This window comes from Mchenga conophoros, linkage group LG8, assembly GCF_057382185.1.
Source record: "Mchenga conophoros isolate Kocher_MC1m ecotype Shallow Benthic linkage group LG8, M_conophoros_male_GT1.1, whole genome shotgun sequence".
Classification (NCBI taxonomy): Eukaryota; Metazoa; Chordata; class Actinopteri; order Cichliformes; family Cichlidae; genus Mchenga; species Mchenga conophoros.
Genome location: NC_140533.1, coordinates 20,591,313 through 20,835,105, shown reverse-complemented (window position 1 = coordinate 20,835,105; position 243,793 = coordinate 20,591,313). Strand labels below are relative to the sequence as shown.

Here is a 243,793-nt window from a genome sequence, read left to right as displayed (position 1 = left end):
TTTATTTGATGTGAACAAATAAGTTGGGTCAGACCACAAAGGTATTTTAACCACCTTGAAGAAAAGAAAATTTCAGCTTAATTTCATGATCCAGCATTTTTGGATCTTGCACCACTGAAAACTACATGTCTGCGTATTTCAGTTTCAGTTTCAGTCTAAGCATAACAGTAGATTCTTTAAGGTATGCAAGAAGTTGTCATCAAACTATCAACATCACTCAACGTATGCAAGAAAATGTACAAATGCAAATATCTGCATATTTCAGTTTCTTATATGACTTAATCCTGGATTCCCCTCAAGGATATCAGACTCACACTTGAAAGAGATGAAAATTAAAAAAAAAAAAAAGGTTTTATTCACAAATTACATCATAACTTATTATAAATAATTTTGTTGTAATCCATGTATCAAAGTCCCAAAATGTAAATTGTGGCATCTCTGTAATTTGTTCCCGTATTCTGTGTAATTTCTTAGGAGGCATTCGCCAAGGCAACACTTGACTCCGAGAGGCATCTCCTAAACACAATCTTCCAGTTCATAGTGCATGTCATTAGCCTCCTAAATTACAAACATCATTAGGGGAATTGAATCAGCTTAGCATCCTGGGGGGGCTCAGTCTGCTGTTCCTACATGGTGAGCTCATTCTGAGTGGTGTCAATCCTATTTCACAAGTTCAAGGAGACCCATTGGGGGTCTGAGCCGTTCACCCCCTCTTTATTCTTGCATGGTGAAGCCCTGTTTCCTTATTAGCAAAATAAAAAAAGAGGTTGTAGGTGGGTGGGTGCGTGGTGCAGCCTTCATATATGTTGAGCATGTAGGAGCAATGATGCATACTGATCTTTGCAACTTAAACAAGTGCTGGGGCATGCTTTGGCAGCCGTGCATGTTATTATTGATTTGTTTTTATTCATTAGAGAAAATAAATATATTTTACAACTCAACCAAAAACAAAAAAACAATACAAAAAAACAGAGAAATCAGACTGTAATAACTTACCAAGAAATGGAAAGTGTGGCGATGAGCAGGTGCATGAAAATTGCGATTGAGCTGAGTACGTGGGGAAAATCCTTTTGAAAAGAGTCTTCAAGGTGGGAGTAAAGTACCAAGGGAAAGCAACTGATTCATAGGAGGAGAACTGAAATATAGGAGGGGGGGGATGACTAGAAACACAACATGAGGAAAAAGAAATTTAAATAAATTTGCCCCTCGAACCTCCAGTGCAACATGGTCCTTGTACTCTGGAGCAACAACTAATTCCAACCGATGTAAAAAACATGGTGGGGGTGGTGTGCCTTCAATAATTCATCTGGAGATTGAAAGATGTGTGTCTCCAGAGACCGTAGTGTAGATAGCATGTTGCACAGCTCTCCAGGGGACTCGCCATGAACTCTGCATGTGAATTTGTGAGTATGGAGATTGAGTTCAGGGTTCAACATGAGAAGGTCTGATATGGCTCTACACTGAACCCTACCTCCTCTTCTTACAGCATAGAATAAATTCCTCCAGTACTCAAAACTCCCCACAGATCTCCACCAATCTTTTATGTTGATGCAGTGGTGGATTCGATGTGAAATGCAGATCACAGTTTTTTGCATGTTCAACAATAAAAAAAAAAGTAACATGGCACTTTCCTATTTGTTTACAATGTTGCTTTAAAGGGGATCTGATAGCGTGCATCCCTCCAGTGTTTTTTTGACTTGAGGCTGTCGATTCTTTTGTTAAAATGATAAAAGAGCACAATAAAATCTTATTGCTGGCTCTGATTTAACTTTAAGTTTGACAAAGGAAAACAGAGAGGATGCAGCATGAGCAGTGGGAATGGAAGATTTAAAGAGATTTCTGCTTCTATATACAGATTACATTAGCTGCTTGTGATTATTGTATGCCGTTTTGCAGTGGGTTGTCATTTATTTGTAAATGTTTTTGCAGCCATGTAGTACAGTGCTTTGTAAATCCTTTTGAATTTTCTATGTTTCTGCATAAATATGGCTTAAGGCATCAGCATTTCTTATAAGTAAGTAAAGTACAAAGACAAATGAATTAAAGGTTTCCAGTACCGTCGATCAGGCTTGCATACTGGCTTGGAAGAATTTTAGCCCACTGGTGATGTGGCGGTGAGCTTCCTCACATAAACTGCTTGCTTCGGGGACTTCCTCAACATTTATTCTAAATTAAGAACAGGACTTTGACATCGCCGCTCCAAAACTTTTCAGGATCAACATTTGTGCTAATGGTTGCTGCATGACTCACCTTCTTTTGACATTCAGTTCGAGAGCAGTTTTCCTTTAGAATTATATATAATTCACAATTCATTTGTCCATCTATGATAACAATCTGTAATGGCTCAGATGCAGCATATCAGAGGCTGTTCTAGATCTTGCTATTGGGGAGTAACAATGGTCTCACATTTCCTTCGTTTGTACACAATCTGTCTGATTGTGATACATAACAGGCAAAGTCCAAAGATGGTTACAGATGGTTTTGTGACCTTTTCCAGCTCAATGAGCATCAATTCCTTTTCTTAGGTTCTCTGAAATCTCTTTTGTTTGGGCCATGATACATTTCCACAGACATCTGTTGTGAAGGACAGACTTTAGGGATTCTTTAGAGGCCTCATATTTATACTTGAACCTCATATTAAGATAATTTTCAACTGCGATCTACAGGCATGCTGCTGCAGGAAACAAGGTGGGTTAGAAAGATAAATAACACTCAATGGTTTTTCTGTAAAAACACCACTACTTTGTCATTTTTAATTAACTGGGTTCTGTTTTGCAACTTGTGCGAAACGTTTTCAGGTCAGCTTTGTAAGGAAAAATAGAAAATTATTAAGGATTTCCAAAGTGGCACTACTGTAAATGTGTTTCTTCCTTTAGTGTGAAAATGGAGTATCTGATATCATAAAATAGTCACAGTTTTCTGCCACCATTTTCCGTTTTTCCAATTATCTCACTGAGTTCGGTTCAATTCTTGTCTTCTTGTGCTATAAGCTGCCCAGCCCCCACATATAGCCAGTGTTCTGACAAAAGGTGGGCAATCACTGATGGAGAGACCAATAGAGAAGGGAGGTCAGGCAGAATAGAGCAATAAGAAAGTTAAAAAAAATGGCTTGCTCTGTAATGTAATGAGATTGAGAATGAGATATAGAAATGCATTGTGGTTTCTTGAATCTGTAGCAGCGTTCAAAATGTTTATCAGAGGCAACCTCTTCATGGTTTAATCATATGAATCAATGTGTGTCGTTTGTGCAACAAGTTCCAAAAAAAAAGATAGTAAAAATCAATCATGTGCTGTCCTCCATGCGCCCCACGCTTTCACAAAAAAACTGGGGACGTGCTCTTTGCTGTATATTCTTGTCAAATCAATTGAGCATGGGTGAGTCCAGTGTACAGCACAGTTAAACCATGTCTAGGACTCAATTAAATTCTCTGCCTTTACAAAAGCCATGGCACTACTTGCAGAATAATCACTTTAGAGAAAGCAAAGGAACTCCTAACATAATCAATATTGGGTTGTTGAGATTTGTACAACTCCTTTTCTGTAAAAACGCTCCCTCTACACAGAGCGAACATAAAAAAATCTAAGTGTGTCTCTCCTTAGATCTACAAGGTTTACCCTTCCTTCACCTTTTACTCACTTGGCTGTGCTGTTTTATGAGCTTTCAGTCAGCAGCATCCCACAGTGATCCATACTAAAGAGCACCATTAATCATCGGTACAATGTAATGGGGTGAAACACAAATATCACAGCCTTGTACAGTCTCCTATAACATCTTAGTAGTATGTTAAAGCAATTCCATAAATTATACATTGACTGCAGACTAAAGCACTGCTGGTACATTCATAATTCTGTGTGGTAGCATTGTATGGAGAGAAGGAAAGAATAATTTTGACATATTTGCTTGTAAAATTTTTATCACCCTATGAAGTTGGGTAGAATTTATGTGACAGGCATGCAACATTTTGTCATCCATGTTAGTGGAAGTCGGGGTCGGTGCACTCAGACATCGCATCTAGTTGAAATTTGGACCACACACAGATAATCTGGCTCTCAGGCAACACTGGCAGACCAACAGCCAGAACTGACTGCTATGGCATATTTTACAGTTAACGCCAAGTATTTGAGATTTGACGTGCCAGCGATTTAAAATGAAGATAAAAGGCAAAGAACTTCCTAAACTATTCATGATTGGCTAGATGCTGGTTTTCTCTGCCATTTGGCGAAAGACAGGAATTTTACAGGGATTTTATTGTAACTTTTCAATGAAAAAGGCTGAGTGGTGCACCAAACAACGCTGATCAGAGCAGTGAGATGAAAGTGTTGTGGTGGTGCTGTTAAGTGATTACGATTATGATTCCAATATGTTTGATTTGATCCCATTGGTCAATGCCCTATTCCTATTGCTTAATTTTAGCTACTGCAACTATACTTAAAGCCGGATCAGGTGACCCTGAACCCTGAACCACCCCTTTCTTATTCTACTATTGGTTCAGACTTTTGCAGGACAGAGGTTTGTTCCTGTTAAAAGAGAGTTTTTTTCCTTACCACTGTCGCAAAGTGCTTGCTTCTAAGGAATCATCTTAGAAAATGCAGGGTAGAGCAATTTAATTCAGTCTTATTCATATAACGCCAAATCAAAACAACAGTCACCTCAAGGTGTTTTATATTGTAATTTCTCAATAATAAAGAGAAAACTCCAAAAAACAACCTTTTGGGTAAGCACTTGGTGACAGTGGGAAGAAAAATCTCCCTTTCAACAAGAAGAAATCCCTTGCAGAACCAGGCTCATAAAGACAGGATAAAAGACAAGGTGCAGAACAGAGTCAGATTTTAGTTTTGAGCCGAATCTTGAAAGATTGCATTATATTATTGATCATATGATTTGGTACTATAAAACTAAACATGCATTGAATTGACTAGCACTCTACTGTGATTTATATAAAAGGTGAAATCATCTTTTTTTTAAAAAAGAAAAATAATAACAGCAGGCCACGGAACCAAAACAATGAGCTCAGAGAAACTGAACTATACTTAAAAACAATATAGCCTCAACACAGTGATAAAAAAAATAAAAAATAATAATAGTTGGTACAGTTTTTAAGAACTGAGAAGCAGAAGTTTGACAAAAAAGCCACATATAGCAATACATCAGATAGTTAACTTTTAAGAGTTCTTGAACTTATCTTCAATGCTCTGAGCATCACAATTAAAAAAAAAAGGCATTCCCCAAGAAAAGCACTCCTCACCTGAAACTAAAACTATCTCAGTTTTAAAAACTCTTTTAAAAAGAGAGAGAGAGATGCGGTCATTCCAGAGGAAGAAACCAAAAATGACCGCATCATTTATGCTCACCGCGGTAGAGGAAGGTGTGTGTCTAACAGAGAGAGAGGGGGGGGGAGAGAGACGGTGGTGTGTGTGTGTGTGTGTGTGTGTTTGTGGTGGTGGTGGTGGGGGGTGGTGTTCTTCTTCTTCTTCTTCTTGGTTTATGTCATTGGTTTAAACGACCCAAGACCCCGCCTTTATAAAAAAGAGAGTTAGACATAGTGTGACTACAGCCAAAGAGAGAGAGAAAGAGAGAGAGAGGTAAAATAAAGCAGAGAAGCAGTTAGACACCTACTCGGCGTTTATGCTCCGTCGTATTTGAATAAACAAGGACTCGCTTCAACACATTGTAGCTCGTTCCCTGCTCGGCTATCACTCCTCTCTATCCGGTTGTTTCTTCTCGCCTGCCCCTAAAAGAGAAAAAGAGAGGGGGGAGAGAGAGAGCCCGCGAGAGAAGCCGCTCGTGCAGCGCGCGGAGGATTAATAATAAGGTGGAATCAGAATTACTCCAAATCTTATTTCGTGTCCCCGAAGCGGATGATGCTGCCGCCGACGTGTGCCTAAAAAAAAAAAAAAAAAAAAAAAAAAGTCGGCTTCTCAACTTGCTATCTGATACCATTCATCCAGGTAAGACTGCATTTACAGAAGCAACACCAGCCGTGCAGATTTAACTCGTGTAATTCAGTTTTGGAGGAGGGATGGTGGTGTTGGTGGTGTTGGTGGTGAGGAGGGGGGTTCAAAAGAGAGTTGGCCGCCGTTGGGTTTCGGGTCCGCATACGGCTCTGACCATGTGTGTCCACCTTACTGCGCCATGAAGATGGGGGAATGGTCGGTCGGGGTGGGTTGTACACACGGGAGGGAAATTATTTCTGACCACGTATATAGCACGCTGTGTCAAATGTGGACACGACCGGACCGCGTTTCCCTCCTTACAGTGTTGACATTTACGTTCCTCACCTTTACATGGCGAAAGGTAGCTGTTCGGCAAAGGCATGCGGAGTGTATTGTTTTTGCACACAGCCAGACCCCTCACGGAGTGCGTGTCGGTTAAAAGAAAATAGGAAGTGCATTAGTAGAGTGTCTGTTGAATGGCTGTGGAGTTGTACAGGCTGTGTTGTGCTTTCCAGCGAGACTATTTGCTCATAAATCCTCTAATACCCCATGCTTGATCCGAATGACTGAGTTTTTGTAGGCATAATAGTGTTGTAGAAGACGTCATCCTGTGTAATCTTCAGCGCTCCTCGCTGCTCAGTCTGTGTCTCTTAAAACAAAAAAGAAAAAGGAAAGAAAGAGAAACGCACGCGCAAAACGCACGCACACAAGTCATCCCAACAGGAGCACATTTGCTGCATCACAATGTCACTGACCATTCACGTGTTTGTGTCCTTGCACACATTTTAAGACCTCTTTTGGAGACACTTTGCAATAAGCTGTTACGCATGGTTACGGAGGATCAGAGGGCCCCTTAAACTTTTTTTTTGAATTGCAGGGCCCCGCAAATAGATAGAAGATCAAACACCTGCATCTGATGACATTTTGCCCCGAGGAAACTCACCTGAAAGGATTTGGTGGTTTAGTGTGGAGCTGCAGAGGTGCAGTTTGCCAAATAAAAGTAAGATTTTAGAAACTGATTAACTTAACAGTTGTTAAGTGGATGGCGTTCTCTTGATCCCATAGACGATGTGACTTGAAAACCGCTAGAGGAGAATAATGAGCTGTTTTCTGTAGTCCCTGCTCTTAATCAGTTAGCTGTATTTTACATAGAGGTGAGTGTATATTATTTTAATTGCTGAGCTGTTATTTGCAGCTGGAATAAAGTATCACTTCTGGTTGGGTAAACTTTAAAAAAAGTAGTAAAGAAAGTGCTTCCTCTGTTTACAGCCACCTTTAGGTGCAGGCAGCGTATAAATGAGCTGCTAATTGCCTTGTGTTAACTTGTTAATTACACCCACTAAAGTATTCTTACATATTATTGGACTAATTAATTCACTGATTACTCTGAAAATATGACAACAGGACACGTGTTGGATTAATGAAGAACCGGGGTTATCCCAATTCCTTATCGCTCATCATTAAAAACATCATCGTCAGTAATTAATTCTTGTCAACTAAGATAATTTCCATCCAGCACCCACACCAAAAGAAAAAGTATAATCTTGATATAATCAAAGTAAATAATTGGATCACTGCAAGCTAAATAAGAGGTGACCTCTTTGTCTGTGCATGTATTGACTGAGAAGGGAGGGGGGCGTGTGCGCCTTAAGGAATATCAGACTGTTACAGATGTGTGCAGCTTGGACATCTGCTCCGTTGTCAGCCATTGTCAAGGAAGCAGTTAAGATGGTGGGCAGATCAGCTCAACAGAGCTCCCTTGTCAGGAAAAAAACGATAAACTGCAAAAGTGCAGCAGGAAAGAGCTCCTAACACAGAGCGGTATTCTACATTCACAATTACTCCTGGTCCACAGTGGATCAATTCCTCATTCATAACCAATAAAATCGCTACACATACGTTAAGATACATATTTTTTTGCAGAAGGCACCCTTTGTTAGGCTCACCTTCCCACACTGTGAGTCAGTGTTATCATTTAGAATGGGACCTGTCATGTTTCCACAGAGGAAATTGAACAGACTCAGTTAGCCGACCCCGTGAAGAGCCTGCCCTCTGCCATCCTCTCCTGTGTTGCCGAGCAGCACCCTATCACTCAAGGCAATTGAACGTCTCTGAGGGGACCTCTGTTAGCCCCGTGCAATATTTATTACCATCCATCATCCCAAGACTCTCGCTATATGGGTGAATAACAGTGGCTGCTAAGTTCTGTGTTAAAAAGTTCCCTCGCCAGCAACCATTAGAAGGGATTTATGAGAGCGGCTTCCCAAGAAGTGCTGTGGAAGGGAGAGGGAGCATGTTTTAGAGTTGCTGCGTAGCCTGCCCGCTGGGCTGTGCTGCCAAATATGTCATGGTTAAAATTCTGACTGGCTGAAGAGCTGCCTGAATGTCTCATTTCCATTTCAAGTTTGTTTTCTTAATAGGTTCTATTGCTTTAATTAATTAGTAGACTGGAAGAAAATTTCCCTGAAAATGTCACTCTTTCACTGTTTTAAACCTTCTTTGAATGGAATGTGTTTGGTTTTGGGTGGAGGGAAACATTTTGAAGTGCTGGAAAGTTGCATTTGGCATTTTTCTTTATTTTGACCTTTAGTAGATAAAACAACTGATTATTTGCAGCTGCCTTGCTCAGTGCTATAGTGACACGTGTAGCATTTAATACACCATGCTGTGTAATTCCCATATTTGCTGAATTGTGAAGCTAACAAGATGTCTATTTTCAGTGTATTTTCTTTGTAGATAGTAATGATGCTGATCTAATGTTCACTGTGGGCTTTAATAAGAATCAACTAATGTATGCATGCTGTGCATACAGAGCTGGTAAATTCTGCCTTCATGTCCTTTGAATGAGCCTGTGTGCATGTTGTGTGAAAATTACGTGCTCGCTACATCTCGATGTAGTCTTTGATCCTGCAGAGATGAGATGGGAGAGGGTTTTTTTCAGTTTTCCACTCTGCTGAGATTATTTGTTTGTCAGGGTTGAAAACAATTGCAGTGTATCTAAAAACGGGTGAAACCATGGGTATGGGACAGCACCATAAACTAATGCCTTATTACGCTTCTTTTAGGTCAATTTGAATATGTGTTTTAATTGGTCTCTGAAGGCTAAGACTAGTCGTCTTTTTTTTCCTGCGTTCCTCAAAAGTGCCTGTGTGATGTGACTGCGTAGAGCTGACGAGCCCGGGAGCAACGGTGTTCATTTGAAGCTCGCTCAACCTGCTCATTATTTCCAAGCAAAGTGAAGATTGATTTAGCTGAAAGCTGGGATAGTGTTTTTAATGTTTACTTTTTCTGCTGTGAAAAACGTGGCCGTAGAAACTGATCGAGACGGTAAATCCGGCCCCAGATTGCTCTTGGTCAAAGCAGAGAACTTGGAAACAAGGTCTTTGCTACTCACGGCAACAAGAGATGTCATTACTCAGCAAGAGGTACTATCTCATGCTTTGAAAACTCCTCTCACCTTTAGAAATGCTGTATTGAAAAGATATCTCAAAGAAATAGTTTACTTGTCATTCCCATTTCTTTGCTTTTTCTCTTAAGGCATTGTGAGTCTTCACTTTTACGCACATTGAAGAGCGCGTGTGTTCAGTGTGGGTGTGGTTAGAGGGGGACTATCATCGCTAACCAACCCCCACCCCCACCCTTTCCTATAATTTCATTGACAGTAGCAGCAGTTGTGTTTTCCAGAGCTACACAGGGGTAAAGGATAATTGGAGCTGTGGATGTCTTTTTCGTGGTAACGGGGAAAGTGGAACCCTGTGCCAGCACTATTCTCTGTACTATACAAAGGGACAAGATCCAGCGATAGGGTGTGCATAAGAGATCTACAGTATTCGCTAACACAAACAGATGTATTTTATTCTGACTGAAACTAGTAAGGCTGAACCTCATGTGGCTTCTGAGTTGGCTGGCAGTTTTTTTTCCCTGCTGTTATTGGAGTGGATGCACTGCAACAGCCACTCTGTGCTTTTACCTTGCACCACTCTACATTAGTATCAGGGGAGAGCGATGTGCCCGTGTAATAAAGTGTAGGTGCATTGTCTTTCAGCAGTGCAAAAGGTCACGCAGCGCTTGTACTTTGGCCCCTGTTGGCCGTGTCAGAGACCATCTTGTTAGCATTAAGGTATGAGTCGTTTGGCAAAGCAGCACTACAGCAATTAGAGTTATTAATTATTTTTTCATAACTTAATACACTTTCGTTTAATGCATATTAATTGATGTGCTCCCAAATCTGCACTCACATAATCCACCAAGGATTTCTCAAAGGCAAGCACAAAAGGCTTTTATTATCTTAGGAGGAAGTGGTCTTTTGGGACGTAAAGTGCCCCTACTCAATTGTGTATTACAATATGAAACAGACGTAAGTGAAATGAAATTACAACATATCATCAGCACGGTGAAGGATCCTATTGAATTATTACCTCGGCAGCGCCATTGTTGTAATGTCAGGCTTGCTCTCTTGGATGTGACAGAGGGGTTTTTTTTATAAAGTCTTCATGCAAGGAAGTAAAAAGCAGTTTCAAGGTTAAACTGTGTGAAGGCCAAATGTTTGGGGAGGCTGGATTAATTTCATGTCCCATAATGTGATTTGCAGTATCTGCTCCTCTCCTGCCCTTGGTTTCTTTGGAGATGTGCGAGCCTGATGAGAGCTGAAAGCAGGAGGGGAGGACAGGGGGGGTGCTGCTGTAACTATCTGCTGCATTTATAAGTGTTTACAGGACTCCTAAATGGAATTAGGGAAGATGGTGCGTGCTTACAAATTCACCATCATTCCCACACCCTGTCTCATTACTGAATACTAATTCAGAGGTTATTCCTTTGGTGCGCGGCAGAGAAAATGAGCTTTCTCTCACACATGCTAGCACGCACAACCACAGACAGACATATGCTTAAATATAAAATAACAGAACACACACCCAAAAAAGCGAAATCACACGATGGGCGCTGGTTCCCGAAAAACAAAAATTAGTGGACGTTATCAATTGCAGGGCAGGCTACGAAGGAAGGGGGACCACCATGAGAACAGCAGCGAGTCGGCCTAAGAAGCATGCTGTACCCAACACTTTATCACACAGCATCTGCAGCTTAGCCGTGTGTATCTGTATATCAGCCCAGTTAATGAAACTGTATTGCATTGCCTCATCTTATACATACAGATGTCTTTATAGATATGTACACATTTCATATGGCACCATTAACACAGATAAACTTGAAGTACGTTTGCAATACAAGGAAGTGATAAAATCAGCAACTGAGGTCACTGCAGGGAGTGTTTGAGGTGTAATACTGGTGGGTGAGTGGGTGGGTGAGGGTAAGTAGCACCATCTCATTACTGCCATGCTGCAACATCAGTGATTGAAGTACATCAACACTGGGGCTGCTCAGTTTTGGTACTTAGATTAAGATTTCTGTCCAAATGGAATCAGCAGCATGTGGGTCATTCTCTAAATTGGGATGTAAATGTGATACACTGTGCGGACAAAAGATGCTCGAGGTGAAAGACGCAGCTCAGTACACCTGTGTAGACTGTGTATAGTTCGGATGTGGGTTGAGTAAATTTAACGTGTGGATAGCTGGGCATTTCTTTCCCAGTCTCTCCTTAGGTAGCTTTCAGTGAGGGCAGTGAGTATAATGAGCTGTAAAATGAGTAGGGAACAGCGAGTTTAGGCTGTCTGTTGCAACATGTTGTAGTATTTTAAACCTCTCCTTGGCAGGGGTGCGCTCAGTGGTCTGTGCATCAAGTTGCTGTTCCTCTCCTTCTCAATTTCCTGCAAAATATAAATGTAAGTGGTGTCAGTATCACCAGTGAATTTTGTTTTTTGTTGTTTGTGTGAGTTTTTTTTTTTACCTCTCCAAGTTCAGCTACAGTCAGATAAAGAATTAGATCTGATCTTTTGATCTATCCTTAAGCATTCACCCCCCTAATTTTAGGGAATTGTTGCTGATGCTATTATAGGGCGCTGGCTGATGCATTTAACATATTAGGGAAATTAAGAAGCTTTTGTTTGTAGGATCTCTGAAACAAACTGTTTTTGCCCCCGCTTTTGAGACAGTGCATTTCAACATCTTGCAACACACTGCTTTTATCAAACACAGTAGAACACGTCACTTACCAGATACTTTGTGGTATAAAGTATTGCAGCTGTGCTTTGATGGTATGAAAAACACCCCATGTGAGGTATTGGCATTTCAAATGCCTTCAAACTGCACTTATTCATATTTACCCTTCACATACACCCTATAGCAACGCCAATGTAGCCCTGTAGCGCTATTATATGTCTGAAAGTGCAGTTGGTAAGAAGAATGAAAAGACCAGGGCTGCTGTCTCACACTTTCTTATCTTGTTTCCTCTTTGGCTTTTTTCTTGTCCTCTAATGCACATATCCATCTCCACACCCCCACCCCTCCCCCATGCTAGTGGAGGTCTCATTGCTTATGTAATGTCTCTAAACATTTGTGCAGCATTAGGGGAAGTCAGGCATGCCAAAACTGTGCAAAACGTCCCTCTGTGCACCCCATAGAGATCGGACAGATGGCAACCCTCGTTCCCAGTCTTGTAAACTGCCTGTGACAGGCGAGATGGCATATACACAGCTGAAGTAGGGCAACACTAACTAAAGCTTTACAGACAGTGGTGGACACAATTGCATGCACCCTCATCAGTGAGGTGCTTACTATGAAAGCCTCGTTTTATTGCATTTAGCTGTTAATTACAGCACAGTGTTTACCGCTCGCAGATTCGTGGAAAAGTTGATCCGCACTGTAAACGCACCGTCGCTTTGCCCCGCCTGTGATCCAGATTCTGGCACACCTATAACAATTGCTATCAAATTCTCGCAAGAGATCATCCATCACAATGTTAAAGAAGGTGACCCGGAGTTGTTTTCTAATTCAGTCGTTAATCACCGCCACAGCAGAGTGTCGGGCACTTTCACTTTGTTCCCCTTAACAACTCTCTGGGCAGAGTCCATTACTGAGTAAACAGACAGTGAAACACAGAAGAAATGAATGAAGCTGCCCAGCACAGAATCCCCAGAGGTGAGATCAAATGGCAGGCCCGGTGATGATGAGGGATGTTTATGGCTGGCACTCTATTAAGAGGAGGCTCTTTCCTGCTGGCTCATAATGAACATCTACCTTGTGAAATGGTTACTTGGAAGCTTTTTTCTTTACACTGAATTACTGGTCATTTTCATCAAATTTTGCCCTAATTGCTCTCAGCAGTGAGTCAGGGGAAGGGGCACTGATAAAAAGAATGAGTTTTAGGGTAAGTTGGCAAGGTGACTGGCTTATGGCAACATTAGCCATTTTGATTTGAATAAATCTCCACCACCGTTTCTCCCCCCTTTGTATGTTAATGAAAGCCAGCTCCGTCCTTGTAGGATGATATTTCAGGCCTGAACTCTTCTTCTTTTCTCTGTTTACTCGGCAACGCCTCCTCCAGATGTCCCCCACTGCGGGAGGCTTTGAGGCAAATGTGAGAGGCTTCCTACTAAACCATACACTCTCACACACACAGACATGCACACACAAACATGCACTCTCACATCACCTCTGGGGGTAGCCACTTTAGCTGACCTGTTACGAAATATGACTTCATGGGCTTCAGACAAAAAGTGTGTTGTTTCTATCAAGAAGAGACTTAAATATTGCTGACAAAAGGTGCAGCGGATGTGTTGGGGAGAAAGGAAAAACATCTCTGAAAGGAGAATGTTTTCGTAAATCACAGACAATGTACCATCTGCACCCGGCGGGGTGTATGAGCGACACTGGACTACTGCTGTGAGGAACTATTGCATTGTTATTAAATGGCTGTTGCCTCACTGGCAACCATATTAAAGCCTCAGATCCTGTGCCTGATGCAAGGCAACGAAGAGGAAAAATTTAGGAGTGGGGTGGGTGGCAGAAAAAAAAAATCCCAAACCAGCCTGGCCTTCTGGACATGTTGACACAATGTGCAACTGCAATTGCATAGATTAGAAGATGGCAGTAAAACGTCTTGACAGTGAAAAGAAAGATTTTTTTCCCCTCTCGTCTTTGCCTGCTCTAACCTCTCTTAAGTCCTTGTTGCTGTCCATCACCATTACTTGCTCAGCATCTTGCACATGCTGCTGTGAAAGGGGAGCTTTTTTCATAGGTAGGATCTATGTCTTAAGAAAGGCAGATGTTACAGTTCGGGCTATACCAGAAACTCATGCTGGGAGGGTAATTTTCTTTTCCTTTCTAGATTTTCTTTTTTTTTTTTACTATGACCATATTCAAAGAAGCTACTTTTTATCCCTTAAGTAGTTCATCTTCAAAATTCATTTACCATTTTTTTTTTACTATAGGATGTTCCTCCCATCTCATGGCGAAGGAGCCTGGATCTACTCGTGCTATATCAGCATGCTCACTTATTGATGACGGGGTTCATTTTGTGCACGTTGAACTACTAGCAGAGAGTTCGTGAAATGCCACTGAAGAGCGAGAGCTGATTAGCTCGTCTTGCTCTCCCCTCATTTCATTCTCGCACATTCGCACGCTCTGATAACAGTTTCTTGTTAACTTTCTTTGTGTCAGAGGTTATTAAAATGATGCAGTTTGAATATATAGTTGCTGAATTGACGCTGACCTGTGCCAAGCTTTCTGTGCAATGTCTGTCTGTTATTGAAGGAAGTATTTTTTGTTACTTTTTTCTTGTATTTCCTCCAAATGTTTTGACCCTGAACAAACTGCAGGCTTTATGAAGATTGTCCAACCTCCCCATTTTGTTTAGTTTTGGTCAGTTGCTGAAAAGAAGCTTCAGCGATGTGTAATTACATGGTTATTATTATTTTTATTATGGGATTTGGGGAATTGTTTCTAAATATTTTCTTTTTTCTACTTTTCCTAAATGGCATGCAGTGCACATGTGCTTTTATACACATGTAAGACTTAGTCTCTGAGGGTAATCACATATTTTTCTGGGCTTCTAGCGTAGCCACTGGAGACTGGAGTCAAAACTGCCTTTTTGCCCCCCTATCATTGTTTCCAAAAAATTCGAATGAATTTTTAAAAAGTTAATAAAAAATAATAATACGATTCCGAGCCTTTAAAGGGCAAAGGTACCAAAATTCCAGATATTAAAAAGCCTTCCCTGGTGAGAAATTAGAAGTGGTTGACAAAGAGGACAAAAGACTCAGCTATTTTAATAATCTCTGCAAAAGACAGACCTCGGATCATTTTGTCTTATCATGTAGAAAAGTTACAAAAAAGAGAAATGCATATATTTCTATCACATAACACAGATTCATTGCAGGGCAAATACCACGTATAGTCACCCACCAAGGGCACATTGTGAGCCAGGAAAAACCCCGCTGGCCTGAGAAAAAAATAAATAAAATCCTAGTATTTTCTCAACTGTGACACAGAACGAGCACAAAACCCGAGCAATACTTGTAAAATGTGGAGTCAAGTGACTGTCAGATCAGTAGCTCAGTCCCATCCCTGCTCTGGTAACTCTGCGAGGAGTGAATTTGTGAATGCCCATAAATATGCATACGTACTTGAACTCTGCTGCTTCTTTTTTCTGTTGTTTTTTTTCTTTTTTTCTTGACAAAAGTTTCCGCGGGTCTGATTCTTGAAGGCCGTCATGGAGCTTGACGAAAACCTGACATTTGGAAAGGTCTGCGAGAGGGATTTGTTTGTGACAGCTTCAAATTACAGTGGCACGGAGGGAGCAGGAGAAAGGGGAGGGATGCAGAGATTGATGAAGAAAATGGCTCCTGCTTATTTAAATGTCAGTTCAGCAAGGTGAATGCCTAAGCTTCTTTTTTCCCCCGCAAGCATTACATGTGTATTCCTCACAATGGAAAAACATTTCTTGCCATCTTTTATTCTGTGTGTGTTTCTCACCGTCTTTCTGTTTGGCTCAGGCGGTGTTATTGGCAGGAGGCTTTATGCCTTGTGAAGCTTTGCCAGCATCTTGACAGTAACCACAAACCATTTAGTTGTTTGTTTTGTGTAGGTAGTGACTGAAGGACCAGTCACTCAGGTCCTATTTAGACTGGAGGTTTATTCTGGACCATATATGCAGCAGTATAAAATACATATTAATTTTCCGACTCTTGCGCTCTCTCTGCAAGTGCAGAAACAAAGCAAAAGTAAGAAAGACATCACTGCGAGTACAATCTGGGGGAAGAAAGCACACAAGGAAAATAACTGATAAGTATGCTGCAGTTTCTGTATATCCAGAGTGATTTCTGTTATGTAACAGCAGTTTTTTTCCCCCCAACAAAGGCTGTTACTTCTTGTCAGCCCTCAGCGCACTTACGAGTGCACAGGGAGCTCTGCCTGTCACTGACCTTTTTAATAAGGATGAGATGACTGAAATACACCAAGTGTCCCTCGGTGATGATAGCCAAATGTCACTCAAACTAAAGGACTGTAGCCAGACTTTCACATTGAGATTCCAACAATAGTACAGAGGAGGGAATGCAGAGCCCCCTATCTCTTTTCCTTGACAAATAGCTGATGACACTGTTGGATTAAGTCCTCACAAGTCATGCCAGCTGCTGGAATCAGATGACAAGTACCTCCATGTCTACGTGTCTTAATCTTTTTCAGACACTTCCAGCCGTCGTGTATAACTGGAATATTTATCACACAGGTTGCAAAAGCCAGTAAATTATGTGACTTAAGTGATGCCTGAGTTTGACAACTGCTTTCCTGAAAGGCATGTGCCCTTTTGCCTACTTTTTCATTGTGTCCTCCTGCCATGACACATTTTATTGAAGAGCTGTCTGCGGGCGTACCACAAGAACTCTATGCTGTCTCTAAACTGCAGCCTGCACAAGTTCCCACAGTAGAAAATAGACTTTTCGAATCAGCTACTGCAAACAGAACCTGTTTTAACAGAAGCATTGCCCATAATTAAACTAACGCATAGGAAAGTATGCTGGGGTGGCTCCCGTGATTAATGGAGCAATTACATAATCCATTACACTGAATTATGAATGTGCTAATGATGAGCTCATGTTGGGTAATGATTCCTAGAGTTTGCTTGTGTAAAATATGAAGAGGGAAGCAGAGAGGACTGTCGGTGTTTGCAGATGTTCCTCTAATCACTAGGAGGTAAGGCTAAGGAGGAAAAAGAAAATGTGCGACTTCCTACAGAGAGTGGCACCTCCACCATCACGGGTCATTGCTTCCTGTTCTAGAAAGAACGCCTCCTACTGTTCCCACTTGGATTAGATGGCGTAGATTTGAGTGTCTCCTGCTATGAAATACTAAGGCCATACTAATCTAAATTAGTGTTTTATGTAATTTTTATGATGGGAGCATAAAGTATGCAATTAAGGAGGCAAAAAGACAACATAAAGGATGACAGCTGGTGACTAAGCCCTGTCATAATTTTCTCGCCTAAAACAGTGACTGGCTGCAAAGCATTAATTTGTTGTTTACATTCTTGTGTCTTTGCTATGCTTGCTTTGGTGCAGGAAATGCCTCAAATATCTTGTATCATGTTAACAGAATTCTAGTTATATATTAAGTAAAATCAACAGTTTTTACTTTATTTGCGAATTCTGGTGTTTTTTGGTAAAGATGCACTGATCGACCGGCCAGGGGTCGGGATCGGCCGATTTTCCGTGTGCTTGGCCCAGATTGCCTGGTGAGTCTCACATATGTCCAATTATGAGCTGGTCTGTTTCATGCATGTCGTTTTCATGCAGAAAATAGCTGCTCACACAGTTACGGCTATATGCTAACATATTGTTTGTGTGCTGTAGCCATGAAGCAACCTTATTGAGAGACTTAAACACCCTCACCCAATTGAACATGCCCAGTTTGAACATGATAGCAAAAGGAAAGTGGCTAAATCTGAAGTAGCCAAAGCTCGATATGAGCCTTGGTATAAGCAGTGAAAAGACCAATGCAGTTGCAAGGAAAATTGCGGAGATGGGTCAAAACAGGGTCAATGTCAATGCAAATAACTGTTGTACCTGCTTTTGTTTGTTAAGCTAAAATATGTCAGGTAAAGTCGGGTGTACAGCTAGTTTTATTTTCAATTATGTAAGTGAGAGTAGATCCTGCAACTTACTGCAGTGTGTGGGAAATTGTAAAGTTGAATCATTTCTTTTATCATGAAAACCATTAGAACTGAAGAAAAGTTGGGTTTTCTTTGTATATGCTGTCAGTTATAGTGCTTCGAACTGAAAAGAAAATTGCAGCGGATAGATCTCTATCCTTCAGTCCAGCTGCTACAGGTGTATAAGATCAAGCACCGAGCCATTCAGTCTGCCTTTAGGAACATTTGTGAAAAAATAGTTTTGAAGAGCTTACTGAATTTAAGTGTGGTACTATAAAAGGATGCCATCGTTGTAATAAGTAAATATAAATAAGTCAACTGTGAGTGGTATTATTGCAAAGTCGAAGCCTTTAGCAACCACAGCAACTCAGACGCAAAGTGTCAGACCACATAAAGTTACAGATTGGGGTCTGTAAGCGCTGAAGGGTGTGGTGCGTCAAAGTTGCCAACACGCTGCTGACTGAATAACTGCAAGGTTTGAAACCTTTTCTGGTGTTAACATCAGCACAAAAACTGTGCACGGGGAACTTCATAGCATATGTTCCCATTGGTGATGAATAGTTGTGTCCAGATAGCGTAACTTTAATTTGCTAGCAATAGCCAGAATAAGCTCATATTGGACCAACTCTGAATAAAAGTGTACTAAATTGATAAAAGATGCAACAGTGAATGCAAGATGAAGGTTTTGCTGTTTTCCCTGGTATTAATTTTTAATGTATGAGTAAGAGCACTTTATCTATGCAAATTGCATTTACAATCAAACATAGTTCTTATGACACTGTGAATGAATGATTTGGTATTGTCAGAAGATTTGAAGACTTGTTTTGTTTTCTTTGTTTCTTAGTTATTTTTTCTGTGACCTTATTCAGCTTCACATCTTATTACTAGATAATCTTGAAAGTACATGCAGCGTATCTGATGTTGAAATTGTCATCTGGCATTTCTTGTGTTTAGTTTCTTTAAAGCACTTAAAGCAGTGTAGGAGGGTTTCAGTTTGTTTTTTCTATGTAATGCCTCATCCTTATTTTTCTTGTTAAATAAAAAGACTTCAATTAAGGGTTTGAATAATAGTGCATTTCAGACTTAACAGACATAACAGCTACTATTTAAATGCAATAACAACTTTAAATAATAATAACTTTAAACCCTCCTAATGACTTTTCATGAGGTTTATTTCTTATAGCTCCTTCAGGGTTTTTACAGACAGTGCAGATACCTCAGTAGTACATTCTTATGAATATACTTCATAACGTTCTCATGAATCTTAGCTTAGGTCACCTTCTTCTTTTGGTTCTGCAACAGCCTAACCACAGAGATACCACCAAATGCAAAAAGCACGTGTTTGGTCTTTGCATCTGGCAGACAACTCGCTGCAGATATGTATGTAAATACTGCATCTGAGATAATAAGAAACACATCACAAGACAATAAACTAAAAATGGATCTGAGTAAATATTTTAGTAGAACTATTGAATATCTCTCATCGATATGGATGAAACCATGGCTGATGGCTGGATTAACTTCACGATGGATGCCTGGTGATTCTGTCTGTGGATGCCAGTCTTTGTAATTGTCGGTTGAGGTCTTACAATTCTCTTACAAATAGCATTGCTGTGGAGTTTCTGTGTCTTATTTACTTGACAAGCAAATAAAAGTACTTTACTGTCTGAAAGTACACAGTTTATCTTGTTTAATTAATAAATGCTGTTAAACCATGAATTTACTATATATATTGTTGTGAACATTCATGAATCTTCACACAGCATCTCCAGAGAACAAAAGTTCATTGCAAAAACAAGTTTTAATGGGGCTTGTGTTTACCAAGCTATGACCTCCATGCCCTGAATCCACATAAATGGGCTTCCTTTTTTCCTCCAATTATATTCTTTTTATGTGTACAAATAACAGAATCTGTTTGTTGATGTAGCTCAACCTGCTTCAGCGTGTTAGTGGACCTCTTTAGCTGGGATGATTGACGTCCATTATTTTTCAGCATACCTTGTCTGTTATAAACTTGCTGTGGGTGCGTCTGCATTAGATCTGGTTCATTTGAAGTTCACCGTGAGTCCATTTTCTTAGGTAAACAAAACAGCCTGACTGTCAGCTTCCAGCTGAGGACAGTTATCTGCTTATCTGTGACTGAAAATTTATTTCTTCTTCCTAGTGGGAAATTCCTCTTTGCATTCTGTCAAGGTAACAGTGTTTGTCATCTTTGAGCGAGAGGTGTACTCCGTGCTATCTGCTGTAAGGGAGTCGCTTCGGCGTTGGAAGCTGGTAAATGAATTTTGTCTGTTAATTTTATGGGGAAACAATTGCTAGGCAAAAAGACGAAAAAAAAACTTTAATGGTTTCAAATATCGCAGTAAAAGTTTGTAACTGTTGAGAAGCGTGTCTCCTCTCCAGAAATTGCCTGTATTGTTTATTGCTATGGTCAGAATTGCAAAGAGGAAACATTATGAGAGTTTTGATGAGGTTGTTAGTTTGTGTATACTAGCACGTGTATGCGCAGGAGTCCATCCGAGCATCTGTTGGCTGTTTTCTCTCTGCGTGTGCTGCTGAGTGGAGCCACCTTTTTTATATATGCAATTATTATGTAAACATGCCATTTTGGTCTCAGAGCCACTTTGTCTCACATTGGCTCTGACTGTGTTGCAGCTCAAGACTGAATTGAATGCCACTGAATGCCATGATTTCTTATACTTAAAATACTTAAAATAAAATCATACACACATTGTGAGCTGTTACGGTTATATTTGTTTTTTCTGATTCAGTGTGTGTTTGTGTGTTTTTTTTTCTTTGTTGTGTTGTGTTTGTTTTTTTGTCTGATTCTTAGCAGGATTATTAAAAAAGGTCCGGATGGATTTGCATGGAAAGTTTTCAGAGAGGTGTGGCATCGTCCAGCTTGGAAGAGATAAACAATTGGACCATTAAAAGATAGGGCAATGCTGAATATGTCATGTCATATCTTCAAATTTGTATTTTTATTAACCCGTTTTTCCCATGACAATACTCATGCATGACGTCTACGCAAAGGGCGTTTGGATACAGACACATTCAGTGACAGTTTATTTCTGCAAGCTGCAAAACTGTGACTTAAATGAATACTTAAAGCTAGTTACAGTGTCTGAAAGAGGTTTGTGTGCAGTTAGGGTCCCTTCCTGCCCTCCCTGCTCTCCAGGCCGCAGGCAGCACAGTGTCCTTTGGTCTTTATAGTGGGCCTCTGGGCTCTGGGCCACTAGCTCTGCCTTGTTCAGGTCCTTGTTCTGCTCTGCTGGTTGCATTGGCCCTGTTGTGAAATGTGATCAGTCAGCTCCATTAGGGCCTGGACTGGGTGCTTTTGGAAACCAAATGGCCCAATTCCTGGTTGTACCACCCAGGAGTTGATCTCAGGGATTGGTCGGAGCGAGTAGTGTCTGTTGCTTCGTAGTAAGTCTGCTGGGAATGCAGCCACACTGCCTTGTTGTTGTGGTATCGCGGGCTTGTTTACCACGTTCTGCCTTTGTTTGGACTCTTTTACATGTTAGGTAACAGTGGATTATGTATTTTCTTGTGGACACACAGTATGCCCAGATATGTTTCAGGTTAGTTTAATAACTTTTCTTATTAGTTATTTTAGGGCTGCTGTTGAAGTCAGTCGTAAGTACCCTGAACTCCCACCAGTATTTTTAAAGCCACCTTTCAAGTTTACAAAAGGTGAGTGTTAGACCCTTATTAGATATTTATAAGCTATATATTTGTTAAAAAATCATTTTAACCCATCACATCGTCTTTGTTGTTTCCATCTGTGTCAAAGATAGAGCAGCTTTGTTGACTTTTTGCCATTTGTTGTGCTGATTTGTGACTGTCTGACATGCTCAAGCTGAGTGACCCATTCCACTTTAACCTTCTTGTTCATGTTTTTCCAGCTGTGAAGTGAATGTCCCCGCCTTTTTTTATGTTCCTTGAAAACTTGAACATCAAATTTGTGGCTTTTGCTGAAAATATGAACAAATACAAACTCTAAATTTGGCATCCTGTTTATTAGACTGACATCCTCTAATGTGTGTTAGTAGTTCATTTGAGGAGGGTCACAAATGCACAGAAAAATCTGATACTTTACACGAGTCCTGACTTGGAGCGACCTGTTAGGTGGATACATGGGAAGTCTGACAAGCACGCTTTCACTGCAGCGCAACTTTTCTAAACCAGTCTGCTTTGCATAACATCAACTTGGCTGCCTGTCATTATTGCTTTGTAATTAACCTGCAGAGGCTCAAAACGGGCGCCCTCTGAATGGCTTAATTAACCTGTGCCTAAGAGGCGGCTATTGTCCTCTTTGCTTCCATGACCTGCACTAAGCAGCCTCAGTACCTCGTATTCTTTCTGCTCTCATGTAGAGCTATAATGGCTGAGAAAAAAGCGTGCCTGCATTTGTACTGAGATGATATAAAATCGTGCATGGATAACATTCGGGTCTTAGCTTTTAATTGGCGCCATCAAACACTCGATTTTTGGAGTCAATATTGATTTTAACAATAAAGCACAAATTAATATGAATATGCCAATTTACTTTATATACTTAGAAATGCTAAGGAGACTTTTAATTAGGTTTAATGCTAACAAACTATTTGGCATCTTATCATAAAGATAAAACAAACGCTGCATGCTACTGTCTGCTCAGCTGTGATACTACTCTGTCTGCAAGACCTCTACTGGGCCACTGTTAATACTGCAGTAGTTTTGAAATTAAAGCATGCATCTGAGTTACAGTATGTTCGGTTTTTTATTGGGTCATTTCAGATGACAGATACAAATAATCTCCAATATACAAATCATCCTCCTTATGTATGGAGAAGGTCAGGAGAGAGAGATAGAATAGGGAGTGTCTACAGCCATAAAAACTGATGGAACACAGAAACGTACTGTCAAATTTTGGTCCATCTTCAATGTGTCTGACTGGCAACAGCTTAATTTTTCAGCATGACAATGAACTCAGACTCACTGCCTTTGTAGTAAAAGCATAATGGATAGACTTTCAAGCCCTCTAGAATTATACAAACTCTATTTCTGCCATATACGCTGTATTTCCATCTATGTTTGCACATGTTTCTATAAATTGCTGCTCCTATTTTTTCCAATAAAATATCTAAAAAAAAGAAAGGTGAGTCAAAACTTTTGCACGGTACTGTTTGTGGATGCTATGATAGGCTGATTTTCACCAGTGTTATCACTGAAAGTATTTACTATTCTGGCTTTTAATTACCAGGCAGGGGATTGGTCAAATGGCAGGAAAATAATTATCACTAGTTTGGCTGGTTGTTTGTTGTTTATGCTAACTGGCATTAAGGCAGTCTGTAAAGCTATTAGCGAGTTTACTGACTTTTTCAAGGCTGCTTCAGGGTTTTCAGTTTAGTCAGAGGATATATGATGGATATAAGCTGTTTTGTTCACAGTTTATTGTTGACAAAGGCAGATACATTAAAAAATGTTTTTAAAAAAAAGCTAATATTTGTATGTTAATACCAAATGCATTCTCATTTAAGCCCAAGAACAAGTACAAATTGCTTACTTTAATGTAAATAAAGACTGCTCAAGTGTGATTGGTCAGTACAACCCACACAGCAAGCATGCTGCAAATGGAAACCAGAAAGCCTCCGCTATTATAAATCGTCTCCCTTGTCTAAAGATTTGCATAATCATATGCAGATATCTGTTTATAGATATTAGCATTTAGCAAGCAAATGTGCCTAACACTTTGTTACTCTGCAAAAAGGGAAGATTTTCTGCTTCTTTTTAAATAATATGCATATTAATGTGCACTAGTGAAGCTTAAATAATAGTTTTCTTTTGTTGTCTACTTCTTATTGAATAATTAATGAGAGATTTGTTGATAATAAAAGCAGGCTAGTTGGTTTCATCCCTGGGCTCCCGCTTAGCTGAGGAAGCAAAAGTTGGGATAGCTTTGTCAGATAAGAGCATATAATTTCATGGCATCACCCTGTGGCATGGCACACCTTTTCTCATCCCACCTAAATTGAGTTGTCTCCTTGTTTAGTCAGCTTGATTTTTCTCAACATCAGCATGGAGCCCTGAAAACCCTTGGGATTTGAAATCTGTAGATGTGCGTTTGTATAAGGGAAAAAGAAAAAGGAAGAGGTAGACTGCAAGGCTTGTCTCTAGTCAGTTGGAGCAGTCTGTATGTGTGTCATCTCACGAGTGGAACACCAGCTTGGCCCACTTCTGCCTGACCGACTATACTCTATGGCTCATCTGGGCTCTTCTCTCCTGTCTCTTTTGTTTAATTTGCTCTCTCTTCTACACTCCGTCCGTCTCTTCCCTGCGTGGGGTCCACTTCTCATGTCTCTTCTCGATATTCAGAACAGACCAACCAAGGCTCGCAGAAGATGTAGAACGTCCCAGGTGAATCGGACAGAAAGTATTAGCTCACAGTCAGCGTGTACAACGAAATCAGACTGGACCACCCAGTGCAGATTCACACACATACAGTTCCACACCAGTGCATGCATACATACACATCTAGGTCAGACAGTGAAAGGGGAAGAAAGGGGGGAACCTTTAGCTTACATCATGCCAGCTCTGTTTTCACAGACAGCAGGGGCTCTGAGGCTGTGTGAGATGATATGGCCTCCCCGTCATCTATAACTAAAGCTCAGACACAAGTGGTACGTTAAGCCAGAGAAGCTGTAAATGATTCAACCTTTGTATTTGGCTCCATTTTATCTCACTACCAAGGATGGAGATTACATCAACAAGTAGAGTGAATACTTGACAGAATACCTGCTGTCAAATGTCAAGTAGGCCATTAGGCTGCTAAACGCTACACTAGGTTCAACATCTCTAATTGTGCACCTCTGTTTGGTCATATAATGTAACTCACATATTTAAAGCTGTATTCTTTACGGAAAATGACGATAAAACCAAAATAAAGTACTAACAGATATTTTCATTTGCCACGTTTCATTCTAAAAATTACAGTAAGTTAAATAAATGTGGCGAATGAATGTCAATGATTATGTATTCAGAGATTTCAATGCTGGTATTATTAATATTTGACATGTCAAAAACATGTGAAGGTTATTACAATGACAGCTCAGCAGGATACGATGTGTTCATTTTGAGCAGGTGCTAGAAGGGTTTGTGTTGATGTCTCAGTAAAGTAGAACACTTGTCAATCATTTATTGTACAGCAGAGCTGAGAATGAACCAGGTCCCAATAAAATGCACTTCAACTTTGAAAGGATGTTGAGCAAAGCAGCATTTTTTTTTCTTTCGCTTTTGGTTTTGGCAGACTATATATTATCAGTCTCTTGCTGTCTACATTTTATCTCTTAGATCACAAAATTATATAAATGGTCTCCAATTAGGTGTAATTTAAATGCTTAATCTTAAGCTTTCTTGTAGATTTGACTTATATTATGAATTAAATCAATTTTATACAGATATTTACAGATCGTTTGTATCAGGGGTTACGTTTGGATTTCATTCCAGTTTCAGCTGTTTTGTGGTGAGGGTATCTATTTGACATCATAGCCAAGATGCAGATTCTTGGCTTTCTGTTATGAAAATTTGTAATATTTATCACGTTGGCACTCTGGATTGAAAGGCCAAAAAAAGCTTCTTTTTTTCATGCAGTCTTTATGTTCTGGCTCTTTCCCAGTTCGTTAGATACAAGCTTCAAAATAACTGCATCACCAAGACAGACAGGCTGAGCAAATCATCTCCAACCTGTGGTTTACTGTTTATACGTGAGAGTTGAGATGCCCTTCTCTTTTAACAAAATGTCAAAATATTCCCCTATTTACTAAATGACGGAAAATGTGAACATTTTTTATACTTGGAATTTTTTTTATTTTAATATCGTGGCTAAAGCTCTTCTATAAAACATGATAAAATTTAAAGCCTTGAGACCGAATTAGGAGTCAGCTAATACACATCAGCGGGTAACTAGGAGAGTGCCAGAATGATGGATACTACAGACACGTCATCATCCTTTGTGTGCGTGTATGTTTGCACACTCATTGCCTCCATCTAAGACCTTCTCGCCGCCCATGGCCAAAAATGTCACTCCAGGCTGCTGTGGGTTCATTATGCCATTATCTACCTCAGGCCACAGTCCATTTGCCGGGCAGAGAGTGATGAAGCTTTTTCACGGGGTCACCCCTCCTGCTGGAGGCCGGTCAGCTGAGGTGTGTGTGCGTGCATGTGATGAGAAAGACCAAAAGACAGATTGTTCACCTGTATTTGACACTAATCATGATTTAGCACAGGATGAGGAATGTGTTTTGTATTGTAACCACTCCATACATATGATTTGCTCTGATTCACATTGTCTGTAGCTGATAATATCTATCACTGACAATGTACAGCTCAAGATGATGGATTCATTATTGGCTTTGCTGCAAAGCAGTAAAAGCAGTAAGTACACTTTGTAAATGCAGCACAGCAAACAACCTAAATCAAATCTAATGGTGTATCTGTCTGTCATTTGGAGTTACGCACACTCAGTCCCAGCTAGGTAATTTTCAGACACTGCTTCATATCTCAGCGTGGGAAGGGTTAATCCATCAGAAGCGAGTGTTCTTGTGTAGCTGAACCATATTCCCTAGGCCTTTCACCCATCCGTTGCCTGAAGAGAACGGCCAGCTTATTTTCTCTGCATATTAAAAACTGCCTGGAGAGGTGGCAGGCAGGGCCTCAGGAGGATGCAGATAGCAGGGGAAAAATGAGTGGTAAGACAGAAACTGCATGGGCGAGAAGGGGTGGGGTCTTTTTTTTCCTTTCTTTTTTTTTTTTAAAATCAAATAAATGATTAACTAAATACATCTCCCATTCCTGTCCAGGTCCAAAAAAAAAGGACCAGCTTTGATCTGCGTGGCCCTTTGAAATGATCTAAGGAATGAGGGAGAGGGATACGAGGGAGGGGCAGGGGTAAGTAGGTGAGACAGGGACAGGAAATGCCACGCCTCTCTGGGTTTAGAGGGGAGATATCACAGGTATACTTGCACAGAGTGCAGCAAAAGCAGAGCTGTAGAGAAGGGGGAAGTCTGCAGTGGTAAGCTTTTGGATAGTAACTGAGGTTGTGGGAGTTGTTCGGCAGCTACTGTGTAAAGTGAGCACAGCTTTAAAATGCCTTAGGATAGATTAGCCTCCCAGGATCCCCAGAGATCAATGGGGCAGCGTATGCCTCTTCCCCATTCAATAGTAAATTTGGCTTCACTTTCTCATCACAGGAGGCTGAAGTACTTCTAGATGTAAGTCTCATATCTGCCATGCTTGGCGGCCCCTGTAAAGAGCACGATGCCGACTTAGGCGGAAAGGTGCACCCTGACGTACTCCTGTAAATGTTTAAAGTACTTCTCTTCCCCTGCAGCTATTCAGCTTTCTTAACTTTCACAGCTGCGCTCTGTGACTAGTTGCATGGGCATTAAATCATCTGGTAGGTCTACTTAGTCTGTTTTGTTAGTTTTAAACCTCTCTTTAAATCACTTCAGACAGCAGGGTGCAGATTACATTCATTATCAGCAAGAATATTGCTATAAACAATGGCACAATAGTGTGTTTGTTTTATGCCATTGAGTGTACAGAAGAAGGGTAACTTTGTGTTGTGCTGCGGCAATTAAAAAAAAAGCTTTTGTTAATGCAGAATGTGTTGTAGCATTAAAGCCATCTGGAATTCCCAACTGCAGTGGTGGAGAGAGCAAGTGATGACTTGTACTTGTCTCTGTGGCTGTGGACTGACTGTGCTGGAACGTAAGCTGTATAGCTATACCTCCATCCGTTTTCCTCAGCTTATCTAATTCAGGGTTTTAGGGGGTAAGAGCCTGTCACACCTATTACAGGGCAAGAAGTGGGGTAGACCACAGACAGAACACCAGTCTAACGCAGGGGTAACACACAGAAACAGGCACTGACTCAAACTCACATTCACACCTAAGGCCATCTTGGAATCTAACATGTATGTCTTTGGACTGTGTGAGGAAGCAGGAGTAACTGGAGAGAACCCAGGAATTCCTCCAGAGGGAAAACATCCAAACTCCACAGAGAAAGGACCCAGCCGGCTGGCAGATTTAAATCTTGTACCCTCTTGCTGTGAGGCGGTATTGATAACCACTGCACCACCATGCAATATATCGTTTTTTCCGAAATTTGAGAAATGTAGTCTCCTATGTTAAAATGCCCAACTAAAGCCAAAGAAACATCAGCTAACTTATATCAAATGCTTTCTTTAAGCATTTAATGCAACTACTTAGATATCTGTGTCTGTTAATTGCATCCATATAGTTATAGGATGTGCCTTGCTAACTGCTAATCAAGCTAGCTAGCATTACCTGAAAACATATCACTCCTATCGCTCTTTCAAACATGGTGACTTTCGATAAAAACAGGGAAAAAAGGTAGTCAAGGCTGACATCGGTCCATAAATAATAGGATGACATCACGGTAGTACTGGCCATTTTTATAAACAGTGTATATGCTGAAGCTGCACTTTATGCTAACTGCTAGTCTTGTAGCAGCTCTTTAGCTTATCTTCAAAAACATTTAGAATTCCAAAAGTTTGTAGTTGCTGTCTTTTTCACTCGTTCCTCCCTATGTTTGCTTCCTTATGTAACAACAAAATCGTGGGAGGAGTGGGTGGAGGCCTACATTTTTTTACATTTCCATATAACTCTACCACTTTATATAGCTTAGCACTCAGTAACTCTTAGAATCATCCAAATGTGATGGATATAATTTAAGTACCTCTCGTAAGTACGTCTTAGCTGCCTATTCTGTTTCATTATGGGTACTAAAGATGCATCAGCTGCAGTTTTTCTATGATTACAAGGAGTATATTTCCTTTTTTGCTAAGGAAATGCCTGAATAAGGTACATGTGTATATCAGCGTGTGTGCTACACAAAGAATGTTTTGTGATAATTTCACATTATTATGCAGAAATGTTTAACACACTTCACATTTATCTAATTATAAACGTGCAAAATAGCCAGGAGCCACGCTGAGTGAAACACAGGTGTTGAAAACAGAACAGCCACCATGTTTAAACAAGGATTGACGTTGATTACCTCATCTAGAGATGTTTATTATTGAGCCAGCCTAGCATTTCACTGAAAGGCTACTGCTTTGTATCAGTGACTCTGTCTGTCCTTGTTGTTTTTTCAAAGCCAGGAAACTTGGGTATTTTCCTGAAGTCACCTGATGCTTTTAATTTCGCAGTGCGTCGGTTATTCTGTTGGAGTTCTTTCTTAGCGCTTTTGTTCCCACGAGACCGCTGGATCCTCACTTTCATTAAAGTTGTTTGGAGAGTCTCTCAGCTTCGGTGCCTCGTAAAACAAACTATGATGAAAACAACTAAAAAAAGCCCCACACAAGCCAACGCTACCCCTCTGTTTTATTAGTACATGCACACAGAAGCAGGCACACAGAAGCAGACACACATACACAACAAAATACTGTTTGTTGAGGTTCTAATGAGTCCCAGTAGCAGTGGTTTGATTTTTTTTTTCCCTCTCTTCCTAATTTGACATGCTTCAATTGGGCTGGGTCCCTCTCGCTCCGCAGACCTCAAATCCTCCATGCAGAGGCCTAATGAATCTTCTCCATGTACACAAACAAAGGACAAACAAAACAAGCAGGAAACGCTCACTTCCTTAAGCTTGTAATTGTCCTAAACATGTCAGTCAATCACAGCAGCTTGCTCGAGTCTACTTTCTATGCAGACAAAAGGGTTATTAGTCACCCATGTGAACACACAAATCTTCTGATTTCCGAGAGGTATGCTCGTGTCTTGGGTTACAACTGGCGGAGTTTTCTTTCATTTCTCTTCAGCCGAGTTGGAGCATTCAGCATTGTACTTTCTGCTTAGGAAGGTGACACGAAGAACAATGAGTCGAGCCTCACCGGTCTCTTAGGGCTCTCCGTGTTGAGGTTCAGCAGTAATTGAATCGGGGCTTTTGCTGCCCACAGAAGACAGTGTGAGTGAATTGTCTCAGATAGTTTATAGGGTAATAAACTCCCTCCACACCAACACCTGCCAGCTGCGCTCAGCTTTGACCAGTTCTATTTAATACCTCTTGCTGTGCACCTGCAGCCCACCCATAACGGTCAACTCGGATCGCACCAATCGACACAGCCAGTAGGCGGTTGTCTCTTTTTGGATATTCCTGAAAGTTATGATTAGGGCAATTAAAATCTTGACTCAATTAGCCCTGCGCTGTTGACCTTGTTTGCAGGTTAGGATGCTGTACAGTATCTCTGGCCAAATGCAATTACTGCAATCTTTTTTATCTTATCTGATCCCCTCATTATCTTACCTCTTATAAATAGTGACATTTTTTTCTTTTTTTTTCCTGGACTTCCCTTGACATCTGCTCACAGCTAAATCAAATCCCTCTCTGTTAAGAGGAGCAGCTGAGTGGGTGAAGAGTAGGTGGGCAAATGGATGCAGCGCTGATGGCATCTAGAATTGTATTTGTCACAAAGGAGTCTTTCATACATTACACTCCGTGTTTACTTAAGCCAGTTTGAATTTTTGGTCAGTCTGCAGTGTTCAGATGTAAAAAACTAAATAAATGTTGCAGTGAATAATGCTAATTACATCCCTGACAAAACTGCACCTTTAAAATGCTATTACTGGGTGAGCATGAATCTTCTCTCTGCTTTTGCGGCCAGCTTTCGGTATTATTAAGGAATTGTGCATTAACAGGAGTCAGCAGTTTCCAGTGCTGCAATCTCATTACATTTACAAGGAAGGGATGAAGAGCAACAAAAAAAAATTAATTGGAGGCTTGCGATAGTTAGGACAGGAGCCTGGGCAAGGGCAGAATAAATCAGAGATCCATTTGACAGCTTTATGGCACTGGAGAGGGAGAAGTGGTTGACTTTAATGGGTGGAGATAGAAATGTTGAGTTACTTTATTTTTTCCTCTTTCTCCCTATGACACGCACTCCCCTCCCCCCCTCATCAGCTTAGGCACACAGCCCCTCACCCCTGAACTATTTGGCCTGGCTTGATATATTGAGTTAATTCAACCCGCTCTGTGCAATAATTCATGCGTTTCATGCATTCACTGCGATGCAGATGCAGTGTGGGGTGGATTTGTTCATTTTCTCTGTAGAGATTGCGAGCCTCTTTCCTCACTCACACACACACACACACACACACACACACACTTCTGTTCTGCCTGTCACCTACTCTACAAACTGTCCCCACCCCCAGCTCCTCTCCTCAGCTCTTTGGAAGTTAATTTAGGTGAAAGAGTGTCCGTCTTCAGCAAGTAATTCTTGCAGTTTCAACAGTTTGTGTCCCTTTTCAGCAAGGAAAAAAAACCACTAAGCTTGGTCGATGCCAGCACAACAGCCCAGTACGCTCAAACGCTCCATCTTTCTCCCTACCTCCATTCTAAAGTCTCCTGGTCCTCGCCCTGCGGTCACATCCTGCCATCACCCCCCATCACCAAGTTCACTAAGGTCATCCCCACAAGGGGCCAACCCCTCCCCAACCTCCCTGCTGACTTAAGCCTTGTGCTTTTATAATTCGGGGGGAAATGCTGGCTACTAAAGCAACCGGTGAAGTGGCTTCTGCAGGGCAATGGGGCCCTGCTCTGTGTGCACTTATTTATTCTGGGCAGACCTCTGTGTGTGGTGTGTGGGGGTGGCATGTGTTAGTGCTCTAGGATTGTTGTATGCTTTTGTGAGCAGATGGATAAGGTCACACCTCAGAAGGCATTGTTTGCATATTATACCACATAGTGTATACAGAAGTACCTGAAATGTAGAGCTGCAGTTAACATGTGAAATACGTTGAGCACAAGGTTGCAGAATAATGTAATGTGTTTAACTTGCATGTTTTGTCAGAGAAGATGTTCTCTGTGTTGGTAGGAAGTGAAAAGAAAATGACGAAAAGCAGCAAATGTTCACATTTGGGAAGCTGGAACCAATGAATGTTTGGTATGTGTGCTTGATAAATGACTGGAACAATTAAGTGAATAGCTGAACCCTGCTAAAATCATTTGATTATGAGCGTGTATGAAGAAAAACAACTGTAGTTAACAAACTACACTAACAGGCATTTTGCTCTGACATTTCAATTAAGTCATCTGAAATTACAAGTGCAGCTCAAGCAGAAAGGTCTAATTAATCTCAATCTGGTACAAAAACCCAAAACAAATGTTTTGCACATTTGTAACTCTGTGTTCAAAGGCATGCCATCACTTTGCAAGCTCTGCTTTGTTTTCCTTCAGGTTTGAGCAGTGGCAGCGTTGGGTTTCTGCAGTGTTTCAGAGGCCTTGGCTAAGACCAGCCAGCCAAAGATAAACACTGAAAAGCATTTCCCCCCAGGCCTTGAACACAACTCAATATAAAGTCGAAGCCGTCACCTTCACTTTTACATGGAAACTCTCGAGCTGGAGTTAGCAGAAAGAGAAAAAAAACCTACTTCTTTACGTGGTCTGGCAGAGTTGCAGAGCACATTGTTTTCATTTATTTTATTTCAGTTGGCAAGGTAGGGGTGAGTTAAGTTTTTTTTTCTGTTTTACTTTAGCAGTGGGAGGGAAAAAGGAGGTCACATTTGTTGGCAGTGCTGTGGGAGTGCACTGATACGAGTGCGAGGGCTTTGTGTCAGGAGACATTTTGTGGCAGACAGGAGAGAAACCTAGCGCAGTGACAAGGGCTTTTCTGCACTTTAAAAGGCGTGACGACCCCCGTGACCCAGTGAGTTGAAATGGAGGCCACTGTCAACTCTCATGCCTGATTAAGAAAAAAAAAATCTCTGGCAGCAATGGTTTCCTTATAAAAAAAAATACCAACAAAAAACCCAAACATCTGTGGGATGGCGATTTAGATTTTAAACAGTGTAAAAATTGTTTTTGTGTATGTTTTCATGAGGTCTGTGTCACTGCTGCTCAGACAGCACAACTGACCTAAATGATGAGGTGGTCAGTGTGACTTTAGTGTAAATACAATGCCATGATTCGTGTCCTCGTCCGTTGTGTTAGGGACTGTGTACTCTCAGGAGATCTCATTGACTTTTTCCTGCACTAATACAGAGATATGCACATCTTTATGTACCCTTTTCATCCTACACTTGATGCGTTTAAAATGCGGAACACTAATACTAAATTTGTAGATAAAGCTTATGACATTATATTGATAATAATGGTTTACTGGCCGCCTTTGATGTGTTGATGGTTGATAAATTATGCTTTGATTGGTCTTTCAAAGGCGACTCTTAACTGTAACAGATGGCAGCTTGCAGTGTAAAGTTTGCCAAACTTCTCTTCAGTTTATGTTAGTGCCTAGAAAATTAGTCAAGTAGCTGAAGCATCTATGAATAAGCCTTTATTTGTCACTTGTAGTTGTCCGCAGCGAAATAATTGTGAGTGGTTTAGAGAGTGGTGTACAACATTTTAATATATTATAGAAACTAGTAGACTGAAAAGTTCCTTGAAAGGATTCCTCTGGTTATATAAATACATTCATATTTTTTATACATGTGTTTAAATATATTGTGTAATAGCAGCATGTAGAGCCCCTGCCCTGGCATTGTAGTAGTGTTCATTGCCCCAACTTTAGTCTTGTGGCTGCTTATTCTTTAGCATTTACCCCTAGATTTAAACTTATATTTATTTATTGGGTTGAATAAATTGAAGCTTGTGCAAGTGCTTTGGATCTCCTTCACAAAGACTGGACGTACTAGTTCTTTTCTACAAGGTTGACTTGAAGCATTTACCACTTTGATTAAGCTCTCTCTCTAGCTGTTTCAGCTGAGTGGCTGGCCTGCTTTTCCATCAAGCACTTGCTTGTTATCTGTCTTTGTTATTTCTCTTTATTTTAGAGGTGGTTTTATGGATTGAGGTTAAGGTTTGGTGTTTGGTTATGGAATATATGATTTAAGTTTCTCACATGTCAGCTTCAGAGAAATGCAGGAACAGCAGAAACGCGACAACACCGTAGAGATTGCATTTGTTCGTGAGAGCTCCTACAATGCAGCCACATGTTTGATGATTCCTAAAAGCAGTCACACAAAGTAAAAAAAAACAAATCCCACACTATCTATTAAATGCATTTTAACTGATTTCTCGCACTTTAGTATTGAGGAGATGCAGAGACATGCTCCATCTTTGGAAAGAGTGGATGCTTCTGCACTCTAATCAATTCAGGTAGGGCAGCTTTATCTGTGGAGCTGCCACCAGAGCCACGCTGTACAATAACTCAAGGCGGGCATTTGAGAAGTGTGTGAGTTTGATCCTGTGCCAGGGTGATGAATAGCTGTTTTTTCTCTTTTGTTGCCCATCAGCACTTTTATTCTGCAGTTAATCCGCCAGGCCATGCGTACCTCCCCGCTGTAATTTTTCACCTTGCTGCGTGAGATTGTGTTTGTGCATTTGTGTGTGTTTCCCTATCCTGCTGTCAGTGGTTGGACTCATGCTCCCACACAAACACAACACCTGCATGTGCTCCGCCCTGCTGGGATTGGAGGTTGATTTAAAAGTGTGTGTGTGTGTGTGTGTGTGTGTGTGTGTGTGTGTGTGTGTGTGTGTGTGTGTGTGTGTGTGTGTGTGTGTGTGTGTGTGAAAAGTTAGTGGGGAGTGAGAGCCATATATAACATGTCAGCATGCACTAGTTGGGGGGAAACGCCTGTTACTGAGATGGGTCGGGTCTTAAAAGGATTGTAATCTTGTTACAGATAATGCAGCTTATCCACCTGTTTTACTACATCAGTGGATACTGGACTTTCTGCTCAGGCTCACCTCCCACTGAGACCATGTCCGCACTAAAATAATTACAGCTAACAACCCATTTTTTCCATTTATCGTGCCCTTCTGCATGCACCAATCTTTCTTCTCATTCAGACATGGATATTTTACCAAACATTCTGCAGATTGGATACATTGAAAAACTTTTTTTTCCATCTGGCTCCAGCTTGGCTGCTTGAGACAATCTCCTGCTGTTATTCCCAACACGAACGTCTCCAGTGGGTCCATGGAAAGCTCAGAAGCTTGAATTTCACATGAGAATTTAGGAAGTCCTGTAGTCTGTGGTCACCTGTGTTTTTGAAAGTCAACACACATGGTGTTCCTATTGTCACATGTTTGAGCTATTGTGATTGGTAATATTTAAACATTCCTGTGACTCCATCTGACTGCAGAGCTCCCTTTCAAGGTTGTCTCTTTGTGCACTTCTGGACCACTTCCAGCATAGCTGTTATTTTTAAATCTCTCTGTTCTTACCACTTGCATATGTGAATCTGTGGATTTATCTCTGACCTTGCACAGAGAGACAACATTAACTTTCATGCCAGCCAACCAGACAGCACTGTTCAGTGTCCCAGCCCTAAAGAGGCACGAACAGGAGATCAGGGTCGTGCATCATGAATGTGTCTGTCAACACAGACTTCTGCTGTAACATCGGCAGCCTCTAAGGGAAAATTGCACACCTGTTAACAACACAACATTAAGTCACAACTTGCCTGCCAAATTTGGCTTCTTGGACCTTCTTCCTTAAACGAAATTCAATGTCAGCATTTGACATAATGGAGGAGATCCAGTATGTGTTGGAGATGCACAAATGTGGTGGTCAGAACTGTACTTTAAAGGAATGTCTGAAAAATGGCAGCCATCGTTAACGAGGAATGGTGGCAGGGGGTTATTCATAATACTAACAAAGTCTTATCTTTTGCTTGCCTTCCACTCATTCAGTTTACAGTTTACATAAGGTTCATTATTCTCCATCAAGACTTTGATATTTACGCAGATATAGAAGTTTGTCTTTTTCCTGTCCACAACTGCATAACATTTGAACTGGTTATTTTAATGCATCTTTAATCCTTGACACTCCATTCCTCTGATTGGTTGATTACCATGTTTGGGACCCTTAGTCCGCCTTTTACACAGGAAGAGTTTTTTGGCTTCACTGGCCAGATGTTGCCTTCTTCTAGAATGAAAGTCTTCTAATCCTACTTCTGTAGCTCACTGGATTAAGGACACTGTTTTTTTCTTAAACACAAAAAATGAAATACACATTAGGGGCATGTATTGACAAATTTTGTGCAGAAATGGCAATCTTTATTTCTTATTTGAGAGTCCTTCTGGACTGAGTGCTGCTATGAAGATTTGTGTATGTGGTTGAGCCGGGGTGAGAAAGGTGTTTGTGTATAGAAAAAAAAGAATGATAAAATTGATCAAATGATGTCAGCAGTTTTGAAATGCCCAAGAAATAATTTTAAATGGGGGATCAACCACTCAAAAGTGCTATGGTTTTTTAATGAGCTGACTAAAACTTGCTATGACCACAGCTCAAAACGGGCATCTGTAAGCAGTAGCTGTGGTGTGAGATCAGCTATGTTAAAATGATCTGATGACATAAAGCCTGTTGGAAATTTTCAATGGTAAAGTGTGGCTACTGAAGAACAGATGATCCCCACCTGATAGTTTCAAGATTACACCGAAACTGTGGTGGAGCTTTCAGTTAGATGAAGCTGGACCCCACAGACTTCACATTTCTTCAAGACAGGAAAAGCGGATTTTCCTGTCCTCACTGAAGAAAATCGTAAATCTGATGTTTGATTGATGCAATGCAGCAGAGCAGGGACAGCTTTTACGAACCCTTAATAAACTTACAATTTTATTCTCGATGAGCTCTCGCTACAGAAGATGGGAATATATGTAAATGAGAACAATGAGATGAGGAGAGCAGAATTTCTTTACTAGATGATGGCTGGGATTTGTGTATTTACTAAAAAAAAGAACAAATGTAGATGTTACCTTGTTTGCATGCGTTATGTGGACAAAAAACCCACTATTACACACGCTAAACAGCATTTTCAGATTTAGCTGGCTCAGTGTAAATGCAGTCTGAGTTGCCGTCTTCATCCCCACTCCACCCCCCAAAAAACATCTTGGTCACTTACATTAGATCTCTTGCAGTAGACGGGTTATAAGCATACTGCACATAAAAATGGTTAATGAGGTGTAAGTGGAATGACCTGAAATTCTGTACAGAGCTTTACACCCCAACAGAAAACCTCACCACCTCTCATTTCTCTAGCTTTTCAGACTAGCTCTGATTAGGGAGTTCAGAATCCTTGTGGTCATATATTAATACAAGCCTGAGCACTTTGAGGCCCTCCTCAGCCTTGCGCTTGCCGCATCGCTTCATGGCGTTGCGGCTAGCCTGCCTCCAGAGAGCTGTTCTACATACGGCGGACAAGGAGCACAGCTTCACGCAAAAGCCTGCTGAGACTCTACACCATTTATCTCTCAGCTGCAAGGTTGGGCCAGTACTAATTGACTGAGCCGTGTGTGTCTGTATGTGTGTCTGTCAGTCTTGGTCCCTTGAAGCATGGCATATTAGTAGAGCTTGAAATGATAGGATGTGGTGGTAAAGAGAGAGGTAGGCCAACCTTGTGTTGCAAGCCCTTCCAAGGGGGCTCGGATGAAAAGCTCTCCTGTTAGTCAATTATTGGCTGTGGTTCTCCAAAATGTAGCCAGTAAAACTGCTGTGGGAGCAGACAAACCACACTGCTGATGCTGCATTTAAAGGAAAATATCCGTTAATTACAATGCATGAGTTTTTTTGTAGTTATGAGCATCACTGATGTTAGTTATATAACGTATAACATCAGTCAGATGATATAATAAATGGCAAGCAAACCCACTTAATCAGTGGGTGAAAACTGTGTGCGCCAAATACATCAGATGGCAGGTGAACTAGGGAGTCAGTATTTATACAGTGGTGGATGTTTGCAGTGCACAGGGTTTGTAGTAATGTTACAGTTAGCGTGAATGACTGAGTTGATTTAAAACATGAATTTCCTGGCCACACATATCACGTTACCACGTTTCAGCAATTAGGTTTTCCTTTTTCTTTGAACACATTACCAAACAAATTGATTGTCAAAACTACAAAACGTTCGACAATCTGGAATCATCCGTAAATGTTCATGGCAGTGTGAATCTCATGTCTGCTGCAGCACACCCTTCACTCTCTTTCTCTGTGTTCCTCTCACCACTCTGCTCTGGACTTTATCAACATGTTGTTTGACTTGGCTTCCACCCAATGTAAGCCCAAGAACAGCACGGAGTTGGCCGTTTCATCGTCCACAGGGAGAAGGGTGTGTGTGTGTGTGTGTGTGTGGGTGTGTGGCGTGTTCATGGGCACGTTCTTGGGGGAGTGGAAGAACCTCGTTCTCCTGGATCAGGAAGCTCTGAATCATGCTGGCTCTTCCTGGAAGGACCCAGAGGGAGCCAGGCTAAGCCGGCTGGACTCTGGCAGGCTGTCTGAGCCGGAGCCTGGCCTCTCACTGACACCAGGCTGGTGGTGAGTGCAGTTCTTACCTCACCCTCACAAGGCAGGCCACACCTTCCCTCTGCTCACCAGGTTGGCACGCTGCAGGCGTTTTCCTGTACTGGGAAGTGTTTTCAGCTTTGGCTCTGGCTGTGCTGTGTGCTGATAACCCCAGCCTTTGGAACACTGAGAAACAAGATTTTATTGATTGGACGTAAATAGCACAAGGTGGGCTACAGTGGAATACATTTTGAGACTAAATTTTCATTACTGATAGCAGTAGTTCAACAATTCTGGAGTCTGAAGGCATTCACTTTAGCATGCTTACCAAGCTAAATATAAGTGTGTCAAGCTGTCACCTGCCTACGCTGTCACAGGCCTTGTTTGGTTCATGGAAATCACACTCTCCACAGCCTGAGGTGCTGAGGATCTTAGGCATGAAAGTTGATATTAATAGTTGAGCCGGGTTGGTGCTGGAGGGTGTCCACACCTTCCTGTTTTCTCTTTCTTTGTTTTGGCCCACTGCTGACAGATTTACCTCTAGAGGAACTCCAGCATTTGAAAGGGAAAAATGGTCTCCATTGTTCAAAGGGGGCTCTAGTGGAAGGAAAACACAGGCCTTTTTTGAAGAAAATAACAAGGGGGTAATAATGGTTTGAGATTTCAATAGTAAACAACCTTGTCATTGAGACTAGTGTTTGTTATTTCTAAAGGAAATTGAGAGGATAGAGGTATTTTTCCAAGTGAAGTGTGCCTCTTTGGCTGGAAGTGTGAACTTTAGCTCGCTTTGAGGAGGTTTTCATTTCGGAGTCTCTGAAGAGGCTTGCTGAGCTTCAGCTTTTGATAGGAATCAGCAGTAAGAGGGATGGATATTGCTGTGCGTTTTCCTGCTGCACACTGTCAGATAACCTGAACCGGTTGTCTCGTCTCACAATTTTCCTGTCAAACTCCACAGGGAAATTAAGTCAGGAGAAGTAACTGCATAAGTTGTCCAACTCTATCTTAAAGCTGCTATTTTGTGCTTTTACTGTTTTGGCAAAGATCCTCGCAGAGCTCAAATTGAGACATTGCATTGAAATTGTAGCGTCAGCTGGGAAAGAAACTAAGATAAATACAGACTTTAAATTGTATTTGACATGTCTTTTGAAAGATCACATAAAGCTTTTCTGTATGAAACATAATTTGGCAACTTACTAAAAATAACCAGTTAGATAATCTAACTTTCTAACCATCCTTTCAATACAGATAAAATACACTGCCTCTCACTGCTGTTTTTTTTTTACTCAGAAACTCATTCATCATCAAAAGTAAATCAATACCCCATTGTCCGGATTCATTCCATTTGAAGATTGATAAAATCCTTGTTGTTTCACTGTGGTTTCTGTGTTTTTGCCAGATACTGAAAATGTGTATCGATTGACTATAAAAGATTGCCAAACAGTGGATGGGTTCGTAGTTACATAATGCAATTCAAACAACTCTAAATCAAGAGACTATTCCCATCTAATCCTGTAGTACCTCATTTTAATCATTGAAGATCTGCACCACGCGTCTTATTATTTTATATTTTAAAAAAACCGCAGCAGCTGTTGAAGATTTTTCGTCATAATTACTAAACAAATATTGAAATCAGCTCAAACTAGAAAGAGCTACGAGCGTGTACCTGTGCCAAGCCTCAGCAGTCTCCACATTTGTTTTTCCTAATAGAAAATGTTCACAAGTTTGTAATCTGGATCTTTATCGGATTAGACATGATAAACAATTGTGGGATGTATGTGCCAGGCTCATTTCTTGTTTCAATCAAGTAAGTGCAGTAGCTCGTGTGAGAAAACGAGTGCCATATGAAGGGAATCCTTTTAAAGCAATTACAAATACTATGAGCTGCGATCTCCATTTGTTTTCATTATCAGAAGATTTGAATTAATATTCTGTTCCTGTTTGTCATTCATTTTTATTTAATAATGGTTTCAGGTCTAATAGATAAGCACCGAAAACTAATCGCTGATTGGTTTGTTACTAGAGCAACTTTTTGTTATAATTCTGACATATGCAATACCACACATTGCTAGTTCTGGCCTGGAGCTCCTTTTCCCTTCAGAGCTGTCTTAATCCTTCATTGCAGAGATTCAGCAAGTTGCTGGAGTTTTTGGTCCATATTGACATGATAGCATCACATGCTCCATTGAGATCTGGTGACTGGGGAGGCCATTTGAAAACAGTGACCTCATTGTCATATTCAGTTAGCCATTTTGAAATGATTGGAGTTTTGTGACATGGTGTGTTATCTTGTTGGAAGCAGCCATCAGAGGATGGGTACTGTGTGGTCATGTTCAGCAGCGATACTTAGGAAGGCTGTTGCAGTTATATGTTGATTGATTGATAGTAAGGAGGCTGTGGTTTCCCAAGAAATGATCCCCCACAACATTACACGCTCGTCTGCATAGTCTGGTTGTAGCGAATGATTATTTGAGTAGCTGTTTCCTTCATGTTAGCTTGAAGCAGTCTGGGTATTCTTCCCAATCTGATGCTCAGTTTGAACTAAAGCATGTCATCTTTGTCATGTCTACATGCGTAAAGCCATCAAGCTGCTGCCATTGATTGGCTGATTAGATAATCTGCATTAACAAACAGTTAAACAGGTACAACTGTTATATCTGAAGTAGGGCTGTGCGATATGACCAAAATCTCATATCCCGATATAAGAATTCTATCATCCCGATAACGATATAAAAATGTAACATTTTCTGTAAATTATGTGAATCTCGGGCAGCTCGTCTTGTGGGAAGTGTTTCCAGCTGCGCGTCATGTAGCTGGAGTAGAGTGTTTTAACCGATGCATGAAACTATACATTTTTAGACATAAGTTGTAACAGCCACTGTTTTCTTTGTGAGTATTTATTACACGGCGTGCTGCGGGGAAAAGCCTGTTCTAACGTTTGAGTCTAAGGTTTATTTTTTAGCACCTGGCGGCTCTTTTTTTTTACTTCTTATCCATAAATAATCTGCTCTTTCACGTGATTCAGTTTATTTTGAAAAGTCTCAACAGGATCTTGAGCTTTATTGTGAAAGGTTTATGTGGTACATAAACAAGCGGACGCGATGGTGTTACCGTCGTTGTTGCTAACGACAAAACATAAAAACAGGTGCTTGTCCATCCATAGTGTGGTTATAATAAATATAAGAGAAATAGAGAACTTTAAGAAATTAATATAGCCACTACAGTGACCATCAAAAATGATCTGATGACATAAAGCCTGTTGAGACACCGCGAAACAAACGATATATCATTATAACAGCCCTAATCTGAAGCATCCAGTGAGTTATATTGACCGACAAATTAGACAAAAAGTGCAACTTGTTGTTTTAGAATAATCAAGCAGAAGTCTCAGCAGCTATCATATTTTAGTCTAAGCATTAAGAGTCAGTGTATGCAATTGTCAGTGGCTGAAAACTCTCATGTTTTGACCCTGAGAAATAAAACCTAGGCCTGTTTGCTTTTGATGTGGATTGGAAACATGCTGAGTGTGGATTTTCTGGATTTATCTATCACTTAAATGTTTCATTGAGAAAATCCCCAATAAATGAATCCCCACGCTGTCGGGCATTAACTGACGTTTGTGGAAATGTATCACCGTTAGATATATAAATGTCAGAACCTGTCTGGTGAAGAAAAAAGAGACTCCCCCTTCAGCAGCAAGCCCAGGGCTTCACTAGCACTTGCTCAAATCCTTAGAAAGTAAAGCCTTACTGGAGCAGACCCCAAGGCTTAATGTCAGCAAATTAATTATGGATTCACCCAATTAGTTCACAAACTGCACTGTGTTCTAGGGAAAATGATCATTCCCCCAAATGATGTCTCTCTTCAGTCTTTGTCCTACTGTGCGTTGCGTCTCTCTTAGAACCGCGAGTGTGCATGCCGGCGTGTGTGAAGCGACACGCAGCAGGCAGGTAGCCTGACCTTTTTAATTATTCAATCTCCCAAACTCATCCTCAGACACTCTCATACCGTCCAACCTTCAGTTTAGCTTTCAGTTTAGCTTTTTAACTACTCCTGCCTGTCTAAATATATTTCTGTCTTTCTTAAAATAAAACATCCTGTGTGCTCTGTTTTTAAAGCTTTTCTAATCACACTGATCTGTGTCAACACATGAAGTGATGCTGTAACTCGAGTGACTCATTTGACAGTGTGAGATTGCCTTTGCTCAGTCTGTACACCCCCACCCTGTCTGATAAAGCATGTAATTATTGCTATCTAATGAAAGTCGGTCAGGGACGTTGCTCATATCTATTTACCAAAGCAAAATTATTTTCTTATTTCATCATCATTAAATTTCATCGCATTACAAGATGATGCTGCAACAAATGAATTTAATTTGGATTATTATTATTTTTTTCACATCCTCCTATGGTTAAAATCACAATGTTGGGTGGAGAATAACCAGGACAGAATAGAATTAATGCTTTCATTATTGATGACTGTATACGTTGGGTTTTTGATGTGTTAATTAATTGTTCGGTGAATAAAAGATCAAAGTAGAGCGCAAAATGCCAATCACAAGATCACCTAACAGTTTCTTCTGCCTTAAAAAAAGGTCAAACAAAGCCACAAAACCAAATGATGTCATTTACTTTATGTCTCAGCCTTGTGGTCTTCCTCAGTACATTAAAGGAAATAGAGGTCATATGTTTGGCAGACGATTGGCTTAGAGAGTCACATGGCTATTGACTTCCTGATCTGATATACATCTTTCTGATAACTAAAACCAGAATTGCACAGATCCGAATCTCCATTATACCACCTGCATTATTGCTCAATTCAATGACTTGTCATCAGCAACATGCGGTGTCTATAAACTGTTCACCTGCTCTCTGTTGTAACCTCACATATGCCTCCATATAAATGTGAAGGTTAATAGCCACACGAGGACCAAAGAGTCCTTCTAGGAAGATGATCAGAGTTATTGACTTCACATGTCTGTGTCATTAACGTTGTGCTTGATCGCTGCGCCGCTGCACATAGATTACGCTTAGACACACCCCTTTGTCAGTGCCAACTCAGGAAGTTAAATGGTATTAAAACCACTAAACATATCTATGGCAGCATATGTGTTACTTTTTTATTCACATATGTGTGATAAAAACACGTAACCTTTAACTTTGTTAAACCGATACATTAATAAATTAATATAACATGAGCCAGATAAAAGAATAACATTGAATAAAAAATTTAATTTAAGTCGAGAAAATAATGGATTATAGGTTAAAACTTCAAAAGTTCAGCACCCAGCAGCTGCATAAAACTTTAAAAATATGCTTAAGCTTAGCAAACAATCTCCCTATTTCAGTTGTAATAATACTAGGAGGTGTGAAAAAATGAAGGGGTCCTGAGACGGCCTTTTCTTATTAATTTGTTGGTGTTTTCTTCTGTCATAAATCACTTTACAACGAGATCAGTCATTTGAGACTGTTTGTCTTTGTGCTGTATTCGAAACCCCCGCTAACTGACTGCCCTTCCCCCACATCTGCGTACCATACATACTCTGACAGGGATCTCTGTGTGCCCCTGACATTGAGCAGAGTTTGCAGACTGTGATTGTGCTCACGGGTGAAGCCATCCTTGGGAGACAGAGCCGGCTGTCACAGATATGGATTCGTTCATTTAATGTTTTGGTGTCTCGCGCGCAAATGTTTCCCTTTCAGTGAGCTGTGGCCACGCAAGCGGGGGAGTTTTATCGATCATCTGACTTTTAATAGCTCTTAAATATTAAGATTCATGTATATGACCTTTGTGTTTGAATTGAGTGTGCAAAATTCCTGCCTAAATACCCTCTCATGCACTGCTGGCTGCACTGTCAGGCTTGTTTCACTTTTTCTTTTATAGTATTGAGAAATTGAACTCTTGATTCATGTGAGTTTTTCTTCTTTTTTTTTTTTGGAAAATGAAACAGTTCTCAAACCACAGCTTATAGTTGATTGTCTAACAGAAAAGAAACAGGCATATAGATGGGGAAGGTTTGGCCTCTGTGCGGGTCTTGTTAGCTTCTGTGAATCCTCCTCTTCTCAACTTCCCACCCTCTCTGTCACTCTCACTCTTTATGTCACACACACACACAAGTGGATGGCCCTGGAACAAGGGCCGGTGATTGATAACTCTGTGCGAGAGACCTCAGAGGCAGCGGCACTACAGAGAGATGGACAGATGAAAGGGGAGAGGGAGGAGGGACTGAGAGGAGACTGAAATGAAGTAACAGGGTGAGGCCTTCCAGCAGCAGTTAACATACTCCAGCCGGGGTACCATATTGTTAAAAAGGCACCCTGGAAGTAACCTTGTGTGCGGCTTCCTCTCGTCAAAATCATTCTTTTCTCTGCCATGACAGTAACTTACAGATTACTCAGCTGAACAGGAAAATGATTAGCCTTTTCCACCTCTGCAGGGATTATTTTTAATGGACCCTTCTTTATCCAGGTTGTATGTTGTTGCATTTATGACCTGCTAAAGATCTTTAAGCATTTAGGTTTCCCATAAGTCCATAAAGGGAAAGAACTGAAATCATTAAAGGAGGCTTATAAACAGAAAACGGTTTTAGAGGGGACAAAATGGTGTGGCAATGTACGCTTAAATAGGAACATGTGGAGGATTTTTTCCTCAAGGAAAGGCTGCATACAAGTCTTTATACCTCCTGGTGTGATAGCTCTGCATGGTCCCATATGTGCAGAGGTGTCCTGATAATGTCACATTTCAGCACCACCCACAGTAGCATGTAGTTTCACATTTGAATAGCCAGTTCTGATGAATAGCACAGGTCGGCTCAGATCCACAACATATGAAATCTTTACCTTCTCACCCTTCTCGTGTTTTTTACCCTCGATATTTGACCACACAGGACCGATGAAGACTTTGTGTAATGACTTTGCTGTGATGCTTTCTGACACAAAGAGATATTTCAGTGATCACAGCACTTTGTGAGAGCAAAGGCGCCTCAGGCTCTGGTCCTGGATGAGCACAATGTGGGATATGAGTGTTTTGAGAGAGAGAACGTTTAATCCCTGTTGTGCTGCAATAATTTAGTTCCATTTGACTCAGATGCTTTTCCCCGCTTTCCTTTGTAACAAAGATGCAATTGTACAAATAATTGCCTGCATGTCTGTGAGTGATAGCGAATTAAAAAGGCTTTGTCGGGTTACATTTTCAGACAGCTCAAAGTTACAAACTTCTCTTTATCTGAAATGGCAACTGTGATTATGTGTGCAAGGCCAAATCGTGGCCAAGCTAAAGTTATTTGAAGTTCAGTAATCATCTGGCTTCATATTGTGTGGATGTGAACATGTGTTTCTCTCTGGGTAGATTCTAACTACCCTCTATTGGTCTGAACGTGTCATTACATGACAGTCCATCTTCAGGTTCGACACATCACTTTATCAGATGATAAATTTCCCCTCTCCAGTCTTATCAGCTTCCTTCACATCGACTGTCGTCAGACTGAGCATTTCTGCGCTTGCTTTGTTTTGAAAAACTTTCACGGCAAAAAAAGGGAAGAAGTAGACTGAGTTGAGATACCTCAAATGTCACAGTGATCAATAAGAAATGTGATGAGTGACAAGTTAGATGGAGCTTCACATGAGTATTTGTCAAGGAAAGAAAACACACTTCAAACAGGGGAAAAGTGGAGCTTTTAGAGCACTGAAGTTTTGTCACTTTTTAGAGCAAATGGAGCACTTTGTCACCAGCAGTGTCTGAGTGCATGTGTGTGAAGCTGTGTGATTCACTGATTTCCTGTATATCTATTGCCTGCAGCTTCCCAGACTCTTTGTGAAGAAGACTGTGGGACTTTGTAGTCAAGGCCTCTTTAATGCATTCCTGTGTCAGAGATTTTTTTGGTGCTTTTACATCAATGATGTGTGTATATACAGTAACTACGTGTGTGTGTGTGTGTCTGTGTGCGCCCGCGTTGCTTTAAGCCAAGTTTCTTTGTGTTTGTGCCTTTTGTGTAGGTGTATGTGCCGAGGCGGTATGCCCCGGGGAGTAGTGCTGACAGTGCACTAGGAGTCTGAACCTTGTCAGTATTGGTGGCTCAGGAGGAGAGATACCCTGCTGTGCGGAGCAGAGCCCTGCCGTCCTGTGCTGTGCCGCGTTTGACGCCATGTCCCTGACTGACAAACACAAAGTGAAGAGACAGCGACTGGACCGAATCTGTGAAGGTAAAGTTTTGTGTATGTACCCATCTTAAACTTTTTTTGCACTCCCGACTCACATTTTCCTGCACTGCTCTTCTCTCTACCTTCGCGCCAGTTTTTGTTGTTTCAAGAGCTACTTTCAGTACGTACAAGCAGGCCTCCAGATTTTGCTGTAAATTAACTTTGACTGGGTGTCAACTGGGTGTGATGATGATTCTTTATATTTGGAGCTGCGCTGAACCAAAATCCTGGTTTGATGGTCTACATATTGAGGTTTAAAGTGACCTCAATTTGGTCAAAAGTGAGCATTTTTAGAATACAGGTTTAGCCTGGGTTTAACCTCAAAATCTGCATTTCTTTTGACCTGCAAAGAATGGAATTCTTGCTAAGTGCATCTCCTTGTTGCTTTCCTTTGGAAAATAAATCCTCACTTTTATGTTTTTCCTTCTGTCTTCATTGACCGCCTATTCTTGCTGTTCTTAGCAAAACCCTAGCACCTATCGGCGATCAGTGCCTATTGATTGCTATAATTTTCTGCTGGCACGCCGCACATGTCAGATACTACAGTAACCAGTCTATGAATGTTGACCTCAGCAGCAAACATTCATCTAGTGGATGTAAATGAAATTACTGCTTTACTCTGGCCTCTCTGCGAGCTGTGGTTGGTTTGTGTAGGAGTGTCTGTTATGTGACTTATGGTTAAGGAGAATCTCTAAACATCTGAACTCAAGTTAGATTACCGCAGGGGATTGAATGGTTTCCATCCTGTCACGCCTGTTAAAAAGCAGCCAATTTTACAGCATGAACTGCAGTGATTATTAAGCTTTAGGTGGTGGATTATAGAGCTGTGGTGTTGTATTGAAAGGCCTGAACATACAAGAGGAACCCCCTGCTGCACGCATAGCTACAAAGTAAGCCTAGGCAACAAGGAATATGAGTTTTTGTGTGGGTGTATAAACTGTATCTGAAGCCTTGTGAATGTGCATTTTTAAATCCACTTGTTTGACTGCCCAGCGTGTGTTTTGTGTTGTGTGTATGTGTGTGTGCATGCGTGTTTGTGCGTATGGGTCTGTCAGACTGTGTCCTGAGGTAAAATCATCTCCTCTCTGCTGTCTGGGTCCCCAAGAGGCTTGTTAAGCTGCTAGGCCCTCCTGGAGCCAGCGCAGAGAGAGGCAGACATGACTGCAGTGCTGGAAAATGAAGCTAGACGCACCATTACCCCCAGTGCCAGTATATTTGTTTTGCAGCATGATGTAACCACCTCAGCTTTATGCACATGAAATGAAGGACATATGCCACACTTCCAGCATATAGTCAGGACCAAGAAACCTTGTCTGTGATGTAGCATTTGGAAATATATACTGGCATTAGGAAATTACCTTACAACCCTGAACCAATAAAAGCAAATCTTTAAGTTCAGCATTTCTCGAGTGTAATCAAGCTTTTTTTTGGAAAAAAAAGTTGTCTGAATAACTAGTCATCACGAAATCAACCCCTTCATTATTTATTTAGTCAGTTTTACAAGTTTAATAATAATAGTATTGTTTTTATAGCTTTGACTACACTAACAGGTATGCAGTTCTGTATTATCTTGACAGCTAAAATTTAATGAGAGAGAAAGAAATAGGGAGAACCTGAGTTTTAAAACAACATTTTAAATGCCATGAGGTGCAATCATAACGTTTTTTGACTACACAACACCTGACTTAAATTTGGCTAATTGCTCTTAGGGCAGTGCTTGCCCACTTCCACTACAGCTGCTGACCACTCGCACTCTGGACCTCCTTTAGCGTGTTAAAACCTGGGGCGTCAAACTTGAATTTTTATTTTTGGGAAAAGACAGTCACAGGGAGGCATATCTGATATATAGGGCAGCTGATGAGCAAAGGTATTTTTTGGCTACAATACTGTGTTTTTCAAAGCACCCAATAGAAAATAACTCAGTCCTTTGGGTAGAACTCCATATTGATGGATGAAATAACAGTGCATGTCTTAATAAGCACGCTCCCGGCTGTGCTTTTAATCTTATGCACCAGATATCCGGCTTTTCTAGTAAAGAAGTCTGCTGTTTGGTCTCATGGTTGTAGCAGGAGAACCAGCGCTGATCACCAGTGATGATCCCTGACGTGACAGGTGGGTTAGTTTTACCCAGACGTTGATGTCTGTTGTGTTGTGCGCAAGTTGTAGATCCATGATGAAATCCCTGACAGAGAAGTGAAAAGTGTTTAATAGGGGACTTTCACAGGGAGATCTGAAAATAGCAGGGTAAAATGGTAAATGCCTGTATTTATATAGCGCTTTTCTAGTCCCTAAGGACCCCAAAGCGCTTTACACATCCAGTCATCCACCCATACATTCACACACTGGTGATTGTACATTGTAGCCACAGCCACCCTGAGGTGCACTGACAGAGGCGAGGCTGCCAGACACTGGCGCCACCGGGCCCTCTGACCACCACCAGTAGGCAACGGGTGAAGTGTCTCGCCCAGGGACACAACGACCGAGACTGTCCAAGCCGGGGCTCGAACCGGCAGCCTTCCAATTACAAGGCGAACTCCCAACTCTTGAGCCACGATCACCCCGAAAGCATCAACGTTATACATGGTGCAGTGCTGCCCAAGAAGATGACCTTGAATTGGAGAACAGGCAAATCATTTTAATTAATTTATATTTTTGTTTTTTTGGTGGGGGGGAGGTGTCAATAGCAAGTTTATTCCCTTTGCACTCAGAGTTACATGAGAAGATTCATACCACATGCTACATGCTTTACCACATGCTTTATTTAAACAGCAGAACCAAGCTCAACGGGGCCATCATCTGCCATGGCTGAATGGGGGGTTAAGCAGAAAGAGAAGTGGGGGGAAAGGGAGAACAAATGGAGACTGAGACAAAAAAAACTAACTTTAGGAGAGAGAAGACAAAATGTAATGACAAGCAGTGGTGGCATATAAATACATGCCTGAAGCAGCATTCTTAAGGGATAAGGGAAGGTGGAGAGGGAGTCTCTGCCTTCCAAAATCCAAACTGGGAAGCTGCCCCCAGAAGCTGGATAGCTTAGCTAAGCATAAAGATTGGAAAGGGGGGAAAGCTGCTTTTGCTTTGCCCAAATCAACTTTCACCACCTGTAAAACTTGCGGAGATTTCTTGGCCAGGACTATTTGCCAGTCAACATGCAAAGACTCCAGGAAGTCACTTATCCCAGCCAAGAAACAATACAGTACATAACCCCCTGCTGAACTGTTGTTTTAACATGGAGGTTTTTCACTACCTAGGATTGCTGCTGATCACAAGCTGTTTCCTTTGGACAAAGCAGTGATAGCAGTTTTCTTAGTGCTGCTCAGCAAACCAACATGACAGCCTTATGAATCTTTTTTTTAACTAATAAATGAATGAAGCAATGAAATTTCCAAGATTTCCTTAAAGTTTTTTTTATGGGCTATAATTACAAATAAATTTTATAATACACAGCACAACAAGGAGATTTCCTTATAAAAGTTCTCTCCCCCCCCCCCCCCCAAAAAAAAAAAAAAAATTGAACAATAGTTCTTTAATAATCACCTGACCTTAAAGGTGAGTCGTAAGTAACAGGAGGATTTTCTCTATTGGTTGAAATAACTTCCTGATTACCATTGCAGTACAGATCCAGCTGCTGAATTTGCATGAATCAGACAGCTGAGGTAGTTAGTCATTCCTGAGGGAACAACAGTTTGTCTGCTTGGCTTGAGCGCAAAGCCCACAGGAGACGCATAGAGAGACGGTAACAGGTGTTGCTGTGATGCATGCAGAGCTGCTTCATGGTGAGCTTACCTGCCGACGTTCCTTCTCGCACACTCGCAAACACAAGCACGCCGGCGTGAAAACTCACACAAGATCTCCAGATGGCCGTCATACAGGATCAGTGCATCAGTCCCCTGGTTGCTATTGTGAGGGCATAAAGGGGGGGGGGGGGGAGACAGCTTGTGATTTGTTCACGAGCCAGTGACCAGGCCGAGTTGTCCCACTGATTGCATGTAGTGGAGTGATAAGGCTGCTATGGCGATTGTCTCTGAGCAAGGAGAAAGCGTACATGAAGCGATCTGCTGCTTTTGGTTTCACACGCAGGTAAAAGCCTCACAGGACCTATTTGGCTACTGTCTGGAGTAACTCATCTTAATCCAGGTTCACACTTCAACCAGACTCGCAGTTGGCAAACAGATACAGACCAGATGAAGCCATGATTTGCGCTGTCTCTTCTCAATCTCTTTCAAGTGAAAATCTGGAACGTCCTCTTTGGAAAACGTCTGCTGAGACTACACTCTCTCTGCACTGTCCAACAGAGCCTTTGCCTTTGTTTCCATTGTTTTCCCAACATTAAAATACACCTCTTGTCATATCCAAGTCAGCTCTCGTTGCCACGCAAGGTGCAAATTGTAATTTTTTTTATATTATAGCATTTCCCAAATTGTTCATCCTGGCTGTCTTATATTTATATTTATGGCAGTGGGATCACATATGCTGTATCTCTGAAAACCCGGTGGCTAGATGACAAGGCTGATTAAGCCATTAAAGTCCTTGATATGTATTTAGCATAATCTGGCCTGTCTGCAAATAAGAAGGCAGGGAGCTGGTTGCAAATGTTTTATCAAAAGCTGCTAGTTAGCTCAATCAAAGCAGCTGCTGGGAAGCATCAGCCTTAATTCGGCTTTATGAGAAATAGAGAGATGCTTTCTATCTCTCTTTCTCACTCTTTCTCTTGTTCTGTTTCTTTCTCTCTCAGGGGTGGAGAGATTCATTTCTGTCATCTGAAGAGATGAGGAGTGATCTGCCACGGCCCATGTTCCTCCCAGCCTCAGGTCCTTTCATGTTCTCGGCTTAATTTGAGCTGAACCAATGTTTATCATTCTGCAGCAACTGGGCCGAGTGGCTGGGAGGGAGGACAGTTTTGCTCCTGATCCATTTTTTTTTCTTTGCAAAGATTGTTGTTTTTCTTGTAGACTGCATTACTCTTTTCCCTCTGGGTTAGATTAGTGCCGCTCTAATCTAGTCAGATAATGTTTTTATCAGCATCTGCATTTTATTCATGTTGTGCAACATGATGGCACTTTATGGTGGAATAATTAGGAATATAATTTATCCTTATTAGATGCAAAACAAAAGTAGTACTGCAGACACAGAAGCAGAATTGTTCTTTCTAGTTTCTGATTGCATTTGCTCATAACTGTTATAGTGAATCTGTTTAGTGTGAACTTTGAACTGGATTGAGCACTTGAGGAAAAATAACGTGAGTCATGTAACTAGCTGTTTGGGTGTTCTTACCAGCTTTACTGATTCAGAGAAGCTTAGAGTCACCAGTTAAGAAAACTATATTTTTGGTGATCTTTTATTTAACTGATTATTCAATGAAGCTTATTTTGTGGCCGTTTTCTTTAAACTAGAACCCGATCGATACAGCTTGAATGAAAGGTTTAAAAATATATCTGTTGGCTGATTCATAATGAATGAATCAATGAATTTATAGCATTGAGGATTGAGGACTGCCATCCCAGGAATGGTGTCAAAATCGTTTCTTATATTTTATTGCCAGTTTATTGCCAGTTGATTACTCTAAATTAATTTTGAACTTAGAATATGTTTCCTTTTAGACTACAGCTGTGGCATGCTTTCAAGTAGTACAGTATATATGCTATATAGTTTCTCACTTAGTACATTAATTGAACAGGATAGTCCATATTTATTACCCATTATCCAGTTCAGGGTTAAGATAAGATAAGATAAGATAACCTTTATTAGTCCCACACGTGGGAAATTTGTTTTGTCACAGCAGGAAGTGGACAGTGCAAGGCTGTTGTAGCGAGGCTGGAGCCTGTCAGTGGATTTATATTTGTTAAATGTTGAATTTACACTGTAGGTACATCGCAGACATCTCTGAAATCCTACATGGTAGCATGCACCTCCCTGGAAATGTAAGTACATGTTGCTTCGACTGGCCTGTTCAGTACCGTCGATTCATTCTGTGCATTTCCAAGTAATTTTTTGCTGCAGTTTTTGAATTTGTCAGTGAGAGAACAGGAATGATTATCTCAATATAAGGACTCAAATATGTCCTGGAGAAGGATTGCAGAAATTGCAATTATTGGAATGTACGTAAGGGAATGACCCCCCAAAAAAGAGTGGAGGACCCAGGAGGGAAAAGCATCTTATTTGTTCCTATTGTGGCTGGTACCACATATAAAACACTGTGACACAACCATGAGGTAATTAACAGATTAAAAACCACACAAAGTCCTGAATGCCGGTAATGGTGTTGTGAACTGTTGGTGCTATAGGCTCGACAAAGATTTACCGCAGAAGTCTCTTTTAGCTAGCACTGGCATCACTTGCAGCACTGACAACACATCCACTGGCTGAAAATTGCTGTAATTCTTATGTCCTTCTCCTTTTGCTTTATAGCTAAAATTTTAATCACTAAGGGTAAGAAATCTGTTGCATTATATTTCTTTATAGGTGTTTTATCAGGATTACGTGCAGCTGCTTGTCTAAGACACTGATGAATGAGTAGTCTAGCTTATCTTGGGAGATGAAACATAGATTGCGGCTATTCTTAAATAAAAAGTGCCAGAAGACGTACTGACCTTTATACACTATGCATTAACACTACAGAAAATAAATAACGTTCGCCTTCTATAGCGTTCAGCACATACGAATATTGCCACCCTTCCCCCACATCTCTGCTTTTAACTACAAAAAGCGCTCTTTCATTTAGCCGAACTCCAAATCATTTTTCACCAACGACTTAGAGAAAAATTACATTTTCTCTCTCTCTTGCTCTCTCCTTCCCTCCCTCTTCTTTCACTCAGCTGCAGCTCCAAAATGCAAGCGGGCTGTCGTCTCTCCCTTCTGTCTGCCCCATCTGTGATGCAGTATGGGCCACTGGCTTGATAATGATAGGCAGGCGGAGCGTGGGGCTGTGCACAAGGCAAAGATGGAAAATACCAACCTGCTAAAATGGAAGACAAAACTCTAATCAGTTGCTTCACCAAGTCTACTTGAGGTCTTGCCCTGTAGCGGCTCTCTCTCTGCCCTGCGTTCCTCCCATCCTTGAAATCTGTAACATGCTGAGCCGTGCACTGCAGAGATGCGAGGTGGTAAAGAGGCAGAGGACAGCGTCTTGATAACACAGCAGATGTAAACCCTCTGAAAGCCATCAGACCAGAATTGGTACCATGTGTTTTTCTTTCCTCATCGCCCCTCCTTCCTGCCTGCACTTGTGTTTGAGTGAGAAAAGGCCCAGAGGCTCGTTAAAACTTTAATATACTGTACAATCACAGTAATTGAGTAGAATTTTCAAGTTCTTCCAGTCATGGTTTTAATTTATGAAGTCCCTATGAAAGTTTAATGGATCAGCAGTTGTAGAGTCGCAGCTATCTAAATCATTCTGCAGCTATCTCTGCCTGCACTGCCTGCCAAGTCCCGCCGTTAGCGTCCTGTGCCCTAGAAAGATGGCCAGATTGCTCCAAAGGCACGACTGTTGCTGGACGTCTGTTCAACACATTGTACCTAGAGATCTTTCACAGAGCCGCATGACTGGCTGTGAGCTAGCAAGCCGAGGTTTTGGCATTAATTTTGATGCCGTTCACCACATATCCAGTGTTTAAATTTGGAGTTTCCCTTTATTGTATTATTCATACAAGCAAACACAGGATCCCTGTTGCTTGATGAGTGCAGTGTAGTATGCTCACTTAATTATGGAGCAACTCTCGTGAGAGAAAGGCTTGTCAGGGAAAATGCACAAGATGAATTTGCTACCACAGCTTCTTTTGCTAATAGATTGCGGGAGATATGATAAGCCACGTCCTTGTTTCGTTGTAAGCAACACCAGTCCGACCGTACTTGAGATGTTTATTATTGTTATTAATATTTTGTCAGGAAGCGGGAACTGAGTGACACACAGCCCTGAAAGGGGCTTATTAAAAGAAGTTATTGTCTGCGATCGCCGCAGAGAGATACAACACAGTGATTAATGGTGTGTTTTACAGTTGACAAAAAGGCGCAGGGAGACTCAGACCTGAGAGTACAGGACTGAGAAATCACTGCACGGAAATTGCTAGGTATGGGTTACCTCTAATAAAAGAAAGCATTCTTCAGATGTGCGACATCATGCGCTGCACAGAGCTGCAGGCAGAAACAAAACTGTTCTGATTTCTTCTTTGTTTGACCTACTTAATGCTCTCTGATTCAGATGTTCCATAATTAAAAATTCTCTTGTTGTTTTTTTGGTTTTGTTTAGATATTTTATCACTATTGCATCATTTAAGCCTGGAGTCGAAAACAAGGCGGTTCTAGCATTTGGCTCTGCGGTTTGACAGGTAGTGGGACAACATAAAGAGACACAGCATTATAGCAGTTTCTTGTTAGTCTTAAACTGGAATAAATTTAGCCTGTCTCAGTCACGCTGTCTCAGTGTCTTAGCTTCAGAAGCATCCAGATGATGTCACTAGAGACTTGCAGCAAAAGGTATTCCTTTAAACCCGAGGTGTCTATTTCATTGATGGGTAAAACGCAGAACAGAAACAATCCTATAGACATTTAGATGTGACAATCTATTCGGTATAGTCCAGTCATTTTCCCTTCCTTTCCTTCCTTGTCCTATTTCACATTATCTGTTTTCGAGGTAAAGTCAAAACTGGCAGCCTCTCACTTTATCGGCCTTTTTTCCTATCAGACACTTATCAAAGCTCCTTTCTTCTCCTCCTGCCACTGTTTGCATTGCTCTTATCACAGCAAGTAAACACTGGCAGTTATCTCGCTGATGGTGACATCTCATAAGCCACATCTGCTCTGCTGCGCATCTGGTGTGCAGTAGCAAAGTGTAAGTTCTGTGAGTGGATAAAAATGACGCGCACAGATGATATTGTGATGGCTCACATTGACCAGAATGCCTGCTGACAAACTGATAGATATAGTGGCTTAGTACCATGTAATAATGCACTAATTCAGTTCACACGTATTTAGATTTCTGCTACACACCTGTAATGTTCTTTCAGTGCCTTGTGCACAGTTGAGATACTATTATGTTGACACACCAGCCTACTGCAGTAGGTGTCTCTAGGATCATGCATTACAAGGACCATATAGACACTACTCATCGTAGTATAAATCAGTCATGACGAAAACAATCATTAGAACACGGCTGATTATAGGCATTCATATATGTCAACTTGCCCAGTGGTTTCCTGTCGTTTTCTACCAGTCACTAAATAAAATGTGGCCCACAGTAGTACTTGTGTGACTGGACACTGTAACCATCTCCTCCCCCTCTCTTAAGGGAAATACACCATGTCAATCCCCAACCTCCTCTGTCCCTTTGGGAAGATCCATTAATGCCCAGAGGGATACCGGCTGCAAGCCAATGGAGAGGTGAGCGGTAAACACTCGAGCTTTACTCTCTATAAACACATCCAGAGGTATCAGCAGTATGTTGGCTGTGTATACTATCTAGTTCAAGTGATGTCACAAGGGGCAGTGGATTTAAGCAGGTTTTAGTTTGATGCTAATCCCCTTGTGGCAAACGCAGTGGACAAGAAGACTACGCCTGCCAATGGCGTGCATCAACCCCCAGTGGATTAGTTCGCCTTGTCCCCTCCTCCATTCTGCTGCCATTGTCCAGCATGTGTTTTTTAACCCCAATTTCTCACCCTCAGTCTTAGCTTGGAAAGTAACCGTGATACCCAGCACAAGCATGACCTCTGCAGTAGAATGGAGCAGAGCTGCAACCTAAAGGTGTGTTAATTTTCTGTGTGTTTGTATTCTTTCTGTGTTTTTATCATGTTGGGCCTCTCTCCCCACAGATTTCTCATGTTTCCAGGACTGAATTATTTAAATAGGTTGCCAGCAGGGAGCTACATGATAGCATAGACTGAGAAGTGAGGGGAGGGGAGGGGGGCTTTCGGTTGCACATCAGGTAAAAGGGTACCTCCTGCTTCACCTTTCCTTTTTTCCTCTCTGTTCCTCTCTTTTGATTGGGGCTGAGTGTAACTGGAGAGTTGAAATACAACACCTGGCTCTATTTTCCGCCTTTATAGCTGCCCTCTTTATTGTCTTCACTGATGCCTAACTCAAGTGAACAGTCGTATTTTGGTGGCTCTCTGAGCCAGCGTGGTCCTGAATGGAGTGAAGGCCAGAACGATAGGGCTGCAAGTCGCTGTCACTACTGCGGTAACATTGCAGGGTGTAGAAATTCTTCTGCACTGTGTGGGGAAGACAGAGACGTTTGGTTTCACGGTCACCTAGATCTTGGGGAAAAACGGGATCCAGTCCTCCACTCCTCTCTATACAGACAGATCCAGCAGGACCAGCATGGGCAGCCACCACTGAAGAAAACCTCTGTACCTGACCTAAGCAGCAGTCTCTACCTCAAGGAGCTAATGGCAGGCCGGGCCTCAGCACCACCTCAGGATTATTACCTCACTGACGCCACCTTATCTGGTCATCCACCTAAGGAGTCTGGGTTTTACAGGGATAACCAGCACTTGCTCACCAGATCAGCCTTGCATTATGGGCCCAGCGTTGGGGGGGTTAGGTCTTCCTGGGATCAAGGACAAGCAAGAGCCACACCCTCTTTACTGGCCTCTGCTTCTACACCTACACCCGCGCCTCTTCCTCCTCCCCCTCCTCCCCCGCCTCCTCCGCCACCACCTCCCCCTCCGCTTCATGAGCTGAGCCGTTTGTACAGGGAAACTCTGGGATCTAAGATGATCCCAGACGTCCAGCGTATTGGTGGCAGCTCTCCCGCTACTGCGATCTTCGGGGCTCAGCCCCCGCTTCCTGTTTACGCTGCTGAACCGCTGTCTGCTCGTCAAACTTACAACAGTATCAACAGCTTGCGCCTGGATCCCCTTCAGCCAGCTGCCACCAGTTCATTGGTGGATCCAGCTTCTCAGGGAATGGACGCAGCTTTCCCCAGGGCTTACGGAGCTGTAGCCTCCCAGAGGCTGCCTTATGATCCAAACTATGACCCCAGCTCAGCCATGGTGGCTGCCACAGCTGGAATGGTCTCCACCTTGCCTCCTCACCAACCCAGTGCTGCAGACCCTAAGAAGATGGTGGACCCTGCTTTCTTGGCTTTCTTAAGAGGGGAAGGCTTGGCTGAAAGCACAATTACACTTCTGCTGCAACATGGCTTTGATTCCCTTTCCACACTGGGGATGATGGAGGACCATGATGTTAGGTCTGTGGCCCCTAATTTGGCCCAGGCCCGTGTTCTGTCACGAGTGGTGCTCAGTTGCAAGACAGTTGGGACGGCAACACGTGCCCGATCTAATAGCTTCAGCCATCGCAATGACCTCTACGTGCAGCCCCAGGGTTTGACTATGGACCCCAACCTGATGCAGCAACCTCCCACCACTGTCCAGACAGTTTCCCCTAGAATGGGAGAATTTCTGGGTAGAAGACCGAGCAGCGCACCCTCCCAACATCTCCTGGAAACCACCACCTACCCAGGAGCACGGCCGCTGGCACCTGGAGCTTTTCCAGTCAGCCCTGGAGGATATAGCAGTGCTGTGACTCAGGGAAGACCCTTCTCCATGTATAATGCCCACACCGGTCTTGCCATGTCTGCTCTCGGAAACCAGCCTCCACCTGCTCCAGGCACCCCTGGAGCTGCACCTAAAACCTTCTCTGGCTCCTATTCCCCGATGGAACTGATGAAGAGAGCCCCCAACTTTCCCCCAGCATCACCTGTAGGAGCAGCAAGCCCCCTTCACAGCCCACAACTTCTCCGCAAGGGGATCAATGCTGCTCCTGAGAGTACCATAGTTCCCGTCAGCTCTGCCACCACTCTTCAAGCGCAAAACCTTAACAACAACAAGATGGTGGGACGCCGCACCGGTCCACCTGTCATAGTCTCAACCATGGTCACTACGCCTGACACAAGTAATGTCCAACCTCACTTTTCTCATTAATTTATGCAAACCTTCCATCCTTATTGCTGAATAACCTTTTTTTTTTGTAAGTTGGTAATAATTTTCTTCTGTATATTAGTTCTACATATTTTGACATGGATTTTGGCATACTAGGAAAAAAATCACACTGACAGTGTTTTTGAATGGAGGAGTAGCATGCAAGATGCATCTGACAAGTTAAGTAGCTATGCTCGGAGGGGTCTTCTTTTTTGAATTACGCAACTATTTATACATGTATTGCAAGAGAGTTGTGTCATTTGCCAGAAGGGATCCTGTCTCATCATCAAGTTGAAATATTTCTTTTGAGCAGCACTGCTTTTATTGAGGTCAACATTTTTTCCATCTATTTCTTTTTAAAATTGTTGGTCAGAATTATTTTCAGGCACGAATGTGCTTTTGGAGTGGTTTGCAGCTCCGTTTTGCTTTTCAAGGTTGCCTGCACTTGATTTGGTGAAGTTAGAAAGCACATTTTAAACACTTTTGATTATTTAAGTGTAAGATATTAGACAGAGTGAGTTAAGTGACAGAATTGCATCAATGTTAAGCTTGTCTTATATGTAAAAGTTTATTTCCTTGATACAGAGCTACTGTCATTCTATTTTACGCTGCACTCTCTCCTAATCTGGGGCTTAACCGCCTCAAATCCAATTACACTAATTGGATGTATATTTGCGTCGACTATAGGAGGTAACTGTTTTTATAGACTCCACGCTTCCACTCAAATCCTGCTTCCAGTGCAGCGCAACTAAAAGAGTGTTTCTTTTGTTATAAACTCAAATTTAACTAATATATTGAGTTTATTAAGTAAATGTCCACTGATCTGCATTGTACACGTTTTCCAACATGCTCCAAGAAGCAGTATACAGTTTAGATTGTAAAATCACTGCTAATAAACAGCAGTTGATGTTCATTTCGAAATTTCATTATAGCTTTTTTCATAGTGACAGAGCCATTAAGGAAATAACTACTAAATTAATATGTTTTTGGAGCTTTCCTAAGTGTGCTTTTATATTTAGATCTGCGGAAATACAGTTATTAATGGGCCTCAAACAAGGCTAACACAAGTAGTGAGGTAGCGTTTTATGTCCAGATACTGCAAGTGAATTCTCCAATGAGGCATCATCTCAGCTTATTTTGATTTCTCCTTCTAACTAGTTGATATATTTCCCGGCTGATGAGAGCTGATGAGCTTAGGGAGGAATTAAATCTTTTAACCTTGTTTTCAGCCGTGTAACCCTGTATCTTGCCGGCCTCTCTAATGGGTCCGTGGGCCGCTGCACTTGTTATAGAGTAATGACTTTTATGAAGTGGCTTCCCTTCATGTGTTGTCAAGGAAATAAGAAGCGAGGTGTGAGAATCAGAAGAGGGAGAAGGAGATGTGGGGGAGGCAGGAGGGTTCCTCTCGCAGTTTCGCGGAAATGTACGCGTCTCTCCAAGGTCACGGCGACGGCCGAACGTACCCATAACACTTTTAGCAAACAAACTCATTTGCATGGCGCTGACATTTGTTGCTTCACTAATTTCATCTGATAATGGGCGGCCCTTGCTGCTGATTGGAAAGCGTACTTCTTAATTGTGTGTTGCCAGGCAACATAGGTTTCAGTGGTAATCAGAGGCAGATACACATTTAGTTTTTTTTAAACTTGTTACTTTTTTGCAGAGATAATTGAGTGAAAACAATAAGACGGTGTAGGCCATTTCTTTTACCCACCCGCTCCCCCTGAGCAGTGTACATCTCAAGAAATTGCTAGTCACTTTTCTGCAGAGGCGCTTGTATATCTGTGAAGAGCCTCTCGCATTACATGCATGGCGTTTTATGTTAAAACATGCATATTGATGAAAAGTTGACACGTAATTCCTTTTACACGTCCTGAATAAATCCTCCCAATACGAAGCACTGTCCTTTTCATCGTCTCACATTAAAGTGGACGTTCACACATAGCGTGAAGGCATCTACATTATCGTACCATTAAATTCAAATTTATTCTCCAAGGAGAGTTGTAAAAACAAAGACGTGAGCAGAAGTGAAATCGGTGCTTTCTTAAAATATTTATGTAGATGTAGGTGCAGGTGGGAGGGCCCTGCCTCCTCTCCGCTGGGCGCTGTCTTGGTTGGCTAAAGCTGTAAGTAGTGTTAATAATGGCATTAAACGGTTGAGTCAAGCTCTGTTGCACCATTTCCTTCAACCTTAAGTAGGGAGAGGGCCTCGAAGCACTTGCATTGGCCATGGAGTTGTCCGTCAGTGGCATCCCACAGAGCGGCACAGGTGGGTGAAACTTTCAGTGTCACGTGAAGCAGAAGAGCCATTTCCCTGGCTGTATGTGCGATTGGCTTGTAGCCTGAATTGTGTGCGTGCTCAGTAGATTAACAAAGGTGGACACTTGCACGTGGTTTCCTTGTGGAGATAATCCGCAGAACATCTTCAGCTGTACTTTTCTGGGCTGGAGAATTAGCAGGCAGTGTGGGGAGGAGATGGGGTATATTTTGGGAGCAGAGCTTGTAACTTACAGGGAGGAGTGAGACCAGAACTTGGCAGCAGCGCCTCATAGCCATATGGGATGTGTCAGTTGATGTGTTTACCTGAATAAGTCTGTTCTCTTGGTGACACACTCGGTGCCCAGGTTGTAGTCAAAACACAGCAGATCACCTTTTTTTTTGCCTCTGAGAGGAAACCATTGCTGTTTGTGGCTGACAGTTATGCAACCTTCCAGTGCATGGTTCCCATGGGGGGCCTGAATGGGATTTTAATTTCCCTGCCTGTGTTTGGAAGGACATTCACGAGGATGCATGCCTAATGTGCACTCAGCTGTCCTTGGCTAAACGTTGATTTCACTGTGCACTCGTACATGTTTTTCCCCCTAGCTAGGTGGAAAGAAACAACTCCCTGTGTGTCATTTTGGCCCTAGACTAGTACTTGCAAATGCTTTAGCAACAAGGTAGCGTCTGTCTTCCTGCGTAGCCACTCTGGTTTTGATTCTATGGGAGCAAAGCGCTTTGATTTATAGCTAACATGGTCACACATGCATAACTCCAGATATTCATGCATTACGATATATGGCTGTGTGTGTGCGCGCTGGTGGAACAATGAACGAGGTTGGCACAATCCACCATGCTGCCACACATGCACACAGACAACAGATGCCCGTCTCTCAACAGCAGGAAGTGCTCATTTTCATCAGGATGGCTGAATGTGATGAAGCTGACAGCAGGACACAGAGACAAGACCTTAAGTTTCCTCTATTTGTCTCTCTCTTCCTTTTACTAGCACTATCTACTATACATATAAAGTGCCGTCAGGAAGTGTTGCAGTAGAATTGTTTTAGCTCTGCTTTAAAAAAAAATATCAGCTAACTTAAAAACTAGGCACATCACGAGCTACTGGAGCACAGCTGAAAACGTCTGTTTTTCTGATGTGTATGTGTATGTGCAAACATGTATGATCCAGGCTCCGTTTTCTTTAAATTCAAATGCCCTGCGGTGTTAAGGCAACACAAAAATAACTTTCCTAATACTTCCTGGCTGAACTGCATGTTTACCCTTTCCTTACTTGTTCTTAATGCAATTATGGGTTACACATTATTATTGTGGAGGGCTAATAGCTTAAGGCAGGAATAGGCGCAGAATTAGAGAGGTGGAAGCCTGCTGTCCACATGTATGTGTTTGTGCATGCTACTATACAAGCGTCACGTGTTGCTGACAGTGTGTCATCCTCGCTAATCCCACTGATATGAATGAAGGGAGACAGACAAGAAGGTTCAGCTCACACATCGTCGGTACGGAGTTATTATGTGGAGCTGTAATAAGCATCTATATGTGCTTTTGTATTAACGCCTTATAATCACGCACATGCAAAACCCTCACTACTTTAAAGCTGCAGAGCAATTTATTCAGTGCTAACTCTTCGTTTTTTCCCTTTTTTGTTCACATAAAAGAGTAAATGTGTAGTAATTGTAGCCTTTGTGCTTATTACCTGTAATTTTATTGAAAATAATTGTGCAACAAACTGAATGAACTCATAACATTTGGACAATTTGTTCTGTAGTAAGTAAAACACATGATCGGTGGTAATCGGTAAGAAACTTTCCTACCCCGTGTGCTTCACAGTAACTTTGGGATTCTTAGACACTTGCCTGTTTGCAGTCTCTCTGTCATGTATCTCCAGTTTCCTTTAAAACCTGGTAGATGTTACATGAACTGTCTGCTGCTCCATCTCCATTAAAAATCCGTATTGTTTGTATCCCGACAAATCTATTTTTCCACTTCAGTATTTATTTCAGAGAGAAAAAAAAATTGAAGGAAAAAAAAAGTGTTTTCGAGCCCCATCCTCACTCACCCCTCCCTCTGTGTTTTCTCATGGTTGATCTTTCCAAACCATCGGTTGCGTTCACAGAGGGATTAATGGTTTCTGCAAAGCCAGCCAACCCGTGGAGGGAATGGAGCCTTCGAGCGAATGAGGAACAGCTGGTCTCCCCCTGCTTGTGACAGCTTGAGTGTTTGAGTGTGTGTTTGTGCGTATATGTGCGATAGTTGCAGCTGACCTCTGCGCAGGGTCAGAGGTGTTCCTGCTCCGAAATAACACAAAGTTTATGTTGCCGCTCTTCTGCATTGCTGATAAATGCCAGTCAGTACTGTCAATAGGCCTATTTAAGTATTACGGGTTTGCAACACAAGTTTTTGTTTATACTCTGCAATTACCCTGTAATTACCCTTCAAGTTTGTGTGTTTTTCATTATTGAGAGAATTTTCTGTTATTTTGTGGTGATCAATTTGCTGTCGTCCTCAGTGCTAAAGGTAACTGCGATGGTGCGATGCATACAGTGTGAGTATGTGCGGGGGGTTTTCTCCAGCTTTTGTGGGTCTTCGTCTGATGACTTGTTATGATTGGTGGGAAGAATAATTTGGCTATTTCGAGAGACTGCATTGTCATGTTTATTCTACTAGTCTCCCCATCCCATGGCAGTTTTGTTTACAGGATAGCAACGGCGTGCGCTTGCTGCTCGTGCTGCAAGAATGGCAGCGCTTTGATATAATCTCCCCAATTATCTGTCGTCAATTCCGCTGTATATTATTCCTCTCTCCACAGCAGCTGGGGAGGAGACTGGTTTTGTGCTTGTCACAGAGGAACAGCTGCATCCACTAAAGCAGACAACTACCTCTGCATACCTCCCCAGTTATTCTCTCCTTTTTTCTTTTTCTTTTTTTTTTTTATCCCTCCCCCTCTTTCTCTCTCACTCAGTGGTGGGCAGGTCACCCTGAATTATTCATCAGTGTGAAATGAAAAAGCTCATGGATATTGAATATCCCCTCTGAAGTGGTGGCCAACATTGTGTTTTTTTTTCTCCTCTTCTTCGATTTTTTTTTTTTTTTTTTGCAACTGAAAAGAGTAAAGAGAGGCAGATCTCATTGCCAGGGTATTTCAAAGGTTAACCGATTGCTTTACCTCGTGCACATATTTACTTCTTTCATGGTCTGTGGTCAGGGAGGAGGGAGGAGGAGAGACACTGAGAAATACAGAGGATGAAGAATAAAACCTAGGAAGACAGATGAAAGCAACAGGATTTTTTTAAAGGTGTAACAGTAATCTCTGTTCTTTTTTTTCCTGGAAGAACTTGTTTCTCTGACCACCATATAGTGGGTGATCTCATTGCCTAGCTGATGTACTAACCTTTTTTGTTGTGAGGCCTATTTTCTTCCAGTAAAAATTGCACTTCGGCCGGTTGTGGTCATCCTGATCGATCAGTTGTCATTCGTTCCCCATGTGGTCCTCTGTGCTTCTCTATTGTCTTCCGGGCTAGTCTTTTGTCCTGTGGTTTGATCTCCTGCCCGTGTTGCAAATCCATGTTACCGGTTGCCATTCATCCAGCACAATTGCCAGTAAACACAGCAGAGGCTCTCAGAACATTTCCCATGTGAGTTTATTTGTAATGGGCAGGGATAATGGGTAGAAATTAAAAATTCGGTCGAATATTTTTGTTTCCCATTTGCCGTCCTAAAAAGTAAGTGAATACTGATTTTCCAGAGGACAAAGATGTGAAACATCCTCCTTACTGCCATAGAGCAAATGCTAAAATAACAAATAAACCAAAATAATCTGCTCAGCAGCGAATCCCTCATCCCTTGTTTCCTATGTTGTACACACTAATAGGAGATGGAGTGCTTTATTTGTTCAATAATACCTGAGAGAACAGGCAGCGCTGACCCTGCATTGCTCCCATTGGCTGCTACCTTTGCTTCCTTTCATTTTGGTCCATTTTCCTCCATTCCTGATTTCTACTGCAGCACAGACAATTACGCAGGAATGCTTTTAAAGGTATTCTCAAGCTTTACAAATGTTCCTACAGGAAACAGCCAGGGGTTCAAACGGCTTTTATTTATTTATTTATTTTTTATGAGCAACAGTTCTTAACAGAGTCATAATGACTGACAACTGGAGAGAAGAAAGATATTTTATTTTCCCATGAAAAAAAGAGAAAGTCAAATTGTTTGTCTTCCAGGAAAGCCTCTTTTTTTTTTTTTTTTGCTTTAAACTCATATTTGGGAACACGCCGTTACCTCTGGGTAATTGTGTTTTAGCTTGAGTGAAATGCATCAATTGTGACGGCGTACAAGTTGCGTGGGAACGTCGTTGTGGCTTTAAGGTGTCAGGTTTTCCAGGTGTCAAATTGTGCGCCCAAAATGCGAACTCCGGTTACAGTAGGTTTCAGGGTATTATATTTTGTGGGGAAGAGGTCTGTGCTGCCACAGGAAGTGTAAAATATCATTTGCCATGGTAGAGGGAGGTGGATGAGTAGGTGGGTGGGAGTTTCTTTTCAGAGGGTGTAGTGCGATGAAGCGGGGGGGGGGGGCTATGATGATGAAAATGGCTGTAACTCTTTAGCAAAGTGAGCTTTAAAAGGCTGTAAGTGGACACCTCATAGTATCTGATGGCTGACTCCTGGTTGACAGGACCCCCATGACCCCAGTGTATTTATCGTAATGGAGCACAGCTGGGCTGCAGCTTCGATGGGTTAATAGCCATGTGACAGCTTTTGGGGGTTGGGGGGAGGTAGGCAGGAGGTATTTTGTGCACGTATGTGCATGCATTTTATTTACTCGTGCACTCCGTTGAGTGGCACACAGGGGCCACACTTGGGAGGGTTGGGACTTTGTGCTCCACTCTCTCTGCCAGGCCAGATGGCTCCTGTCACTGAAAGGGGAGGAGGAGCGATGGAAGGAAAAAGGGGAAGGATGGAGCTCTGAGTCGCCCTTAACAGCGCTAGAGTGGCCTGTCCCCAGAGCCACCACATCTGGAGACCACCTGCTGCTGGCTCAGCCTGCTTCCTCCATCCTCATCGCTCTTGCACACGCTCACTTTTCTCACTCTGTTTTTCCAGATGGGGGAGGTGGCGGTGGTGGCAGTGGTGTGTTTGGTCAGGCTGCGTGCCTATATTTCAGCAACTTTAGTGTCTGTGCTTTGGGTGGAGGAGGTGCAGGAAGGAGTGAGCTGAGGAGGGATGGGAAGAGGAGGTGGCGTGAGAGCATAGAAAAATATCATTTTATTTTATGACTGCACCAGCCTCTGAGAGTTGTGGGTTTTGTATTTGTTGTATTTCTTCTTTTATTCCTCCCCAAGTAAAGAGACAGAGTGAGAATGTTCGTTTTTCTTCTCTTAGCCGTTGCTGCAACTGATCCACAGGCCACGGGGGGGCTGTTCCTGCCTGGAAAATAAAGCCTGCTTGCCCTCGTTGGCTCCCCCCAAATAAAATACACTCATTTGCATTCCCATGCTGTAATTTAGCCCTTCTCTCTCACACATACACTCTCTCTCTGCCTTTGCTCTCTCTTTCACTATCTCTGTCCCTCATCCCTGCACCTTTTCAGCCCCGGTCCTTGCAGTTCCGCAGGGACTTGAACGTGGGAGGGGAAGAGAGGAAGGGAGGCAGAGAAAACAAAGGCGAAGAGGCAGTGTTGACTCAGGGTTGTTATCTGGACCGCCGGTGAGGGGGTGGGGGGTCTTGTGGGTATCTGTGTGTCTGCATACATGCCTGGGGGGTTATTTACCCTGGCTGCCACTGTCACGGCAGGTGCCTCCCAGTGGATAAACCTGGGCCTCCTAAATAAATATTCACTGCAGTGAAATTAGACTTGCATCACCAAAAATTAAACTAATACTGCCCTCTTTCCCTCCCTCTGAAGAATGTCCAGACCGCTAAAGATCACCCATATATTGATGTTGCATGGTGACTGGCTTTACGATCATCCTGATATTTTGGTTGGGTGGGATCAGAGGTTTCAGCTCTCATTTTAAGTTGTGAAGTGAACAAACATGATCTTTGGCTAAAGTTATTTTGCATTGCTGATTCCCTGTGAATGAGGGTTGAAATTGTTTTATTGGTCTGAACGGAAGACTTAGTTTGTTTGCTTTGGTCTTTTTCCCCCACATAATAAATTCAAGCAGACAATGCGTTCATAAGGGACAGATTTACTAAAGGTTTGTGGCAGTGCCAGCTCATTTCTGGAATAAAAAAACATGTTGGGATTTACTAAAGACATGCAGTGTAAAGTTAGCAATGGAAAGGTGTGGACTTTTTTTTAAGCCATGTTTGTAGGGCTTCGTTTTTCAGATTTACAATTTTGGGAAGTGGAGTCTGCTGAGGTTTGCAGTAGTCAGTTTACTGCCAAAAACATTCCTGATGCACTGAGAGTGTATGCTAGAAGGAAGAGCATTTTATTCGCTTGTGCTAATTTATTTTGAATGTGTTATCAGAACATATTAATTGCCAAGGCACGCTGTTCTTGCTGGAGGAACTCAAAGACTGCCCAACTAGAAAAAGTCACACAATTCCCGCTGCACCAAAAATCTTGCAACCCGTAATTCTCTTTTTTTCCCTTTTGTCCTCTTGTTATTTAAGTCAAGCAGGGCTTTATAATAAAACTTTTACTTTCACAAAACTGCCTTCAGCCTTTATTTCACTGAGTCTTTCCAAGTGAAAAAGTAATGACACAAAAAATTCGCATAGTTTTTCATGTTTCGGGACAAAACTGCATACAATGTTGCCACTTGTTAGACTATAACAGCCTAGCAGTCATTTATTCTATAGGTAGAATCAATCAGAATGTAGTGCTGTTGTAGCCTACACATGTGAGTTCTCATTTGTGTGTCTTCCTTACTCCATGAAGAACACCTTTCCCTACTATTGCAGTTACCTTGGCCACAAAGCTGTTCCAGATGTTCATTTTGGAAACATATTGAATATTGTGATTTGGAGGTATTTTATAATAACGATTGCATTCCTCCACTGGTCCCCAGAAGATTTCTTCTTCCACTGTTTGTGTAACTAATAGATTCTCTTGCTTATTAGATCTTTTTTTTAGGTGGATTTTCTGATTATTGGAATGAATTGGCTACATCTGAACTCACGAATGTGCACAGTGACTGTAATTACCTGCAGAGCTTGTAGTTGTAGTTGAACCTGTAGCTGAAATGAAAAGAAAAAAAGGTCTTGTCTGCTTCATTAACATTGCATTCCAGCGAGAATCAAGATATGCAATTTGTAAACTTAAAAGTCACAGTGTTTTTGGGATACTCGTGGCTATATTAGTACAGATTTTGAAATAAATCTCTTCACCCCACTGGTATGGTAAATTAAATTTGTGATGCTCAGCACTCTGTGGTAGGGCTGCTCGATTATGGCAAAAATGATAATCACAATTATTTTCACTGAAATTGAGATCTCGATTATTTGACGATATTTATTTAACCCTTTAAGACCTACCATAGAACCAAGTCCGCCAGAGCTTATATTATTTTTTTACATGTTGTAGTGCCATTTGTGGGAGCATTTCAAGTTGCTATACATCAATACAACTGTTATATCCCATATTTTAATAATATGTATGTATTAAGTCCATAGTAACTACATTAATTGCAAAAAAAGTGCAATAAACTACAAAAAAATTGAAATTTTTTTTTTTTTTACATATATTTCTACTTGGAGAAATTTAAGAGGTTTATCCCTCAAAACTTTAAATACAAAAAAGTTGCAAAAAATAGTTTACAACAACAGGAAATTTATTTTGAGTGTCTTCATAGTTTTATTTTGGAGATACAGCAATTTTTATATACTGCAGGAAAAACGAAAAACAATCCTATGATGCAAATTTGCAAAGAAAACAGCAGGTGCATCAAAATAAACTATTTCCAGCAGTGCAATTCGAGTTCTAAGTATCCCAGAAACTATTCAGAAAAGTCAAACATGACTTATAAAAACACCAGTATAGGCTTTTAAGGCCTACAAGTAAAAAAACTACATTTTCTGCGAAAATGACGTCACTTCCGGTTTCGGGCAGGAAATGGCGGACATGCAATAGTTAGCGCTGACTCTGTTTCAATGTGGGAAGTGTTACGAACAGCTGATCGGATGGCAGCGTGTTTCTGGAATATTATGTTTTTGTTGCTGCAAGCGCTTTTTATGCAATTTTTGCAAAGCTATATGTGGAAGGAAACCGTGACCCAGGACAAGCTGATGGCATAAGATGTAAGTACAACTCCTCCAGTTTCATATGCAAAAAATTTTATTGCGCTAGCTTACAGGGTTCAGGTTCTACAGGGATTTAAAAATAGTTACACAAAACGGAGTGTGCTGCTCTGACCGGCTTTAAAGGGTTAACAATAACAATGTATTGAATAATGACTTTAAAAAATAATATAAAATAGTGTGCAAATACTGATAACAGTGCAAATGTTTGCAATATAAGAAATAAATGAAAAATGTAAACATCTATGTTTAGTGAACTTTGCAGTGTTGCTCTGTGGTGCAGCTACTTGATCCACGTCTGACTCCGCAAACCCATAATGTTTCCACACCACTGAAGTTTTTTTTTTTTTTTTTTTACCTCTTTTCAACCAACGGCAGTCACTCTCCTCTCCAAATAACTTCTGCTTAGCTTTCCGAGCATCCCTCGGGTCCTCTTAATTGTTGTGACTCGTGTTCGAAATGCAGAGAGGTGCGCTCGATTTGCCACACGGAGCAGCACGAGAGTAAAGCAAGAGGGAGGAGCTGATAATCGGCTCAGTCATTTTTAATGATCGTTGAAAGCCCAGATCGTAATCGTGATTAAAATTCGATTAATTGAGCAGCCCTACTCTGTGGAAGCCAGCAGTATTCATTGGGAAAACTGTTCCGTAAAGTCTGCGGACATTTTTTGAGCAGATCAAGCATAAGTAGAAGTACAGTACAGGAGAAAATCATGGTCTTACAGTGTGCTAGAAAAAAATTGCATTAAAGAATGCACAAACTCTTGATACCACTAAAACTAAAATAAAAAATAGAACACCAACACTTAGCTCTTAAAAAGGAGAAAAAAATCAAAGCAAGAAAAACGTACTGTAAAAGCTGTCTGGTGATATTCTCTGGGGTTTAACTGCTGTGGAGCTGAACCTCTTTTTGACCCAAGTCCAGCAACTGAAATGAACCCCAGAACCTCTGGTCATAATGTGGTCAGCTCAAGCCTCGTCTCCAAGCGGCAGGTTGGCTCGCTCTACCACTTAATTTCTTAAAATCCCTTTAACTGCTTTAGGGGGATTTAACGGGCCTCTACATCCACTGTGCTCTCAGAAGCCAAGTTCTAGCGCTTACATTAAAAGGGCGCACACAGTATAATTAGGCTGGTTAAAGAAGAAGGCTCCCTCTCATGGACTGTAAGAAGGCTTGGAACATTTGTTGGGTCTTCCAGAGCGTGAACGCTGCCCTTGATGTCTTACTATGCTAAAGGTTGGCGCTCAGAGAAACCATGCAGCAGGAAGGAGTGTAGACTGAAAACCTCAAGTATTATTATGCATCCCAGGAAAAGCAGCACTATTGCTTTTCTTGTAAGTGTGGTTGATTTAAAATTTAACAGATTTCTTTTTTTTTTTTCCGTAGAAAGCCACACTAATTTTTTAAAGAGGCAGCTAATATAAAAACCCAGATTTACATCCTTGTGCAACTCAAAGCACCTGAGAGTAGGTTGATCACTTATGTTTACACAAAGACTGTGTTTACTATGTGTAAAGTGAAGAGAAAAATGAAAGGCTAAAATAAAGATCGGTAGACATTAAAAAAATTGGATTTCAAATGGAATTGATTAAATCTGACTTTAAGATTTTTATCGCACTGAATATTTCAGAAATTCAGCGCTAAGGTTTTTTTTGGTCAGAATTTCAATTAAATACATTTTGGGCAGCAAAACTGAAATGGTGTGGGGAGCAGGGATGGGATGCTGCAGTGCCAATCTGTCGTCACTAGTCTTCACTCGCCTCTTCCAAATAAGCATGTCGTTACATGCTCGTCAGCTTTTGGACGAGTGCTGGAGCACATCTCGCTTTCTTTGAACTGGGCCAGTGGTTCCCCATGCATAGCCTATTGCTTCTGTGCAGCTGCATCTTCCCTGCTTTAACCCAAAATTTTCTGCACAGAAAAATCGAATGAGAATTTTTGACCTTTGCGAGAATGAATGTAAATTCATCCACGTTTTCATTCACTAAAAACCAGGGGAGCTCAATGCAATTATTAGCATTCTGTCTTGGGGTGTTATTCTTAAAATACCCCCCTCACAGAATGCCTGCATCTTCTGGGATTCTGTGATATTCTTGTGTTAATATACTGCTGTCAGACAGACAACCCCCACCCCAGCTTTTTTAATATTATTAAAGAGAGAAAGATCAGAGGGGCAGCCATATCCCCACACTTTATAAGGAGTGTGAGCATGTCTGGCCGGCTGGCAGGAAGTGGGCTGCTACTGCCTTTGATGGTCAAACTCTCTCAGATGTGTCATTGCTGCAGACTGTAGCTCGGATGACAGGTCATGTCTCCGCTTGTTGGGCTCTTGCAGCTGAGATACAACAGCCCCAATAATTACCTGAGCAAGCACACACACTTTAAGCGGATATACATCATGGTCCTACACACAGACAAAAAAAGAGAAGTAGCTTTACACTTAGATGGACACTGCTTGTGCTGTTTCACCTTTCTGCTTTCACTGTGAGTGATGATCAGTTCTGGCGCGTGACCGTGCCGGACTCTTGCTGTATTGGTCACGCTTGTCACGCAGCTGACGGTGTGCGTGCACGTGTGTTTATGTGTATGTTCGTCGCCGTGCTCTGGCGAGTAGCAGGGAGGCTCCGATTGCTTTGTTATTCCAAACAGGGTGTTTACAGCCACTCATCCTCACAGTCATTCAGCAAGGCGATCTGTCAGCTCTCCCCTACAGGGACCAAACTGTGAACTTAACACGCTCGGCTCTGATGACTTCCCTGATGGTGTGAAGAACAGCAAAGTCTACAGCTGTAATGTTGTTGCTGGAGTGGCTTGAATGTTGCATTGTTCTTGCAGTTTGTGTGTGTGTGTGTGTGTGTGTGTGTGTGTGCATTTTCAAAGGGAGGTAGGCGGTATGAGTGTGTATGTCACTTCCCCAATGTTTTTCCAGTAAGCCCCCAAAATATCAGGGTGGAGTGAGTTTGTGTGCATGTTCAGTATTTTTGGTGGGGAGTGGGGAGAAGGTCTAGATGAAAGTAGAAAAGAAGAAAAGGAAACCAAATAATCAGCAGGGAAAGGGAGGTGAGGCTTAGGCTGGGAGCAAACCAGTGTGTGTGTCTGTGCGTGTGAGGGGGGGGAAAAGGGGCAGGCATTCTCAAAACACCATGGAGTCCAGATCAGAAATAAAACATAAAAAAGTGGAGAGGCAGGAGGAGGGAAAAAAGGGAGGAGGAATTGTGCTTGAGTGTGTTATGCGTGTGGATCCTGTGAAGTGAACTGAACACAGCCGTAAATTGTGCAAGCCCAGAGAGTCCAGCTCTGTATGTCCAAGCTGGCACGTCTGATTTAGACAGATCTTTTTTTTTTCCTCTCTTTTCCCCGATGCAAGGTCTTTTTTTCTGCAGCTTCTGGTTTATTATCTGCTAAGACAAAGGCAGGAGAAAAAAAGCTAAGGAGAGAGAGCGATAGAGAGACACGCAAAGCGAATAAATGTTGCGCAGCTGACAGCAGAGGAAGCAGCGAGAGAGTTTCCAGCTACTGCGTTCCCCGACCGCAGCAGCCTTTTCTTCCTGGGAGATTTAAAAAAGGAAAAGAGAAAAGGACAAAAGCTCCTGCCCCCGTCTTTCTCCGTCCTGCTACCATCCGATCATCAGCTCTGACCTCAGCGTGTGTGAGTAAGCGTGCATATAAGGACGCCGCGGGTATATGGTGCTTTTCTCCCTGCCCTCAAAGGCATGGACTAAAGATGATGCAGCCAGGGGCTTAGTGAGAGCCCGCACCGCAGAGACCCCTTCCCCTCACCAACAGGGCCAGACCGAGAGGAGCAACTCCAGGGGAAGGGGGAGGGGGGTTAGAGGAGTGGAGGAGGAGGAGAAGAGGAAGAAGTGGAGGGGGGGGGGGTACCCTCCATGGATGATTGCAGAGGGTCCTTCACTTTCCTTTTTTTGTGTTTTTTGTTTTTTCCACTCCCTACTCGCCTCAGTCATCTCCTGCTTTCGCTGTGATGCATAGCCTTTAAAAACGAATAATGTGGAGACAACATTTTCCAGGCAAGCAGCATGTTTCCTGTTTTCTCTTCTGGATGTCTAATAAAGTCTGGCATGTGGGAGGTGGGAGGGAAGTAGGTGAATGGGGAGGGGTAGAGGGAGTATGGGTAAGAGGAGAGGAGGGGAGCAGTGTTTTAGAGTGTGTGTGTATGTGTGTGGATGCATTGCGTGCCCGGTAAGGAGTAGTCATTTCGGGGTCTGTTACTTGTGCTGCTGAACTGGGCTTACTAGGTTTTTGCTGCCTCTGCAGTCTTGGGCTCAGAGTTGCACTTTGTAGCTCAGGGCAACGCCGAAGAATAAAAGAGCGGGAAAAAGAGAGAGGAAGTGGAGGTAATGGGAGGTCCGGCGTGGTTCTGCCATGGATGCTGTTGACACTCGCTTTTGTCCCGCAGTGGAGTGCGAGCTCCGGCCCGCCAGTGCACACAGAGGGTACCATTTAAAACAGCCGTGCGCTCATTTTCTTGGCAGGGGATGGATTGGTGTGGCGGGCAGCCGGGTGGTGACAGGGGTGGGGCACTGGCAGCGGAGGACAAGTGGCCTTTGTGTGCTACTTTTGGGGAAGTGAAGGGAGGGAAGGGCAGGGAGGAGGCTGCCAACAAAGGGTGCTTATGCCCGCCCTCCACACCCGCTCTCTTCAACTACTACAACTCATGCAATGACCTCGTGCTGTCACGGGCAGACTTTGGGTCTGCGTGTGTTCTAGACAGGTTTTATGTGCACACGTAAGTAAAAGTACAAGCGCCATGTGAAATGGAGGGAAACTTAAGTGAGGAACACAAAGTGTTGTTTGACCTAACAGCACTGTAACCTGTGCACAGCAAGCTTCTCCTTTACCTCGCAGCAACCTCCCGGCTGTTCACCAAGGTTTGCTGTCCCATTCATTACCTCCCAGTTACATACTATCGACCCTCATGTCAACGTTTTCATAAAAATCTCACTTTGCCTTTGCAACCTTTTCCTCTACAAGAACATTTACAGCATGGAAATGTGGTTTGAAGGCCTTTTGTTGAACATGAATGTGGTTTAGAATCTTCTTCCTAATTAATTTGTTACCAATTAAAGTGCATCTGGTACACAGCAGACCATCCTATGTGCTCTGGCTTTCCTCTGTAGAGTTTTCTCATGTGACATCACATTGCTCAAGAATTGCCCACCTTAACTATCAGTCATGAGGGAAAAATGTGTATTGCCCAACTGGCTGCAACTGCAACCTCCTTTTAGTTGCTTTGGTTTCTAGCAGATCACCTCAGTTGCTTGTATAAATGCAGAGTGGTATAAAAGTGAAAAGAGGTGAGTGAAGAAGAAAGGCTCAGTTCATCATAGGAAGCACTCAGCAGCCTAGGTCTATTACAGTGTAACTGAGGGGTAAGCATCACCTGATCCAGCCATAACTATAAGATTTATCAAAAAGAAAAGTAGTATTTATAGTCAGGTATAGGGTATACATGCTGGCCTCTCGGTGCCTGTAAAACATTTGTAACATAAAGTTGGCCTACATAGTGTGTGCACCACTGTAGGCCTCTATTTTGGTTGATGCTGTTTTGCACTCTGTGGGTGATTTGGCATGTACTGTTAGGAAATGCAAGCAGCGGGGTTGTGACTAAAGTCAGGTTATGTAGGGAATCAGTAAATTATTAATATGATTTGCATGAAAATTTTAACCGGAACGTCAAACCTGAGAGACAATCGTGACAAGATTGTTCCACTAATATAAAAAAAAAAAAAAGATTCAACTTTCTTCTCAGAGTTGTCTAAAACTTTTTCATTTTTTCCCTAACTCACAGTAGAGATGCCAATTTGCAGTGAGGACGTGAGATTTACTACAGCAGTAAGCTTTTGTTTGGCCTTTTTGGCAAGTTTCTGGGAGAATTATCTTTAATTAAGAACAGCTGAAGCAATCCACTGCGAGTGACATGTTTCTTTTATAATAGCCAAAAAAGGCATTCAGTCTTGATTTATTGTGTGGCGCATGTGACCTGAATGATTTGTAGAATCGTTTTTGCCAAGAAAATCAGCAATGATTTGATTGTAATTTGAATTTAAATCAAAACGAAATCCTTGTCAAAATGGCTCCATATTTTCTTTAGAGTGTTTAAATTATTTAAACGGCAACTGTTTCCGCTAAACGTAAAGGTAGATTGTCAACTATTTTGCCAGCCTGGGAAAGTCCAAATGAAACCACATGTTCATATGGTTTGGAACTGAATTTCCCGGAGGAACCCACCCGAGGGATTAATAAAGTTTCATCTAATCTCTAATATCAAAGCGCGCATGTAAAGCAGGCGTTACGTGACCATTTTATAACCCTTCTCTCGCCACCATCGACATGCCCCACCTCTCACACGCAGCCTGCTCCTTTTGGGCTTAGCAGGGAAAGTATATGGGTCATGTGTTAGCTCAGGGTGGCACAGTAAATGGCTGTAACAGTTAGCGGTCAGCAGCAACCCCCACCCAACCTTGTTGTTGAGATGGAGCCACCTGCAAACAGCAGCTTGGGGTTGCTAGGTAACCTGTGGCAGAAGATGATTATAGTATGGCGGAGGGCTTGTCTCTCATTAGCACTAAAGTGACTTCTGTTTCTCTGCTCTTCTCTTGATTTTAATTTCTCATTTCCCCGTTGCCCCTCTAGTCCCCCTTCCCCTCACTGGAGGCAACATAGCACCAGCAGCAGAGGCCAGTGGTAGGATAAGACTCCTAGCTCCCTTCACCACATAATGGAAACACTGGCCTCATCTCCCGGTACGCCGCTCTGCTACTTCCTGCTGCCAGACTCTGACTAAGTGTTTCTGGCTCAGAAACCGCAGCCTTCAGCCCGGACTGAGTTAGGGTTGTATTTGTCTAAAGGAATGATTAGAATTTAAATACAGATTTAAATACTGAGTAAGATTACTGGAAAAAAAGAAAGAGGAAAAACACTGATCTTATGAAGTTTGGTAATCTACATCAAGTGGTTTTAAGCTTTTTTACTGGAGGCCTAGATTTCCAAAATAATTTCCATTGTGACCCAGTTCTCATTTTCCACAACTGGTGTGCAATCTAATTGAGAAAAATGTTCTGTTTTTAGACCGCTAACTGAGCCCCCACATTTTATTACAGGGAATTAAAAAGACTTTAGTAACATAATATCTAGCAGCCATGGATGTCTTTAAAAAAAATCATTTCAAGGCTCGTCTTTCAGCGTCTTGGAGCCCTCATGATAAATATGTCTGTGCTTTTAGCAGGGAGAATTATTTTAGATGTGTTTGTGTGTTAGTTTCATTCCAAAAGTATAGTAATCACAAAGCAGAGGTATTTAATTGAATAATATAACCAGCAGATAAACCATGGATACCTGTACAGAACAGTGTCGTATCTATCAGGCTGTAAATTAAATGTTTTTAGATTAGTGGTTAAATTAAATAAGAAAATGTCACTTATGTCGCTAATTTTTGACATGTCGAAGAATTGCAATTAATAGTTGAAGAAAATCAAATAATTAATCACCAATGAAGAAAATCATTAGTTACAGCCCCAAATCTATCATTACACATATTACACCACAGCAGGAGGTGTGTATGCGTGTGAACATGCATCACATGCATTATTTCCTTTGGCAGGTAAACCCACAACAGCAGCTGCCCCCCTCAAAGAAAATTAATTCATCCCTAAACATCTCACGCGCATGCATTTGCAGCCTGGCAACAGTTAAGCGGCAAGCAGAGGACGCAAGAACTAGGAGGAAAGGAAATGAGGGAGATTAATTAATGGAGGAGTGAGGGAAATTAAGAGCACTCTGCCTCCTGCGGCTCTGACATTACCTCCAATACTCCACAATCCCCTGCCCTTCACTTAACACATTTGTTGAGATTTGGTGCACCGTATGAAAGTCTGTGCTCATGCTTCAGTTCAAATCCTCTGGCTGTTTGCAGTCAGGTGGCCAGCGGCCGCGTTTGCCAAGGCGCCAGGATGTAAACCTGCAGAGAACATGGTAGACCTGCTGAAAATGCTGTTTTACTCCTGCCTGTTGCCTCTGAAAAGGTGTTGCACAGCTGTTAAAACAAGTGAGCTTAGAGAGTGCTTGTCACAGTGGAGGTTAAAGCTTGTTTCCAAGGCTTGCAGTGCCTCTCACTGAGATTGTCTTGTTCCAAAGAGTTAAATTCATGCTGAGATAAAAGATAAATTGGAGGTTGACAGTAAATCGTAATCTTGAGAAAACTGCTGGTGGCTTCAAAGCACAAAATTATTCTAGTTTATGGCACTTTAGAGGGGATTTTTACTACCTTTTCACCCATAATTTGCAAGCCAAAAAGCCTTTAGATCGATGTTAAGTTTTTTAAACCCCGACTATTTGCATAGTTTGTATATAAATGATAGTCACTCCATTCCATCCCTCATTGGTTGATGAAATCCCATTATGAATTCTCAGGACCAGACTTCTTGAATGTACTTTCAAATGTACATTAACTGAAAAATAAGAAGGTTACATGAAAAATACCCCGTAAGGCACCACTCAGGCAGTAAAAAGAGACCCTTTACAAACTGCCGCCACCAGGTGGCGATACCTGTAGATTGAGTAAAAAATTATTCCTATTTTGAACATCTTTTTCATGTCACATTTCAAAATGGCATGAAACCACATTGGCTATCATCTTGTCAATCCCACGTCGGTAGCTAATGGGTGCCAGACCCGTCCCTCCTCATCACATCCATTTTTTGCAACCAAGATGGCGAAACAGAAACCCTCATATCAAGGATGTTACGAAGGAGAAAATTAACTATTGACGTGAAAACTGTCTTTTGAAACAGCCTGTGAACATGTTTATTTTAACACGAGAGTTTATTAGCGCTTTTGAAGCCAGCCTCGAGTGGACACTCGAGGAAGTGGATACTTTCAGGCACTTCTGCGTTGCCCTCATTTTCTAGCCCCGGGCGTTGTTGCCTGGTTACGAGACTATTACTCCCCATCCATTATTGTGACTTAAATATGAAGCTTTAAATTGTCAGATGTATGAACACATCTAAACACACACAATTCTATATTCTACTTAATTTAGATTGGTACAGACTTGTTATAGATGCACAGAGCACAGGGATGCTGTTGAGTATCACCACGGAGAAAAGAGGTGGTGAGAAAGGTGTCATGAACGCATCACCTATCAGAAACGGGTGTTGTGGTGTTGTGCAGCTGACAAACCCAGCGGTTCCGGTTGAGACTGGTTTGATGTACTTGCTGTCAATTTAACACAGAGGGAGTGTTGCCTGTCACCTCCCTGCTTTCCCTGCCTGAATATATCATATCCTCTCCATCAAAATCAACAGTGTAAGAATCAATCTGTCACACAGGAGGACATGCGCGCTTCGGCTTATAGACAGACAGACCAACTGGAATTGAGGGTCGGAATAGAAAATGGAGGAAAAGAAATGACAGTTGAGGTGAAAGAATGACAGAGAAAGGAGGGGCAGTGATTACTGAAAGACAGCTGAGGAATGATAGCAGAGGTCGGGGAGGAATTTATGTGAAAAGGGAGAAAAAGAAAATGAGATGCGCAGTGAGCAAACAGTCACTCAGGGCTAGACATCGGCAGCAAAGAGGAGCTGTCAGAAGATGCTATCATACAGGGAGAGATCTGCGAAAATACAACAGTGCCAACGATACTTTAAAATGTAGCAGAGGAAGAAGTCGACAAGAGGGAGATTAAGAGACTGAGTAAGAGACTGAAAGGTCAGAGGAACCCGGTGGATGATTCATGGAGTTCAGCCTATCTAACTTCTGCCTAAGGGTTTCACACAGCCTGTCAACCACTCCTCTCTCCTACTGCTTCATCTACAGCTTCTCTAACGTGCACACACACTGTGCGCCAATAATTGTTAGATACAAGTACACACTGGTAGGATGAAGCAGGGAGAAGCCATAATCAGTATTTTTCTTCATATCTCTGAATCAGTGACAAGTAACAAGTGGCATTTAGTTTTTAGCCTGTTTTAGGTTATTGTTTTTACTTTAGTGCACATTTGCACCTTGACTCTGAGCAAGAATAAAAGCTCATCAGCAACTAAATACATCTGCTGAATCCTAATGTTGCCACCTATGATAGACTATTTGTTAACAACTTTTATTGATAGTTGTGAGATGTTTTCTTCTGCCCTCTAGTGGCCATGTAAGAAAATCTTGAATAGAATAAGCTTGAATAGAGTTTGTGTGATTTTTGGGAAGAAAAATAAGCCAAAGTATTTGGAAATGACTTATTACTGGCCTCTTACATAACTTTCAACAGTCCAAAACCCAGACGTGTTCAGTTTACAATGACATTACAAACAATCCAGTCATTTGTTTCACTCGATCGATCAACCACCATTCGTGGAGTGTTTCTGACACACCCTCGCCAGTTTGGTGTTGATGTTTTTGACCACTGCTGCCCAGTCTTTACCAGCTGCCTCTATTAATATTCAACAAGCTGTCACATACAGATGCGACAGCCAAGCTGGTAAGCCTCACCTTTCCCACCGTCATGTCAGCTGTCTTGAACAGGGAGCCTGATAAGGAGGTAGGAAGCAACGGAGGCGTTTGATGGAAGGCTTGAGATGAGGAGGCGGAGGGAGAGGGGAGGAGGCGGCTGTCTGTATGTCAGGGGAGAAAACATCTCCTCCGCCCTTTGCACCGCAAGAGTGGGGTGGATACGGCCGTTTGCGCCTCCGACCCCAACTCATGGCGCAGATGCCGGCGGTGCCAAAAATAAAGTGCATTAAAACTGGCAGCCAAAGCCTGTTAAGTGATCACCATGACAACAGGCGGAAGGCGCACGGAGACGACATCTTCGCTACAATCCTCCCCCCCTGCCCTAAGAGGCTACACTGCTGGACTGCTCGCTTTCTGTCAGCTGGGCTTTCTCTGCGTCTCTGCTGTCGTTTATGTGTTCCTTCTCCTTTCAGCCTTCTTCTCCCCTGATAAGTCTCCTGGGAGCTCTTTAAGCTAACAGGCAGTGTTTAGTCTGTTTTTATGCTTCCTTGTTTTACATTTTAATTTCACTCTTCTCTGAATCGCTCCTCTTTTTCTTCCCCCCTCCTCCCCTCCCACCTGTTGTTTTTCTCACTGTGCATTTTAACTTGTTTGTGCACACACACATCTCATCTTAAATCTCCTTATCTCACCTATATCGGTCCCAATGCTGTGTGCTGTAATCCCAAAGAGCACTGCCCTAATGAGACCTCCTCCACCTTTGCTCTCCTTTCCCTTTCTCCACCCTGCTCCTTATCGCATGGCGTCATTGTAATCTTCAGGATAACTTTGAGAGCTATGCATACACTAGTGCGTGCACAGAGTGAGGTCATGCATGAGCATCCCGATACAGATCTTAGCAGCAAACCTAGATAAGAAACGTGATGTCGTGAAGTCACAGGGAAACATCCGCAGGGGATCTTGTTGTCGGGGTGAATATGGTGACCTGTGCAGTGTTGCGATGCTGTTTCTTAGCAAGGAGCAGTTTTGCTTCTTCTAAAGTCTCTCCGTCCACAGGCCAGCATCTGAGGGAAGCATGAATATTGATGCTCCTCACTTGTTAACATTGTATGAAGCAGGGGCTGGTAATTGTCTGTCTTCGAAGCGCGACACGTCCTCTTCAGTGGGATGTGTGAGAAGGTCGATCCCGCTGGGGAGTTCGGCTTCTCTTGACTCATTTTACTTCAAGTGAGAAAAGTAGCGAGTAAGGAGAGGAGAAAGAGCCGAGCGGCGACAGAAACCCGAGTTACGACACGCACTTTGTCAAGTGTGCCGAAGTGCAGCTGCGAGTCGCTTCCGAGTTTGTTTCAGGCTTGTAGCGTTTTCTCCAATGCTCTTCATTTCAATGATGCATTGCTCTTATGAGGCATTTCTAAAGGTGTCCTCACAGTGTTTCTCTTTTCTTCTTCTTTTTTTTCACCCCTGTTCCACAGCAGCTGGTTCCACTCACACTGCCGTTTTTTAACTGGTAAAAGAGAATGACCAAAGTGTGCGTGTCAGTATGCACACAGGGGAATTTGTTCCCCTTCATATGATTGTGTGAAACTCTGTCTGCTTGCATTCGCCTATCTGTGTCAGTGTATGTAAATGTTTCTGTGTGCGTTTGAGAGCCAGACCCAGAGGATTCCTGCAAGTGAGCCCGTCTTCTAATCCAGTCTTGAGTAGGCGCATTGATTTATTGAGCAACTTTTGTTAGTTCGGAGAAGCCCCGCTTCCTGCTACATCCTAATCAGCACACACAAGTGCACACATGCATACACACAGCAGATGATTGTTATCTGAGTGTTGATTAACTGAGTGAAGACTGCAATTTAGTGATAGTTACATTTTATATTTTATTTGGATTTCATCTTTCCTGATTTTGAAAGCTACTTTCTTAATACCTTTTCTGTTTAAAATAATCTTTCCTCTTCTTGAATGTATCTCTCCAGGTATTCGGCCTCAAATCATGAACGGGCCCATGCATCCCCGCCCGTTGGTGGCCCTGCTGGACGGGCGTGATTGCACCGTGGAGATGCCCATCCTTAAAGACTTAGCAACCGTTGCCTTCTGTGATGCTCAGTCCACGCAGGAGATCCACGAGAAGGTAGGAAGACGCACGCACCGTAGTTCACTTTCAGTGTCTTCCACATCGCAGCTGAACCTTGATGGAGAGACGGAATTTACCCGTCACTCATATCTCCCTCTTCCTTTTTCTATAGCGCTGATATGTGAAGTGCGTTATATTGGCCTCATACACACCTGCCAGTTAAAATATAGTGGCTTCATTATGATTTAATGTCACTTTGTAGCACTGACTGTAACGCCTATATCAGTGCCATTGTTCTAATAGAGAATCTCGTACAGCGGGGATGCGGTGTAATTACATTGGCTTGTAGAGGCTCTTTATTGCTTTTTATGCAGCGCCGTGGTTACAAAACAATATATGGCCACAGAAATGGGTATCACCCAAGTGCTATCTCTTCATCTGCAGACAGAGTGAGGGCTGCTATATCTTCCATCGCGCTGTTTTTATGAAAATGGGACATATTAAAAAAGAAGCATTTGCATAGAGATCAATTCAATCAAAGACCTTGGGCGGTGAGGAGAAGGGGGGAAAGTGGGTAGCTTTTTGTTTGTTTTAACACTGCCTTATCAGGAAAAACATGATTGTAATGTTCACCTCGCAAGCATATTCAGCAGTTTGCAATAATAACTTGCAGTCTAGATACCCAGAGGGGCGGTATAGATTGAAAATGTCCAATCTCTGCTTTCTGCAGCATGGATGCGAAGATGCAGTGTTGATAACTCTGGGAGTTTCAGTTCAATGTTGTCAGGGCAGACAGCAGCTGCCATACTCCCGTACATATACACTAGACAACAATAAAAAAAAAAAAAATCTTATGGAAAAGATTGGCCGAGGATTGAATATGAAAGTTGCCTAAGGTTATGTGAAGTCTTCTACCTGGTAATCCTCTTTTTTCTCAAGTGATAGGGATACAATAAAGCACACAGGCAAATACCAATCAAGATCAAGTTACAATACCACTTCAGTGAGACCAAATCCTGTATGCAGCACCTGCACTCCAGCATCATAATCCAAGGTCTCTGATCCCTCGTCTTTGTCACAGTCGTCGCGCCTCATAACCACATGTGGCTTGTAAAAGTTGGATGAGAGCCCATATGGCAGGGAGTCAATATTGGCCTATTACTTTGTGCGCCGCCTGACTGTGATCATCCAAAAGAGGTGTTAAGCTTGGGGCTTGCAACTAATGACTCTTAATGTAACTAAAAGATGATAGATGGAAAAATTATGATACTGTGTTCAGTTAACAGTTCAATCTCTAAAATGCAGGGGGGGGGGGAGCCATACATTGCGTGTTGTCGTCTCGCGTCATTAGTTAAACTGTGAATAGAAAGTCTTCACAATATCAGCAAATGTTTACTATTTTCCATTTATAAGAAACAATAAATTTTCAAAGCAGTAAATCCTTTAATAAACCCTAAATGGGGTTATATAGATATTTATAGCACTTTTCTGTTGTTAAAGTACTTCACCCATTCACATTCACATATTAAATGCTGTGCTTTATCTGTTACACACACACACAAGGATGAATGGGGGCATTTAGGAGGTTCAGGCTCTTGCACGAAAACAGTTTAAGGTGCATACTGGAGGAACCAGGTGTCAGACTAGTTTAGTGGACATACTGGTTAACATCTGTTTATTCTTTGGCACTAAGACATAACTTTTTTTGCTTTCTTGCTGCTATTTCACTATTTAGGTGGGGGACTGGGGTAAATGTGCAAGAAGCCACGTTGCTTTAGATAAGCACTGAGGCTGCAACCAGGAAAACTGGTAACCTCCCTCTGACCTAAGCGGCTGGACCTGGCATGTAGTCTTCTGTAAAATCAGCACATCTCGTGTGGACGGATTTGTTTTAGAAGTATTGAAAGATTTTGTGGAATCGATGCACTGCTAAAGTGGATTTTGAAGGTACAATGGCCAGTGGGGTCAGAGCTTGTTGTGTTATGACATATTTCACAGTATTTTGTGACGCTGTCCTGCAAAATGCTAAGCCACCTTCGTTGTAAGAAGTTTTAAGTAGTCTGTAGTTTTATGAAGCAACAGTTTGAGCAGCACAACATCCCTGCGGATCACTCACGGGATGACTTCATTGCCATAAAGTCCCCCTCCTAGAAGCTAGGAGTGTGCACTACAGTGTGCACATCACCAAATCAAAACTCCCTTGAAACAGTCTATCTTTTGCTCAGCCAGGCTAAATGTGAAGCACGGGCTTTGTGCCTTGTCAGAAAAGTCCAGGCGTCATAAGAAATGATAGATCCTTAAAGCGATAAGGGTTTGGTTACAGTGGAGAGGGGGATGTAGCTGAGGTCAGAGTTTCCATTAACATCAACTACAATCAGGCTAGAAGATTCCTTCCCCCAGCTCAAAAACAACACAAGACCTTCAGGATCAGCGTAGAGGGAGACAATTATGTATGTGTGCATTTTGGCCGGTCGCGCATGTGCGTGTAAGGAGTGTTTTAACCTTGAACTAATATCTGGAAGGCCTGTCCAGGACACTGCTCTAATAAAAGCAGTATGGAAATTCAGAGCTAATCTACTAATCACAGGAAAGCTAATGCAGCTTGGCTGGAGGTGAATGTAGAGCTGTTATTTAGGCGCTGACAGGGGCCGGGGCTGATACGGAAGGGGAATAGTTTAGATCCACATCACAGGCCAGGTCACCTTGTCCACGTTAAGTGGCAGAGGAGCAGCATGAGCAGCATTTCACAGTGATTGTCCCCCCCCCGTCCAAGGTGACAGAATTCAGACTTTTTTGGGAAATGTTTCACTTGGTACATCTTAAGATTGTTTTTATTTATTCTTTTTTATTTAACTTGAATGGATTGTCTTTGGGTAGGTAGATTCAACAACGCCACCATGTGGTTGTTTAAAAGCACAGTTAGTTTTGACCTTTACCTGCTTTAAAATAAGTAACAACCACTTTCACTTACACTTAGCTGACATGCATCTTTAAGCTGGAGTTTGCGCAGCCTAAAATTTTACTCAATGCATGAGTACAGCAGGTAAGAACACCACAAGCTACTAGTCTTGATGCATTCTCAATCATCCAAGTAAGTAAATCTCCAAAAGTTGATTCTGTTCATCTTCTCCCACTGAAAACGCTACATCCAGATGAATAGAATCAACTTTTGGAGACACAAGCTACTAGGGCAAATGCGGGATACATTCCCAGGAATCGGGAAATTTTGAAGCCTGAAATACAGAGCGGTACAGTCTGGGTAGTAAATTAGTTACTTTCTTTGTAATGGGGCTATTTTAATTCTATTATTCTATTTAATTTATAAGGCTTATCCTGCAATCAGTACCTCTCTATCCAGTCACTTATCCAGATCTTGTGTCCGTAAACGCTCTTGGTGCAATTGTGAATACCGTGCAGAACTGAGCCCCCGCAAAACAATATAATGACTGTTTCTACTTCCAGTGCAGGTCTGTTAAATGGACAATGTGTCAGTGTTGCTCGCGGCCATGTGATGTCTGTAGTTCCCCCTCGATGTGAAATCTATAATGTTCACAAATGTCGGAAGTCACGGCAGGCGTGTGATTTTCACAGCATCTCTGAAAGGAATGCGACAGTGTGATTGTCATGAGCTCTTGTATCCCCAAGTGGATTTAATAGCCGTGTTTTGCATGAGCAAACGAGTAAACTGGCCAACGGAAGACACAGATTAAGGAGGGAAAAGCATTTCATTCAGTTGTGTCATGCAAAATTTTATGAATACATGTGTCTGCAGGTGCTTAATGAGGCAGTGGGTGCCATGATGTACCACACCATCACCCTGACCAGAGAGGACCTGGAAAAGTTCAAAGCTCTACGCATCATCATCCGCATCGGCAGCGGCTACGACAACATTGACATAAAGGCTGCTGGAGAGCTGGGTATGAACTCTTTAAATAGCGGCTACTAAATCATAATCATTTTCTTCTCCACATCTGTGCTCGTGTAACAGCCTCTTTTTCTACATCTGAGCAAAGCTCTAATGTGTTTTGTGCTCCTTTGATACGACTATCCCGCGTCGCATTGATTTCTTGTGAGGGAGCAGGTCTGCTGATTTGCTTGTTTGATCGTTTGTTTGCCTGTTAATGACAAACGATACCTCAGGTGCCTGTAATCAGATTTAGGTGAATCTTGAAGGGAAGATTCATCACATCGCAGCGTTAAAATTGGACTGACCATCTAAAAGAAAAGCAGCGATGAAATAGAGCTAATAGTCGTTGTCCCTAAAGCGGACTACTTCGAATACCACGTATACCGTTTCCTTGTTTTTACTGTATGGATTTTTTCTGAATAGTATCAAAGGCTGAATAAATAGTCAGATGAAGTGCAGACATCCCGCTGTGAGCCAGAATGTTCAAAGAGACAGAGTAAAAGACACACGGGGAAGGAGAAGAGTTCAGTTTTCTCCCTGAAACACCACCCAGGCTTATATCAGCAGGCTGGTGGCTCAAAAAGCTCTTACAGTTGACAAAGCTGCCATTTCCCTGCCAATATGAGATACTGTGTCTAACTGCCACCCACTCACCGAAGGCGCTCTGCCTTGCAACACAGGAGTCAAAAGCTATCGTGCCTGGAGAAGGCGGCGCTGATATGACGGCTGTTCTCGGGGAGAAGAAAAAAGGGGCCATTGATTGAGCAGGCTCGGTCTATTTTTTGCTGTCTAGAGACGACTGCGCTGTTATTCCGAGATACAGAGTGAGATGAGGACATTAGGAGGAGAATGAGGGCAGGCAGAAGTGCTTAAGTGTTAGAACAGAGAAAAAAAAGTAGTCTGTGTTGTTGGAGGAAACGGCAAGGTAATACCACAAGGTCAGGCCTGTATATCGGCTGAAAGGAACAAAATTATGAACACTGCACTGGATAAGATCTTGACTTTACATATTTACGTGTGTATCTTCATATTATTATTGACGTTTAGCAGGTGATGTTTGGAATACTGATTACGTTGCCCAAATATAGACCTAATTAAAGATAACCCAAGTTATTAAGGGATCAGTTCACACCATTATCAACTTTTCATGTTTTTCCTCTGGCCTGTCGCGGGGGCAGCAGCCTAAGCAAAGAGGCCCAGACCTCCCTCTCCCCAGCCACCTCCTCCAGCTTATCCGGGGGAATACCAAGGCGTTCCCAGGCCAGCCGAGAGATATAATCTCTCCAGCGTGTCCTGGGTCTGCCCCGGGGCCTCCTCCCGGTGGGACATGCCTGGAACACCTCACCCAGGAGGCGCCCAGGGGGCATCCTTGTCAGATGCCCGAACCACCTCAGCTGGCTCCTTTCGATGTGGAGCAGCAGCTGCTCTACTCTGAGCCCCTCCCGGATGGCCAAACTTCTCACCCTATCTCTAAGGGAGAGACCAGCCACCCTTCGGAGGAAGCTCATTTCTGCCGCTTGTATCCGCGATCTCGTTCTTTCGGTCACTACCCACAGCTCGTGGCCATAGGTGAGGGTAGGGACGTAGATCGACCGGTAAATTGAGAGCTTCGCTTTTACACTCAGCTCCCTCTTCACCACGACGGACCGGTGCAGCGTCCGCATTACTGCAGCTGCAGCCCCAATCCGTCTGTCGATCTCCGGCTCCCTTCTCCCATCACTCGCGAACAAGACCCCGAGATACTTGAACTCCTCCACTTGGGGCAGGAACTCATCCCCGACCCAGAAGATCTACAGAAGATATCACCCCTATATGGGTAAATATAATAAAATATACTTTTGGACCAAAAGCTTCCTTTGAAGTTTTTATAATATATGACCTGTGTTATAGTACATAATATCCATTCACGTATCCATCATCTTCTACTTGTCTAAAGTGAGGTTAGGGGTGGCAGCTGCCTAAGCAGAGTATTCTAGTCGTCCTTATCTCCAGCAACACGTTTCAGTTACTCCTGTGGGATCCTGAGATTCCCAGACTAGGCTAGATGTATAATCTCTCTAGCAGGTTCTGTATGTCCAAGGTCCTCACTCTATCTCCAAGACTGATCCCAGCCACCCTACAAAAGAAACTATTTTCATCTGCTTTTATTCGTGACCTTACTCTTTTGGTCATGACCCAGATCTCATGACCGTAAGCGAGTGTTGGAATGTAGACTGACTGGTACATGAAAAACATCAATCCGGCACACCAAATCCACCGGTCTGTTTCATCCTCGGCTGCAATGCGTGCTGGAGGTCACGCTCCAATGAAGCCGACATATTCTGATGTCATTTTCACACTCCCTTGAGATGCTGACCATGAATATCAGAAATCATAGTGACCCATGTTGGTTTTTTCGCCCTGGACAATAAAATCTCCCTCTGTACTCATATTTCACGTGTCACATACGTCTTTAATGTGCTTTTCAACCCTTCTGCCTTGTGTGTGTTTACTGTTCTATCTTTAGGCATTGCCGTGTGCAACATTCCCTCGGCAGCTGTGGAGGAGACGGCAGACTCGACCTTGTGCCACATCCTCAACCTTTACCGGCGGAACACCTGGCTCTACCAGGCTCTGCGGGAGGGCACGCGAGTCCAGAGCGTGGAGCAAATCCGGGAGGTGGCATCCGGTGCCGCCCGCATACGTGGCGAAACCCTGGGTCTCATCGGTTTTGGTGAATATTCAGTTATTCGCTTTCCTCTTTTAGCCTTTTTCTGGCTCCTTCTCTTGCTTTTTCCTCTTATTTTCATCATGTTTTTTTTTAATTTACTCCCCCTTCCGTTGCTTCCACTTTTGTGCTTTCATATCCTCTCACCACTCAGTGTGCCTTCTGTTTTCCTGCTCTGATAAGGTTATTTTTCACCCTCTGCCCGTCCCACAGATTATCTCAAGGTTGTCTGTTTCGCCTCCCTGCGGGCTGACTTCCTCTCTCTGCCTCACTGTTCTCATCCCACTGCTCTAATGCTCACCATTATATCTCTATTATACTCTCTTCTTCTGTTTTCAACTCTTCTTCTCTGTCACCACGGTCCCTCGACATCTTGCCCTGCCATGATCAGGCCTCATGGCAGACTAGATTCTTCCTCTGTGTGTTTGTGTGTGTGTGTTCTGACTTGATTCCCTCTCTGCACCTGTTTTAGTGGTGATTGTGTGTGTTTGTGCGTCACTCTGCCCTGTCACAACATCACAGATGCTCTGTCTTCTCACAAGCCTTTCCTGAGTGCCACCTTATCTCTCTGTCCACATACACCTCCCCCCCCCACACACACACACACACACACACACACACAAACACACAACCTCCTTCCTCCTCTACAGGTCCCAGACAGCTGCCTGGACTAACTGTGCCTGAACAGCGGGTCCTGGCAGGGAAGATTTCTCCCCCCTGTCTCTCCCTTCCTCATCCAGTCCTCCCATTTCCAGCCTCCTCTGCTGGTCTTTCTGGCTCAAGCTGTCTCCAAAACAATATCCATTGTCAGTGGGAGGTTGGGGACATCGAAGGCCTCTTGGCGTTGGTTTCTAGGACTCTGCATATTCAGCCAGCTGCACAACTGTCGGCAAATACACAGACTGAAAAAAAACCCCTCTAGCTCTGGGGTGACAGTAGACTCGAGGACTTGAAGTACCAAACAACCAACCATTTGATCTTCTTCTCAAAAATAAGTTCAAGCCTTTTAGTTGTGAATTATTCTGTTATTTCTCATATGTAAATGTAACCAAGTAGCTGTGGTCTGCCTATCTACCTCCAGTAAATATCCAGGATAATCCTATCAACTAAATTTGATCTGATAAAAAACTCATTTTCAACTTTGGAATTTGGGGAGTATGTTAGTCTGGGAAGAGACATCTAAGATACCTTTAATCAGCATTTTTATATGAATGAAGGCTTAAATGATCATCAGGGTTCAGTGTGATAAGCTTGAAATGCCATTTTAGTTACTAAATGCAAAACAACATTTTTAACACATTATATTCCCCTAAAAATGATATTTTTAAATGTTGCATCTTATACTAAAAGTGATTGCAGACAAGTATAATTACTTTCTCTTGAAACGTCTCAAAGCAAATTCAAAACAAAGAAAATTCCACTTGCATATTTAGCATTTCCAGTTGGTCAAATCAAATTAGCCGTGCAAAGACAGTGTTGATACTGCAGCAGATGCAGATGAGGACCGATGAAAAAATGTTGGAATTCATTACCCAAGTCTAATCCTTCCCACATATTTCTGCAACATTAGCCGATTATGTGTCAAGGAAACATAAAAACTGAATATCCAACCGCCAAAGTTATGCTTCCATGTTTTAAGAGACACAATCGCAAGGTAAATAAGGACTTTTTGACAGCCTCTGGTAATTGCACATTTTTCTATGCTAACTGTACTCACTTAAATTTTTAATTAACAGAATCCCATTACATCCATCTTGAAGTTGCTCACAGTGAAAAGTCTAATCACTCAAACCAGTTTATTTGAGTGATTAGGTTTAGTTCACTCTCACCACTATGATCAGTATCATCTCCACATGAAGCAGGCAGCTGTTTTCAGACGATTGCGCACTACCCGCCTGCGCCAAATTGCACACAGACACAACTGACAAGTATTTGAAAGCTAAAGAGAACAAATAACCGTATTGCACGTTATTGGATTTTGCACTTGTTGCATCTCTTTGCAGAATATGGAAAATATCTCCAGTGATATTGTGATGTCGCCTGGTTCCTTTTGTAAAAACAGAGATAATCTGCCTGCTGTGCACAAGGACTTTTGAAACAATGTTTTTTAAAAAAAAAACGTTGACCTCTTGGCCAATTGCCACCATGTTTGCCTCTTCACTGTTGGGTGAGACAGGGCTGATTTCAAGAATTGGTGCTTCAGCCTCGTGTTTTACTGCAGAATCTGAAACCTTTGTCAGCAGAAAAATTTGCAATGCAAAGCAAACATCTGCTGCCGAGTCGAGAGTGAAATGACAGAGATCAAAATGTTCAGATCCACCTGAGTGGGTGGCAGACCCCCTGGTTTTCGTTGCATGTGGCATTGATAAGTGTGGGACGGGAGGGCGAGGCTTAGAAATAGAGACGACAGAGGAGCTGACATATTAAAGGAAAAATCCGCACAAAAAAAATACAAATTCTTTTTTTCCCAGTGCAACAAAGTTAGAGGTATTTTTAGATGCCAAAAACTTCAGCTGTTAACTGATCTCATTGTAAATCAAGATTGTGTAGATCTAGTTTCTCTTTAAACCCAGTTCTTTGCAGACATTTTCCAACAATCAGAGAGGCAGAAGAAATCATTGCAGAAGAAGTGATGATCCAACTTTCCACAGCTGCTCCAAAAGGTTTAGTAAATCACATCGTACTGCAGCTGCAGGATGACCTGGTCTGTTTCAAACTGACAAGAAAAATCTTTTTAAAAAATTGATTCCTTTACTGCTGCTGTCTGCATCGCTTTTTTAGCTTGCACTTACAGCAGCTCACACCCACGCTCTGTGTTGTGTCAAACGTGGCCTGTGAAAATTAGGAAAAGTAACGTTAGCAGAAAGAAATGGACAGATGAATCACTCGAAGAAAAGTAAAGTGCGCAACTGTGATCATCGCAAAATTTGTAGTTTTATTGTGCGATAGCTGCAGCTATATCTGGGTCTTTAGCATTGCACGTCTCTTATCGGCTGACATTGAAGGAGAAGAAGAGAAGGAGTGATTCTCCTCAGCTGTGGAGTGTAAGAGCAGGATATAATGCTCGATCACAAAGAGGGGACCTTGAGAGTGTAAAGGACCTTATCGATCCTTTTTACGAGCAGCAACATCCACCTCTCCATTACTCTGTCCCTCTCTCTCTCTCAGCTGCTGCTGCAGAGCAGAAACTGGCGTCTCCAGCCAACAGAGTGGATACTCGCATCCTACACAACAAATGGCTGTGAGAGACAGAGGGAGAGGCTCGAATGCTGCACATTCAGTTTCTGATTCACTGTCTCACAACTTCACCTCACATTGGGCCTCATTCACAAACAGTGTGTTTGCACAAACGTGTGCCTAATCAGCACAAACAAATGTTTTACTCACAAATCCGGGATCCATCCGTGTTTTCGTGCCTGAAGTGGTTGGTGCACGGCAAACGAACGTAGAGCTGCCTCAGACTTAGAAAATATAAACATACATGTTTTAACTAAATGCTTAGCAGGTTAAAACTGACTTAAAACACTTAAAAAACCTTTAATTTATTAAGGCAGTGGCCAATTACATAAAATAAACACAAATCCGTTGCCTTTCATCCTTGCTGGACGTCATCGCCGTCACCTCGCCACTGTTTCAACAATGTCCTACTTACGGATGTTTGTATAATCTGGTCGGTTATTCCTTTTTCCATAAACTTGTATCTTAAGCTTTTTTCTTATATCTAAGTCACGGTCTGTGCGTCAAGGATTCAGTATTTACCGCTTCAGTGATTGCAACCCGAGTCTCTTGGTGTGCCTTTCCAGTTTCCACCTTAGACATTATGTTTCCTCAGTCCACAACTTTTTTTTTGCTTAAGTGACCTTTTTTCTCTTAGAACAGCTTCACAGCTTTCTCTGTGATCCGCCTCTAGGCAAACACGTTTCCTTATATAGAGAAAAATGGGGCCACGGAAGTATGCTGACTGCAAGTAACGTGCGTGCACCTGCTGATTTACAGTGATTCTCTAACGTGCACATGATAGTAAGAGTAAAATTGGCTGCTTTTGCACGATCCACAAACCTGACTTTTGTTTGAGTGCTTATTTTGTGCACAAATTAAAAAGCACACACGGTGAATGAGGCCCTTTGTTTGTTTGTTCTTGTTGTTTTTTAATTTTTTCATCATAGCTCCTTGTCTTCATCGTAAGCCTTTTTTCCCTTAGTGATATTAAAAGTAGCCTTTTTCACAACTTTAATATAATAAAGCCGACATGAAAAGGCTGTTGCAACATGAAAGATGTTCAAGTGACATCCTGTTACTATTAGAAGAATGAAAGGTTTATTTTTTGTGAAGTTTTTTTTAGACATTGGCTTCTTTTTCGCTCATTTTCAGGTCAGAACTTGTACTTGATTATTTTCTCTTTTTTTATCGTTCAAGCATAAAAAAGCACTCAAATCAGTGCTCAATTTAGCAAAGAACTCATTTTAAATTGTATCTTTAGGCAGTTTGTCAATAGTATTCTATCACAATAATAAAACCTATTCCCCCCTTTTTTTGGATTGGCAAGGTGGTTTCTGAAGAGCTATAAGACAAAAACTTATATCTCTGCATTGTTTGCAGTGTGTCTTCAAAGGGTTAGAGTGGTGGATGGCTGTGGCTTAGAAGGTTGTGGAGTTCCCATACTAATTGGAAGATTCGTGGTTCAATCCCTGGTCCTCCTCTGCATGATGATATTGTGAGTGCAAGATACTGAACCCAATGAGTTCACTGGAGTGTGAATGTTAGATAGAAAACACTGCGGACGCAATTCTACGTCCTACATCTTTTTGATACATGTCTACAAACTAGTAGATGGTCTAATACGTCTTGATGCATGCTCAATCATCCAAGTAAGTAAATCCCAATCTGGATGTAGTGTTTTCAGTGGGAGAAACATTTCGTCACTCATCCAAGTGACTTCTTCAGTCTCAGCTGACTGCAGGTTTCCCCAACCTTATAAACAGTGCATTGCACAATGACTGAAACTAACATCACTGAATGAACGATGGGCTGGGAGGTCAGTTCCTTGATCATTAATGTGCAAATTCTCATGACCATTGATCAACAACTGACCTCCCAGCCCATTGTTCAGTGGTGCTAGTTTCAGTCATCGTGCACTCACCCACTGAAAACGCTACATCCAGATGATCAGAATCAACCTTTTGGGATGGTCTCAATGGAAGGGGTGGTTGTCAAGAAGACTTAAGCAAGGGAAACAGAAAAGGCTGAGATATGACAAATTACACAAGAACTGGAAACAGGTCTTATGGTATGATGAACCAAGATGAACCAGTGGTGTTGGGGATCTTGTCAAAATTGATGGTATTATGAACACAGAAATGTACCGTCAAATTTTGGCTACTATGCAATACCATCTGGAAGGCATCTGAGCAGTTTAATTTTGTGACATGACAGTGATCCCGAAACACACTGCCAATTCAGTAAAAGCATACCTGGATAGAAAACACACACAAACCATGGAGCGGTCGGACCTCAACATTACTGAAGCAGTGTGGGATTATTTTGACAGCGAACAGAACAAAAGGCAGCCAACATCCAAAGAAGAGCTTTGAATGTCCTTTAAGAAGCCTGGAGAACTATTTCGGAAGACTACTTAAAGAGTTAATAGTTAACAAGACATGTAAATGATCAGTGAACTGGTATTTAACAGTGCAACTTTTGAACTTGCCTGGCTTTTTCTGGAGAAGACACGCTCTGTTAACGTACGAGAAATCCCTCTGTGTCTTTGAGCACGTTGACAAACTTTATAAACTCTTTGTTTGTGTCCCCAGGTCGTTCGGGCCAGGCGGTTGCAGTGCGAGCCAAGGTTTTCGGCTTCAACGTCATCTTCTACGACCCCTATCTGCAGGACGGCCTGGAGCGCTCGCTGGGCGTCCAGCGCGTCTACACCCTGCAGGACCTGCTCTACCAGAGCGACTGCGTCTCCCTGCACTGCAACCTGAACGAACACAACCATCACCTCATCAACGACTTCACCATCAAACAGGTGCATTACTCAAAACCAGAGGTGTGGACTCGAGTCACATGACTTGGACTCGAGTCAGACTCGAGTCATTAATTTTATGACTTTAGACTTGACTTGAAAAAATGTTCTAAGACTTGTGACTTAACTTGGACTTTTACACCAATGACTTGGGACTTGAATTGGACTTGAACCGGTTTACTTGAAAAGACTTGATATTTTACCCCAAATATAAAATTTAACATGCATATTATATAGAGATTGAAAATGTGACGTCATTCACGGGTAGAACCGCAAAGGATTCTGGGAACTCGTGGCAAGCGGTACTAGGCTTTCAATTAAAATCAGTTATACAGCGATAAAAAGAAACACAAAAATGTCAAGAAGCTGTTGTATCATTAACTGCAATAGCCGGTCGCATGACAGCCACGGGAAGCCGACGGGTAAAGAGATCGGTTGTTATCGGATTACGTCGTTGAAGAGAAATTGTTCGAGCCATGTTTCCGAAGTAACAAAGAGGCGACGGGTGGCCTGGATTGCAGCCATTCTAAGACCAAATATAACGTCCCAGAACACTCCAGCTCACAGGTTAGTCTGCTCCAAGCATTTACACAAAGGTCAGTCTGCTGTTGTAGTTAATGCGTCATTTTTCTTAACATAATTGGTGATATAGGTTACAAGCAAGTCTGGCGCTGAACAGAAATTGTCGTGCTATGCTCCTTTATTTATTGTGCATAAATAGTGAATTGTCCTGACACAATATTGCGTTTCGCTTCTGTTATTATGGTACATTGACAAAAACATATACTTTTATTCACAGGATAAAACAGGTTTTTTGTATCACTAATTGCCCAGTACGATTACAGCATACAATATTATTGTCACTGCTACATTTCTGTGATGCTACCAGAAATTATTTCCACTACTAATTAATTACCGTTGAGCTCAAAGGTCCTATTAATAAACGGTTAACGAATGTGTATTTATGACGACAATTTGTGAGACTGGTAAACTTATGATATGTACGATGGTCTTTCGTTCTACACGGTGCGTTTCAAGGTCCTGCACCCATCCGTCGGTAAACTGTACCTGGGCTTGTTGCAGTGACCTGAAGTTACTAAACTTCATGAGTGTATGCACTCACTCCAAGAACCGTATGATTATAAATATGCATATAAATATGCTACAATGAGATAGCTGACTTCATCTAACTAGCAAATGTTGTCCAGGCTACGTTGGTGATGCAGTTTTTTTTAATATGTATGATATTTTTGTCATGCGATTTTAAAGCTGGTCCTACAACCGCATCCAAGAATAACATGCAGCTTATCTCAGAACCGTCGGTGAAAATTATTCTTGGAGCTAGGTTTAATTGAGCTGCATTTTAAAGAGGTGCAATTTTACAATTTGTGTATATTTTCTAAGTTCACTATTTTGTCATGTGTTGAGAAAAACACAGATTTTAAAATTACATGGTCTAATATTTACATTTAGCATAACTGCAACATGCTTTTTTTTTTTTTTTTTTAAAGACTCGAAAGGACTTGAAATTCAAAGTTTCAGACTTGAGACTTGACTCGGACTTTTACACCAGTGACTTGAGACTCGACTCTGACTTGCCTGACATTACTTGAGACTTGACTTGAGACTTGAGGATAAAGACTTGAGACTTACTTGAGACTTGCAAAACAATGACTTGGTCCCACCTCTGCTCAAAACAAACACAGACACGCGTCGCCCGCACACGTGTCACCCAGACAGAGCTGAACATCCCATTGAACAGCTGTGACCTGATGTGGGCTTAATGCGGTGCTATCTAGCAGGTAGACAAGTCGAGATGCTGGTATATTATTACTCTGTCAGCCTAGTGTCTGTCCTAAAGAGCATTATATCTGGCAGAAAGAGAAAGCAGGAAGAAGAAAAAAAGGACTGGAAACAGCAGCAGCCTTCCTGCCTGTACATTCCCTGCTCTTTATCTTAAGCTGGACACAAATTCATTCCTTTGCTCTGTCAAATGCAATTAGTGCCAGCCCACGGCTACAGCAAATATATCGACTAGGCTGCACAGTGTGAGGGGAAAGTGCTGCTCTCTGAGTCAATAACTGCACTCTGAGGCACTGCCTGGGGTGACACCTGCAGGGCAGCTGAGGAACTGCACAAGCTGGGGACGCATCTTCCTTCTGTCAATATCACCCCGCACTGTGACACACTCTCTCTCTCTCTTTGTCTTGTCCCTCGCGCTCCATTCTTCCTGAGTTACAGTATGTGAGGAGATGAAGAGGAGTGGGTGTAGGGTAATAGCCTAACCCAGTTAACTCTGTGTCTTTTCCAAAGCACAAGATTCTCAGCTGCCTCTTAAGTGCTGCAATGAAAGAACACTTTTCTGTCTTTCCTCACCCAGAATTTGGCAGTGGCTCTTAGCGTTTAAAGTGGAAACGTGTGTGTGCATGTTTGTGTATTTTCTGTGTGTCAAAACCACCAAGGCCTAATAAAAGACTGCCTGCCAGCGTAAAGGCTTTTCATGCCCCTGGATTTCAGCTTTTGTCAACATTAAGGGATTACTTTCTTCTGAGCATATTCATTTGATTTTTTTCTTCTTCCTCCCTCATACACTTTTTGTTGTGCCTTATTTTCTCCCCCCCCCGGTAAGCAGCAAGGGGTGGCGGTGCTACTTCATCTTTCAGCTCATCCCTCGTCCTTCATTTCATCTCCTTGGTTTGAACAAAGCCTGCTCTATATCCCACATCTGACAGCATTTGTCCCAGTTGCCTTTCTGTCTCCTAGATCTTTCAGGTGTCAGGTGAAACAGAGATGTCACCATTTTATTCCTTCTTCTCAATTTATGTCCTGTTTAATATGTCTTAAGACATATAATCCAGATTGATGCTCTCTTTTAGATCAAACACATTCATTTGCCTGCCAGGCTGGCATACACACAAAAGTCCATACATGAGCTGTAAAAAAGCTGGCTTCATCTGTGCCTAGTGTTGACTTGTTTGTGTTTGCATGCCTTTTGCACTACAGATGCGTCAGGGTGCATTCTTGGTCAATACTGCACGGGGAGGTCTGGTGGATGAGAAAGCTCTGGCCCAGGCGTTAAAGGAGGGAAGGATACGCGGAGCTGCCTTAGACGTCCATGAGACCGAGCCCTTCAGGTAAATGCACACATGTGCCAAATCCTGGACAGATATAGGCAAGCAAAGTGATGGGTGTGTAGGAAGGGAAAGACAAAGAAACAGAAAACCTTTAAGAGATAGACAGACAGGCAGGAACAATGGCAGATATAGTTATAATGAGATAAAAGAGAAATCATGTGCTTCTAAAAGGATCCTTCAGGGCCCTGTGTGTAATAGAATTGAGGAGATGGAGAGCTGGATTTATTCTTGTCAGAGCAAGTTAAAAACATTTAAAGGTACAGGTGTATGCTTGAGTTTGAATAGAGGTGCAAAAAGAGGTGAATAATCTCCATTTTTTGGTATCCAAACACAACGATAACCCAAGAAAAGACCATATTTATACAGGATTATTAAAACAGACCTTCTTGGACATTTTTCCTTACGCTTTATTCGTGAGAAAGTGCCGGGGGCAAAGTGGTGAAAGGCCAAAACTAGGTGAAAAGGCATCAGTAAGTGTGTCATAACATGCAATCAGCTAATTAAGAGTGAAAGTGTACAGCTTAATTTGAAGTATAATCAATAAATCTATAATTTCTTCATTTTGGCAAATGAATGAGTTACAAGTACTGCTGAATTGATTTAATAACTATTCAAATGACATCTTGACACTTGTTGCTTTTGTTGTCAATTATAAACAAATTAATTCAGTTAAGTACTGGTGATATGAATAATTGGAAAATCTGGTAACAGCTTCATCATGAACTATACTGGTGACACTGGGTAACCAGTCTGAAATAATTGTAAATGAAATAATTTCAGATTTATTTCCCAAAGCTCACCTGTTCCCCTTATGATTTGACACCGTGTTTTAGCTTTGAGCTATGAACTGCTTTCATCAGAAGGCAAACAGCTTGGTACGCGTCCCACTTCTCCACCATCCTAAGATCCGTGTTTTCCGTCTCAGCGGGTAACTGGTGTTGTGTTGTTCACGCGTCGGGGGCAGTCAGAGAGTTTGGAGGCTGATTATTTCTGGACAGCTGCTCAGCTGAGTGGCTGCTCAAGAAGGCTGAAACTGAACCCGATGAATCTGGAACTCATGCTCCGCTAACCCAGCATGTCAACGGGGGAGCGTTTCATAACTTTGGACCTCCATCCCACGCGGCATGACACCGATTTCAGGACGCTGCTGACGCGTTGCAAAGCTTACACGCAGAGAACCAGGCTAGGTGTTACAAGGATGATGGAGGGGGAGGAGGGAGTTGATGCTGATCTGTTTTTGTGAGTCTCCTGAGAGGAAAGAGGCTGACAGAAAGGAAGTATCAAAGCAGCAGGAAGAGAAGATGGTGGCATCTGTGAATAACAGGATCTGACATTTTACCCCACTGGCCATATTTCCAGACAACTGTCATGTAAACTGTACACAAATAGTTTTTAAAGGAAAAGAAATAGTTACAGTATCAGATGGTTTTGATATACAAGAATATGTTTTGTCATTGGCCTCAAAATAAAAATAATTAATTCTACGTTTGTATTTCTTTATAAGTTAATTAGTGAAGCCCTCCACAACATCCGGTACAGCCTGTTATTGATGTTAGTTTTAATATAATTCTGTCATCATGTGCTTGTTGGAGAAAATGTGCATACTGTATTAATTTGACTGTGTGCTGTAGTTTTGCTCAGGGCCCACTGAAAGATGCTCCAAACCTGATCTGCACGCCACACACAGCCTGGTACAGCGAGCAGGCCTCACTGGAAATGAGGGAGGCCGCAGCTACCGAGATCCGAAGAGCCATCACCGGTAAGCCGCCGCGTTTCAATTTTGTTGTCCAACATCCATCGAAACTAAACATCCACGGCTTCATTATGGAGGCCCGCGCCTCGGTGCAGTCTCCCGCGTGACCTGTTGCACGTCTTTTCTTTCCCAGATGTCACATTTCCACTTCAATAGACCCTCGGCAGCCTTTATTAGATCTGGACCTCTTAATTGATGTTATCCTTAGCTTCACGACACAGAGTGGCTCTCGGGGGCTGGCCTTGCCGCCACCCTGGCCAAAAAAAAGAATTTAAAAAACTGATTGTTAAATGGTCCTAATTTGCATTTGTGTATCTAAGCCTGATATGTTTGTCAGTCTGAACTCATTAACACTTTGCATAGCCTGGCCGCTCATGCCCTGTAACAAGTCGTAGCCTTCGAGTGTGTTAGATTTATGCAGCTCTTTTAAGCTGAACGCGTGTCTCGTGACAGGCCGTATCCCTGACAGCCTACGAAACTGCGTCAACAAGGAGTTCTTTGTCACTACGGCACCGTGGGCGGTCATGGATCAGCCAGGCGTTCACCCTGAGCATAATGGCGCTGCCTACAGGTAAGGACTGAAAATACAGCCATTATTTTCATTTTAAGAACAACAGTTTTATCACCTGTGAGCTACACTAAAGTATCATAAACTAGAGCAATTTCCTTCGTTTGCTCCGCCTTTATACAGTTGTAAAAGATGTCTTGATAGATCGGTGGTTTTTATAGGTTAGTTCACCACTCCTGTAGAGCCTAGCATCTCATCCGCTAACGCTTCCCCTTAGCAGCAGAAATAAATTCTGTCCACATTGTCCCACTCTTCGCCATTCTTGATCTCAGCATTTCCACCTCCATGTGCTTCTTTCACGCAGCCAAGTGAACCAAACTCTTCCAGGCGTAACAACCGGCATCCCCCAAGACAAAATTAATGCCTAGATCAGGACCAGGTAAATACGATCATCTGGGGCCAACAGCCTCCGGTTGGAGGTCCTGGATATAAGACCCTCTCACCTCCTGAGCTCACCTGATGTGTGTCCCTCCTGTAGTTCCCCTTCAGCACTTACCTGTTTGAATGAACACAGAATAGAGATGGGTAGCAGTGAATGTGGGTTTTTGAGTGTCACAGAAAGCATGACATGAAACCACTGAGGTGCACTTCCATGGATGGAGTCATGCTTCGTGGTTTCCTTCTTATAGGTATTTGGGAATGTTCTTTCCAGCTATTTTCTCCTTCTCTGGTTGATGGATTTTACTGTGATTTCCACACCCATTTCCCCCCCTAACTAATGTGACATATTAGCTCTTTTCCACCAAACAGTCTCAGGAAGTCTGTGTTTCAGGAAGTATTAAGATAACTGCATAACTGCATTTTTTTAAAACAATAAAAGAAAAATGATGGGAAAGAAAAATATGTGGCTCATTGATAAATAGAACATGTGCTGCTTCTTTCATGAGAGGATTGTGTTTTCTCCTTTTTATATCAAATTATGACCCAATCATCTTTAAATTAGGCACTAAAACTTTACGAGCTATGAGCAGATTATGTGCATTTATAGACCAAACAGTATCTTGCCTTTTTATTTTAATTACCATAATGAAACTGAAACAGTTTCATATTTAATCTAAGCTGAAGAAACAAATCAATAAGCAAGGCAAGAAATACTTTCCAAAGTATGTTGATTAATGTAATCTCTATAAACCGGAAGATCGCCTGGAGAGTTCATGCTCCACCAATGCCCACGTCCTGTTTTAAGGAATGTGATCCAGATGTACGCCAAAGTTTAATGGATTCTTCTCTACCTCCGCTCCTTCATTGCTTCTAGCTTTATGAAATTAAAGCCTGGTAGCTTCCGCAACTTGGTTCTGATCTTAGAGAAGTAATTAATGTCTTTTTTAAATTGTTTGATGTGTAAAAAGTTAGTAAACAGCAAAAACTCTTTTTGTCTGGCCATCTGTTGAGTCTCCCTCTCTTTCCCCATCTTGCACCTGTTTCATGTTTAGTCTAATCTGGCTGCATATTTTTCTGGACATATTAAAACGACAAGAAATTCCAATTTTATTCACATTAATTTGGACCTTTCTGAATCTGAAAATTCAGCCTGAAAGCTAAGTAACTCTTAAACACGTTCCTGAAAAGGTGGAAAAGAAGCAGCAGTTTCACTAGATGATGAGGTCTTTGCACAGAATCCTGTCTTTCACGGTTGTACGTGGGGGTTAGGCTCGTGTCGGCACCACTAACCTCTGACCTTTTCCCTCCCCAGATACCCGCCAGGTGTGGTTGGAGTGGCTCCGGGCGGCATCCCAGGGGCTTTAGAGGGCATGGTGCCTGGTGGGGTGCCCATCGCCCACACCTTGCCCTCTGGTACACACCCCTCCCAGGCCCCATCGCCCAACCAGCCCTCTAAACACGGCGACACTAGAGAGCACCTCACCGAGCAATAGCAGCAGAAAGGATACATACGGCAGCATCTCATCCGGCCTGTTGACACTCAGAAACAACCAATCAAAGCAACTGACCAACTGGGACCAAGAGACAGTGAAACGACACAAGCGGCTGCCTGCTAAAAATCCAGCCAGCAACTGGGAACAAAAGAAGTGTTCCGGGAAATTTGTACTTTTAACCCTTTTAGTTTTTACTCTCTGTCTCTTTGGGTTCAGTTACCGACTTTACTCTTTGATGATGATGTATTTTTGTCTTTCTTTGGGACATGCCTATGATTGTGGACACAGAGTCCAGTGTTTTTAGTGCTCCGGGATTACCCGATGAGACTCTGTTCAGCTTCCCCCACCGTACCACCCACCTCAGAGCTCATGGGAAATGTAAGCCCACTTCTAAACACACCAACTGAACAAGAGAAAAAAAAAAGAAAAAGAAAAACCTTTGGCATCATACGTTACTGGATCGTATGACCCCTGACAGCGCTCCTAATCTTCCCCGCCTCTTCTTCACCCAGCTCCAATCCTCAATGTGTAACAAGTGTGTGTTATTTAGGCCCCCAATTATGCCTCAGAAGAGAATTATTATTAATATTGTTTTTTTCTTTTTATCATCAGTGTGAATGACTAAAAATGGATTATCAGCTTATATATATTTATCAAATTAAAGAAAAAGATTGTTCATCAATTATAGTAATCAAAAGTGGGCTTTAACCCTTTCCTGGCAGTGGTACATTTGACACCTGTCACAGCTGGAGTTCCAGCTTTTCACCACTAGAGGGCACTTGTACACAGTGTGAGAATTTTTGAGTTTTAAGTGTCTCCAACTTACTACTTTTTAAAGCAGTTGGTGATTAACGTAAAGCCATTCATTAAACACGTAACTGCAGCTGAAGCTTTTGAAAAGAAGTTATTTTGTACTTTTAGTTCCTAAAAGCTCAGCGATGCATCCAGTTCTCTCCAGAGAAGCGTCTGATGGCTAACTAATCATAATGGCAGTCTTGTTAGACATGGTGACCCAGTCCCTTCTGTGAGCACATTTCACACTGAAGACAGGAAAGGGTTAAATTCAGCATGGTTTCTTAATGACTCAGGAATAACACTTTTTTTTTTGCAGATATTGTTTCTCCTCCCGCCCCTCCCCCCCGCAAAATAATTGTCTATAAAAGGAAAAAAAGAAAACACAAAGACTGATCTGGTTCGTCTGAATATTGAATATTTCTCTCCATCATCCTCTCCATCGTGGTATTTTTATAAAAAGGACACATTCACACATTTTTTTTGGTGTTAAAGAGTTTTGAGGAGTCCTGTTAGATTCGTATTGCCTAGTTAAATGTTCCTATAACCATAGTCCTATGTGATCCCCCCTCTCTACCTGCTCCTTAATATTTCCTTTGTTCTAATGAAGGCCAGGTTCTTTGGGGCATCCTGTACTCTGTAAGAGCAATAGCTGAAACTCTTATTTAGTGTCCCAACAATAGCAGAAGAGGCAGCCAGCAGTATGTTTTTGTTTTTAGTGTGAGTATTTGTATTTGTTTCTTGTACAAGGTGAACATTTAGCATTCAGTGCAGTTCAAATAAAAAAAAAAAAAAGAAAGAGGAAAAAAAAAAGATAAAGATACGATTCTGAGAACCAGCCGTCTGTACTGACTTCTTGATTTTCATGTAAAACAAGTTTACTCCCTTGTCATGTACATGCACTGGCCGCTTCATTAGGTACACCTGTTTGTTAACTCAGCAAATGTCACAGCAAGAAAATAATCACATTTAGCCATGTACAGTCAAGATTGGCCTTCAAAGGCCCAGCAGAATGCAGAAGAAAGGTGATTTTAGTAAGTATATCAGTAACTACTGATCTACTGGGAATTTCCCCGTACAGTAGAGAAGAAAGGTGAGTGGCACTTCTCTGGGTGAAAGTGCATTAATCGTGCACGGAGCATGCAGGAGAGCATCTCTGAAAGCGCAACGCATCGAACCTTGAAGCAGGTGGCGTACAACAGCAGAAGATCACATGCGTGCTGTGTCTGTCTGATAAGAACAGGAAGCTGAAGCTACAATTTGAAGATTTGTCAAATTGGACAACAGAAGAAGAAGACTGGAAAAATGTTGCCTGGTTTGCATGTCTTGATTTCTGCTGCAACATTTAGATGATAACACCAAATTCCTAGCATGGATCCATCGTTCCTTGTATCAGTGATGGAGTGATGGGATATTTTCTTGGTACTTTTTGATCCTGTTGGTACCAATTTATTATTGAGTAATGCTGCTGACCATCTCAATCCCTTTCTGACCACAGTATACCCATCTTCTGATGGCCGCTTCCAGCAGGATAACACTATATCACAAAGCTCAAGTCTTCTCAGACTTGTTTCTCAATGTGACAATCTGCTGTGCTTGTCACCAGATCTCACTGCGCACCTTTTCAGATGTGGTAGAATGGGAGAGTCACATCATAGATTAGCATGAACGTGCAGCCAACAAATCTGCAGCAACTGTGTGATGCTATTATGTCAATATGATCAAAATCTCAGAGCACTGTTTCTAATACAATTTTAATTGTATGCTATGAAAAATGAAGGTCATTCTGAAGGCAAAAAAAAGAGTCCACACGGTATTAGCATGGTGTACTTCATAAAGTGATCAGCAAGTGTATATTTCATAATTATGAAAAAAATAAAATAAAATAAAAATCACAATATCAGGGCTTTATCACAAGTGTAAAGCCCCAATACTTGGTGGTGGGGGGGGGGGATGAAGACAATACTGAAATAGAATGAAATCCAGTATTTGGGGCTACAAGAAATAACTTCTTATTGAATGAAAAACAAAAACAATCTCACATTGTTTAGTCCCAGAACAATTAATTTAAAGGGGAGGGGGGGGGAAAAAAGGTCTGTTTTTATAAACCTCTCTTGATCTAGTAATTCTGTAAGTTTTAAACAATACTGCTGAGGGGGTAAAATAACAGACTGTATATAAAAGATGAATGTATGGAACATAAGTGAAAAGTACCTTAAACCTGCAGTTCTTCATATTGCCAGCAGGGGGAAACTCTTTGGCTACAAAAAGAACCCTGCAGGTTAATTAATATTAAAAGTCTTATTCAGAAATTTAAACTTTAATAAAAATTTGTATTTAATTTTGTCTAAACTGTTGTTTTGCACGTTGCAAATTACGGCCCACGTCCGAGTTAAAAATGATGATAAAGCTAATGTGGGGCCCATCTTGTCCTGAATGTGTAATTTTCTTGGCCAAATTAGCCCCACTATCAAGCACCATGATGGCCAAGATGTAAATATTCAATTTGAGCCTTTACAACATAACTTTACTAACCAATAAGTGATGGTACCGAGGCTAAAGCCATCTTTTATATACAGTTTATGACATGCTTCTAAAACTAACTGTGATTTGCACTATAGAGAACTCCATACTGCAGTGATCCTACTTATATTTAGATGATGTGGGTGCACAATGTGAACATTATTGGCTGTGTCCTTGTGTGCGATCAAACATTCCCGATCCACCATCACCCAGTGACTTCAGCTATAACAGGAAGGAAAAGCAATCGTGCGTGTGTGGCGTCACCAATTCAAACAACGAATTTAACAGTGGGAATTAATGAACAATGCAAGTAAGTAAGTAGGTGCAAGTGAGTCAAATTTAATATTAACGCTGTCCACTGAAAGAGGCGGGGCGTTTGGTTTTCTTTCCCCCACCAGCATCATCACCACCCCCCACTCAAACAAACTGTGTCACACATAGAAATGTCAGTAAGCCTGTATGTCCTCCCCCCCCCCCCCCCTCACAGAATTTATGTATAATCTGTGCAAAATAAAATACTTCAATACTTCAACTGAAAAGATCAAAAAAAAAAAAAAAAAAAAAAAAAAAAGCAACCAAAAAACAGATAAAACGGGGCAGAACAAAGGGTATCGCCTCCGCGTGCCAACTCTTCTGAACAAATAAATAAATTCAACATCAAATGGGGCTTTGTAGAGGGGATCAGCAATCAGGAAAACAAGTGCTCTGTAAACCTTAAACATACACACACACACACACACACACACAAAAAGGATTATCATCCTCTCAGTTTGAAGCAAAAATTTCTGTCAGGCAATTCTGTATAAATGAACTTTGCCATCTAGTGCAGCTTCAGGATTTCCTTAAATACAGTATATTTTTCCTATATGAGCTATTACTTCTCTCACGGTGAGATAATTACCTTGACAGGAAGCATCAAAATAACCGGTAAGGACTATAGGGAAGCAAACCAAGTGGACTTGCATTCATGGGAGCAGTAATCAGGATTCTGTTTGATGGTGCTGGTATCTTCTCTACCACAGAGCTCACAGAACACATGCATTATTACAAGTTAAAGATTTACATTTTTGGAGAAACGAGGGAGGGGAAGGGGAAATGTAGATAGCAAGGTAGTCTCTCCCAGACCCTATAATGTCCATTCCACAGATTTAAGAGCTCTTTTCTCTCTTCTCTACTTCCCCCTCACTCACTCATCTTCATCGTCCTCTTCCTCGCCATCGGAGAGAGAGGCACAGGGGTGGATCTGGCGGTATCTGTCCAACCACTTCTCCACCATCTGGGTGACCAAGGGGTGGTTACGGCGGCGAGAGCTCTTCTGCATGGCAGCCAGCATGCCTCCTTCTGTCACGCAGCAGTCCAGCCATTCCCTCAGCAGCTTTTCCTGCTGCTCCTCGTTGCCCATCTGAAGTCACACACAAAACATGCTATTAGTAATGTTCAGATACACGCTTTCACCTCACAATAGCACATGTTAAAAGCTTTCCTGCATCAAGACTAATTTGCAAAAAACAAAGCTAAAACTGGTCTACAGCCAAAATCACTGAAACTAATGCTAAAGATTGTTAATCGTTTCACGAGGCACTGCTACCAAAACTGGAATTTTTATTACAAAGGCCGCTCCATCCAAATTGTAGATTCAGTTTTGATGAAATGCAACAAGTATTAAATACAACTGGTAGATTTTTCATATTTTAAGATTAATGCAGTTTTAAGTACTGTGACTCAGAAATGGTACAGGTGAAAGGCTTATAACATCTGGTAGTGCGCTACATTATTACATGGTCACATGGTGAAACCAGCTTGTCTACAAGTCAAAATACACTGGGTAATTGATCCAACTGCTGTTTCTTCACATCCCAACATCCCACCTACACATAATATTTTAACCTAGCCTTGTAGACTGGGCTTTAAATGCAGTCAGCACAGTTCTGTTTGGAAATTGAGCTGGCATAACCCTGCTAGGCTTTCTAATATTCTTCATTAGCCGCTACAGTGGATCAGCCGCCTCCATAATCACACTATCCCTAGCATCCTCGTCTTTCATGCCACCCCTCTTTTTATCCTCCTTCACTACATCCATGAATCCTCCTTCCCAGTAGCTCAAATCAAACACCATCCCTCCTCTGCACATCTCCAAACCACTATACCTAAGCTGTCCCCGTGATGTACTAAATCTTAATCTTGTCCATCCTGGTCACTCCCAATAAGAAAATAAAAATTAGGACCTTTGTCTCCTCTGCCACCTCCAGCTCCGCCTCCTCTGTCAGTTCCACCCCCCGCCCCCCAAAAAAAGCAGTAAAGTTCAAAAATATTTACAGTAATACCAAAATACACTTCTCAAAATTACCCAATTACCTGCTTTTTAAAGTTAAATTAAAAAAAATAATTAACAAATCTGCAGTTTTACAGCACAACCACAGTTCCTACCTCTTGTGCAGACAGGAAGTGAATATGCAGCAGCTTCCTTTCGCTGTCCACCAATGGCAGGAAAGTGACTGTGACATCGTCGTCAGTATTGAGGTTGGCGCCCGCACCGCGATTGTCGTAGCCGTCGTTCTCCATAGCCACCAGGGCCGAGAAGTGACCCCGTGTGTAGCCCAGGGCAATGGGGCTCTTCCAGCAGAAGCTCTGCTCCCATAACAGAGGCAGGTACACACCTGAAGACACACAAACTAGTCAAAAGGTGCTGCACGCCACAGCACTCGAGGCATCGGCCAGGAACAGGCTCGGCAACCGTTCGCTCAAATTGTGTGCAAATGTCAGCCGAGGCCGAGCGCACTCTCAGATTTGACCTGACGCTAGAGGCGGCTGCTTTTTAGCCCGCTGAAAACAACCGGTTCTTTGTGAGCAGAGACGAGCTCCGCGGTGCAGCCTGATGCTCTGCTTTTTCAGAAGTGCACCCGCCCTCACCCCTCTGGCTTCTGACAGGCCAGCTTCCAGCTCCAAAAGCACACCAGCAATCACTAAACACTTAGCGTGCAATGTACACAAAAGCTATGGTTTCAGTCTACACACATAATTACCGTAATTGAGGCAGGCCATCATAACCAGGCTGCACCCTAAACGGAACAGATACACAGCGAGGCATCACAGACCATTTTATTTATTCAAATTATCAGTGCAGCACACCGAATGAGGTCAAGATATTCTGGCAGCCACGCACTCCAGCTGTGCTCACTCTGCATCTCATACACAATAGCCTGTCTGTATGAGTAATTCTAATGGCCTTGTTTCATGTGGTGTTGCTGCAGGTGTTTAAAGCTGGCTCACGCCATGATAAATGTTAGAAATAAACAGCGAAGCTCACCGGGGTCAGTTTATCACAAATTCCACTCAATTTTAAAAAGTTCTTTCTGCTTAAATTAAATATTAGCAGAGCTGTAACATAAGTGACTACTACACCCTCTACAGTGCACACACGAGGGTCCAAAGCTTCACCTTTGATAGTCACATCAATAAATATTAAGAAACATACTGATCAGCAAGTGTCAGTACTCTGTTTCCATTTTCCCCAAGATCTGACACCCTTTACAAGTTCAGGATCTGAGTTGAGAACACCGTTTTGTATTACAGCCACACGATGCCTCACCTTGAAAACGAGTGTATCCTAACGTTTCCCCACGGAAACTTTTGTAGTATTTCACTCCGTAGACTATGATGGGTCTTCGAAGAATATGTGCAAGAACAAAAATGTGGGTCTGCTCTAGGCTGGCCCCGGGCTAAAAAGGAGGAGAAAAAGAAAAAGCATAAGAATAGTTAGGCATTGTGATCATACTGCAAAGAGAAAAGTATCTTATGTGCGAGTATGAACGCTTTTCTTTCCTTCTCATTGGGCACATTACATAAGCACTTTTAAATATTCTACTGCTGCAATGATCTATCGCATAAAAAGGGGTTTCAAAGTTTCAGCCTTGTGGGATGGGATTTAAAAAGCTTGGTTTTTATCCTTCGGCTCTCATCTCTCCGTTGCTGTCAAAGCCTGAGACGAGGTCATCGCTTGGTAGCTTTTGCTGTGTTTGTTTGTGCTGCTGGTAGAGTGGCTCTAAGCTAAATGCCTGTAAATCCCAAGGTCACATGCTGGGGAGAGAGAGTGCTGCTTCAGCAGGCGTGCCGGTAGATCAGCTGTCTACAACTTCATCTTAGGGGATCAGCAGTAAATTGCTTATGTCCTATCTGTCATTCACACATGATCCACCATGCACAGTGCGACCCTTCCGACTGTCTTTTCCCATTTAGACTAATGCACATATATGACAATAGTTCATAGTTTCAGTAGCTTGTGCTTTATGCAGACCTTTATTTCCTCAAATAGAGTTGTTTAAAAAAAAAAAAAAACCGTGGTCGAGGTCACTGCAGCAACAGAATCTGACAAAACAGCAAATCAATAGCTACACTAACATATGTTTTGCACTTCTGGTGGTGTCGTGAAGTTGGCAAGCACAATTAATCTACTTGCAACTGCGGTGTCAGCCTGTTGAATTATATAACCGCACGCCCGTACTGACGAGATAACCTATCGGCCTGTTTGAGGCGGCAGAGTGAGCGTTGTGCACGTAACACGACTACCCAGTGTTAGAGACCAGATGGAAGAGGCTCCACGAACAGACTGATTGTGTTCATGTCAAGATATTAAGCAGATCAGCTTCTAGCTTTGAAAAGACTGTTTCAAATGATCTCAATGTAAAAGGGCTTATTTAATTGATATTTGTTCAACTGTATTAATTGTGCATATTGAGTTTCTTTGAGGATAGCTGTTTGTAAATGACAGTTTTTGAGTTGAGTGAGCAAAATATAAATGCATCCAACTATCTTATGAGTTGCCTTTCCTTGATCAAATACAGGCGATACATTGCAATTTTGATGTTTTCCCACAATTATTGCAATATGACTCACACGCTTTTGCTGACTGGAGTGCTGCAAGAGTCTAATGAATATGCAAACAACGCAAGAGAGGAAAGGGACTATTGTTATGTAAATATTTTGGAGACAGACGTTTTGGGTCATAAACCTTCCCGTTTTGCCTTTGTTAGTGCATCAATTTATACATCATTTTCCAGCTTTTATTTCTTTTGTAGACCAAAAAATAAAAAACATTTAAAATGTACCACTGTCTTTAAACTCAATGGAAGTGAAGGTAGGCTGTAAACCAGAGACAACAACATAATTACCTGGCTGGCCAAAGACAGAATGAAGGCCCAGTCTTCCTGCCACTGCTCCTCTCTGAGGGAGAAATGTAAACCAAAGCTCTGCGAGTACCATGACTCCCACTCCTTCCAGCGTGTGTAAAACCTATTTTTAAAAAAAAGAATATTATTATACTATTTTCAAAGCTTATTGAATTAAAGGTGACCTCGAGCTCAGCCTGCTTGTATAGAATGGATTACTTTATGTATCCATTTACAGAGCTTCAAAAGAGCTACACTTTAAGTGCCAGAGGTCTTAATTATACATAAACAGAACAATCCACACACCTGCAATGCTCATTAAAAGGACTTCTACCCATGTTTTTTGTCTTGTATGAGTGTAGTCTATAGGCATGTCCTCTAGAAAGAATATTCTGTTATACACCAGTTTGAAAATCTGGATTTACAGTCACTCGTATTCCAAGAATATAGCAAAAACTTTAGAATAAATATAATTATGATGTAAACAGGTCATAAATTCACAAAGAAAAAAAAAAACAAAGTGCTTGTGTTAAAGTGAATCGAATCAATACAATAAAGTCTAATTAAATAAAATAGCATAACTTGGTAGAGGGGGAAATGATGAATGACTTTTTTTTGTTGTTTTAATGTGTCCAGTCTTGTTTGCAGTTTATTTCTTTCAGTTCGTCTGCTCTCGCTTTGTTTTTATGCAGATAACACGAGGCCATTTTTGAATATGCAACATGAACTGAGAGCAGCCTGTGAAAATTTTCAAGTGTCAAGTATCAGACTACAGGAACTGTGTAGGGCTGAGCCTCTCACCAGTGGGAGCAGTCGTGCAGGCTGTCGTGGAGAGCCTTGCGGAGGACAGAGTCCTTGTCGTAGATGCCCCAGGTGGCCTGCAGAACAGAGTCCAACAGGCAGTCTCCGGCAGTGCGGTTCCACAAGGCGTAGAGGCGACTGTCCAGGCGTGTCCCCAGCTCCAGAGACCAGTTGATAACAGGAGATTCCTCTTCCAGTTCTACAAACAGATATAAATGTGCGATTGGGTGTTGAGGACTCCAAGACAATAACTAATCAAGTTCCGTGTTGTTGCAGTGAAAACACAAAAGAGGAACTTGTGGCTGCATTTATTTTCTCCGCTAATATATTTGATAGTTTAATGAAAAGAATCAAAACAAAAAATTGTGTTTCCAAAAACTCAGCATAGGATTGCATAGATGCTGCGTTAAGTGTTTCAGATGTGCAGCTGCTGCAGCCGCTATTTCCGCAGGGACAAAATGCAAAACCTGCTTTTCTCTTCCCATCGTGAAATATTATTAAACACATCTCCCTGAATATGCAATCATATTCTGCACCAGAAACTCAAGGCAGCTCTATCCAGTAGCCCACTTTAACGTGGCTTAAATGGGTCATAACACTCCTTTTATATCTTCGTTGAAACACAAAACACACACACAGCTGCACTGGGAGAGTGTCATTAGATAAGTATGTGGGAGGGAAACTAGTGAGCTCAATTAACCTAATTAGAAAAGGAAAAGAAGACGAAGCAGGAGGTGGGGAGCTGATTGAAGACAAACACAGGCAGGGAAGATGCTAGTTTAAAGTCCCTTCTATTGCAGGACGTGAATGGCTGAAAACATGCAACTGGACAGATTGAGAATATGACACAGGATATAAAGAATGACATCTTCAGTACCTTTCTGCACATCTCGATCTAACACCTCATCAAACAACTTCTCCTGGACAGCAGGCGGCAAGTCTTCTATATCTGCAGAGAAACATGGGAAAGATAGGTTTTCATGCTCGTTATAACCTAATGGTAGACAAGGCCGAGGGCAACATAAATGCTACAGTAATGACACACAGAGGGGATGTTCTTCACTGGATGGCATTTTGTCAATGGCACACTGTAAATACAAGCTCTGTGTATTGAACTGTGCACACACAAAGCCAGAACACTGGTGGCTGTTCTCTGGTTCAATAGTGAATGGCACTGGCTTTGTCTGAGAGCAAGAGAGACACAAACAGACAAAGCGAGAGAGCGAGTGCCCTGCAGCTGGCCTCGGGCCAAATTCACTCTGTAGTGAAATGCTTGGCATTAGACGCACACACACAAAAATTCGAATTTATATGCAAAGGCTTCATAATCTTTGCTCCCAGGGGCAGCAGCAGGACTAGATCAGAACAGTGGGTGTTCTTAAAAGTAAAGTGCATGTCATTTCAGTGAAGACATAATGCCACAGGGACGAGCTGATGTTTCTCTGAGCAATGCGGCGGGGTCCTATTCTTACACTCAAGTTCACACATTGACAATTTAGACATTTATACTGTGTAGAAGAAAATTCTACAAAGAAGCCATGAATAGAATCCCAAAGAGCACAAAAGTAATTATTTCCCCGTTGCTTGCTTCCAGAGTAAATGGAGCCAGTAATATTCAGTGTCAGACATGACAAATATTAAGACTGGTTGTTGGGGTGGGAGTTTAATCTGAGCTGTTTATTGAGGCTACAGGAAAAATTATATATTTCTGCGAGCACAGGCCCATAAAGCAAAACTGATAAAGGGATAAACAGGAAGAGAGGTTAGATTACACGCACAAACACACACCAATAAAAAAAAATAAAAAAAAGTGGTATAAGCATTAAGACCCAAGTACCTGCGGGCAGAGTAAAAGTGACCAAGTCGGTGAGGAAGTAACAGGTGAAGTCTCCTTTACGTTGACGTAGTGAAGATGCAATCTCTCTGCGGATCTGCTCCGTCAGCTCGGGACACACCATGGAAGGGATGCACTTGGCTGCTTGCTGGCTCACCTTATAGACATGCACACAGATTAAAAAATTTTATTTTACAATGAAATTAAAAGATTAAATGAATATGTGAACTTTGGACTATATAACTAAAACTAAGCTAACTTATCTACACTTAAGATACGTCTGCAAATGTACTACCCCAAAAGATTTGTTATGCTAAATGCTTGCCCTCCCAAACTGAAAATTCAAAACCGCAAGCTCCACCCACGACATTATGGTAGCGCGCCAGATGTTGTCCATCAGCTGCAGCACGCCAGGAGGGTTAGCATCAAAAGCTGGGCAGGCACAGTGCCAATTCTATTAAACAGAAGCATTGTAGTCACCCACACTGCATGCCGAGAGTGAATGCGCTGCCATCCTGTGCACTCAGATACACTGTCTTCTCTTGCTCACAATTTTGTTTGAATTGTCAATTCCAGTTTTAGTAGTATTAGTGAATCTTCTCAAACAGAGACGAGATCCTTGACACATACTCATACGCCGTCGAGACATGGTTCCCATGCATTTCACGCAGCACAAAAGAGGAAGTTGGTCCACCTTACCCACCCAAGCGTTTTTCATTCTGGGGATCAAACTCTCCCATGCATAGTAAAGACCTGCCTTTCTATGCTTGCCAACATGCTTCCTGTGCCTTTTCCTAATCACTGTTTGCTCTCCGAAATCACATCAACTCTTATCATGCCCCATAAGAAACAATGACAGAATAGCAGCAATTCTAATACCCCCCTAATTCTAAAAAAGTGCTTTTCTGCTGTAATTCTATGCATTAAGAGCATCTATTTTTCATTATATAGCACACTTGGTAAGGAGCAATTATAAGCGGTTGTGGCTGATAATGAGAAATACAAAAAAGCACTTAAAAATGAAAAGTTTCTGTAACATAAAGACTTTACAGGCATGTTAGAATTTTTAGGATCTTTTTATAAAAACTGACATAAATCCTCTTAAGATTAAAAACTTATAGCAAATTTTTGCTCAAAGATTCAAGACTATGCTTACCTCTGTTAGCAGAATGGCGAGCATGTCCTGCCTTTGAAAGCGAATAGCCAGATGTACCAGAGTGAAGCCTACATCAAAAGCTGAGGACCGATTAAGGAGCTGCACCTCGTCTGCAGTGAGCTGTCGGGCAATGTCGCCACCGGATGACTTATAAGCTTCTACTGCCGCCAGGTCTCCCTCCACAACGCCTGCAGGAGAGGAAGGAAGGAAGGAAGGTTTAAAAAAAAAAAAATCAGAAGGAAAAATAATGGAAAACAACTGTTAAAAGTGATGAATCAGTGCCTAAATATTGCTGACACAGCTTCTTTTCTAGGATTGTGTGTAGCGAGGCTACCAAACTTTAATAGAGTGACTCATGTCAACATAGTCGGCCATTTATGTCATCACATGACATACACATTCAAGTGCGGTGCATCGATATAGGGAAGACTAAATGATACAACACAAGCCATTTAACAGCACTACAAGTCCAACCTCAGAGCTGACCATAAAAGGTTCAACACCTTTGTAAACATCATAACCCATCTGCAATGTAGCCTTTATTACTTTGGATTAGTATTACTTTAGGCATACTGAAACAAGCAAGTGTATTCAAAAGATAATCAAAAGAACATACATGTATCAGCAAAAAAAAAAAAACAACAACATTAAAATCCATTTTAAAAATGGTTTAGATATATTTTTTGGAGCAGCTTCAATCCCCATGTCTGTTCTTGTAGAAGCAAGATGTAACAGACAGCTTTAAATGTGCTAACACAACATCGCAAATCACAATTTATTAATATTAAAACCTGGGAGAAATTTGTAAAACAAATTCAACTAGAGGAAAAAATTAAATAGGGCCTTGATGTCATTCGACAGCTCTGATGACCTTTAGATGTAGCCACGAGCTAACCGAGTGCAAGAACAGTTATCACACTGTCGGGCTACTACATAGCAGAACAGACAGAGCAGTGTAGCTGTAATGTGGCGCTATCAGAGAGCTGTGTAACACATAGGACAGTGTGTTGAACCTACTAGTCTCAACATCTGTTATGAGTGAAACAGCCAGGTAGCAAACAGGACACTGGAAGAGCTGCTTTATTTAAACTGGCTGCCTTACATCAGGATGTTCTCTCAGGCAGGGAAGAGGACAGTTGAGTGAATCTGGACTAAAACATTCCAAGCATGACCCTTCTCATTTTACACATACTGGGTGACATTTTGCAAACAGATCTATAAATACATGCAGAATGATTTGAGTTGCAATAGCTGTTGCTATGCGGGAGACCTCAAAGGAACTCAAGAATGCGGTGACCCGTTTTCAGTGAATACAGGCAGTTTTGCTAAATTTAGACTTAGATAAACAAACCGTAAACCTTTGTCAGCGTCAAGCTGAAGCTGTTGATTTACTGGTCGATCTATGTTCCTACCCTTCCCTGTGGCCGTGAGCTCTGGGTAGTGACCCAAAGGAACTGATTGCTCATTTCCGCTGCTTTTATCAGCAATCTGCAACTAGTGTACCCTTAGAGATAGGATGACGAGAATGGCAGTTCGAAAGAGGGTCAGTGTTCAGGCAGTTGACTATGATACCTCCTGGATGGCTCTTAGTTGAGGGGATTCTAGCATATCCAACTGGGAGGAGACCCAGTGCAATCCTAAAACATGCAGGAGAGATTACGTTTCTCACCTGGCTGTCTCCCATGACATCACTGATTAGACTGCTGCATCAAGTCCCTGATAAACAGGAATGGATAGATGGAGAGATATCCTACTGGTTAAGGCAGCTAGGTTTGCAAAAAACAAAAAAAAACAAAAAAAACCCCAGACCTTTCTTGTGTGACTCATACCAATCTTTGTAATATAAAACAAAAGCAATAAAAGAGAAGTTATGAAGACTTTCTAAAAACCGAGAAACAAGTAATTGGATGGTCAAGTAATGTGCATTGGCATGGTGAGCAAGCATTAGTGCAAACCAGATTTCTCGACCAGTATTAGGGCTGCCACGATTAGTCGACTAGTCACGATTACGTCGACTATCAAAATCATCGACGACTGATTTAATAGTCGACGCGTCGTTTGAAGCTTTGTAAGATCACAAAAGACGCAGGAATAAGTAGTAGAATTTAAGAGTGCAATAACGGACTGAAACAGAAGATGGCAGCACTGCATGTACAAAAATGCCAGCTGCTGTTAAACCCCGAAGAAGAAGAAACTGTGTCCCAGAATTCATAGCGTAGCCCAGCTCAGTTTCCAACAATGGTGGCAGCTAGTTAGCTTTAATATTACTCTTATTATTCTTTCTGGGTCACAAAATAAACGTTTAACATATTTTCAGGCGAGAATGTAACTGTATAAACCTCAAATATCTGCTCAGTTTATCAAGACACCACATATTTTCAAAAGCGCTTTTCGGAGACGTCTGTTACCCACTAGCTCGATAGCTAGCCGGGGGCAAGGCTCACTAGAGCCCGTGAGAACACCGGACTCCCAGCAAATAGTTTTCAAACCCACTGCCGTCTTTCGCTACTCAGGTTAAATATATATAAGGCTACGTTCACACTGCAGGCGAAAGCGCATCAAATCCGATTTTTTTGACCCTATGCGACCCATATCCGATCATGGTATGACAGTGTGAATGGCACAAATCCGATATTTTCAAATCTGATCTGGGTCACTTTCGTATGTGGTACTGAATCCGATACATATCCGATGTTTTAGAAAGCGACTGCTGTTTGAACGGTCAGGTCGCATTAAATCCGTCTTTTACGTCACCGACACAAGACAGACGCCAATTATCAGCTCCGGAGAAGCACCCGAGAAGACATCGTGAACGCTTCCTGGCCATCCAGTGTAGATGTCAGTGAAACTGTTGGGAAGACATCGTTGGAGAAACGTGAACATTTTATTTGTACTGTATAATCTGCAGATTCTGACAGAAATCTGCAACTATCCTTTGAAGCACCGCTCCTCTAAAACAGCAATAAGGATCATTATTAGGTTATTTACATTATTATGTAAATAACAAAATAACTTAAAGCAAAAATTGGGAAACGTAAAGTCCGAAGTCTTTATATTAACGGCCATCTGTCAAACAATACTGTTTGGTCTGGGTCTAAACAGAGCGCGTTGTGTGTGAAGTCTTCTTTTGCGCATGCGGGCCACTTTGAGCGTTCACACTAGAGCGCGTTTGCTGTCGCATTTTATTTGTAGTGTGAACACGCAGACACAAAAAAAATAAAAATCGGATTTGATCAAAAAAAAAAATAATAATAATAATAATAATCGGAATGAGCAATAAGACCTGCAGTGTGAACATATCTGCAAATTTCATTCAATTTTAATAAACTATCATCTTGTCTTTATTTTTAGTTAGCACATACCATAAACACTTAAAGCTGTAAGCTAATGATAGTTATATAAGAGCAGATGCATGCTAGTGCAATAAGCTGTACGTTTTACGTCCAATAAATGCATGATCTGATTAGTTGACTAATCGCAAAAATAATCGGTGACTAGTCGACTATCAAAATAATGGTTTGTGGCAGCCCTAACCAGTATTTTATCTTTCGGAGCGCTGTATGGGTCCTTTCATTTAATGTAAATGAAAACATTTAAGTTTTAGCAACTGCAACCCATTAAAAGATTAGGCTATGTAATATTCGTCCCCATAATGACCCAATCACCCAGAGATGGGTCATAGAGGTTTTTAGGCATGATGGTTTGTGGTTTTATCCCAACTAGAACGCCTCATTACGCCCTCAGTGAACTAACATGTCAGAATATTTTGCCTTTGCATGCTTGACAAGGTCAGCTTCATGAGAGCATGTCTGATCCCAGCAGTGCCTACAGTCTGATCAATGCACATCATGCAGGTTGTGAAAGACTTTGAGCTAATATTGGTCTGCGCTTAACAAATACACAGTCTGACATTGTTTCTCAATCAGCTGCTCCACAGTAACCTATGGTTATCTAAAAGTAATGTGCTGGAACAAATGAAATCAATGTCTGTTTGTGTTTGTTTCTCGATATCTCTCACCATAAGTACTACAAAGTGGTGGGCTTGCATTTTTTTTGAATCATCTGAAAAATTCAGTTCATCGTTGAGATTAATTTAATCTTCTGAAAGCAAAACAAACAGAGGTCCTTGATAATGTTTTTTTCTCCCACACCACATTATCAGGAACCGCATCGAAATATAAACAGAGCGGCAACAGCAAGAGACACCAGTTAGGTTTTTCACTGAAACAAAAGAACCATAATACAAAAACATGTCCGCTTCCTTTTGTGGGAAAGCACAATCAATGGGAATCATCTGATTTTGGCTCTTGTACGGAGCACAAAAAACATTAAAGTAGAACTGCAGGAACACAGTAAAGTGAAGTGAGATCGTGTTTTCAGACCTGAGGAAGTGCTTGGCCATAACATACTCGACTCAGGCACTTCCTCCACTGACAAACACTTTGAAGAGCACATGCGGTATAACCGTAAAGAGTCAGAAACATGGTATGAAGAAGAAGAAAAAAAGGCTCAGCCATATTTAAAGTTAATACATGAGTCTTCCCATGTCTTTAAGGACAGCGGTAGGGAGAGGGGGAAAAAAGAAAACGACCAAAAAAAAAAAAAAAAAAAAAAAATACTGCCAAGTTCAATCAGTGCAAAGGTCAAGGGGGCGTTGATCATGTGCTGCACTCATGTTTTTTTTTCCCTTCTGTTTTTTGTTGACTGTTTTTAATGTCCTGTCAATGTTATTTTTACCTCTTGGGGGGCTCTGTTCAGCACATACGCGTCACTGTTTACAGGGTCTATTGACTGTGAGCCAGGAGACTCTCTGCTCCATGGGCTGCACTTGCACTACGCTGCCCAGACGGCCCATTCATCCCCACCAGCTGGGAAGCACTCACACCCTCTCAGTTGCTCAAAGATGCTCTCAGAGCCCAAGTAAAAGCACTGGGAACATCAGTGGTGAGTTGGACCAAATTCCTACTTTCCCTTTTACCACATTTTATGTTTTTTTTCATTGCAGTCAGCAGTATTTACCTGATGGCACCGCCCTATGAAATAACACAGCAGGAATTTCTTCTGTACTCTAATATTTGGAGACTAAACAATGAGTCATGCCGTCACTCATTTATAAAATACAAAGTGGCTCTTAGTGCTGTGCAACCTTGGCACTTTGCAGAGTGATGCACCATCTGCAATGTAATAACACAGAAAATGTGTTGCATTGGGGACAATAACTGCCACCTCTGTCTGGAGTACAATGCTTTGCTGTCACTTAGCATGACATCACAGACACACAAAAAAAAGTGTTGTTATAAGAAAAACATGACATAGGAGAGTGTATTCTTTTTAAACAAAATTAAGAAACAAGCACATTTTCACATCATTCATTTGCTATGAACCAACTGATCTCCTAATCCATGCAGAAATTACATGTAACGTAGAAAGGAGGAAAAAAAACTCACCAGCACATGCACTAAGAAACAGCCAGTCAGTTTTCTTCATTCGGTTCCTAATCTGCTTTAACCTCTTGAAGTCGACTTCTTGTTCCTCTTTGCTCATGGCTCCAGCTGCAAGCTCTATCCTCTGGAAATCCATAGTGACATGATCTTCCCTCTTGGGCATAGGAGGGGATCTCCTTTGCCCCTGGCCTTCGCTGCAACTGCCCCTCCACCGAGCCCTGTCTTGCTCGTTGATTACGGGTGAGGGCTCCGCAGACTCGGCCAGCTCTATGGCTTCTTGGTTGTTGGGCCTGGGGAGGGCACACACCACACATTTTGTAGTTCTGGGCCAGTTCTGGTAAGTGCAGGCGGTACATGTCCAGTGCTGCTGGTGGGTGTTGAGTCTGTTTCTGTCATTATACTCCTCACAGGTATCCACAGGAGAGTGGAGAGCAGGGCGGCAACCTGCATTGGAGCCTGACGTCTGTGGGGACTCAGTGGGGCTGCTGGTCCTCGGGCGCTGACAGAGGCACTGTGTGCAACGGATGGCACGAGGCCAGTTCAGATAGGTGCACATCTGGCAGGACCACTTATTGGCAATCTCAGCCATACTGGGTGACCTGACTCTAGGCCTGGCACTGGAATCAGGACAGATGAGGAGGCTGCTGCCACTTTCACTTCTAGAAGGCTCCCACTCCAGCCCGGGGTCCAGATCAGGACTGTTTTTGTAAGGTTCCTCTGTAATAATGGGTCCCCTCAACCTCGGTGCACGGCACATAGTACATTTGATTGCAGATGGCCAGTTTTCATAGGTGCAGTAGTCACAGGCCCACTTTATCCTCTGCTCCGTCATTGTGGACTACTTTAGTTGGATGCACTGTTGTGAAAAATCCCGTTAGAGTTGAGACATAAACAATAGCTCTGCGAATAATCTCGAATAAGCAGGTGTTACAAACCATTGTGTTTAGATATAAGAATTCCGTCCAGCATATGCTCCAGCAGTTTGTAAACTAACCTGCATCTGATCGGGCACATTCAATGACACACTGGCAAGATTACATTTTAGAGTGTTTGATTTGAATCCTTAATAATCCGTAACTCTAAGAAGAATGGTTAACAGCGCGGTTTTAACTCATCTGACTAAAGACACTATTGCGTTACTCTGCAGTTGTGTTTTTAGTCTTTAGCTTTAGCTTGCTAGCTACTGAGCTAACCTCCTAGCATATATAGAGCTAACTGCCATCAAATCCAACGATTAACGCGCACGACGGAGCATACAGTCATGGAAAAGGTCATAATTTCATTCATGTGAAGAAAAATGTGATAATCTTACCGTTTCGTGACTGCGCTGCGCCGCCGAAAACCACAACAAACCCTTCTCGTTCACTCCCCCTCCTCCCCTCCTCTCCTCCTCCTCCGGCTCAATCAAACCTTTCCCAATCCGAATGATTTCGACTCCTCTGCCCTCTCACATGTTTACCTTCGTGGACTCGTTAACCACTGGCGGAACAAAGCAATCCCCGGCAAAGCCTGGAACACCTCGAATCATCGTTTAAATCCGCGACTCTCCGTGGTTTACATTGCCTCCGTGTTGTTTAATGGCGGCGACAGCAGACAAATGAGTAGCAGAGCCAAAATAAACGCTGGCCTGCCTCCGTCACCAATCATCTGGCTGAGTTCTCAACGTGATTGGACAAAGGTAAAGTACTGTGTTGCCTTCAGGAACGTCCGGAACAGTCAAAACGCCCTGGGGGGTTTAATTTTTAGGACGCAGAAAGAGTTGATAACCACGTCGCTGAAATACTTTGCATATTTTGTCGATTTTTAGGCACATTGCACTAGACAAAAACATGTTGATGTTAGTCATGCTAAGACATTTGCGATTGGATAGTTTACACATCCCCAAAGATTGGGATAGAAAACTGGATTACATAAATATGACATTATCCGTATGGATATTAAATCCGATATTTATAAGCAGCATAGAAACCATGGTGAGTCTGTAAATTGTTTAATTTCTTAAATTATATTTTGAATACATTCCAATTAAATTCTGAACTAGCTGTGAAGAATAGCAAAAGCGTTAAGTATATGCTGATGTAACTGAAAAAAATAGGCTTTTCGGTTATGAATCAAGGGTTCCGCTTTCTCTGGACACGCCCCTTTCAAAACGTCACTGAAAACATGGCTGTTTTCTTGAGCCGGTTACACCACGTTTCGCTCCACGTTTCTAACGCGGAGAAAATAGCTAATGACCTTGTCTCTAAATTCAAGTTTGATTTATTTGCTGCCAGATTAACTGACAAGTCCAAGCAGTTTGCTTTCAGGAAAGGAGCAGCAGTTTTCGTCGTAAATGAGAGACCCAGTAAAAGCAGCGTGGGACTGAATGAAGGGATACTGGGATTAGCTGACAGATACTCCATTGATCCACAGCGGGCTGACTTGGAGAAGTACAAGCAGGGTAATAATTCTTTGGGATGTCTTTATGATTTAAGCCCTCTTCATCCGGTGGATACTGTAAACAACGTGTGTTTCGAGGTAGAGGATGTCCAAAGGTCATTCAAGGTTCTTCGCGATCTGGGCTGTAATTTCTTGGTGCCTCCCACCACCGTTGAGGACGTGAATGGTCCTGTCACCTACTCGGTAGTAAAATCAATTGTGGGAAACGTGTGTCACACGCTAATTGAGAAGACAAACTATGAGGGAGTCTTTTTGCCAGGGTTTGATGTCATTGAAAAGGACTGGAGCTTGGGAGAAGAGGACATGTCTTGTCCTGTCACACACTTTGATCACATAACTTATGCCTGCCCCAGGAAGACCACCCACCAGGTCATGGGGTGGTATGAGAAGGTCTTTGGTTTTCAGAGGTTTTTCATTGATAGGTGAGAAATTGCTCCGAGGCATTTGTTGCCATATCTTTTCCCCAGCGTGGTGTCAGTAATCTCAAGGCTGTTTGTTCTCCTGAATAGTAATGAAGACGTGGATGAAGGTTTTGTGATAAACCAGGAGGGCATTGGGCTTCGACTTACTGCCATGGAGTACTGGAAGTGCAGCAAAGCAGGCATCGCTCTTCCTTTTGCTGGCAAAAAGGAGCCTGACTGCAAGTTTGTCATTGCGGAATCACTGCCCGAACAAGGTAATAGAAACCCCTAGTTTCTCATTTAAGCCACTATTTATGATCTCCGCCATCATTGTTTGCATTTGCTTTGTCAGGCCGGAACCAGGTTGACACCTTCTTGGAGCAGCATAGGGCCCCAGGGATCCAGCACATTGGGCTGTACACTAAAAACATTGTTTCTACTGCGCACACGATGGCTGAAGCTGGCGTACAATTTTCCTCCCCTCCTCCAGCCTATTACACTCAGGTTTGAATGATTTTGAACTATAATCACTGCAAGAAGCGACCTGTGTTTTATTCATATTTTCACATTATAGTTCTGTTTAATTTATATAGTTGGCCTGGATTTTGAAATTTTGGGAATTTGGGAGAAGCTTGTCCTCATACTTCCTGCAAGGCAGGCTTTCAGAGATTTTTCAGATCTTGTTAAAAGGGTACATTTTGATCCAAACCATGATATATTACCACACTTGACAAAGTAGTTATGCCTAAAACCTAGCTGAACTGTGACTTAAGGCTGAAAACGATATCAAAGAAAAGAGGGCTTTGAAGGCAAACTTCTCCCACTAGAACACATAATCCAAGTCATTATCACACTTTTCAAGGTTATGCCATCACCACACAGAAGGAGAACAGGGTCTGCTTTGTACCAGTAATCACAGGAGCAAACACTATAATTACAGACTTTGTAACAAGTTCAAAAATAAAGGAATTTTCCATCTTTTTAAACCCATCCCATTCGCTGTGGCAGCTGGGGAAACAGCAGGAAATAGAGGAAGCAGGTCACAGCCCCCAGATGCTAGCACAGCATGGGATTCTCCTGGATACAGACCTGCACCAGGATCCTTTATCACAGAGAGCATCCAGTGAAAGTAAAAGGTAAGAGCCAATCAAGAGTTGTAATCTCTCACAGCCTTCAAAGAATGCCTCTCTTGTAAATTGTTTTAGTCAATGGTTTCTTTTAACTATCTTTGGCATTATCTTATTAAATAAGTGAAACACTGTGAAAGTTTTGTGTGATGTATGGCTGCTCAATGTCAGCAAACAATCTTATCAGTCATCTCTATTAAAATGAGGACATGTTCCTGTTTTACTATTCAGTACAATTACAGAAGCCCGTTTGGCTTGCAACATGCATGTGAAAACTGCTTGACTTCGTTTAAAATTGCTGCAATAATGATGAAAGACACGAACCACAATTTTTTTTTTTTTTTTTTTTGTATTCACCAATGAAAAGTTGTGGAAACAGTCCCGAGGCTGAAAGTGAATCTACTGTGCTGCTTTTCCCCTTTCAGACATCTTCTACAGGTGTTTACCAAGCCCATATTTGCTGAGAATACCTTCTTTCTCGAGCTGATTGAGCGAAGAGGGGCAACGGGATTTGGCGAGGGGAACATCAAGGCGCTGTGGCAGTCAGTGCAGGCGTACATGGAAAATGAGAGGGTGGATCGTCAAGAACCTCAGGGATCCTCAAAAACTGCACAAACTGCTCTTAGTTAGCCACTCCAAACATTTCTATAACAGGTTATGTTATTTCATGTGGCTGCACTATTTACTGAAAAACATATGAAATATTTAAATTAGTCTCTAAAAAGTCCCTCGTTGCACTGATGACACATTACTTATTATATAATGTATTCATATCTGTTGAAATGGGTGCTGTGTTCTGTACTTGAAATGATACAACAAAAGACACTTGCTGTAGGAGTAAAATAATGTCTTTGTTTTCACTGTCTCAAAGTAAACCACATTGCTCCAGAGTAACCTCAATAAACTTGACTCACAGTAAACTGTGAAAATCAATTGCTGGCTTCAAAATATTGTGCTCCGTTTTTCTTCTTGTGTGGGCCAAACTTCAGAATAAGCACACTTAAAACCTCTTAGACCTTCCTAGACAAAGACTGACAATGGCCAGTGCATTTTAGTAATTGTCAAAGATACTGGAACTTACAGTTACTTACATTATATAGTAGCACTTGCATGTGGTACTTTTACTTTGCAATGCTTTTGGGTGCAGTGGCTTGTTCTTCATTGTTAATGCAGCATATGTATGTAAAGTGTCTGAACACCACTTCCACATATACTCAATGAAGTATGCACAACAAGCTCAAGCTGCTAGAAGACTGAAAGCTTGCTAATGCATCAATGATAGTGTGCTTTTTTTAATGTATACTGTGCTATAATAACACTATATTAAAGTATTTTCACTTAAAACATTTAAGTGCATTTGCTTACTATAATGCTCATAGTTATGAATGCAGGAAAAGTGAGAAATGTTTATTTATTTTTTTACATTTTATACTAAGGTATTATTAATTGATTTAATGCATTAGCATCACTTAGTCAAAGTCACTGTCCATATGAGAAAAAGTGACCACTTCATTGGCTCGTAATGTAGAAATGTATCCCAAACTATTATTTGCTGTTCACTTCATTATGTAAGCATTATGTTGGTGGAAAATTAAACTAGGCTCTTTGGCCCTTTTTTTCCCTAAATAACCCACCCACACAGTCACTTGAAGAACTGTTACTGGTCAAACAGCTGCACCTCTTTCAGAAGCCGTAGTGGTTTTAGCAATGTGCATGCTTTGGCAAAAAAAAGTGGCTTTAGAACCTCTTAGAAGGGATCTCCAATCCCACAGAGATGTGCCAGTTCAATTAACTTGGCTATAAACATTATGGATGAGGATTAGTGGGATAGATGAGAAGCAGTGAAGTTTAATGGACTTCCATGAAAGCCATATGTTCTTTTTATGCCCTGTCTGTAGTTACAGTATCCTACTGAGTACACAAGAGAGTCACTGTAAAAACAAAACATAAAAACTCAGCAACAGGCAATTTATGAAATGAATGTACTTCTGCATTTTGACAAATGGTGTCAGTGTTTTTCCTTTAATCAGGGGTCACCTGCTCAGGCAAACTGCATTTTAAAAATGTTGATTCTGTATTAAGGATTTATGTTTTTCGATTACATAACAAGCAAACCGAAGCAGCACATACAAAATAGATGCACTCCCCTTTCTTCATTCACCACTGGAACTGGGCTGTGCTATGGCACGAGTTTCTAAAGTTTAATTTTAATTGCATTTGCTTCGAATTATCTGATATAATAGGAAATTATGCTGTGTGATAGAGAGGATTAACTGTTCATTAAAGTTGAGAAGGGATGGCTCCTGTAACAGGAGTCTTTTAGCCATCTGTCTCCAGCCACAGTGTGAACCCCAGATGGTGTATAGCATTCTGCATGGGGTCTCAGTAAATGGAGCTGGAAGATAACTCCCTATTTACTGTTAACCATACGCTAGCTACAGATTTATTAACAAAAATCATAAAGAAATATGCAAAAACATCATAATTTGTAGCTACATCAGCAAACACACTCCAGGTTACTTTTTGTAGCATTTTCCTACACTATAATTGGTGCACACTGCCCCCTGGTTGTGATAGTCACAACACACACTAGCAAACCTGTTGAACAGGAAGACTTCCACCCCTGTTCTGCAAGGTACTTTCTTCCTAAAGAGTGACTTTTAATGCTATGAAACAGAAAAGCCAAAAGTTTGTCTTATTATCTGTTTGCTAAATACCTTCTCTATAGGGATTTTGTGAAAAACCCCAAAACTCTAGCCCAGATAGTAGAAGAGACAAATCCTGGGTGCCCTTTAACACAAAAGGCAGACAGTCTAAAACCGAGGAGGACAGCCTGACAGTCTGGGGAAGATTAGAGGCACACAACAGATGTTACTCCTTGATTAACAATAGTGTCTGCCAGGGGTGAGTCTCAGCTCCCCACCCTTCTGAGGCCCACTATATTAATTCCAGCTCCTAGGAAATATATTGATTTACTGTACATAATGTTATGGGACAGGGATGATAATTTGCAGTCCTTTAACAATGCATAGAAAAAGCATGGACTTCATGAATTGAATTGCCACTGGCTCATCCAGTGGACCCATATTTAAACAAACAGTGAGCTAAACCAACTTTAAGGTGAGATACCCACCTCTTGTAAAAATACTTGTTTAAATAAACTGATAAAAGTGTACAACGACCACAAGCACACGTCTGTTTTATATGTTTAAGAAGTTAGAAGGCAAGCAAATATTGTGTGCAGGTTACCACATATACACCAGCTGCACAGCGTTTGTGTGTGCATGTATGAAAAGCTAAACTTGTATGGCTTTGCTGCTGTAGGTCATGATAAAGACTGAATTTAGTTCCTGGAAGAACATCTGCTTGCAATAAATCTATTTATTCAGGATTGGCCTGTGCTGTACTGGAACTGATAATGTAAGGTGGAACAAGCTATGTATATAGAACATGCATTTTACTCCCTCACCCTGTCTGTAAGTCACACGCACTCGGTAGGTTATCATGTTACACTGCTGTGTATTGTGAAAGTACCCTGTCTATATGCTCAGATCAAAACTGTGATTACTTTTCATTACAACAGGGTTGCTCACACCATTAGTTGTAGGCGCGGGGTGGTCTCTTTTACAAAAAACATCAGAGGATAATATTTTCATTTCTACCATAACAAGCTTCGACTGAATTGTGTATGAGGTATAAATAAACTAAAGAAACGCAAAGAATATGAGAAAACTAAAAAAGATTGTAGCATAAATAACTCGTGGGACACCCCTCGCCCCTACCCAAAGTGGTACGGCTCGCGTATGTTGTCACAGGCTCATTAGCGTGCAGTCTTGTTGGACAGTAGAGCACTGGGTTAATGTTGTAGTCTGCAGGAGCTGCCTTGAGCTGAAGTAAGCTTCCTGTTCTTTTTTTTCTTTAGTAAAACAAAACTCAACACGGTCAACCGAAACTAACCAGTTGCCCGGTGGTTGTTGAAGATACGAGACGCTCACCGTGATGATTGTGAGTGGCAGTTTTTAGTCTAAAAAAAAAACTTTCTGGCTTAGCTAACTTTGAATCTGTTACTACTATGTCATAAAGAGTGAGGTGCGATGTTCCTCTGTGTTTTGAAAGTGCGTGGTTTCTGTTAATGTAATATTTATGGTGACACATTAGAAGTAACTCCCAGCAAAGTGTTGTCGGTGAAAACAAAACATAGCTAAAAGTAGTAGTTAGTTAGCTTAGCAACTTTTCCTCTTGTGTACTGCCTTAGCCATGCCCTTTTTGTGTTTTGCCTAGGTTATTACTTGCATAAATTCTACTGTAAATGATTTTGTCTTCTGCCGCTTATTATATTTATGTTTTGTCACTATAATTTGTGATTTAATATTGTAGGGACTTATAATAATTATATATAAAAAAGATATAATAGTAAGTTTGTCCATTCATCCACTCAGCATTTTTGACAGTAAGTATAAATTCATCCACATACATTTGTAAAGTGACTTTGAAGTCCAGACATTCTGATCTCATACTGGATTTTCCCTCACGCATTGCAAAAGAAGTCAGTGTTGGTTAGTTAGTGACAAATGTATAAGACTTTTAAAATACATTTTACAGGTATTTATTTGCTGGTGGGACATTGGTGGCCCATCTATTTCTCAGATCCGTGTGTAGTTACACTCTATGCTGTTTTTCTTATCTTTATCTTACCAACCTTACCCTCGGGTATGAAGTCAGGACTGGCTGATACACAGTCCAACAGATTCTGCAATTTAAGTGGATGTTGGGATCATAAACACAAGAACTTGTTAACTTGTTAAACCTGAACTACTGGCTGTGTCCCATAGCTATAATTGGGTATGATAAAATTTATAGGTGGCTTGTATCATTTATTAGGGTTACATTAGGTGACTTGTCCTTGAAGTACAGATGTATTTATTTTTTACTTTCTGTACATGCATGTGTAATATCTATTTTTCACAATTAGCAGCTTGTGGCCTTTCTGTCATAATCCTGTTTGCTTCTGTGAGCTCCCATCACAGTAATTTCTTTGCCAGACTCATTTCCCTTTCATAAAGGATTTTAGAAAAGGGGTTTAAGGGAGTGTTTGTGTTGGTAACTTGGACTAGCTTAGTTTTCAGGGCCTTTTCTTCTAAAATTAAGAGGCATCCACCTGGATGGTTGGCAAGCCCCTCTGAAAAACTGTTAAACAGTTTTAGCTCAAGGACACGAGTGACTGCCTATCAGAACTTGCCTTAAACAATATGTAAATATCCTGTGTACTGTAATGCCATTGTTGCAGCATTGTTCACTTCCATGAGACATTGTTGGGACTACATGGTATGTAGTCAGAGGGAAGGCAGTGTTTAGGTTGGATAAATTCCTGCATGTAAACCCCAGGAGTAGTCTCTCCCCTGCATTATAATGTCCACTCAATGTGCCTTATTCTTATTTTGGTCCATTAACATGCAATGCTTTTCCAATGTCGTTGTTGTGTCTTCAAGCCTCTGTAATTAAGTGACTTGGCTAGATTTAGAATTCAAGTGGACAGCATTTCTCTCCAACTTGGACAAGTTTGTTGAAAGCCGTGATTACAGAGATCCACAAAGCCGTTGTTCTGGACAAATGTATACAGTGCAAGTGATTATGTATGAGAAAATTAAACAGCAGGCCTGCTTTAAAACGTAGGCCTCCTTGGCTGCCATGCATAGCCATGCTGAGCCTTTGTGTTTATGGTAAGTGGGCAGCTGCATGCTTGTGAGACCTTGGCTGTACCCCAGGCCCTCAACTGAGTCTGATAACTGCTATTGAAGCCTCCCAGCCATGCTCATTTCTGACTATTCACTCACTGCTTTAAATGTAGTGCACCTCCTGTTTGACATAGCCTAATTTCTGTGAACATGCAGACAGCTGTGGGCTAGCCTGCCTCCTACAATGAGTTTCATAAATTTCATTTCAGTCAGTCAGCCGTGACAGTACTTAGTAGCACCTGCCCTTTGTGAGACCAGCTTATGAGAGTACCAACAAAGAAAGTTTCAGGTTTCAAAATCTTGAATTTCATAGTAAGAATTCTGCATGTTGATATTGTTTTAAATTTGGATGTATGTTCCAGCATATCCACAGATACAAAAGCGCAACACTAGTTTGACACTATGTCATTCACATATCTGGTCTATGATGTAGTATCACTAGCTATATTAATTCAAACACCACCATGTCATTAGAGACTGTTCAAATGCGAGTCCAAATATGGGGCCTGCATGCAGCTCAAAGATGAACAACATCAGTGCCAACAGCTTGGGGAAACAAGCTTTTTAGGAACATGCATATTCTTTCCAAGGGAGTGTTTCTGCAGAGAGCCACAGCCAGGCATTTACCCAGCATTCCTTTCACAAGTGGTGCAGTCATGAAGAGCAGCATAAATCCCTCAGTTCGTTTTTAAGTCTGGCCATCTCAGGTGCTCAGCAGATGCTCAGATTATTGAGATGGCCACAATCCTGGGATTGTTGAGGGCAGGACACAGCTCCAGCTGCCATTCTTTTGTGCACATCAAAAGAGGATGCGTGGAAATTTAGCTTGACATCCTCGCCATCACAAGATGTTTGTGTATCAGTGTACCCAGACGAGAGCTTTAAATTTAAGCACTGCGATATCTTTCAAATGGGTACATAATAATCTTATAAGTAGTTTAGAAGTGTATTATACACTTGATTTGGGGCTAAAACAATCATATGTTGTTTTCCACCAGCTGTCCAAGTGCTATATAGATGGATTAGTATTAGCTCTGATTGCCCATCAGACACAAAGCTGCTAAATCCTTATATAATGGTGGCCCAACCCATGGGATTACACCGTAAGTCATGTATGGCAAAGCTGTTCAAATTGACGAAACAGGGGTGCACTTATTATAGATGTGCAAACCCAGTTTAAGTAAAAAAAAAAGTGTCATTTCTTTTCTTTTTTCATAGAAAAAACAGTAGGGTATCTGGAGGTTTTGAGACCTTGGCTGACTTTAAAGCAGACATTTGCTTTAACTTGACCCAATCAATTCTGTGGTTTTCTGTCGTGTCCTATCTCATTTACGCTGTGCCATAGCTTTCTGTTTCTGACAACCTAAAGCTGCGATGGTTGAAAGCCTTCTAGTGACCACAAAGGAAGCGTGGAGTCCCATCAGCTTGCCCAAGGCGGCTTATTGTTGTGTTTCAGAAGGGCTGCTGTCACTGCAGACTTGGCTGCTGTCACTGCAGACTTTGCTGCAGTCAGTCAGCAGCCTGTTTGCATGTGATGGAAGGCCACGTCTGAGGAGCACGTCCTGCAACGTTGTTCCCCTTTTATAGAGATTAGACTTCTCAGTTGTCATAGTGTCAGCTGCCCTGGCTCAGATAAAGCGTTATCGCGCTGCAGAACCATAGAGACTCCCACTGATTCCCGATAATGCCAGCATCGTTAATGGAGGTGATTCGAGTTTTGACATCAGAAGGGGAGTGGCACCCCTTGGGCAGAAATTCTAGATACCTCATTTGGCAGATTACACCGTCTATGAGCACAGCTGTGCATGCAGTATTAGGTGAGTGGGTTGGGTGTAACCATTAAGCACTAGTCATGCTATGGTATGGCTTCCACATTTGTTTTACAGGTTTGTCTGTACAAGAAAAGGCAGACCAAGCTAGCCTTTGCCAGAACTTATTCACACACTGACACAAGTTTAAATGGCTTTTAAAGGCTGCAAGGTTAGGCTTTTATAATTGTGTATTCAACTCATGTCATGGAGCCGAGGAATGTTTATAATTATGTCATAAACCTCACCCATTTAAAGCACTCAGTTCAGATTTATGGGAGATGGGATTTGTGGGATAAAAATGAAATGCCCAAGCATGAGAAAGATGATTAAGCCGCTGCTACAGCGGTGGTTGTTTACAATTTTAGAATCAAGAATGTAGGACTCGATTTTGTCTTTTTCCATCCTTCTAGGGAAGGGAGACGTAATTTAATTATCTCTTTGTTCAAATAAATGTCAGAACTTTTCTCATGTTTGGGCAAACTTTCTTTTCTCTTTGTTAATGTCGCTTACGTATGTCACCAAGTCATTCAGTGTAATATATAAACAACTGTTTCCTCTGTCCAAGCACATCCATAGCTATCTCTGCAGTGAAACAGATCTCTGAGGTTAATACTCATGCACAGTGTAATCGGCCTGACCCACTCCAGCTTCAGGCTTTTATGTGTCCTTTTCTCAACACACAGGCCACAAGTTAAAACTGCCAGACATCCTTGAGTGGTGTTGATCTTGTTTTATATAACTCTGCTAAAAACGTCCTTCTAGTTAAGTTGTTTTCTTCATGTGGTAAGTGCTTGTAATGGAAATTATATGCCGAATGCAAATGCCACCTTCAGCATGTCAGCTCCTGCAGGGTCTTGTGATGCTCTTCCCCCAACATCCCTCACGCACACACACTTTACCCCACCGCCGGCAACCTCAGATGTCGCCTTTATTGTTTCCCACGGTGTCTCATCTTCTGCACAAAGCACTCTTTTGTTTTGCATGCACCATCTCCCCCCCCCCCCCTTTTTTTTACTCCACTTGCAGTTGTTCTGTCATTTAAGTGCACACCCTCTGACCTTGCATGCAACGTACGAAGATCTTGTGTCCACTTCACTTTATTTCAGTCGCCTATCTTACTTGGCTTCGTGTGGTACTGATCTAGTGGTTGTAAAATTCTTCATGATGATTATATAGATTTATATCTGTGACTAATCAGCAGTTTTACTGTAATCATGGCGCAGCATTAATACGAAGAAGGTTGTTTTAATAACCGCAAGGTCAGCTATTCCCAGCCAGCCCCTGAGGATTCAATTACACAACTTTGACTTTGCTCTATTCCTTGCTGTGTGCTTAATGGAACACTTTTGAGGAAACTTGCTCTCTGTACTATAAAAACAGGCAAAAATAAAACAAGGTATAGAGTTCCACTTTTGTTGTTAGGTTGGAGAGAACATTGAAGTGAAACACCTTGTAATATTAATCTATCGATGGCAGCATGACGAAATAGGTGACGCCTTGTCAATCAAAGCGAGTGTTTGCTGGGAATGTTTACTCCATTGAGAATAATAAACAGAGCTTGTCGAGCCATTGACCTCCTTGAAATTTCCACTATCTATCTTCCAGATGTTGAACAGGATGCTCCTGTGTAGAGTGACGGGCGAGTTGGAGAATTTATCAGTATTAAATGCTCATCTCTGCACATGCAAGTTAGATCTAAAAAGTTAAAAGCTTGCTCATTCGTGAAAGAATGTGTTATTTGTGGTTTCATGGTTGTCATAAGTGTGCGTGCCTGTGCAACGTTAACAGGCCAGTGATTGAAATCATTTGATAGACTTAAACTAAGCATGCATTATCTACCCAGGGTATAATTTAATCTGATCAAACCATCCTAACTAGCTTTGTACTGTTTAGTTTGACCTAATGGTGACAGGTTACCCCATGTAGTCCTTATTACAGTACTTGCTAATAAGCATTGTTAAAAAAATAAATAAATACAAGTATTAGTGAGTATTAATTGAAGTAGACTATGAAACCTGTTTAGATTTAGCTGTGAAACATTTTTTTTTACCTAATTCTCTCCCTTGATGCATGCTATTTGTGCCATCCAAATGACCAAAGAAGGGGTTGACTTACAAGTTGGCTTTTATAGTAACAAGATGAAACCTTATAAAGAATGTGACATTTGCACATTTTCCCATTTTATACAGCTATAAAATATACAGTAAGAGTGAGAATGTATTTCAGTGTTTAAGCAGTGACACAAATCCCCCTTTGGGGATGGATGAGAAAGGGCATCCGGCGTAAAACTGCCAAATCAAACGTGGAGCTACCTGCTGTGGTGACTCCTTGTAACAAGGCAGATGTATGCAACAGTTGAATTGTCTCCTGATGATTTGAAGAGCAAATGTACTGGTGATCAGGTGGGGAAAGCCCTGACCCACTTTTTAAGTTTTGCTTCTTGGTGTGGTAGAATTAGAATTATTGGGTTTTTACAAAATGTTATGGGATTGGTTTAGATCACTGGGTAGAACAGGAGACCTATGTGCTGTAAGACTAATGCAGAGGTTTGGGTTTGAATCTGACACGAGGACATTTACTTGTGTTATAGTTTGATTACTTAGCTGAATACATCGTGTAAATTTTTGTAAAATTGTTGGAAAGCTACAACTGGAACATGACAAATGGGTAATGTTTTACATAGCATAAGCATGTTATTATTTTCATTGCATGCCAACATTAGCATATAGCTCAAAGCATACAGCCTGACAGCTGCTAATGTGACTGTAGCTCTAACTATTCTCAAGGAGAGAGATTTCCTGTAAGACTTTTAAGATTAACTTTTGATATCATTAGGAGTTTAGTAGTTGAAGCTGAGATGATGATAGTGTCCCTCCATAAAAAGGAGTTTGTCTTCTCCTCCTGCTTGATGGCTCTCTGCTTATATGGTCGACAGAATGTCAGAAATGTACTGAATTATAATCCTGGGCTCATCTTTGTGTGTCTGCTCAGGATTGGACCGAGGAGTGAAGCACATTCTGGGAGGAGCCGAGGGTGGGCGTCTTTAATTTATGAGAAATCAGTCTGCTAACGCCGTGTTCATCGAGATGTCCTCCAGCTTAACTTGGCATTACCGTAACGACGTGGGACAAGCATGTGCGTTGCCATGGTGATCATTTACCCCAAAACACTGGAAAAGAAGGGTGCCGATGATGTAACAACCAAACGCACAAATTTTGTCCCGGTAAGAGGTTATTTTTTATTCATGTGAGCAGATGTTTTGTGAGTGTGTGTCTCTGTGTGTTATTTCACATGTTTACATAAAATGACACAACCTAACCACGAGACTTCACCCAATGAGGAAGAGGACAATGTTCTGCTCAGGTTTAGGAAGTTATTGCTGGCCACTCATTACTCCATAGCACTTTTATGATTCTGCATTTTATTTTTCTAATTTGCCAACTTTAACCAGAGCTACAAAATCTTAGTCAGTAATAATCCACTCTGTTGAACCCCCCCACCCCCCATTTTTTTACCAAAATGATATTCACAGATTCACTAGAAACGAGTATTATAGTGCTCTATCTACTAGGATAAGCAGCTCTGACTCAGCACAGAGTAAAAATTCCCCCACTAATATGGACTGACTTTGCCCTCTTAGTCCCATGAAATGAAGTCATCATGTTCACGGGCTGAGCATCCATCAGAGGAATTTATGGTGGAATGCTTTCTCTCTCTCTTTCTCTGCGTTGCCGAGTTGCACGTAGGACCAGTAACGCATACACAGAATCTGTCTTTCCAGTAGTTGTTGTTTTTGCTTCTTTTTATTTGTTGGTTTACTGACTTGTAATTATTAAAGCCTGTTCTACATTTTATTTTTGTGGCTTTCCTGTAAGCTGAAAATTTTCTTTTTTTTTCTTTTTCTACAGTTCCAGGCACAGACCATGAGCCAGGGGACAGCACTTTTCTCTTGCGGACTCATGGGTAAAGGTTTGCATTATGTGACATGGATAAAATCTTAGATCTTTAACTTATTTACATGTTGCACATTTCATACAATAACAAACAGGACAGGAAGTGTTGTTATAAAGTAGTTACAGTGGGGCAAAAAAGTATTTAGTCAGCCACCGATTGTGCAAGTTCCCCCACTTAAAATGATGACAGAGGTCAGTAATTTGCACCAGAGGTACACTTCAACTGTGAGAGACAGAATGTGAAAAAAAAATCCATGAATCCACATGGTAGGATTTGTAAAGAATTTATTCGTAAATCAGGGTGGAAAATAAGTATTTGGTCATCTCAAACAAGGAAAATCTCTGGCTCTCACAGACCTGTAACGTCTTCTGTAAGAAGCTTTTCTGTCCCCCACTCGTTACCCGTATGAATGGCACCTGTTTGAACTCATCATCTGTATAAAAGACACCTGTCCACAGCCTCAAACAGTCAGACTCCAAACTCCGCCATGGCCAAGACCAAAGAGCTTTCGAAGGACACCAGGAAAAGTATTGTAGACCTGCACCAGACTGGGAAGAGTGAATCTACAATAGGCAAGCAGCTTGGTGTGAAAAAATCAACTGTGGGAGCAATCATCAGAAAATGGAAGACGTACAAGACCACTGATAATCTCCCTCGATCTGGGGCTCCACGCAAGATCTCATCCCGTGGGGTCAAAATGATCATGAGAACGGTGAGCAAAGATCCCAGAACCACACGGGGGGACCTGGTGAATGACCTGCAGAGAGCTGGGACCAAAGTAACAAAGGTCACCATCAGTAACACACTACAACGGCAGGGAATCAAATCCCGCAGTGCCAGACGTGTTCCGCTGCTGAAGCCAGTGCATGTCCAGGCCCGTCTGAAGTTTGCCAGAGAGCACATGGATGATACAGCAGAGGATTGGGAGAATGTCATGTGGTCAGATGAAACCAAAGTAGAACTTTTTGGTATAAACTCAACTCGTCGTGTTTGGAGGAAGAAGAATACTGAGTTGCATCCCAAGAACACCATACCTACTGTGAAGCATGGGGGTGGAAACATCATGCTATGGGGCTGTTTTTCTGCCAAGGGGACAGGACGACTGATCCGTGTTAAGGACAGAATGAATGGGGCCATGTATCGTGAGATTTTGAGCCAAAACCTCCTTCCATCAGTGAGAACTTTGAAGATGAAACGAGGCTGGGTCTTCCAACATGACAATGATCCAAAACACACCGCCCGGGCAACAAAGGAGTGGCTCCGTAAGAAGCATTTGAAAGTCCTGGAGTGGCCTAGCCAGTCTCCAGACCTCAACCCCATAGAAAATCTGTGGCGGGAGTTGAAAGTCCGTGTTGCTCGGCGACAGCCCCAAAACATCACTGCTCTCGAGAAGATCTGCATGGAGGAATGGGCCAAAATACCAGCTACTGTGTGTGCAAACCTGGTAAAGACCTATAGTAAACGTTTGACCTCTGTTATTGCCAACAAAGGTTATGTTACAAAGTATTGAGTTGTATTTTTGTTATTGACCAAATACTTATTTTCCACCCAGATTTACGAATAAATTCTTTACAAATCCTACCATGTGGATTCATGGATTTTTTTTCACATTCTGTCTCTCACAGTTGAAGTGTACCTCTGGTGCAAATTACTGACCTCTGTCATCATTTTAAGTGGGGGAACTTGCACAATCGGTGGCTGACTAAATACTTTTTTGCCCCACTGTATGTTCTAGATGGTCTATGATTAAAGTCTAGTGCATTTTGTTCATTGTAGCTTTATGTTTGGTGAAACATGTCTGGCAGGTGTTTTTGCCAACAGAAATAATACAGTAACGACTTTGTGTTGGGGGTTTAGCATTAATTTTAATTTTGCGGCACTCCTTGATGCTTCAATACTCCAGACATGCTGCAAAAGAGTCATATCTTTAGTTTTCTTCTAGCGGTAGGACATACTTTACAGTCTCTGTTTTGTATAATTGGATGTATTATGTCCTTGCAGTTACTTGGCATTGAGTGTGTAAGAATTGAAAATGTCCTGGCATAGAACAGAGCTATACCAGAAGGCCTTTTGTTCTTTGTCCTACCCGTGTATTGTGGATGGCATTTTGGGGAATTTTATCTCCAGTGGAGAAGAATAGACCTTTTGCATACCAGAAGTGGGCAGTGGCCTCGATGTTTAGTATCTGACTCAGAGTTGACCAACCAGTTCATTTGGCATATCTGTTCTGTGGTTTACGAGTGTTGTTTCTATGACAATAACAGGTGTTTGCATGGTAGCTTTGGTTTCGGAGAATATCTGACCATTGACTGCAAATACCGAGCTGGTCTGATGCATCGCTCTTGTAAATCTCAACGAAGAGATGAAAAGCTGTAGTTAGAAGCTTATTGACATTTGCTCAGGCATGTTGAGTCAGTTGGACGTTGAGCTCCATTCCCTTTTCCAATCAGCTGTACTTACAGACGGTGACGCTAAAGCAGTGGCTGCAGGGCAGTATTTATTTTTAGTGCCAATTAAACAAAGCAGTGAGTAGTGTCAACACAAAGTACACATGGTGACACCCATGCTTATGCATTGCATAAGTTGCGGGTACTAAACAATTGTAGTACCTAGGACTAAAAGCAATTTTCTTTGTTTGAGATTCATCTCCTAAAGGAGTTTGCACAGTGCTGCAGGGGTGTATAATGGTGGATTTTTAATTGTATCTTAATATATTTTTAAAATCTTTGTGTAAATTTGACACTAGGGAGTAAATTTGCAGTCCTGCATGAGTATGTAGCTGTTGTTGAAAACTGCTGAAGAGACTGAAGTGAAAAAAGAGGGAAAGTAACAGATTAGCACTGGAGTTTGAACACTGCATTAAGATCTGTGGGCAGCTGTTGATTGATCAACACACTTTCAGTTCAAGTTTAGCCCTTACATTGTTTCCCATATTGTAGGTGGGATTGTGTTTGGGTGTCTTTTGTTTTTTAAAGGCAGTTTCATTCATATAAATGTGGTCTGTCTGTTGCAGACACAAGCCGGTGGAGGGACATGGGTCACAGGTGTGCCATCCAGCGGAGGCCAGTTGGAACCAGCCTGGAGAGCCTGTGGGATGTTCTGCCAGAAGTGCACACAAGTTCTGCCCACTGGGACTGGGATGTTGGCTCCACTTCAAGCACAATCACTAACTTGTTGCAGGACCTAAGCCTAACTGAGGCCTCGCACTCCACCGCTCCCCCCAGCAAACGACAGTGCCGGTCCCTGTCTTGCTCAGACGAGCTCAGTGGTTGTCGCTCTTCCTGGCGTCCTCAGGGCTCTCGCGTGTGGACAGCTGTGGAAAAACGGAGGTGCCACAGTGGAGGAAGCGTCCAACGCAGCAGTATTGGAAACATGCAGAGTGGCTTTGCGGGCATGCAGCGCAGCTCCAGTTTCAGCCTGCCTGCCCGATCCAACACCCTTGAGCTGCCGTCTTTCACCCAGCGCCCTCCATGGTCTTCTGCGTTCACCAGCCTGACTCCCTCCTCCTCTTCCTCAGTGCCCCTGTCCTCCGACCCTTCATCGCAGCCCCTCTACCTCTCTCATGAACAAATTTGTCTCCCTGAGCCTCGTGGACCGTCACCTCCCAGCTCCCCCGACTCCACTCCAGAACTGGAACGGCGTGGAGGACAGGGGGGTCTTCCCCGTAGTCGCTCACAACCATGCGTCCTCAATGAGAAGAAGACTGGTGTGAAGCGCAGGAGACCAGATGACACACACAAACAGAGGCCTTCACTGGATCTGGCAAAAATGACACAGGTTGGTATTTAACATGTAGATCAGATGATAATATAATATTTTTCTTTATTTAGACAGAAGAAACATTAAATACTGAAAACCTGCCAGTTTACCTCTTCCATTTAACAACACGTTGCACTCAAGATGCTGTCTGTTAATACACTGTATTAACTTTGAAACTGAGCCAGTCATAATTTATTAGGAGCTTTTTCCATTGGCATTTTTATGTGGCGTTTATTTATCGGTTAAACTCGCCACAACCCCATGACTTCAAGGAGGAGGATTACAGGAAATGGTCATACCAGCTGGAAGCTTTGCGAGGTCAATCAGTGTCAGTCACAAGCATTTTTCTCCTTATGTGTCGGATAAACAAAACACTTATGGTTAAGGTCACTCCATTGTTTCCCTCAGGCGTTGTCATTAAAGGCAATTGTTAATTCATGCAAGCCTATTCAGGGTCACATTCGATTATCTGAGCTTGTACTCACAGAGTTTGAAGAAAAGTAGCCCCATTAAATGTGCTACTGAATAAAGATAATTTGATCAAAGCAGGAATTACTAGAGGAATGATTAGCTTCGGTTGGTCGCTTCTGAAATTTGGATTTATCTGGACATCCTGGCAGGCGTTTGTCTGTTTGCCCCTCGAGCTCACACACACACACACGCACACACACGGTGCAGTTTCACACATTCACTGGCTGGATCATAAACTTGGAGCTGGACTTGGCCCCTGTGAGAAAGTCACCCAGAGTTCAGCAGTGTCTTAACAACAACGCTGCTGTGACACGACAAACAGACGCCGCACGCGCTCCAAGCAGGAACGAGGTCAGCGTGGCGAAAACAACCTTAGATGAGGCAGAGAAATTTCAGGGTGCTTAGATTTGGATCTTCCCTGCTGCTCTTTGTCTCTGTTAAAAAGGCACAACACTGACAGGTAGAAAAAAAACAAAAAAAACTTCCAGTGATCGGTAAATTTTGTTGCTTCACTTTCTTTTGAATTGAAGTGACTGGCGTAAGGCAAACCCTGGAGGAAATGACTTCCAAATGACTAGCATGAGAGGGATAAAATATCATTTGACTTTTAGCCTAGTTACGCAGATGAACTTTCTTCAGTCTTTTCTAAATGATTCATTACAGCAGTAGAATATAGAGTTTGACACATAGGTTTATCACTCAAGCTGCTTACAGGTGGATGTTGAGGTGGTGGACGGGTGGAAACAGCAGGCATCCACACAAGGAACTGCAACTGGAATTTCAGAGGGAAAAATGGGAAATGTTCAAGTTTCCAGCCTGAATTAACTGCAACAATCCCATTATTCATAAACCCTTAATTGTCGTTATTGCTCTAATTGGTTCTGAGGAACAAGCTTTCACTTAAACCTATTTACATTTTATAGGTTAAGTGATTTCATTGAAAAAAGGACTAAATATGTTATATTTAAAGTATGAAGTGTGTAGTTGCCTTAGATTCAACAGAAATGACATTCACGTTTGATGATAGAGTAAGTCTGTTTGGCACTCAGCTCAAGGGCTTATATCGCTTCACACCCGTCGCCCTATCCGCATTCAAAGTCACCTTACTATTCAAAGATCGGTCTCAGTGCTGAGTGCGTCTCTAAAGTGTCCTCTCATCCACACGCCTCACTGGTGTGATTTACTCTCTGCGTGGTTCACTGTGACTGCAAGTGGAGCAGCTGTGGCAGAGGTTATAGATCGTCTCACAGGGGGGGATATGTGTCGGGTAAAGAGATATTGATTTCTGTAAATTCAGCTCAGTGCGTAGATCGCTCCCACTACCAGGCCTCATGAGCTATTGATCAGCTTTTATTGACGGAGAGTCAAGGTCAGTATGGATGAGGAGACTTTCTGCTCTCCTCTTCGTTTCATTCAGTGGGTGGGTGGGAACGAGGGAGCGTGACAGTAACAGACAACGCAGGCAGTACTTACTCATTAGCCTCATTTTTATTGGTGCAGTAAGTTATGTGAGGATACGCTGTCAAAGAAGATTTTGTGTGCATAACAAGTCTGCTACTCTAAATTAGAATTGTATTTGGTTAAGTTAACATCCGTGCCACTGTTTTTTTCCATATCCCAGACTAATTGTGACCTTATCAGTTTAGTCTCATGGTCTCTCAGGCGAGAAGTCTGAGAGACCTAATGCTGAAGGCAGCAATGTGACACTGGCCTGCTGCTGACAAATGCACCCGCTTGACTAGAGCCAAGAAAAACAGCAGCGCCCTTTTGATCTAGTAGAGACTTTACTCACTCATGCATAGATCTGACCACGATGCTCTCTATGTTTGCAACTCTTAGTGGGTGATAAATCCTGAAAAAGTGAGGTTATTTGTGAACTGACATTGAATCAGCTAGATTTGAAATCACATTTTTATCTATGCTGAGAGTAAAGAGGTGTGATTTGTCGAGTCATAATTAGGGAACTATCATTACGAATTGTTATGAGTTAAAACCTACAAATATTTCCCTCTAAAGGTTTTATGTATCTCATGTTACTATAAACTGTCCTTTCCTTTGTGGTCTTAAAACTTACATTTGATTTATCTCTTATCTATTTATTAATCGCAACTCACTTGGCTGTGAGCTGCATGTCTAACAGTCCCATGCTTGTTTCATGTTATATAAGCACACAAGTGACAGCAGGTTTCACAGAGCTCCTATTCTCCCGTGTCCCTCTGCCCTAACACCGTAACAGTCAGGCATGAGGCAGCTGTCCTGCCTTCTACACATTAGCTGTACAGATTGGAAAAGCCTCAGTTGTAAAGCTTCTCGTTCCAGCGTGCACAGCTGTCACAGGACTTGCCCACAGCAGTGCTGGCACACATGTATTTGCCTACAAAAGGTTCTGGGTTTCCCAGATGTATGTGGGTGTTGTGCAGAGTCAAAAGGCCAACATGAGTGATGTCTGCCTCCTGGGTATCTGGCTACTTGCTGTTTTCCAATCTCTCCCATCGGCCTTCAGATCACAGTTAACAGTCTCACATGCTGTCTGTAATGGAAGCTAAATTTGTATCCTTCAAATCTTGTTATATTTTTATATTATAGAGTTTCTTGACCAGTGTCCAGCACCTGACCTCACTCAGTCACCCACATGCTGTTTGAGTACAGTAGTGGGATTGTTTTCATAAGACGTCTGTGTGCCTTTAGCCATGCTTGTGTCCTCTTTAGGATATGGGTCATACTCCAGGAAGGGAAATGTTTTGTGGTTTAAGTGCAAGTCTGCTTCCTTGAGAGCATGAATTCAAGGCCTCTAAAAAAATTCATTGGCTCTCCACAGAAACTTCGGAATTTCCACAGTCTGAGCTGCCCAGGATTCACAGGCGAGGACGGCCGCGAGTCCAGCCAGGCTACCCCCACCCTCAGGAGCACCACTCAGCGCGATACTGACGACTCAAACGAGCACAGCTTCAAGGACATTCAGCCTCAGACCAAAGAGGGCGAGATCACCAGCACCGTGTCGTCAGACACCGCTACAGAGGATGCAGACTGGAACTCCACCGATTGTGACGACATGACACCAGGAACGACCAATGGGAAAGACAGTGAGCCTTTCTGGGCAGGTCTGTGCAGCATGAGGAAGGATCAGCTTGGAGGCGAGCTAGATATTGAACAAATTGAGAGGAACTGAGCGGGACTGCCTTCCTCCTGGGGGAAGCTAATTTAGAGGACTGAAAGAAGAACAGTGCTGATAGTCTTAAGGAAAAAGCAAGTGGAAAGCTAATACAATGAGTGTTCTAGCACTTGTCTTTATTTTTTCCCTTGTGGAGAATTTTGAACAGGAGCTTTGTGTGCTAAACGCCTATTTTTGTGGACTTTGTGTAGTCAGAAGCTACTCCCCCACTGTGTGGTATCTTAAACGTGTCTCAGGAGAACAAGAAAGTCAGGGAGGATGGATGTGGGTGAAAATAGAACTGATAAATATAAAAATGATTATGTTGGCTCACAGACTGGGGTCTTTAACATTTCTCTGTAACCCTGATTACCCTAATTGTACTAGATATGGAGAGAATTCACAGCGGGTTTGTAAAAATTCTCTGCTCCAGGAAGAGGGTCTTTTCCTTTGACGTTCTTCAGTAGTACGTGGGTACATGATGGAGAAAAATGGAGACTACTTCATGAGTTACTGTTAGTAAAACCCCTTTCACTTTTACTGAGCAACAGGCTGCACGCACACACCATAAAGTATACTGAAGAGCTTAACATTTCACACAGTAACATCGGGCTTATCTCTGGATCTCTGCTCCTGTATGTTTGAAGAAACGTGATGCTAATAGCGTTAATATTCTTTCTTTTTACGATTTGTAACTACAGAGTTATGTAAAACATGAGCATATTTCTATATGAATAAACACACTTTTTAAAGTGTCATTTGTAACTTCATTATTTAAGTGTTTTTTTCTTGTCATGACATATGGGATCTCTGGACTATGTTTAAAGCAGATTTTAAACTCAGCTAAATTATTTACCATTGGAGCAATTAAAGGATTCTGTGACTGCCAAATCCCTTTCTGGCCACTTGCACGTCTGCTATTTCACCATGGACTGCAAATTTAAACAGACAGAGGGGGAAAAAAGATAAATAATTATACTTTTGTGCAGCCGATTAACAAAGGTGATTAAAGCTAGATCAGCAGCTGCATCCAAGCAGTTTTCATCAGAGTGTCCAAAAATTTTGTGTGCGCGGAAATCAACTTTTACATCCTGAGGCATCTGAGGGGGAGCCATAAATTCAGCCTCGTAACCCTTATCCAATTCAGCGTTGCTGGAGTCTGACCCAGCTGTTGTAGTGTAAGAGAGGTGGGCTACACCCTGGACAGGTGGCCCGTCTATTGCAGGGCTAACACAGAGAGGCAGTCATTCATGCTGACATTAACATTCACAGATAATTTAGAATTGGCAAGTTAATATTCACGTTTTTGAGCTGTGGGAAGAATCCAGAGTACCTGGAGAGAGAACATGCAAATTATACACAACAAGGACCAGCCTGCCAATGAACCACTAACCACTGCACTGCTCAAGGAGAGCAATTAGTGCAAACTGCCTAAACTGACCGATGCCTTGCTGGTGAAAATCTACCATGTGTAGGTGATGCACAGGATTTAAACAGCGTAATCTTAAAATACAAGTTGTCCTAAAAAAGGTGCAGTTTGTCATTGGCAAAATCACACAACTCTTAAGTCAAATGCTGGAACAAATCAGTTTAAAAAGACTAAAATCTTCACAGTAGAAGGCCATCGAGATACACTGAATAAAAGTACTTTCATGCTTAAACTTAACTTGAATGTTGGATTTTATTTATTTGAGGAAAATATAATACTTTTTCCATAAACTAGCACATGCTTTTATATTAATACATCTGATATTTTAAGATAAAAAAGGTAATACAATCAAATACATAATAATATTACATGATTGTGGGGTATAATTGTGCATAACTAGATCTACTTTTGATGATTTTAAGGATATTTTGCAGAGGAAAGTTGCACAGTACATTTTAATGCAGGGATTCTTTGCTATCTTATAAGTGTTACACACTAGCAATGTTACTTTTGGTCAAGTAAAGCAGCTGAAAGACCTCTTTCATTAATAGCAGCAGTGCACAGGACAGCAAGGTCATTGTTGGCGACGTCTTTAATGCAACGATGCAGACTGACCCAATTAAGTTGCAGGAAAAGACAATCACAACCGTAGTAGTGGTACTACTGATGAGCCTGTGTTTGTGTGCTGAGGCGGCGAGTAAGTATGGAGGACGCCAGGCAGAGTTGGGAAGTCCGGTCCCTTTTTCTTTCTCTCTCTTTTCCTTTGATGGCGGGTGGAGTAGTGGAGCTGAGCGACGGTTCACCCCAGAGACCTTCCTCCCTCCCTGCTTTGGGAAACAAAAGGGGCTTTTTCTCTGAGGAGCACAGTGACGTGGGAGGCGGCTGTGAATATGGGCCATGTGTCAGGGCTGCTGCTGCTCCGTTTGTCTGTTTCCCCTCCCCATCTCTGGTGCCTGTGCAAATCTACAAAAATTTATGCCGTCGTTACATTTTTGATTCACTTCTCCCTGACGGCCGCACGCTCCTCCTGCAAGTTTGTTCACACTTGCAATGATGCTTGTCATTCTTTGAAAGCAATGATGTGCCACTGAGGGAAGAAAGACTCCTCATTAAAGACTAGCTGAGTAATTTGAAGATTGCTTGACATGCTATACTCAAGGCTCAAATTTCAAACGAAGCATATCTGCAGGTCGCCTGCAATGCCTTGTAAAGTGCTGACTTGTGGCTGTTGCACGAGAAACCTTTGAGGCCATATTTACGCTCAGAGTCACCAGTGGTACACACAGCTCACTAAACCTTTCTCATGTACTGAGTTGAGAAGGAAAAGGGTAAACACGAGCCTTTTTAAACGTGCCGTGCAGCAGCCCAACACACTCAGGGCCCCCGGCCTTTAATCAGTAGAGCGACAGAAGTGAAGCGAGACGATAGATACAGCAGGAGGGGTGCATGACACTTGCTCAAAACCCTCCACCACACATAAGAGAAAGGTGGTCACTTTTGAGGGGCTTTTGGAGGTTAATGACACTTCACTTCATACGGCATACTTCAGCTTTAAGACAACAGACATCCCACACTTTTCACCGCATTCATTTGCTTCTCTATTATGAAAGGGTTGCGCTGACAGTTTTCCGTCCACATGTACATAAATAAATCATTTTATTTAATATTCAAATATGATGCGTGCTTTACAGAATTTTTTTTACGCCATTTTTCCGGGTGGAAAAGTCAAACCATATGTGAAATGAGCCGAATATTGGCAGGAGTCTCGGGTTAGTTGCCAACCACAGCTTGGCAGCTCAAATGTGGTAGAGGTGAAAAGCAATTTAGCAGTACCACCCAACCACAAAACATTTCCAGTAGAGCAAATGCTTTTTTTGTTTGTTTGTGTGTGTGTGTGTGTGTGTGTGTGTGTTTAAGTAAAATTGCAAGGAGCTTAATTTTGAAAAGTCAAACCAAAATATCAGCTCAAACCTCCAGTTACTGACTGGTCATGTTGACTACACTTTGCAGGATTCACTCTGAAGTACTTCTGGGAAAAACTGTATTCATTGTCGTGTCTTAAAAGCAGACGTCTGGTCTTACACAAAGAATGAATCAGAAAAGTCATAAATTCTTATTTTTTTTGTCAATACCTTCTGAGTTCAGTCCAGTGTCACTTCACAAGACAACTGCAGGGTCTAAAATGTGAGTCCTCACCTCACCGACCAGTAAAGTTGTAGTTTTTACCTGTTTTGCCTATTAATGAGACTTGTTCCCCATCCACACCAAGGGTCTAGGAATAGAACAGGTTATTTATACTTTCTTTCTAAAGCTGTATTCACATGAGACAAATTCAATAATAGTCGCTTTATGTACAACTATGAAGACTGTTGGGTAGAAAATCGGGGTGGGGTTGGGGACAGCACAGAGAGGGAGGAAATTTAGGGTTTGGCTCCAGACCTAACATCTTCAGACGTTTCAAATCCCTCCTGCACCACCAAGAGCTGTTGGCACAGCTGCCCACAAGGGAAGGAGAGTGATGAAATGTGGGGAAACCGCGTGTCTTGGCGAGCAAAATCAAGAGGCCTCTTTTAGACCAGCTTGCTACACGCAGAAGGGAGGGGATAAATAACTGGCTGCTGTAAAAACAAGTGCACGTTTCTGTGGATAATGGTGCATTTAGAGCTGCAGGTGTGCGACGTTGTCTGGTCAGCTGACCCTCCATTTCCTGTCAAACAGGAAGAACCGAATGAGCAGAGATGAAAGTTCAAGGTAGCACACAGCTGGCAGTTGTTAAGGTGGGTAACTGCAGGTGCATTACAAAAGCGGCTGTGTGCACGCTGTGTAAGAGGAGCCTAACCCAAATAGATGACATACAAATGTAGTGTATGTGAATATAGTCTGAGAGACACACTGCAGCAGGGAGCACTCTGCAAATATGCACAGTGTGTGTGTAATGAGCTGGGGAAAATCACTTATAAAAGTATCTGACCATAAGTTCGATTTACATTAAAATAATTTCAACAAATAGAAAAAAGTATCAAAACTTTGACTGGGATTCTGTTGCAAACGCAAACACTGTTGAAATCATACCCCTCACAAGAATGTTAGTACTGAATGCCAGAAAGTGGCAGGATACTTTCAGCATACAGCCACATTCTGTTCTTGATCCTCAGACTCATGTTAAAGGGATTTGCATCCCTAAGGTGTCCGTCAACATAAGATGAAAATGAGATCATCAGCTCAATGAGCTGAGGTTGTAGGAGAGGAGGGCGGGAGGGGTGAGGATACTCTTGTGGTCGTAATCATATTCTGCTATGACCAGAGAAGATGATACTTCAAGACAGACATGTAATGAACTCTGCCTTGAATCAAGTGCACTAAACGGGAAATGACATTTACAGGTAAAATGCAGAAAAGGCTATAAAAGGGAATTCTTCTGCCACTTTGACAAGTTGTATTTGATATCCAGTCTCGACACATGAGTAGTCAAAACTCTGAATAGGTGGAAAACAAAGGTTAGTATCATATAACTGATCACTTGTGAAACATGGTCACAATCTCTGCTATTCCAGGTATTCCTGAAATATTGCATTCACAGGATTGGCACAGATGGAGTGTCACTGTGACTTCGGACACTGAATTCTAATCAGTTTAACCTAATGTAGCCCCTTAGTGGAGATCTCTATGTAGGTACAGGGGAAATTCCAGATTCAATTCTCTGTGCGCATATGCATATCTATAGATATCTATCTATAGAGATAGATAGAGAGATAGAGAGATAGATAGATAGATATATATATGACACAGGCGTCTCCCAAAAGATAATAAGATGATGTACAAGAGGCATCATTGTGGAAAAAAAATATTTCTCAGCTTTTATTTACATTTAAGCAAACGGAGGAAATAGGAGTTTTCCTATTTGTTAAGTCACTTAACACTACCTGTGAATCATTCAAGCATTTAAAAAGCACCTAGCTCAAAGGATAAACCAGTGTTGCATCGTCACATAACTGAAAAATTAGCAAAGAACAAATTTAAATCGTATCTTTAGTCACTTTGTTACTAGCAGCCTGTCACAAAAACAGATGAATCTAGAAAGAAATGCCCCTAATAACTGTTTGACAGGCATAGATAGTATTTTTGCACCAACAAGGTGTGGTGTGTCTTTTAACAGCTGAAGAAGTGGAGGACAAAAGAAAAAGGGGGAGGCTTAAAAAACTTTTCTGTTAAGTTTTTTAGGTCACGACTAAGAAACAGGAAAAATAAATCTAACAAAAAGGAAGGAAAGTTAGGAAGGAAAATAGGGGAAAGGCAGAGGTATGCCAAATTACACAAGAACTGGACTGAAAAATCGGTGGCAGAAAAAACATCTTTGCAAATCAATTATGGAGTAATGAATCCAAATTTGAAATATTTGTTTTATTCGTTAGCAGTATGTACGAAAAGGTCAGGCAACAGTTACTGCCTATGGCCATCTGTGAAACACTGTGGAGACTCTGTCAGGGTTTGGATGCATTTCAGTCAGGGATGTTGGAGATCTTGTCAAAATTGATGGAATTATGAATGCAGATTTTGATCCACCACATAATACCATCTGGGTAGAATTTGATTAGAAACAGTTTCATTATTCAGCATCAAAATGATCCAAAAAACACTGCAAATAAATCCCAGCAGCCATTTCAAAATTTCATCGCAAAATATACCGAAATAAGGGGTGGCTCAAAATTTTTGCACAGCAGTGTATCTTGCGTATTTTATTTCATTTCTAGCATAAATTGAAGTACAAGACAATACAGTTATTTTAACGTACTGAACACAATGCAATACCAAAAAGGCCCAAAGGTGACAAACTGATGTAGCAATCACCTTTACATGTTAATCTCCATAACAGCTTTGGTGAGACAAGGATTTGCCAGTCTATCAATTTGTCCCATGACAGTGAAATCCTACTCTACATGCCCAGACATGTCTCCCAAAATGAGGTCACCTCTATTATCTGAAAGCAATCTTGCTGTGCAGCGACAGGAAAAGAATCAATGTACTGCACCCCATTAGGAATACAGTATATCGCTGTTTAACAGTGCAGACAGCCAGGATAGGTAAACTGTTGCTAATTTGTAACTTATGTCAAACGGGTGGCTAAACTCAGGCTGGCCTGAGAGGTGAGGTTAACAATCATCCAGCTCTGGGTCATGTGTGTGTTTGAGTTTAAGACCTAGTGATGGTGAACCTGCCAAAAGGGGTGTATGTGTGTGTTGTAAATTGTGGCCTAGATCCCTCAGATACTTCACTTCCCTTAACTGGAAAAATAACCTAGTTAAAGCCAAGTGAATTCATTCGAGAGTATTCAAATGCATGTTTAATAGTTCAATACGAGTCCAGCAGGCAGTAACATAATGGACAAAACACAGGGTCAAACAATGTGCAGGCTGTTAGAAAACTGGGTACCAGCTGCTAGTGCTTTTCTGCGTACATTAACATTTATTCCTGAATTGCAAATAGGAGTGGTACAACCAGTCAAGCTGCAGTTTCATACTACTGCATAACATTTCATTACCTCTGAATGCCCAGACATACTCAAGCTTGTGTCTGCTAATGGTGAAATAAACCTAAGAGACCTCAATGTATCACTTGAAAACGAGCTTTTTTTTCTTGTCGAATTTATTTGGTACAGTGGAACCTTGGGGGCAACGATTGAGAATCATTTGTTTTACGCTCCATTTCCAAAGATCTCAACGATCCAGCTGTGACACTGAAGCCCAATAACCAATCTTTTTTTCTTTTGTTTTTTTGGCCACGGTCGTTTTATTAACCCTCGGTGTGGATACCGTGTGTAATGAGTGGCTTTTGACAGAGAAGCTATGACAGGACCGTCTCCAGTAAAAGCCCGCTTAAAGTCAAGTAAATAAAGATAAGCAGTTGAAGATCTGTGGTTCTTCAATCTGATGGAGTGTCAGTTTCATTTTTGTTTACACAGAGAGAAACATGAGCCCAAGCATCAGCATAATTTATCGCATTCAGCAGTGGTTGCATTTATCATCTCTTAGACCAGCTCACTTCCCATTTCCAGCGATTTATTATTGTAAAACAAAAGCCTCTCCGATATGAATTCCAGTTTAAACCTGAGCCAAGGCTGAATTTTCCCCAAGTGCTTTAAGACCTTGAGCTTTTCTCTGACAATGACTCAGACAAATTTCCAAACTGATGGAGATTCCACACATTTTCACACAGACTCGAAAATGATCTTTCTTTATAACAATCAAAGACAAAAAATCAAATATTTCCTGCAGCCCTGTATGGGTTGTGCACGTTCTCTGTTTTCATCACATGACGCACAACAATTACTCTGCGTTAAAGTGCAGCAAATGTTTAGTGCAAACTGTGAGTACAGCAGCTCTTCGGAGAATTTGACTGTGGGAACTTGAACACTGCATTTCTCTCGCCTTTTAACTGTCAGTCAGCAGCTGGTTACGGCACACTCGTGTCATCTTGAGGTATCTTATCTATGCCAATCATGTACTGACAAATACACAGTACAGCTCAAGCATGCTCAACACTATCTCTTGCAGATGGGATAATTGTTCTGCAAACTTCATTCCAGTTTGTGTCACACTTCGCAGAGCAACAGATGGGAGTCTTTCCCATGTGTGACAATACAGTTGGCTGTTAAGAGTTTATAGAGGCCATGGGCTAATTAATTTAACTTTCATAACAAAGAAAACTTTCAGAAGCTACTTTTTAATGGTACTGCTGTTCAGCTAGAGTTCAGTGTCCACTGCCTGGTGTTCAGTGCCCCCTCTGACTGAGGATCATGTCCACCGCCTGGGCCAGGTTGTCTACAGTGCCGTCAGCCGTCACCGCCGGGTGCCTCTCATCAATGGGCCTGAGGGAGGAGAAGCAAATGCACAGGTTTGAGGACCTGTATCGCAGGACAAAGGAAATCTTGGGCACAAAAGGGATGGTAAACAAGGACTAGCAGTTTGACGCAGTCGAGTGGATTAACAATGCTGAATGCATTATGTGGGGGGATAAAAACAAAACAAAAAAAAACACAACAAAACACAACTGAAACGAAAAAGAAAGTTTGTTATCAAAACTGTCATCCTGTGTGGTAACTCTGGTTCTGTTAAGAGCTTGTTTAACAGCATTGTATTTTTAGTTCTTTTGGCTGCTCCCCTTACAGTGTATCATCTGCCTCAATCGCACCCTTTCCAAAGCATACCTACACTCTGAATGTCTTTGACTACATCCAGAGTACATCCACAGTCGTCATCCTTTGCCCAACATATTAGTTGATTTGAAGGTATTTCAGGGTAACAGTGGCTCCATAACCACACCTTTCTATCATATGTGCAGGCTACTACACCACAATTATAGTGCTGTTTTGTATCAAGGTTAGGATCAAATCGTAATATACTGTTAATCTGTGAGGCTGTAACAAAACACATTACTTCCACACATGGTAACAGACCGATTTCTCCAAACTTGCTGTTCAGCTGTGCTAATCTCGTGGCTCTGTGGCCCCTTGACTACATTGACCTCAAATTTTTGTTAAGACATTTAGAGACACCAGTGCAAGAGACACTTGCAGTATTCCCCTGACATTCTCATCAGCTTAATCGTTACTCTGCATTTAGGACAAATTAGCAAATGAACTAATGCTAAGGTGCTGAAAATGGTTTACCTCAGACTTGTGCACAGTCTTGTTCTACATTTGTAATTGGATGGACTGCACAGAAAGGGTTATTGTATTTACAGCACGCACACAGAAATGATGTTTACATTTTTTCCCATATAAAGTACCCTACATCAAAAGGTCACGGGCCAATGTCCAAAATTACCCTACCCATAATCCTGTTTCCACACGATTTCCTAAATTGTGGGAAAGCTGTGGACTTGGTCAAGACGGGCAAGGCTGTAGCTTCAACACTGGCTGCTGCCATTGTTTGGATCAAGGCCCAGTGATGGATGCAGATTTGGTTGTTTAATCAGCTGGTAGTGGAAATGTAATCCATTTGGTGTGGCACTAGGCCCAAGCTCACACGGAGGACCTCCTTTCCACCCAATTCCATCAAAAGACAGAGACGCCCCTTCATTCATCAGAACTGCCCTGGAGTCCTGCTCATTTATGGAGTGGTGCCTATAGACCCCCCCCCCACCGGCCGCCTTGACCGGGCTCTGTGTGCTGCCTGTGTTCCTCAGTCACGGCTTGGAACTCCAGATGGGGACTCTTTGTCAGGCCCTGGGTGTGAGGCACACACCACCATTAATCCTGACTTCTGAGAGCTTACAGAGCCCCATGGCAAATATTTGTGAGCCGCCCAAGTGTAGTGACAGAAAGAAGAGGCCTGTGGTGGTGGAAATGGGGGAAGAGGTGCTGAATGCCGAAGCCACGCTGAATATGGCAAAGCAGTGCCATGTGTTTACGCATGTCTGTCAGCTGCCAGTGCTTGGGTTATGTGAGCTGGTCCACTAATGGTTGGGGTTTTATGTCTCCTGTGCTGGATTACTCCTGCACCCTTTTCTGCCCGAGGACTGATTGAGTTCACACACGCATGCACGCACAGGCATGAACGCACAAGCAACATAGGTCACATGGCTCTTATGTTTCAAGAAGTGAAGCCAAAAGTATCAACCTCACTGTCTTTTCAACCCGATGCTTCTTTAAATCTCTCCCCGACTCCATCTTTTAGATAGGCATACATAGATGCATGCGCGTGTATTCATTTTGCTGCCTTCCTCCCATTCCCATGAATAATGAAGAAGTAACCAGGTCAATGTGACCATGCAAAATTCAGCACAATACAGCTAGTGTTACCGGTGAGGTAATCTGCGGCTTGCTGTCCTTCAGGTCATTGCAATATCAATACACGTGAATAGATAGGTTTGGTCCCTGAGCCTGACTGACATTGCAGAGCCATCACATAGGGATGAGGTCAGCTATGAGGCAGGAGGTGGGGAGCAGCCAAGGGTTTAGTACAACACAGCTGCCCCTACGCTGAAAGAGCAAACTGCCTCATCAGATGGTTAGTAAATGATCACACGATTTGTGCTACAAGTAGTGCAAGAAAAAAAAATCCAAAAGGAGCAGTGAGCTTGGCTAGTGGTGAACAAGCACAGCAGCCGATTTGACAAAAACGATTTTGACAGCTGATTAACATTCAAGCAAATCATCAATCAAGATGTCAAACACTTGTAGGCTCCAAATTTTTTTTTGACAGCTGAAAATTTGAATATCTTTGATTTTAGACAGCTAAAGACCTCACATTGGGCTCTAGGAAGATTAAATGCTGATCAAAAAGGAAAAGTGGAGCTTTAAAGTTGGGTTCTCTAATGCTGTCGATCCTTTAAAGCTATGAATGCCCCATGTGATTCTTGCAGGTTGTCACAGGACTTGCTTCCAAAATAACAAATCAGTTGTGAGTGATTCGAGTGTGATATGACATATACAGTATAAAACTTGACACTATTAAAAACACTTTATTTGCAGCCACTGGTTGTTCCTCCGTGAAAAGAAAGTAGATAAGAATGACTCATGTAGTGAGTGCATTTGTTTGTGAAAGTCTGCTGTGAGTCAGAGACACACAGGGACGAGGTAAGATATAGAAATAAAGAAAAGGACTCTTGTTTAACCTGAAGAGAAGAGGGCGGCTTCACCTTTGTTTCGTTTCGTTTAGATGCATTCAGCTGACTCCTGAGGTAACTGACCGCAGGGTGAGAGAGCATGAAAACGCTCTCGCTGGTTAATGCTTAACTCGCCTCGTGCACAGAGGGAAGCAAAACCGTCACATATACCCGATTTCGATTTATACTTGTCTCTTAACCTCTGCACCTCTGCTGAGCAGGCATTTTGCTTGACACAATACTGACGAAAAAACAAAACAAAACAAAAAAAAAATCAGGTTAGCAGCGCGCAACTCTCGGTGATATTTTGGTGTGAAGGCGGTTACATACTGAGCAACTCAAGCTAGAAATATCTGGGTTTCCTGTGATTTGACTGTAGGACAAAAGGCAACGTTGAAGCTTTGATCTAACTTTTAATGGCTGCTATTAATGGTGTAGTCAAAGAAGCATAAGCTAGTATAAAATCCAAACTGCCTACATGAAATATGGCTCCTATTAGACAGAAATTAGCATTTGTTAGCAATGAAAGAGGCTGGCTACTCAGTGTAGGCTTTAAAAGTAGTACCGTTTAACTTTGGGAGGTTCTTCTGATCAGTGTGTTTGCGCACTCTTAAGTAGGAACATGGGTGTGACAAATTCAGCCAAATATTTCAATATTTCAGCCACGTTGCATACTTTATGACTTGGCTTTCCGAGTCATCATGAGAATTTTCCCAGTTGGAACTCTGTCACAAAAAGTCACAACTCTAAAGAGGGCTGAAGTTACCAAGAAAGTGTACTGAAAGTCATAAAAGCATTTAAAAACAAACCCACAACAAGAAACAGGAATAACCAATAAAAGCTTACCAATAGAGACATCACATAGCAACTAACTCAATGAAATGACATAGTTATCACACTGCTCCTCTAATAAATAGGAGCTACAGGGTATCATTGTAGGCTTTGTGTAAAGTGAGTTGCCACCTAGCAACACAGGGAAGATAACACTGAAAGTAAAGAGTCACTCTGCAAGTGAAAGGTGGAAAAACAGTCAACCCAGGCCAGTGTGTTGTTTTCATGCCAGACTAGTGAAGGCAGCAGGAGCTGAAACGCAGCCTTTTTTCCACTATAAAGACGATGATATTAAATATAACCTGAGGGAGATCACGTCTTGATGACATTCATAGCCTTTATGTTGAGCCAAGCCGTGTGGGTGACATAAGATGCAGGCACATGACAAAGCTCTCTACCTTCACCCTGGGGACAGGGAGAAAAGGTGTGCAGCTGCTCGAGTTTCCTGCTGCACGGTGCCGCTTTAGCAGCGTCGGCCTGGAGGGTGAAAATGTGATCCGTTTGACTGACTCTGTTGTAAATAAAATGCCACAAGACCGAGTGAAGATGTAGCGGGGATCGTCGACACCAGCGATGCTACAGCCTGGTTTTATTACAATCCGCTCCGAGCTTCACTTTTCCTATCTTTCTGTTCTCTTTTACCTGATAGGTACAAAAGCACAGATAACATCCTTGAAATAATACAGCTGCACCTTCTTAGGAAAAACAGCCCAACTGAACAGAGGAAACCACCATGTTACGTGCATGTTATGGCAACAGAAGTGACAGATGCTAACTTGAAGCCTTCACATCCTCTGCCGAGTTTGTGGCAGTGCAGCGACCGTTATCACTTCACTTTACAAAAGGCTACATAATGTTGAATCATGATCAGCAAACAGCTGCGGCATGGTTTTCACACTTTACGCAGATTAACGGTTCTTTCCAATCGAGCTGGACACAAAAGGGGGTTCCCTGGTTGCGGCGCAAAGAGCTACTTGATTATTTTTTTCCATCCTGTGGCTGTACGAAAACCTCCTGTGAGTACGAGCGATGACTGTGAGCGTGTGTGAGAGAGAATCCTGACCTGCTGAAAACCACCTACTGGAAACTTTCTGCCTTTCACAATAACAAAAACATCCAATGCTACGTGAACAGGATGCAAACCATAAATTTTTTTATGTCCTCAACGACTACTTAGGACATAAACTTTTAGACATTATAGATTAGACTGACTCTTTATATTTGGTGTGACGCTCATCGCTTTGAAATCTATTTAATGAATTATAAAAGGTTTTGCTGCTATGGTTTAGGTGCTAATTTGTGGAGTCATCTTAGGTGATCCGGTGGGAGCAAAGGGAAAAAAAATATATATCTAAATTTTAGCTTTTAAGAAGCCATTACCTTCTTCAACATTTAACAGCTGTCCTTGTCAGTGTTGTGCTAAATATGCAAAGCCTTACGTGACCCAGATCTAACCACACTGTTTTCATCTGTGTGCTGTTATTATTAGCAGCACTGCTGATGACTTGCTGAATTGTCTTTTTGTGCGTATATCTCAGGGCGCATGGGTGTTATGCTAGCTCTGAGGTGCTGCTGAGTCACCTGCATCAGATAAAGAAAATGCAAGTACAACCATGCATACCCACTTGCTAAAACAAATCCTAACAAAAAAAATGGTTACAGCAGAATCCAGGCAAAGGCCCAAATCCCTCTAGCCAAGCAGCTTGTCAATTGGTAATTGCAAGAGGGATTGGTTCCCCATTGAAACGGCTACGGGTCTGTGTTCATGTATTTAAGAGGCAGTGCCATGTTTCAGCCTGCCATCTGTGGGCTACAACTCGCTCTACTCTCCCACTCTCACTCATTTCCTCTTCTCTTTCTCACGGGTGGAAAAGTACTGTTGAAGGAGCTCAGTGACTGAGGCCTGCTTGGTTCCTTTGTCTTACCGTGGGAGTCTGGTCTCACTGCAAAAAAAAGCTCAGGTTAATTATTAATATCTCATTGACTTATAACGCACAGCAGGCTTTAAAAGAGCCTGCAGGCAGGGGGAAGCTAACACCCATGGGTGGGGAGGCTTCTATAACCTCTTTGTGGCTACTGCCACTTCAATCTATGACCTCAATTCAATATATGGCACACTATCAGGTGTTCGGATTACACATTACTACGATACTAAAAACAAAAATGAAACAAGCTTTTGAGATTTTGTTGAAGACGAGTCTCACTTTGCCTTTCAACTGTTCAGTTCAGCTTTGTTACTTCTTGGATTTATGACTAGGTAATTGATCATAGGGCTCTCTTATCTGTCACATAAGACAGGACAGCAAACTCAGGACCCCATGTAAATGATTTAAACTCTATATTTAACTGTATAACAAACAGTAAGACTGTTGGGTTTAAAAAGGGGGGGTTTCAGCAACCTGGAAACCACCTAACAGCTTTTTACACATACATTTAAAGTTTTTGATGTTTTTAAAAAAAAAAAATTGGCATGATGCTTTTCTGACAGATTGTAGGTGAATGTAGGGCTCCTCCAGCTTGTATGTAGAAATGTCCTTGGACAAGACACTGAACCTTGAGCCTCCCAACGCTTTCATTGGAGTGAGATTGTGTGAATGTCAGAATAAAATTTTAAGTGCTTTATGAATGGGTGTGTAATTGGGATAATGATGCTTGTAGTAAAAACATTTTGAATGACAAATCAGACTGGAAAAGGGTATGTATAGTTTTTATATACCCATCATGGTCATAAACATCATAGTAATTTGGGGTTTTTAGATTATTAATGTGAACTCTTCTTCTTCCATAGTGAAATTGTCACCCAGTCTACAATGGGACATCTTTGACTTTGAAAGAAAGTTTGAATTTATTTTGGATTTTCTCTAATCTACACAGGTTCAAACATATGCATACGCTCAGGTGGTGCTGAAGGTTCTACAATATCTTTTAATTTGATGCTGCTGCCATGAAATAAAACTTTTATGGTGGTTTTAAGACTTGTTTTATGCATTTAGATGCATAATTGCTAAAAGTATGTGCTAGGTGGTTGCTAAGCAATAAGATGGAATCAAAATATGTGATATAGATAAGAACCTTGACAGACTTAAGATGTAGTTCTGTGCCAAGTTTGGTTGCTCAACTCCAGATTGTGTACGTGTAGTTGGTAGACAAAGAAACAAATACAAAAAAAGATTTTGCGATAGCCAAAGTATAGCTACACAAATCTGTATCTTACCAAGTATGGATTGTCTGGAAACACCATGCTAAATTAGCATTTATTTTTTGGAGCAAGTATGCTTGCATCAATTCAGATCCACAATTTTGTACAAATAATTTACAATAACAGTTTCAGTTGGCATCATGATTGGCTGATTTTGGTTGCACGCTACAATTGGAAAATTTAAAAGGACTGACCACAGTAGTGAAAAACTAGAATGATAAATAAAGCAGTTACAATTTAGGCCCATCCGCTCCGCATTTGGAATACACTGGGCATAAAGATGGAAAATTAGGAAGTGGCCCATTGCATGATGGGGCTCAAGTAGCTGTTAGCACGAGCAAGAACTAACAAGCGAGTCTCTTTTTTTCCAGTGGAAATGAACACCCATTTCTAGAAACATGCAGCAAAAGAAATCCAACTAAAAAACACAGCTTTCATGTGTTATCTGTTAAATAGAAGGGAAATCCAACAGTGGAAATAGGAACCTTATGCAACACACATTTATCCCAGTTTACCATGCATCCTGCCAAGGCCCTGCTGCTGACTGACAAAGGAGATGCTGAGAGTTGTTAATGGCTTGTCAGACATCACTGTGCTTATCTGTATGCTTCTGATGATGCATAATGTCAAAATTACTTTAGAATTATGCCTTATTCGGTCAGTCTAATAAGAAATGAACACAGATTTATATACAACCCATTCTGTACAGTCAGGTTTACACATTTCCATATAAAGCTAACAGGTTAGAACGTGCTAGCTTTAGTTCCTCTGAACATCTGGGTGGACTTGGACACAAAAGAGGGCCCCTGTGGATTTAGCTTTAGCTCAAAGGCCACGTTGTGCACATGTCACGCATCCCTTTGCTGGTGTAAAGAGTCAGTGTTCTTGTGGTGCACAGATAAACAGACCTAAATGACACATTTAGAAACACTGTAGCTGACAAATTCACAGCCCACAGCCTCAGCGGAGAGGAGTGCACTTCGATAACTTCACTTCCTTCCCACACAGACAAAACTAATGTGTTAAGAGTGGTTAAGAGGACAGGGTGTGGGACTGCGCTGTTACACGAGACACTATGAAGTGCCTGCACTCTTTTCTACAAAGCAAAATGCTGCACAGATCAAGACAATGCAAAGCGAAAATGTGACTCAAGCGTAACCTGCTCAGGCAAGACTACACATTCAATTCAGTTTAGTGTGCTTGAAGGAGAGAATTAAAGGCATTATCTTAGGTAATCTACATTTCATAACTGTCTAGGTTAAAGGAAGGCCTTGCAGTCATACATGAAACCATGACCATTATCATATGTGCTGATCTATACGTCGTGAGGAGGACTGAAAGCTAAGATAAGCTGAAATACATAATGTATCTGGGAGCCATCCCAGAAATGACCACAAAATAAAAGCTAACTGGCACCAACAGTCCAGCAATAATCAATTTCAACATCATGCCAATATAGATTTAAAAGCAAATATTTTCAGTCAAACTGCCAGATCTGATCACCATATGGAGGAGGTCCAACTTAAATTTGGATCACTTCATTTTTATTAGACAGCCATTCAAATACAGGCAAATGATTTATGAGGAATAGTGCCAAGTTACAGCATGTGGTCTCTTAGGAAGCGGGAATACAATTAACCTGCCCTAAATATGCTAGTAATATTGGGGTTATTATACTAATTCTGTCCACTTTATTATATTAAGCTGACAGCAAACATTTTTCTACTTGAAAAGCCTTCTCTTGTGTTTGCTGAGGCTGATTGGCCATTTGCTTTCTTAATGAGCTGTCTTTCCTTTCATTCACTGCACTCACAATGGCTTTATTTTCAAGACTTCATTACAGGTTTCAGTGGAAATCTGCTCAGGATATCCACACTAATCACAGGTTATGTGCCACTCAGAGAGAGCCAGTTCAGTCTGGGCTGGGAAGGTTTCTCTGGACTGGTCTGCTGGTGGACAACTGTACAGTGTATTGTAGTCTGTTAAGCTGTTAAAATCCTTTGGTGCTTACTCACAGATTAATTGTACCATCACTTTTGGATTAAGCCAAATTCTTTTTCTACTCTCAGACTTGTTGGTTCTGATCATACTAGCAGTTAAAATCATAGCTTGGAATATTTGCATACTAACGCATTGGATGAGAACTGCGTGTCCTCAGGGATATTACTCATTGCACAATGTTGCAATGTTGCAAGCTCATAGAAGCTTCATTGACAACATCCATGTTCGTGAAATATGCCATATGCCAAGCATTTATCGTTTTTTTTTTACATATTCTTGTCTGTCAAAGAGCATTTTCAAAAACTGTTAGCTTTTCTTCTAGTTATCTCATTACTACACTATCATGTTTCACTCAGTTCTCATGAATCTCAGTTTACCTATGCGTCAACTGTAATATCCGTCTAGTAGCCTTAAAGTCAAAGAATCTGACAGTTACAGAACATCCCAGTTGGAGAAAGTTGCTACATAAGAATAACCGAAAACACCTTTGGACTAAACTAAAATAAAGACTAAATACAAGTGCAAAATTATTGCTTTAATTTGAGTACATTTTACAACAATATTGAAAGAACTGCTTGTAAGACATATAATACCATACATAGTGCCTGTGGGTACAACACAAGCAGGTTTTCTTTCAAATTGTTTCCTAGGTGAGGTATGTGAACACTAGTTCATGCGGAAAGGAGCTAGCACACAGCTCAGAGTTCCCACAGAGTGTTCTTAGGTGACTGAACACATGAAAAGGCTATTATTGAGGCTCATAAAGCCAAAAATAAATACATTTTAAAAATCAGCAGAGCGATATCAAAGGTAAACCTAGTAAATGACACATGACCTGGGAGACCAAGACTGCACAGAGAGTCAAGAGTGTTCTCATCAAGAGTAAAGTTCATGGCACCCTTTTTCACCTTTAGATGCCTTTCAAACATGTTGGTGGCGAATGTGTTGTGGGCGGGGGAACATACAGCTTTCGTCGCGCTTGCTGATAGACAGGAGTACGCTTTTACACCCTCGTATAATCTATATGTTCAAAAGGCAACACCCGCCACACCCTTCTTCTATATAGATGCAAAGCAACAGCTAACTAAAAGAGGCTACTCTGTTGTCTCTATTATTTTTTTTATTAAAAAGCCACAAAAAACGAGGAAAAATGTAATTCTAAATGTTTTGTGAACCATTTTAATTCATTGTCTTTGACTCTTTCTACTACGCTTGCAAAAACTGTAGAAAAGCTGTGCTTCTGTCTAAATATTTATGGACATGATTGTACTTGGTGTGCCCACAAAGGCAGGAGTGGAGATATTTCTGGAATGATCGGTGGAATCTCAAACGCTGGAACAACATGGGGTTTTCCTGTTCTTTACACTGTGCCAACAAGGGCCATGAATGCAGCATTGAACTAATGAACCGTTCTTTCTTTAGCATGTTCTTTTGCAAACATGCATAAGTCAGCATCTTGATGCATTCTCAATCATCCAGGAAAGTAAATCTCCAAAAGTTGATTCTGTTCATCTGGACGTAGCGTTTTGTGAGAGAAACGTTTCGTCACTCATCCAAGTGACTTCTTCAGTCTCAGCTGACTGCAGGTTTCCCCAAATCTTATAAAAAGTACATTTGCATAATGACTGAAACCAGCCCACTGAAGGGACAATGGGCTGGGAGGTCAGTCTTCTCATGATAGTACTTTCTATCATGAGAAGATTTTGTCACTACTCAGTGATGAAAATACTTATGAGCCCCTGAAACGAGACCCAGGAAGTGGCTACAGGAAGAGGGTGATAGACTGTCTGAAGCAGTTAGAACAAGACAAGGCTATTGACCGGACCTCATACCACAGGCTGTACCCAGGGGAGTCTACACCAAGTCTGTATGGTTTACCGAAAATACATAAACGGTGCACCTTTAAGACCGATTGTCTGCATGATCAACTCTGTCACCTATAACACCTCCAAGTTTCTGGCTTCGATCCTCAACCCGCTGGTGGGCAGCTCTGAACACCACATCCAGAACACCCTAGATTTTGTTGAGAAGGTGAGAGCTGTCATTATGGAGGCAGATGAAACCATGGTCTCGTACGACGTTACATCTCTCTTCACTTGCATCCCAGTCACGGAAGCGTTGGAGGTAGTCCGTAAGAGATTACAGGATGACACCAACCTCAGCAACAGGACCACTCTCAGCATCGACCAAGTGTGTTTGCTTTTGGAACTGTGTCTTCATTCCACCTACTTCACATACAAGGATCAGTTCTACAGGCAGAAACATGGGTGTGCCATGGGCTCCCCAGTTTCACCCATTGTGGCCAATTTGTACACGGAAGAAGTGGAAAAGAGGGCTTTGCTTTCCTACCCTGGAACACCACCAAGCCGGATATGTGGATGACACCTGGGTGAAAATCAAATCTCGGGATGTACTACATTTCACGGATCACATTACCTCGGTGGACCGACACATCAAATTCACCAGGGAGGATATGAAAAGTGGCAGGTTAGCCTTCTTAGACTGTGAGATTGCCATCAGTAATGGGGGATATCTAAAAGCTGACGTGTACACAAACTGGGTGTCATCAGGACGCTACAACACAGCGCGAACACCATCCCCACTGACACAGCGGCCAGGGAGACAGAAGAACAGCACATCAAGAAGGCCCTGAGTAAATGTGGTTATCCCAGCTGGACTTTTGTCAAAGTGGGAAAGGCACCTAAAGAAAGCTCCAGCCGATCCAGGAGAGAAGGACAACCGCTGCCCAAGCGAAAACCTATAGTGATCCCATATGTGTCAGGAGTATCGGAGCAGTTGAGATGCATTTTTTCAAAACACCAGGTCTCTGTGGCTTTTAAACCCCAAAACACGCTGCACCAAAAATTGGTCCACTCCAAGGATCGGGTCCTCCGACACAAACAGAGTAACATAGTGTACGCTGTTAAGTGCAGGAGGATTGCCAGGATTTATACATCGGGGAAACCAAACAACCTCTGGCGAAGCGGATGGCACAACACAGAAGAGCTACCTCATCAGGCCAGAACTCTGCAGTCTATTTACACCTACAGGCCAGTGGACACTCTTTCAATGATGAGGATGTACACATCCTGGACAGGGAGGAACGCTGGTTTGGGGGCGGAGTCAAGGAGGCCATTTACGTGAAAAGGGAAAGACCATCTGTGAATCGAGGAGGGGGCCGAGGGGTCATCTTTTGCCATCTTACAATGCTGTGATTGCAGCCATTCCCCAACTCTCTGTGAATGGTACTCATGGCCATTGATTAGTGGCCATTGATCAGTGGGTTTTGGTCAGTGGTTGTTGATCAATGGTCATGAGAATTTGCATAATTATGATTAAGGAACTGACCTCCCAGCCCATTGTCCCTTCAGTGGGCTGGTTTCAGTCGTTATGCAAATGTACTGTTTATAAGCTGGGGAAACCTGCAGTCAGCTGAGACTGAAGAAGTCACTTGGATGAGTGACAAAACATTTCTCCCACAAAACGCTACGTCCAGATGAACAGAATCAACTTTTGGAGATATGTCAGCATGTTTGTTTTAGTAAATACAGTAGAGCATTGGCTTGGTGCAAGCCATAAAATTACTGTAGGGACAGTAATCCATGTATGGTAAGCACATGGCCACTAACCCAACCCACCCCCCAACCCCGCTATGCTTCTTTCCTGTTGTGTCCCTCGTTGACGGCCACAGACAGAAAGGGCATGAACCAGGGTGTGGTTTCAGCAAACTATTTCATAGTTTGTATCATCAGGGACTAGTTCCATCTTGAGAGCTTCAATCTGGCTCAGCCTGCTTGTTTCCACACATTCCCATTAGCAGCCAAGCGTTAGCCGCAGAGAGAGTTTCACAGTGTAAACCACTCTGACGATGGTTGCTGCTGTGTGAAAATGTTTGCTGTGTGCTCTTTGCCAGATTCCAACTGGAATCCACTATGGGCTTCCTCTGGCGCCCATTCAAAACACCTATCAAAGCTGTGCCGGTATCCCACTCTTTGCTGCATAGCTTTCTCCCCGGCACAAGCACACACGCCAGCGCTGAGGGTGTATGCACACGCAGCACATGGGGAAACGGCAGTAGCAATTAAACTGGTTTACCACTGCTGCATGCAGAAACAGCATGATGTGAACCTGCTTTTATGAAGCTTCAAAGCTTCCCAGTTCTGCGCTGATGCAGTTCCTTGAAGATAAGAGAACAGAAACAAAGAACACACGATCGGTCACAGGAACAGGCTGCTGTAGATCACTATTGAAAAAGGTAACATACGCTTGAAAGAGGAAAACAAGGGCATCATACTCATAACCTTACTGCTCAGTAACATTTTTTAATTATAAACGCCAAGCTCACAGCTTATGTTTTTTTTTTGTACTTCCACAAAATAATTACCAAAAAAACCCCAAAAAAAACCCCCACATTGACCCACCACTCATTCGCTAATATTGCTTTTATAATAAAGTTGCCCTTTATGCTCACTTCCATCATGTTTCATAATTAAAGGTAATCCTTATTATTTTTTATGCAGCTCTTAGGTCGTCACCTGTCGCCATAAAACCCTTTCACCTTCCTTAAAGCTATTTTTCTTTTGATTGGCTGTCCCTCATAAACAAGGATATTAGCCTATGCTGTTCTCAGTTACATACGCAGACCTTTAATTTAACACTATTGTAACAGTGCATACAGATAATAAAGGCTTGATATGGCCACTTTATAGTCATTCAAACCATTATTAAAGAAGCAAAATGGTTGGGACAAACCTGCAGGGAACACTGCAGTTGTGACACTTTACTTCAGGTCGCTGTTTTGGTTTCTAGGCGTAAAGAAAATTCCCCGTTTCAGTTCAGCTTCGCTGCTTGTGTCAATCCTGTTTACTCCCGCGGCAGATAAATGTTTCCTCCCAATACCAAATGGCAGACAAACAAATTGAGTGCCTAGTTGGTGATGAGCGTAACACTTAGCAGCCAAGGACCCAGACACCAGCTCTCTGAAGAAGTGTTGCTTTTGCATAGACTTGCGATTATCAGCTGGCCATAAACATTACTCCAAATGAATGCTAAAGCTGCTTCATGTTAGCTGGCAAGTGTTTCCTAACAAGTTAAAAAGGTGATAATTAGTCAATATCAGGTTTACAGCTTGAATCCATGTGACTATGAAATCCATTAACTTTAATACCAAATGTTGCATATAATTGGCCCATTTCGCTGGGAAAATGTGTTTTTTTTTTTTTAAGTACAATTATGCATAATTGTCCAATCAATTATTGTTACAATCTGCATTTCAGGCCAACATCAGTCCAAGAGCTTTTTCCTACACACAGCAGAGCTTCATCAGAACAATAATTTAATTTGTGTTTTTAAAATTACACCTGAAACCTAACCAACTACTGATTACTGATTTTCAATAGCATAAACAGCAGTTATGGATAAAGTGTAATATGGATGGTATTCAGTAACCACTGAAATTTCATATACAGCTATAATGTTCTGACTGCCATTAAGCATGTAACTTGAGAAGTGAAAGCCTGAGTGGGGTTTGGAGCAGAGCTCAGTGTCTGTGGATTGTTCCCATGCAGCTGATTAACATCAGCAGTCCGATCTCTATACTCTCAGTGTAATTTCCACCCACTTTTCAGTGGTAGGCCCCTCTTTGCAAACCTGGTCTACATTAAAGAGCAAAGGGTTCTCTGGCTCCCTTGAGGTGCATTAACTTTCACTCGTTATATACAAGAACAAGGGAAATTTGACTGCTAGCAGAACTGCCAATTACAAATGCCCTTATGTTGTGCCTATAGCTCACCAACTAGTCCAGCAAAGTCACGTTGCTAGCTCCACTTTTGAATTTAATCAAAATGAGCCACATATATAAGAAAATACATCTTATTTAACACTAAAGTGAGCACTTAAGTGCACATAAAACCCTCTTATCGTATAGGTTTACTATAACATGTATCCATTAAGTTCTATTTGATACTTTAAAAAACTACAGACTTTAGCTTTTAACACATTAAAGGTCAAAGACACACATATAGCTTCAGAATGAGCGAGGCACAATTTTGGCTCTTCATCCCTGAAGCAGCCAACAAAAACAAAACAAAACCGGCTGGTGAACCAACTTCAAAGGATGTAAAACTTTAGAGAGGATTTTTTAAAAGTAGACACTCAAAAAAAAAAAAAAGAAAAGAAAAAAAAGCTTAAAGTTGTCCAGAGCTATGAGTATGTCAAGTGAAAAGCATTTTCACACAAGCTGATACGATTTGATTTGTATCTTTTTCCCTTCCTGTCTTGTCACCGAGTCTGGGGTATTTGAATCCGTAATTTCTCCGAGTGTGATGGGAACTGGAGGCCTGCGCAGCATCTGGTTGACTTGGAAACAGCTGTGTTTTCACAGTTATGACTGAGGGTTTATAGCCGCTCAAAGCGAGCCTGGGTTCACCGGGCCCGTTTAGCTAAACAATGTTAAATCTCAAGTCTCCCCCCACTACTCAAATTCCCACTGAAACACTGTTAATGTCAAAGTTACTCCTCTTCCTCTCAGAGAACGTGTAAAGTCAGCAAGTCTGGGCACTCCGAGTTCTGGGTTATTATTAAGTTTCCCGTGTTTAATAAACAAAGACAGTTCGCTTTAGGTGTCATAAATGAACAGCCTTTATACTCTGTTCCTAGTTGTGGGCAAAAGAATACACAAATACTGTGAGGCTCTTCTGTTATTACTGTTTCACACCCACATGATGTGCTGTTCAGAGCTGCTATTGCAGCAATACATTCGAAACACAGATGATTTCTTAATCATTCATAATAACAGTTTTGGTTTCCTTTGAGTCATTATATTGCTCTGCTCAGCTCTCCGCAGATAAACCCCTTTGATAATACTAATAGCAATAAATCCACAGCTGATAAACAGCATGTCATGGAACCCAACACTAGTTTCACACATGTTCCTCTGCTAATCTATAACCAGATGCTTTCTCCACAAAACATAGTTAGGCAGTGATATAATTTAATCCCTTTTACCCTGTTTAGTAGAATTGACACTGTTCAGAGTGTCAGCACACTGGAGCTCAACCGAGCTGCTGGGAGTAGACTATGAAGTCACACAAACCAGATGAATTCATGTGCTTACTCCACTGAGACTCTACAGTAGAAAAAGTTCAGCCCACTTGGCTTCTAAGCTAAACATGCAGAGATGTGCAGGTCTGTCTTTCTCTCTCTGAACGAATGACTGCCCAGACAGAGGGCAGCTTTTATAATGAGTGACCATGCTCTTAGCTAAGGATTAATGCTGAGTGATGCTCAAGCAGATTACTCAGCGTTCTCTGGTCACATGACTGCAACCTGCATGCCAGTCTACGTTGGCAGGGCAGGTAATAAAGAAGAGCACTCGTCAGATTGATGCGTGGTTTGCAGGCAATTTAAATATTTCCATATTCATATTCTGTTGCATGCATCTGACAGCTACAGTTGCTAGCTATCCATCTTTACATAAGGGTTACTCACGTTAAGACAAAGGTAAACATTAAAAGCCCACAATTTTGTTTGTAGCAATTATTTTACTTTGGGGAAAACCTGCAAGAGTAAGGTAGAAATAAAAAAAAAAAAAAAAACGTCATCACTTTTCTCACATATCCTTAAATATGCATATAAAGGGTAAAGCATTTATATTACTTACCAGAACTGCAGACATACTAAAATTATAGTAAACAGTACATATGGCATAATGTAGTTCTATACCAGCATCCTCTCTTACACCCAGAAACTCTTCTCTTTTCTTAAACTGTAAGTACCACATGGTTCTAAAATAATCAACCATAAATTTCCGTAATTACACCATAAGGAAGGCGTCCCAGTACTCCCTAGATTTGGGACTATAAACCCTTTGGTGACTACGACCTTGCGGGCAACGAGCATCTACATGTGGAGAGAATAAAGCTTTTTCTGGCAGATTCTCAATCAAATAAACAAATCTGAGGATTTAAGAATATGGTGGCTGACTCACAGGAAGCCTGTTCATTACAAAGGAAACATTGCGCCCCAAATCTGGTGTAATGCTGCCCCCTTGTGGACAAACTAAGCAGCTTCTTGCAAGGACATTTTTTTTCAAATGCACTCACAGAAACCCTAATAGGTACACTTTGCTAGTACTAGTTGAACCCCATGTTGCTTTGAGAACTGCCTTGATTCGTTGTGGCATAGATACAACAAGGTGCTGGAAACATTGCTCAGAGATTTTTGTGTGTGAATTGTGGCCTTAGGTTCATTTTCTTAGCTTACAAGAGAGGCAGCCAGTGTGGTCAATCAAGGTTTGACGTGTTGTGCGTTCAGAGATGCTCCTCTGTATACCTTCGCTGTAATTGGTGGTTATTGGATTAATGGTTACGGTCTTCCTATCGGCTCCAGCAGTCTCTCCACTGACCTCTGGTTTCAACAAGGTACTTTTTACCCTGCCGCTCACTGGATATTTACTCTTTTTAGGGCCTGTAAACTGCACACTTGGTTGCGTGGGAAAATCCCATTGGATCAGCAGTTTCTGACCAGCCTGTCTCACAACAACATCCACAGCACGATCAAAGTGACTTAAATTGCCTGTCTTCCCCATTCTGATGCTCAAATTCAACCTTAGTAGGCCGTCTTGATCATATCTTCATGCCTAAAATACACTGATTTGCTGCCATGTGATTAAATGAGTAGATATTTGTTAATAACCAGCTTACGTACCATCTGTGAAACAAAAAATTTAATGAAATAAAATGAAATGAAAAGAAGAGTAGCAGCAACATGGCCGATGACAATATTTACTTCTATTATTTTTATCTTTAATAACCATATAATTAAACAGATAAGTAAAACAGACAGTAAGAATATGGATTATTCAGGACAGAACATACTGACTGTAACCGTTAGATAAAACGGTTACCCAACATAGACAAATCACAGTTCACATAGCATATTTGTAGATTTAGGATAACACTGACCTGTACTTGCCAGTCCGCACCTGTACACCTTTCATTCCACAATGTTGGGCCCCACCTACATCATTTAAAAGATCGTCTCCAATCATCAGCACCTGAACGTGAGAAGGGAGAAGAAAGAGAAAACAGCAGTTCCATAATCCGTGCAACTGATGACACAATACTTGACCCTTTGTGGTTAACCAACTGTATCACTTGTTAATACCACTACAGTATGTTTTTGAACATTTGGATACACTACAGATCATTACTGCACCGAGCTGCCAGAAGTTATTCTCTGATGTCCTTGCTTCCTTACTAAGCTTCATTAGCGCTTGGGGAGATCAGTTTCATCCAGGCCTCCATTCTACTCATGTTTCCTTTCAAAACCTGCTTAGTCGTCATCTCAACTGACCAACCTTTTGCACCACTGCCCACTAAAGAAGCCACAAAGGGGGATGAGGACAAAAACAAAGGAGCAACCCATGATGGGCTCTCTACAACACAAGAAAAACAAAAAGGAGACATATTAGAACAAATATAGTGCACTGGGAGAATTAAAACAAAAACGGGGATTAAGAATTCAACCAGCGTCACTAATTTTAGATAAAATACGACTACTTAAACTACTCGCGAGATTAAACAGGAGCAGCTTTTTTCCCCCTTCAATGCAAGTGTGTCAAGGGCAAAAAGAGGTGGCTACAGACTCCTAAGAGAACCTAGTGCAGATGTGTTTTAAAAAACATCCACACCCTAGACCTGCTTTGCATGCTCAGTGAGGTCAAACCATGGAACTACTTTACTTTATTAATGAAGCAGAGGCACAAAGAAAGGAGGGGAAGCTGATGAAAGCGGAGACAGAGCTGGTACAGAGAGTTACTTGAACACAGGAGGAGTTCAGTATCAATTGACTGGGCCAAACAGGCCGTTGTTCAATGATTCTAAGAAGGCATTTCTTAAAGAAACAAAGAAGAGAATAACAGTGGGTCTGTAAGGGAGCTTTTTAAGTGAGTGACTCGACAAACAAGGAAAAGAGCCTGGGTGAGTAAATGAGTGCTCTGGAGAGGATGGCAAAGTTAGCTGTGAATACATCCATGTATCTGAGAAAGAAGGAAAATTACTAGAGTGAAACTTGTACTGAGATTATTGAAACTTTCGTTAACATTCTTGTGTCTGTGTTGGTGGATGTGTTCCTCTACATGAAAAGGTAACCAAAAAAAAAAAAAAGCCTGTAGGAATTTTACAATCAAATCAAAAGACCATGTTTATCTGTTATATATTATAATTCCACAAGTATTACAAAACTTGTGTCATAATATGAATTACTTGTTAAAGTGTCTTCTTTTGCATTCTTCTCATACAACATAACACAATGCTTACTCTTACAAATACTTTCAATAATGAAACATATGATATCAGACTTATAAGAAACAAAAGCAGATATAGTGATATAGTTGATTCGATGTGTTGAAATCATATTGTGCAGCTTTTAGTTGTCATTTTAAATATTGATAACATGTTGCTGAAAGCATTGACGCCCATATTTTGGCTGAAAAGACAAAAAAAAGACCCATCAGAGAGATAGGAAATCTTTAAGAGTGGCTAAATCAACACTCTGGTACATTCTTAAAATGAATGAAAACACTGGATAGTTCAGCAACACCAAGAGGCCTGAAAGACTGTAGAAAACAACTAAATTACAGGATGACAGGATTATTATTTTTAAAAAAGAAAATAAAAAAATTAAAGCTGAAAGTTTGTAAAGTTAGCTATATGTGACTAAAGTGCAATCTATTGTGGTAGACTACAGATGCAAAACTAGAAAGAAAACACTGTGTCATTGGTTCAGAATTTGTTGGAAAAACTGGAACAGGAGCGTCAGAGCACAGAGGAACAAGCTCAACAAAGCAAACCTGCAAAACAAGAACTAAAGGCAGCTGGTCTTTATTGCACAACTGACAGTAAACTTTTCCATCCTAACTTGTGCTCTGTGCACATGCAGGGCCATGTATTGCTGCATACCTCATGTGGTTTAAGGCCCATATCATTGAGAACACTCCGGAAGAATGTCGGGGAAGGTTTTCCAATTACTTCTGCCTTTAAATCACAGGCATACTAAAAAGAACAAAAACACAAAAAAGCCAACATTAAAAATAACTTATTTATTTCCACTGAACTCTTAAAAAAAAAAAATATCAAAATATCGGTGCACCTATTTTACCTCCAGAGCTTTCATGTAAACACCAACATCTAATTTTAAACCGTCCGTCTCCTTGTAGTATCGCCTATGAAGAAAGATTAACATCAATAAATACATTTCATTATATAATGATGCGTTACTTGGAATAAGCAATAGAGTAATGTCGGTTGGCTAGTAATATTTAATTACCCCTGGCCCAGGGAGAAAAGCACCGGCTTTTCCAGGCCTATGAGGACCCTGAAAGCCTCGTTCAAGTTCTGATAGGAAAACTTTTCAGCTGCATCTCCTACAATCACACAGTTTGGGTTGGTTTTGTCAACACCGTCAAACTCCGGGAGAAGTCCTGCAGAGAAGGAGCAAAGTCAGTCATAAATGGGTTATTGCATCTAAAATCATTAAATTATTAGATAATTTTCAGCTCAACCCGCTTTGATTAGTCTGAATATTTTATGATTTAAAATTTGGGCACGATGGACATAATGATTATTGTGAAATTTTAGTTTCATACATCAAATATAATTTATATACTGTATATGGATTCATGCCAGGTATTTGTAAGAATAAGTAATGTCTTATGCTGCAAAAGGGGAGACTTTACCAAGTAAATCATATTATAAGACACATAAGTCTTGTTTTACTTATGAGACGATTTAAGTTCCATTCAATAGCCAAGTTAGACGTGGTCCAGCAGAACACTCAAGATGACTTGAGATTAAATGAGTCAGTTTATAATTTAACACCAGAATGTAACAGAAAAAAACCCTTTATGTACTCCTCACATATATTATACCAGGGCTTTTAATGTGCATTTATTCCAAGTGCACTCTTAGAACACAATCAACTAAAAAGTGGTCTGAAAACTTTAGATGCTCAAATATGAATCTTACCATCATGCACCAGCAAGTGAGGACGTAAACCTCTTTCTTTGAGAACAGCTATGGCTGCAGGCGCAGGAGGGAAGACTTCAGATACAGAGATGTCAAAGTCCAATCTTCGAAGCTTGGCTACAAACTTCTCTCTGGTGGCCTGGGTCTCATTGGTGCAGAATCGCAGCTGCAGGTCGGATTCCTTGAGCCTTTCAATAGGTCAGGAGGGCAAAGCAGGTGGTCACATACATCATTAAGTCTGAGTGACGGACTTTGACAGCTATTCAAACTGAAGACGTAAAGCTAATCAAATTTCTACGTAAAATTTTCACTCACTTTTTCACAGCTTCGATCGAGCCAGGAATTGCAACTCCGTCGCCCTCCCCGCTGTCATATAAAACTCCACACAGGTCCAAAATGACACCTTTTAAACTCTTAGCACAGCCCGGCCAGCCACTGTCCGCCATGCCGAAGTGATTAGTACGCATGCGTGTAATATAAAGCGGCATGTGGCAAAGCACGTGTGAAGTATAATGTGTTTATCGAAAACATACAAAACAGTATTTTTTAAATGTACATCTTTAAGTATAATTAGACTCACCATTGGATCCCAGACGAAGTGCTTTCAATAAATTCTGGACGGAACATTAAAAATAAACTTAGAAATTAATTTCAAAGAAGTAATTTATTTATTCATGAATTAATAAAAATACCTAAACAGAATGAAAAAATACATTTTTATTTCAGTGATATAATACTTGCTGTCTTTTAAATTATGCAATTACTGCGTGAATTGCAACATGTAGGCGTACCCCATCTCACCGTGACGCAGTCGCATTGAAAGAGCCACGACACTGCCTTCCCACTGCACAAAACATAAGAGCTACCAGCTGGTGTGTCTATAAAGGACAAGCATCATCGACTTGGAAAGAGAGATTTGACCACGCTCGGCTTTCTTCTGGTACTGTCTGACTTCCTTTTATTTTTCCTTCCTCTTTTTGAATTTTTTTCTTAAATAATTTAGGGATGGAAATTTGGCATCCGGAAGTTGCTCATGTTCCTCTGCTATCCGGTATTACATAAAGGAAACAAAGCACCTGTGTCTCTGCAGCAATTTAGATGCGTTTTAAAGGGGGACGAGATAAGATAAGGAACCTGTGTTAATTCATACTGAATCGCTGATAAGCATCACATTTAACCACTCGATCATTTTAAACTACAGATCGCTGCAGCTCATGTCTCAGGGCCACGATACAGGTTTGTATAATCCGGGATTGTTTTGGAGAACTGAGATATAAATATAAATATACATAATCTGAAAGAACTCTTAACTGCCCATCTTTATTTAGCCTGCTGGGGCTGGTGGGTGTATCCCGGAGGCAGCTCCCACGACAGCCTATCATGGCTCACCTAAAAGGAGCTTTAATGCTGTCTGCGGCACATCAGCAGGGACACGTGCAGTGTCATTACGTTAAACCTTCCAATTTACAGTGTTTATTCTGTGCTGTACATGCTAAAGCTGCTGTCTACACTCTTGTTAGTTTAATCATATTGACTTAGGTAATAATAGATTTCCCTCAGAAGGTGGCTTATAGCATTCCAGAGTTATTGCAATAACATTATCTAGTTTGTCTTCTTAGTAATAGAGCTAGGGATATAATAAATAAGGAGATATTTTTCCGTGATAAGATATTAAAGAGGTTTACAATAGATATTAAACTACAGGCTAACTCACGAAGAACTGCAACTCTCAATAAGCAAATTAAATGATGGTTGTTCCAACAAAGAGTATTGTTTAGGTTACTTCCTGTATATTATTTTTATAGTCAAGTTGGTGTATTTATAACACTGTTTTCTGCTGAATTTTATTTTCGTAGTTATGTTGTCAAACTAAAATTACATGTGTAGTTTTAGTTAACTGTAATAAAACTTAAAAAACAACAACAACAACTTTCCAGCGAAAAGACAAAAGCCCTAATAAACACAATGATGTGAGACACATCAGAGCGATTTGTTTTACCATGTATTTCTCACCTATATTCAAGAAAGCCTATTTTCATGAACAGTGGAAAAGTCTAGAACAGCTGCCATACTGCTGTGGGATTACTTTTTTGTTAACCCGCCTTTAGTATGGGAGTGTTTTACATTCAACACATTGTGCTGGTTTTGAAAGGGAAGCATTGTTCAGCAGGCCTGTAAAACCTATGCAGTCTGTGGAATTTCACATTGGAATATATCAGCTTATTAAAGTTCCAACTCTGATGCTGCATTTTATTTTGAAACAGTCTCAGGCATGAATTTACAGTAACCTTTTTGTAACTATTCAAATTTTTTCTTGTTTACTTAAAACCTTTGAAATGTTTAAATGTAACTTCATTATTATATGTTAGAAATTTTCACGTTTACGCAGTCCTAAAAGTAGAGAGGGAAAGACGAGGATGGAAGAAATAAAACTACAGAGAAGATTCTTGGAAGTAGTAAAGAATGACATGCAGATGGTTGATGTGACAGAAGAAGACTCAAAGATAAGGATGAGATAGACTCTTAAAGGGAGCAGCCAAAAGAAGAAGAAGAGTTGTTTTTCAAGAGAACTTTATGAGACTTCTTAAAAGTTCTACTTTGGATTTTGGCTGCCTTTGGTCTGTTCTCTGTCAAGATGACGATCCCTACCTGCTTCAGTAAAATTGAGAACCGGGCTATGGGGAGGCCAATTCATGACTAATAGTGTTCCATTGTGTTTTTTTTCTAAAAAATGAAGCTGCTGTGCCGACATCCCCAAAACCACTGGCTGATATGATGCCTAAAACCATGACAGATCCTCCACAGTTTCAAGAATAACCTGCAAACCATAGCAATAGTTCTTTGGGTGTCTTATCAATACCATTTTGTGCATGTCAAGCTGCTACATTGTTATTTTTTGTAAATGTTTGTAGATTTAACTAAAAATGGGAACAAATTATGATTTTTTTTTCTTTTCCTGACATGCTGCTGGTAATAAAGTGTGGAAAGATATTTTCAAAAATTGGTTCTTTGTTACGTGTAGATTCAACAGACACAAAGGTTCATCCTTTTAGTTAGGTGCCTTATGTTTGAGCGATTCACAGATCAGTGTTAAGTTGCTTAACGAGCAAGAAAACATTCCTTTGAGAAGGGCTAGTTACAGTATCCAAAGAAAGCCTGAAGTATGTCAAGGCCACATTAAAAATTACAAGAAAGTCTGACTGCTTGTAAGTTAGCTCATTTTTCCCACAGTTTTTTATTAGGTCGTGGTTTCACTTCACTACCCCAAAACATTTACTTTAACTTTATTCTTTACCAATGCCTTCTTAGAACAACTTGCTTAAGGTTTTGTTTTGCTGCCATCAAACTGTTCCTTTTATGCATTAACAGGCTCTTTCAATTAGACAACAGCATCTGCATGACTGCTGACGCTGCACCAATCCTCTGCTGATCTCCCCTTACTCATGAACAAGACCCCGAAGTCCTTCCACTGAAAAGAAAATTACACTAACACTAAATGAATAAAGATCTTTTTTCCCACAAATTTGTGGAATTAGCTATTTTTAGCTACCTTATGGAGTTTTTATGTAGTGTTTTATTTAAATCCCCATATTTTGTTGAAAGATACCATAATCATTTTATTTAGAAAAACCAAATCTATTTCTTAATGAATAACAATAAAAAGTTCTTAAAATCTGCAGTAAACTGCTTGAATGTACTTCTGTGCGCCATTGTATCCATAGCACAGTGAAATATTAAGGACTTTTATTATGAAAGGACAAAATGGGCTGAAACTAAAGTTGTTTTGGGTGAATCTGAAATTCCAGGCAAGGGAAAGGTGTGGGGAGGGTCACAACTTTGGCTGTTGTGCTGTCAATTGTTCTTGACCTGTAAGTGAGTAGTTTCTTCTGCTTTTATTGATTTTAAATGTTTACACATGTGCCATTGAGTTAATTAATAGATGTACTTGTTGTATTGAATTTATGTAAGAAAACAAGTTAATGAGCAGTTAGATTCTATCCTCGACCTTGTTATCGTGCAAAGCTCACTGCAAACATAAAATGCATATTATGCTTACTATATCATATTATATTAGCATTTAAGATACTGTTTCTCAGCGTAGTGAGTAATGGGTGAAATTCCATCTCATGTATTTGGATATTTGTGTTAATTCTAGTTGAGGCCCTTTTACCTCGCAGTGATAACTACAGTTAATTTGGATAGCATTGTTTGATAGAAATGGTGATTAAATCTTTATTTTATCTTATTAGTTATATTTTTACTGTAGAAAATTATGACATTTCGTCTATCTGTGATTATCTGAGGCTGAGAGAAGACCAAGGCCATGTAAAAACATTATTATTAAGCAGTATCCCTTTAACCAAAAGTAATTTTAACCTTAGCTAGCAAACAGCAGTTAGCTAATTAGCTAGCTAGCTGGCTAGTTCATGTGACTAGCCTCATTACACTTTGCCAACATAATACAAATGTGTCATTAAAATCTACCACTATTATATATTTAAACTCAGTTGATTCAATACTGTACTTAAGGTAAAAAATCCTGGTGTTTTTATGTCATATTACGTGGGGTCTTTTCTGTTCTGATATATCTCGGAGACAATTGTTGCTCTTTTAGCATATTACAACTAGTGCAGTTGGTTTTAAAATTTAGTTACTTTAATTTAATTATCTCATAAAGTTCTTCATATCAAGTGGTGGGGAAAAAATGGAAAGATCATTTTGCATGTTTGTGATAAAAATGAAGGCCATTTAACAAACACGTATGTTTCAAACACATCCTTGTAAAATATGTTGTAATGCTGTATATTAAATTGCCCTAAAATATATAAAATGATGAATAGCAGTAATGTGTAACAGACACGACAATTTAGCAGTAATATTTACCCAAAAAATGAGAGAAAACTAAAACAGACAAAAAATAGTACAAACATGGTACAAAAGCACTCCAAAAATACCACAGAAAGACTGAGAATCTTCCCAGCTACTGCCTGTTTTATAATTAAGGTCTCTATTTAGAATTAAAGCATCTGTAAATCTGTAAACTTTGGTTATTGGGATGTTGGATTACCAATATGCACTGGCCCCTGTGAATAAGTCATCTATTTCCTATCTCAACTCAACTGAAGCTGTCTGCTCAATTCTCCCTAAAACAAATATCAAAGTACACTTTGTTTGGCACTGCCAAATAGACTCAGGTGAGTTAGCAAACTAACCAATGTAACTGTAATTAATCTTGAAGTTTGTATGGGGTTTTAAAAGGAATATTCATCTGAATTAAAAACAACATTCACAACTTGTTTAAAGTTACTTGACTTGGAGTATATTCGCAGTAGTTATAAATTCAATTCAGTTTTTTTTTATATAGTATCAGATCACAAAAACGGTCACCTCAAAACCCCAACCCTTAGACAATCCCCTCTGTCAGCAAGCACTTGAAGCAGAGATGGTTCAGGTTCACCTGATCCATAAGTTTTAAGATCTACGTTTTAAGTCTGGTCTTAAAAGTAGAGAGGGTGTCTCTCTCCCAAATCCAATCCGGAAGTTGTTTCCAGATTAGAGGGGCCTGATAGCTGAAGGTTCTCCTATTAATCAATGGTAGAATCTTGAGAATTTTTGCATGTTGATGGTAGGGCTGCCACGGTTAGTCGACTAGTCACGATTACGTCGACTATCAAAATCGTTGACGACTAATTTAATAGTCGATACGTTGTTTGAAGCTTTGTAAGATCCTAAAAGACGCAGGAATAAGTAGTAGTAGTAGTAATTAATTTGCTAGGCGAGGAGAGACAGCGTGTCTAAATTTCAGCAGTTTTACTTGGTCCGCCTTTCTACATTTTTGAAAAGAAACCTGGAGTTGGTCCCATTTCTTTGAGTGATACGTCACAAGATGTCCTAGCTTTATCCAAAGCTGTTTTTTCAGAAAGAGAAATACAACAATTTTCCTTGCTATATAAAGATCTTCTAAACAAGTGCAACACTATTTCCTCTCCAGCTTCCAAGTTATCTACTTTAAGGAGCGCATTTGTGAGTTAAGTACGAGTTAAGATTTGTAGCTTTATTTGTCAGAAAAGCCACAGTATCCAGTGTTGTACACAGTGAGGATTTAACTCTAGTAGCAAAGTAATTGACTTCTGTGGGAGTAAAATTTAGTTAGCTCCTCTGGATTGTCTTGGCAGAATATACCATTGGAGGAATTACTGCCTTAAACTTAGTTACTGCGCTTTCAAAAGGACATCAGCTGTAATGAAATCTGTTCCCCAGTGCTGTGTAATACATAATAGTAAATTTAAATGTCATCAAAAAGTGGTCCGATGCAGAAGGATTCTGAGGAAAACCTGTTAAATTATCAGTTTGTTGTCAGGACAAGATCAAGAGTATAATTAAAAAGATGAGTCATTTTGAGAGAAGCCAGTTGGGTCTAATGGATTATCCAGGCTGTTGTTTTCAGTGTCTACAATCATGTTAAAATCACCAAAGCTAATTAATTTATTTGAACCGATCATTAATAACATTATAAAGTCGAAGAAATTGGATAGAAGCTTTGAGTAAGTGCCAGATGGACGATAAACAGCAACAACCCACAATCCATAAAATGCTCTCAGTCATTGTTATTGTGGTTGTGGGTATTTTATGGATAACTGTTAAGGTCAACCTTTCAACGGCTTCTGCAAAGGCCTGAGATGCATTAAGTCGTTTTTCGCTCACAATCTGAAATTTGTATAACTACATTACTGAATGAGGTAATACTTATTTTGAAACATGTATTTCTTGGGGTTGCATCAGGAAGGCTGTCCGGTATAAAAACGCTGCCAAATCAAACTGTTGCAACATGTTTTATATCTTGAAAGTCCCATGTAAGAGGCCTGTGGAATGACCTTCAGGTAGATTCAAACCCAGGCTGTCTGTTTAACCCAGTGAGCTAAACCAGCGCTCATCTGCCAAGTTTTGTTAAGGACCTATTCTTTCTCTCTGTGGCTTAAGAACTTGACCGGGAATGCTCCTAGGAAAGTTTCATTGAGGGGTTTCAGGGCGAGCACCCAATATGCTCTCTCAATGTTGGGCACTAAAGAGGCTCCAATCCTGTTGTCAATAACAATTCCACAGAAAGTCAATGACGTCATCTTATTTTGTTGTGAATGCCCTTCCCTATGAGTCATTTTAACTTCTGTTTATACCAACTCTGACAAACGTCTTCATGGGAATGAATTTCAGTCATTGACATTATCATTTTCTCCACCGTCTTTAATTCTTAGGTATATTTTATTTATAGGTTCAATTATACAGTTTAGGTGCTGTTTGGAAGGTTTTTTTTTTCTGTTACACATTTTTGTTTGTCCGTTGTATCTCCAATTTGAAAATGTTTCAGATATGTACAACTGTTGTTTGTGCTTAAACTTGCAGACGTGTCACACAGCATAAAAACAAATGAAGGGAATGTTTCTCCAGCTGAGCCGTGCGATCCATACCGCACCTGCTCTCCGTTATGGCATCCATTCTGGGACGCGCCCCGTCTCAACTGCCGCCTCCAAAAAGAGGGTTGAGCGCTCGTTGACTTCTGAGGAAATCTACGCTCGTGAAGGCAAGCATGGAGCGCACAACTACCATCCCCTTCCTGTGGCCCTGGAGAGAGGAGAAGGTACGTTTGGCATATGACTATTAAAATTAATACAATACAGAACTGTGCAAAAGTATTGAGCCACCCCTCGTTACTTTATATCTTGATACAATTATGAGCTTAGAAGTCAATATTTGGTATGACCACCTTTACTCTTTAACACAGCCTCTCTTAGTTAAGCTTTCTCATCATTTCTTGGCATAGTCGTCAAGAATAGTTCTCCAGGCTTCTTGAAGGACAGTCAAAGCTGTTCTTTGGCTGTTGGCTGTCTTTTGTTCTGTTCTCTGTCAAGATGATCCCACAGTGCTTCAACAGTGTTGAGGTCTGTTCTTTCTATCCAAGTGTGGTTTTACTACATTGGCAGTGTATTTGAGGTCTTTGAAAATGAAACTAGTCAGATTTCAACACATTGCTCTTTGGAAATTGTATTGTTGTTGCAAAAGTACAGTTTTATGCCTGTCAGACTATCTTTTAAATTGTTCATTGTTTCAACTAAAGAAATGGGAACACATATATTTATGCAACAGACTTCTACTAACAAAGTGCCTCGACATACAATTTAAAGTTGTCTGTTATGTGTAGACATAAAACCGGTTCATTCCTTGAGTTTAGGTGTGGTCCAGGACTTCTCCACAGTGATCTATGACTATTAAAGCTAACACTATAATTAATATAACAGGTTTGTGGTTTCACTGTAGTTTTTCTGGAGAACTTGCTTTTCTTCTTGACCATTATTACTTCTTTCAGCGTCTCTCTTTAGGTGTCTACATGGCAGATCACCTGCCTCCATCTTACTCTATGCCATCCATAAACTTTCTCTGCAATCATCCACTTTTCCTCTTGCCTGATAGCTCCATCTTTAAGGTCATTTGCCCACTCTTCCTCCTCTGCACATGTCCAAACCATATCAACCTTGCTTCTCTAACTTTGTCTCCAAACCACTTAACCCTGACATGTCCATCTGTTTTTTTCCCCTTCCTCCCAGGCATCTATGTGTGGGATGTGGGGGGCAACCGGTACTTTGACTTCCTCAGTGCATACAGTGCTGTAAACCAGGGCCACTGCCATCCCAAGATCATAGCTGCACTCACCTCCCAAGCATCGAAGCTCACCTTGACTTCCAGAGCGTTCTATAATGATGTGCTGGGAGCCTATGCGGAGTATATCACCAACATGTTTGGCTATGATAAAGTTTTGCCAATGAATACAGGTAACATCTAATCCTGACTGCGCTAGCTATCTTTGAAGGTCATTGTGAGTAGATTTGTTGACTCTAATATTTTGTAATGCAACAGGTGTTGAGGGTGGTGAGACTGCCTGCAAGCTCGCACGCAAGTGGGCCTACAATGTAAAGGGGATTCCCAAAAACAAGGCAAAAATCATTTTTGCAGGTAAGTTGGTTTTTTTTTTTTTTCATTGAAATTGACTTCACTTTTCGTGAGTGTGTCCATTTTTTTTCACCTTAGGCATCATTCTGTAAGAAATAGACCAAACGTTACTAACGTTTACTTTAATAAGGTAAGATGACCCATTTCTTGACTTGGCAGGCACAATAACCTCCACTATTACGGGATTAGGAGACCAGTGAGCTAAACCAAGCAAGTTACTTCTTAGAAATTGTATCTTTCAGATGTTCTTTGTTCAAAAAAATATGATCCCCCTCCCCCCAAACAACAATAATATGATAAACACACCATCTTCTTTACTCTTCTTGATTAGAGGGAAACTTCTGGGGCCGCACCATGGCAGCCATCTCCAGCTCCACTGATCCCAGTAGCTACGAAGGTTTCGGCCCCTATATGCCAGGATTTGAACTGGTCCCATTCAACGACATACCTGCACTAGAGGTACAGGTTTTCATGCACAAGATTTTCTGTACAGTTAGTTTCATGCTAAGTGGATAATATAGTCTATGAGACTCTGACCATCTGTGTACATATAGGGTAGAAATTACACATTGAATTTAGCTATTTTTGTGAATGCAGACCTTTTTTTAACATAACAGGTGAATAACTGACTGAAGTACTGTTTATTTATTGACAGAATTATCATATACTTGTCTTTTTATTTTCTTTTTTTTGTCTGCCTCTCCAGAAAGCCCTTCAAGACCAAAATGTTGCAGCTTTCATGATGGAACCCATCCAAGGGGAAGCTGGTGTGGTGGTGCCCGACCAGGGCTACCTGACTAAAGTCAGGGAACTTTGCACAAAATACAATGTAAGTCCTGCGCAGAAAGGAAAATAAGTGTTGTAATTACCTACAGGTTGATATGGAAACAAATGTTTCCCTTCAAACTGAACTAGAGTCTAGTGTTTGTTATAAAAACAAGTATATTTCGCATATTTCCTGAAGCTTGCTTCATGCTGTTTTATGGTTTCAAGCATATGAATGTCAACATCAAAGAGCGGGCATTTAGTAGAGGTAGTTAATTCTTAGGTGGTTGATAAAAGCTGAAAGAGAAGTGTTTTGACTTTTCTGGAAACAGCTGTGTAATGACTTAGTGGTCTGTTTATGTACCAATAGCATAAATAAAGGCATGTCAACAAAATCTTTAATCAATCTTTGTTTTTTCTAAGTTTGACAACAAGATGTCCATTTACATTCCACGCTTTTTTCAGGTGTTGTGGATTGCTGATGAGGTGCAGACAGGCTTGGCACGTACTGGCCGACGGCTGGCTGTGGACCACGAAGACGTTCGTCCGGATATGGTCATTCTAGGCAAAGCTCTTTCTGGAGGAGTTTACCCAGTAAGCATTTTACTTTGGTTCAATCACGCTTCGTTACACGTTATGAATACTCGGAGTTCAAGATTTGTGAGACAAAGTAGACTCAGAACTTTTCACCTTTGCTTAACCTGATCTGTTTTTGTCTGCACTAGGTATCTGCTGTACTGTGTGATGATGAGATAATGCTGACCATCAAACCTGGTGAGCACGGCTCCACATTTGGAGGTAACCCGGTGGGCTGTCGGGTAGCTATTGCTGCGCTAGAGGTCAGTGTTAAAATGCACTTTACATTCACTTATTGGCATGCGTAAAACAAGTCAGCAAAAGTTTTTTTTCCTTATTGAGTAAACAGATTAAATAAAATGAACATAAAATTTAAAATGCATAATAAAGTTGACAGTAGCAGAAGAATAATCAACCTGTTTGTTTTCCACTCTTGCTGCTCTTATTTGTAGGTGATGGAGGAGGAGAAGCTGGCAGATAATGCCCAGAGGATGGGGGAAAAGCTGCGGGCTCAGCTCAACAAGCTGCCCAAAGACATAGTGACAACAGTGAGAGGAAAAGGCCTCCTCAATGCAGTCGTCATCAAAGAGACCAAAGGTATAGTAGTGATCGTTTCTTGATAGCTAACATGAAATATTTTAGTCAGTGAAATCAGATTACAAAGCTAATCGACAGTCGTCTACTTTTATTATCAGATTATCAAGGCTTGAGTGTTGCCATCATGTTTTAATGCAGTGGTTCTCAAACTGTGGTACGTGTACTTGGGCTCTCTCTGGTGGTACGTGGGGATCTTTTTTTAAAGATTAAATAACATAGCATTGTTGAGGTTCCTGAGGCTCTTCTGGGAGCCAGAGTAGGCCAGGAAATGTCTCCCCGAGCATGAGTCCTCTATGTAGAGCAGCCAGGGAAATGAGCCCGCCAGCGCTCTGTAGCAGCCGCGACTGCTGCTACAGAGCGCTGGCGGGCTCGTTTCCCTGGGTCTTAAAACTGCAAAGGCGGCATGGTGCTGTCACGCCCTTTCTCAGTGATGCCGCGGTGCCTCAATCCCAGCCAGCATCGATGAGTCAGAGACCCCCAGAAGAATCGGTGCTGGATGCCGAAGCTCCTGGTAGCCAGGAGAATGCGATCTGTTTCTTCTGCAAGTGAGCAGTAATCATTCGCAGCCAGCAGCGGGGAGTTGGTGAGGCCAGCTCGTACCTGTAACTGTCGGAGGAAGACGTGAGTCTGGAGAGCACCATTCCTAGCAAGGACAGCGTGCTCTCCATGAGCTCGAGAGCGGTACCTTCACCCAAGCCCGAGAGAGAGAGGAGTTTCTCTGCATCGGAGAGGGAGTAGTGCCGCAGCAGCAGCGCCTTGAGAGCAGTGTATTTCCCTTGGGTGGTTGGATCCCGGAGGAGGGTCATCACACAGCCGATCCAGTGAGGCCAACACATGATAGTATTTCGTGTCATCGGCTGAAATGCCACAAAGAGCAAACTGAGATTCGACATGCAGGAACCATGAAGGAGGGTTGTGAAGCCAAAAATCTGGTAGCTTATTTGCCACAGCAAAAATTAAAACGTACAGCTCTGCTATCACTTCCGACATAAATGAAGACAGAAAACTAAACAGCAGTAGCGTTTGTAGGGTTACTGAAGTTGGGATAGCTGGTATATAATGTGCTGGGTGGTGGCTAGCTACACAGCTATGTTAGCATAATATAAACACAGTGAAGCTGGAGGATGAACGCTAAGTTTTTTCCACTCGATAAAAGTTAATGTGAGAGTTTCTGATGGTAGGGACAAATGTAATCGCATGACAGGATGCTGTAAACAGACCAAACTTCAATCGGGAGAAAACCTGCAATATAAGGTTAGTCATTAATATACTGCTGCATGGGCTGGGCTGTAGTTACATCATAATGCTTTAAAATGAACAGTGATCATAAAAACTGAGAGAGGCCGACGGTGATCGCTGACTTTGACATTGAAATGACGGTTAAAATAACATTTATATAAGAAATAAAATTGTCTGTGTAAACTGTATGTGGTGTTAAATAATACTATTGTACTTTAATGTTGGTCATAAGGGTGGTACTTCAAGAGCCATATATTTTATGGTGGTACTCATTGTGAAAAGCTTGAGAACCACTGTTTTAATGAGTATAAACGATATATTAGTGTAACTTATATTAAAACAATTTCCCCCAGACTACGATGCGTGGAGAGTGTGCTTGCGTCTTCGTGACAATGGTCTGCTGGCAAAACCCACCCACGGTGACATCATCCGCCTGGCTCCTCCCCTCATCATCAAAGAGGACGAGCTAGAGGAATGCATTGATATCATCCAAAGAACCATCATGTCTTTCTAAATAACTGAACATCACACTGACATCCTTCAGACTACTAGCTTAAGTTGTGATCGGTCAAGTAGCTAGTTTTTTTCTTTTTTTCCAGAATCAGTATTTCCGGGCTGGGCATTGCTGTAGAAATACAGTATAAAAGTACTGTGTATTTAGTGTTTGCGTCATTGAGGACACTGACACTGAACAGACAAACTAGACAGCCTCAGGAAAGAGTGCAATTGTTAGAACAGTGTTTGTAGTAATATTTGCTTTTAGACTCTCGGTAAATGGAGTAAAGGATGAGTTTTCTTTTTAAAATTTTAATTTTAAAAAGAAAAAGGTCAAAAGTTACAAAAGATTTTCGTTTTAATAAGCCTTCACAAGGCTGAATGAACACTATCTTGTGTAAGTGAACAACAAATTTATTAGTCTGCTGTTACTCATTTTTTTTAATTAGACTAAAGACATAATTGCTGTTTCATTCCATGAAAACTATCTTAAGGAGCTTTAGAAGTCAATACATTTATAAAAGTTTTAAATCCCACGTCCTTAAAAGCACATTTTTAAAAATCAAAAACAAAAGCTAAATTATTAACAAGGATACAAATGATTGTGCATTGCTGGAAGAAACGACCCCACATGATTGTAATAATTTACACTTCATACTGAAGGATTTGGTATTTTGATTTATATAACATCATATTGTTTAAGGACTGTTGAATCTTTGGAAGGCTTATGCTGCTAGCTTTGTTTGGCATGGAGTTAAGAGTTTACTGTATTCATGTTTTACATTTCTACAGTATGTATAGATTGTCATCTTACAATGTTACTTTATGTTGTTGCATCTGTTTCGCTCTAAATAAATTATTCTCAAATTATTTATCTCTTTTCCGTTGTCTCTTGCTCTCTGCTTGCACCAGTAATGCAGCACGTCAGGAAGTGAGGTCACGGACTTATTCAGATGACTTTGCTGATTGCAATCTGGAAGATATCCCATGTAAAAAGAACCTTATCTGGGTTGTACTCACTTTGTAACTTAGGAAATTCGAAATGGGACAAAGTTCTCGGTCACAATACACAACAGGGGTATTGGGGTATATCAAAGTTTGTTCCTTGTAAAGGACAAAGTTTAACCAAGGAAAAATATCCAGATTACTTTTTTTTTTTTTTTTTTTTTTTTTTATATGGATCAGATCCACAAACATGCATCTAATGACTTATATAAGCTTGGATAATTTAGCATGTCACAAAAATGTTGCATTGCATTAAAATATTTGCAATGACCACAGATGTGACACTAGAGGGTGCTGTGCTCTTTTTAAAATGAAACTGGATCCAAAAAACTATCCAAGGCAAACATGCTGTAGAGAGACAATTCGAGCCCTACTGACAGAGTAAGGTATGCACCCTCTGCTTAACACTGTCAGACAAACCACAGATTGGATGATCCCTCTTTTAGCACAAACAATCCTTCAGGCTAGCGCTACGCTGGGATTTCCACATATTTACAGATCTACTCTGACTTATTCTTTGGAAGTGGTCAGTGTCAGAGTCCAGTATATCAACTTTATTTTTCTTGAGCAGAAGCCAGCACATTTTTGATCATGTGACAATTCAGACGAGGAGAAGGAGAACTGGCTTTTTAAATATGACTTACATATGACCTTCAGGCAGTGCAAATTTATTAGTGTAATTACTGTGGAATAAACACATTAGTCTGCAGTAATTACCCTTTTTTAAATGGATGTTATTTCAAACCCTTTATTTAGAAAAAAATATGCAGTAGACATCAGGTGTCACTTTGAGACAGATACATAAAAGCATAATGAATGCACTTAGAAATCAATAAAGTCCGCAAGGTTTAGTTCAATGCGTTGCACATGTGATGGAATACTAATGGCCAGCTTCTCTTCAGAGGCTTTGTATTGAGTGCTTTTTTTGTCAACAATCATTCTTCCAAAGAAAGCTTGGATTATGTTTTGTGGGAATGCATGGCTTGCAAAAGAGCTGGACAAATTCTCAAGTGGAAACTGCAGACTAGCCACAGTCTGATCTGCAGAGCAAAGAGTCACGGTGTCAGATAGCATGTTTCCTAATCAAACCCACAACTATTTTCTGACTTTTTCCCGAGGTTTAACCTCATCTGCTCTCCAGCAGTCTCTGAGTCGCTGCCATCGGAGCAGGTTTTGTTTTATCATTGATGGGAAACATTAGGTGGAGGTCTGGAGGTTCACACATAGGACTTTTTGAGACATTTAAATGTGTTTCAAGCAAGATTTCTGATAAGCATCAAAAATTTCTGCAGATTAAAAAAACCCCCATCACAATTACCTTTTGAAACGACTTCAGGAAGACAGATCAGGAAGATCTCAACTACGCTACGGAGGCTAATTAGTTTTTAGACTTTTTTCAAATTATAATTTAGGTCATCATCTAATGATGAAGTCTTTGTTTGTATCAACTGTTAAAACAGCTGGTATATCTCAGGAGACAAATGTAAACAGCACTACAATCTAAGATAGATTATTATTTTGCATGAAGGAGGTCAGAGAAATGACAGGGGAAAAAAGTGCAGTTTGCTTGTAAAATATGACTGGAATCCAGTTTGGCAGGAGAAATAAGGGTTATCATTGGGTGACACTGAGAAATGTGCAGACTTTGATCCCACACTCTACTGAGACCTGCATCCTATCCAGCCGTGGCAGAAAGGCATACCATATTCCACAAATGAGCTCCAGTTTTGGCAGGAGAGTGACAGGTCAGAGGATCATGGGAACACGTAGGTCCAGGCACCAGTCAGGCTTTGATTACCTCAGCCAAGCCTAAAGATGCTCCTGTAAAGCCACATGAGTTGTTTTCCCTGCCATGCACTCAGTGCCGACTGCCAGCCAAGTCCATTTGAGCATGGGGTGGATTCAAAGCCTAGTGTTTGTTCCATCACAATTCCTCATACCAAGAAGGTCAAGAGAGGCTCATCCAGACGACATGGCTGCTCTCAAATCCGCTCTTTCAGCTCTTTGTTCTTCACCTCCTCTTTGTCTCTAACCCCCTTTTCTGTCTCTCCATCTGCCTTTCTTTTAATTTGTTATCTCTCCCCGTGCCCCTGCTCTCTTTCTGCCCCTTTGTCTCTCCCTCAGCAAGCCCATTTGTATTCGTTCCTTACATAATGGAGAAATCAGATTGTGGTACTTAGCAAGGATGTAATCAAAGTCCCGTGCCAGGAATTTAATTCAGGTGAAGTTGCAGTTAAGAAGAGCATACATTATAAAGCTCTGTATGTATTTTTCCGTGGTGAATAAGGTGCCAGCTTGAGAATTATGACCGATGCACTGCTGCAATAGTACAAGCTATTCATTTTTCCTGCACCACCACAGATAAATCAGAGGAAAACATTGGGCTCGCCCGCCATTGCTCATAATAATAGGCCTTTTGCATTAAGTTTATGACAACTGAGTGCACCGATAAGAGACATATGCATCTTAAAGGGCAAATGACACATAACCACTGAGGAGTAATGCACACCGACTATTTCTCTCTCTCACCATGACCGTCTTGTAGTTCACACCAGAGGGATATTGATCAGGCATGGCAAGGTCCTCTAAAGGACACGTCCCTCCCCACAGACCTGAAGCACATTGGGCAAGTGGGATTCTCAGACCAGTCATTTTAGTTGTCACCCCCTCACCTGATTTATTTCTGGATTGTAGACAAGCGTGCAGGCTGTAAAAATATGATCTTCAGAGGTCAATTTTGTAGGGACTGATGTTATTAAACATAACGATGGAAAATACTGATGCCATTCAAGGGCTCTACCTCATCCTACTGACAGTGAGGAGGTTCAAAAATGAAATAACATAATGTCTGGTTGGAAATGGTCATCAAATACACTTTAACTCATTTTTACCTGAATCTAATTCTCTCGCACAACAAAGCTTTTTGCAGCCTCTTTCTTTGGTAATCGTTATGCTTATTGTACACTGTGGTTGTAAAGGAATAAACATCATTAGCGACAATACTCGGGTAGGCTGTGCTGTTTAAAAAATGCTCAGTTTACACTAAGTGGCCAGGAAAATATCCCCCACACCATTACACCACCATACAAGGCATATACATATACAAGCTCCGACCCTCCAGATATCCATCTATCTGTCGTCCTTTTTTCCATTTCATTCTCTGACTCATTAAGATGGAGCTGATTGTGAAACCTGATCATGGAAGAAAGCATAAATCAAAGTGTACCTAAGAGTATCTGATGTATTACGTTTCTAGGCGCATCTCTTCGTGCAACCGCAGCTGTGGTACCGCATTCAAAATGTCTGGCAGTAATTCAAGACGAGGATGACTCATCTAACTGCCGTTCACTTCTCTGGGCACCGTCTCTTCGCTTTGCATTAGAAAATAAACTTGATAACAAATTTATTTAATTTTATTACCCACAGCCGGGAACACTGCTGTCTGGGTATTTGATTGGAAAGACGTAATTACAGTCAATAGAATTCCACTGATTGAGCTCCGCTTCGATATAATGAATGAAGAAAGGTTCACAGCAGAGGTGAGAGGCGGCTACATCCGAGACCCCGGGTGGTGAGCCTGTTGCCAGAGTGTGATTAATTCAACTGACTTCAAATACAAAATACAAACACACACAAAGAATGCTCAGAATATGCACAGCTGAGACATCAAAGGAATTACTTAATGATGAATGTGATCACGATCTGGGTATTTCGCAGTGGTCAACATTACCTTTAAAGGAGTACTGGGTGGTTCCTACTATACAGACAAAACAAAAGGCAGTGACGGCCTTTGTCTTTACATTATGGCATAACTTTGATGATCACAGAATTGTTATTGTGAGGTTGTTAAGTCTTCAGATATAAACCAGACATGTTTTTTCCAAGTGTTGAAACGCCCATCTTCTCCTTCAGTCGAGCAGTTAATTTGGAACTCCCCATAAAAAGTCTTAACACAGCTGATTCTAATTTTAGCCAAACTATGATTCATCCTAATCTAAACTGCTTGCCACTGATTCCACTGTTACATGTTTGGCCACTATTCCAGTAGGAGGTACCCAAGGTTCACATGAGTCTACCGTGACACTGAGACCACAGTAAAATGAGAACACACCGCCACTCGTGGCCCCGAAATATGCCTATGAGTATTTGAAGGCTGCATAAGCCGCAGACAGAACCAGTCACCGCCGCCCTCTTGTCTCTTCAGCTCAACCAAAGAAGCTGGGCGCTAACTCGGTCAAAACCATGCACAAACTGATGTTTCATAAGGACTTGGCTTAGCCTGCAGACTGGCCACAACAGCTCCACACAAAGCCTCACTGTTTACAGTGTTTGGGACTGAGGTGAGCGAAGAGGAGGAGGCAGCAGGAAGGAGGAGGAGGAGGAGCGGGGAGAGGGATGTGGGCTCAGCTTGCACTGTTGGATGGAGAGAAGAAAAAAGAAAAACAAATGACCAGGAGAAACGGGACCATAATGGTGCCCACAGGAATTTGAGTCTCAGGCCTCAAAACACTGAAAGGTCATTCTGCATGTCCTACAAGAGGATTTAGACAGAGTTTATACGAGAAGTAAGTGCATGGCACATTTAGGAAACAGGAGGGGGAGGATAAATTAACCCAGTGCATATGGTGTTTGTTTCTTCAACAAAGGGATGGATGTACTGGGCTAAGTGCTGCTCAAACCCAAGGTGATGAATCAAAAGAAAAATGTGTTTGCATGTAGGGCCCTTTCAAAGGAGACTGGAAGCCTAAAGTATCAAACAGCGACTTGCAGTGACAAGGAGATGCAAGTCTGGAATGGGCAAGCTGCCACAGAAGCTCTCAGTGTCATAAAGGATACATCACAAGTTTAAGCATCGCAGTGGCACTCTGCAGCTGATGCAGCACCACGTCTCTGTAAACAGAGCTCTGCAAACATGAAATGTCACTTTTTAACTTCAGCGGTTTCTGCCAATGTCTCTCACGATGGAAGCCATCAAAGGTGCATTAAAGTGTTGTGAGAACTCACAGCGTCAGTGATAATGGTAGCATGGCGCAACACTGTGTAAAAAGGCGGCCCTTGGTCGCTGGAGGACAGAAAGCCTTTCCGTTCATTATCGGCCAGAGATGATATGAATCAGCAATGTTGCTCCTGCTCTTTGTCTGAGCTAATTTATCACTAAAAAGGATGTCACATTTCTTTTTATTAGCCAAGTCAGTGAATGTTGGCACGCCTTCAGTGCTGAGGAAAGGTCTTCAGCCATCAGGATAATCTCACAGTAAGGTCTGTCGAGACACAACATTGGCTAATCTCTTGAGTTAGATGCCTTCCTTATGTTTGAATGACCCCTACGCTTGTGTTACATGACTTAACAAAGAGCAAACATTCCTCTGAAAATGGTCAGGTACAAGGACTGGATTGAAAATTAATGAAAAAGCAACCGATGTCCAAAGAACTGTGAAAGACCTTCAGAAAGCCTGGCAAACTACTGCTCAAGGCTAATATAAAAATTACAACAAAGGAACCAAAATATAAAGAAATTACGTGCGGCTCAGGACTTCTAAAGCTAGCACTATAATTAATGTGCCTGACACGCATTTTACTGTAGTGGTTTGTCTGGAATCCTTTATTATTTTCCCCAGAATGTTACAAAACACCAGTTTTTTCTCGAGAAATTGTTTTTTTTTGTGTTCTTGTATTTTGTTTACCACAGTCTTTTGCCTGGTTAATGTAGGGATCACCGCAGAAGATTATCTGCCTCCATCTCACCCTATCCCTCACACCTTCTTCTCTCACACCAACCCTCTTTCTCACTAATCCCCCCTCTGTGGTCTTCCTCTTTCTCTCCTGCCTGGCTGTTCCATCTTTAATGTCCTTTCTCAAAATATGTTCACTATTCCTCATCTGCACGTGTCCTTTGAAAGACCTTCAGAAAGCCTGGGTAACTGTCAACTGTCAAAAGCAAGCGGAATATAAAGAAATCAGGGGTGGCTAAAACTTTGCACAGAACTGTATTAAAATAAGTACTGCATACACATTAAATGGCTTTCTGTCTAACTGATGAGTTTCAATCATAGTTCAGAGCCCTTGAGTTTTCACATTTTTAACGTGACTGATGATATAATATCTATCATGTTAGGTGTGAAACTACCAGCAGACTACATTTGCCAGGGTTTTCTAGCCACGTAGGATGTATAGCAAGCATTGACATCTCTAGCAGACAGAAGCAAAGCAAAGAGTGACACTTTAATTAAAAGTTTTATGCTTTTGCCCAAAAGCATTCCCTTTTGACACATGGTAGGTAGGAAGGAAATTACATATGCACACACACACACACACACACACACACACACACACACACACACACACACACACACACACACACACACACACACACACACACACACACACAGGGACAAATGATGAGAGCTTTTGATGTGACAGCAGAGTCTCCTCCCCGGTTTGTCAAAACGTGACAAAGTGTGTGACATTCCTTATACATGTGAGTGAATGTGTGGAACACCCTTTGAACACCACTCACACACAGGAAGTTGCCAGTTATTGTTAGACTGAAGCACATTCACATAATCTTTTATCCTCTGCTCCTTTCCTGTATTAAAATCAAATCCCTCACAGGGAAGCACTGATGAATAAAATCACACAGTCACACACAAAATTCTGTCATTACTGCTCCCTCGGACTTTTAACTTTAAATTCTGACTCATGCACCTCCAGAATTCAAAGGCATTCTGCAGGGCTTTGATCCTTAAGTGTCCTTCAGAATCCTGCTGAAGCTGCACATTCAGACCTCATGGTATGTTAGTTGCACACTGGCCCTCCACTGGGGGAATTCAAAACAGCCCCCTCTGCTTCATCCTTATACACGCCACAGCTCCATGCCTGGGGCTATCAGCATACCATAGACCTGGTGATGCTAGGGGAATATGCCATATCTGCTTGTCTTTATAGCAGTGTGGGGATGACCTCCCAATAATGTCACATATTGATTTATCTGGGATTACTCTCTGTTGTAGATTTTGCATTACCCAATGAGCAAGAACCAGTTGAAAAAAGAGCTAAACTAATATGATGCATTAACATTAATGTAATGTAACAATACAGCTCAAAACGGACTCACTTTTTTAGCCACCTACATGTGGTTCAGTGCTACGCATCCACCACCAATGGCCTTCTCAGACTGCCTTAATGCTTTTCTGCTGGAACTGCTTAGAACATGTCTAACTTGAAATCACTGACCTTTTTGTTAACTGCAATTTAATGGGGTGATTAGGTCTACTTCACTCTATTTTCCAAGTATACATCCATCTTCTTAAAAGTGTTGACATTCCAATAACCCTGCTTTTGAGCAGAGTCCTCTCAATGCGTGCTTGCTTACTACTGAAACACCAAACAAGCACACCCTTGAGATTTTGGCACCCCACTTTATGAATTCCATAAATTCAGTGCATTTATGATGGGCCTGCCTGGTGCTCTTAATGAGACTCGTGAAAACTTTGCCTGGTAACACTTTGACCTGCTGAGCATAGGAGAATACACAGTAGTTATTTGAGGGGTGATGTCACACCCAAGTGATAGGAGTTTTCCATGTCTGCTGGCCTTACGTAAGACTGAAAATATCACACCACGACCTAACAACGATAGAGCTGGTTTTTTTTTGGTTTTTAGCTTGGATAGCCCTCCCCAGAAGATGGAAAACAAAGATTTCTCTTTCAAACTAATGAAGTTCCACAAATCTGGAGTTTCTATATTAACAATCAGCCAAAAGTCCTCATCAAAGATCTCTGCAGTCCCAGTAGTAGGTTTTGAACCTTTAAACCTGGATCAACAATGAGCATTTTGCACTGCAAAAGGTAAGGACCTAATCCCCAAAATCTAACACAGTTTTTAGTTACTTTTAACCAAGACTACACCTAACTTTTGGTGCAGTAGTGCTCTTTAGTCACATCTTAATTCTTTATATTTTGCTAAGTAAATGAGGCACATGACCAAATGTGCATGGAAATACAGTATAAATGTCAAAAACGGAATTTGTACAATTTTAATGAACTTCAAAGTCAATATTTAATATGACAAATGACATCAACAGAGTCTGAACTCTCTTAGACAAGCTTTCTTGTCATTTCTATTTCAAGATGATCCCACGCTGCTTCAATAACTTTGAGGTCCGGACCTTGGGGAGGCCAATCAATGACTGACCTGGTCCAATTGTGTTTTCCAATCATGTCGTTGGTGCAAAAAAATACTATGTTATTCCTGTCAAACTGCGCTAGCTTTGGCATTTGCCACAAATTCAGGAACAAATTATGTTTTTTTTAAAAATTTGTGACACGCTACCAGTAACAAACTCCGTAAATTTATAATCTAAAATTCTCTAAATTTTAAAATCTCTAAAATTCTCAAAAAAATATGATTGCTTGAAAAGTCTGAAGAATTGAGGGATGGTTCAAATCAGCGGTCCCAAACCCCGCGGCCCGGAGTCGTTTGGTATGGGCCGCGAGAGTTGAGGCTCGGGTGTGAATTTATGGTTTTCAGGGTTTTTATGGTTATTTTTTTATTATTTTTATCGTTAACTCGGTTTCCCCGGGTGTTTTCCCGTGTGGTATGATTAAATCTTGGTACCGGTATTGGTTTTATTTTGTTATGTACCTTAAAGGCCAGCCCGTGAAAATATTGTCAGACGTGAACCGGTCTGTGGCGGAAAAAAAGGTTGGGGCTCTAAATGGCCCTTAACCATTTTCTGAATCCACTATTAACAGGAAACCACATGTGGATGCAACTAGTAAAAATGACCCTTGCCACCCAGAGGCTGTCTGACCAGCAGTTAGATTCACATGAAAAAAAATAAACAGCTACATTTAATCAAAAATGGTCCCTTAAAAACCAATTTTTAAGCCCTTGGTAGAATAATGAGAAATCAGACACCTAACAAGCTGAATCCTGCTCTGTTTCATATTGGCCAGTCACTTCCCCGCATTGTGGCCATTCACCTTTGTGACACAGTTCAGCGGTTTGTGTCGTCAGACAGGGCGGCTCTGTAATGCTTCATAATCAAGCTTATCTATCCAAGCGTGGAGAGCAGCTGGACTGAGCTGATATTAGTATGCTCCCGGTGTGGCTCAGTGACAGAAGCTGGAGCTCACTCTCCCTTCCTCTCTCCCTCTCATTGCGTGGTATCAGATGAAGAATTTCATGTGAGAGAGGGTAGAATGAAATGTGCTGGCGATCTGCAGCAAACTTAGATTGGCTTTGTAGCTTTTACTGTTTTGAAGTAACTGATGGTCAAAGCACACATCAGTCTAAGCTGGATAATACTGACCCTGACAGCTTGTTTGCAGAGGCAAAGGCGCTGTGATTCAGCAGAGGCCCAAAAGAAAAACTGGACCACAAGTTGGATATAGATGTCAAATAAAAATGTGTGCTAGAATTTTTAAACTAGCCCCTGACAGTGAGTTCAGAAAAGCAAAGTGAGCTGCTGGTGTGGAGCCTTGCTGTAATCTGACAGACTGATGTGATAAAATCAGGCCAAGCAATTGCATCGTTGTACCTGGAAAAGCTTTTTCTCTCCTCTAAAAGGACAAAGGCTGCAATTAGCGTTAGTGATGACTGCCAACTGCTGACATGGCTTTGTATCACCCACCCATCGTGGCTCTGTTTGTACCGTTTTTTGAGGTGGGAATCATTAGCTTATCTCAGTATCATGTCTCCAACAGAGAACGTTGACCGTAGAGGCAGTTTGGGCTCCGGCAGGTGTTTTTTACCCAGTGGGGATTGGCTAGATGCAATTTTCTGTTTCAGAATTGGACTCTTTTTCAAGGTTGCTCTTCTACCACATACAGACTCCACTAAAAACATGAGAAATGCCTGGCAGCCAGGTACCCATTGTAACCACACTCGAACAAGGATCGAGACAACTCTCAGGTAATTATAGAAGGTAGAACTAATTTTAACCAAAGAAACAACCTTTGCTTCAATCTAACTTAGAAGTCAGTACTCATAGAGAAAGAAGATGTGGGTTAATTTGACTACAAACAAATATGGATAATGTAACATATATTATAAGTCATAATAATTTATAATTTACTTTCAACAGCTTACCAACTTTTAGAGATTCTTTACTTTTAGTTGACTATATTTTTCTTCTCAGTTCATAAATGAAATTGCATTTTATTTATTTATTTATTTAAATTTTGTGATTTTAAGTTTAGCTGAACTGACCTGTCCTACTTGCAGAAGTACCATGTAATGTAGGTTATTCCTAACCCCTTGCTAAGGTATCACCGAGGGCCTGTAGTGATGCGTAACACATGTGGACCGTGCTTTACAGATCCCTAAACAAAAGCAAACCGTCTTATTTTCCTGTGACGGGCAGCAAGGTGCAGAATGTGACTGCAGCCTTAGCTAGTAACAAGAATTCATTTCTGAGTGCATCCACTCTGCAAATGATCTACATTCAGCGTACCCACTGGGGTCACTCTGCAGAACAAAGCATTCCTCTTCTTCCACTTTGTTAGGTACCCTTGTTCAGCTGCTTGTTAACTGCAGATGGTTGACAGCGTGCTATCTCTCTGGAAGAAAGGTGATTTAAGTGACTTTGAACGTGGCATGGTTGTTGGTGCCGGAGGAGCTGGTCTAAATGTTTCAGAAACTGCTGATTGTGCCAGTAGCCTTTAACGCCATGTGTTCTCCTCAGTAAGGATGAGAGAGAATGGGATATTTACACACAGTTTTTTTTTATTCTTACCATTTGAGTGCCAACTGCATTACAAAACCACACAGCGATCTGTGTCCTCCTCTGGTCCCTAATAAGGTGATATAAGTCAGGTGTGCCTCTTTCCTCAGCTGCCACTATTCCCCAAACCACACCACTCCATCTATCCATCGTCCAGCTGAGCCAGAAGGGCAGGCCATCTACCAGTCAGGGGGCTGGTGGATCGATCCCCAGCACCTTCATTCCACATGTCCTTGGGCAAGATGCTGAACTTTGAGCTTTAAAAAATACACAGGCATAGAAAAGAAGTGCTGTATAAATATGTTTCTGATTAAATGAATTCAACTTGTGGTATGATGTGCTTTGAGTGCTCAAGTTGAGTAAAAAGGTGTTATATAAGTGCCAGTCTATTTAGTAGAAAGGTGTGCCTAATAAACTGTCTGTTGAGTATTTATATACTGTGTAATCATACACAAAATACAGACTCAGCAGGAGTAATAATTTAAACACTTTATTTAAGTAAAAATGAGTTTGGTGACATAAAAGTGCCTCCAATGCTGGAAAACTAAGTACATATTCTATTATCTGGCAGAGAAGAGAGGGGAAAAACAGAGTTTACACAGGGGAAACAGTCAGGTACAGGTGAAACACCTTAGGATGGAGACACCAGAAAGTAGGGTTGAGATCACCTTGAAATAAGATAATCATGATGTCATTGCACGCTGTGTTCCTCACATCCTTCTGCATCTTTTGGAAAGCTAGCAACATTTTATAGCTCTCAATATTAGACTCAGGGGTTGTTTCTGGAAATAAAAACATAGTGGCCAAATGGCCTTCTGTGCAGATGTCGTGGATTTGTTCAAAATACCCTCTTTTTAAAAAATGTATTTATTTATTCTGATCCTTTTAAGCACCACAAGGCAAGTATGAATGGGCCTGGATCTGTTATATTCAAGACAATGGAGCCATTTCTACCTTCAAAACTGTCCATCTGATACTGTTAGATTATAATATTATTTTATGCCATGTTATACCCCTAATTAAAGATTGTGAATTATTATGTAGTTTTAGTTTGCATTATTCTCCTGAATTAGAAGAAGCTGATAACTATTACATTAGTTAAACTGATTTGCATTACATTAAATTGCTGACTTGTTGTGAATGAATGATATTGTTTTATGATGCATTATATTGCTGAGTTATAAGAAATACTGTTCGCAGAAGGTTATTGTCTAATTTGTCTGAGTAGAAGAGAACAGAGTGTGCTGGAGTTTTCTGCCCCATTTCAGCAGGAGCAGATAAACAGGGAGCCAAGGTCGTAGCTTAGGCGCTGTGTGAGAGAAAGCATGTGAATGTTTAGGCTTTGTATGATAAGGTGGAGGCACCAGAGGCTATAAAAGTTTGAGCAATGCTCCACCATTTTGAGATTTTGAGGCTGTCTGCATCAGTGTCCATCTCCCACGTGTGTGATCATTAAATCATCGTTTGACTCAACCCGGCCGGACCAGTGTTGTTATTGTGGTTTTTCTCTTGTCTCCATCCCCAATATTTTGAACCTTAACAATACCAAATCAATGTGGATGGATAAACAGAGCAACAGTTCAGGGAATAAATATGCAAATTTGGTTTGAGGGAAATTGTCACTTTAACAGTTAAGCTCCAGCATCCATCATGGTGGGAATAAATTACACATTACGATGTTTACAAGTTCAGTGTTTCTTTTCCACTGTAAGGCTGAAAGAAAGACAATTACGATATGGGGAATAATTCCCCACATAATCTCTCTCGTAAAAACACCCCTCCTGGTAAACTTACTCATTTACTCACATGACAAAATAGCCGGTTAGATTTTTATAACGCATTTTTCTGAATTCACACAGGGTCATAAGAATTTGATTGCCCTTTATTGTCTTGAATATTGCAGTAAATGTGCATGGACTTAAGAACAAGTTTACTATTGTGTCACACAAGGTGCACTTTCAACTTGGGCCGCTGAGAGCCGGGAGCAAAAAAACACCCAAAGAGCCAGAATGGCCCAATACAGTGGATATGCTATGGTGGGTTTTTTTTGCCTCTCTTCTTGTCCATCCATTAACAGTGAATTCATTGGTTGCCAAGTTGAGAGTGAACCCCGGATAGGTAACAGGTAATGTTATCCACCTTGACATTTCCCCAGTTAAATGTAATCTCTGGAATTTAAGCCACATTTCTTCAGAGAGACACACTCTGACACACTATTGCTTTTCTCTTCCTTTGTATCGATTTGTTTTGTATCAAAGAGCAGTGAAGGCAGGGATAGAGAAGGGAGAGAAACGCCGTGGCAGAAGCACAGCTCTTCTAAAATGTGTTTTCACTATGTTAGATCAGGCTTTGTGGTGACAAAACATAAATGGACTGCATTTATAGTGCTCTCATCTCATAAAGGATGTGGCTGCATGAACATCACTGTATGCCACTGCAAACTACAGATATGGAAAAAAAACATAACATGATGAAAAGCCTGTCATTCACTTTTTCCCCATGAAAAGTGAAGAACATCTTTCACACCTACACCTATATGTATATATATATACAGAGGGCTGCACCAGCTAAAGGAAGTGTTGGCATTTTTAATGTGCAATCTGTGTAGAAGTCTTCCTGGAGTGTTTCTTATTTCGTCGTTTTTAAAATAAACCTCAGATAGCACAGGAATAGAAGAAATATAAGTACAAAGAACTTGCCAAGGTCCTTGGAGGGAGGGAGAAAAGAAAGCTGCCAAGCTTGTGTGGGCAGCATTAGAGCAACATCCATCCCTGGTGAGGGGTGGAAGAAGGGGAGGGAGGAACGGACCACAGAGGACCCCAGCTCTTTGTTGGGATCTGAAAGATGGACAATGCTGCTACTGTGTGCCGAGAGAAGGAGCCATGCTGCTGCTGGTTCCATAATACTGTCAAAGCTTGTCACAATTATGCCACTCTTTTATTATGTTCTATCGTTTTTTCTAATTCACCCCTGCTTCACTTCCTTTTTGCCTTTCTCCCCTCCACTCTCTCAGCCTTTTGCTTAAACCTCACCTTTCATAGTAATGATTTCATGTAGCGCTTGCTTGTGACCTCCTGCAGTAAGCCACAAATGGCATCTGCAAATGATCCAATCATGCCACTGTGCTTAAGGTGGTGGCGTGATTGTAAATGTTAAAGTGAATAAGTAATGTCTCTAATTTTACACCAGCTGGACTGCAGATGTGAGATTTGTGATAAGTGACACATGGAGAAATTTAAAGGACTCAACCAGTTTGCTATCACTGTGTAAGAATTGACTTGGACTTATCTCAAATGAGATGTTTGATTTGGATTTGCCTTTCACAGTAAAATTTGGCTTGCAATCTCAAGGGTTGGTCTGGACCTGTCACACATGGCCATTTGTTTAAATTTTCCTGATGCATTCCAAATATCACTTAATAAAAGTTTGGACACAGGAATGGGACTTCCACCCGTCCACCGCATTCACAAGTCCAACATGATGAGAATCTCTGTCAGCCTCTGTGAACTCCCTACTTCATCTTAAAAAGAAAGCACTACCTTGTTGCACTACTGGGAAGGCAGATCTCTAACTATTTTTAGCTGATCTCTTCCTCACAAGGAGTCACCACAGCAGGTAGCTCTGCATGTTTGATTTGGCAGATTTGTTCACCAGATGCCCTTCCTGAACCAACCCCAAAGCACTCAGATTTAAATCATGGAGCTTTTGCTTGTTAGGCAAATGAGCAAACGATATACTTTGGAGCCACTGAGAGTCAGATCACTAAATTAACCCAAATGTTTTTTAAAAAAATTCGCATTACACTGATAGGAGTTCCTCAGCCATGCCATGAATCTCACAGTACACAGTTTCTGTGCTGATGTTAATGCCAGAGGAGGTTTGGAGCTCTGTGGTTACTGAGTTAGCAAAGCATTGGTGAATTCTATGCTTTATGCAATCATATACTGTGATTCTTAAATGCTTTGCAACAGTATCCCTTACAGGTCATTGTGGAACTGCTAGGAGGGGTTGTGTGATTTTTTTGAGGTTTTTCTTCTGTTATTGTAGGGTTTTTACCTTACAATATAAAGTGCATTTAGGTTGTTGTAGTCATTTGGCACTATTTAAATTTAATTGATTCAAAAATTAAGAAACTGAACGGCTCATTTTGTTTGTCTACAGAGTGTAAGTGGTGATGGACTTGGCTAAATGGATATTTCTGTCCGTTTGCCTGACCTTTTACCAGACCTTAAATCAAAATGGTAAAACTTGACTTGGACTCATCTCAGTCTAAAATTGCATTATGTCGACATTTTGCTTAGTGTTATTGAAGGAGTTAGAATTGGAGTTGATTGGAGTAGTCTGCTGTGTCCGACAGTGTAGCAATCAGATCTGTTGTCTGAAGGCCAAAAAATACCAAACAGATTTACTTTTACAAGTGGACCATTACAGCATTCGCTATCCGGTCGTTAAGTCTGACGTCACTAGCCGTGTCTGGGCCTAAACTCCGCTGCAGGTCCATATGTCAAACGATCACTATGGCATTACTGAGAGTTGAAAAACTGTCTAAAGTCTTTCATCTTTAATAAAATGATCAGCGTTCTGCTCTACCAGGTGTAACAATTGAGTTTAACATCCAGGCCTCCATGAAAACGGAATTTATGACATTTAACGGAGTTAGAAGTTAGCAGGAAGTTAGCTCACTAGCTTCCATCTAAATACAATATAGCATGTCCTGACTGCAGGGTTTTGGAAACAAATTAAAACGTACAGCTCTGTTATCACTTCCAACATAAATGAAGACAGAAAACTAAACAGCAGTGACGTTTGTAGGGTTACTGAAGTTTGACTAGCTGGTATATAATGATGTGCTACGTGACCGCTAGTGACACAGCTATGTTAGCTATAAACAAGCTAACTTTTTTTCCACTCGATAAAAGTTAACGTGAGTGTTCTCGGTGGTCTGGAACAAATGTAATCGCATGGCAGGATGCTGTAAAAGGACCAAACTTCAGCCAGGAGAACAACTGAGATAATCCATTCACAATACGAGGTTAGTATTTCATATACTGCTGCATGGGCTGGGCTGTAGTTACATCCTAAGGTTTTAAAAACTGAGCTTAAATAAATGATTAGTGGTAATAAAAGCCGAGGGAGGTCAACAGTAATCACTGACTGTTTTAGGAGCTTTTTGAGATTAAATAGAAGAAAATACAAAACATTAAACATGTTAACAGCACAAAAGCCATATTAAACGCAGACTACTTTAGGCCCGGAAGCAGGATTCGTCACGTCATCACTTAACGACCGGATAGTGGTCCACTTGATAGTCATATTTTTTAGAACTTTATTAGGATTTTTTATTTTGAGCAGAGAATAGAAAAGAAAAAAAGAAAGAAAATATAGCTGGAGGGACAAGTAAACAGACCGATAGGGACAGAGAGAAAGGCAGAAAAAAACATGAGAAGCTGTTTCAACACCAGCAAAAACCAAAACCAAACTTGTCTTGACTAACTTAACCTGGTGTTGTAAGTGCTCGATGACATTAAACTGGACTTCTCAGTAAAGTTTGCAAATAACTCTTGCAGCAGAGGCTCAGGGCTTGATTTGGACATCTCATTGTGATTTTCTCTAACAGATTTTAAAGGGCCACAGAGTTGTGTGCATTGTAATAGTGCCCAGCCGGTGGCTGCCTCCACCCCAAACACGGCAATGATTGTCTGAAGAGACCTGCTAACAAGAGGAAAAACTGAAATAACACGAACACGGTATAAAATGTGGTGGTAGTAGTGCTTGTGCTTTCAGACTCACTTGAAGTACGCATGAAAAAACGCTGCATAAAACGCTTCACGTAAATGTAGAGGCAGCCAGCTGTGGAATATTGCAGCCGTAAAGTGGAGAGGTTTTTTTTTTTTTACTGAACAAAGCCAGGACAACCGCAGAGGAGACCGTGTGGTGCTTATGTTTTATTTCAAGAAACTTTAGGGAACAACCCTTGACTCATATTCAGCATACTATAAAATGTGAATAGCTTTCCAAAAGATGCAAATGGATTTGAGGAAGGCTCAGAATACGTATGATTGTGCATTTCAGTGGTATTGTGTATACATATATATATGAGAGCAGAGGAGAGAGAGGATAATTAACGCAGCAAGACTAATGATTTGTATCGCTAGGCTGCAATCTAAAAAATAGGGCGCATTTAATTGAGTTACTGAAATGAATGCCATTTGCAGTTTGCAGGATATTGATTTTTTTTCTTTCTTTTTTTTTGCTGCTGTATTCAAAGCAAGTGGCTGTTGTTTCAAACAAATTTGAACAGGGAATGAAGTTGTTTCTTTCGTGAATCTGCTCTATTCACCATGTAAATGCAGCTTGAGGCAAACAGTTTATTTTGATGAGACAGGGTGAAAAGAAAAACGTGGGTGAATGAAAGGTCGAGAACAAAGTCTGAAGTTTGCAGAGAGCGTCAGCTGCAGCCAACTTCCCTCAGTTTTGTGTCTTTTCTTTATGTAAGACTTTTGAATTTTGCTCAACGAGCACTTGTGCAACTTATTTTCGTTCTCTGTCATGCTAGTGGAATTTGTGCTCTCTTCAGATGCCTCAGGACATGAATATTGCATTTAGTTCGACCCTAAACACTGACATTATTTATAAAGGCAATCATCATCAGCCGTGAAGTGAACCCTGTCTGCCTGCACCAAACAGCTGACTTCAAGGACTGTCTTTGTCGCATAATAAAGCAGGGATTCAAAACCACACACCAGTATACATGTTCTTCATTTTTGTAATGTATATATATATATATATATATATATATATATATATATATATATATATATATATATATATATATATATATATATATATATATCAATCAAACTTCCTTGGTGCTTAAACATTTCCATAATGTCCATTATTATGTCCCACTTTGCGGTTGCTTCTCTCCTCAGCAATTTGATAGAGAGCCTGTGTCGTCTTTTACCCCAGGTATCTTCATTGTGTGGTTGATGAGGCTGTCAAAGACAGTGTCTGGCCAAGTGATGAGATATGACAGGAGTGAAGACTTGCCTCACTAGGTCTCACCTGCAGCTGCTGGCAAAGTCAGGATGTGTGCGTGTGTGTGTCTCACATGTGTGTTTGTCTGTATTATAAAAACCCCTGGTGCTCATTTTCAGTTATACCCTCAAAATGGCTGTGGAAAACCCTCACTGGGCTTCAGTCACAGCCAAATAATTTGCACTCAGTTGGTAGTCGAAATGCAGTCAGTAAGTATACAGGCATACACACTTTTTGCTGTTGTGTTGTCTCTGGGATCTATCACATTAGATTAGACACAATATGATATGCACAGAAAAGGGATTCCAGTAGTTTATTACACAAATTCATTAACAAATGGCTTGCTTGACTCTGAAGACAGCTCCCCTGTATTGCTGCTACTGCTACATGTTTGACTGATACAATATTGTGCAAAAGTGTGAGAAGCCCATGTTGTGTCTACATGTTACATAATTTTTTACTAGTTACTATTTGTTACTAGCACTCTTTAGGCAAATCTATGAAAATTTCCAAAGGATAACACAGTTTAACAGGCATAAAAAATGTATTTTTCCACCAATAAGGTGATTTGCAAAGAGCTATTAACTTAAACTTGGTATAATGCTGCATGAGGTGCAGTGTGGCGTTAAAAAGAATTGAGAAAACTGGATAAGTGGAAGACAAGAGAAGTGGCAGGTGTGAAACTATCTACAGCAGATGGACATTATCTGAAAGTCCTACAGGACCTGAGAGGTTCATTTACTGTTCACTGAAGTGTCTTAAGAAATGGTTTCGGTGGCTGTCAAGAAGTCATTCATAAGGAAGGAAAGCAGGGAGAAAGGTATGCTGAGGTATGCAAAATTACACAAAAACTGGGCAACACAAAATATGCGGCAACATTGTAAATTTAGAGCCGGTCTACTGGAAAAACAATGTAACGCCACCATTTCTAACCCCAAGCATTTTTTATGTTTAATGTTCCGTTAAAACATTTTCATATCACTGCATTTTGGAATTACCAATTACCAGTACTAATAAAAACACAAAAACGCGTGTGAGAATTTCCAACAACTGTTATTATCTGCTTAGATATCACCATCAAATCTTGGATACCTCACAGTGGAATCTGAAGTCGGGAATTTCATTTTCAATACCACATGAAATTGCAATATCAATAACAGCTTTAAAAAAGTGAGTAGAAAAGGTAATGCAGCTGAATCTACAAGTATCAGCTTCTTGACCAGTTCCATCAACTAGATCACCGTTATATTTTCTGCCCTGTATGGTAGATTATAGCCAGAAATACAGAAAATTTGTTCCTGTCCAAATTCTAATACTGTATGTCTAAGTAGGTCAAGAGAAAATGAATAGGAGAGTTGGGGAGGGTGGCTGGTGTGAAGTGATAAACAGAGGAGAGTTCAGCTCAGTATGAGTCATCATGGGTGGTGAGGTGGTGGGCAAACAGCTTTCCTGTGTCAATAATGAAGGAGGGACTCTGTGAAGAGCAGAGCCATCACAAGGCAAACTGTGGATTATCAACTCACAGCAGCTCACAAATGACAAGGAAGATGCATGTATGTACATTCACACATTTGAGGAAGGTGCCCAGTGAATTTCCTTCGAAACGATGCACGACACAGAGACAGCATAAAAGTGTCTGGCTCAGACCTCTGTGCTGACTTCAGGTCATTAAGGTGTCACATTAGATTTCACTCTAAATGGCCCAGCAGGGCTGAACTCCTTCCCTAATGAGCATCTGCACCACTGTCAGCGCCACGGTACATGTTTGATGGAAAACACTGTAATGCATTATTCTGTTCAAATGAAAAACAACAAACAATGTGAAGAAGAAGAAGAAGAAGGGAAAAAAAAGTGGAGGACACCCAATCAGGCGCTGCACATCCAAAGCATGAATAAAACATGAGCAGCAGAGCAGGACGGTTTTGCATTATGTCTCTCTGTGGACATTTTTTTTTTTTTACTGTACACTGAAAAACTCTTCCAGGCAGTAGGTGATAATGCACAGTGGGAAACTTTATGAACAGTTCACTTTTGCTCTCCACATATTCTGCAACACACGCAGAGCTATAGTTAGACACAAGTTTGGAAACTCTAATGGGGGATTAAATGACTGCACTGTCGAAGTTTGGTTTTCTATGACCTCCACTATTCATTCTTTAAGGCTCTGGAAAGCTATTTTCTCAATCAGCATCTTAATATGACTAATACGATCCAATTTCATGTGACATCCTCATTATATTCCCAGTGGCCTGATTTGGATGTGACTTACCTGATCTTTGTTCAACTCCTAAACATTTCCTGCTTGTTTAGTCATGAATAGTTACCTTATACTGGATTTAGAATATTATATTTTACTGAATATAAGCTTTATAGATCTGCATAGGCTTTTCTGTAAATGATCATGGCCCAACATGGTTGCACAATTATGTTACACAAACCCACAAACATGCTGCAAACCAGTTTAATAATATGTTATTTTTATAATGCAACATAACACCATTATTTTTTTTTGCCTGTAGGTACAATTCATATGTAGATTAGTATGTGGCTGACTGTCAAATGTCTTTTATGTAATAAAACTACACTAACTTTCCTCTCCAAATATTTGGTATCCTATCATACTCTGTAGTTTTACCAAACAGTGGGTCTCCCACACTGCACTGACTGACTCTCAAACAATAAATGCTCTTAATGAAAATAGTTCTGACAGTGTAATATCAATAAATCCTGTAAGTAATTGGTCTGATAGACATTGTGCTAGTCTTGCCAGACCAGAGGGATAAACTGAAAGAAGTAAAAAAAAAGTCAGGTTCTCTGCCTTGACGAAACCTAAGATCCAAGTCAGACATACGGTGGATGAGCTTGAGCTAAGATGAAACCACCTGTAAAGCATTTATATTTACATGTATGGAGGAGCAGAGGGTTTCCCAGATGGCACAGAACTCATGGAGAGACATTCTGCAGCTCTCAGACAACCGTGCTGCAACAGTGAGTATAAATGGATGTAGCTGTGTGATGATGTCACCATCGGTGAATGAAGCAACCAATGCAGTGAGGATAAATGCGCCATTAAGCCAGGCTTTCTGCTTCACACTTATTGCGTACTCACGAGTTTCACACATCATAGACTTTTTCTGCACAAAATTATCCTTATGGATGCCTCTTCCTCCAATCAGAGAGGCTGTCAGTTGATGATAATAAAATAGTTATAAGAATCTATAAAGAACATAAAAATGTGACAGTAAAAGGAAACATTGTTGCAAATGGGATGAGAGACTAAAGTTGAAGGAAATTTTAATCTGCTTATTTCTAATATTATAGCTGCACATTTGGACTTTGAAACCTTAAACTGGATGTATTTAAACATTAAAAGTTACTGTATCATAGTCTAATAAAATAATATGGAAATTGTTTGCTAATAGTTTGTGGTGAAATCAAACTTATATATATATATATATATATATATATATATATATATATATATATATATATATATAATCTGTGCTGTAGCAGTTACAGTTCCAGCAGTGTAAAACAAGTTATCCGCAGATTTAAACCAAGTATAAATGCTATGATACACAGTTTGTCCAGCAGTAACTTTACATTTAGGTGTCATTCAGTGGTTTTACTATGGTAAATGGAGATTCGTGACATCTTAATAAAAGAACCACCATCACATTGTGAAAGATCTGCGTGTAGCTGTGGCCTCTGGGTACTGTCCTGATTGTCCAGCTCTCTGAAGGTGCCACGATTCTACCTGTATTTTTCCTCAAGCACTGTAAAAACTGTGAGAACGTTCTTGTTCCACTCAGCTCGCCTCTACCTTGGTGACAGGCCAAGCCAGAGTTTACATCTATGAGAGGCCCCAACGTTTTCATATTACAAGATCAGAAATTCCTGAGGGGTTGGTGCACAGTGCTCTGACTGTTTGGTGCTCCTGCCAAGTCCTTAGTAACAGACAAGCCTATATTTAGCCAGGTTTTATGGGGTGTTGGAAAGTGCCTAAAATAGTTTGGAGGGAGACACTTCTACAATGCTACCCCACAAGGGTCTATCACACTCGGGAATATCAAACTCTGCAAACACAGCTCTTATTTTGCTGTGATTCTTGGCACTTGAACATGAACGTGATTGTTTACCTTTCTGTCTGAGGCAACAGTGAAGGCATCCAAAAACTTAAGTGAAAAGTCTTTAAAACTCAATGAATCATTTAGTCTGTCAGGGCTTTCAAATAGAATTTTCCCTGCACGGTTAATCTGTGGCTGTGGGATAAACTCAAGCTAAAATGCAGTTGATTTCCAATGCAGCCTTGACCCTGTCTTCTTATCTGACAGTTTCAGTCCTCCAACCTCCATCCTGGGGGAAACCTGCAGTTTTCAAGAAAAATTCTGATACCAGAAGAGCTCCATACCTACAGGAAACAATGACTGACAGTCTTCAACATCAAAGGTTTAACCTCTTGTCAGTTTGATGCAAGAGTTTCAGAGACACAAGCAGAGGAATATCAAAACTCCAGAGTCTCCAGCCTGAAGTGCAGATACAAATACATGAATGATCTCACATGTGCAGTACAGAGATTCACAGCTCTGATAGAGTTCAACTAAACACACACACACACTCACTCACTCACACAATCGCACACATACAGAGACTCGCAGCTCCAATTGATTTCAGCTATCGTTCTACATTTTACATGAGACTTTGAAAAGCCTGCACAATCGAAGGCTCAAAGGGAATTATAATATCATGAAAGACATGTGGGCTGTACCTTCGACAAAATATGTATCTGATGTATTTTTAACTCTGACTCATAACTCTGAAAAGTTTTGTTTGAAAGTTGGCAGAAATATAGTATTGTCGCCCTGCTCCAGAGTGATTCCATGAATATGTTTATGGCCTGGGATTAAGTGATAATGAAGTGTTACGTACAATGCTGTGCAAAGTAGGCCTGATGCAAAAGATGTTGGAACTTGCAAGCGATGGAGCAACAAAGTGCAGCTCAGACTCAGAAGAGTGCTGATATGATTATGTGGCATCCTCAGTTAAACCAGCAGTATGAGTCAATAACTGACATTCCCTCTATTGTAAACACAGCAGGATATCACCACTATATTAAGCCTGAATTTCATGGAGCCTGTTTGGATTATGCCTTCTCTGTTGATATTACAGATACATATCCCAGCTGAATTTTCCACTAGTGGACAGAAAAATGAAGCCAATCCATGCATGTGCTATTTAGTTCAAATTCACTCCAGTCCACTGATCCAAGCCTAAATAGAAAGTCGCTCCCAGTCTGAGGATGGCACCCGTAACCTTACAGGAAACCCAGGGTTAGAAAACAAATTCTTCAGATGCTTAGCTATAATTTTAAAATGTGCATAAAACCGCAGCGAGTAAACAATTCTGTCTGTGAATTGTTTTTCGACCTGCAGGAACTACGAGGATGTGAAATTCAGTGTGCAAAGATATTGGGAGCAGAAAGGTGGAATGGTCTTTTTTTTTTCCGGGGCTCAGAGTGGGCTTGGTGGTCTGGTCTTGTGACCCTTCTGTGTGATGGTGTTAGAGGACATTTCAGACAGCACCTAATATCTTGCAAGCTGGAACAAGTTCCCAGAGAGTTTTTGGCTTGTTCACTGTGCTGTTGACAGCAAAGCCAGTGCCCTGATTGCCTCCCTCCCTCTGCTCTTTGGACCTGAATAGCTATTCCAGTGAAGCACCGAGACGTTGATTATGCAGAGCAATGCGTGCTGGGAGAGGACCAATTACTCTGATGTGCCTTTTCATGTTTGCACATTGTTGAGAAGCACATCGGCTGGTGTCCCAGGGGCACACACAACAGTACACGTCTGAAGAGGCAATGCCAGCAGCCGTGATGGTGGGCGCAGTCATAATTGTCACAGGAAACATCATGAATATAAATATACAAAGAGAATATGCCAGTGAAAAGCTCTTTATTGGTTTCAGGCAATAACAAAAGGGAAATTAAGTCTAAAACTATTTATTGCATCAGGAAGAAAACTAGGTCTACACACACAATACAGACAAATAAATGGCAGTATAGACATTTAATATTAAGGTGCTAGAAACATTCATCACAGATTTTGGTTCATAGTAACATGACAGCATCACACAGTTGCTGCAGATTTGTTGGCTGCACATTGATGATCCTACATCCTACCACATCCCAAAGGTGCTCTGTTGGATTGAGATCTGGCGACTGCCAAAGTCGTTTGAGTACGATGAAGTCAATGAACTCATTGTTCAAGCAAGTCTTAGATGATCTGAGCTTTGGCCAGTTATCTTGCTTATGGTAATAAGGGAATAGACATGATCTGCAACAATACTCCCAGGTAGAATATGGTGTTTAAATTAGGTGCAGTAGGGGGCCAAAGTGTGCCAAGAAAATATCCTCCACACCATTACGCCAAAAGTAGGCAGAACTAGTGATTCAAGGCAGGATGGATTTCATGCTTTCATGTTGTTTACTCTAAATTCTGAACTGAAATATGCTGCAGGACATGAGACAGCAAATGTTTTTCCAGACTTCCTTTGACCAGTTTTGGTGAGCCTGTGCAAACTGTAGCCTTAGGGCAAGGCAAGGCAAGGCAAGTTTATTTGTATAGCACAATTCAACAACAAGGTGATTCAAAGTGCTTTACAGAGACATTAGAAACAAGAACAAATAAAAAGCATGATTTAAAATTGATTAAAACAAGCAAATAAACTAACTAACTAATTAACAAACAAACAAACAAACAAACAAACAAACAAACAAACAAACAACAGTATATAAAATCAAAACAGATAAAATCAGAACAGTAGATAAAATCAGTAGTTAAAATGTTAGTTTTGAAATTTAAGCTTAAAAGTGTGGATTTGGAGCTTTATTCAAATGCAGCTGAGAACAGGTGAGTCTTCAACCTGGATTTAAATAAACTGAGTGTTTCAGCTGATCTGAGGCTTTCTGGGAGTTTGTTCCAGATATAAGGAGCATAAAAGCTGAATGCAGCTTCTCCGTGTCTGGTTCTGACTCTGGGAACTGATAAAAGACCGGATCCAGATGACCTGAGGGATCTGGATGGTTCATACTGGGTCAGGAGGTCATTGATGTATTTTGGTCCTAAACCATTCAGAGCTTTATAGGCCAGCATCAGAATTTTAAAGTCTATCCTCTGACGGACAGGCAGCCAGTGTAAGGACCTCAGAGCTGGACTGATGTGGTCCACTTTTTTGGTCTTAGTGAGGACTCGAGCAGCAGAGTTCTGAATGAGCTGTAGTTGTCTGACTGATTTTTTAGGTAGACCTGTAAAGATGCTGTTACAGTAATCAAGCCTACTAAAGATGAATGCATGGACTAGTTTTTCCAGGTCCTGTTGAGACATCAGATCTTTTATCCTTGATATATTCTTGAGGTGATAGTAAGCTGACTTTGTTATTGTCTTAATGTGTTTTTCTAAGTTTAGGTCTGCATCCATCACTACACCCAAATTTCTCGCCTGGTTTGTGGTTTTTAGATGTATAGATTGAAGTTCTCTGGTGACCTGTAATCGTTTTTCTTTGGCGCCAAAGACTATTACCTCAGTTTTGTTTTTGTTTAGCTGGAGAAAATTGTGGCACAACCAGTCATTGATTTCCTCAATGCATTTACCAAGAGCCTGTACAGGGCCTCGGTCTCCTGGTGACATTGTGATATATATTTGTGTGTCATCTGCATAGCTGTGATAGTTTATTTTGTTGTTGTTTATAATCTGTTCCAGTGGGAGCATGTAGATGTTAAACAGAAGGGGTCCCAAGATGGAACCTTGTTTCCTGTTCGTTTCCTGTTCTCAGCGGACACCCGATGTGGTCTTCTGCTGCTGTAGCCCGTCTACTTCAAGGTTTGATATGTTGTGCATTTGAGTTGCTGCTGCATTCCTATCAGCTCAAAGCACTCTGGCTATTCACTTCTGACCTCTGGCATCAACAAGGCATTTCCGATGAGAGAACTGCCGCTCACTGGACCTTTATCTGTAAACCCTAGAGATGGTTGTCTGGGAAAATCCCAAAAGATCTTTCTGCCTGCCTGTCCGTTATCAAAAACCATGCCACGTCCAGAGTCACTTACTGTAAATAAACTTTCTTCCCCATTCTGATGCCAAGTTTGAACTTCAGCAGGTTGCCATGACAATGTCTACATGCTTAAATGCATTTAGTTTCTCCAATGTGGTTGACTGATAAGCAGTTGAACAGATGTACCTAATAAAGTGTCCATGAGTTATTCTGATTTTAGAATCAAATACGAGTCGTTATCTCAAAATACTGGATCCTACCTTTCCCATAGAGTAACCAAATCATATTGTTTTTCTTTCTCTCTCTTTATTAAAATTGCATGTTGGATGAACTAAACCACGTAGTGTCCTTAAATTATTACCCTTATTGTTTCGCCATGAAGTCTTTTTTTTATATGTTTCACTGCATTTAAAAAGCAGTAATAGTTTTCTGCACCACAGTGCTTTTTCTAATGGTGTTAAAAAACTGGCTGACCATAACCACATCTCATATTCGCACATTAGCATCAACCCCACATAACATTTTCCAGCTTAGCATTCACTGAGTGCTTGTGGTTTGATTTCAGCTGAAATAAATAGATGACCTCGTGTCGGCTCTGTACCTGCACTCCGACCTCTGGGACCCTTTGTGCTGTTAATAGCCTCGCTGGCACTGAGCTGATGCAGCTTCTCACATTTCCCACATCACCACAAGAAGAGAAAATAGAGGAAAAAAAGCTCAAGAAGGCAAACAGCACCATTTAAATTCACAACTGATAGTCTGTAATTTTTCCCCCCTGAATGTTTACCTGCAGGATAACAGCCTTTCATTTTGTGCATTAAATTGTTTAGTATCTATTGCAGCAAAAGACAGCAAACTGTAATGCTTTTTCTTCCAGCTTTCTATAATGAACTCACAAAATCCCAAACAGCAACTGAATGCTGATATGTGCATTAGTATAAAGAAAAAACAGTCTGTCACGCACTTATCCCTGTTTAAGTCCTTTAATACTTTAAGCTTTGGCTGACTCATGGTATGCATTTGTGTATTTATGGGACAAATCATGTAGCATTTGGTTGAATCAACAAAGAAAGCAAATACTCTATGACTGAAAGGACTTTCTTTTAAATGTCCAAGTAATATTGCTTGTTCATGTTTGATTGCATGTCTGATTTGCATGCGGTTACTCTCGAAAAGTGATTTGTTTTTGTCTCCGCAGGTCACAACTTAAGTTAAATAGTCCAGTTGTTTGGTGAGTCAAGCAGTTTGGGGCTACAAAGCAATGGATTTCTTTCTAGGCTTGTTTGGGGAAAAACAAAAAGTTTTAGGAAGCAAAACTCTATTTCTTTTCTGATCATAATGCCTCTGTCCATCCTCCCAATCTGAAAAACAATCCCATTTTAGTTGGAGGTCTATGAGTGTCTGCCGTCATTCAGCACCTGCCTCGTTTTGCTAGATGTTTGAATGACAGGTATGTTGGATGGCTTTCATGTACTCGAACAGAGTCCAAAGTGTTGTGTTGCGTTGGGAAAGTTTCCAAGGTATAAATTTATATATAGTAGTAGTTTCAAAGAAGACAATCAATAAAAACGCACAGCAATGGGATGCAGGGTTGCACATACATCAAGAAAAACTCTACTTCTGCAGAAGAGACACCTTCAAGTCAACTGCTATGGACAACCTGGAGAAGAGAAAGATTATGCATTTTCAAAGTGTGCCCTTTGGTCAGATGAGACAAAACTGGATGTCTTTGGCCACAGAGCCATTTCTTATGTTTGGAAAAAGAAGGCGGAGGTGTAAAAGAACATGGTGGTGGCAGTATTATGCTGTGGGCATACTTCAGTGCATCTGAAACTGGGAATCTCGTTAAGGAATCATGAAGAAAGAAGGACATATGGAGATTTTGAAAGAAAACCTCAAGCAGTCAGGAGGAAAACTGGGTCTGGGTCGTTGCTTTGTCGTCCAACCCACTTTTTACAAGGAGAACCTGGAGAATTTACTGTATGTAAAATTTATCAACATGAAGAATCTTATTCTAATGACTTTTATAATTGGTTTGAACTGAGCACTGTTCAGTTCATCAGGAGTGAGAATTTGGTGAAATCGTGCTATGAAAATAGAAACGTAACCTCAAACATGAGCACAATTTGGATGAAGAACAGTTCAGCAATCCCTGTGTGCAGTTTCACAAAAACCTGACCAATTCTATGTGAGAAGTAGTGATTCCCATGATTTGTGGAGGGATAGAAAGATCTATGACATCGGTGTTTGCCATGCCATGAGCTCATCAGTCCTTTGGCTACATTACAACAACAACAAAAATGAAATCTACAGCAACATAAAACTAAAGAAAACTATATGTCACCTACAATGAAACAAAGAAACAAAAAAGACGTCAATCTTAGTGACTAGCTGGTAAAGAAAGTAACTTTAAAGGCAAATATTTCCCACCAGAAGCAGTGAATACCAAAGCAGAGCTAAAAAAAGAGTTTCTATTGGACTCCATTCATCAGGTGGCAAATAACCTGATGTGTCTCTGTTATCTGTACCCATATCTTTGTTATAGTCTACAGCAGAAGAAGCAAAACACTATATATCAAGGCACATTCAAACAAGTAATTTTTGGATACAACATTTTTATCTCCTCAGCCAAACATGAATGTTTGCGTCCAAGATTTATTTTTTAATATGCAAACTAAGAAGGCAGATTATAACAGATAATTGAAAATGTACTTTTTTTTTCTTCTTCAGTCCCATTCAGGACTGAAGTGCATGCTGTCTTAGTCTTTGCTGTCCACGCCCTGAATACAAATGAAAACTTTTTAGTATGAGCTGGGCATTAGTCCGGTAAGCATAATATAAAAGATTTATCCAGGGGTTAACTGTTTAGATTCAATACAGAAACTGCCCAAACGAAGGGCAGGCTTACCGAGTGCTGAGAAGCATCTTCAAGTATTCATTAAAGGTTTAAATGTGAGCGGTAACATCTGAAGAATGTGAAATAAGGGCCTGGGTTATTGACTGAGCCTACAAGTTAATTTAAGCTACATCATTAATCAAAGAAATTGGTGTAATTAAAAAAATCAGGTTGGGAATGTTAAGTTGATAGATGACAGCTTTTAAAGGGTCAGAGATCTGCAATCCCATGTGTGATATTTAGCTATAAACGGAGTACACAAACACAAGGGATTATCCACAATTAGAGATGCAACTTCATGAATATGCACGACAAGACGTTGCAAGTGTAACTGAATGTGCCTCATTATCAGCTCTGTGCAGATACTTACCTGAGGCCTTTTAGGAAATCAGACGCCTCTTTTGATCCTCTGTAGTCAATTTACAGTATCTTTAGTCAAACTTTATTTAGACAGATTCTGTTGGCAGATTATGTGATATAAATAATGTACTTTTGTAAAGTTAAGAAGCTTGAATCTACTTTAGAAACTTTAATTCTTCAGGCATCAGTCCAATGTGAGATATGTATGTGAGATATAACATGTATTAACAGGATGTAAGCGTGGGCTGTATTACAGCATTGATACCACAGTATTTTAGAAAATCCAGATGGTTTTCAAGTCAGTCTTCTATTAAACAGATGACTATGTTAGCCACTGTGATCCTCTCTGTTATCAATTCAATTCAATTTTATTTATATAGCGCCAAATCACAACAAAAGTCGCCTCAAGGCTCTTCATAGATACAGAGAAAAACCCAACAATCATATGACCCCCTATGAGCAAGCACTTTGGCGACAGTGGGAAGGAAAAACTCTCTTTTAACAGGAAGAAACCTCCGGGAGAACCAGGCTCAGGGAGGGGCGGGGCCATCTGCTGCGACCGGTTGGGGTGAGAGAAGGAAGACAGGATAAAAGACATGCTGTGGGAGAGAAACAGAGGTTAATAACAGATATGATTCAATGCAGAGAGGTCTATTAACACATAGTGAGTGAGAAAGGTGACTGGAAAGGAAAAACCCAATGCATCATGGGAATCCCCGGCAGCCTACGTCTATTGCAGCATAACTAAGGGAGGATTCAGGGTCACCTGGTCCAGCCCTAACTATATGCTTTAGCAAAAAGGAAAGTTTTAAGCCTAATCTTAAAAGTAGAGATAGTGTCTGTCTCCCGAATCCCAACTGGAAGCTGGTTCCACAGAAGAGGAGCGTGAAAACTGAAGGCTCTCCCTCCCATTCTACTTTTAAATACTTTAGGAACAACAAGTAGGCCTGCAGTGCAAGAGCGAAGCGCTCTAATAGGGTGATATGGTACTACAAGGTCATTAAGATAAGTTTTTTGGACATCCTGATAATAATGAATTGCAGTAGTCCAGCCTGGAAGTAATAAATGCATGAACTAGTTTTTCAGTGTCACTCTGAGACAGGATATTTCTAACTTTAGAGATGTTGCGCAAATGGAAGAAAGCAGTCTTACATATTTTTTTGATATGTGCGTTGAAGGACATGTCCTGGTCAAAAATGACTCCAAGGTTCCTCACAGTGTTACTGGAGGCCAAGGTAATGCCATCCAGAGTAAGAATCTGGTTAGATACCATATTTCTAAGATTTTCAGGGCCGAGTACAATAACCTCAGTTTTATCTGAATTAAGAAGCAGAAAGTTAGCGGCCATCCAGGTCTTTATGTCTTTAAGACATTCCTGCAGTTTAACTAATTGGTGTGCGTTATCTGGCTTCATAGATAGATAGAGCTGGGTGTCATCTACATAGCAGTGAAAATTTATGCTATGTCTTCTAATTATGCTGCCTAGGGGAAGCATGTATAGTGTAAACAGAATTGGTCCTAGCACCGAACCCTGTGGAACTCCATAATTAACCTCAGTGTGTGAAGAGGTCTCCATTTACATGTACAAATTGGAGTTTATTAGATAGATATGATACAAACCACTGCAGTGCAGTACCTGTACTACCTACAGCATGTTCTAATCGTGCTAATCCGGTCGTTAAGTGATGACGTGACAAATCCTGCTTCCGGGCCTAAAGTAGTCTGCGTTTAATATGGCTTTTGTGCTGTTAACATGTTTAATGTTTTGTATTTTCTTCTATTTAATCTCAAAAAGCTCCTAAAACAGTCAGTGATCACTGTTGACCTCCCTCGGCTTTTATTACCGCTAATCATTTATTTAAGCTCAGTTTTTAAAACCTTAGGATGTAACTAACCTCGTATTGTGGATGGATTATCTCAGTTGTTCTCCTGGCTGAAATTTGGTCCTTTTACAGCATCCTGCCATGCGATTACATTTGTTTGTGACCACCGAGAACACTCACATTAACTTTTATCGAGTGGAAAAAAAGTTAGCTTGTTTATATTATGCTAACATAGCTGTGTCGCTAGCGATCACGTAGCACATCATAGCCAAACTTCAGTAACCCTACAAACGTCACTGCTGTTTAGTTTTCGTTCTTCATTTATGTTGGAAGTGATAACAGAGCTGTACGTTTTAATTTTTTTCCAAAACCCCGCAGTCAGGACATGCTATATTGTATTTAGATAGAAGCTAGCGAGCTAACTTCCTGCTAACTTCTAACTCCGTTAAATGTCATAAATTCCGTTTTCATGGAGGCCTGGATGTTAAACTCAATTGTTACACCTGGTAGAGCAGAACGCTGATCATTTTATTAAAGATGAAAGACTTTAGACAGTTTTTCAACTCTCAGTAATGCCATAGTGATCGTTTGATATATGGACCTGCAGCGGAGTTTAGGCCCAGACACGGCTAGTGACGTCAGACTTAACGACCGGATAGAATATTATGGTCAACAGTATCGAATGCTGCACTAAGGTCTAGCAGGACAAGCACAGAGATGAGTCCACTGTCAGAGGCCATAAGAAGATCATTTGTGACATTCACTAAAGCTGTTTCTGTGCTGTGATGAGCTCTGAAACCTGACTGAAACTCTTCAAATAAGCCATTCCTCTGCAGATGATCAGTTAGCTGTTATGCCTACGATGGGTCAGTAAGCTGCAGCACCAAGTGTCATCAGTCAAGCAGTATGGGTTTGTGGAAGAAAGGTGCTATTATGGTTCCTGCTACGCCCAACCTCAGTTTTACAATAATATATTTTCAGAGCAGGTAACCACATATATCAAATCCTTTGAGTATTAGCTTTAATTCAAAGAGTTTAACAAAAGTAACTGCATTAACTGTTTAGAAATTACAGCCATTTTTTACAGAATCTCAGAAGTCATTGGATTACTGACTTACAAGTATTTTCACGGCCAGGTGAGGCCTGTTATTTATCCCTATTATTCCAAGTTTTCTACTTGCATTTAGTAGCTGTTCACTGGAACTCTCAATATGAGGTCAAAAGAGTGGTCAATGCAAGTGAAAGATGTCACTGTTAGGTTAAAACCAACCAACCAACCAACCGACCAACCAAACAACCAACCAACCAACCAACCAACTGACCGACCAACACACCAACCAACACACCAACCTACCAACCAAGCCCAAAACAAAATAAACCTATCAGACAGATAGAAAAAATCTTTAGGAGTCGCCAAGGGAACACTCTGGATTATTCTTAAAAAGAATGAAAATATGGGCCAGCTCAGTAAACACCAAAAGGCCCGAAAGACCACAGATGACAACTAAAGCACATGATCACAGAATTATTTCCATGGTTAAGAAAACCAGGAATACTTTTGAGGAGGTGGACACACTATTGTCAACGTTTACAATCAAGAGACAGCAATAACAATGCAAATACAGAGGTTTTAGGATAAGATGTAAACAACTGATTACACTCAGGAACATAAAGGATAGATGAGCCAGGATTAAACAAGATTAACTTATACCAGATTGATGGGAAGAGAAAATTATGGAGAAGAAAAGGAATAGCTCATGACCCAAGGCAGCTGTCAAACCCTGTGGAGGCAGTGTTATGGCATGGACATGTTGGGCTGCCAGTGGAACCAGGTCACTAGTGTTTATTGATGATGTGACTTCTGATAGAAGCAGCAGGATGAATTCTGAAGTGTAAAGGACTGTACTCTCTGCTCAGATTCAGCCAAGTGCTTCAAACTGATCAGATCGTGCGTCACAGCACAAATGGATAATGACTCAAAGCAAACTGCAAAAGCAACCCAAGAGTTTCTCAAGGCAAAAGAAATGGGATACTCTTCAGTGACCAAGTCAATCACCTGATTTCAACCAAGCAGAGCATGCTTTTCAGTTATTAAATATAAAGCTGAAAGCAGAGAGATCCACAAACAAGCAGCAACTGAAGGCAGCATCAATGAATACCTAGCAGAGCATCACAAGAGAGGAAATACAGCATCTGGTGATGTCCATGGGGTTTAAAGTTCAGGGAGTCATTGACTCCAAAAGATTTTCATCCAGTCATTAACAATAATACTTATATTTAATATTATGTGAGTTTTTCCTGTTAATTAATTTTGAGCCTATGAAAATCGGGGGAATGTGGATAAAAAGTTGTAATCACTAAACAGTTTATGCAAAGTTGTTGTTAATCCCCTTGATTTAAAGCTGCAAGTCGGCACTTCACTCACATCTTGGTAGTTTGTTTGTAAATCCATTGTGGTGGTGTACAGAGGCAAAAGTACAAAAATGTCTGCTTTCTTTTTTCACCTGCAACAAAAATCATATGTAGGTATGAAAAAAACTGATACTGCCTAAACCCTGCAGGAAGAGATTAATATCTGCCTCCGTGTAATCTTGCTCTGACATCCTGTGTGTGACAGTTTAACTAAGCATGTTCCCTCCCCACAGTGTCACTCAGATTGCGCCAAAAAGCAAAAAAAAACAAAAAAACAAAAACAACCCCAAATAAAACATATCAAACACTTTGCAGCTGTTTTCTAGAGGCAAGATGAACAGAAGGAGACAATCACGCCAACTTCATCTATAAATAAGTGAGGCTGTTGAACCTGCAATTTATCTCCTCTAACTGCTTCCTTTGTCACATTTAACAACTTTGTTTTTGAAAGTGCATAAATGTGCAGCTGCATTTCCAGCTGCAGCACACAACACTGACCTTTTCTAAGATAAATGAGGAGGAAACTGTGTGGCTGTTCTGAGACACTCTGTACTGGCTGCTCAAAAAAATTTGGCGACCTATGAGGACATCAGCGCTGACCAGAAAGAAGTTTCCAGTGGTATGTGGCCTTCATAATTTCCACATTTAAGAAACATGAGCACCGAGAATTTTCAAGAGCATGTCTCTTTGAAGAAAAAAATTGCAATGACAGACAAGAAAGCCCCTCACAGGTTTATATGTGGGCCCATGCGGTCAGATGAAATTTCCATTAATACACCATAAAATACCAGTGCTGTCCTCTATGAAAGGAGAAGATCTGCGATGTATATCATACTATAAGTAATTGCAAATAGTGGCAATCCTTACATCTATACATGTCTATAAAAAAAGACAGGCTTATAGAACAAGAGCAAAATTGTGTGCTCACAGAAGATTATTCAGTGCTTTAAAGGACCTGCAATCTTACTGGGTCTGTGATCTGAAAAGTGAATTTCTACCACTGTACTATACTTCTATGTTATCCTGAAAAAGATGTTTTTGGAAACAGTGCTGTTTAAATACTCAGCCCAGTAACATACGTTCACTGAATAAATATTTTGGACCTATTTAAATGATGCGTATTTGTAGGTCACGTTTGCTCGGTAAACACAGAGGGCATTGTCCAATTCAGACATGCTGTTTTGTTTTTCAGTGTGAAACTGGCCACTGGCAGCAATGGAAAGATTCATACATACAGCACTATGCAAAGATCGTTTATATTTTTCTAAGAAAATAGGAAACAGGTGCAAGCATAAATGTAAATACAGTATATAAGCGAAAAACACAAGTTTGTATAATTTTAACACACGTTAAAGTCAGTAATTGGAATGACTACCTTCTTCAGCACAGCCTGAACTCTCTTTGGCAAGCTTTCTTGGAATTTCTTTAATTAGTTGTCAGGAATAATTCTTCAGGCTTTCTTGAAGGACATTCCAAGCTCTTCTTTCAATGTTGGCTGTTCAGTTCTCTGTCAAGATGTTCCCACACTCAATAATGCTGAGGTCAGGGTTCTGGGGAGGCCAATCCATGATAATAGTGTGATTGCATGTTTTTACATGCTTTTACTGTATTGGGATCATTGTCATCCTGAAAAATGAATGCGTTGACAATCAAACATTCCAGATGGGAGGATCAAAATATTTTCTGTCAGTTTTGACAGGATCCCCAATAAGACTGGCTGAAATGCATTCCCAAATCATGACATAGTCTCCACTGTATTTTACAGATGTCTGTAGACTCTCGGTCTTATACCTCTTTCCTGATCTTTATATTAACCAATGTTTGAACCAAAGGTTTCAAATTTTGATTCATTACTTAATAAATTTTAAGTCCAGTTCTTGTGTAATTTGGTCTTTTTCCCCTTGTTTTCCTTAACAACGGGTTGCTGCCAGCTGGCCTTCCACCTTTCTGATGAGTCTTTAGTAAACACGTCTTTGCACGTCCTATTCTTTAAAGAAATGACTTTCAGGAACTGCTCATCTTCTGTAGATAATTTCCTATGCCTGCTTCTTCTTCTCTTGTCCTCCACTTGTCCAGTTTAGTCACATTTGTTAAGGCCACGCTGCACACTGTGCTGAGATATGCCAAGTTTTTGACTTAAAACTGTTTGAGAATCACCAAATGTAAGTACAACAATTGGAATCAACTCCAGATCGTTTATCTGCTTAATTTGTCATGAAATAACAAAAGAACGCGCCTCACCAGGCAATGAAAATAATTATGTGATTGTTATCCAATTACTTCAGAGATTCTGAAAAGAGGAGACTGTGTATAAAATGACTGTAATTACTAAACAATTAATGCAATGCTTTTGTGAAACCCACTGAATTAAACCTGAAATTGCGCACTTCAATCACATCTTTATTGTTTGATATGTACACTGTGGTGGTGTTCAGAGCCAAATCTACAAAAATGAGTCATCTCTCAAATATTTATTGACCTGTCTGTAATTCTCATTTATCTCGTACTTTAATTTCAATTTCCATTTAGAGAGCTGCAAGTATGCAGCTCCGCTGTCACTTCTGTGGTAAGATAATATGCATTATACAGGCTGGATATATTACTATGATACATATGGTTGTCTGATCTGTGTCTTATTATATACCGAGGATATCAGGAACAGTGATATGCCACGATAAGCACCCTTCTTCCGCAAAACTCCTACTGCTTGATCGATGCAATTTGGTGCTGCAGCTTACGGACACATCATGGGCAGAATAGAGAGGACGATAGTGGCTTCAAGATGAATGTACATGTGGTAACATGTTAGCTGTCTTGTCATTGAGAGTACGATACGGAATGCTCCAAAACAGCGTCATATGCATTCTTCTATTTTATTAGTCCTGCATGTTGTCCAGAGCAGGTAGTCACGATTTTCCCTCTTAGTAGCTGCAGCTTCACCAACAAAGTCTAGTGCACTGTGCATGCTGTGCAGTGTACTAGTGAGCCTTACAATGCAGTATATCTCTAGCTGTTTAAAAGAAAGGCAGCCCATAGATTTACCTGACTTGAAATCAAGCCATCTGGATTTCTTAACGCTTTGTTAAACCATAAAAATACTATTTTGTGCCAAATTATGAACTTTAAAAACAGGTTGCTTGTAACAAAGAGTCTAAAGATACTCGATTAAAATAGTTTCTTTTACTCTGTTATGACACAAAACTGATTCATCCCTTGAGTCAGGTGCTCTCTTTATGCTTGATTGATTTATAGGCAAGTGTTAAGTAGCTTAACAAACAAAAATATCAGTTTTCACTGATTTCCAAGGACTGGAAATGTTCAAATAAAAACTCTGAAAGACCTTGAGAGAGCTTGGAGAACTATTTTGTCAAGAACACTTTAGAAAATGAAGTCTGACTCCTTGGAAGGAATATATATCAGAATCAGAATCAGAATCAGAATACTTTATTGATCCCTGGGGGAAATTATTTTTTGTTACAGTGCTCCATTTTAAACCAACATTAAGACAAGACAGACAATACGCTAACTAAGAATAGTACAATATATACATATATATACATACATACATACATAAGTCACTTATAAATAAATATTTGGAAAAGAAACATGTGTAGTTGTAGCAGCAAACAGTGTGTTAAGTGGATGCGTTGTACAGGGAGATGGCCACAGGCAGGAATGATTTCCTGTGTCGTTCAGTGGTGCTTTTCGGTAATCTCAGTCTCTCACTGAACGTGCTCCTGTGACTGACCAGCATGTCATGGAGTGGGTGGGAGGTGTTATCCAACATTGTCTTTATCTTGGACAGCATCCGCCTCTCCGACACCACCTTGAGGGAGTCCAGCTCCATCCCCACAACATTGCTGGCCTTACGGATCAGTTTATTAAGTCTGTTGGCATCTGCGACCCTCAGCCTGCTCCCCCAGCATGCAACAGCATATAGGATCGCACTGGCCACCACAGACTCATAGAAAATCCTCAGCATTTTCTGGCAGATGTTGAAGGACCTCAGTCGCCTCAAAAAATAGAGACGACTCTGGCCCTTCCTGTAAAGTGCTGTGGTGTTTTTAGCCCAGTCCAGTTTATTGTCAATCTGTACTCCAAGGTATTTATAGTCCTCCACAATGTCAACACTGACCCCCTGGATTGAAACAGGGGTCAAGTGTTTCCTGGTCTTCCTGAAGTCCACGATCAGTTCCTTGGTCTTTGCCACGTTGAGCTGCAGATGATTCTGCTCACACCACGTGACAAAGGAGTCGACCACAGCCCGGTACTCTGTCTCATCATCCCTGCTGATGCATCCAACCACCGCAGAGTCATCAGAAAACTTCTGAAGATGGCAGGTCTCTGTGCAGTGGCTGAAGTCTGTGGTGTAGAGGGTGAAGAGGAAGGGGGAGAGGACAGTCCCCTGTGGTGCCCCTGTGTTGCTAATCACCTTGTCAGACACACACTGTGGGAGACGTACATATTGTGGTCTTCCTGTCAGGTAATCAACAATCCAGGACACCAGAGAAGCATCCACCTGCATCGCTGCTAACTTATCACCCAGGAGGGTCGGCCTGATGGTGTTGAAAGCACTGGAAAAGTCAAAAAACATGACCCTCACAGTGCTCGCCGGCTGGTCCAGATGGGTGTAGACACGATTGAGCAGGTAGATGATGGCGTCCTCTGTTCCGAGACGAGGCTGATAAGCGAACTGAAGGGGATCCAGATGTGGTCTTACTATGGGTCGCAGCTGGTCCAGGATGAGCCTTTCCAGGGTCTTCATGATGTGGGAGGTCAGTGCCACGGGCCTGTAATCCTGGGGGCCACTGGGACGAGGCGTCTTTGGTACAGGGACGAGGCATGATGTCTTCCACATCACCGGGACCCTCTGCAGACTCAGACTCAGCATAAACAGTTTATGAAAGACTCCACACAGCTGGGGGGCACAGGTCTTGAGGACAAGGGGACTCACTCCGTCTGGTCCAGCAGACTTGCCTGAGTGAAGTCTCCTCATTTGCATCTCAACCTGGTATTGAGTGAAGGTGATGGGTGGGGGAGGGGTGTCAGGAATCTCACAGGAGGCAACATGTGAAGAGAGAGGCTGGCACAGTGGTGTGGCTCTGGATTCCAGGCTGACTACAGGTGAGGTTGTGGGGGTAGGAGCAGACACTGTGGTGTCGAATCTATTGAAAAACAGATTCAACTCATTGGCTCTATTCTCACCTCCCTCAGCTCCCCTGCTGTTGGTTGGCCTGAATCCAGTGATGGTCTTCATGCCCCTCCACACCTCTCTCATGCTGTTCTGCTGGAGTTTCCACTCCAGCTTCCTCCTGTAATTGTCCTTAGCCTCTCTGATCTTGTCCTTTAGTAACACCTGGACCTTCCTCACCTCCTCTTTGTTGCCCCCTCTGAAAGCCCTCTTCTTGTTGTTGAGGAGGGCTTTGATGTCCTTAGTCACCCACGGCTTGTTATTTGGGTAACAATGAACAGTCTGAGCTGGAACAATGGAGTCGGTGCAGAAAGTTATGTAGTCTGTGATACACTCAGTAAGCCCATTGATGTCCTCGGCGTGAGGCTCACAGAGTGTTTCCCAGTCGGTCACCTCGAAACAGCCCTGTAGTTCCGCTATTGCCTCCTCTGACCACCTCCTAACAGTCCTGGTGGTCACAGGTTCCCTCCTCACAATTGGCACATAGCGGGGGGTGAGGTGAATCAGGTTATGATCTGACCTACCAAGTGGGGGGAGGGAGGAGGAGCTGTATGCATCCTTGACGTTAGCATACAGTAAGTCTAAAGTTTTCTCTCCCCTGGTGGGACAGTCCACATATTGTTTGAATGTTGGTAGTGTATTGTCCAGTGATACATGGTTGAAGTCACCCGAGATCACAATAAAGGCACTCGGGTGCTGAGTCTGTAGCCGAGCTATGGCAGAGTGGATAGTGTCACATGCAGCTGTGGGGTTAGCAGAGGGGGGAACATAAACAGCCACCAAGATGACGTGAGAGAATTCCCTGGGTAAATAATACGGCCTGAGTCCAACAGCACACAGTTCAGTGTCCGGGCAACAAATCCTTTCTTTGATTGTTATGTTGGCAGGGTTACACCACCGGTTGTTAACTAAAACAGCAAGCCCACCTCCTTTACGCTTACCGCTAGCGATGCTGTCCCTGTCCGCCCGAACAGTGTGGAAGCCTTCCACGGAAGCATTCTCATCGGGAATGACCTGGTGCAGCCATGATTCGGTGAAACACATCAGGCTACACTCTCTCTCTCTCTCTCTCTCTCTATATATATACAACACCCAGCACGCCCCTGCGGGCGGTTTATCCTTCAAGCTCGGGTCCTCTACCAGAGGCCTGGGAGCTTGAGGGTCCTGCGCAGTATCTTAGCTGTTCCCAGGACTGCGCTCTTCTGGACAGAGATTTCCGATGTTGTTCCCGGGATCTGCTGGAGCCACTCGCCTAGCTTGGGAGTCACCGCACCTAGTGCTCCGATTACCACGGGGACCACCGTTACCTTCACCCTCCACATCCTCTCGAGCTCTTCTCTGAGCCCTTGGTATTTCTCCAGCTTCTCGTGTTCCTTCTTCCTGATATTGCTGTCATTCGGAACCGCTACATCGATCACTACGGCCGCCTTCTTCTGTTTGTCTACCACCACTATGTCCGGTTGGTTAGCCACCACCATTTTGTCCGTCTGTATCTGGAAGTCCCACAGGATCTTAGCTCGGTCATTCTCCACCACCCTTGGGGGCATCTCCCATTTTGACCTCGGGACTTCCAGGTTGTACTCAGCACAGATGTTCCTGTACACTATGCCGGCTACTTGGTTATGGCGTTCCATGTATGCCTTGCCTGCTAGCATCTTGCACCCTGCTGTTATGTGCTGGATTGTCTCTGGGGCATCTTTACACAGCCTGCACCTGGGGTCTTGCCTGGTGTGATAGACCCCAGCCTCTATGGATCTTGTGCTCAGAGCTTGTTCTTGTGCTGCCATGATTAGTGCCTCTGTGCTGTCTTTCAGTCCAGCTTTGTCCAGCCACTGGTAGGATTTCTGGATATCAGCCACCTCCTCTATCTGCCGGTGGTACATACCGTGCAGGGGCCTGTCCTTCCATGATGGTTCCTCGTCTCCATCCTCTTTCTTGGGTTTCTGCTGCCTGAGGTATTCACTGAGCACTCGGTCAGTTGGGGCCATCTTCCCAATGTATTCTTGGATGTTCCTTGTCTCATCCTGGACTGTGGTGCTGACACTCACCAGTCCCCGGCCCCCTTCCTTCCGCTTAGCGTACAGCCTCAGGGTGCTGGACTTGGGGTGAAACCCTCCATGCATGGTAAGGAGCTTTCTTGTCTTTATGTCAGTGGCTTCTATCTCCTCCTTTGGCCAGCTTATTACCCCAGCAGGGTACCTGATCACGGGCAGGGCGTATGTGTTGATGGCCCGGATCTTGTTCTTACCATTCAGCTGACTCCTCAGGACTTGCCTGACCCTCTGCAGGTACTTGGTGGTTGCAGCCTTTCTAGCGGCCTCTTCATGGTTCCCATTTGCCTGCGGGATCCCCAGGTACTTGTAACTGTCCTCTATGTCTGCAATGTTGCCTTCTGGTAGTTCAATCCCCTCAGTTCTGACTACCTTCCCTCTCTTTGTTACCATCCGACTACACTTCTCCAGTCCGAACGACATTCCAATGTCATTGCTGTATAGCCTGGTAGTGTGGATCAGTGAATCGATGTCTCGTTCACTCTTGGCATACAGCTTGATGTCATCCATGTACAGGAGGTGGCTGACAACTGCTCCGTTCCGTAGTCGGTATCCGTAGCCAGTCTTGTTAATGATCTCACTGAGGGGGTTCAGGCCTATGCAGAACAGCAGTGGGGACAGAGCATCTCCTTGGTAGATCCCGCACTTGATGGTAACTTGTGCTATGGGCTTGGAGTTGGCCTCTAGTGTTGTACGCCACATCCCCATTGAGTTCCTGATGAAGGCTCTTAGGGTCCCATTGATCTTGTACAATTCTAGGCATTCCAGTATCCAGCTGTGGGGCATTGAGTCATAGGCCTTCTTGTAATCAATCCAGGCAGTGCACAGGTTGGTCAGTCTGGTCTTGCAGTCTCGGCTGATTGTTCTGTCTACCAGTAGCTGGTGTTTTGCGCCTCTGGTATTCTTGCCAATCCCTTTCTGTGTCCCGCTCATGTATTGACCCATGTGCCTGTTCATCTTAGCCGATATGATGCCTGACAGGAGCTTCCACGTAGTACTGAGGCAGGTTATTGGTCGGTAGTTGGAGGGGACCGGTCCCTTCTTGGGGTCCTTGGGGATCAGGACCGTCCGACCTTCGGTTAGCCATTCCGGGTGTCTCTCGTTAACTAGCAGCTGGTTCATTTGTGCTGCCAGACGCTCGTGGAGTGCAGTCAGCTTCTTCAGCCAGTAGGCGTGAACCATGTCGGGCCCTGGTGCTGTCCAACTCTTCATACTGGAGACCCTTTCTTGGATATCTGTCACTGTGATGGTTACTGGACCCTGTTCAGGGAGGTCGCTGTGGTCAGCCCTCAGATCCTCTAGCCACTGAGCATTGCCGTTATGGGTTGCTCTTCCAGTATTGCTCCGTCTCCAGCCTTGGTGGTGCTGTTCTCTTATTGTTCCCTTGCCACTGAGAGTACACCTTTGCTGGTTCTGTGGAGAACAGCTGGTTTATTCTCCTGCCTTCTATCTCTCTGGTGTACCTCCTCAAGCGGCTGGCCAAGGCTGTGAGTCTTTGCTTGGCAGTTTCCAAGGCCTCAGGTATGGACAGCTTGCTGTATTTCTTAGGCACCTTATTTGTCGCACCTTTCTGCAACTCCGTAAGTTGGCTAACCTCCCTCCGTGCTACTTTGATCTTGCCCTCTAGCCTCCTTCTCCATGGAGGGTACTGCCCCTTGTGGCTGTTCAACTTGTAGCCAAGCATCTCACTGATCACTGCGTGAAGTACCCTCAGAAGGTCTGCTAGATGATGTTAATGCAGCACTACGGGCAATACCTACAACCACGATTACAGACACTAACAAGCTGATCTACAATACAACTTGTAGCCAAGCATCTCACTGATCACTGTTGCCGTATTGTAGATCAGCTTGTTAGTGTCTGTAATCGTGGTTGTAGGTATTGCCCGTAGTGCTGCATTAACATCATCTAGCAGACCTTCTGAGGGTACTTCACGTAATCTTGGTAACCGGCTACGGGGGATCCAGGTTTCAAGCTTGGCCATGATCTTTAGCCCCTTCCGCCGGGGTTATTTGCGTAGTAGCATTCCAACAACGCCCTGTTTTCGTCTCTTGCCCACCGATGCCTTCTTGTTCCAGTAGCCCACTTTTCGTCAGGGTGCCCTGGTTCCTCAACACCTGACGCGGACCTTGTTGATCCGGGCGACGTCCGAGCCGGCATGCCTTCATATTTATCTGTCTCGCTCATGTCTGCGGTAGGCTTGCTTAGCATAGGGGGTCTAGCCTTAGGACCCTTACTGGATACAGTAAGGGTATATATATATATATATATATATATATATATATATATATATATATATATATACATATATATATATGTATATATATATATATGTTTTTTAAGTTAGGGGTGTCTCAAGATAATATGCCTGTTTTTTTGTTCTTTTTTTGCTCTCTTGCCATAAATACTGGTTTTAATTTTTAGCTTTGAATCAGTATACTACTACAAATTTTGGTATCTATGCTTTTCATCTTCTTGCTACTTTGGATCTTGATTTAAAAAGGCTAAACTGTGATAACCATTCAATTAAGTCCAGTTGCATGTTTCCAAAAATACCAAAATTTTGTTGCGTGGCTTGACAGAAACCGGGTGTAAACGATCACACGGCACAAATTCGAGACTGTGTTTCCTCCTCTGAGCCAAATCAGAAACAGGAATTTATGTTATTACTTCCCTGCATTCTCAAAAAAATAAATAAGTAAAGAGAAAATAATAAAAAAAAATCTTAAAACATTTTTATAACCCTTCCTATATCTGAGTTTTCTGCCACAGTCTTTGCAACCTCTAGTCTGTTGTGATGAATAAGAAAGCATCTTTTTTCAGGCTGATTTATTGTCATAATTCAGATTTTTAAAAAGCCATTTTAAATGTACTTTTCTGGGTTTCACAAGATACAGTAGGATTCTGGATGCTGCAAAGGCTCTCTGCAATTTGTCTGCATCTGTGCAAAATGCAATGAAAAACTACAGCAGTCTATACAATGACTATGGCTGTGTCTGCTCATCCTTTGAGACTGCAGTTTTGGTTGCAGGCTTATTTACTGTGTTTCTAGTCTAATTGTAAACAACCGAAAAGAAAAGATTTTTTCCCCAGCAGCAGTTAAGATTCCAATATAAACATCTCAGACACATCACCTGCTAAGTGGCGTAAATTAAATCTGAGCCGACGCTTGGTGATAAACAGCAGAAAATAAACGGAGGAACAGCGCAGGGGTGGGACAAGTAACTAAGCATAATTCATCCGATTAAATCCAAGCAATCTGAGGAGGATAGTAACTAACCCACAACTACTGAAGCAATGACAAACAGATTTAATGTAAAATGAGTCACTTTTGCTCGGAAAATGTGAGGCAGTTACGGGGAGGTTAAGCCCATAGTGTCTGCGTCGTGGGACACAGAGCTGAGCCTACTTTGAACTTTATGCCCCAGTTTCTCATAGTCAGACACAGCAGGCATCATCCCAGTGTTTCCCTATGAAATCGGCTCGGACCAACCATTATCCGGCAATAAAGCCTTTAGCTCTGCTGTATGGTGGCCAAAGCCCTGGGGGATGAGATAAGACGCGAGGGTGGATTTGGCTCTTAAAGCTATAAATCTTTTTTTACATGCCCTCCTCTCAGCTCATGTTGGAGACTGTTGCTGTCTGAGCTAATTGGCTGAAAGGACTCTGGCAGCTCAAGGCCATGAAAAGAAAATGAGCGACAGAATCCAATTGGCTTTGCCTATACAAACAGCAGTCTGAAAAATGACAAAGGGAACACACAGGGGTGAAAGAATTCAAAAGAAAGAATAATGAGAAGGGTGTAATGACATGTCACAATACAAATATTGAAAAGATTGAAGGAATATTTGCTTTATATTTGAGCTGCTATTTGCTCGTCTGTTAATTTAATATCTGCATGTATGAAGCTGTCATCACCAGAAAAACAGCCCGTTCCAGCGTAAATCGAGGTAGCATTCAAAGGGAGGAAGATTGTTTGTTTGTATTATATGGCAAAAATGAAGAACAAAGCACCCTTTGTGTATGGGTTACACATTAAATATGTAAAAAGTTATTCTGACCTTGTCAAACCTTTGGGGAGGAAGCAAAAAAAATACTTTTCTCAATAGACCAATCTGGAGTGGACGTTATGGTTACATTACTGCAGCTGTGTGCAAACTCTGTGGGGATAAAATGAAAGAAATACAGCAAAAAGCCATAAGTTCATGAGGTCATTTTGTGCCATTTTAAATGCAAAAAGAAATAAAATAAAAATGACCTTGAGTTTTATAGAATATCGCTGCCCTTGGAAGTGAAAGGCAGAAGCTGATGGTTGCATGCAATTAAATAGATACACTGAACTGAATAAAATCTCTGAGAACAAGACTGCATGAAATCTGCAGCACAAAAAAAGGAAAATAAGTGATGCACAGGACTGTGGACGTTTCTTTATATTTTGTCAGGAAAATGGGAAATTGTTGCCGTGATATATTTTGATAAGATGTCAACACCACTGGCTGAAATGCAGCGCCCAACCATGGACAGAGGCTTTACCGTATTTCAGATGGCTGCAGACACTCACTGTTGTACCCTTTTCCTGATATCCTCCATACATATTTCTTGACAGCTGCTTTTCAGTTGAAACCATTTTTGATGAGGCTTCGGTGAACAGCAGATGGCTCGGCTAACGGCATGAATCGTGTGTCAGGTCGTTGCCTGACGTTTTCCTATTTCTTAAGGACATGACTTTCAAATATAATTTTGTTCACCTGCAGTATGTTTTTTGGCCTGCCACATCTTCTCTTGTCCTCAAATTGTCCAGTTTATTCAAATTATTTGAATTTTAATCTGATATCTCTTTAGAAACCTTGATTTTGGTACTTTGTTGGTACAAAATGCTATTTTATGACTGTTAAACTTTCTCATTTTTGGTATTTTTTTCCGATTCCATTTCAAAGGGAACAGGTTATGTGGTTATTTTGACAGGCTAGACAGGTACAAGGACTGGACTGAAAATGAGCGAAAAAGGAGCCAATATCCAGAGATCTGCGTTATGATTTTACTGCTTTAAATTTGGGTACTTAACATTAAAATGGTCAATATTTTAGCTGTGGCGTGACATAAGAAATCAATGGCCACTGACAACAGACACAAATTGAGGACATGAATTAAGCCAAATGAAAATCGTGACAATTTAATGACTTTATGTCATAAAGGTAGAAGAAATAAAAGCAAAAAGTGGAGAACTAGACGCTTCAAGGTGAAGCTAAAGCACTCTGCACCATATAAGCAAAGCCATTTTTGGTAATGTCCAGTCTTCAGTTGGAATTTTATTTTAGTTTCTGTTAACTTAAATGTTGTTTTCATTCCAGTTTAATTTCTAGAAATCATAATAGATGTGATCAACTGTGTATCTTACCAAGCTGTGAGCTAAAGCACCCATTAATTAACAAAGAGTGATGGTGGCAATAAGTTTAACTCGGTGCAGAAACCTGTATTTAGGAAACAGCAACTTGGAGGCGAATAATGACCTTGGATGTGTGCCCACGTCTGTTTCACTCAGCAGACTGTGTACTGCTGCTGTGAGTGCGGCTGCTACGACACCTGAATGAGCGTGAAACAGCAAGCCATCACAATAATGTTCGGCTGAGAGGAGGTGGGTGTGCGGGGGAATTTGTAGGAGAGAGGAATCATTGATATGAAGATTACAGACAGCTCTCCGTGCAGCGTTCATGAATTCTTATCTTTGCATTACTCATTCTGTCTCAAAATAAGAGCACAATGTCAAAATGAAACAAGTCATTTGTGGCGATAAGAAACAAACCCCTGTGGTGGTTTTTTAATTTGTGCTCTATTTAAATGTGATCCCCAGCAGGGAATAAGATCTGTCTGAGAAAATCCTGTCTCGGAATTAATTCTGTATTTTTAACCTAGACAAATTTTTAAACTTTACTGAAATGATGAGAGGAGAGAAGCTATAAAGATGTTCAACATCTTTCAGATCTAGCTAGCTGAAAAAGCAATTTGAAGATATGTCATAGTAAAAAGACCAAGTGATTAATCAGTTTATGTCTAAATTGTGAACAGATGGACCATTAAAGAGTCTGCTTGTGCTTTTCACGTGTTCTTTTCAGTGACATTTTTCTATTTCCTCCCAGGCACTTTGCATTAATGTCTCACTTTTGCTTTCGAGCGGTGAGGTAACACTAGGTAAGGTCAGCTTACAGAATGGAGCACTTGACCATTAATGTCCTCAAACAACCGACCGATGTTAGCCAGCTAGCTTTTGGGCTGGGTAGCTAGGAATTTGTGTTCATTTTCAAGTAAGCTAAGAAAAAAGAAACGTAGTTAAAACTATCCAGCCAGGCGGTTATGTTATGCTCAAGGGATGCAAATACACGCTTCAAGCAGCTTGAGCCCTAATGGCTTCCTGGATATTACGCAGAGGACCTTTAATGAAAACAATCATTTCCTGCAGCCAGAATCCTCTTAATCCTCATAAACCCAATACGGTGAAATTTGTTCAGTTTTCCAGTTTATATGTGAGCATAATACTCAATTTTGCCAAATTCATGTGATGGGTACTCTATGTCCACTTTATCCTCCCCTCCTTCTACATTCTTCCAGTGGTGAATGAAAGGGATTCACTGTTAATGGAGAATGTGAAGTCACTCCACTGGCAGAAGAACACAGGCTAGCACCTGGATGGAGCATTTGTCTCGCTGTGTGTCACTGACGGATTGCAGTTTGTGAAAACATGGCCAGACAGACAGTACACTGGATACCAGCCATTCAATTTAATCCCACCACCATCAGTCTCATGGCCATTATGACTCAGCCACAAGTACTCTGATGGAGATTTACTCACCTGTGTTCCCACTTCAGACCAGAGGAGTGGAGCCAGCTAGACGATATCCTCCTTTTCCATTTCTCCAACCTGGGATAAACACAGTCACATCCAAATGATTTGACAGCAGAAATGGATACACAGACCTCTATATCTCTCTAACAGAATAACATTTGACAGATCCCACAAGGCAAGTCCAGCAGGATGTATTTCCAGTAATACAAACCAACTAATCTTTTCCACAGAGGTTTACTTTGGTTCTTGAATGAATAGGTACATTTTCTCAAACCATTAACCTCGTAGTCTAAAGTTGCAGTATATGTCTCCATGAAAGCCCACAGTCTGTCATTTTGATGACCCATATCACCTTTCATTTGTTTTTACCATGTTTAATTCAAATATTGAAATGGTAAATGTTTCAGAGAGCAAAAACGAATCATAGTGGGTTAGTAGACAGATATTTCTTGAATAGTTTTTCGGTCATTGATAGGATGGTCTCCGCTGATATGGAGGAGAGAATGAAGGTAGATATATTGTCTGTACAAAATACCAGGTGGAAGGGAAGCAAGGCCAGGAGCACTGGAAGTAGATTCAAGCTGCTGAAATTGAGTAGGGGTAATCTTGGAGGAAGAGTACATAAAGGGCACTGAGGAGATGAAGAGAGTGTCAGACAGGATCATGAGTTTGAAGTTAGAAATACTAGAGGTGATGTTGAATGTTGTCAGTGTCTGTGCCCCACAGGTTGTGAGTTAAAAGCGAAAGAAGAATTCTGGAGTAAGTTGGATGAAGTGCTAGAGTGTCCCCAGGGTGAGAGTGGTGATTGGAGCTGACTTCAATGGATCTGTAGCTATTAGAGGGGTGATGAGAAGGTGTTGGATAGGTATGGTGTTAAGGAGAGGAATATTGAATAATAGGTGGTAGTGGATTTTGCATAAAGCATTGAAAAGGCTGTGGTCAACACAGATTTCAAGAATATTGTATGGCGAAGGGGCAATCTGAAGGAGACAGGAGACTGCAAGGTGGTGTCGGGGGTGAAGGTGGCTCGGCAGCATAAGGTGACTGTCTGTTGGGATAAGTATGAAAATCAAGAACAGGGAGCAAGTGAAGGTAGAGGCAATAATTAAATGATGAAAGTTTTATATATTGCAGAGTTTAGAGAGGAGATGAGACATGCTCTGGGTGTTAGGGAAGAGTTAACAGATGACTGGGAAAATACCACTGAAGTGGTGAGGGAAACTGCCAAGAAGGTATTTGATGTATCATCCGGATGGAGAGAAGAGGACAGGGAGACTTGTTGGTGGAATGAGGGAGTACAGGAAAGTATTCAAAGGAAGAGGTTAGTAAAGAAAAGGTGGGATGGTCATGGAGATAAAGAATTTAGACAGGAGTACAGGGAAGTTAGGTACACTGCAAAGAGAGATGTAGACTTTTAGGGAGTTGAATGTGAGGTTTGACAGTATGGAAGGAGAAAAGGACTTGTATTAATTGACTAGACAGAGAGATTGAGCTGAAAAGGATGGAGTGGTTAAAAACAGAGTTGGAAATGTGCTAAGGCAGGGGTCAGCAACCTTTAACACCGAAAGAGCCATTTGGACCCGGTTTCCACACAAAAGAAAACGCTGGGAGCCGCAAATACTTTTTGACATCTAAAATGAAGATAACATTGTATATATTGTTTTTTACCTTTATGCTTTGTGTGAACAACTAAGGTGTGTTGCTTATGAAATCCATGAAGTGCTACAGAGAAAATTACATTTTATTTATGTAATTAACACATTTTGAACTCTTAAAGAAATATAACAAAAGGAAAGACACCCAGCTGAACTAAAATGATCCATGTAGCAAACAAAACTGTTATATTGCCTTTGGGCTTTTGGAGCCTTGACCTGACTTTTAAAAAATAACTGGAAAAAAAGCACTATGCTGCTACAAAATGAAAAATAGATATTTGCAAAATTCTGCCTAAATATGTATTTTACCTGGTTAATGTGTGTGGCGGGGCGTGGTCTGCAGCACCGCTGCAGGGGAGGCGGACGCACCTGAGCGGCACCCGCAATCATGCCTCACCGCCTTAACGTCTGTGCTATCTATGCTGTTGTGTTGGCGTGTGTCAGGCTGTGAGCTGAAAAGCTACAGCCGGCTGTATGCGTCAGCAACCGTGTGTGAAAAGTGGTCAATAAAGAGATGCTGAAAAGCGTGTTCATGGAAACATCGTCGGGTCTGCCGTGATATGTTTACAATGGGACTACTGGTCCTGAACCTCTGCGCACAGCGTCTGCAAATCGGGGCTTTCATCTTTACGCAGGACTGTAAGCTGTCATCTGTGAGGCGTGAGCGGTGTTTGTTTTCAACAGAGTTCAAGGTGAAGAATAGCTGCTGACATAATGTGGATCCGAAGAGCCAAAATTGGCCTACCTGGGGTTGAAAGTCTCGATAAATGCACGCCGTTTAGGCAGGTACACCGGCTTCCGCGAGTGTGACGCTTATTTTGAGCGATGAAAAAATAATAGAATATAATTTTATTTTTATATTTCAATATCACAATAACCTTCCAATTTAGAACTACAAGTTAAAAAAGAACTAACATAAATAAAATACACTTCAGCTAAATACTTCTAATTTATTTTCCCAAACCACGCGGAGCCGCACTATAAGGACTAAAGAGCCACATGCGGCTCCGGAGCCGCAGGTTGCCGACCCCTGTGCTAAGGAATGAACAGAGAGTACTGAGAAAGTTGAAGGAGTACTTTAAGGAGTTCATGAATGAGGAAAATAAGAGAAAAGACTATGGACTATGAGTCTGGAATAAATACAGATTAATTTCATTGGCTGATTAAAAGGAATGCAGATGGAGAACAGTTAGTGAATCAGGAAGTGTAGCGTATTTGCAAGGCAGAAGTGAGGCAGCTATGACAATGATTAGAAGTGGAAATGCAGTGGATTCAGATGACATACCAGTAGAGATATGGAGATGTCTGAGAGAGTGGGCAGTCGATTTTTTAACCAGACTGTTTAACACAATCTTGGAGAGTGAAAGTATGGAATGGGGGAATGGAGAAGTGTACTAGTACCAATTTTTAAGTCTTTTTTTCCTTCCTTTTTTGGGGATAGGTACCAAAAGTACTTGGTGAGATTTAAGAAGTGATCGTGGTTTGGGTAAGAATATAATTAATTGTGGTCTTGTTTTCTTCTAGCAATAAGGGATTAGCTATAAAGGAAATCTTGTGTTTATACCCGAAACAGCAGCAGTTTTAACTACTAAATTTGATGCCCTAGATATTAGAATGGGCTCACTTGTCAATTGTCAATACAAAAAAAAGTAAAATTAAATACAACAAAAGCAATGCACTTGCCTGACTGTTGCAAAAACATTTAAATTGTTCCCATTTTTTCAGTTGAATGTACAAAAATGTCAAAGATAGCACAGTTTTACAGGTATGAAGTGGTATTTATGCACCAAAAAGGTGATTCCTAAAGATTAATCAACCAAAACTAGGCATACTTGGTCACGGTGTGAGTAAAACTAACAAATGGAGGAGGAAACAAAAAGCTATCTGGAGCTGGTGAACAGAATCCAAAAGCCACATCCAATCCAGCAAAGATCTGACACAGCACCTTAGAGAGGCAGCTGGACTTTCAGTTGATTTATCTATGAAGCCTCATCAGAAATGGTCTCACTGGAAGGGTGACTGTCAAGAAACCATTATTAAGAAAGTTACACAGGACAAAAGGTTGAGAAATGCCAAATTAAAAAGAGCCTGGAAATCAGTGGCAACAGGTCTTATAGAGTGAGGAATGCAAATTTGACATTTTTGGTTGAAGTCATCAATATGTACAGAGGAGATATGAGAGGTAAAACTGTGAGTCATCTGTAAAACCCTGTGGTGGATCTGCCCTGGTTTAGGTCTACATTTTAGTCAGTAGTGTAAGAATCTTTCAAAATTGATGGAATGATGAACAGAGCAAAGTACTATCAGATTTTTATCCACTATGCCATGTGGAAATCATCTGATTGCAAAGGCTTCGTTTTTCAGCGTGACAGTGATCCATAAACACTGGCAAAGCAGGAAAAGCATAGCTGGATAGAAATAAACATAAAGGAACACTATCCATTCAATAACACTATTATTAAAGCAACATGGGATCATTTTGTCAGAGAAAGGAATAACAGGCAGCCAGCATTCATAGAAAAGCTTTGAATATCTTTCAGGAAGCCTCGAGAACTATTCCTCAAGACTAGTTAAAGAAATGACAAAAAGGCTTAGCCAAGAGAATTCGCCCTGTGTTGAAGAATAAAGGTTGCCATACCAAACATTCACTTTCAAGCTGTAGACAATTATACTGGCTCTTGTATCAGAAGTTCAATTTTTTAAAAAAAAAGATCATCAGTGAATAAACAATCTTCTTATTGGCTGTTTTGTTTCCCTGAGGTTGTCCAGTTTTATTCATGGCTGTGCTTCCTAACCATACAAAATCCTCCTTAATGGAAGTGTCTTCCTGCTCAATCTGTGCATTACATTTTCCTTGACAAACTTACAGGCTTTATGACCTTGTGCTCTTTGAAAAGTTCTGATGATTACAGAGCTGCGGAATCCAATTTAGCTTCCACGAGCAGCCGTTGATATATGAAATAGCTGCCTTTGGCCACGGCTCGAGCATCTCTGTGTGCTCTCTGCTTTGTTAACCCACCAAAACCCCCGTGTTGTCATATGCGAAGACAAATGTGATCACACTGTTGTAATATGTTACATTCATCCTATCCTGTAATGCAGAGTTCAAATCTTTTGGGTTAAAGTAATTATTTGTGTTTGGTCTATAACCAGAACATCAGTAAAGCCTTGTGCTTGTCTAATCAGCTCTAATCACACTTATTTGGATGAAAATTGATATTGATTGGCAGAAACAGCCGCACAGCTGCAGTGCCACTGACAACAATGACAAGACAAAAATGTGGTTTTGAGACTGCAGGTCCTCAGCATGAATTCCTACATAAGGACAAAAGTATGCAAAGGTGAAGACACGCAACCAAACTGCTTCATATGAAAAAGAACACACACACGCGCACACCCCTCATTGTGCATCTGAAACACTGAGGAAAAGAGTTGAAGTGAGCGGAATGAAAAATAACATGTGCATCCATGCTCTGGCACATCGCGATGCAGTGCAGAATTCATAATACTTCAAAAGAGCTCTGTGGTCCCACTCATTTCAGACATAAACACTACAGAAGTATGCTGCTCAAGCCGTGTCTTTGGTTACCGAACCGGCAACAATGGGGTTGCCATTGACTGTCAGACAAGTGAAGAAAGATGCTTAGCCAGTGCCTGAAAATAATGCGGATCTGATTGACGTGTTTCCATTACTTTGTAATAATTACTTCATCATTGCCGTCTTAGTGTCTACAGTTTATTTACATGATGGTGCCTTTCTAAACCTCATTAAATCCCCAGAAGATGCAAATGAGGAAAAAAACTTATATGTACCTCATTGTCCTCCAGCCATTTTCCAGTTCATGTTTTTGTCTGAGTTGCTATTTGAATTCCTTTGTTGGCTCATTAAAATCTTCAGTGCCAAACCAGTGATGTTTGTTTCACATCACCTGGCATGTTTAAATTTTGGAAGACACAAGGGTGATAGTGAAAGAATTTCCTGCCCACAAAAATAGAGTGGAAAAATGTGGAAATGCAGAGTCCCAGCAATAACCTGAACAACTGATACTGCCAATAACATTGACATTTTATTAAAAGGTTCCTGTTCACAGTTATTATGAAAAATGATGTTTTATAAACTGATTTCCAACTTTATTAGACACGCTTGTTCAGCTGCTCAAAAAGACCTGCTGAAGTTCAAACTGATCATCAGAGAGGAGGACAAAAGTGAATAGGGTGACTTTGAACGTGGCCGGGTTGGTACCAGATGGGCTAGTCTGAGTATTTCAGAAACTGCAGTTCTGTTGGGATTTCTAGGGATTATAGAGAAGGATCCAAAAGAAAAAATATCCAGCGAGCGGAAGTTTTCTGAGCAAAAAATAGTTTGTTGATGCCAGAGGTCAGAGGAGAATAGCCAGAATGCTTCTGGAAGGCAACAGTAACTCAACTAACCACTTGTCTTTTGTACAGTCATGGGTTTAGAACCAAGTTATGCAGGAGACCACACTGGCTTCCACTCCTAAGAACAGGAAGCTGGAGCTATGGCTTGCAGGCTCAACAGAATCGAACAACAGAAGACTGCAAAAACATTGCCTGGTCTGATGAGTCCAGATCATTCAGATGGCAGGATCAGAATTTATTATAAACAACATGAAATATGGTAATTCTTATATAGCGCTTTTCTACTCTCCCGGAGTACTCAAAGCGCTGTATACAACATGCCTCATTCACCCATTCACTTCTAAACACAGGTGCAAACTAAAGTACATTCACACACATTCATACTCCGATGAATGCATCGGAGGGCAACTTGGGGTAAGTATCTTGCCCAAGGATATTTGGCATGCAGACTGGGGAAGCCAAGGATTGAATCACCAACCTTCCGATCAGCAGCTGATCTGCTCTACCACCTGAGCCACAGCCACCCCACCTGAGCCCACTGCACTAAAACTGCCTCCACGGTCACCTTATGTCAATCCAACAAGCCACCTTAGGGATGTGGTGGGATAGGGAGAGTTTTCGAAGGGGTTGAATACGGTACTAATTAAATATAGCTAATAAAGCGGTCATTGAGTGTACATGCATGCAAATACATCTCATGATATATGAATGATAAATGGAAGAGAAAAGGGACGTTATATTTCCTTCTACAGACTTTCAGACTGAGTGCTATCTGCACTGTTTGTACGTTCCAACCTCGGGTGTATTATTTCAGTGTTTTCAGCAAACATACAGTCAGTCTTGAAAGAGAATGGGCTCAAGGTTAAGATGGAGACAATCAGACCGTTTCTATTCACCTTGCTGAAACCTTTTAAATGAATCAGTGTGTCTTTGTGATATGTGACTACCACGGTTTTTGTGCTATCACTTTATTTTGAAGCAAAACACTTTTAAAGTGAGGTGCAGTGGTTCTTTTTTAAAGCTTCTTTTGATTGATTGATTGATTGATTGATTGATTGATTGATTGATTGATTGATTGATTGTAAAGTTTTACACTTTTTCTTCATATGTTGTCTTAATTTTCCTTATTTTGTCCGGTTAAATGCTCAAGACTCCATAACATTAAAAACAACATTAAAAATGAGTCAACTCAACAACTCACAGCACTGCAGTGCAGAATCTGAACAAGGACCTCGTCCCCTCTTCCTAAAGGTGAAAGCAGAGGCATAAAAAATAATAAGCATTAATTAATTAAACAAATGCCATTTAATTATCTTTTCCAAGTGATAACTGCAGTCATAATGTCAAAAAAAAAAAACCCTCTTCAGCCTGCATGAGGTTATTCTGGCACACGTGGAATTCATTTCTGTGTATGTATTTCTGGGAAGTGTGTTGTGTTGTTATAAAAAAACAATGGGTGATGAACCTGCCTGCTAAACTGATGTATGGGATCCTGTTCAGCACTGCAGGAGTTTCTCTATTGGCCCTCTCCAGAGAAATGTCCTCCTCTCGAAAAAATGGTCTTTCTACTAGACAAACAAACAGGCGCTCATAAATCAAACATGTATTTTAAGAAAATCTGTCTGTTTTCCCTGCAGTGACTCTTTTTGCTCAGCTCAGTTAACACATGATGCAATTTATTGAGTACTGCAACAGAAATATTACATTTTTCCATTCATTTGATGAGTCAAAAGGAGCAGCCTCCTAATGCACAGAGACGTATGACGAAGACAATGCACTGTGGCAGCTTTGGCCCAAAGTCCTGGTTTAGTGAAGTGCTGAGGCAGCAACGTTCACTGCGGTGTCAGGTACAGATGTCTCCCTGCGAATGCTGAATCAAATGATTTAGCAAGCATAAAGCAGATTAAAACATGCTGTAATATTTGTTCTTTTGATCTGGGCTATGGGTCCACATCAGCTTTGGTCATCTGACCACAGAAAAAACCCTGCTTCCTGAGAAAATCATCAACTGTTCCCCCATTCTGTGCAAAGCCATTAGGGGATTTTCTGTGATTTATTCACATGGTCTTGATCCAAAGCACTTTCCAGTATACATCACTGAAAAGGTCGTTTAAAAGTCTACAAGAAAAACCCAAACATGAAAACCCACACTTAAAAAAATAAGTTATTAAATTCTCTTTTATCTTTAACATGTCTGAGAAAAGTGATCACTTGCAGACTGTGACTTTGATAACTTGCCGTAAGACGTGAAAAACATCAGAAAAATCCTACGGTTATATTCCTCTCTGCCATAGACCATAATTATTGTTCAAAAACTGCTAAAACACATCAGTAAACCAACTTGACACAAACATCATCTTCTGGAAAGCCTTATAAGAGTGTACAACACTGCCTTCCACCAAATCAAATCAAGTCGTGTTTTTTTTAACCAAACAGAGTTAGAGGGCAATGTAATCTCAGCTGTTGGACTGTGTTCAGGAAAGCAGGAACATTTTCTAAATTAAGAATATGCTCCATTTTGTGCCACATGCAAGTTTTAGGGAGATTGCCAGGGTGTATGGTGGAGATAAAGAGATACTGAGGCCCACTGTGAGGTTAAGATTAGGAAAAGATTTCTTTAAAAAATGGAAACTATATATTTCTGACCTATTTTTAAAGATTGGCAATGTTTGGGGAATCTTTTGAACAGTAAGGGATAGAGCTGTGGCCAAAGGAAAGGTAGGGAAGGCAGAAGGTATTGAGAAAAGATTAAAAATTGATTTTATTAATTTTATTTACATTACATCAAAAATATTTTGAAAAGATGTAAGTGGTTGAATAGTTAGGGGTGTTACATGCTTAGAACGGAAAATTACAATAAATTCAAAGAAGATAGGTGCCATCTAATTTACTTAGGCTACTGTTGCTCATCATCTGTCTTATTGTTAACAAATAATTATAAAAAAACATATTCTGGGGTAATACTTTATATATATATATTGGACTTTGGACATACTAGTCTAAAGTCCAATACTGATTAACCCTAATGACTGTGGGTTTTCAGCAAAATGACAAATTTTTAAAGCTGTCAGCGTTAATCTTGTTAAAATGACGTTAACGCCATAACTGCATTAACGCGGCAAATCTCCGTTAGCGAGTTAGCGTGGATCGGCCCGTGAGTTGGGTTGCATGGCGTCAACGCGTTAGCACGGTTAGCTTGTTAACACGTTAGCGCCGTGCGGGGCACGGGGTGATCTGCGCTAACTCGCTAACGGAGATTTGCCATGTTAATGCGGTTATGGCGTTAACGTCATTTTAATGAGATTAACGGTGACAGCACTACAAATTTTATTGCAGTGTACGACATATAATTCACTTTAGTAGCTACACCTTGCTAGTAGCCAAATTGAACATCGTTCTGCCTTCAGAACTGCCCTCATTCTTGGTAACATAGATTCAACATTGTGCTTAAAACATACAAATTGCCTGTTCCACATCCAAAAGGTGCTTGGATAGAGGTTTGGTGACTGTGGAGGCATATTAAATACAGTGTACTCATTTTAATGTTCAAGGAACTGTTTGAGATGACTTGCGCTTTGTGACATGGTGTGTTATTGTGCTGGAAGCAGCCAGCAGAAGATGATTCCACTGCGCTCATAAAGGGATGGACATGGACAGCAACAATACTCAGCTAGGTCGTGGTGTGTAAAATATCAACCATTCTATTTCACCACCAGCAGCAGCCTGATCCATTAATATAAGGCGGGATGGATCCATGCCTTTGTGTTGTTTACACCAAGTTTTGGCCCTACCAATTGAATGTTGCCACAGAAATGGAGACAGCTAATGTTTTTCCAGTCTTCTCCTGCCCAGTTTTGGTGAGCCTAATCAAACTGTAGGTCCAGCTTCTTGTTCTCAGCTTACATCTGATGTGGTCTTCTGCTGCTGTAGCACATCTACTTCAAGGTTTGACGTGTTGTGCATTCAGAGATGCTCTGCTGCATAACTTGGCCACATTCTTCCAATCTTCTACTGTCCATTTTTGCTGAAATAATGTAAATTGTCGCTTCAGTTCAGCGTTCAGAGATGCTCTTCTGCTTCCAATCAGCTTGAAGCAGTCTGGCCTTTCCCCCCTGACATCTAGCATCAACACAACATTTTCACCCAGGAAGCTGCTGCTCACTGAATATTTTCTCTTTTTTCTTTTTCAAGTTGGTTGTGTGGGAAAATCCCAGTACAGTAGATCAACAGTTTTTGAAATACTCAGACCACCCTATCTTGCACTTAAATCATATTTCTTCTCCATTCTGATACTTGTTTGAACTTCAGCACATCATCTTGACCATGCAAGTTGCTGCCATGTGATCGGCTGATTAGATGCCTGTGTAGTAACTGAACAGGTGTACCTAACAAAGTGGCTTGTAAAGCTTTTAATAGGGAGGACCTTAATAGGTGGCCACCAAAGATTAGGGTAATGAGAAATTTGCTGAAGATTCAGTGTGTGTCAGTGTGAGGTTGAGGTTTGACCTTTTATCATTCTAGCTATGAGGCATTTGTATGAAACATTTTTAAAACGAATTCCTGAGTTAAACCTTTTACCAAATCAAACTCTAATCAGTTCATCCTTGAGTCCAAATGAATGTTTGTGTTGAATAAAGAAATACTGCCTTTTTGTGAATGGGACTACCAACTCAAAAACATAATGCCTGAGGGCACGACTGTCACCGAGAAATAATAAAATCATTATTCAATCTTTGAAATTGCATCCCAGGGTCTTTGTTTAGTCCTCATATTAGTGCTGAACAGCGCACACATATTGCCAGGGTCAGGCTGTAATCACTGCTCAGCCTTCACTCACACAACGTGAAATGAAAGAGATGAGTAATGCGCAGGCTGGAAAGAACGGCATGGCAGAAGTTGCCTGACCCCATTGGAGTTTAAACCAGACTTAGCAACAAACACATCTTCACAGAGCACGAAATAAACACAGTTTACCCCCCCTTTCATGACCAATACTGGAAACAGACTGTATTCAATGGAAACCCAATCATTTATGCATGAGCTCAGCATTTATCCTTCAATTATCATGACTCATGATTTTATCAGACATCATTTCCACCCCCTCTCACCAACAGGCTTGCGCAAAAGCCTCTGCTTCAAATCTCATCTGACTGTCCTGCTGAGTTCTTTGCAACAAATTAAACCCTTCCTATTATGCAGAATACAAAAGAGACCATGTTAAGATTTGGTAGTGCTGCGGGTCATAGAATGACTCAATGGTAGATATTTAACAGACAAACCGTGAAGCGTCTCGCTCAGTTCAGAGACTCTTTGTAGAGTTTAGTTAAATTGGGATAGAAGAAATGTTCTCATCTCAATCCAAGTGTGACAGCTACTGAACTACTGCACACCTGAAGCAGAAAGTGCAACAAAGTTATATTTGACTAAACTGCAAAAAAGAAGCTTTTCAATTTGATCTACCTTGGCTCCAATTTTGAAAATATATGAAGAGAACTTGAATTCATGGAATATTTTGTAGTCCTTTGATCAAATTTGAAGGTTTAAAGATACTGCTTTCCACTGCCCCACTGTTGATTGAATATTGCAGTGACATGTTAATGCTTATAAAGGAGCTAGTCATTTCTAGCAACGCTGCCAAAAATTAGCACTTTGAT

General features: G+C 41.4%; 6 protein-coding genes across 19 annotated transcripts; 4 read left to right on the top strand and 2 right to left on the bottom strand.

Moving 5' to 3' along the window:
• The first annotated feature begins 5,543 nt into the window (after positions 1–5,543).
• Positions 5,544–103,480, top strand: LOC146568676 (C-terminal-binding protein 2). Of its 9 annotated transcripts, XM_085284870.1 has the most exons (11): positions 5,544–5,949; positions 6,812–6,934; positions 46,250–46,468; positions 81,320–81,474; positions 85,190–85,334; positions 87,831–88,037; positions 93,842–94,056; positions 97,057–97,187; positions 98,819–98,946; positions 99,394–99,511; positions 101,202–103,480. In XM_085284870.1, exons 3-11 carry the CDS (start codon positions 46,399–46,401, stop codon positions 101,380–101,382), a joined length of 1,350 nt encoding a protein of 449 aa, XP_085140996.1. In that variant the 5' UTR covers positions 5,544–5,949; positions 6,812–6,934; positions 46,250–46,398; the 3' UTR covers positions 101,383–103,480. The 9 variants fall into 9 exon arrangements, with proteins under 9 accessions (XP_085140996.1, XP_085140998.1, XP_085140994.1 ...); XM_085284872.1 differs by lacking the exon at positions 6,812–6,934 and having other exon boundaries at positions 5,545–5,949; positions 46,250–46,456; XM_085284868.1 differs by lacking the exon at positions 6,812–6,934 and having other exon boundaries at positions 5,545–5,949.
• A 1,714-nt stretch (positions 103,481–105,194) lies between these two features.
• zranb1a (zinc finger, RAN-binding domain containing 1a) lies at positions 105,195–120,742 on the bottom strand. Of its 2 annotated transcripts, XM_085284876.1 has the most exons (10): positions 120,410–120,742; positions 119,101–119,953; positions 113,654–113,841; positions 112,501–112,654; positions 111,541–111,612; positions 110,664–110,862; positions 109,866–109,986; positions 108,287–108,416; positions 107,125–107,354; positions 105,196–106,099 (listed from the first exon to the last, which is right to left on the bottom strand). In XM_085284876.1, exons 2-10 carry the CDS (start codon positions 119,927–119,929, stop codon positions 105,884–105,886), a joined length of 2,139 nt encoding a protein of 712 aa, XP_085141002.1. In that variant the 5' UTR covers positions 119,930–119,953; positions 120,410–120,742; the 3' UTR covers positions 105,196–105,883. The 2 variants fall into 2 exon arrangements, with proteins under 2 accessions (XP_085141003.1, XP_085141002.1); XM_085284877.1 differs by lacking the exon at positions 120,410–120,742 and having other exon boundaries at positions 105,195–106,099; positions 119,101–119,929.
• hpdl (4-hydroxyphenylpyruvate dioxygenase-like) lies at positions 120,635–124,403 on the top strand. The gene is made up of 5 exons (XM_085284878.1): positions 120,635–121,958; positions 122,046–122,212; positions 122,290–122,441; positions 122,946–123,073; positions 123,490–124,403. Exons 1-5 carry the CDS (start codon positions 121,204–121,206, stop codon positions 123,692–123,694), a joined length of 1,407 nt encoding a protein of 468 aa, XP_085141004.1. The 5' UTR covers positions 120,635–121,203; the 3' UTR covers positions 123,695–124,403.
• A 2,499-nt stretch (positions 124,404–126,902) lies between these two features.
• fam53b (family with sequence similarity 53 member B) lies at positions 126,903–142,040 on the top strand. Of its 3 annotated transcripts, none has more exons than XM_085284863.1 (5): positions 126,903–127,069; positions 133,602–133,833; positions 134,519–134,573; positions 137,578–138,341; positions 141,613–142,040. In XM_085284863.1, exons 2-5 carry the CDS (start codon positions 133,744–133,746, stop codon positions 141,961–141,963), a joined length of 1,260 nt encoding a protein of 419 aa, XP_085140989.1. In that variant the 5' UTR covers positions 126,903–127,069; positions 133,602–133,743; the 3' UTR covers positions 141,964–142,040. The 3 variants fall into 3 exon arrangements, with proteins under 3 accessions (XP_085140989.1, XP_085140987.1, XP_085140988.1); XM_085284861.1 differs by having other exon boundaries at positions 134,519–134,579; XM_085284862.1 differs by having other exon boundaries at positions 126,910–126,957; positions 134,519–134,579.
• Positions 142,041–145,265: 3,225 nt separating this feature from the next.
• lhpp (phospholysine phosphohistidine inorganic pyrophosphate phosphatase) lies at positions 145,266–171,679 on the bottom strand. Of its 2 annotated transcripts, XM_085284864.1 has the most exons (8): positions 171,618–171,679; positions 171,353–171,472; positions 171,038–171,225; positions 170,340–170,493; positions 170,172–170,235; positions 169,973–170,065; positions 167,975–168,066; positions 145,266–150,239 (listed from the first exon to the last, which is right to left on the bottom strand). In XM_085284864.1, exons 1-8 carry the CDS (start codon positions 171,662–171,664, stop codon positions 150,143–150,145), a joined length of 855 nt encoding a protein of 284 aa, XP_085140990.1. In that variant the 5' UTR covers positions 171,665–171,679; the 3' UTR covers positions 145,266–150,142. The 2 variants fall into 2 exon arrangements, with proteins under 2 accessions (XP_085140990.1, XP_085140991.1); XM_085284865.1 differs by lacking the exon at positions 171,618–171,679 and having other exon boundaries at positions 171,353–171,504.
• A 167-nt stretch (positions 171,680–171,846) lies between these two features.
• oat (ornithine aminotransferase) lies at positions 171,847–184,584 on the top strand. 2 transcript variants are annotated; one of them, XM_085284857.1, is made up of 10 exons: positions 171,847–171,977; positions 178,439–178,673; positions 179,638–179,862; positions 179,948–180,043; positions 180,372–180,499; positions 180,747–180,869; positions 181,271–181,399; positions 181,531–181,644; positions 181,834–181,978; positions 183,571–184,584. In XM_085284857.1, the coding sequence occupies exons 2-10, from the start codon at positions 178,463–178,465 to the stop codon at positions 183,729–183,731; spliced, it is 1,332 nt and encodes a 443-aa protein (XP_085140983.1). In that variant the 5' UTR covers positions 171,847–171,977; positions 178,439–178,462; the 3' UTR covers positions 183,732–184,584. The 2 variants fall into 2 exon arrangements, with proteins under 2 accessions (XP_085140983.1, XP_085140986.1); XM_085284860.1 differs by lacking the exon at positions 171,847–171,977 and adding an exon at positions 174,824–174,906.
• Positions 184,585–243,793: the final 59,209 nt, after the last annotated feature.

Bases quoted from the DNA above. Each gene is read 5' to 3' on its own strand.
- hpdl (XM_085284878.1), top strand. From the start codon at position 121,204: ATGAATCAAGGGTTCCGCTTTCTCTGGACACGCCCCTTTCAAAACGTC. The intron at 121,959-122,045 runs GTGAGAAATTGC...TCTCCTGAATAG, and splicing joins CAGAGGTTTTTCATTGATAG to TAATGAAGACGTGGATGAAG. The intron at 122,442-122,945 runs GTTTGAATGATT...TCGCTGTGGCAG, and splicing joins CTCCAGCCTATTACACTCAG to CTGGGGAAACAGCAGGAAAT.
- LOC146568676 (XM_085284866.1), top strand. From the start codon at position 56,518: ATGCCTAACTCAAGTGAACAGTCGTATTTTGGTGGCTCTCTGAGCCAG. The intron at 58,343-81,319 runs GTAATGTCCAAC...GTATCTCTCCAG, and splicing joins GGTCACTACGCCTGACACAA to GTATTCGGCCTCAAATCATG. The intron at 97,188-98,818 runs GTAAATGCACAC...TGTGTGCTGTAG, and splicing joins CATGAGACCGAGCCCTTCAG to TTTTGCTCAGGGCCCACTGA.
- oat (XM_085284857.1), top strand. From the start codon at position 178,463: ATGAAGGGAATGTTTCTCCAGCTGAGCCGTGCGATCCATACCGCACCT. The intron at 178,674-179,637 runs GTACGTTTGGCA...CCTTCCTCCCAG, and splicing joins GGCCCTGGAGAGAGGAGAAG to GCATCTATGTGTGGGATGTG. The intron at 181,645-181,833 runs GTCAGTGTTAAA...TCTTATTTGTAG, and splicing joins TAGCTATTGCTGCGCTAGAG to GTGATGGAGGAGGAGAAGCT.
- fam53b (XM_085284861.1), top strand. From the start codon at position 133,744: ATGTGCGTTGCCATGGTGATCATTTACCCCAAAACACTGGAAAAGAAG. The intron at 134,580-137,577 runs GTTTGCATTATG...TGTCTGTTGCAG, and splicing joins TTGCGGACTCATGGGTAAAG to ACACAAGCCGGTGGAGGGAC. The intron at 138,342-141,612 runs GTTGGTATTTAA...GGCTCTCCACAG, and splicing joins ATCTGGCAAAAATGACACAG to AAACTTCGGAATTTCCACAG.
- lhpp (XM_085284864.1), bottom strand. From the start codon at position 171,664: ATGTTCCGTCCAGAATTTATTGAAAGCACTTCGTCTGGGATCCAATG. The intron at 170,494-171,037 runs GTAAGATTCATA...CCTTCTCTGCAG, and splicing joins TCACTTGCTGGTGCATGATG to GACTTCTCCCGGAGTTTGAC. The intron at 170,236-170,339 runs GTAATTAAATAT...CTTTCTTCATAG, and splicing joins CTTTTCTCCCTGGGCCAGGG to GCGATACTACAAGGAGACGG.
- zranb1a (XM_085284876.1), bottom strand. From the start codon at position 119,929: ATGACGGAGCAGAGGATAAAGTGGGCCTGTGACTACTGCACCTATGAA. The intron at 113,842-119,100 runs GTGAGTTTTTTT...CCTCTCCTGCAG, and splicing joins GTTTCTTAGTGCATGTGCTG to GCGTTGTGGAGGGAGACCTG. The intron at 108,417-109,865 runs GTAATTATGTTG...CCTCCTTTTTAG, and splicing joins TTCTGTCTTTGGCCAGCCAG to CCCGGGGCCAGCCTAGAGCA.